The 274,610-nt window shown below is 43.0% G+C and overlaps 4 protein-coding genes and 1 non-coding gene across 6 annotated transcripts; 2 read left to right on the top strand and 3 right to left on the bottom strand.

Annotated features, from left to right (window-relative positions):
* Positions 1-22,942: 22,942 nt before the first annotated feature.
* LOC142217312 (dehydrogenase/reductase SDR family member 9-like) lies at positions 22,943-29,942 on the top strand. The gene is made up of 5 exons (XM_075285510.1): positions 22,943-22,993; positions 26,496-26,833; positions 27,889-28,147; positions 28,900-29,063; positions 29,725-29,942. Exons 2-5 carry the CDS (start codon positions 26,521-26,523, stop codon positions 29,940-29,942), a joined length of 954 nt encoding a protein of 317 aa, XP_075141611.1. The 5' UTR covers positions 22,943-22,993; positions 26,496-26,520.
* A 2,496-nt stretch (positions 29,943-32,438) lies between these two features.
* On the bottom strand, positions 32,439-74,990 carry LOC142216417 (bile salt export pump-like). Its single transcript, XM_075284223.1, has 28 exons — positions 74,876-74,990; positions 71,672-71,709; positions 69,526-69,553; positions 68,201-68,261; positions 66,937-67,175; positions 66,621-66,705; positions 65,561-65,694; positions 57,536-57,707; positions 52,998-53,122; positions 52,736-52,910; positions 52,083-52,196; positions 51,295-51,405; positions 50,700-50,825; positions 50,103-50,306; positions 49,732-49,902; positions 46,974-47,154; positions 46,632-46,707; positions 44,527-44,671; positions 43,612-43,761; positions 42,895-42,999; positions 41,610-41,771; positions 41,280-41,483; positions 39,169-39,410; positions 37,687-37,843; positions 35,214-35,411; positions 34,069-34,275; positions 33,581-33,727; positions 32,439-33,363 (listed from the first exon to the last, which is right to left on the bottom strand). Exons 2-28 carry the CDS (start codon positions 71,697-71,699, stop codon positions 33,163-33,165), a joined length of 3,948 nt encoding a protein of 1,315 aa, XP_075140324.1. The 5' UTR covers positions 71,700-71,709; positions 74,876-74,990; the 3' UTR covers positions 32,439-33,162.
* A 20,828-nt stretch (positions 74,991-95,818) lies between these two features.
* Positions 95,819-122,116, top strand: LOC142216423 (retinol dehydrogenase 7-like). The gene is made up of 6 exons (XM_075284230.1): positions 95,819-96,189; positions 97,720-97,758; positions 98,439-98,769; positions 112,298-112,556; positions 120,251-120,414; positions 121,816-122,116. The coding sequence occupies exons 1-6, from the start codon at positions 96,175-96,177 to the stop codon at positions 122,064-122,066; spliced, it is 1,059 nt and encodes a 352-aa protein (XP_075140331.1). The 5' UTR covers positions 95,819-96,174; the 3' UTR covers positions 122,067-122,116.
* A 2,023-nt stretch (positions 122,117-124,139) lies between these two features.
* LRP2 (LDL receptor related protein 2) lies at positions 124,140-240,424 on the bottom strand. 2 transcript variants are annotated; one of them, XM_075284211.1, is made up of 80 exons: positions 240,145-240,424; positions 212,590-212,697; positions 209,988-210,104; positions 209,539-209,655; positions 205,072-205,182; positions 202,937-203,050; positions 201,415-201,531; positions 200,097-200,240; positions 197,834-197,953; positions 196,306-196,434; positions 195,330-195,499; positions 193,034-193,257; positions 192,114-192,320; positions 191,795-191,997; positions 191,270-191,410; positions 190,292-190,495; positions 187,715-187,907; positions 185,716-185,841; positions 185,147-185,277; positions 184,596-184,733; positions 184,158-184,439; positions 183,795-184,034; positions 182,838-182,957; positions 182,636-182,752; positions 181,445-181,822; positions 181,047-181,061; positions 175,910-176,158; positions 175,580-175,791; positions 173,908-174,092; positions 173,523-173,751; positions 172,774-172,951; positions 172,407-172,535; positions 168,285-168,451; positions 166,927-167,070; positions 166,414-166,523; positions 165,756-165,933; positions 164,442-164,655; positions 163,963-164,202; positions 163,613-163,801; positions 162,577-163,494; positions 160,722-160,887; positions 160,468-160,626; positions 159,689-159,978; positions 159,399-159,602; positions 157,640-157,882; positions 157,160-157,285; positions 154,817-154,936; positions 153,662-153,793; positions 153,018-153,219; positions 152,171-152,466; positions 151,389-151,905; positions 150,065-150,217; positions 148,851-149,021; positions 145,820-146,043; positions 145,205-145,382; positions 144,904-145,100; positions 144,516-144,761; positions 143,504-143,632; positions 142,630-142,749; positions 141,083-141,199; positions 140,557-140,673; positions 138,650-138,787; positions 138,448-138,570; positions 137,269-137,397; positions 137,008-137,139; positions 135,674-135,805; positions 134,798-134,941; positions 132,913-133,078; positions 132,640-132,768; positions 132,040-132,260; positions 131,203-131,382; positions 130,300-130,419; positions 129,705-129,795; positions 128,590-128,657; positions 128,384-128,504; positions 128,065-128,194; positions 127,506-127,619; positions 126,867-126,971; positions 126,171-126,242; positions 124,140-124,891 (listed from the first exon to the last, which is right to left on the bottom strand). In XM_075284211.1, exons 1-80 carry the CDS (start codon positions 240,236-240,238, stop codon positions 124,724-124,726), a joined length of 13,992 nt encoding a protein of 4,663 aa, XP_075140312.1. In that variant the 5' UTR covers positions 240,239-240,424; the 3' UTR covers positions 124,140-124,723. The 2 variants fall into 2 exon arrangements, with proteins under 2 accessions (XP_075140312.1, XP_075140313.1); XM_075284212.1 differs by lacking the exon at positions 181,047-181,061 and having other exon boundaries at positions 126,171-126,245.
* A 32,668-nt stretch (positions 240,425-273,092) lies between these two features.
* TRNAS-CGA (transfer RNA serine (anticodon CGA)) lies at positions 273,093-273,174 on the bottom strand. The gene has a single exon. It is a non-coding gene; the product is annotated as a tRNA-Ser (tRNA).
* Positions 273,175-274,610: the final 1,436 nt, after the last annotated feature.

Below are 274,610 nucleotides of genomic sequence, written 5' to 3'. Positions count from 1 at the left end.
GCTTGGTAAGCAGTGAAGAGGCCACAGTGCCGCAGCATCTTCAAAAGTGATCGACAGGGGTGATGGGTGCCCTACCTTTTGGATCACATGTATTGCAGTAAGTTTTTATTAAAAAATGCTGCACCATTTGTCTTCTGCAGTTGACACGTATATACACTACATTGCAAGCTGCAGATTGCCATTCTCTGACGAATCCATTGCATGGGCTTTCTAAGGGCTTGGTTTGCAGACCTTTTCCCAAATGATTTTTTTTAATGCTGTTTTATAACGAAATCAAAGTTGATATCAAATCAGTTTATATTGTCCAGGATTGGAGAGCGTGAGGCCGAGCAAGGCATCAGATAGATGAGCTAGAGAACTCGTTCTGCGGGTTGCTGAGTGGTGTATAACCATGTCAGCTGCAGAAGTCAAACGATACAAAATTTTACTAAAAAACTATTACAAAAATAATATTTTTGCCTAATATATGCGTACTAGCCTTTGGACATAACTGGAGATCCATGAGATATAACTTCGATCGGGGCAGACAACAAAAATAGAGACCCCCATGCAAGGAAAATAGGCTTTGTTGTTACATAGTGTAGCATAACCGCCATCAAATCTGACAGTAACTGTGAGCTATGAAGGATATTATCTCAGTCTCTGGCACACAGCCTATAGACAGTAAGCTGTTTTAATGCTGACACTGCCCCCCCCCCCATACAATTTCACATTTTGCACATATATTTTGTCCATATCTATATACATATCCATATATATATATATATATATATATATATATATATATATATACCATATTCTGACACAATATTACTTCGAGACTTTTTTTTTTTATTAAATTTTACTATATTTAAGTGACAATTTTCTGCGTCTGACCTGTGTTAGTTAGATTGTACAAGTACAAGACAATTGCATAATTCTAGATCCAGGGTTCACTGAGGTTGGACCGACCGTGATCAGTGACGGCCTTTGTCCAGCAACACCATGTCCCTGATATTTGTACTCAGCAACGACAACTACAAAGACTTCATTTGTATCTTTTTTAAATTCATTTGGATTCATTTTTAAAAATTGTTTCTTTTTATAAATAATACAATAAATGCGATATGTAAAGATGGGACCACCCCTTTAACTGGCTCCCATTAAAACCAATATAAAGTTATGTGATGGTAATTAAATTATTATTCACAGGTTGTGATATATTCTAGATCTAATGAGTAATAATGTAATGTTAGACTTAGTCGACCTCCAATAGACCATTTGATGAAAACCCTTCACCATAAAAATAATCCATATTACATATCCAGATTCTCTATCCACTCCACTGAAGTCAATGAACCCTACTGACTTCTATAAAGGGAATTTGTATCTACCCAACACAAAGTCTAAATATCTGGATAAGAAGTTGCACCCACCTTATGCCAGACATCTATACAGTGCCAATGCCCCATACCGCCATAACCATAAAAACATAAAACATATAGCATCTCTGTTATCTCCAACCTATGGCTTTCCAGTTGCTGACAAACTACATCTGTACCCTGCAGCGGCCAAGAATTAGTGAGGTACAGGTTGGAGATTGATTTGTATAATGCATGCCTTAATATTACTCACTGTATAGTATACATACGCACACACATGTAGTATACAGTAGTGCTCGAGCATTTGATACCCTTCAGAATTTTCTGTATTGCTGTATAAATTGGACTGTCTGACTGTGGGTTGGTAGAGCGTAAACTCTTTAGATTCAGTTTTGTAACCCTTCTAGCCAGATGAGCATCAACAGCTCTTCTTTTGAGGTCCTCGGAAATCTCCTTTGTTGACGCCACGATAGACGTCCACAAGCATTTGTTATGAAGATCAGATTTTGGCATATCCTCGATATTTAAATAAATCCTATTAATTTACACCTCCAGCCCCTGATTTCACCCTGATTAAGGTTCACATATTTTTTTCCACTCACAAATATGTGATATCGGATAATATTCCTCTATCAATAAATGACCAAACCTAATGTATTCGGCTCATTTATTTGATTTGTTTTCAAGTTTTTTTTTAACATCTCCTTTAATTCTCCTCTAGTTTAAGGCCAAAATTTTGCAGAAAAATAGAAAATTCTAAAGGTTTCACAAACTTTCAAGAAGCATGGTATATCATTGAATGCATGGTCAAATGTTGGATAAAAGAGATTTAAAAAAAAATTAAATATTGTTTTCGCGTTACATAATGTACATACAATTTCTTCATCTGCAATTATTCCAAAAAGTTATAAAAATGGTTTCCTTCTTGATATTCAAAACTAATTTTTGCAAAAAAAAGACTAAATCTAAAACAACCCCCCAAAAAATAAAGAAAGTGAATTTTACCTGCACCGTAATCCAAACCAGTCCGCTATACAGTAATTGTATTTGGGGCTTGTTAGAGGGAGAGCAGCACGCCCATAGCGGTTCCAGGACAAAGAGTGGCAGTTCTGTATTAAGAAGTCAAGTTTTAAAGGGTTGATGTTGGATGTTTGCAGAAAGGTAAATGGCCGGGCGAACGCCTCTCTGGAAGTTCAATGACTCTTCTGCTTATGGGGTGAAAACCACTGTATGGATATCAGGGATGGGTTATAGATTTCCAGCAACTCTTCATTCCATGTACCAAGTTCACATGTCAGACCAAACATTCACAAATCCAAAAATGTAAAAAGTTTTGACAGTGACCTTAGTTACATTGCCCCAGTTTTATTAATGGCATTGAGCACAAGTAAGTTACCTTGACTGGGTTTATCTAGGATGTCAGAGAGAAAAATGAACTTAACCTGACATCAGGGATCACCTGGGTTTCTTAAGCTAGGTTCACTCTGTGCTCTGTGTCATTTGGATCCGTAGGGGGACCCGAACGACAGTGAGACAGACCACTACAACACCGGTTGCACACAGAGACCGATGGACCCCATTGACAATAATAGGGTGCACCAGGTGTCTGCTGGGGCAGGGTGAAACCGGCTGAGAAAAAATCCTCCGTGAAGGCCACTTTGAGACTGCACATAGCTCCCCCAGACATGGGGTTTGCGCTATTTACAGCCAAGACTATCAGTGTTTCTTGTCTCCAACAAATCCCATAAAGAGCACCCAAGTGGGTACAAAGTGTGTCGGGGGATTAAATAGGGACAGATGTGGGACCATCCTTGTTAGGGTGGGAGGCTTGTTGCTTTCGAGCTTAGGGTAACTATAGGGTCAAAATCCCTCTTCTAACCCCGCCTTGGTTTTTCCAATTCCATCCAATTTTAAATGGAGGGTTCCACCTCTATATGACAATAGACAAACCATATAATAAGAATGGCCCATCTTTTATCGATTTTTATTGGGACTTGGAATCGTAATGTTTTAACTGTGACAATACATGTTAAGTTTTAATAATTATAGGGATCCTTGCTTACAGTTCTATTATTATTTATAGTCTACAGGTCATTGCCTGGCTCTAAGGTGGTGTGAAGTGTCTTAAAGGATTATTGATCTTGGACAGTCCCAATTGACTAGCAGAGTCCCTTGACTATCAGATGATCATAAAGAGTCACGTTCTCAGGACCACAGAAATCAAATGTAATTTGTGAGAAACCTTGCAGTAAGTGTTTAATTTCCCAGCAGCGCCTCCGAAGGGGAAATTAAGAATTACATAGTGACCATTGAAAAAATACAAGTAGTCTGTGAAATGCAGGTCCTCTAGAAATAGACATGGCCACAATATATGGGAAATAAATTAGGTTCCTGAACTGTGGACCCAACATGTCAAATGTTCCCCTTAGGGCCCTGACATTCCTAGTTACGCCACTGGTCAGATAGACTAACGCTGAGTATGCCTCTTAGATACTCTATGTGACCGTTCATGGATGAGTAACATGACCCTCCATCAGTGGCCATGTCTAGATGTTGCTTTGCTGCTACTACATAGAATGTGAAGTGGCTAACCCCTTTAATTATGTATCTCTTACTTTGGGCCCCTGGACATGTAATATGAACCCCCAATGCTCCATAGGCTCCAATGGCCGGTCTTTACTTCCTGGTCCCTCTTGACACACAGGAAATGAGACTCAGCTCATGATGAACGAACCGGAACTGCACAGAGTCCATCCCAAAAATTGTGGGTTCAGGTTCGGTTCATCCCTAAAGCTGGTTTTGATTGATTGCTTTGTATACTGCTGTGTATACTACTGTGTATACTGTTGTGTATACTGTGTAGATTGCTGTGTATAATGTGCATACTGTGTAGACTGCGATGCATGCTGTGTATACTGTGCATGCTATGTATACTGTGTAGACTGCTGTGTAATACTGTGTAGACTGCTGTATATACTGTGCATGCTATGTATACTGTGTAGACTGCTGAGCAGCCAATTAACCAGCTTTAAAGAGGACCTTTCATCAGTTGGGGCACATGCGGTTTTATATACCGCTAGAAAGCCGACAGTGTGCTGAATTCAGCACACTGTTGTCTTTCATGTTCTGTGCCCTCGGTGAAGAGCTATCGGTGCCAGTACCGGAGCTCTTCACCATCAGAAGGGCGTTTTTGACAGTCAGTTAGGCACGCCCTTCTTCACAGCAGCGCGTATAGTGCTGTACTGTGAGACCGGGGAGGAACGCCTCTGTCTATGGACGAGTACTGTCAGGAGAGGGACAGGGGGAGTTGGGGATGTGGATGTATTTCTCAGGAGGGAAATCTAGATGGGGCCGCCTCTATCTCCGACAGCAGAGCCGACTGCGGATGCTTAGAGGTTTGCACCCAGCGCCAGAAGAAGACGCAGGGAAAGGCCGGAAGATAGAGACGGTGTTGGAGAGTTCTCTTGATGCATTGGGGATGTCCCCAGTGCTGTTTGAGTGCTTGAGTGTTTGAGTCCCCAGTGTTGTGTGGGAACTCATTTGCATACAGAAGAAAAACAGGATTTCTATGGAACGGCAGCGCAGAGAAGATATCTAAAGGTAGGAGAAGAATAGCCTTTCTTAAGGACTTTCTTAAGGCTATTCCTATGTGTTAGGTAGATAAAATTGCACTTTAAAGTGTTGGTTACCTCCTTCCCCACCTTTTCGGGCTAGTTCACACGGGCATTAAGTGGGCGGATTATGGCACGTAATCCACGTCACAATCCGCCCCCTCACAATGGTGGTCTATGTAGACCGCCAGGCTACTTTTTTCTGTGAGCAGCATGTTCCCGCTCACGGAAAAAAGAAGCGGGCTGCCCTTTCTTCAGGCGGATTCCGTGGCTCGTTGAGCTCTGGAGTCGGTCCACTCATTTGAGCCTGCTCCGGATGGGGAAGCCATGACTGTCGGAAGCCGCAACAGTCGCGGCAGGCTGGTTTTGACCGGAGAGTGACTCTCAGTGCCAAGATCCTCGCTTCCACTCCCCGTGTGATCTTGGCCTTACACTTACACCACCACATCCACCTCCTCCTCCTCCTTTCCCTGGACCTCTACCACCTGTTTTAAAAAAAAAATTTTTTTTTTAATTTTATTAAAATGTATTTCTTTATTTTATCTTTTTATTTTATGTTATTATTTTAAGTACTTTCCCTACCCTGTTTTTTGCAGGTCACTTGCCCTATTATCCCCATATTGCAGCCCTCTACCTCTTACTATCTACATTTTGCAGCCATTTTTGAGTCACCAAGTTCAAGTCCCCTTTGCTTTCAATGAGGATTGGGTAAAGTTTGAGTACCTGAACAGAACTTTTGGGCAAAGTTCTGCCGAACTTGTTGAACCCAAACTTCGACAGGTTTGCTCGACACTAGACTCATCCACGTCACTGTTATATTGAAACATGTATTTGCCCACATGGGAAATACAAGTATGAGTTTGCCTTGGCAAATTGTTTCAAGTAGCAGGAAGTTCACCTTGACCTATACAGCATCTTATAGATATGGCGGCCAGCTAGCTAAACATGAATATCCAGGAGGGGTGAATTTGTGGGAGTCTAAATCCCAAACATTGGTGCACATAGACAGTCCTAGAGCAGGACACAGCCTGGAGGTCAAGAAGGCCAACTAATCGAAGACCTGAGTCCAGAGAGATCCAGAAGAGAAGCCACAAGTGGAAGTGGATGTTATTGTTATTCATCTTTGTTCTTTTTTCCAAGTTGTTCTTAGTAAAGTAGTGAAATCCCCAACCCAGTTTTCACTCCTGTGTCCTTTACCTACACGTTACATCTGTATATAACTGCCAATGACATTCGCCGTATCTGATGACATTCTAAATGAAATCTATACAATTTATGAACATAGAACTGTCGAGAACTGTGTGGTTTATTTTTCAATTTTTTACCATAGTGGGCTAATTGTGACGTTACATTCGGTAATTCCATAATACTCATAAATGGTAATTCCATGACTTAAAACTGATGACCTGTCCTTAGAATAGACCTTAAAATCATATTAGTAAGGGTCCGATTCCTGGAAACCACATCACCTGGAATGGACTGCAATGCTTTGGAACTTTAGTACATCAGTAGAGTTGCTTTTAACTACCACACAAGACTGTGTAGCACCATCGATTATAGGTACAAGCAACTCCAGTGTGGGAAGGAAACTCAGGAAGTCATTTACCCCTGCAGAGATCTCAGCCTTCTACAAAAAGTCCTTAACCAAGGGCAAACTTCCATAATCCCCCCACCCCACTACCACAAGCTGCCAGCCTGTAGTCCCCAGTACCCCTTCCCACGCTATGTAGTGCACTCCGCTCTCCCTTTATTGTTGTGCTATTTCTATACTTTTGTGTCCACTATCTGTTATATGTAAATTCACTCGATTTGTTACTCCCTAACATACAGTCCTATGTATGACCAAACAACTCAATCTTTGCTTCATCAGTCCAGAGGACCTTCTTCCAAAATGAAGCTGGTTTGCCAAAAGCGCTTTTGCATACCTCAGGCGACTCTGTTTGTGGCATGCTTGCAGAAACGACTTCTTTCCCATCACTCTCCCATACAGCTTCTCCTTGTGCAAAGTGTGCTGTATTGTTGACTTATGCAGAGTGACACCATCTGCAGCAAGATGATGCTGCAGCTCTTTGGAGGTGGTCTGTGGATTGTCCTTGACTGTTCTCACCATTCTTCTTCTCTGCCTTTCTGATATTTTTCTTGGCCTGCCACTTCTGGGCTTAACAAGAACTGTCCCTGTGGTCTTCCATTTCCTTACTATGTTCCTCACAGTGGAAACTGACAGGTTAAATCTCTGAGACAACTTTTTGTATCCTTCCCCTGAACAACTATGTTGAACAATCTTTGTTTTCAGATCATTTGAAGCGGGCTGTCCATGCTCGGCGACCCTCAAACTTAACTGAACTTGAATTGTTTTGTAAAGAGGAATGGTCCGAAATCCCTTCATCCAGGATCCAGGAACTGATTAAAAGCTACAGGAAGCGACTAGAGGCTGTTATCTTTGCAAAAGGAGAATCTAATAAATATTAATGTCACTTTTCTGTTACTTTTGCACCGGTCAAATTTTGGTTTAATGCATATTGCACATTTTCTGTTAGTACAATAAACCTAATTTCAATCCTGAAATATTACTGTGTCCATCAGTTATTAGATATATCAAACTGAAATGGCTGCTGCAAACACCAAAATATTTAGAACTAAAAATGATTAAGATTAATAGGGGTGCCCAAACTTTTTCATAGGACTGTATGTATCCCAGTGCTTCTGAAACCACAATTTCCCCTTGTGGTTCAATACATTTTTCTATTTTGTCTCTGTACACTGTGCAGTGACCCACAAAGGTACTGCAAACTCAGTCTCATTCAAGGATAGGTCATTAATGTTAAAGTTCTGGAATATCCCTGCTAACTGTTTCACCAATGAAATGCAATGAGGAAAGAATTTTCTATATAGGACCTTGTTCTCTGGGGCACTAAATCTATGACAGCAGACACACAGCTACCCATAATATTCTGAAGCGAGCTGTTTCAGTGGATCTATTTTCTGAGAAGTAAGTAAATAGACTCCGGAACATTTTCTATGTGTGCAAAGGTGACTGCCCTCACCGGACACTGTGTCAACCTGCCGGCTTCACGGCTTTGTTATTCGTGGTATAAAAACATGTCGATGATTATATTGTCTCAATGGTTCGCTCTGTTGTCTTGCTTCATTGTAGTAATGGATCTAACTTCATCTGCATGCAGTTTGTGGGCCCGATTTACTGATAGTTAGACAGATAGTCCAAGAATACACCAGATTTATCACAGTGACTGATGCTGCATTAGTTGGATTACTTTGAGCGAGAATTTTTCAACACAGTTTTGGCGTATTTTTAACATATTATGACTAGAGATGAGCGAACAGTGTTCTATCGAACACATGTTCGATCGGATATCAGGGTGTTCGCCATGTTCGAATCGAATCGAACACCACGTGGTAAAGTGCGCCAAAATTCGATTCCCCTCCCACCTTCCCTGGCGCCTTTTTTGCACCAATAACAGCGCAGGGGAGGTGGGACAGGAACTACGACACTGGGGGCATTGAAAAAAATTGGAAAAAGTCATTGGCTGCCGAAATCAGGTGACCTCCATTTTAGACGAATAGTGGATTTCAAATCCGGGTCATATGAGAATGTGAACTTTGTGACTATGAGACAGGGATAGCTGTACAGGCAGGGATAGCTAGGGATAACCTTTATTTAGGGGGGAATGTTATTAAAAATAACTTTTTGGGGCTCTATCGGGTGTGTAATTGTGATTTTTGTGAGATAAACTTTTTCCCATAGGGATGCATTGGCCAGCGCTGATTGGCCGAATTCCGTACTCTGGCCAATCAGTGCTGGCCAATGCATTCTATTAGCTTGATGAAGCAGAGTGTGCACAAGGGTTCAAGCGCACCCTCGGCTCTGATGTAGCAGAGCCGAGGCTGCACAAGGGTTCAAGCGCACCCTCGGCTCTGATGTAGGAGAGCCGAGGGTGCACTTGAACCCTTGTGCACCCTCAGCTCTGCTACATCAGAGCCGAGGGTGCGCTTGAACCCTTGTGCACACTCTGCTTCATCAAGCTAATAGAATGCATTGGCCAGCGCTGATTGGCCAATGTATTCTATTAGCCTGATGAAGTAGAGCTGAATGTGTGTGCTAAGCACACACATTCAGCTCTACTTCATCGGGCTAATAGAATGCATTGGCCAGCGCTGATTGGCCAGAGTACGGAACTCGACCAATCAGCGCTGGCTCTGCTGGAGGAGGCGGAGTCTAAGATCGCTCCACACCAGTCTCCATTCAGGTCCGACCTTAGACTCCGCCTCCTCCGGCAGAGCCAGCGCTGATTGGCCGAAGGCTGGCCAATGCATTCCTATGCGAATGCAGAGACTTAGCAGTGCTGAGTCAGTTTTGCTCAACTACACATCTGATGCACACTCGGCACTGCTACATCAGATGTAGCAATCTGATGTAGCAGAGCCGAGGGTGCACTAGAACCCCTGTGCAAACTCAGTTCACGCTAATAGAATGCATTGGCCAGCGCTGATTGGCCAATGCATTCTATTAGCCCAATGAAGTAGAGCTGAATGTGTGTGCTAAGCACACACATTCAGCACTGCTTCATCACGCCAATACAATGCATTAGCCAGTGCTGATTGGCCAGAGTACGGAATTCGGCCAATCAGCGCTGGCTCTGCTGGAGGAGGCGGAGTCTAAGGTCGGACCTGAATGGAGACTGGTGTGGAGCGATCTTAGACTCCGCCTCCTCCAGCAGAGCCAGCGCTGATTGGTCGAGTTCCGTACTCTGGCCAATCAGCGCTGGCCAATGCATTCTATTAGCCCGATGAAGTAGAGCTGAATGTGTGTGCTTAGCACACACATTCAGCTCTACTTCATCAGGCTAATAGAATACATTGGCCAATCAGCGCTGGCCAATGCATTCTATTAGCTTGATGAAGCAGAGTGTGCACAAGGGTTCAAGCGCACCCTCGGCTCTGATGTAGCAGAGCCGAGGCTGCACAAGGGTTCAAGTGCACCCTCGGCTCTCCTACATCAGAGCCGAGGGTGCGCTTGAACCCTTGTGCAGCCTCGGCTCTGCTACATCAGAGCCGAGGGTGCGCTTGAACCCTTGTGCACACTCTGCTTCATCAAGCTAATAGAATGCATTGGCCAGCACTGATTGGCCAGAGTACGGAATTCGGCCAATCAGCGCTGGCCAATGCATTCTATTAGCCCGATGAAGTAGAGCTGAATGTGTGTGCTAAGCACACACATTCAGCACTGCTTCATCACGCCAATACAATGCATTAGCCAGTGCTGATTGGCCAGAGTACGGAATTCGGCCAATCAGCGCTGGCTCTGCTGGAGGAGGCGGAGTCTAAGATCGCTCCACACCAGTCTCCATTCAGGTCCGACCTTAGACTCCGCCTCCTCCAGCAGAGCCAGCGCTGATTGGCCGAATTCCGTACTCTGGCCAATCAGCACTGGCTAATGCATTGTATTGGCTTGATGAAGCAGTGCTGAATGTGTGTGCTTAGCACACACATTCAGCTCTACTTCATCGGGCTAATAGAATGCATTGGCCAATCAGCGCTGGCCAATGCATTCTATTAGCGTGAACTGAGTTTGCACAGGGGTTCTAGTGCACCCTCGGCTCTGCTACATCAGATTGCTACATCTGATGTAGCAGTGCCGAGTGTGCATCAGATGTGTAGTTGAGCAAAACTGACTCAGCACTGCTAAGTCTGCATTCGCATAGGAATGCATTGGCCAGCCTTCGGCCAATCAGCGCTGGCTCTGCCGGAGGAGGCGGAGTCTAAGGTCGGACCTGAATGGAGACTGGTGTGGAGCGATCTTAGACTCCGCCTCCTCCAGCAGAGCCAGCGCTGATTGGCCGAATTCCGTACTCTGGCCAATCAGCACTGGCTAATGCATTGTATTGGCTTGATGAAGCAGTGCTGAATGTGTGTGCTTAGCACACACATTCAGCTCTACTTCATCGGGCTAATAGAATGCATTGGCCAGCGCTGATTGGCCGAATTCCGTACTCTGGCCAATCAGCACTGGCTAATGCATTGTATTGGCTTGATGAAGCAGTGCTGAATGTGTGTGCTTAGCACACACATTCAGCTCTACTTCATCGGGCTAATAGAATGCATTGGCCAGCGCTGATTGGCCGAATTCCGTACTCTGGCCAATCAGCACTGGCTAATGCATTGTATTGGCTTGATGAAGCAGTGCTGAATGTGTGTGCTTAGCACACACATTCAGCTCTACTTCATCGGGCTAATAGAATGCATTGGCCAATCAGCGCTGGCCAATGCATTCTATTAGCGTGAACTGAGTTTGCACAGGGGTTCTAGTGCACCCTCGGCTCTGCTACATCAGATTGCTACATCTGATGTAGCAGTGCCGAGTGTGCATCAGATGTGTAGTTGAGCAAAACTGACTCAGCACTGCTAAGTCTGCATTCGCATAGGAATGCATTGGCCAGCCTTCGGCCAATCAGCGCTGGCTCTGCCGGAGGAGGCGGAGTCTAAGGTCGGACCTGAATGGAGACTGGTGTGGAGCTATCTTAGACTCCGCCTCCTCCAGCAGAGCCAGCGCTGATTGGTCGAGTTCCGTACTCTGGCCAATCAGCACTGGCCAATGCATTTCTATGGGGAAAAGTTAGCTTGCGAAAATCGCAAACTGACAGGGATTTCCATGAAATAAAGTGACTTTTATGCCCCCAGACATGCTTCCCCTGCTGTCCCAGTGTCATTCCAGGGTGTTGGTATCATTTCCTGGGGTGTCATAGTGGACTTGGTGACCCTCCAGACACGAATTTGGGTTTCCCCCTTAACGAGTTTATGTTCCCCATAGACTATAATGGGGTTCGAAACCCATTCGAACACTCGAACAGTGAGCGGCTGTTCGAATCGAATTTCGAACCTCGAACATTTTAGTGTTCGCTCATCTCTAATTATGACACAATTAGACCATGCCCCATTTTTGGTAGAATCCACACCCACATGTCTAGATGCATCAAGATATGCCAAAGATGCATCACAGATGGCCATGTTCACAGCAGTGTCTTATTGTAACCACAATTGTATACCTGTATGCTTTCGCTGTGATTGCGTGGCCTTGCTCCAGGTTCTCCAATGTCTTCCCACACTTCAAAGACAGGAAAGAAGTGGACATAAGCAGCAGAAGAAGATAGAAGAGGGCAGCAGTTGATAGAAGAGAAAAGAAGAAGAAAGAAGAAGATAGAAGCAGAGCAGACAGAAGAGGAAAGAAATGGACAGAATAGGAAAAAAGTGGACAATAAAGAAAAGAAGAGGACAGAAGCCAGAAGAGGACAGGAGAGAAAAAAGGGAACAGAAGAGGACAGAAGCAGATAGAAGAGGAAAGAAGGGGACAGAAGAAAGAAGAGGATAGAAGATGACAGAAAAGGATAGAAGAAGACAGAAGAGAAAAGAAGAGGACAGAAGTGGATAGAAGAGGAAAGAGGACAGACATGGCTAGATGAGAAAAGCAGAGGACAGAAGAATAAAGAAGAGCAAAGAAGAAGAGAGAGAAACCAGAAGAACACAGGAGAGCAAAAAAGTGAACAGAAGAGGACAGAAGCAGATAGAAGAGGACAGACATAGCTAGAAGAGAAAAGAAGGGGACAGAAAGGGATAGAGGAGGACAGAAGAGAAAAGAAGAGGACAGAAGTGGATAGAAGAGGAAAGAGGACAGACATGGTTAGATGAAGAGAGAAAAGGACAGAATAAGAAAGAAGAGGAAAGAAGAAGAGAGGAGGGGCATGGTTAGAAAAGGAAAGATGAGAACCAAAGAAGAGGACAGAAGCTGATAAAAGAGGACTGAAGTGGATAGAAGAGGACAGAAGAGGAAAGAGGGCAGACAAGGGTAGAAGAGGACAGAAGTGGATAGAAAAGAAAATAAGAACACAGAAGTGTATAGAAGAGGACAGAAGAGACAATATATACTGTTTGCCATGTTTGCAGATTTTAAAATAAACACTTTACTGAATATTTGGAGTGCTGCTCCTTTACTTTTAGTTTTTTGGTGTGAGTTATAGCAAATTTGTTGGGCCAAGGCGTCCCTGCCTTGCTTTGGTTTCCATCCAACTCTGGCCAGTTTTTGTAAAAAGCTGTTTATGGGGTACAGAAAGAGTGAAGCGGGGCACCTCAAATACAAAAAGTGCTGTGCATCAAAGATACACCACAATTATGCTCATTTACCCCAGTCTTCTGGCATAAACAGAATATTACATTTCCCCCACTATTTTCATCCCATCACAATTGGTGACACCACTATCACCTCTTACAATACTCTTCAGGTATTGAACATGGTGCAATGTGGCTCATCTAGTTTGGGTGGAAATTTTCATGAAACCCATATAATTGGGGGACAGGTCATACCTTTTTTTATTTTTTTTTTATTTTTATGGTAGAGTTGGAAGGGACCTCAAGGGCCATTGGGTCCAACCCCCTGCGAGTGCAGGTTTTCCTAAATCATCCCAGCTATATGTTTATCCAGATTCTGCTTGAAGATTTCCATTGATGGAGCGCCCACCACCTCCCGTGGCAGCCTATTCCACTCTCTCACTACCCTCACTGTCAGAAAGTTTTTCCTAATGTCTAATCTGTATCTCTTTCCCTTTAGTTTCATCCCATTGCTTCTTGTAGTTCCTTGTGCTAATGAGAATAGGGTAGATCCCTCTGCACTGTGACTACCTTTCAGATATTTGTAGACTGCTATTAAATCTCCCCTCAGCCTTCTCTTCTGCAAACTAAACAATCCCAGTTCTTTTAGCCGCTCCTCATAGGACATGGTTTGCAGACCTTCCACCATTTTGGTTGCTCTTCTCTGGACTTGCTCCAATATATCGATGTCTTTCTTGAATTGGGGCGCCCAGAACTGTACACAGTATTCCAGGTGTGGTCTGACCAGGGAAGAGTACAGCGGAATAATGACCTCTCTTGATCTAGAGTCAATGCTTGTCTTAATACATCCCAGAATTGTATTAGCCTTTTTTGCAGCAGCACCGCACTGTTGGCTCATGTTGAATTTGTGATCTACTATTATGCCCAAGTCCTTTTCCCCTATGCTATCACTTAGTTCTATTCCTCCCATACTATATATGTTTTTTACATTTCTGTTACCCAGATGTAGAACTTTGCATTTGTCCCTGTTAAATACCATTTTGTTCGCCTCAGCCCATTGTTCCAGTGTGTCTAAGTCCTTTTGAATACACTCTCTCTCCTCTCTAGTGTTGGCTATTCCTCCTATCTTCGTATCATCTGCAAATTTTATGAGTTCCCCAATAATTCCATCGTCCAGATCATTTATAAAGATATTAAAAAGTACTGGGCCCAGAACAGAGCCCTGCGGCACCCCGCTTTTGACTTTTTTCCAGTTCGATGTGTAGCCATTTAGTATTACTCGTTGTGCCCGATCATTAAGCCAGTTGTGAATCCACCTAACTGATTTTTTGTCAAAGCCATACTTAATCATTTTTTCAATAAGAAGGTTATGTGATACTTTATCAAATGCCTTACTGAAGTCAAGATATACTATGTCCACGGCATTCCCTTGGTCCAACCATTCAGTGATTTTATTGTAGAAGGAAATCAGGTTAGTCTGACAAGATTTATTGGTCATAAAGCCGTGCTGGCTCTGGTTAATTAATGCCTTCCCATCCAGGTACCGAAGTAAATGTTCCTTGAAAATTTGCTCAAAGATTTTTCCTGCTATCGAGGTCAGACTTACCGGCCTGTAATTTCCTGGATTCCCCCTTTTCCCCTTTTTGTAGATGGGGACAACATTTGCCCTTTTCCAATCTAAAGGGACCACTCCTGTTTCCCATGACTTACCGAAGATTATAGCAAGGGGTTCTGTTATTTCCTCTGCTATCTCTTTCAGGACTCTAGGGTGTAAATCATCTGGTCCTGGGGACTTGGTTTCCTGTAACTTGGCTAAGTGCTCTCTTACCAGACCTTCGCTTATAGTCAGCTTGGAGTCCTCCTTCCCCTCATCTCCATCACCATTAATGTCGATATTTCCATTAGTTTCTTGGGAGAAGACGGATACAAAATATGAATTTAGTAGCTCCACCTGCTGTTCCACCATGTTAACTGTTTCTCCTTTGTCATTCTTCAGGACTCCAATGGTCTCCTTCACTTTTTTTTTGCTTTTAACATATCCCCAAAATCCTTTTACCTTACTCTTTGCCTCTTTTGCAAACTTCAATTCGTGTTCAGCCTTAGCTCCTTTGATGCTTGTCTTGCAGAGTCTGCAGACTGCTGTGTACTCTTCCTTAGGTATAGTTCCCATCTTCCACTTTTTGTATGTTTCCTTTTTCCTTTTTAGCAGGTTATGTAATTTTTTGGTCATCCATCCTGATATTTTTAGGTGCTTCCTAGCAATATCATAAATATGGGCACTAGAGATGGAACTTCACAAGATAGATAGATAGATAGATAGATAGATAGATAGATAGATAGATAGATAGATAGATATGAGATAAATATATATGAATTATGTAAAAATATATATATTGTGAGAAGGTGACAGGCAGAGTGCTGGAGTCCAGATATATTAGCCCCAGGTTTCTGACATATGTGTGGTCCAGGGCAGATCTGGAGTAGGCCTCGGCCCAGGTGTAGACTCTTGGCTCATTTTTGGGCCAAAAAAGTCTGCAGATCTTGCATTCCAGGGCAGTTCTATGAGGTAAAAGGAGGTGTGTGGTTCTGTCCTGTAACCCTGAGTCCGGTGAGACTATATTGCTCCTGTTTTGTTCATGTGGCTGGAAGTAAGCCACATGTCTAGTTAGGTTAACCTACTGTCTACTTAGTCGCTGAGACGAGCAGATTTTTATTAATTTATTTATTTTGCCTGAAGTTAAGGCTGTATTTTGTTTTATTTATTCTGTGCCTGAAGACAAGCTTTGTTTATATTTCTGTTTTTCCTCAGTAAACCAGTTTTGCTGCACGTTTTGTGTCCCTGTCTTGACTATTTGGGTCCGCACCACTGCTTCTACCGGGCTAACTTCCCACAAGATATAGATATGAACTAGGTAAATAGATAGATAGATAGATAGATAGATAGATAGATAGATAGATAGATAGATAGATAGATAGGAAATAGACTGAGATAGATGGATTGATAAATATAGATGTGAGATAGTTTGTTAGATATGAAATAGGTGGATGGATAGATAGGAGATAGATAGATAGATAGATAGATAGATAGATAGATAGATAGGACATAGATAGATAGATAGATAGGACATAGATAGATAGATAGATAGATAGATAGATAGATAGATAGATAGATAGATAGATAGACATGCAACCTAACCACTAAGCATTGTAGTACCTACGCATTAACATATGGGGAAACATTGATTTTAGGCAGAGCACTGACCGCAGGGTTACGTTCCATATGTTTACTACCAATGAACTCCTCTTGGAACAGAAGTTACAAAAGTGCAGGAAAACTTCTACATGTAAAAGTACCTGACACAGTGAACAGAACTTACCAGGGAAACATCAATTATGAAGCAACATTTTCTGTATTGTAAGGTATTATATGGCGGTGTTACATGACATGCTGTAGATTGATTTCACATTGGTGCTTTTTATGCTGCTATATACTGTACATAAATACAACAATAGTCTCTCAGCAGAGAATATAGCACATCACAGCACTATTCTACTTTCCTGTATTGATGGACACGCACCGTGGATACTGATATTTAACCCATTTGTTCCAATGAAGAAATCACTATAAGTGCTGGATAAGTTACTGCTCACCTGCTCCCTGGGGCCCAGTATAGACCCTGTTGCAGTGGCGTAACTAGGAATGGTGGGGCCCCGTGGCGAACTTTTGACCCACCCCACCCCCGACCGACACCGAAGACCTCGACCGACCCCTCCTACGCATTCCTGCACGCTCTATTATGCCCCATAGTGGCCCCTGCACACAGTATTATGTCCCATAGTGGCCCCTGCACACAGTATTATGTCCCTCAGTGGCCCCTACACACAGTATTATCCCCCATAGTGGCCCCTGCACACAGTATTATACCCCACTGTGGACACCCATAAACAATTATTATACTCTGGGGTCTTTTCATACCCCAGAGTATAATAATTTGAGACCCAGGAGGAGAAAAACATAAAATAACACTGTTACTCATCTATCTCCTGGCTCTGTTGCAGTCCTCCGCTGTCGGCCTCTGCTGTAGTCCATCTTCACTTACGTCAGACCTCATATGACCCGGGACACAGTGCGGGGGATACCAATTGTTTGTTGTTTTTTTAAAAATTTTATTAGCATAACAAGGGAAAAAGTCTATTTTGACTTTTTTCTGTAAAATGACTTACGCTGGGTTCACACTAGCGCCCGGAGTGCATGCAGAAGACGGAAAGCTGTCAGACTGGGTCCGGCCATGTGCGCCGGTGAGCGTTTTATGCTGTCCACCGCGAAACCGTTTTTTTAAACTGGACACAGAGTACTGCATGTCCGACTCTGTTAGATTTAAAAAAAAAAAACGGTTTCGCGGCAGAGAGCATAAAACGCTCACTGGCGCACATGGTCGAACATCTTTCTAACCAATTCAAATGAATGGGTATGAAAGAGTCCTGCAGGTTTCCGTCTCCTGCTCTGTTTTGTGCAGGAAATGGAAACCTGCATGAACGGACACCGGGCGCAGATGTGAACGAGCCCTAAGGTGTGTAGCATCATATAAGGGGTTAAGTAGCAAGGATTCTTTTGATAATAGGGCGGGTGATATCATGAACAAAAGTCCATGCTATCCCCTCCCCAGAGGTCATCTGAATTGACAGGGACAGGAGAATAATAAAATCCATGTCCTCTCCCTGCACCGTCAGCTGCACGTGTTCTCCTGAACATTGGTTAACCTTTTAATGACACAGGGCAGTTTGTACGTTAAGGCTCGGCCTCTTTTTTCATACTTTCCCTCCCCGACTTCCAAAATTCCACATTTTTTTTATTTTTCTAGTTATTTTAGTTATTTTTCTACATAGTATTGCAGAACACTGCACATTAGTTCCTACAGGAACTGTGCATAGGCAGTCAAGAGGCCGTGTCCAGCCTCTTGGCTGCAATAGCAATCCCTCAGAACCAGCAAGTTTATTGCAAGGGGTTCAAGAGCTGACGGGGAGGGGGTATTCTGCTCATAGCTTCTGTGCCCAGGACATTACAGCACTGAGCCCTAACTATACACTCAGTGCAAGATAATAGTATGGCGCGGAACAGGAAGGGGTTAAAGTAACGCTATAAGTACAGTATGTACACCCCCTCTTTAACCAGTGATAACTCTAAGTCTAGGTGGGCTACATAAATGATCTTAGTCTGATTTTAGAGCCAATATTCCGGAGTGACTCTTGGTTCACATCTGCGTTGGTAATTCGTTCGGGGGAGTCCGCATGGAGACCCCCCGAAAAGACTACCAAATGCATTTGCAAGTCCTGTGCAGTGAAAGCACTCGGACCCCATAGACTATAATGGGGTTCGTGTGCTTGCCGCAAGATATCCGCACAAGTCGTGCAGAGAGGAAAGTAGATGGTGAAGTACTTTCCTGTCTGCATGTTCCCTGCAGAGATCTGGTGGCAAGCACATGGACCCCATTATAGTTTATGGGGTCCTTGTGCTTTCACTGCACACCGCTTGCAAATGCGTTTGGTATTCTGTTTGGGGGGTCCTCATGCGGACTCCCTCGAATGGAATACCAACACAGATGTGAACGAGGAGTTAGAACTGTTTCAAGTTACTTTTCTCTCTTTAATCTAGCAAAATACGTTCAAAGCTGTAGGGGGATAAAGAGGTATACCAGAATCAGGATACTGATGGCATATCCTTGGTGCAAGTGCTGCAATCTTCTCGATTTTTACCTTGGTTTTTCTACATGTATGACACCTGCTTAGTAGTGACAGTGCAGGGTTTGCAGTATTGGCCTATTTTTTGGAGTGGGATGAAGCTGCAGTACCGTGCACCGGCTCTACTAAGTGTATACCATGCAGATAGATAGGTAGACAATGAAGAGGCCGCAGCTTAAACAGGGGGACAAGAGTCGGACTCACTAATGTGATCCTAAGGATAGTCAATCAATATTCTCATTTTTTTAAAAACAAACAAACAAAAAAAAAACAGTTTAATCCAAGACAGTCAACTTAAATTGCGTCAAATAGAGACCACAATCAATCTTGTGACATTTTGCATTTTAACTAGGGACAGGTTACCAGTTCTGCACAAGTTGTGTTCAACCAGAATATCTGAAATGAAACAAAAGCGTACAATTTGGGATTGGTCTTGGACAAACTAAAGTGATCACCACAACATGCATTGCTGTAAATTATTATACTCTGGGAGCTCTTCACACCCAAGAATGACATTTTAAATTGTGATCAAAAATCTAATTTTGCACTCTGACGACCTATAGGTGGCACCAGAGAGTTAGATTTCTTTGATTTCCATGTCATTTGTTACAACCAGGGAATGAGAGGGCAGGACAGTCTATATATTTCCATCAATGCTGTTTTGTTCTTAAAAACAAAAAAAGTAACTCTTTTTTTTGAAGCTTTGAAGCAGTTGGCTGTGACTGCTCTGGGTAGGCTATTCCTCAGATTTACAGTCCTTACAGTGAAGAAGCTTGTCAACTCTGTGGATTGAAATGGCTGCGTGGTATGCATTACAGTAAAGTATTATCCTCAGGGGTCTCTTCAGAACCCAGACTATAATATGTGAAGACCTGGGGGTAAAAAAAACAAAAAAAAAAAAACATTTATATTCACCTTTCCTTACCTCTTTTGGGAGTAAGAGGCCCAAAAGAGGAAACATTTTTCACAATGTACACAGTATGTCTTTGTAGAGTGGGAGGAAATCCACACAAACACGGGGAGAGCATACAAACTCCTTGCAGATGTTGTTCCTGGCGGGATTTTTTTAAAAAATTTTTTACACTTCTTTTGGGCCTTCACTCTTTTCTTCCCTTATTCTCTTTTGGACCTCCTAGTAGGGTTCGGTGCTCTCTTGATAACGTCATGACTCTTGGCATGCCCATGTGACCACATGACATCACCAAAGAGACCCAAACAAGATAAGGGAAGGAGAGTATGATTTTTTTTTTTTTTCGCCTTCACCTATTATACTCTGGCGTTCTATCTAAACTGGTTTGACCCAAAACAAATCAGTGACCTGAACCAGCCGAGTCCCAGATATGTAGTATCAGATCATTTTCTTCTATTGTGCGCAAATTTTCCATTGCCTATGTTAAATACTGTCATAATATTTGTCGCTTTAAGCATTGTTGTACTATATGTTGTTTAATTTTTTTTACTATTATTATTGTTTTTTTACTATTATTATTATTATTTTACTATTATTATTATTATTATTATTATTATTATTATTATTATTATTATTTTACTATTATTATTATTATTATTATTTACTATTATTATTTTATTATTATTATTTTTATTATTATGTTACTATTATTGTTATTATTATTATTATTATTAACTATTATTATTTTATCATTATTATTATGTACTATTATTATTATTATTATTATTATTATTTTATTATTATTATTACTATTATTATTAGTATTATTATTATTATTTTACTATTATTATTTTACCATTATTATTATTATTATTATTATTATTATTATTATTATTATTATTATCATTATTTTATCATTATTATTTTTATTTATTATTTTGTTAAATAAATACCTTTGAATATAAATAAATAACTAGTAATTTAATCTCTTTTTTTTTTTTTTTCTCGTTATTTCCTTTCAGTACAAGTGAGAAAATTTGATGTAGTTTTAGGTCAAATTTGAGCTGAAAATATAGAAATTTCTGAAGGATCCACAAACTTTCAAGCGCCACTGTATATCTATTGATAGTATTAATAATCCATGAAACCAGCCAGCAGGAAACAGAATGACTGGTTGTAGTATCTGCGCTGACATGAGTCACCGGTGGCGACATATTTTCTCGCTGCCACTGTTCTATGGGCCGCTTCTAAAAGTTGAAAAACCTGTCTATACTACGCCGGTAATCACACTGCGGACTGTTTGGCAGCCTGAAAGCGACAAATTATTGTTTGTTTTTTCATGCAATACATCCAATTAACCCATAAATACAAGACTGTGAACTGTCAGCAGCTCAGTCTATAGATCCTGTGTACACAGATCACACCCAAAGGCCGCGATCACACAGTCAAGGGATATTCCCATCTGAGACATTGATGGAATTTCCGGATTGCGTGTCGTACATGTCTGATAGGAGGGGATCGCAACTCTGGGACCTCATGTATCATGTATCAGGAAAATTCAGGCCTTTTGATTTTACTTTGCAGAGTTTTGAATCACTTTTTGGAAGATATTGATGGTCACATGCTGCAAAAATAACAATAACTTATATGTAATAGATGTAAGTGGAAGGGATTTTCTCAAAGTAATTCCATATACTTAGGTAAAGATGGCTGAATCTCCCAAGATTCGTTTAGCTTTAGGTGGTTCAGTGAAGGTCGAGCAAGTTTGGATAACAATGACAACACAAAATTTGTATACACCATACAGATTGAATGACCACTTTATTAGAGACATATTATTAGAGATTGGTGCTTCCATGCAGGGGCGGATATACTATTGGCTCAATTTGTGCAACTGCACAGGGGCCTCGTAGATTTGGGAGCGCTATCACCTTAACAGAAGCTTCTGCTGACTAATGTTTACTGGTGAATTGTTAGAGAGACATAAGGGGGGCGCTCTATGCTGAGATATTGGAAAACAAGGGGCTCATCGCTGTTCTTGTACAGGGACCCTCAGTTGTTTATGTCTGCCCCTGTCTCCAGGTATCTAGATAAGACATAGGGGAGGTGAGCAAAAATAACTGTTATAGTGGGTTGAGCCGATCTTGAGATTTCAGGATTGTTTTCAAAATCCGATTTTCGATCATTTTCCAGCCGATCCCGATCGCAAAATTTGCTCGATCACCGATCGGGATCCGATCTTTCCTGATCCCGATCGCTCAACCCTACTGTTATATTCACGTTTCAGGCCTCTGACTGATATCACATGCTCAGGGTCACTTCTCAGGCTGTGATAGGGCCTCAGAGCTCACATGGGGTGTGCTGAAGTGCTGGCGCTTTGACCCAGCATCAAGATGTCTTGGTAGACCATGTGATTGCTGAGATTCATTGCTGAGGAGGATGCCGGGGGAATGCCGAACTCTGGGAGAATACTCAGGAGAGGTGAAGCAAGGTGAATATAAGAGTTTGTTATTCTTACTCTCCTTCCTTGGTCTTCTCTTGGGAGACCCCAGGAATATAATAACAGCACCTACTATTTCTTTCGAACAATTTTGATTTAGAGGGCCAAACTCCACGAATATTAATCAAAACTAATCTCGTATGGTTCACCATTTCTAGAGGCAACTGGTTCCAGAAACAGAAACCCAAGACTCAAACAGTGGCAAAAGACCAAAAATTATATTATGGAATTGTGGAAATATATTGCCTGGTCAGATTAATCGAGATTTCTGTTGCTCCATGTTGATGGAGGGTCAGATTTTGGCACAAGCAGAATGAATCAATGGTCTCTTCCTGACAGATGGCGGAGGTGGTGTAATAGTGTAGGTAAGGTTCTCTTGGCAAGGTCCTCTGATACCTGTGAATTGTAGCTGTGTATGTCATGATGAATATCATTAGGCTTCTAGATAGGTGTCTCTAATAAAGTGGCCATTCAGTGTATATAGTAATAAGGAGGAAATAATAACTAGGGCAGTCAGTTTGCATAGACATAAATAGACTGATGACTGTTGGCCAATGCTGCTGGGTTAGTAACTGTTATGATGTCAATATACCTGAGATCACACCTTGTCCTGACCTAAGGTTTCTACAACTGCTTGTGACACAGCCGTCTCCTGGTACATACAGATGCCATAAAAATAGACTCTTACTTCCTCAGAATCAGAAGGAAGCCGCCTGCAGAGAGGAGAACTTCACAAGTCTGTCTGGGGCATTATGTGAGTACTAACTATTCTGAACTGTACAACATATAGCAGGTGGAATATTAGATGGTGTGGATTACAGTATAATTCATGGTATTGTCTTACTAAGTCTTATATGTCTGACCTAAGAGATTTTACTCACTTGGAATCCTTAGAAGTCATTTTAGTGTTATCTACCGTTTAACAATCTGTATATCAATCTATGCATCTATCTATCTATCTATCTATCACCTATCTATCATCAATCTATCTATATCAATCATCAATCTATCTATATCAATCATCTATCTATATATATTATCTATCTATCTATCTATTTATATCTATCTATCTATCCATTTATCTATCCATTTATCTATCTATCTATTTATCTATCCATTTATCTATCTATCATTTATCTATCTATCCATTTATCTATCTACGTATCATCTATCTCCTATCTATCTATCTATCTATCTATCTATCTATCTATCTACCCAACTTTATGGAATCTGATAGATACTGACTTTAAAAAAAAGTTCCAGATAACTGGACAGTAAAAAACATAAAATTTTATCATCCATCATGGCAACTTTCTCACTGTGGGACTGACAACATCTGTGAATTAGTCGCCTGCTTCCCCTAGTAATAATGGAAGTGGAAGCGGTCGCACATTATAGGGTAGTGGACATGAAACTGGACTGAACCCTGCAAAAACAGAGAACTTCCACCAGTATGATCCTTGTTTTTTGCAGTATGAAGACTTTCACAGTTGGTCATCTCTTCTCAATCTTTTTATTTGAGAATCCAGAGTATATTACAGTTCTGTGCTGGTACGAAATCTGCCCTAGTTCTTCTTCTCTTCTGTTTTACGCTATTCTGTTGAAACCCTCACTCCTGAGTCCTGTGTGTATTTGATGATGAAACTTGTGCTGCACTTTTACAATCTTTTTCATCACACAAGGGAAATGTGTGGTATAACGCATCCCCTGTACTGAAGTGACAGCTGGTATATTTAGTGTAGGTCGCTTCCTGTTGTTCTGTGTCGTTGCATAATTCACCTTTTAGTGCTTTACCAATCCCATAGAGCTGGAGCCCTCCATAAACTACAACTTCAGCGAAGCCTTTACAATGCAGCACCATAGACGATTTATTGTAGATTAACCTCATGTAGAAGCCTTTGGGGTGTTGTGGAGTCGTGGAGGACTTGTACCGGTGGCCCTGCAGAAGAAGATTCAGAGATTTGGCTGGATTATAGATTATGCACTGAGAACGGGTACATTAGTGTCCATCCAGTACTTGTATATGTCATCTTCATATGTGTCATTACTCTAATATGGCTAAGGACTCTCATTTCTAAAAAAAAAATTAATTTAACATCAAATCAGCAGTGAAATCTATCACTTTTTGTAATCTGTGTTTAGCTATAGCTATATGGATGAAGGGGTAGCCATCACTACCAGGCCCAGGATCCTCAGGGGGCCCAAAGGTCTATCTGCAACATATGAGGACTCCAGTTTATAGATAACATGTGATACAGTCCTATGAAAAAGTTTGGGCACCCCTATTAATCTTAATCATTTTTAGTTCTAAATATTTTGGTATTTGCAACAGCCATTTCAGTTTGATATATCTAATAACTGATGGACACAGTAATATTTCAGGATTGAAATGAGGTTTATTGTACTAACAGAAAATGCGCAATATGCATTAAACCAAAATTTGACCGGTGCAAAAGTATGGGCACCTCAACAGAAAAGTGACATTAATATTTAGTAGATCCTCCTTTTGCAAAGATAACAGCCTCTAGTCGCTTCCTGTAGCTTTTAATCAGTTCCTGGATCCTGGATAAAGGTATTTTGGACAAACAATTCAAGTTCAGTTAAGTTAGATGGTCGCCGAGCATGGACAGCCCGCTTCAAATCATCCCACAGATGTTCAATGATATTCAGGTCTGGGGACTGGGATGGCCATTCCAGAACATTGTAATTGTTCCTCTGCATGAATGCCTGAGGATTTGGAGCGGTGTTTTGGATCATTGTCTTGCTGAAATATCCATCCCCGGCGTAACTTCAACTTCGTCACTGATTCTTGAACATTATTCTCAAGAATCTGCTGATACTGAGTGGAATCCATGCGACTCTCAACTTTAACAACATTCCTGATGCCGGCATTGGCCACACAGCCCCAAAGCATGATGGAACCTCCACCAAATTTTACAGTGGGTAGCATGTGTTTTTCTTGGAATGCTGTTTCTTTTTGGACGCCATGCATAACGCCTTTTTTTATAACCAAACAACTCAATTTTTGTTTCCAAAATGAAGCTGCCTTGTCCAAATGTGCTTTTTCATACCTCAGGCAACTCTATTTGTGGCGTACGTGCAGAAACGGCTTCTTTCTCATCACTCTCCCATACAGCTTCTATTTGTGCAAAGTGCGCTGTATTGTTACCGATGCACAGTGACACCATCTACAGCAAGATGATGCTGCAGCTCTTTGGAGGTGGTCTGTGGATTGTCCTTGACTGTTCTCACCATTCTTCTTCTCTGCCTTTCTGATATTTTTCTTGGCCTGCCACTTCTGGGCTTAACAAGAACTGTCCCTGTGGTCTTCCATTTCCTTACTATGTTCCTCACAGTGGAAACTGACAGGTTAAATCTCTGAGACAACGTTTTGTATCCTTCCCCTGAACAACTATGCTGAACAATCTTTGTTTTCAGATCATTTGAGAGCGGGCTGTCCATGTTCGGCGACCATCAAACTTAACTGAACTTGAATTGTTTTGTAGAAAGAAATGTTCCAAAATACCTTTATCCAGGATCCAGGAACTGATTAAAAGCTACAGGAAGCGACTAGAGGCTGTTATCTGTGCAAAAGGAGGATGTACTAAATATTAATGTCACTTTTCTGTTGAGGTGCCCATATTTTTGCACCGGTCAAATTTTGGTTTAATGCATATTGCGCATTTTCTGTTAGTACAATAAACCTCATTTCAATCCTGAAATATTACTGTGTCCATCAGTTATTAGATATATCAAACTGAAATGGCTGTTGCAAACACCAAAATATTTAGAACTAAAAATGATTAAGATTAATAGGGGTGCCCAAACTTTTTCATAGGACTGTAAGTGGGGGCCCCATTATATATTTTGCAATGGGGCCCAGGACTAGATGTTTGGTGACCACTAACTTCTGGACCAATGGAGAGATAAAACTCTATTGGGTCTGTCTGGCACAATTTTTTTTGCATGTGAAGGATCTGGCACTGCTAAGATTTTAGAATTTTTTTGTTCCTACAAAAAAAACAGAACTGATAGTAAAAGTGTGAAATTAGTCTTAATATAGCTCGATTGCAAATAAGTACCGAAGTGTCCTAATGCATTCTTGTGTAACACTGAGGGGTTGTATAGTCAGTGGGCTGAAAATACCGTATAGGGATCGCTCCTCCCGTCCTGTTTAACCCTTTATGGGTGCATTCATGATATATTTGCAGCTCTGTAAAGTAATTGCCTTCTAATTCTTCCTTGTATTATTATAGGAAGTGTAACTAGACACTTAAGAAGATGTTTCTCTATGTGCTGGTTGGCGGTGCTCTCCTTTACCTGTGGTGGAAAATAAGGGACGGTCTGAAAATTGACAACATTGGGGATAAATATGTCCTGATCACCGGGTGTGACTCTGGATTTGGAAACTTGGCCGCCCGAACATTTGCCAAGAAGGGATTTAGAGTTCTGGCAACTTGTTTTACTGAATGTGGAGAAGCTGCTTTAAAGCAGGAAACATCACGGCGGGTGAAGACGATACGTTTAGATGTGACTGATGGCGACAGTGTCAAGAGAGTTGCAGAATGGGTTAAAGATGAAGTTGGAGAAAAAGGTACATTTACTATTTGGTAAAATTTCCATGAAGGCAGTCAAGGGGAGAATCGAGAAGACCTGCCTGGATTGGTGGGATTCAGGTTCTTATTGGACAGCCACAAGAGAGACCATCAGATCCTATGTGATGTTCGAGGGTCTATGAGGAAGGTCTAATCCGGGCTCCATTGGCATCAGATACACCATAGATGGTGCAGACCTCTTAATAATTGGGGCACATGTGAACCCAAGACTGAAATCTACTATAGTAAGGATTTTCAATAGAGATGAGCGAACACTGTTCGGATCAGCCGTTCCGAACAGCACGCTCCCATAGAAATGAATGGAAGCAGCTGGCACGTAAACTTTGCCAGAGGCTGGTCGCTTAACCCCCCGCGTGCCGGCTACGTCCATTCATTTCTATGGGAGCGTGCTGTTCGGAACAACTGTTCCGAACAGTGTTCGCTCACCTCTAATTTTCAGGATTATAGTGCACATTGACACATCTTTAGTCACATCTCTTTGCTATGCCCTTCTCTCATTTCATGGCAGCAAACCCATAAAACGCCAGCATTAACAGTATGTTCACATTACTGTTATTGCATTCTGTTGCACCATCTGTCTTAGGATAAGGGCAACGGACTTTAACGGTAGTGGAGTAATGAACAGAGATGGAGCCCTCTCCGTTTGTGTCCGTTCCCTTTGACTATGATGTAAAGAATATGATGGACAAGTCGTGCCGTTTCCATCATGATTTTTTACATGGGGTGAATCCAGACGGACACCATCTGCATCTGTCTTTTAATGTCCGTTGCTCTCATCCTGTGATGGATAAAAGCAATGGACATTATATAATAGTAATATGGCACCCACCCTCATTCAATGGATTTTCTTCATGATTTGCTACAATGTTACAGTCTGAAATCTGAAGCATTGGCTAGATTTGACCTTGCCTTATTCACACATCCGCGTTTTTCGGTGACACCATATACACCCATTCATTTTAGTGTTTAGCCTTGTATTAGAGAATTTCTGGTCCATTTCAGTTACATTTATTCTATGTTTTAACCTTTGCAGGTCTTTGGGGACTGGTGAACAATGCAGGGATAATGGGGACTCTGGCTCCTATTGACTGGCTGACGATTGATGATATCAGAGCACCCATTGAAGTAAATCTATTAGGATTAATACACGTCACGTTGTCCGTGCTGCCCCTGATCAAGAAAGCTAAAGGGAGGATTGTAAATGTGTCTAGCGTCGGTGGGAGAGTCGCAGCGAGCGGAGGAGGATACTTCTCATCTAAATATGGGGTGGAGGGGTTTAATGATAGTCTAAGGTAAGTCATTGTAATGTAAGTGACTAAGGGCGGTGTTACACTACACATACTGGTTGTTGTGCTCCTTGTCACTTTGGCAGTGCCCATAATGCCTCCAATAACAGTGTCATGTAAAGGCCTTTAGTAGGAGCAGAAGCAGCCATTGTGGCCATACACCGATGAAGCAATGCTGAGATATAGGATATTTGCTGGCAAACACCTGTGACGCAGGCAGAGGCTGCAAATGTCATTCACAGCTACAAAGCTACAATCGAACTCCAATTAAAGGGGCTGATCACTTTCAGACCAATATGGAGAGATAAATATTATTGTTTGTATAATAAAAAGTTGCACAATTTTTCAATATATTTTCTGTATCAATTCCTCGTGGTGTTCCAGATCTCTGCTTGCTGTCATTCATTCTGATAAAAATCAGTCCATGGTCATGTGATGGACACACAAGTGCACAGCTCAATACCAGGCTGCACTTGTGGACGTGAAAGGTCCTCTTTAAGGATTGGCAGCTATCTGTAGGCAAATTTGACAAGTCTTTCCTGCCTTTCCCTGTGCACCTGCATCTTCATTTGAACGTCTTTGCAATAATTTCTTTGATTTGTAAATCTATCTCTTCATTGCTCCATTGGTGCGTGGGACAACCACATCAAGCCAAAACTTTATGGTTCAGAGATAAGCACTAAAGTGCAAAAGTGCTGACCTTAAAAAAGCATGATCTTATTTTACTTTTTGAAAACTTGAAAGTTCTTTTCTTCCAGGCGAGATATGAAGGCTTTTGGAGTTAGCGTTTCTTGTATTGCGCCGGGATTGTTTAGAACGCCATTGTCAGATCCTAAACGTGTTTTAGAACAACGAATAGGCATCTGGAGACAACTTCCTAAGACCATTCAAGAGGAATATGGAGAAAACTACGTACAGATTGGTAATTTGTTCCTTTGTTCTTTAGCATTTTCTTTATAAAGAATTCACTGGCAGATCGAACAGGGCCAAAAACCTATTAGATGAGATGAGTCTTATCTACTGTAGTATTAATCTATAGAAGACTATATATAATTGGGTGCTCTGGGCAAAACATGGGTGTCTGGAGGGCAGAGGTCACCGGACTATAATGTAATCGGCGGACAAGGGATATCACTAAGGCTTAGTTCACACGGAGGCGGTGCTGCAGATTTTGGCTCCCCGCATCACTCTCGAGTCAAAACCCGCCTGCCAGACTGTCGCAGCTTCCCGCTCCGGAGCAGGTTCAAATGAATGGGCTGATTTCGGAGGTTGCTGCCGTCTGAAGAAAGGGCAGCATGCCGCTCACGGAAAAAAAGTAGCCTGGCGGTCTATATAGACCATCATTGTGAGGGGGCGGATTACGCGCCATAATCCGCCCCCTTAGTCCCCGTGTGAACGAGCCCTAAGGATTGCTATAACTCATATTCAATACATAATACAGATCATTTACTACGAGGTTTGGGCTGAGACCACATATAGCACACGTAGCACCAAATGATACTGTCTCTCGCTTTGGTGTCACCTATACATTTATCTACATACTTATATACATCTCTTTATATAATCCTTATTTTGGTTTTCAGATGCAGCAATGAAGCAAAAATTGAACCATATCCGAAATAGTGACCTCGGTGTGGTCATATGGTGCATGGAGCATGCATTGACCAGCCAACACCCCAGGACGCGATACAGTGTGGGCACTGATGCCACTTTTCTTTGGATACCACTATCCTATATGCCAACGTTCATACAAGACTTTGTCATATTGAAAAACAAGGTCAAAATTCCCACAACAGAGTGACCCAAGTACACATTGTATACAGTAAATTATCAATATGTTAAAAAACTAAAATAATTTGTGCTGTATTATGTTATATCTAATTACTGTTCCTTCAGTACATGACCGACCATCTTTGAAGAAACTGTCATTACCACTAGGTGGCGCTTACTGTATACAGATTTCTACAGTCCACTGTTGGTTCATTTTTTACACATCTATATGTCATATTCCTCTCCTTTTCAATTCACTGCTCAAATCTATCTTCAGCAACAGCAGGCCATAGAGGTCTATGGAGAGGGAAGGGAGGAGGAGGCAGAGGAAGAGAAGTGGACTGACAGAGAAGCAGAGGCACAGAGGTCCTGCTGCAGCTAACAATAAGTATTCTATGTCACCATAAGGCACATCTATATTGCTCAATACTACTAGAAAACTACTAAAAGATTTACCTCTTAGCTGCCTTAGGACACACTTTAAGGAACCTATATTTCATTGACTATTGTAAAAGGAGTTATTCAGAGAATTGCTCTGGCCTGACTAAATGTCATGTAATTTATTAGGCCCGGTTTGCTTTGCTGTTAGATGTGTGGCTTGCAGCTAAAAGATAACATCAGTGGTAGAATATGTAGAAAAGAGGAACACGCAGGGTGTAAAATGGTTTGGTTGAATATATGAAGATTTATATAGAAAGACAAAGTGAATACCGTATATACTCGAGTATAAGCCGACCAGAATATAAGCCGAGGCCCCTAATTTTACCACAAAAAACTGGGAAAACTTATTGACTCGAGTATAAGCCGAGGGGGGAAATGCAGCAGGTACTGGAAAATTTCAAAAATTAAAATGGTCAGAGTTTTTGGGTACAGTAGTTGCTGGGGAAGGGGAGGGGGTGTTTTGGTTGTCTGTCTGCCCCTTCCCTGAGGACTGAGTTTTTCTTCCCCCACTTGGAATTCAGCCTGGCTGAATATAGGGTATCTGCAGTGCTCCTATTAACCCTTTCCTGACAGAACAGGAGCACTGCAGATCCCCTATATTCAGTAGACCGGGTACTGTCAGACACAGGGATACCTAATGTGTATGTGACGCACAGTCATTTTCTACTTTTATATGTATTCTAAGGAAAGGAGGGATTTAGAACTTTTTTTTTTTTTAAAGCTTCTATTTTTCCCCACTATTTTATGGGAGATTCTATACATTGATATTGTGGCTGGTCATAGACCCCCCCCCCACCCCCCTAAAAAAAAAAATATTATTTTTTTTTTTCTTTTTTTTGCTGACTCGAGTATAAGTTGAGGGGGGGCTTTTTCAGTACAAAAACTGTACTGAAAAATTTGGCTTATACTCAAGTATATATGGGTAATATGGGCTCAAAGACAAATCTACCCATGGATGTAATCTACATAAAATCCAGTAACATAATAATATACATATAGTTTTACTTATTGTTACCTTTTGCAAATGTTTTTATTATCTGGCCCATTTGAGAGGGACAAGATATAAATTGTATGAAGGTAATCTTACCGGTTGTTCATTCTGAGAGTTACTCTCTACTGGTCATGTGATCAGTAACACTGTCCACCTGACACAGCATCGCCATTTGTGGACATGAAGTCAGCTTCTCTTTTCATTCCTATGAGACTCACATTGAGGCCATCATAGAAATAAAGAGAGAAACTGACTATCAGTCCACACATGAGATGTTTTGTAAGTTGAAGAATCTTATTGTCGGTCACATGACACAGCTAGGGACCAGAATGGAGTAACTCACAAATACAGGCACCTGTAAAAAGATTAATTTCTCTACAATTTGTATGTTTCTTTCTAACTGAGCACAACGTTTTTCGGTCTCCCAATTGGAGGTATATAGAGAGCAATCTCACCGGAACATTAGTGGTCCAAGAAAATCCAAAGGTCACATCTTTGGGTGTTCTTATAGGATGTCTATAGTGAGTAATCGTGCCTAGATCCTGGTTGTCCGCGAATACCTGAAGTCCACGCTGCCACATAAGAGACACTGGTATAATGGCATGTGATACAGAATTTATATTGAGGCCCAGAAGCTTCAAGTGGGTGTCTACCCGAATCCCCAACTGGTCCATTGTCCATACAGGATTCTGGTGAATTACATATTCAACTTATAAAGGCTTAGCTAGAACTGTTACTTGTGTATCTGGCACCACTTTGCCACTTTGGCTAGTGGACATCTCCTGCAGGTCAAGACTGACCAGTAAATTGAGACCAGCAGGGTGTCAGAATGGCAATGTTGGGGATCAATGAGGTGAGAAATGCTTTTGTATCTTTTCAATCCATCCTATCCTCTTCTCTCCCCCTCTAAGGGAATGTTCCCACTAATAAGTGGTGAGTGTCTGCTCCCTGAGAGTCCCACCATAGGGACCACCATTGAGTGGGAATGTGTCCACTTTTCCATTCATTTCCTTAAGACAGCAGTCTCCATCATTTCCAAATAAAACAAACAGCAGGTTAATCTTATCCATAGGTTGTAATATATTTGTAGGACTGGACATCAGATTCAATATAAAAGGATATAGAATAAATAATTCCCCAGTAAAGTGCTGTTCTCCGGAAGATTCTACACATTACACAATAATGGCTGCTAACATGTGGGCTGACTCAAAAATTACAAGTCTCAAAATGCAAAACTACCTGGGGGCCACAGGTTGCAGACTGACAGTATAAAAACGGACTGCAGATTATCTCCAAAAAAAATTCTGAAAATTCTATGCAGTATTTGCCATTGTGAACACCAGAGGATGTGTTAGAATGAAGCAATATCCTATTGCTATGAGGGAACACAGTGTGCACAGCTTTAGGTTTTTGCAACATAAATGACATGCAATAGTCCTATAGTCTGCAGTAAGTAAATATACTATACAGAAATATATATATTAGACAACACAATGAGGTGCTGAGCAGGATCGGGCAGCTGGCGTTCCGTTCGGTTGCCCATTGGTCAGATGGATAATGTTCACCAATTGATGTTATAGACCACGACAATAGGCCTTTGTTTTCTGGAGATGTGAAGTAGGTTATAAAGTGTATTTTATGCTTCCAATGGGTCAATAAGAGGGCACTGATCAGGACCGTGGAGGGTCCGAACCCAATTAGTGTCTTCTTGGTAGCCATGTGAATAGTCCCTTAAATATGCAGCATGTTGACTGACTAGGACCACATTTACTCAAGCCGATTATTGGGATGGCTGATACTTGACCTGCGTAATATGGTCTTAACTTATGGTTGCTCCTGTAGTGACAAGTTTATAATAGGCCCCTTTCCGAAACATAAGTTCATCGTGATTTCCCTGTTCAATGATAACACCTTGTGACATCACAGCGATGATGTCGCAATTCTGAATGGTGGATAATCGATGAGCAATGGCAATGCAGGTTCGACCTTGTCTAGCTTCATCCAGAGCGTCCTGTACAGTCTGGAAAATAAAGAATATCAAATCAAAAAGATGACCTAGTGTTACATAATACCCAGTACCTTACTATGGGGTATTATGGTTGTTCTATGTGCATGGTCTAACTGGGCCCCAGTGCAAAATATATGTCAGGCTCCCAACTATATTGTATCTAGTATTGGTCATAAAGTAGCACAGTGCCCATCCTTCGGAATGAAAGAGGAGATTTAGGACCACCAACCTTTTCACTTTCAGTGTCTAAAGCTGATGTGGCTTCATCCAAAAGTAGAATTTTAGGATCTCGGACTATTGCCCTGGCTATTGCAATACGTTGCTTCTGTCCTCGGGAAAGCTGAGATCCTCCGATCCCAACATTTGTTTCATATTTCTGAGAAAGACAAATGGAAATTTTTGCTTGAAAGTTACACATTACTACCTTTGGATTAGTAATAGGAGACCATTATAGGTTTCCCGTAAGACAAGACCCTCATGGTAGATCCTAAGGTCAACTCTTGTTTGTAGAGGACACAAGGTAAGAATTCACTAGAATGAACTCTAACAGTCTCCCAGTCCGTCTTCTCTGCAGAGACAGACTGAACACACTATGAAAGATTATCCATTAGTGGATGGGCTTATTGTACCAAGGCCTCTATTCGAGACCCACAACATCAAAGTCATCTATGGTAGGTACATGGTAGCTATTTGAAAAAGAAAATTGTAGTAACTCACATCCGGCAGAGACATGACAAACTCATGTAGGTGCGCCTTCTTTGCAGCCTCAATCACTTCCTCCATTGAGACATCCCGAGAGTTATCTCCGTACTTGATATTGTCTAAAATGCTTCCTTCAAATAACACGGGTTCCTGGGACACTATGCCGATCTTGCTCCTCAAGAAGGATATGTTTATGTTGGAGCTCTCATGTCCATCCACGAGCTGTATGAGGAGTGTCATGGTTAGACGTGTGTACAGACACGACAAAATATAGACATCAACCTTTAAGGATCTGCTTGATACCACCATAACCATAATTACTGGTAAAGATCTATTAGAAAAGATAGGTAGCAAGTGCCTGGTTGACCAGCACCGGATGCTGAAGTGTTAGCCAGGTGCACCTATGTTAGTCGCAACGTGCTCCATTCATAGATTTTACTAAGAACTACCCACATAGAATTTCCTTGGAGTAGTGCAACATACTTTGGCACTTGCTACATCCGTGGTGTCAAATCTGCAACAAAATCGTGTCAAAAAAATTTCAGCAACATTGCGAATTTTTACTTGACCCATGTGGATATACCACGTGGATCATAATAACAGTAAACTTTTCATTGGTAAAAATTGGGGCATTGTAGTCGCAACTCTGCAATCTGCCCTAACCTAGACAGGAACACACAATTTAGAGTCAGGACAAGCTGAATTTCTCAGAATTTTTGATAATGAGGATTCCAGACAATCCTAGGAAATCCTGCCTATCTTCAAGTCTTCAGTCCCCCAAGTGGGATACTGTATATGGACTATCACACTTGACTACGCTTCTTCTAAACCTAGGACTGATGAAGGGACTTACCTAAAACGTTGCATAGTTGGATACAGTATACCTTAATCACAATGTCTTACATGGTGTGAATCTATGTGAAATTAAAGTGAACCACCTGTAGATCATTTTCGGTGTGTGGTTCCGTTTTCTTTGCTGGGAACATGCAACCATCTGTGCAGTTTTACTTGTGTGTTGGAACCATGATATTGAATGTAATCCCGACAAATTCAGGACTGTTCCCTATGGTAGTCCCTCCACTTGCTGCACTAGACCCAGCATAAGATGATCTTCTGCCCCAGTACAACAGCACATAATATATAAGATATAATGTACATACCACTTTCCCCTCATCTGGATCATAGAATCTCTCCAATAACTGGACACTTGTACTTTTTCCACAACCGCTGCTGCCCACAAATGCAAGAGTCTGACCAGACTTTACTTTCACTGAGAGACCTCGCAGCACCATGGTCACTGGACGGCTTGGGTAGGTGAATTTGCAAGCCTTAAATTCAATGTCCCCTTTGAAATTGTCCTGTGATGTATTAAAGAAGATGCGTATATGAGTGACCAAGACCTTTATAATCCAAGAGGTTTCAATATACACACCATATAGGTCACTATATTCCTAGAACAACTTTTTCATGCACTTCTAGTGGAAGAGGATTTAAAGTGTAACTAAACTTCTAGTTTTTTTCCCGTAAAGCCATAGTGCAAGTAAAGATATCAAACTTTATAATATATTTTATATAAGAAAAGTACTTGTTTCTTCACTTATTTGCTTTCCTCTGTCCCTGATCAAATCTGTACAATAGAAGTCTATGGAGAGGGGAGGGGGGAGAAGAGGAGAGACCCCAGAGTATAATAATTTTCCACAATGCATTTCACGGCAGCCATTTTAGTTCATCCGAGACAAATCCCCAATAGTTCATTTTCGTTACAAACTGAAAAATTTGGGATATTCGGTTTCGAACCTGGCTCGTGTCAAAGCAGTTTGCCCATCCCTATTCACAACACAACTGGGTTATAAGGAATTGCTATTCAGCCTTCTCTGAACATAAGTAACTCATGTTATCCTGTGCACAGCCTTGTATGTCTCTCTCTCTCCTTCTCTTCTTGCCTCTCCATAGACTTCATTGTAAACTGACACTGCTTGTGTACGGAGTATGGACTGAAATCACTCAGATTAGAAGTATAAAGTAAAGTAATAGCTAAAGACACAGATATAGTGAAATATATTGAAAACCTTGTTCCTTGTACCTGCGCTACTGATTACTTATTTTTTGCAGTACTTTGCACAATCATTTCCATACACCCTACTAGGTACTATAATACAGGAGGGTCCCCACTTTGGACCACCTGCAAAAAGCCAGTATAAAGAACCTCTAGAAGGAAGAATAGTCGGGAGGATTCAGTAGGTAGGTGGCCATGGATTCCAAGTCCTGTGCATTGAATGGCGGTATTGTGTTGGATCATCAGTATTATGTGACCACTTTGTTGGAGTATGAGATGTTTACAATGTTGAGGACATTGAATGGCAGTATCTTTTGTAGTATTACATTGATGCGGTATTATTTAGTCAGTGATTGGAGGTATTATTTGGATACTACACAGTCCAGTCCCATTAATGTGACCACCTCTCAAAATCCAGAATAACCCCCTTTGGCAGAGCGGACCGCTGCGAGACGTGCAGGAAGAGAGGGGATGTTGTGATGATGGTCACTGGGATGTTGAGCCATGCCGACTCCAGTACCGTGGCCAGCTGCGCTAGGTTACGCGGTTGGGCATCCATGGCGCGAACAACCCGATCGAGGGGGTCTTACAGATTCTCAATTGGGTTCAAGTCCAGGGAATTTGCTCGCTAAGGGAGTACGGTAAACTCATCCTGGTGCTCCTCGAACCACGCACGTACACTGCGAGCTTTATGACATGTCGCATTGTCCTGCTGGTAGATGCCATCATCCTGAGGAAAAACAATTTGCATGTAGGGGGAACATGGTCTGCAAGGATAGATGCATACTTGTGCTGATCCATCGTGCCTTCCACAATGATGAGTGCACCCAGATGGCTGATGACACGTGCCTTCTGCGATTGGTTATTTAACGTTGTCGTCAAAAGTAGGCGTGGTCACATTAATATGACTGGACTTTTTGTATGGGAACTGGGCATTATATTGCAGGGTTATTTGGCAGTGTCCTGTTATGTATTTGTGTTTGGCCCTACTTTACTCATAGCGTTGAGTCCTATTTTTTATAGAATCGTTGCAGCATCCCTAAGCCATATGTATAAAGGAAATCTTATTGTGCAAAGCAAAGGATCGGTGTCCTACGTAGACCAGGTTACATCACGCTCGCAGCAGTATATTCCAATATGTCAGGAGACGGAGTCTATGAAAACTTATGAGCCATAATAGAGTTATGAAACAATTAGGATGTCCTGACAACATGTTCTCATCTGTAGATAAGCCACTCCAGGTCTCCGGATCTCCGAGCTGATATTGCACATTTGAAGTCATTTTATACCTTTGTGACTAATTCAATTTCACAACTTTGACTGACTGGAGGATACGGAGCCTAAATGTGCACGTTTATGGACGGGACGAGTCCCACATTGGTGCTTGGGATGAGACATTACAATGTAGAAGCTGTTTAGTGACATCTGCAAGTAAAATAATGATCTCGGCACAAGATAGAGGAGGCTGGGAGGAATACACATTTCCATCAGAATCGCTGCTTGGCTTTGCGCTTTGTATGGTCACTAATATTTTATAGAGAGACGCTTCATTTTTGGAAAGATGAGGGGAGTCTTACCCATTTTTCTCCATCTGTGCTGTAGACGCTGGTCTTAGGGATGCGGTCCAGTAACTTGAAGAATTGAGCAGCGGAAATTTTTGCTTTGGCATAATCTGGAGTAAAGGATGAGGCCCTTCCCAGAGCAGTGCCACTAGTGACTATGGCAGATATGATTCTGAAGAAGAAAGGTCAATCAAGGTAATAAGATTCTTCAAGTAGTATAGCACGTAGTTACATAATAGATGAGGTTGGATAAAGACATTAGTCCATCAAGTCCAACCTATAACCCTACAATCCCTACAGTGTTGATCCAGGGGAAGGCAAAAAACATACAGCGGGGCAGATTTACTCATAGTGTCTGCGTTTTAGACTGTGCATCTTTGGACGAGACAGTCTTAACAGCACCAGATTTATCGAGCGTCTGCTCCCGTTTGATATATCTGGAGTATTCTCAGACTATCTGCTTTTAATTGGCTTAAAAGTGGTTGCTGCATTTGTGATGCACAGAATCGCAGTTTAGGCTGTGCCCCTTTCCTGCCAGCTCCTCCCAATAGTCCATTCCACTTTTTCACTCTAGTGTCACTTGATAAATATGGCGCCCACTCTCCTGCACCTTTATTAAGGGGAATCTATCAGGGCAATTTAGAACACTAAGGGGGCGTTTACACTTGTGCACGTGTCTGCCCAACAGGTCTCCGTCCTATTTCCCAGGGAAACGGGATAGCGGACAGTTTTAAAACCCGGCAGTCATTTTTTATTTGCAGGCACAGATGGCTTTATAACAGGGTGATTTGGGTCATTAAACCCCCAATCCATATGGACCTGTGGGTGCTTTAGTGTCCCAAATTGACCTGGCAGGTTCCCTCTGGCTATGGATAAATGGGACAGTCCACTGTGGGATATTGGCATGCTGCAGGTTTCAAACCCTCAGCGCAAAAGCAATTGTACTGCAGGTATTTTCTGCATTGCATGGTTAAGATTTAATCCCATCCACTTTGCTAATACTATAACTCACAATGGGTTAGCCAATGGCAGAATTGCCTGTGGCTTACCACTGTGGTCATGCAATGTATGACAAAGGAGTTATTTGTGGTTAGAAGTGGACCCCTAGTGATCAGACATGGTTTGTGGTTAGTTTCGGTCCACAGGTCTCACCGAAATCTATAAGATAGGCTTATCGCCACCCTGGTCCTCCACAGCCAGACGTGCTCCTTATGAACCACTTATCTATGTGCTAAGGCTAGAGCGACATGGTGACTTTGGCCATGACAGCACCTTGATTCTTTATGCACCTGAGAGTCACAGCCACACCGACACATTGTGACCTCCTTCACTTACACTGGTTGCAATTTTGCAAGGGGACATGGAAATCTTTGGAAGTCACCATGAAGCCCTAACCTAAAAGAGTATCCAAAATCACAGTCAACTCATTCTAGCACCTTGTATAATTGATCTATTGATCCTATATAGAAGATCATAATAAAAAACAATGTGCAATACCTGAAAACCACAGAATAGTGGATCCCATCAGTGTTCACTAAAAAGCCTCCGAATCTGAATGAGGCTGCATAGGCCATAAAAATAACACATTGGGCGAAACCAAAACAGGCGCCATACACATGAGCCTTCTTTACTGCCGCCTTGTACGGCATCTCCAGCTCCTTCTCATAGACTTGTACAAACATAGTTTCCTTTCCCAATCCTGCAACTGTGCGGATATTACCAATGGCTTCACTAGAGACCTGGGGAAGACAAAAAATCAGTCTTTTTAATAAACTTAGTGACTCACATTACTAACACTATACTTGACCTGGAGCACATGAAGCCCTTTATTTGGGATGATGAGGTGTTTTTTTCCCATTGGGCCTATCCACGTGTCTAAACTTTTTACAAAAAGATCATCTACATTGACTTGATATGTCTCGCTCTCCATCTAGATTCTTCTGCCTGCACAGCAGTGATAATGCAAATGTTAGAAATGAAAGAGTTAAAACCAATTACTAAATTAAGAATAAGATAAAGCGTTTTATTGGCACGAACAATTTTTTTCAATGCTGCAAATTTTTACGAGATTTTTATGGCCTTCATTTTAAGTAAATGATAATTTAGAATGTATTTTTCCCGGGCTATGTGCATGAGATACTAAATGTAATTAATTTCTGCTTTTTCCATCACCCCCCTGTATACTGGAGGCTTTCTGCATGCGATACATGGCCTGTAAGGGGCTCTTATTAAAATCTAGATAGAGCTCCATGTACAGGCGAGTTTTCACTACTGGATCATGGTTAGTATGTGAGGACAGAGGATATTAAAGATGAACGTAAGGTGGAATCTAATGGTTACAAAGTTGTGTCTGTACATAATATTACCTTATTCTGCGTATTATTATGCCAGAAATATATTCCAATGTAAAAATTATGTAATTATAATTAGAGATGAGCGAACAGTAAAATGTTCGAGGTTCCATATTCGTTTCGAGTAGCCCCTCAATATTCGACTACTCGAATCGAATATCGAACCCTATTATAGTCTATGGGGGGGAAATGCTCGTTTCAGGGATGGGCAACGTTCGATCAAATTATACTTACCAAGTCCATGAGTGAGGGTCGGGCTGGATCCTCCGAGAAGTCTTCTCCTTGCAGCGTCCCCGCGGCATCTTACGGCTCTGAATTCACTCTACCGGGCATCAGGCCTGGGCAGAGCATGCCCGCACTACAAGTGGGCATGCGCAGTCGGCTCTGCCCAGGCCCGATGCCTGGCAGAGTATATTCAGATCCGGAAGATGCCGCGGGGAAGCTGCACGGAGAAGACTTCTAAAGGTAGGAGAAGAACCAGCGTTGATTGTCCGACTGTATAGCATTCGGCCAATCAATGCTGGTTCTGAATCGAACTTTTCCATTCGAATAGCGAGTGGTACTCAATTGAGTATGAGTATTTCGAATACCGTAGTATTCGATCGAATACCTACTCGATCGAATTCTACTCGCTCATCTCTAATTATAATAAAAAAATGGAATTTCTGAACAAATTTCTCTGAACTTTAGACACAGTTAAGAGCTACACCTAAGAGTGATCTCAAAAAGTTGCATTTCCGCAACATGGGACTTCAGCCTTAGGGTATGTACAGAAACTCCTCTTTATTTTCCGCCATGGTCTAGCCATGATGGAACGGCAATGCATTTCTGATTAAATCAGATGGATGGACCTAATCTCGAGCCGCGGAAACAGCGTCCTGCTATGATCTCTGCCTCCCACTGAAAATAATAGGAGGAAGATTCAGGGCGCCCCCCAAGTCCATGGTCAATTTGTACAAGTGAACATATCCTTAAACGGCAAATACATTAACTTCTTCAATGAAGGCATATCTGTAGGGGGGCAGAGTCCTTCTCCCAAATGTAGTATCCCAGAATTACCCTTTACCCTGGTAACACAGGCTTGGACAATCCATTTTACTAGAACTGAACTAAAATATCATGACCAGTTGGTTCTGAAAGCAAAAACGGCCATGTTTTTCTAATCTTTGTCTCTTCTATATAGCAACTTTGCATATTAATATTATCATTAACCTATAGGCAATTTTACCCAATTGGTACATAAAGACTTGGACATACCTTTCCAGCTTCTTCCAATGCTTTTTTGTCTTGATTTGCAAATCCCGTGAGCATTTTAGCTTGAAATACCCCCGACAATCCGATTAAAGGAAGAAAACAAAGGACAACTAAGCTCAATTTCCAGCTGAAGTAGAAGGAGATGATCAGCGAGGCTGCAATATTTGTTATGGAATTGACAATCATTCCTATCTGGGAACCCGTGGCCTAAATAAAGAAAATTAATAAATAGGCATTTCTATTAGATGATCGGCCAGTCGCATGGAAGTCAACAGATTCCACCAGAATATATTTCATTTATGACTATTGCAAGACTTAAAGAGAATCTTTTACCCCTTGTACTTGAGACGCATCAGTGGCAAGTCTAGTGGTCAAAGCTCCAGGACTGTTATGAGCGTCATCGAACCATCCAATTTCTTGACCAAGCATAGCCTGAAAGCCCACTCGCCTCAATCTCCGGGTCAGAAGCTCTCCAGATTTGGCAAAAGCGAAGCCCTGGAAATAATAATAATGTAAATTATCTTAAGCTGCTATAATGAACTTATCATGATAAGGCGGCATGCACATGACCGAGCATGGCCCTCAAACTGGACAGGAATAGGACCTATCCAGAGTTTTGTGGCACGGGTTGTTGGCCTGAACACGGATCCTTGGAAATCATGGTCATGTGCATGAATGGTGAAATGAATGGTTCAGAGATCCAGGAAAAACCCTGATCGCACACTGAACCAGCCCAAAGTCGTGTGCATGGGCCCTACATATGGTAGTATAATAGCATACTATACTATAATAAAAGTAAAGACTGGGGCACAGGATGCATCTCCATTGACTTTCCAAACTTTGGTCCCGCCATTGCTGCTATGAATTAAAGGGTTGCAGATCGAGTTTAGCACTGAATCCCGTTCATTATTTTACCTTGCACGGTGGTGTCCTGGCCTCTCACCCTAATGAAAATAGTATCAAGGTTTGATTCAAGTAAATGCCACCCAGCTAAATAGCCAAAAGAGTAATTGTGGTAGGAAACCTTATGAGATGATCCAAGACTAAATCAGTCCTTTTTATTATCAGGATCTTAGGGTCCCTGTACTAGGCTTGAGCCTGACTAATGACACCTTTACATAGAGTTTGTATGTTCTCCCCATGTTTGTGTTAGTTTCCTCTAGGCACTCTGGTTTCCTCCCTCCATCCTGATAGGTTAAAAAGGATATTCCACCAACTGTAACTAGGACGCAGTTGGAATTGTTTCTCTAGCCCCCACCATTCCTGAGCAATCAGCCCAGTTAGTTTCAGCATCTAACATGCTCACTAGGCTCTGGGCGGTCCCAGGCTATCTACTCCAGTCCAGGAACGCCCACTTGACATTAGAGAGACTAATTAGCATATTGTGGACTGAAAATAAAAGCACCGATGGATCAGAGAAAAATTCCAACTGTAGAATGATGTCTATTGAAGGATGCAAAGAATTGGAGGTGGTGAAAGGTCCAGTTTAATGTTCATCCTGTGAGTGCTCAAACAATTGGATCTAATGTAGGAAACTTAGATTGCAAGTGAATGGGGGGAGTAGTGACAATATCGGTACATCGCTTTTGTGATGGTGCTAAAAAGGAATATTAGTCACCTGTAAAAACTGGGTAACCAATGACACCCCAGCAATTATCACAAACAGAACGCAGATCCCATTGATCTGTCTAGTCTGCTCAGCTTCATCCGGCAGCGAAAAAGTCTGAAACACAAGAAAGTAAGTATATAGGAAATGAGTCATATTTGACATACACGACCTGAAGATTCTTACACTTTACAGCCCTTCTTAAAGAGGACCTTGCACCACCTCCACCAACTCCTGTCCTTAGCCTTTTCTAATACCCGACCCCTCCACTGATTCCAGCACAGTTGGAATTTTTTCACTAATGGGGTCAGGAAAGGGGGCGTGATTGAAGGACTCCAATCAGAAGTGTCAGAGCTCAAAGTCACACCCCTTTTCTGCTCTTGCCTGACACCGCCCTCCTGACAGTACAGACACTTATTGCTCAGGAATGGTGGGAGCTAGAGAAAAAATTCCAACGGTGCTGGAATTAGTGGAGTGATGCCCATTTAAGCCTGCAAAGAGCTGGAGTTGATTGGTTGAGGTGGTGAAAGGTCCTCTTTAATCTGGAGAATCTGCATCTCTATATGGGCACCTCGCAATGATATGTGAGTTAGTACAGTGTGTACACCAGGGCTCCCTTTAATCGCCAATCTGACCTTGTGCTTGATTTACATTAATGGCAATAGTGAAGAGTAGATATATGGTGTCCCTGTATGTAGTGAGAATATTTGGGTTAGGGTCATTACTTACCCCCAGTACTTGACTGAACAGAAGAGCGTATAGTGGAGTAAGAGTTCCATTAATGGCGGCTCCTAGAGATCCCCCAACCAAATACGGCCATTCTGGAGCGTTGTATTTCAGGATCCTCATCACTACGTTCTTCCCTTTTTTCTTCTTATTCTGGTGATCGTAAGGTGAGAACCGCAAGGTTAGAGGTTATAACACATAACTTTGTGAAAAGCACTGCACGAAAAAACGTAATGCATTGCCAACACGTTTTTGTCCTGTGGCTCGCTACGTGGTGCCTGATATAGCATTTAGTATAACCTGACCATTGTTTTTCTGTCGCCCCGTCCACCATTGATCTGTTTCTTGATATTTCATTACTTTTACCTACAATTCTCTGGAAAACAACAGATAACACGATGACAAACTCCGCTCACACTGTATATATCGCATTTACAGATATCTATACAGTCCTGCTATGTACTTTACACTATTGTACTATATGTAAATGAGAGCCTGGGCCTCTGTGTTAAAGGACATCTGATAGCGTATTATATAGCTGATAATAATATACACTATGAACATGTGGTCTCTACATTGCCACCTATTGGTCAAAACTGGTTCTGCAGTTTGTTTATCCAAATCTGTTCAGCCTTTCCGAAGATATAAGCCCTTTAAGGTCTACTAGCTAAGTGGGTGGTAACACTATATGCTATACAGCACACCAAGACCCTGCCCCAGAGAAACCACAGTGTTACCACCCACTTGTCTAGTAGACCCTAATTTATATCAACACTAAAAGGGCTTATATCTGTGGAATAGCTGAATGGATGTGGATAAACAAAACACCAAAATGCTCAGGGTGACGGCAAATGTAGGGCAATGGGATTTTCATACTTGGTGACCTTTTATATCTATGGGCATGTTTGTCATCATTACCTTCTTTTTGGACTGTTTTTTGTCTAGCAGCTCTATCTCCTCAATATCTTCTATTGCCAGACCAGCTGAGCCATTTACAGTACCAGATAAGGCAACGGGAAAGACATTAGAAAGCTGGGATTTTGTACGAAGCCGAATGGAGTTCCTGTAGAATATATAAGGCAGTAATAAGGGTATAATATGATATATAGGTTTGTATTAGGCAGAGACCTCCTAAAGACTGGACCATGGCTGACTATAGAGTGTAGTAGAGCAGCCACTGCGGGTTAGGCTGGATTCACAATTGCAGAATTAGCTTAAGATCGGAGGAGATAAAAGTCCTTAAATATGGAATATTAATCCCTGATCTGCCAGCAGACTCAAAGCCACAGGTTACATTTCTGAAAATCTATTTCCTACAATCAGGAAAAGATTGTATAATGTCAGTAATACCTCCCATTGCACAGTAATGTAATCCACATCTGAGCACTGTGCGTGGCTGACCTATGAGTATGACGCATTTTACATTGATTTGCCCTTTTTAGAGTCTGGTGAGCCGCCATAGATCCAATACAGCCGTGTAATGTTCAGCTGTTATAATAAGATGATAAACTAAATGTCTAGAGGCAGATTCCAATTGTTATATGATATTATTGTATCAGAGACTCTCAAGCCTGACTCATTATATAGTGGAACATAGCGATGTCTGCTGATCAATAGAAACCATTGTGTGCACTGCAAATGTGCTTACGCCTTCCTACTAATATACAATAGTGTGCAATAGTCATAGTCCAGCCTTACGTACATGTCATGGACAATACATGAATGCAATAAAAGGTAGAAAAAAATCCCCACGGCTCTATTTTTCCACTCATTATATGTGTGCGCCCTACTACCACTTTAACCATATTCTTCCTATACATTATACTGTATTAACTCCATGTCTCTTGTACATTGTATTAACATTTGTGTCTGCTATACATTGTTTTAATTTCTGTTTCACCCTATACAATGTGTTAACCCCGTGTCTCTTATACATCGTATTAATCCTGTTTCCTACACATTGTATTAACCCCATGTCTCCAATACATTGCGTTAATCTCCATATCACCCTATACATTGTTGCAACCTCATGTCTCTTATACATTCTATTAACCTCCATATCTCCCTACAAATGGTATTAAGCTAAGACATCCATTGTATTAACAAACATTGTATTAACCCCTATGTCTCCTACACATGGCATAAACTCCTTATACATTGTATTCATCCCATGTTTCCTACACATTGTATTAACCTCCATGTCTCCCGATACATTGTATTTAGTGCTGTGTCTCACTAAACCTTGTATTAACCCTTGTGACTCCAATATTTTTTGTTGACTATTGTATCTTCCTATACATTGCATTAACCTTTATTTTATCCTATACATCGTGTTAATATCTGTATCACCCTAAACATTGTATTAGCCTCTCTGTTTCCTGTGTATTAACCGTGTCTTATGCATTGTATTAACCCCTGTATCTTCCTATATGTTATTTTAACCTCTGTTTCTCCTTATGTATTGTCTCTATGTCTCTCTATACATTGTATTAACTTCTGTATCTCTCGTTACATTGGCGACCACATTTGCCTTCTACACACTAAGCCTGACTTTTGTAACTACAATGTAAGTTTTCTGCAAATCATATTAACCCTTAAACCCTACATATGGTTTTCTTAAGCTCTTCCTAAATATATTAACCCTGCATTGGAGACAGAGGTCACTATCACATAAATCTCCTATACACTTCATATACATTGTATTAACCCCTTAATACAACGCAGTAGTTGTAACCTCCTCATTGCTTTCTTATTATACATTGTATTAACCCCCTGAAAACTGGTATTTGTTTGGGTTTTTTTGCATTTAGTTGACAGAGGATTTCTTACAATGACACACTGTAACAAACCCAGAGCGGTGTGAGTAGCTCAAGCTGTTTTCCTTCATCTTAATATAAGCCAGAATGACTCTATTGCCAAGAGCAAGCAGAGGACTTGGAAAGGGTGAGACATTGACTGAAATCAGAAAATTTCTATAGATTTTAATTATTAACTGGAAGATAAGTTAATGATAAGTAACTAACCTGAAGCTGGACTGGTAGCTCCCTCTGCTGAACGTCCGCATCCTCTGCTCTGCTGGGTTTTCATCGGCAACTTTTTCTGTTATAAATAAATAAAAAAAATATGAAAAATTCTCCTAAACTCTGCTCAAATGTCTTATCTTATTAAAAAATAGCCAAAATGACACATTAAAATATATTAAAAATTGAGTCCCCCAAATCTGAGGAAAGACCCGTGCCAAAGCAGAAATTGAGATATGCAAAGTGCATAACGATCAAGCCCCTGGTCAATGTATAAACTAAAGTGAGAAATAAAGCAACCGCCATATTGGCATCCAGCCCCTTATCTACGACCTAGCACATTACCCGCTGAGGTGTTCTGGTTTTGCAAAGTGACTAAGGTAAAGTAAACTCCTTTAATTTTCAGCAGTTCTTCATGGGTTCCCATCTCTACTGCTCGTCCGCCATCAAATCCCACAATGATATCTGCACTCCGGACCGTGGAGAGACGATGGGCTATGGAGATGGTTGTCCTTCCACTACGGACCTATGAAAGCAAGATAAAAAATATAAGAACACGTATACAGTTAGGAATTGCATAGAGTGATGGTGAAAGAGAGCAAAGTGAAGCTCAGGATAGGGGATGACAAGCGATATATTTAAGAGGTATTCCTATCTATTAGTCATTTTTTGGAACTTTTTACAGTAACTACAAGACAGGGGTCAGGGGACCCCCCATACTCAGGTTAGGTGTGGGTATTGGGTCTACCAGTCATTTATATCCTGTGTACCCCTATAGGAAAGACATCAAGAGCATGAACTGTATCAAAGCTGACTGAGTGGTGTTCTTCTTTACCGAAGAAATTAATCCATACCGAATTGTATCTAGTGTAAACCTAAAAGATAAAGACGAACTACTATTGCAATGGCAAAGATGGCGGCTTCTTCTAGGTATTGCAGCTCACCTTAATGGGGTAGAGCTGATATGCTAAACATATTCTAACCTTATCTTATATGTCATTATACGTATTAAAGCAAACAGTCGTATTCCAGTTCACAATCTCATAGCGATCTTTCTGACGATATCAAGCTTGTTGTGTCATTACTTTAGTGATGGAGATAATGGATATATGAGATAAGATAAGAGCTCCTACTGATTCCACTATCTTGTCTATCTCTGATCGGCCCAATAATATCATAAAAGTCTATTCAGTCCAGAGTCAATGTCGCCATCATGTAATAATAATTTCTGCCCTTGATTCTCTTCTTGTGGTGCCTGACAGTAGGAATATTCCGCCACACATCATGTGTATTAGCCACTTATACCAACCCCATGTTAGTGCTGGATGAGATGCAATAGATCTCAATGTCATTCTTTGTTATACAGAAAGTCATTGGAACAGGAAGCTTCTTCATTGTGTGCAATATCTTAAAGGGGATTCATAAGATTTAGGGTTTGCTTGGCTACTTTATAGGAAAGACTAGGAACAGTTCACACTGAAAAGTAGATGCTTCGGATACTGTGTCTGTGCTGGACTGCGACATCATATCACCTGCAGAATTTGTTGGTAGCAGTTTAAACTATTATTATTTATACAGAATATTGGGGGACTTATGAAAAAGCTTTCAAGGCCGTTTTATGATGTAGAAAATCTGCAAGTTATGATGCATGAATTATGAGTCATAGGTGAACTATATTTGGTACAAGTTAGAACAGTAGACTAGAGGGCTTCTGTACAGGTAAGAATAGTGGGCTGGAGGGCTTTTGTACAGGTTAGAACAGTGGGCTAGAAGGCCTCTGTACAAGTAATAACAGTGGGCTGGAGGGCCTCTGTACAGGTTAGAACAGTGAGCTGGAGGGCCTCTGTACAGGTAAGAACAGTGGGCTGGAGGGCCTCTGTACAGGTAAGAACAGTGAGCTGGAGGGCCTCTGTACAGGTAAGAACAGTGAGCTGGAGGGCCTCTGTACAGGTAAGAACAGTGAGCTGGAGGGCCTCTGTACAGGTAAGAACAGTGAGCTGGAGGACCTCTGTACAGGTTAGAACAGTGAGCTAGAGGGCCTCTGTACAGGTAAGAACAGTGGGCTGGAGGGCCTCTGTACAGGTAAGAACAGTGGGCTGGAGGGCCTCTGTACTGGTAAGAACAGTGGGCTGGAGGGCCTCTGTACAGGTAAGAAGAGTGAGCTGGAGGGCCTCTGTACTGGTAAGAACAGTGGGCTGGAGGGCCTCTGTATAGGTTAGAACAGTGAGCTAGAGGGCCTCTGTACAGGTAAGAACAGTGGGCTGGAGGGCCTCTGTACAGCTAAGAACAGTGGGCTGGAGGGCCTCTGTACTGGTAAGAACAGTGGGCTGGAGGGCCTCTGTACAGGTAAGAACAGTGGGCTGGAGGGCCTCTGTACTGGTAAGAACAGTGGGCTGGAGGGCCTCTGTATAGGTTAGAACAGTGAGCTGGAGGGCCTCTGTATAGGTTAGAACAGTGAGCTGGAGGGCCTTTGTACAGGTAAGAACAGTGAGCTGGAGGGCCTATGCACAGGTAAGAATATCTGAGGTAAGGGCAACTAAAGATGTGCCAAATTTATTGGGTTGTGTATTACTGTATCAGGGGCACACATAGAAATAATGGAGCCCAAAAACAAAAGTCATAATTAGGCCTCCATTGCTAAAAATCCTTTACCACCTCCACCAATTTAAGTTCCTAGAATCTGTTAGGAATAGTCACTGCTCTACTGATTGGAATTTTTGCCTCCAGCCCTCATCATTCCTGAGCAACAAGCGCAGTTAGTTTTGGTTTGCTATTTAGCTGTGTAATGGAAGAAGGGCGGGGTCAGGCAAGGGGGTGTGATTCAGAGCTCCAATGAGAGGCAGCCAGTGTCAGAGCTCAGAATCACACCCCTTTCCTGCTCCTGCCTGACACCACCCACCTGACAGTACAGAGCCTAAATAGTATCAGGCACCAAAACTAACAGCAGTGATTGCTCCGGAACGGTGGGGACTAGAGAAAAAATTCCAACTGTGCCAGAATCAGTGGAGCAGTGACAAGTAAATGAACTAGATTTGGTGGAGGTGGTGAAAAGTCCTCTTTGATGTGTTTCAACATGTCTTTCTACTCATCTGGACATACCAACCTTATTCAGTGCTTCTTGTACCACAGACTCACTCTCATTATCCAGGGCTGACGTGGCCATGTCAAGAAGGAGGATTCTTGGATTTCGGACAAGGGCCCTTGCAATTGCAATTCTCTGCTTCTGTCCTCCGCTCATTTGTCCTCCACCTTCACCAACCATCGTGTCAAATTTCTAGAAAAGAAGAAATCCCCCCCCCCCCAATGTGAACCATTTTTATGTAACACTTTAGCTCTTTGTTCCTTATGCAGTTTGATAATGATTCGCTCTAAGTAAACCCTTTGGTTTATCCTCTTTCACAAATGAATTAGGTAACGTATTGTCACGTAATATTACTGCGGCATTTACAGAAAATCCTCTTTGCCTTGTTTTACCTCTGGTAAGTCCATGATGAAGTTGTAGGCATTAGCTTCCTTTGCAGCAGTGATAATGTCATCCATCGTGACCCCATCTCTTCCATATCTAATATTTTCAGCAATGGTGGTAGCGAATAATACTGGTTCCTGTTCAACGATTCCAATCATGGATCGCAGCCACTGAATGTTAAGGGTACGGATGTCATGTCCATCTAAGGTGACCTGGGGATGAAGAAGTCAAATCTTGAGTATAATCTATGGCAGGGGTAGGGGACCTTCGGCTCTCCAGCTGCTGTGAAACTACAACTCCCAACATGCTCCATTCATTTCCATGGGAGTTCCAAGAACAGCAAAGGAAGTATGCATGCTGGGAGTTGTAGTTTTGCAACAGCTGGAGTGCCGTACGTTCCCTATGGTCTATGGAGTCCGCATGTTTTCAAGCCAGAAAGTAAAATGTTGTGTGTTGGCTCCAGATTGTGTGCACAGATGACATGATAGACTAGTAGACCCTTGTAAGTGGTTGTCCTTGGAACAGGCTAAACTCATCCAGGGCCCAAACTCCAAATGCATAAGCAGAGTTCTGTCAATACTATGCATCATTATCTATACAGTTACCTTTCCATCCGATGGGTCATAAAATCTTTGGATGAGTTGTACGGCAGTACTTTTTCCAGAACCACTAGGTCCGACAAAAGCCGTGGTCTCACCAGGTTTGATGCAAAAATTGAGATTACTCAGAATCTGGGAATTAGAAAGTAACAATTTTATGTCAGCCAAGCCTTCCATTAGGTTCAATTCAATTGCAATATCTCAACTATATTGGACTTATTTCTGCCAGGACTATACTTTGATTTTTCAGTCTCCCCCCTTTAAGGGTTGTGAAACCGTCTCACAATGTCAAGTTAACTTGTATTATTATCTGTCATTTTTACTGTGTCTGCATATTCTGCCTCTTATGGAGGTTAAAGTCTGAATTCTGTGCTTTAGAGCTTGGAATATATCAGTATTACATTGGAATACAAGTAAGTATACTGCCAAATAAAATGATGTAAAAAAAATAACATAAAATAATAATTCTAGGATGAAAAAGATCAAAATATTAAAAAAAGAAAAGAAAATACGACGCCGTAATGAAAAAAAGTGAATAAAAATATGATCACGTCATACTGTGATGATAAAACTAAACATAGTAATATCTGACGATCCATACCTTCACATCGGGCCTTGATGGATAATGGAAATTGACATCATGGAACTCAATAACGCCCTTCACATTATCTAATTTGTGGCCTTCTTTGGACATACAGTCAATTACTGGAGTCTTGGAAGATACAAAATTGTCAATATTTATCACCTTGGATTACATGATCGATACATTAATATATAAAGCCAAACACAAGGGGATACCCAATGCCATGTATGCAAAATAATGTATATACATATGCATTAAGAATAGGTTATTGATGGTTATGGTACAAAAAGGAATGAATCTAATAATTGTAGGAAAATAGTAAAATGTACAGTACAGTATAATTTCTTTGAGATGAACACCATAAAGTGGAATCTCGAATGAGGTTGCAAATATGAATGGATAAAAGCATCTGAAAATGTGGTCTGTACAAGGGTAGGGTATGGTATGAGATGGTCATGCTTTTTAATGTTCCATGGTGTATACCACAAAAAATAGCAACTTTGCAAAATTTGGATTCCTGAAGCTTGTGTACTATGTGCCTTCATGGTTACAGACTACAAACAAACCCTGTTTGTAGTCTGACCCTGTGGTATTCTATAGTCTGTGGGTTGGCAAAAGGGAAGCAGGAGTGGCACATGACTACAGGATCAGATGACACAGGGTTTGTAGTCTGCACCCATAGAAACACATAGGTCGGCAAGGGAGATGGATATTGCAAATAATAGGATTTTCAGAAACAGGTTGCTTATTTTTTTTTAATCAAATGATTCAACCTTTTCACCCTGAGCAGCTTAGATGCAAATTACCTTTTCTATTGTCTCATAAATAATTGTCGCAGCGGCTCTACCAGAGGCAAAAGCTTCCAAGCATGGGGAGGCCTGTCCTAGATTCATGGCGGCGACCAATACTCCAAAGAATACCTAAAGGATGATATGCTTTGCTTAGTTCATACAATACATCGACACAATATTAATACATCCGAGGAAATTATTGTATCTGTGTCCTTGTAATAGATACCGAGAGTACATGTTCCCCAGAAGAAGTCCATGTGGACACATGTGGGACCTTTATAGAGCAGAGAACCAGTCAAGGTTGGTTTTACAACTGGGTGGTGTGAACATGCGCAACAAAGTGTTAGCAATGAAGGTGATGGGGAATTGGTACAATCAAAGGGTCTGGGGAAGGACACGGTGCTTCAAAGTCTTGGGTGGCCGCAAAACCAAAAATGGAGGTCTATGGTGATCTTATGTGGTATGACTTAACTATACACCACCACTTATTTGCCCTTCTTTCAGTAGGACACATCCTGAGACCATAGACTATGAGACCATAGAATGGTAGAAGATGCCTATAGGTAACATGCTATCCTTCTATCTTCTCTTACCTAACCACGTTCTGTTTATCTCCATCCAATATTTCTAATTTGGTGCTACTACTACATCCAAATGTGAACATTTACCTGCAGAAGACCCCCCGGCGTCAACTCCTTTGTGTCAATGACCAGCTTGGATCCATACCAAAATGCCAGGGAGTAGCACAGGAATATAATACACCACATGTATCCCTGAAAGAAGCCGATAATTGTGCCTTTCCTAATGCCCCAGGCCTGAGCAGCCACCAAGTTATGGTCATACCTGTAATAATGAACATATAGTAGATATGGGTAGATTGTCCCATCAAATTATTGATATCCGCACTTATTGTAGATTGTACAATCCTACCGTTCAGCTTCTTTTTTCTCTCCACCGAAGGCAGCCACAGTACGGATGGAGGAGAGTACTTCATCGGCCACGGACCCAGCTTTGGCATATGCTTTCAGCTCTCTGCCAGTCAGTCTTGCAACAGCCTAAAAATATGTTAACATATAAGATTCAGAAGACACATGATAGGGTAGAAGTATCTAATCACTGGTGGTCCCACCATCCATAAGAACTGGGGTCCTATGCTTCAAGTATTGTACGTGGCCATCTTTTAGTAGACTTCGAATGGAGCCATAGTTGCATAAATAGAGTACATGGACTCCTATTCTCATGATTGGTGGGTGCCCCATGCCGGATCCCGCCTTTTCATGAGACTTCGGGTCCTTTGTCTCCATCTTGAATAGAGGGGTGATCATACAAACACGCTACCACTCAGTATAAACCTATGGGACTAAAAAAGATAGCCACATGCTCTACTTGATTATCTTCTAATGGACTTTGAATAAAGAAATGGTCACACAAATGAGGACCATAGAAACTGATCCCAGCTATCAGACCCTGATGTGGGGGCATAACCACCAACACAAATCCAGTCGGGCTGGATCCTCCGTGCAGTCTTCTCCTTGCAGCGTCCCCGCGGCGTCTTCCGGCTCTGAATTCACTCAGGCCCGATGCCTGGCAGAGTGAATAAAGAGCCGGAAGATGCCGTGGGGAAGCTGCACGGAGAAGACTTCTAAAGGTAGGAGAAGAACCAGCGTTGATTGGCCGACTGTATAGCATTCGGCCAATCAATGCTGGTTCTGCATTGAACTTTTCTATTCGAATAGCGAGTGGTACTTGATCGAGTACGAGTATTTTGAATACCGTAGTATTCGATCAAATACCTACTCGATCGAGTACTACTCGCTCATCTCTACTTTTGTACCAAATCCTACAAGCCTTTAGTTACGCTCTTGGTTGGTTTTATTCCCCTTTGCAGATCATATCCAACCTTCTCGGGGCTGAAGAGGCAACACTTTGGCGAGTAAGTAAGCTACCAGAGGTTTAACAACATGTCTTTAGGACTGTGTAGTAGGTACTTGAGACTCTCTCACATCTGGAACTTGGGAAGTCCATTTTTATTATGGGATGGTGAAAACCCCGAAGGAAGGTTTTACCTGCTAAGTACCTAAATTTGACGTGAGGACTTGTCTCTAGCAAGGCTTGTATTAATACTACATGATACATTTATTGATTACTCTATAAAAGATCTAAGAAAGTCAAGATAACATAACATAGTCTGGACACCAAATCGATAGCGACTGGTTCCACGCCATGTTCTAAACGCCGCTCACAGACATAGGCGATGATGAAGCCACTTACCAAGCACCTTAGTGTGTAACATCAAATAACACAATGCACTTACTAACTGCACTTTCTGGTAAAAATAGCATCTCTGGGAGGTAAATTATAGTCTATTTCCTCAATAGTTTGAATCCATTTGTGGGAATGATTGAAGAGACATCTTCGTTCCCATTAAAGCCCTATAAGAGCCTCACGGAGAAACAAACCATAATTCTCCCAGCATTTAATGGACCTACATTTTATGGCTCTAGCTTTAAAGGGGAAGCATAGTTTCTTATCATCTATGTTTTCCTGAAGAACATTTAGATATACAGGACTGTACAAAAGTTTTAGGCAGGTGTGAAAAAATTGCTACAACGTAAGAATGTTTCCAAAAATAGAAGGGTTAATAGTATGACAAAATGAAGTGAATAAAGAAAAGAGATCTAAATTGCATCAATATTTGTGAGGAGGAGTCCTGGAAGTGATGATATGTCCACCATAGAGCCTTGATCTCAACCTCATCCAGTCTGTCTGGGATGACATGAAGAGACAGAAGGATTGGAGCAATCCTACATCCACAGAAGATCTGGGCTTAGTTCTCCAAGATACCAGTTAAAGACCATCCTCCATTGATATAGAGAAAGAAGACCGCGCTCACCCAGGGACCAACACAATCTTTATTAGCACAACGCGTTTCGAGCTGAAGAGCTCTTTATCAAGTGCACAGAATTACCTTAAAACACAAACATAAAACACTAAATTGCCAGGTTCAGACAAACAATACAAAAAAGTACAACATTGAGACAATAATAAACATAAATAAATATAGATAAAAAATGAAAAAATGTAGTTGAAGTCACTAGATCAATGTCCAGTGCCCCAAATGATGACCATAGCTTAAGAAGCTCCAACACCACATACAATACAGAGTAACATCATGCCAAAAGGCATTACCAAATTCAATTCGAATTATTCAATAAGAAGAAAGTAGCTACATAACAATAAAGACCAAAATCGATCATCAGACCAGAAAGAAAAAAGTATGTAGACCCCAAAGTGGGTAGGCATAAAAGAGAAACTTAATATCTGCTTACCACTCCTGTTTGTAGGTTCCTGCATAGTCACAGGCATGATCGATAACCCATTTAAAGTCATGGCACAGGAAATAGCATCGCGCGGCAAGCCTGCGAGCATGCCGAGCTGATGCGGCGTCCGGATCTAAACACTGCGCATGCGCATGAAGAAAAAAACATGCGCAAGCGCCATACGGTCTGAATGCCAGACGCGGGTGCCGCAGCTCAAGACCTTAAGGTCTATACAATCTAAACGTCCGGCCGGATATCGAATCAACTAAGTGGCACAACGAACAAAATACCGGCAGATAAACTGCAAAGAATCAAGGAGCTCACACAACTCAACAGTGTTTCTAGGCATGCAGCCAGATATCATAGTAGCCAGTTCCGTGATTTTAAAGTCACTCCTATTGACTTTATACCCTCTCATTTTGCTGATAGACTTGAGGCCCTTAAGAAAAGGGAAATCTTTTGGATCTATAAGTTCGATTGTTTAGTACCGAAGGGGTTAAATGAGGTACTAGAGGATATAACTCAGGGAGCCCTATTTGATTTACAGGCTGCTATTCTGTTGTGTGATACTGACCCTGGCCCCCTGGTGTCAGCTTGGCCTATCTTTATTGCAATTTTAATATAGTACGGTGTTTCAGATCATATAATATTTTATATAATATTATACCATATTTATATTTTTTATTTAATTTATTTTTAATAATCATCCTTTTTGTTTTCACTAGTGAGTGTTTTTTATTTCAATATTTTATATATATATATATATATATGTATACCTATATTTTTTTGCCATATATATCCAACAGTTATTCACCACATTGGCTTACTTAATTTACATTTTTGTATCTCCAATTAGTTATTTTGAGGTTCCTATATATTTTAATTGTATTTTAAATTTTTTTGTTTTTTTGGGTCCCTGTAGCTTCGGTATTTGAACCTGGAGTTGTGTGAGCTCCTTGATTCTTTGCAGTTTATCTGCCGGTATTTTGTTCGTTGTGCCACTTACTTGATTCGATATTCGGCCGGACGTTTAGATTGTATAGACCTTAAGGTCTTGAGCTGCGGCACCCGCGTCTGGCATTCAGACCGTATGGCGCTTGCGCATGTTTTTTTCTTCATGCGCATGCGCAGTGTTTAGATCCGGACGCCGCATCAGCTCGGCATGCTCGCAGGCTTGCCGCGCGATGCTATTTCCTGTGCCATGACTTTAAATGGGTTATCGATCATGCCTGTGACTATGCAGGAACCTACAAACAGGAGTGGTAAGCAGATATTAAGTTTCTCTTTTATGCCTACCCACTTTGGGGTCTACATACTTTTTTCTTTCTGGTCTGATGATCGATTTTGGTCTTTATTGTTATGTAGCTACTTTCTTCTTATTGAATAATTCGAATTGAATTTGGTAATGCCTTTTGGCATGATGTTACTCTGTATTGTATGTGGTGTTGGAGCTTCTTAAGCTATGGTCATCATTTGGGGCACTGGACATTGATCTAGTGACTTCAACTACATTTTTTCATTTTTTATCTATATTTATTTATGTTTATTATTGTCTCAATGTTGTACTTTTTTGTATTGTTTGTCTGAACCTGGCAATTTAGTGTTTTATGTTTGTGTTTTAAGGTAATTCTGTGCACTTGATAAAGAGCTCTTCAGCTCGAAACGCGTTGTGCTAATAAAGATTGTGTTGGTCCCTGGGTGAGCGCGGTCTTCTTTCTCTATATCAATGGAGGATGGTCTTTAACTGGTATCTCCTGACGTCATCTGGCGTGTGACCAGCTGCTGCCTAAACCTGCTTCCATCATTTGCATTTTATACTATCAGGGTTGTTGTATCCTTTACAACCCTGTCAGGTGAGCAGCCTAATTTTGTCAGCTGACCTTGCCCTCTTACTCATTACTACACATTGGTCGGCTCGGTGCCTCTTTTCTTTTTATAGTTCTCCAAGATGGCGGCGTGAACAACCTCCCTGCCCAAAATTGTCTGCAAGTGTACTGAGAGGAATAGATGAAAGTCACCTATATAGAATGGTGTATTGCACCCATATCCCCCATCAGCCCCCGTCCTACTACTACATAGATGACTAAGCTCACTGCTGCAGAGCTCCAATTCAATATACCATAAAGTGATTGTCCTTTACAGACTTACCAAAGCCATTAAAGCTGCCCCTAAACCGATCAGAGGACTCACGGCCACAATAACCAGCGTTAGTTTCCAGTTTCCAATAAATCCAATAAGGAAACCAAATGTAAATGTGGAAATACGTTCAATGAAGATAGCGACCTGGTCGGCAATGGCGTTGTTGATTTTGTTAATATCGCTAATTAAGGAAAAGAGATAATGTTATATATTACATAAGTCAATGATAAAAGCAAGAGGAGGGAAGAGTCTACAGTAGGGTTGAGCGATCGGGATCAGGAAAGATTGCATACCAATCGGCGATCGAGCAAATTTCACGTTAGGGATCGGGATCGGCTGGAAATTGATCGGAAATCATGTTTTGAAATCTCAAGATCGGCTCAACCCTACTGTATATGCGACCACCCCGGGAGAACCGTGCAGGAGGCTGGACTGTCACGGTGACCTTATAGGCACCAGAACTCCCAAGAGAGGTGCTCAGGGAAATAGGCAGAGTCAGTTAGATGTGACGCCAGTTGGAGTATTGAGACACCCGCTGGTCCCTGGGCTGAGATGGTGATGTGGGTGTCAGTGCTCTACTCCAACAAAGAGCATTTGCCCAGGGCTTAGCTGTAAGGAAGGCAATGTCCAGGCCAGGATCAGTAGAAGTGCTCACTGCTTTATTGTAACAGGCATCTGCTGGTCACTTGTCCTGTAGCAGTGAGCTGTGGCACAGTGGCTTGTAGATGGCTGACACCTTCCCATGTATTAGCAGAGAGTCTAAGATGTCTGCAGATCCAGATTATGGTTTACTGCAGGGGCTCAGTTACCTTGTAGAGGTCGGTGCAGGCTGCCAGGGTTATAGCTCTGCTTAGCCTGATATAATCCTGTCCTCTTACTGATAGTGATGGGGGCGCTGTCACACAGCTTCTCTGTCCTACTGCTGCTATGGCAATCCTCACAACACAGTGTCTGACACACAAGATGGCCACTGCCACCCTTCTCCTTCCCTGGCTCTTACAGAATACTACTTCCTCTCCCTGCTATGACTATTTCCTGTTCCAGCTACAGATCCACTCACTATAGTGTGTGTTGCTATGGAGACCACAGCTCACTAGGACAAGTGATACCAGAGAACAATAGCTTAACAACATTACACAAATGAATACAGAATAAACATGGCAACATATACAAACTATCATAACATGTAAGGCACTTCTATGGCCAAATAACCATTAGTAACTCCTGTGAGGGGGTTACATCCCTCCCTTCTTGAATGTAGCACGTCCTCGGGCTACCAATAACACAGAAAACAGTCAATGGCTTATATATCCCATAGTCCAAAGTAAATGGAATAAACGTAATAAACATAGAGGTAGAACTTTGGGCAGTCCAAGCATGGTGTCGCCACTATGGCACCAGGTATATGGCTTATTTGTTGAAGTGAAGATAAACAACAGTCTCCAAGGCAGATGATCAGCTGAAATGCACAGTCTACTATGGCTGATCTTGGCATGCTCCTTTAAGGTCTGTAGCGAACTGAGGATTTACCCTTGTTTACCCTTTGGGATCTCCTTTGAGAAATTGTTTCAGACTCTGAGGCCTCCTCTCTGTCAGGGAGTACTTGAGTATCCGGAGTCTCTGATACAAAGTCCTCTAAGGAAATGGAGTCACTTGTTTCCCTTGACACAGAAGGAGTCTCTCTTTGCAACGGTGTAACCGTAGGTTTCACAAAGAAGTATAAGTTAGGGGAAGCCAGAGCAAGTCCTAATTCTTTACCATATTGGCCAGGAATGGGTATACAGGGTAATGTCCGTCTTGGTTGTGACAGAGCATGTGGAGTAGCCGGTAACCGACGGGTCACTCTAGTACTTGTATAAGAGGAGGGACAGACTTTGAGATCATCTCGAGACACTAGCTGGGATGGACCTTCTCCATCCTCTGGAACAATTTTACACACTTTAGAGTTATCATGTGGTGCCTCTTGGACAACATAGGCTTTGTCTTCCCAACGATCCTCTAACTTATGATGCCTAACATGTCGCCTTTTTAGGACCTTATCTCCAGGTTGCAAGGGTTGAGCATTTGCTCCTTTGTCATAATGGAGAGCCTGTTTGTGTCTAGCCTGGTCCAGAGATTTACACACAAGTTCCTGAAGTTCTCTATTAACCCTTAGTCTTTCTGCTACCCAAGTGTCATTTGGTAAAGGTGGGGACCTAACCTCTGTAATCACTCCCATTTGGTGATCAGCGGGGAGCTGTCCTAACTGTCCTCTAAGGAGGTATGCAGGAGTGTACCCTGTGGAATCCTGTCTGGTATTATTATAGATCTCAGTGATCTCTGGCAATAGCTCTGGCCACTCAGATCGTTTTTCATGGGCAACTGTTCTCAGCATGTTGATAATGATTTGATTGGCTTTTTCACAAAGCCCATTACCCTGGGGATGGTAGGCTGTAGTGCGGATCTTTTGACACCCATAGAGGTTGCAGAACTCTTGAAAAAGCTCTGACTCAAATGCAGGACCTTGATCAGTAAGGATCTTTTCAGGATAACCGTAGGGTCGCCCAAAATGTCTTTGGAATTCCCGAGCTGCTGTTTTACCAGTGAGATCTTTTACTGGGACTACAACCATGAATTTTGAAAAATGATCAATCATTGTTAGTGCATAAGTGTAACCTGACCGACTTGGAGTCAACTTGACGTGGTCAAGCGCTACTAACTCTAGTGGTCTGACTGTGACAATGCCCTGTAGAGAGGCCCGTTGGTTAGATCCTCTCCGCAAAGCACATTGTGCACAATCCCGGCACCACTGTTCAATTTGAGGGCGCATTCCCACCCAGTAGAAACGATCCTTAATGGTTCGTTCTGTCTTTTGGGCATTGAAATGTCCTGACTGATTATGATACGCATCCAAGATCAAAGGAGCGTCTTGTCTTGGTATCACAATCTGAAACACTCGCTCATGGGTACGAGGATTTACATAACGGCGGACCAGTTTTCCCTGCAGATAGGTTAAACGACCGCGCTCTCGCCAAAGATTTTGAAGTTCAGGGCTTGCATTGTTATCTGGACCTATTGAATTAGAATCTTTTAAAAGGTCTTTTAATCTTTGCAATGTTGGATCTTGTTTTTGGACTTGTTCCCAATCCATATGATGGAGGGACTCAACTCGCACGGTCTGAAGGGTACAATATTTGGTCCGGACATTTTGATTAACACGTTGAGTGACTTTGTCATAGAAGTCAGGGAGTTCAATTTCTTCCCATATGTCAGGGTCATCTAGGTCATTAATTGACTCTTGGGGTAACCGAGATAAAATGTCAGCATTAACATTCTCCCTCCCTGCACGGAATTTTAAGGTAAACTGATAATTGGCAAGACGTGAAGCCCAACGCTGCTCAATTGCTCCCAATTTGGCAGTGCTAAGATGGGTCAGAGGATTATTATCTGTGTATGCAACAAAAGGAGTGGCGGTGAGATAATGATGGAATTTTTCGGTAACCGCCCAAACCAAGGCCAGAAACTCCAACTTAAAGGAGCTATAGTTAGAGTCATTACGTTCAGTCGCCCGAAGCGATCGACTGGCAAATGCAATGGGTCTAATCAAACCTTCTTGTTTCTGGGACAGGACAGCACCAAGTCCAGTTTTACTTGCGTCTGTTTGCAGAATGAACGGTTTACTGTAATCAGGGTAAGCAAGGACATTTGGACCGACTAAGGCCGCTTTTAATTCATCAAATGCTTTTTGCATTTCAGGGGTCCATTGGATAGTTGGACTCTTACCAGATCGGGTGGTAGACTGACCTACCAGTACAGCCTGTAAGGGTGCAGCAATCCGGGCAAAGTTTTTTACAAATCGGCGGTAATAACCGGCGAACCCAAGGAATCTACGGATGTCTTTTACCGTTTCAGGAGTTGGCCAGTCGCGTATCCGTTCAGTGTACTGAGGATCTGGCGACACCCCATCAGCGCTCACAATGTGTCCCAGGTATTGGATTTCAGATTTTAGGAGATGGCATTTGGAAGGCTTGAGTTTCAGACCATAGCGATCCAAAGACTCAAACACTCTCGCAAGGTGATCCAAATGCTCTGCATATGTCCTGGAGTAAACAATTATATCATCCAGATATAACAGGACAGACTCAAAGTTTAGATGACCTAAACAGAATTCCATGAGCCGTTGGAATGTGGCAGGCGCATTGCACAACCCAAATGGCATCCGGTCAAATTCAAACAGACCCATTGGTGTTGTGAAGGCAGTTTTTTCAGCATCAGCTGGGGACATAGGGACCTGCCAGTATCCACTGGTAAGGTCCAGGACAGAGAAGTAGGCTGCAGACTGAAGAGCTGCAAGGGACTCCTCTATCCGGGGCAGCGGATACGCATCCTTGTGGGTGATATCATTCAATTTGCGGTAATCCACGCAAAGGCGAATGGTACCGTCCTTCTTTTTGACAAGTACTAAGGGAGCAGCCCAAGGGCTTCGGCTGTCCCTTATGACACCAGAATCCTTCATGTTTTGGAGTAAGCCTTTTACTTGTTGGTATTGTGCTGGGGGAATGGGCCTATGTCTTTCCTTGATGGGAGGATGATCACCAGTTTGAATTGTGTGTTCTACTGCAGTGACATGCCCAAAGTCCATAGGGGACTTGCTGAAAATGTGTTCGAATTCGTGAACTACCCGCAATACCCCTTCCAGCTGAGATGAAGGCATCTCAGGGGTTCCAAGGTGAATCTCTTGCCACCATTCTTTTTGCTCCCCATTGGGGTTACATGTGGGTTGTGAATTGGTGGTCTGAGCTTCACAATGGACTCTCTGGAGGCAATCAGCATCCTGAACTCTGGATAATTTGGCAACCACTGTATACCGAGGTAGTGTAACTTCAGAATCCCCAAAATTCAACAATTGTATAGGGACTCGTCCATGGGTCACCTTAGCCAAACTACGGGCAGCAATAACTGTACGATCCGTAGGCATTGACTCGATGAGCACGGAGTAATCCCTGCCTTTGACACCAAACCTGGCCCGGCACCAGACCATCATCACATGACCAGGTGGTAAGATGATGGGTCTAGCGTCAGTCACCCTAGCTTTTCCAATCTCACCTTGGGAAAGTTGGACCTGTTGTTGTTGGACCAAAACCTTAATGGCCTTATGGTAGATGTGTCTCTCTTTTGGAGCGGCTATTTGAAGAGTGTCAGACAAGGCAGCAATGGCTTCATCAAAACAATTAACTAAGACATTGGTCCCAATGATGATGGAGGGAGTGTCTCTGTCTTTGGCAACGTCCACAATGACAATCCCTTGATCCTTCAGTTCGGTATTGCCAATCTTAAGGGTGGCTAGGAAGTATCCTACCTGTTTAAGTTCTTGTCCATTGCTGGCAATTAGAGTCACCTGCTCATGAGGATTGCATGGTTGTAGCTGATCTCGAGACCAATATTTTTCAAACTGGGCAAGGGGCATGGTAGTCATCTGTGATCCCGTATCCAAGAGAGCAGTCAGTGGGATGTTGTTCATATTGATGGAAAGGATAGGACGGTCTCCAATGAAACGTCGGCCCCATTCAGGTGATAGTGGACCATGGTGGTGGTTGTCTCCTGGGGGTAGGTCCTCTGCCCCAGGATGGCCTAGTTTAAAGACTGGCATTCTCGTTCAACGTGTCCTGGTAAATGACAACTTCGACAGATGGGCCTTCCGGATGAATCAAACTGGTCCGTGACCCTGCGACCGGGTCGGAATAACGGTCTGCGTGAATACTGACGTGGCGAAGGTCGCTGCCAGTGCCGGGATGAGGGAGACCTCGGTGGTGTCAGCTGAAGGTCCTCCACTTTTTTGCAAAGCTTAATTAGATTCCTTGAAAGTTCAGCGATTTGTCCTTGGAGTTCAATGTTGGAGTCAGAAGGTTGGATCTGTGCGCACTGAGCAATGGATTGTTGGATTACACAGGGCGGAGGTGCTGTAGAAGCTGAGGGCACATTATGCTGCTCCTCTGGCATTGTGTCCACTTTAAGGATTTGGATGGCTGTCTCTTTAAATAGGTTGAAGGGTCGGTCAGGGTCTTGAGAGTTAAGCATACGTAGTTGCATTTTAACTGCATCAGGTGTAGCACCCTCAATGAATTGCTCCTTCAGCATGCAATCATAATTGTGAAGCTCATGAGGATCTAGTTGCGCAACCTGGCGGAGAGCTTCATCCAAGCTCAGAGCATAGTCTCTAAGACTTTCACCTGCGTTCTGCTTGCGGCTAAAGAACCGAGCTTTTAGTTCTGACAGAGTCTTAGTTTCAAATATGGCGCGCAGTTTATCAAAAATTTGCTTAACAGTTTGTTTCTCCTTAACATCCCAGGACTTAACTTCACGGAGGGCTAGTCCTCCCATCTGACCCATTAACATGGCAACCTTCTGCTCAGTAGTGAGGGGATAAACTTTGAAAGTTGCTTGCATCTTTTCTTTAAAGTCCTTTAGGGTATTTGGCTCGCCTACATAGAGTGGCAGCCATGGCACGCCTGGGTAATAAGGCATTGTGATTGGCATTACTGCAGCTGTGGGGGTTGAAACACTACACCACTCTTCCTCATCCTCACTACTGGACCCTTGGTGTTCAAAACTGACAAAATCCCTTTTTTCTTTGTTCCTAAACATACTGGCAGTACGTGGCTCACCTGCTTTTGCCTGTGCTGTAGATTCAGGTATAGCGTGCGATGCAGGGCCAAGATGGCGATACTGCACAGTGTCGCAGTCACGGATCCTTTTTCCTGCCAGCAGCTCAAGTGCCTCCCTTCTTTTTCAATGGCACAGAAATCCTGTTCGTGACGCCAACTGCGACCACCCCGGGAGAACCGTGCAGGAGGCTGGACTGTCACGGTGACCTTATAGGCACCAGAACTCCCAGGAGAGGTGCACAGGGTAATAGGCAGAGTCAGTTAGATGTGACGCCAGTTGGAGTATTGAGACACCCGCTGGTCCCTGGGCTGAGATGGTGATGTGGGTGCCAGTGCTCTACTCCAACAAAGAGCATTTGCCCAGGGCTTAGCTACAGGGAAGGCAATGTCCAGGCCAGGATCAGTAGAAGTGCTCACTGCTTTATTGTAACAGGCATCTGCTGGTCACTTGTCCTGTAGCAGTGAGCTGTGGCACAGGGGCTTGTAGCTGGCTGACTCCTTCCCATGTATTAGCAGAGAGTCTAAGATGGCTGCAGATCCAGCTTCTGGTATACTGCAGGGGCTCAGTTACCTTGTAGAGGTCGGTGCAGGCTGCCAGGGTTATACCTCTGCTTAGCCTGATGTAATCCTGTCCTCTTACTGATAGTGATGGGGGCGCTGTCACAGCTTCTCTGCCCTGCTACTGCTGCTATGGCAATCTTCACAACACACAGTGTCTGAAACACAAGATGGCCACTGCCACACTTCTCCTTCCCTGGCCGCTTACAGAATACTACTTCCTGTCTCTGCTATGACTATTTCCTGTTCCAGCTACAGATCCACCCACCATAGTGTGTGTTGCTATGGAGACCACAGCTCACTAGGACAAATGATACCAGAGAACAATAGCTTAACAACATTACACAAATGAATACAGAATAAACATGGCAACATATACAAACTATCATAACATGTAAGGCACTTATATGGCCAAATAACCATTAGTAACTCCTGTGAGGGGGTTATATATATATATATATACAATTAGGGTTGAGCGATCGGGATGGGGAAAAATCAGATCCCGATCGGTGATCAAACAAATTTCACGATCGGAATTGGCTGGAGAATGATCGGAAATTGGATTTTAAAATCGATCCTGAAATCTCAAGATCGGCTCAACCCTAGTCTACAGTTTACATAAAACATGAAGTGAAGTTCCATTCTTATCATCCTATATTATTCTACATCTTTAGGATAGGTCATCAATATGTCCGATACATAACACCTCCGCTGATCAGCTATTTGCAGCAGCTAACTAATACAGAGAATAGAGCCAGAAATACAGCTCCATTCTGTTACATATCACAATATCACCACCACATGTGTTATCCCCATTTTTGTCCTTCCTTACTCTGAAATCCGGGTATTCAGCTCCCCTACAGAGTTGCAGTCAAACCAGCCGATATCAAGCCTCATGATTTTCCTGAAATATTCTTTCCGAATAATTTGTATCTGGCGAGCGGCAGCCACGACCCATAGAGAGATCTATAGGGAAAGCATGGAAACTGTGTGAGTCTATCTGCAGAGAATTACATGAATACTTAGAAACTTTTCTAACAAAACTGATACTACACGTGTATTATATGAAGATATCAGTGAAATGGAAAACACAACTCAAATTATTCTGCTTCATTGAAGGAAAAATAAGAATGAACTTGCTGTTAAAATGCAACAAACAGAGAAAAAATTGTTGAATCCTTAAAGACGGAGGCAACATACAAACTCCATGCAAATGTTGCATAGCTTTGCAAGGCCACAGTGCTACCCCCTGTGTTATCCTACAGCTATGGTGCTGCTTTTTGAATCTCGTTGACTTGCCCCTGGCTTTTCCCACCTTGAGCCATTGGATTCTCTTGTACACTTCCATTACACTTGAACCTCATTTGCATTTTTCCAAAAACTGGCTTTTCAAGATAATGGAGCATCTTCTGCCTCAAGGTATAATGGTGCAATATGCAGTTTCCTGGTAACAAACTCACTTTAATACCCAAATTTGGTAGTATCCTAAACAGGTTAAAAAACACCAGTTGGGTCTAAACATAGCATGCTAGAGGTATACAGCTGGGACCATGTTATCAGTTTGCTGCTGGATAGATAGGATAGACATAATGATGTAGTATATGGTCCTGGGGTTGACATCACTGTGTGAGGTATGAAGCCCCTGTGGCCAGTGTTTGACTTCACAGCAAATCCTTGAGTAAGTAATGTAAAGAGAGATTGGAAGCTTATGATGGTCTGGTAGTGCTGGATCGGCAGGGATTTAGTTTGGATTTGTAATTTGCAATTAGCGCTACCAAAACCCAAAAATATCCTGTAAACCCAAGCACTATTAATATATACTCCTAAAGCAAGAACTAAAGGGCAAAGGCTAAAGGGGAATTGAGTTCCTGTATAGTCTGAAGGTCTTATACCTGAAAATAGCTGATCACCAGGACTACAACTCCGATAGCAATGTAGTAGTATGCAAATTGGGTCATCTCTCCCTCGATGTTTATTCTGTGGATTAAGATAAATAGTCACAGTGCAGAGTCAATGGAGTGTAAGAGCAGCATACATATAAAATACATCACCAATAAACTCCGTCCAAACGTGAAAAAAATAGTAATTCTATCAAGGCTGAGCCCTGTGAACGCAGCCTAATACATTGTAGCAAACTGAGATGTCTATGGAATAATCCGCAGGATACGTACTGTATGTAGAGTAGTCATGAATAGTATAACATCTTACCCACAAGCCACTGTAGAGTTATCCATTTCGAAGATGGTTCCATTGACCCAGGTGATTGTGTCATTGATACACGTTTTGTTCTTATCCTGAAGAAACTGATTTTGTTTGTCAAAAGCAATAAATGTGTCAGTCATTAGACCGTAGATAAAAAGCATTATGGGCTGAGCAGCTCCATGGACTAAGGCACACACTCCCCCGACTACCATCATGGCAATGTCCTTGCTGGAAGCATAGCGGAACTGCAAAGAGACCAGACATCAAGTTTAACATACAGTTAAAAGGAGTGCGATACCACAACACAGCACATCAACTCAGCACTGCAGATAGATAGGTTACGGTCACCAGAACCCAGTAAATCTATCCAGCCCACAGATAGATAGGTTACAATCACCAGAACCCAGCAAATCTATCCAGCCCTGCAGATAGGTTACGGTCACCAGAACTCAGCATATCTATTCAGTCCTGCAGATAGATAGGTTATGGTCACCAGAACCAGCATATCACCCCAGCCCTGCAGATAGATAGGTTACGGACTCCAGAACCCTGAATATTTATCCAACTCCACAGTTATATAGGTTACAGTCACCAAAACCCAGCATATCTATCCAGCCCTGCAGATAGATAGGTTACAGTCACCAGAAACCAGCATATCACCCCAGCCCACAGATAGATAGACTACGATCACCAGAACCAGCATATTTATCCAACCCCACAGTTATAGTTACAATAACCAGAACCGCTGCATATCTACTCAGCCCTGTAGATAGATCGGTTATGCTCACCAGAACCACTACATGTCTACCCAGACCTGCAGATAGATAGGTTATGGTCACCAGAACCAGCATATCACCCCAGCCCTGCAGATAGATAGGTTACTGTCACCAGAACCAGCATATCACCCCAGTCCTGCAGATAGATAGGTTAGGGTCATCTGAATCAAATTCTGTTCTCCCCAGTGAATGAGGGTGAAAATAGAGTAAAATACTGCAATTTTGGTCAATATGCAAATCATCTTTAGGAGCAACATGGGCATTGCTGTATTGGGTCTCAGCCAACGTACAGTGCCTACAGTAAGTACATGTTCAATGCAGAGTTTATTGTTACATGAAAATAATATTGGGCATAAGGACATTACAGAGAGAGGACTCGCCAACAAACTAATTCTCCGTTCTAGATAATCCCTATAAGAAAAGCACACAGCCATACCCTTGCTACCTTATCATAGTGCAACTCCCCGCTGCAACCCAAATGTATTTCCACTTACCAGCTGAAAAAACCCAACTCGGATTTCTTTTTCTTTCTTTTTCTTAGTTTTTTTCTCTGATCTAGAAAACAAAACAACATGGGGGATTCATCAAATGGTTTGTACAAAGAAAAAAAGAATTTGTTCCTAATTTCATCGTAATAACTATTAGCCATACAAGAAGAAATATGCGTAAGTTACACTAAGTTCACACTAGCGTGAAAGAGTCCAGACAGCAGACAGCTAAAATAGAGGATACAAATGGAGCCCGACAGACCCCATTGACTATAATGGAGTCAATATAATTATATTGTCATACGGACACTGTATGGAGAGAAATGGCTATCAATATCTTCATTCTGCTTGCTTTAAGCACATATATACCGGTACTCAAATAAAATCTAATTTATTTTAATTAAATAGATTGATAACTGAGGCCTACTATTGATCATAATCAATTTATGTCTACTAGGGTTGAGCGATCGGGATCGGAAAAGATCGGATTCCGATCAGCAATCGAGTAAATTTCACAATCGCGATCGGAATTCCGATCCCGATCTTTTTAGGCAGGATCGCGTTCTGAGGTTTTTTCCCACAATGCTTTGCTACTGGCCAAGCATTATGGAAAAAGCTAACAATGTTAGCTAGGTCCCATAAGAATGAATGGATGCAGTCGGCACACAGCTTAACCCCCTGCGCACCGGCTGTGTCCATTCATTCAACACTTACCTGCACAGATCGCTGGTCCTGTTCCTGCTGTTCTTGCCTCTTCTCGCCTCGCTGCCCCCGCCTCCCAGGTTAGTGTTATGGACCTAGGAAGAAAGCGGGGCTTGTGGCTTAGGAGAATGTGGGTGGGTACTGGGAGGGGGTACTCCCCTCCCTGTACCCGCCCACACTCTCCTAAGCCACAAGCCTTCTTCCTAGGTCTGTAACACTAGGAGGCGGGGGGCAGGGAGGCGAGAAGAGCAGCGAGAAGACAAGCGAGAACAGGAGCGAGAACGGACTGGAGCAGCAGCAGCGATGTATGCAGGTAAGTGGACACCAGGAGGGACAAGTAGCCAGAGGATTTTTTGTCAATCACTACACAGCATGGAGTCTAACAATTAAAGCGTTCAATTTTTAGACTCCATGCTATGTAGTGAATAGGATCATTTTTAAAATCCGATCTTCGATTATTAAAAAAAATCCCATTGACTTGCATTGGGATCGAGATTGGGTTCAAATGGAAAATTATCGGAAATCAGATTTTAAAAACAATCCTGAAATCTCAAGATCGGCTCAACCCTAATGTCTACACATGTAACATTATATACAATATATTACTTAGGTATCTTCCAAATACATACCCTTCATGTAAGTACTGTAATTCTCCATCTGAAAAAAACAGTACATTGGATGGCAATAAATTAAAAGTGTCTGCAAGATGTCCTCTAGACATGTTATAAAATACTCGGATATGAAAAAAGCACTTTATGCAAGTTACAGATGTGAGATCACCCTCGCCTTAACTGAATTTAGTTTAGAACTCCAATTTATGAGAAAATAACCCGACCACAATAAGGACATCATGGCTGGTTATTAGGAGGACACTACATGTATGAGAAGATAACCCGACCACAATAAGGACATCATGGCTGGTTATCAGGTGGACACTACATGTATGAGAAGATAACCTGACCACAATAAGGACATCATGGCTGGTTATCAGGAGGACACTACCTGTATGAGAAGATAACCTGACCACAATAAGGACATCATGGCTGGTTATCAGGAGGACACTACATGTATGAGAAGATAACCTGACCACAATAAGGACATCATGGCTGGTTATCAGGAGGACACTACCTGTATGAGAAGATAACCTGACCACAATAAGGACATCATGGCTGGTTATCAGGAGGACACTACCTGTATGAGAAGATAACCTGACCACAATAAGGACATCATGGCTGGTTATCAGGAGGACACTACATGTATGAGAAGATAACCTGACCACAATAAGGACATCATGGCTGGTTATTACGAGGGGACACTACATGTATGAGAAGATAACCTGACCACAATAAGGACATCATGGCTGGTTATCACGAGGGGACACTACATGTATGAGAAGATAACCTGACCACAATAAGGACATCATGGCTGGTTATCAGGAGGGGACACTACAAGTATGAGAAGATAACCTGACCATAATAAGGACATCATTACTCATTACTGGGCCAGAAAAAGGCTGTAGCTCTTGCATTCCAGGGCAGTTCCATGGGACGAAAGAAGTTACGTTTTGTGTCCCTGTCTTAACTGTTTGGGTCCGCATCACTGCTCTTATCGAGCTAACTTCCCCACAATATTTATAAATGTTTGCATGAATTCTCCTTTAACTTGACATGAGTTCGGACATTTCCTAATAGAGGGAAACATATTTTTACAATTTGCCTTTGCGCAGCCTCTAGCCTCACAGTTATCTTAAGGCCAAAGGCTATTCACAAGTTATTATTACCTATGAGTGCAAGTACGACTATAGGTCACAGTACTGATCCTTCAAGGTCCTCTAAGTTCAAGCTAAATTACAACATACACGTTATATATACAAGAGATATGAATAATAAAGTACATAAGTCCACAATGGTGTAAGAAACACAAAAACATCTTTCAAGATACACATATAGCAGCACCTCTAAACAGACTATATAAAGCTCTTCTCATTGCCAGGATTTTGCCAAGGAGGAAGCCATGTCAGACTGGTCTAGTGGAAGACCATAAGATCTTCCATGGTGCTCAGTCTTAGATGTTGGCATCTGGACCAATGAGGACTTTTGTAATCTTACTTTAGATCACTTGCCTCTATGGTCCCTGTACTTTGCTCCTATTTGGTTGCAAACTTCTATTTATCATGAAACAAATTCAATACAACACTGTGATAGGCTAACAAAACCCTTGAAGGTCTACCATACACAACACAACCACTTGATGGCCACATTTAGAACAGATCCCCTTGTGATGTAATATCATAAAACAATATTGTCTTGAAAAGCTGATCATCTCATGAGACCTATATGAGGACATGTCTATCCAAGAGGAAAGATGAGGACGACACATCTGTATTAATAGTATTGTGCCCCTAGTGGGCCGACATCTCAATGAAATGTCAATTTTGGACAATGTTTAGCTTGTTTTAGGCAGGGAAATTCTATATTCTTGGTAGGATCCCATAAAAATAGTAGCTCCATGAGAAGTTTATTAGTTGTTGTTGTTATCATTTACATCTACATCACATGGAGCTGGTCTTTATTGGGTAAGGTTGAGTTACTAATGGGGCAAGACATTTTATTAGGCCAACAGTTTCCCAAGACATGAGTAGTGTCTGCTATAAATCTTGTTATTGACAGATATACATAAGTATAGAGCCAAGGACTATCTCAAGGTAACACAGTATATGGCAATCTCCGGCCTCATTAAGATCTGCAAAAGATTAGAAAGAAAAACTGGATTTACCGTTTGGAGAAGACTTTTGGCTTTCCATGTAGTTATCACTGTGGGAGATAAGATAAGGTTGATATTTTTATGACAATACGGAACATATCCATACATTAGGCAAGAAACACTGTAGAATGTTACAGGACATACATGGAAGAATTGTATCAATATTGATCCCTTTATTTCATGTGCACTCAGTATGTACTTGGTACAATTTCCAGGACAATATGTCCATGGTGAGCACATTCTGATGAGTTATAAAAGGTTGTGTAACTTCTCAATCTAAGCCCTGTATCAATAATAATAAGAATAATAATGCAACATAATGCCAGATGCAGACGTGCTGGGTTTACTCGCTCATACTATTACCTATGTGATAACGCCTATAGTTTTTCAGGTGAACTTCTTATATATCTCTAGTTCTGACATGACTTTTAGTAAATCCTGGTGTTCTTCATGTAGAAACAATTCCTAAACATACTTCCATAGACCTCTGTGCTGTGTACCCTCTGTTACTCCTCCCCGTTGTCACCAGTTGGGGGTGTATATCTATATAGTATGACACATCCCTTTAACAAGGGGAATGGCAACATCAAGTTGTCAAATTATTCATAAATATTCAGGAGGAATAACGGAGTAATGGCACTATGCAAAGTTAAAAGGTAAGGTCTTCTAGAAGTAACCTTATGGAGAATGGAAGAAGTCAATGAAGTAGACATGGTGACAGATCTTCTCCCAAAGGGGAATTTACCATACCCCATATTTATCCATAGGATACCCCACAGATCCTGAGAATAGAGGGAGGGTGTTTTGCTGCCACTGAGAATGCTGTCAGGATAAATATATGTATGACCCTACTCTTCGATGGACAGGGACAGGCTTACATTCAGTACATTCTGCATTCTCAGTATGGATGGGCAAAGATTCATTTTGGGTACAGGTGACTCAGGTCCCTCATTCATTTTGATTCATCTTAGCTCATCCGAAACATCCCTGAAAAATCCTGAGGATCCCTGGAAAATCCCTTTAAGAAAACCACAAGCCTTGCCTTGCTTCAGACCCCCTTTATTCGCTCAAGCCTCCACTTTTTTTAAAAAGAATTTCCCACTACAACATTTATGATATTTCATAAGTTATCTTATAAGTTTTTGATCAAGGACAATCATTAGCATCCATATCCCCCATCTGCAGAGAAGCGTTCATATCCCCCCTATGTATTCCTGATATTCTTTATTATATTCTGTGGGAGGGATAGAGGCAACTGATCATGATCAATAATCAAGATCCTGGTGACAATCTATGTAGGACTAACAAACAAGCGGTAACCCAAAATTTAGGCAAGATTCCAATTAGACATTGAACTGCACAGAAAGCATATATCTGTATTTTGTTGCATATATCTGTATGTTGTTGCACAGGTTCCTAGCGATTCTTGGGTAACTAATGAACATATAGAATTTTCTAGAGTGATACAATATCTCACTGTGTTATCTGTCACACTGGATTGTCCCTTTATCTTAAACCACCCATAGAAGAGAATAACCAAGAGTGACCTAATACACAGAGGTAATCTAAGTTCTATCCACTGGGAAAAAAAAAAAAACAGCCAATGTAGTGTTTTCCATTGAATACAATTTTTTTCACATTCTTACCCAATGCCATGTATCATAAGATTCTCGTCGCTCCCCTGAACAATCTGGTGTTTGGCTTTTTAAAATCCATCCACCCATTCAAGAGATACAGCCTCTGGAAGGTTGTATGTGAACTAGGTCTGATTCCCCATGTGGGCAGGGCCCTAAGAGAAAGCCAAAAGGTTCCCGCCCACTCAGAGGATCAGAGCTATAAACTTCCAGGAGCCGTATCTTCTGAACAGAAGGACCGATTTTAAACAGAAATATACCAAATTGATCAGGGGAGCAGCGAAAATCATTTGGTATATGGGATTTAGTATTTTGCACCCAATGCCAGATCCACTTTAAAGGGAGACTGTCAGCAGGAAATTCAGTATCAAACTAATGACAGTATCTTGTAAGGTGGCCTCAACGCTTTCCAAATATGCCCTCCTTATTCTGCATTGCAGCTCCAGTTTCATGAAACTCATTGTTTTATATTTATGCAAATTAGCTGACAAGGGCTTTAAGGGCGTTTCTTCTCCTGCTGGGGCTTAGCTCTCAGCTCTAGATAATTGTCACTGACAACCCAACCAAGTCCACCACCCATTGCTTGAGTGACATCTTACACTTTGTCATACTTTGTCTGCAGATAGGTGCGGTTATCTAGAGAGGAGAGTCCTAGCAGAGGGAACACCCCTAAGGCCCTTTTCACCTAATTTGCTTTTCCCTTAATAAGATATTTGCTACATTTTATTATATCCATATGTATATTTCATCCTCCATTGTCTTATATAGGGGAAATAGATCTCCATAATCGGAAATGACCATGATAGGGAGACAATGACAAAGCTAAATTTCACTCATTACTTTTTATGGAAAGGTATGTCCGGCAGAGGAACAAATAATCGACCATAGTGAATTGTTCATCTGAGGGATACGCTATTGCCAGAGTTGTATGGCAGCAGGTTACACTGGATTCGCACTAGCATCGCCTCCCCATTGGAGGACCAAGAACAATGTAGAAGCTGCCAGCGGTAACACAAAGTGTCCGAAAGACCCCACAGGGTCCATGGGCTGTCTGAACTTTTTCCTCCGACTTTTCCAGGTGCTGATGTGACCATCACCTTAGTTTCCTGCCCTGATTGAACACATTCATACTCATCTAGCCAAGCGTACATCTATATGGAGAACTGCTATTGAAGTTGTATGGGCGTCATAAACCAAATAGACTACTGCAAGCAAATTTTCAGGCTGTAAAAGTAAAAAGGAGAACTTACATATTCTACATCAATGTGACCCCAAAACACCAAAACTATATCACCCTACTATTAGGATAAATGCCCTCCAACGCAGCCACCACCACACTTTTACCGTGTCCATAACATAACACATCATCTGACGTACATTGAAATTTTTTTTCTCCCCTCCATATACTTCTTTGTAAAATTAGAGGCTCCCGGAGGTACCATATTGAGCCAAAGCCGTATATGGGCACCGTATCATGATCCTATATAATACAGATCTGTAATACAGCCATGTGATCGAGGTGTTAACGTGAGAAAGTAACCAACATAGACAACGCATAATGGATAAATCACAATGTACTCACAATTTTTGTTGTAGTAGCGATTACGTAGTCCAGGTTACTATACCAAATGTTTGCAGAGATGCGTCCGCTCTGCTCCCGGGATTTCTCGTCACTGCAATGAACTCCTTTATCATTAGCTATTAGTAAGTTTATCAGTAGTTCACACCCTATGGTAAAGAGCACACATGTCTCATGGAATGCTGGGTAATCTGAGACAACGGATGCCTCGCCGAGAATCCTTGCATTGTACTTGGCTGAAACTATCGATTCGCCTTCTTCCTGTTCTATTCTATATTTTATCACACGGGATGGTTAATCATTACGTGGTCGTTCTGTTCCAGACAGAAGGCAATAAATGTCCCATTCTTACAATTTCCCAAGTCGCAGACCCATGACTAAGTCTACGGTGAGTTAGAAAACCAGTAAATAACCAAATACAACAATGTCATTTTTCTGCCATCTTTATTAAGCCCATTGACCTTGAATGGGTTGGTAGAAGGACGGACGCCCACTACTCTATTCAAAGGGGGGGAAATTGGTCTTGTTCTTGTGGTCATTGGTCTATAGCAAGCAATGAAATCATATCCTGTGGCTGATAAAAGTCCGTCTTGGAACAACCCCTTTAAGATGACCACTTCTCTATGCCATACGAGGCATTACAGAGGATTCCTTGCTCTTGATCCTTGTATTAGGCAGAGCTCCCGTTCTGGAAAACTCAGTATAACCATATACTCAGTATGACCAAGCTTTCCTTAGCAATAATAGATGATTCGCGGAGGACAGAGCTGCTCGACCCGTGAAGAACAGCTGACAAATTTCTGACATTTGACACTATAAATAAAAATGGACATTTGATATATGAGTTGTATGTGGACGACTGCTGAAGCTTTTCCAGTGCTGATTCCTGAGGACCTTGTGACAGCTCTAATATCTCAATTGCCATGTTGTCAAGTCCATCTCATATAGCTAGACGAGGATTGCATAGAATCTTGGTAATGGTGAAGCTTCGATACAAAAAGTAAAATTTTGGGGACATGGAAATAAATCTTTCAGAGTTTTCATTATTTTGCATACATTTATACAATAAAGACAGATATCCCAAATATTCCCTTGACCTTAGGTAGGTGACTTTTCTAGATCCTTACCTAACATTAGTTTGTGTATCTGTTTAGTCTATTTGTTTGCACTTTGTCTGTCCTTGTCTGCATTATATGATGTGTATAACGCTGCTTATAGTTGTACATGTGGATGACTTCTTGTACTCTATAAAGTGTCACTTTGTGTTTTTGCCAAACCACTGAACGTTGTTTCATCTGCCACTTTCTGGAAAGAGGACGGCACAAGGATTTTCCAAAATGAGTTGTGTTTATGTAAGAAGTAGCAATCCAAACATATAGTAATAACGCTTCGGTCACACTGACCTTCTTTAGACATGGATTATGAGAAACTGCAAGTTAATGTCTGCTCAAGAAAAGGAGCCGCAGTACAACCAAGCAAGGATAGGATAGGAGGCATATGTATCAATCATGTCGATGTAACGTCTCTGCCTGTTTCAGTCTCTGCGCCACCTTATACTCGCACATTGCGGCGCAGGAAGTGTGTTCAATTATGATTCCTTCTTGTTGCTCTGTCTGAACACTGCTCTATTCTCTCATCTCTGTAATTGATTGATTTGATGTAATTGACAGCCGATCTGCCAATCAAGTCTAGGGCGGGTTCTGGATTTCCTATAAACAGGTTATCAGCCCACACAGGTTTGCTGGCTATTGTGACATTGCTGAGTGATTCTCTTACTCTTGTATTGTATTGTATTGTATTGTATTTACTGACTTCAGACCTTTGGCTTTCTTTGTTACTAATCTTTTGGATTTGGTTTGGTACTGTTTGCCTTTCTGGTTTGACCTTGGCTTGCTGACTCTGCTTCTGTGTTGCTTTGTCTTGTCCTGTTCTGTATAAGGGCCCCTTCACACGGAGGATACTCTGGCTGATTCGGAACATGTAAACGTTCCGAATCAGCAGCGTTTAAAGCAGGTCCCATTGCTTTCTATGGGAGCCGGCATACATGCGCTCCCCATAGAAATGAATGGGCTGCTTTTTCCCATTCATTTCTATGGGGAGCGCGCGTATGCCGGCTCCCATAGAAAGCAATGGGACCTGTTTTAAACGCTGCTGATTCGGAATGTTTACACGTTCCGAATCAGCCAGAGTATCCTCCGTGTGAAGGGGCCCTAACACTTATTCAGAGACAGCTGTGGCAAGGAGGATGGGTCAAGTTTAGGACTCGCTGTCTCTGTCTTTCCCTTCCTCGCTGCTTTCAGCAGCAGCACTGAGGAATTACTCTACCAGCAATTCCCTTACAGTCAATGTTTGCATGTGTCTTAAACTAAGAATCCCTTTCTTAGTTTGCAACATATTTATCAATCTGTCATATGGACCTTCATACATATGAAGTGTTTCTAGAGGCTCCAAATATCTGACTCATCATGAGATAAATATTTGGCGAAAAACATGTAGACAAAAGCGGTAGACAAAAAACTTAACTTGCAGGTTGTAAAGAAAAGATATTTGGCGAACGTATCAAAATCTTTACAATTTTTGGCACAACATAAGCAAACACAAATCACCTTTCACTTATTGAGGAGACAACAGGAATTTATGCGCACAAAGTAAATTGTCATAAATTCATGACACTATTTTATACTTGGTCTACTTTGCACAAGACAATCTGCGCCATATTGGTACTTTTCCAGTATCGCCTATTGGCCATGCAGCAGACGGTGCCTTTTTAAAGCCACACAATGTTCAGTCTCAGCAAGCTACGTACTGATTTAGGATGGGTGTACCAATTCATTTATTATTAGTGGAAAAGTCTCCCCATAAAAGTAGGTTTTCCCACACCTTTTGGATCTTCCGGCTGGCTCCTTTGCAACCATTGTTGTATCCATCTGCACAGTGTGATTCCAGGTTTGTGACCTGATTTTGAGGGCTAGTGGAGTGAACCTAGCGTGTTGCTTTGGGACGGCCGCTCTGGCGCTGAGAAAGGTTGCTCAAGGTTCAGGAAATTGACTGCCAAGCTGGACTGCTGTTGTAGATCACTGCGGCAATTGAACCACTGCTGTTAGCAAGTCTTTTGCCATTGCTACCTCTGTAAAGCACTGGTGGCAATGAACTGAACATTGAAGTCAAGTGAATCTCTACAAGCACTCATGTAACAGGGATCTGGCCACCCTGTCCTAGGGTAGATCATTGTAAGGGGAATGGATGGGCATACTTAGCTTTGCCCACCTTTTGATAGTTGGTAGTACTTTGGTCCCCTTACAATATAGCATCAAGATAGGTACTAAGTAACTGATCACTGGGATGGCAGGTGCCTGTGTGTTAGGATTGGGTCCCACAGGTTGCCATCATATATCATGCTCAGACGTATTGGAGCTGCTCACAAGCTAAGTGCCATTTCTCCCCTATTGAGCATGAGCGGTGAGGTCATCACCACCGCCCCTATTGGGCGGGGACTTCCCTTTAAATAGTGTGAGCTTACATGTTGAATAAAATCACTTCAAAGTCCACGGAGTGAATGACAGTAGTTTGCAGTCTCCAGTACTCAGGAAGGTTTCAGACTAGGCCTCTGTGGGGGGTGCCTCTGCTTCTCCTGGGTGCTATTAGGTAGGACCTGTAAACCCTGAACTGTTAGAGCTACACCAGGGCTAGGAGCGGTAGATGCCGTTCCAGGTGGTAGATCTGCAGCAGGTATGGTCTCTGAGATAGCCTATGTGTACTGTCTGACTTCATGTATGGCTCCTAGCTGTGTGCGGGAGCATGGGTGTTTGATGGCTCCAAGCTGTGTGCAGGACCATGCAAACTCCCCTGGTAACTCCAAGCTGTGTGCAGGAGAATGTTCTAAACTTCTGTGGTGGCCCCTAGCTGTCGCAGGGGTAAATGTATGTGTGTGCTGGCCTGGGGTGAGTGTTAACCCTTGGCAGCCGTGTGTTTTTCACTTGTACTGATGCACCTGGCCAGTGAGCTTAACTGGCAGGGTTTAGTTGCACCTTGTTCACATGGAGTGTTGCACAGTACACACTGTTCACATTGAGTTCAGGCTGCAGTGTCTTTGCAGCAGTTCACATTAAGTACCGCGCTGCAGTGTCTTTGCAGTAGTTCACATTGAGTTCAGACATACAGCCGCCCACCATTGGGCCTGTGGACCTCGCTGTAGTGTTCTACAGACTAGAGGTTCTGTTGTTCAAAAAATATTTATATATACTGTATATATATGTGTGTGTGTATATATATATATATATATATATATATATATATATATATATATATATATACACACACACAGAACCGTAACACTGTGTCTGCAGTCAGGAGGAATATTACATGAGCACTTTTACTGAAGTCTATAGGACTGAGGAACATATAGCAGGAGGACCTAGCATGTGTTAATGTTGCATTACATTGCTTACCCATTGTAATACTTCATTTCCCCACTAAGAGAACTGAACACTTGCTGACTTGATCGGCCACTGTTGTGGTCCACATATTGTCATGAGACCCTTAATAAAAGGGATTGTTCAAAGTAGTCAGGCAACCCCTTTAAGATGATTGCATATAAGTTACACAAGAGAGTACAAAGTGTCAATGTCTTAGTGAAAGTAAGTGTCACTTCCCTTAATGTTTGCTTAGTAGACCATCACCGTGATAAAGACTTTGGAAAGCATCCACCTATCGATCACTTCTCCAGTCCTGACATTGTGGCCTGTTCTTCTAACAGACAAAGCAGGGAGTATTTTGCACAATGGTGCCCATCCTATGACAGCTGATAGATATTGTGAGGCGACATTTCGAGAGACCTTTTCTTCAAGCTATAAGTGATGTATAATTTAGATTTATACCTATAAAAATCGCCATTGACCACTAGAGGTGCCATACAGATGCTGCCGGTATCATTGAGTGTCTAGGAGGCAGAACATGTCGTAAGACTAGAGACACTTAATATTATTGGGAAGATGTGTTTCCATCCATAGCCATAGTTTTGTACCCCTGTAGTATAAAATCTTAGTGCCCCTTCGCCCCCACTTCTGTTGATTCCAATTGCACCAACAACTCTGCGCCTTTGTATTTAGCACCAAAATATGGCTACCGTTCTGATTTGTCACAGTCATGGTGGCATGAGCCCTGCAATGATTAGCCAATATCAGTTTAGTGCCAAAACACTTTGGCCAATCAGAATAGACTTGTATTTCTATCAAGGAAGTCAAGGAAGACATTGAAGCCACTTTGTCAAAGTCTTGGTGGAAAAGGAAAGGTCTAGAAACCATTGTCACTCACTAGCTTCTCTGCTACCATTGGCAGATCACAATATCCCCTTATTTGGCCACAACATAGTATAACACCCTGGGTTTTTTTGGCCCCCATGATATAAAACTCCCTTTTTTGCCCCACAAAATGACATATGACCCTCTTTTTCTGGGCCCCTCCCCCACACAGTATATGAACCCCCTTTTCTAGCTCTCCATATGGTCTATGACCCCCTTTTTCTGGCCCCCACACACAGTATATGATCCCAGTTTAGTGGACCATCACATGGTATATAACCCCCCTAAGGTATATGACCATTTTCTTATGCCCCCCCATAATATGTGACCCTTTTTTGCCCCCATACACTAAATGACTGATTTTGTTATGGCCCCCACACAGCCCAGATGCAGTATATGACCACCTTTTTTACACCCCACCTACCCACCCAGTTAAGGACCCCCAATTCCAACACAACCAATAACTTTACTTCCCGTCCACCCTCCTGTCCAGGCCGCCCTTCGTTGCCACCTCCAGAGCACGCTGTAGCCAGCGCTGAAGAACGCTGTGACGGAAGTAATGCGCCACCTAGAGGAGACAGTGGAGGGCGACCTGGACAGGAGCATGGACAAGGGAGTAAACATTATCGTCCACTACCTATTGCAATAGCACAATAAGTGTTGGCCGATTAAAAAAAATGCTGCAACCCCCAACGTTTATTCCATGTAAGATGGGCTCCTGTTAGCCGGATCAAAAAATCTAAGAAAAAGAAAAATTATTTTCCAACCTTAGTGAGACGACAGTATTAGATGTGCATGAAACATTTATTAATGGAACACCAATGCGCTCTCTGCTCCAGGAATTGTACGTCAGAGGTCATTGCTGGGACTTTGGGTTCAATGACCGCGATGTTGTTGAACTTTTTATCTAGACTTAACAAATACTACCATAAATTATTAAAGCTGCGGAAGATTTACGCCCTGATATTCCAGAAGCCATTAAATGAATCATTTCTAGATGAGTCCTAATATTATACGGACAGTTTGTCATTATACCCTGTGTATGTCCTCCTTGTACACATTGTATTACAGAGATCACTACTAAGCAAACACGTTTCCCTTATTCTACAGGCTGGGGAAAATGGCTATTGGACTATTGATAAAAGTCAGTGACGCTAAAGACACTCAAAGCGTCTCCCAAACTAATATTAGTGCCATGTAGGAGTCTATCATAGGAGCAGCAATATATCTATGTGGCCACAAACTCATGGAACAATGAATAGATATACTGACAAGCAAAAGGGTAACAATTAGAGATGAGCGAACAGTAAATGTTCGAGATTCGTTTCGAGTAGCCCCTCAATATTTGACTACTCAAATCGAATATCGAACCCTATTATACTCTATGGGGGGAACATGCTCGTTTCAGGGGTAGGCAACGTTCGATCAAATTACACTTACCAAGTCCACGAGTGAGGGTCGGGCTGGATCCTCCGAGAAGTCTTCTCCTTGCAGTGTCCCCGCGGCATCTTCCGGCTCTGAATTCACTCTGCCAGGCATCGGGCCTGGGCAGAGCCAACTGCACGTGTCCGCACTACAAGCGGGCATGCGCAGTCGGCTCTGCCCAGGCCCGATGCCTGGCAGAGTGAATTCAGAGCCGGAAGATGCCGCGGGGAAGCTGCACGGAGAAGACTTCTAAAGGTAGGAGAAGAACCAGCGTTGATTGGCCGACTGTATAGCATTCGGCCAATCAATGCTGATTCTGCATCGAACTTTTCCATTCGAATAGCGAGTGGTACTCGATCGAGTACGAGTATTTTGAATATCGTAGTATTCGAACGAATACCTACTCGATCGAATACTACTCGCTCATCTCTATTAACAATGTCTTCAACTTGTGACTTTCAGGTTCCGTATCTCACCTTCCACTACAGCTTGGAACATGAGAATTCCATCATTTTACCAGTGTTCGGGAGTATTTAAAATACAAGTAATTAAAATAGTATTTAAAATGATTGTCAGGTATTTGTATTTTGCAATAAAATACTTTTTTTTATTCAGTATTTTGTATCTGTAATTAAGATACTTTTATGAAGTATTTTATGAATTTTAATAGAGATGAGCGAACAGTGTTCTATCGAACTCATGTTCGATCGGATATTAGGCTGTTCGGCATGTTCGAATCGAATCGAACACCGCGTGGTAAAGTGCGCCATTACTCGATTCCCCTCCCACCTTCCCTGGCGTCTTTTTGGCTCCAATAACAGCGCAGGGTAGGTGGGACAGGAACTACGACACCGGTGACGTTGAAAAAAGTAGGCAAAACCCATTGGCTGCCGAAAACATGTGACCTCTAATTTAAAAGAACAGCGACGCCCAGCTTCGCGTCATTCTGAGCTTGCAATTCACCGAGGACGGAGGTTTCCGTCCAGTTAGCTAGGGCTTAGATTCTGGGTAGGCAGGGACAGGCTAGGATAGGAAGGAGAAGACAACCAACAGCTCTTATAAGAGCTAAATTCCAGGGAGAAGCTTGTCAGTGTAACGTGGCACTGACGGGCTCAATCGCCGCAACCCAGCTTTCCGCGGATCCTGAATGGAATACACTGTCAGTGTATTCCCGTATACCCGATATATACCCCCGATACCCGTTCCAACGGTGTGCCCCCCCCCACCTTCACCCCAGAAATACCCTGCAAGTCCCCTAGCAATAGAATTGGGGCTATATACACCCACTATTTTTGCTACTGCCATATAGTGCCATTGTCTGACTGGGAATTCAAAGAATATATTGGGGTTACAAATACCCTCATTTCTTGCTACTGGTATATAGTGCCATTGTCTGACTGGGAATTCAAAGAATATATTGGGGTTACAAATACCCTCATTTCTTGCTACTGCCATATAGTGCCAGTTTCTGACTGGTAATTCAAAGAATATATTGGGGTTACGTGCACCCACAATTTTTGCTACTGGTATATAGTGCCATTGTCTGACTGGGAATTCAAAGAATATATTGGGGTTATAAATACCCTCATTTCTTGCTACTGCCATATAGTGCCAGTTTCTGACTGGTAATTCAAAGAATATATTGGGGTTACAAATACCCTCATTTCTTGCTACTGCCATATAGTGCCAGTTTCTGACTGGTAATTCAAAGAATATATTGGGGTTACGTGCACCCACAATTTTTGCTACTGGTATATAGTGCCATTGTCTGACTGGGAATTCAAAGAATATATTGGGGTTACAAATACCCTCATTTCTTGCTACTGGTATATAGTGCCATTGTCTGACTGGGAATTCAAAGAATATATTGGGGTTATAAATACCCTCATTTCTTGCTACTGGTATATAGTGCCATTGTCTGACTGGGAATTCAAAGAATATATTGGGGTTACAAATACCCTCATTTCTTGCTACTGGTATATAGTGCCATTGTCTGACTGGGAATTCAAAGAATATATTGGGGTTATAAATACCCTCATTTCTTGCTACTGCCATATAGTGCCAGTTTCTGACTGGTAATTCAAAGAATATATTGGGGTTACAAATACCCTCATTTCTTGCTACTGCCATATAGTGCCAGTTTCTGACTGGTAATTCAAAGAATATATTGGGGTTACGTGCACCCACAATTTTTGCTACTGGTATATAGTGCCATTGTCTGACTGGGAATTCAAAGAATATATTGGGGTTACAAATACCCTCATTTCTTGCTACTGCCATATAGTGCCATTGTCTGACTGGGAATTCAAAGAATATATTGGGGTTACAAATACCCTCATTTCTTGCTACTGCCATATAGTGCCAGTTTCTGACTGGTAATTCAAAGAATATATTGGGGTTACAAATACCCTCATTTCTTGCTACTGCCATATAGTGCCAGTTTCTGACTGGTAATTCAAAGTATATATTGGGGTTACGCGCACCCACAATTTTTGCTACTGGTATATAGTGCCAATTTCTAACTGGGAATTCAAAATGCGCAAGGCTCCCGGAAAGGGACGTGGACGAGGCCGTGGGTGAGGTCGGGGGAATAGTTCTGGGGAGCAAGGTAGCAGTGAAGCCACAGGGCGTCCCGTGCCTACTCCTGTGGGGCAGCAAGCATTGCGCCACTCCACAGTGCCAGGGTTGCTTGCCACATTAACTAAACTGCAGGGTACAAACCTTAGTAGGCCCGAGAACCAGGAACAGGTCTTGCAATGGCTGTCAGAGAACGCTTACAGCACATTGTCCAGCAGCCAGTCAGACTCTGCCTCCTCTCCTCCTATTACCCAACAGTCTTGTCCTCCTTCCTCCCAAAATTCCCAAGCTTCACAGAACAATAACCCCAACTGTCCCTGCTCCCCAGAGCTGTTCTCCGCTCCTTTCATTGCCCCTCAACCTGCCTCTCCACGTCACGATTCCACGAACCTAACAGAGGAGCATCTGTGTCCAGATGCTCAAACACTAGAATCTCCTCCATCTCCGTTCGATTTGGTGGTGGATGACCAGCAACCCACCCTCATCGACGATGATGTGACGCAGTTGCCGTCAGGGCATCCAGTTGACCGGCGCATTGTGCGGGAGGAGGAGATGAGACAGGAGTTGGAAGAGGAAGTGGTGGATGATGAGGACACTGACCCGACCTGGACAGGGGGATGTCAAGCGGGGAAAGTAGTGTGGATGTTGAGGCAGGTGCAGCACCAAAAAGGGTAGCTAGAGGCAGAGGCAGAGGTCAGCAGCTTAGGCGAAGCCAGGCCACACCCGGAATCTCCCAAGATGTTCCAGTTCGTACCCAGCTCCGAAAAACTCCCACCTCGAGGGCACGTTTCTCGAAGGTGTGGAGTTTTTTCAAGGAATGTGCCGAGGACAGATATAGTGTTGTCTGCACAATTTGCCTCTCGAAATTGATTAGGGGCTCTGAGAAGAGCAACCTGTCCACCACTTCAATGCGCCGTCATTTGGAATCCAAGCACTGGAATCAGTGGCAGGCAGCAACGGCAGGACAAAGGCCGCCTGCCGTTCACGCCACTGCCACTGCCTCTGCCACTGCCTCTGCCACTGCCACTGCTGACTGTGCTGGCGATGCACTCCAGAGGACGAGCCAGGACACCACTTCATCTGCCTCCGCCACTTTGTTGACTTCTCCCTCATCCTCCCCTGTTCCTGTCTTATCTCCTTCTCCTGCACCATCAAAGGCACCATCAGGCGCTTCTTTACAACAACCCACCATCTCTCAGACATTGGAGCGGCGGCAGAAATACACTGCTAACCACCCACACGCGCAAGCCTTGAACGCCAACATCGCTAAACTGCTGGCCCAGAAGATGTTGGCGTTCCGGCTTGTTGAAACTCCCGCCTTCCTGGACCTGATGGCAACTGCTGCACCTCGCTATGCCGTCCCTAGCCGTCACTACTTCTCCCGGTGTGCCGTCCCCGCCTTGCACCAGCACGTGTCACTCAACATCAGGCGGGCCCTTAGTTCCGCGCTTTGCACAAAGGTCCACTTGACCACCGACGCGTGGACAAGTGCATGCGGACAGGGACGCTACATTTCACTGACGGCACACTGGGTGAATGTAGTTGAGGCTGGGACTGCTTCCCAAACTGGCCCGGTGTACCTCGTCTCCCCGCCTAACATTCCTGGCAGGGACACGAGAAGAACACCCCCCTCCTCCTCCTCCTCTACCGCCTCCTCCTCCGCCACCGCCTCCTCCTCCGCCACCGCCTCCTCCTCCGCTGTTAGATTGCTCCCAGCTACGAGTTGGAAACGTTGCAGCACTGGCGTTGGTAGACGTCAGCAGGCTGTGCTGAAGCTGATCAGCTTGGGGGACAGACAGCACACTGCCTCCGAGGTGAGGGATGCCCTCCTCGATGAGACGGCAATATGGTTTGAGCCGCTGCACCTGGGCCCAGGCATGGTCGTTTGTGATAACGGCCGGAACCTGGTAGCAGCTCTGGAGCTTGCCGGACTCCAACATGTTCCATGCCTGGCCCACGTCTTCAACCTAGTGGTGCAACGTTTCCTAAAGAGCTACCCCAATGTTCCAGAGCTACTGGTGAAAGTGCGGCGCATGTGCGCCCACTTTCGCAAGTCGACAGTAGCCGCTGCTAGCTTAAAATCTCTCCAGCAACGCCTGCATGTGCCACAACACCGGCTTTTGTGCGACGTCCCCACACGCTGGAACTCAACGTTTCAGATGTTGAATAGAGTGGTTGAGCAGCAGAGACCTTTGATGGAATACCAGCTACAAAACCCTAGGGTGCCACAAAGTCAGCTGCCTCAGTTTCACATCCATGAGTGGCCATGGATGAGAGACCTTTGTGACATCCTACGGGTCTTTGAGGAGTCCACAAGGAGGGTGAGCTCTGAGGATGCGATGGTGAGCCTTACAATCCCGCTCTTGTGTGTTCTGAGAGAATCCCTGATTGACATCAGGGATAACTCAGATCACACAGAGGAGTTAGGGATAGCATCCGATCCGTCACAGCTGGAGAGTAGGTCCACACATCTGTCCGCTTCACTGCGTTTAATGGAGGAGGAGGAGGAGGAGGAAGAAGAGTTGTCCGATCATGTGATGGTGATACAGGAGGCTTCCGGGCAACTTCGAATCGTCCCATTGTTGCAGCGCGGATGGGTAGACATGGAGGATGAGGAGGAAATGGAGATTGAACTTTCCGGTGGGGCCAGAGGAGTCATGACAACTAACACTGTGGCAGACATGGCTGAGTTCATGTTGGGGTGCTTTACAACCGACAAGCGTATTGTCAAAATCATGGAGGACAACCAGTACTGGATCTTTGCTATCCTTGACCCCCGGTATAAAAACAACATCTCGTCTTTTATTCCGGTAGAGGGGAGGGCCAATCGCATCAATGCTTGCCACAGGCAATTGGTGCAGAATATGATGGAGATGTTTCCAGCATGTGACGTTGGCGGCAGGGAGGGCAGTTCCTCCAGTAGGCAACCAAGTTCTCACCGGTCCACACAAACGAGGGGCACACTGTCTAAGGTCTGGGACACCTTGATGGCACCCCCTCGCCAAAGTGCCGCCACGGAGGGTCCTAGTGTCACCAGGCGTGAGAAGTATAGGCGCATGTTGCGGGAATACCTTTCCGACCACAGCCCTGCCCTCTCCGACCCCTCTGCGCCCTACACGTATTGGGTGTCGAAGTTGGACCTGTGGCTTGAACTTGCCCTATATGCCTTGGAGGTGCTGTCCTGTCCTGCCGCCAGCGTCCTATCTGAGAGGGTGTTCAGTGCAGCCGGTGGCATCATCACTGACAAGCGCACCCGTCTGTCAGCTGAGAGTGCCGACCGGCTCACTTTGATAAAAATGAACCACCACTGGATAGAGCCTTCATTTTTGTGCCCACCTGTGTAAAGCACCCCAACATGAAACTCCATGTCTGTACTCAACCTCTCCAATTCCTCCGCATCCTCATACTCATCCACCATAAGCGTTGCACAATTCTGCTAATACTAGGCTCCCTCCACCCTGATTTCCCACAACTCTGCTGGTTAGAGGCTCCCTCCACCCTGATTTCCACCAACTCTGCTGGTTAGAGGCTCCCTCCACCCTGCTTTCCCACAACTCTGCTGGTTAGAGGCTCCCTCCACCCTGCTTTCCCACAACTCTGCTGGTTAGAGGCTCCCTCCACCCTGCTTTCCCACAACTCTGCTGGTTAGAGGCTCCCTCCACCCTGATTTCCACCAACTCTGCTGGTTAGAGGCTCCCTCCACCCTGCTTTCCCACAACTCTGCTGGTTAGAGGCTCCCTCCACCCTGATTTCCACCAACTCTGCTGGTTAGAGGCTCCCTCCACCCTGCTTTCCCACAACTCTGCTGGTTAGAGGCTCCCTCCACCCTGCTTTCCCACAACTCTGCTGGTTAGAGGCTCCCTCCACCCTGATTTCCACCAACTCTGCTGGTTAGAGGCTCCCTCCACCCTGCTTTCCCACAACTCTGCTGGTTAGAGGCTCCCTCCACCCTGATTTCCACCAACTCTGCTGTTTAGAGGCTCCCTCCACCATGAATTGGTCCAAACTGGGGGTTTTTAGAGGCTCCCTCCACCATGAATTTGCCCAAACTGGGCTGTTTAGAGGCTCCCTCCACCATGAATTGGTCCAAACTGGGGTTTTTAGAGGCTCCCTCCACCATGAATTGGTCCAAACTGGGGTTTTTAGAGGCTCCCTCCACCATGAATTGGTCCAAACTGGGGTTTTTAGAGGCTCCCTCCACCATGAATTTGCCCAAACTGGGCTATTTAGAGGCTCCCTCCACCATGAATTGGTCCAAACTGGGCTGTTTAGAGGCTCCCTCCACCATGAATTGGTCCAAACTGGGGTTTTTAGAGGCTCCCTCCACCATGAATTGGTCCAAACTGGGCTGTTTAGAGGCTCCCTCCACCATGAATTGGTCCAAACTGGGGTTTTTAGAGGCTCCCTCCACCATGAATTGGTCCAAACTGGGGTTTTTAGAGGCTCCCTCCACCATGAATTGGTCCAAACTGGGGGTTTTTAGAGGCTCCCTCCACCATGAATTTGCCCAAACTGGGCTGTTTAGAGGCTCCCTCCATCATTAATTGGTCCAAACTGGGGTTTTTAGAGGCTCCCTCCACCATGAATTGGTCCAAACTGGGGTTTTTAGAGGCTCCCTCCACCATGAATTGGTCCAAACTGGGGTTTTTAGAGGCTCCCTCCACCATGAATTGGTCCAAACTGGGGGTTTTTAGAGGCTCCCTCCACCATGAATTTGCCCAAACTGGGCTGTTTAGAGGCTCCCTCCACCATGAATTGGTCCAAACTGGGGTTTTTAGAGGCTCCCTCCACCATGAATTGGTCCAAACTGGGGTTTTTAGAGGCTCCCTCCACCATGAATTTGCCCAAACTGGGCTGTTTAGAGGCTCCCTCCACCATGAATTTGCCCAAACTGGGATGTTTAGAGGCTCCCTCCACCATGAATTGGTCCAAACTGGGGTTTTTAGAGGCTCCCTCCACCATGAATTGGTCCAAACTGGGGGTTTTTAGAGGCTCCCTCCACCATGAATTTGCCCAAACTGGGCTGGTTAGAGGCTCCCTCCATCATGAATTGGTCCAAACTGGGGTTTTTAGAGGCTCCCTCCACCATGAATTGGTCCAAACTGGGGTTTTTAGAGGCTCCCTCCACCATGAATTTGCCCAAACTCTGCTGGTTAGAGGCTCAATCCACCCTGATTTTCAAAACAAATGTTGGTGCCAACCTCAACTTACTACAAGGGCCAAATTCACTGCTGGTGACAAGCTCTCCTCACTGCAAGTGACAAATACACGTTTCAAGGTGTTTTCCTACTGTCAGAGAGGTGGTATTGAGTGTGTAAAGTGTGTAGTTGTTAGGCTGTGATGTTGGGGTAATAGAGGGTCTTTGGTGTGTTAGATGCCCCCAGACATGCTTCCGCTGCTGTCCCAGTGTCATTCCAGAGGTGTTGGCATCATTTCCTGGGGTGTCATAGTGGACTTGGTGACCCTCCAGACACGGATTTGGGTTTCCCCCTTAACGAGTATCTGTTCCCCATAGACTATAATGGGGTTCGAAACCCGTTCGAACACACGAACAGTGAGCGGCTGTTCGAATCGAATTTCGAACCTCGAACATTTTAGTGTTCGCTCATCTCTAAATTTTAATTACTGTCTAAATTCAAAACAGTTGTAATTTAAATAATCCGCCTCACTGCACTTAAAAAAACCCCACAACAGCGTGAGTCACGTCATCACTCTCGTTTCTCGTATCTCGTGCGAGGTGTTTAGAGGAGGGAAAATTCCAGCGCGTTCCAGCAACGCATGTCCGCCTTATAGTGAAGCGTGATTTATTTTTAGTTTTTAATCATCCTGATCACGTAATCCATTCCGTAAAATAACTTCAAAAATGGAGGAAAATCGAGGAATGGAGGAGACCAGTGAAGGGGATGCACCCGAAAATTATTCAGATCTCGAAGACCCACATCTCCCTGCAATTTTGGACGGAACTTTTTTAAAAATGTACAAGACTAAATCCGAAGCTGCAGGGGCAGGACAAAAAGTGTCTGCTTACTGCAAGGCCTGTCCAAACAAGTTACTCACGGGTCAAATAAACTCAATGCCCAACTTCCTTAAGCACTTAAGGGTAAGTTATTTATTTACATCATGGTTTGGTTTTTATTTTACAATCCCCAACCCTGAAGCAAATTTTTAAACCAGACGTACGGTTTAGGGGTGTGTGAGTTGAAAATGATAAAAGCCTTTTCCTTTTTTTTTCTTTTTTTTTGCGGGGGGGCAATTTATTTTTTACCACACTAAAAAGACGATTTAAAATTAAAATTAAAAGTTAGATATAATTATATAAAATATAAAAAACTAAATTAATATCCTTTTGTAAAACAAGAAAAATACGTTCAAATAATTTTCTCATGTGTCCCGAGATTCACGAGAATTGACGAGAATCTCGCCCACGCTGCGTTAACTTGTTAATTTGTTCATGATAAAAATGAACAATTTCTGCGTTTTTAACATGTTATTTACTTGTTTTTTGTTTTTTTTTAAAGTATCCTATCGGAATATATTACTGTATGATTATGTCATGAAATACAGTAAATTAGGTTCTTTTGCATATTTTTCCCGCATATTTTTTTAGGTTTTTTGAATGCACATTTTGCGCTTTTCAGAAATCGGGATAGTGTTGCCAATTCCGTTCAATAAAAAAAAAAAAATCTGTATTTTTTTCCCATAAAATGATTAGATTTTTATTTGCATTTTTTATTAAACAATTTTTTAAACCTATATATTATGCTTTCTGATCTATGTATCTATGTGAACAAATTTTTTGTTTAAAATTTTCAAGTATTTTATTATTTTTAAAATACTTTTGAAGTAGTATTTAGTATTTGTATTTAAAATACTTCAGTCATAAGTATTTTGTATTTTGTATTTAAATTACTTTCCCAAAGTATTTTCCCGAACACTGCACCATCTTGGCTATCTCATACATAAATATGGCTTGCATCTATTTAGCATATGATTAAATATGCAGATTCTACTGTTTTACTCCTAAAAATATAAATTTTTATTATTTTGTTAATCCACCTTTGGCTTTCAGCACTGCCTGAATCCTTCTGGGCTCTTGATCAGAATCAAGCATGTCTCAACCAAAATCTGATCCCAGGTTTCTTGTACACATTCCCAATGTTGGTGCCTATTGATCAATGCACTAGGATATGAATACAGCTTTTTCTTCAACTCTACCCAAAAGTGTTTGATTGGGTTGAGGTCTTGGGACAATGGAGGCCAATCCAGCATCTCTACTTCATTGTCATTGAACTCTGTGGGATCACAATGTCATCCTTTTCATAACCATAGTACTCAAGTAAACCATTGTAGTATACAAGAAGTGGAGAGAAAAGCACTGCTCCACCTTTTTTCAAGCAGAGAGGGGAACGGAATCCGCAGGCGGGCAGCAGATGCAGGTGTGAACGTAGCCATAGCCAAGATGATTGTCTATAAAATGATGGTAGTTCAAAGCTGAAGTGGATGGTGATATACAATTCAGACTGCAAGTGCACTGTGGGCAGAGCTTGTTATGGTGCATGATGCCATGATTAAGGATGGGCAAAAGAAAAAGTGAATGAAGGTAAGTATAATTTTGTATTTTTTTCACCTTCCTTAGGCCTCCACATATTATACTTTGGGTCTAAGGCCATTTCGAATGCACAGCATGTAATACTACATTTCTTTCCCATCAAATGTTAAGGATTTGTCTCAGTTGGACAACCAAGACCATATATTAGACTTTCCTTTACATATAGCAAAGATTCCATTTGCTGCCCTTTTCCCGGGCACTGTGGCTTGTTGTTGCCCTGGCTGGCACCACTCTCTGCAGGGAGCTTGCATGGCACTTTACTTTCTCCCTGCCCACTGTGCCCATGGAACAACCAAGACAATGTATCAGACTTTCCTTTACATGTAGCAAAGATTCAGCTTGCTGCCCTTGTCCTGTGTCTGTTTCCTTAGTCAAGGCACCGTGGCTTGTTGTTGCCTTGGCTGGCTCCCCCTCTCTGCAGGGAACTTGTATGGCACTTTACTTTCGCCCTGCCCTCTGCGCCCATGGGACAATCCCATGTCATTTATTTTTCAACTAGAGGGCTGCATGGAGGGTCACTGTTTATAAACAGAATAGTTCTTTTTATCATTGTCCTACGTTCTGTGTGAAAGGACGCCAAGACCAAAGGGCACAAGACAAAGTCCAGACATAAATACAGTGCAGTATAGTCACACATGTCAATGCTGCAATCTTTTCCACTGGGTGAAAGTAACAGAGAGAATCACTGCCTTTATAATAGAGAATCTGAAAGCTCAAGGTGTTTTGAAGACCATCAAGTACATTTGCATGACATTATCTCCTTGGTTGCCTTCTTAAATATGATAAAAAGGAAAAAGAACTTTGAAGAAACTGCTTTATATTTTACATTTAATAAAAAGTGAATGTCCACCTTTGAATTAAATTTTTTTCTCTCTTTTCTGATACAGAATTTCAAGGGTTTGGATTAAGTTGGCATGCTTTCAGCTTTCCATAGGATAGGTTATATAATTTGTTGGTCGGTGGTGGTCTCTATCCGGGGTCCGCCACCAATGTTAAACTGTCAGAACTCTATGATCAGTAAATGAACACCGACCCTGTCTCCTGTGGATAGGTAATAACCGAATAACTCACAAATTACTACAACTATAACACATATAAATATAACATAGATAGATAGATAGATAGATAGATAGATAGATAGATAGATAGATAGATAGATAGAACAGATAGATAGATAGATAGATAGATAGATAGATAGATAGATAGATAGATAGACAGATAGATAGATGATAGATACAGTACATATAGATAGATAGATAGATAGATAGATAGATAGATAGATAGATAGATAGATAGATATTGTAGATAGATATTGTAGATAGATAGATAGATAGATAGATAGATAGATAAATAGATAGATAGATAGATATTGTAGATAGATAGATATTGTAGATAGATAGATAGATAGATAGATAGATAGATAGATAGATAGATAGATAGATATTGTAGATAGATAGATAGATAGATAGATAGATAGATAGATAGATAGATAGATAGATAGATAGATAGATATTGTAGATAGATAGATAGATAGATAGATAGATAGATAGATAGATAGATAGATAGATAGATAGATAGATATTGTAGATAGATAGATAGATAGATAGATAGATAGATAGATAGATAGATAGATAGATAGATAGATAGATAGATAGATGGATAGACATTGCAGATAGATAGATAGATAGATAGATAGATAGATAGATAGAAAGATAGATAGATAGATAGATAGATAGATAGATAGATAGATAGATAGATATTGTAGATAGATAGATAGATAGATAGATAGATAGATAGATAGATAGATAGATAGATAGATAGATAGATAGATAGATAGATAGATATTGTAGATAGATAGATAGATAGATAGATAGCTAGATAGATATTGTAGATAGATAGATAGATAGATAGATAGATAGATAGATAGATGGATAGACATTGCAGATAGATAGATAGATAGATAGATAGATAGATAGATAGATAGGTAGATAGGCAATAGATGATAGATAGATAGATAGATAGATAGATAGATAGATAGATAGATAATAGATAGATGGATAGACATTGCAGATAGATAGATAGATAGATAGATAGATAGATAGATGATAGATAGATAATAGATAGATGGATAGATAGATAGATAGATAGATAGATAGATAGATAGATAGATAAATTCAATACTACTGTATAGGATCGATTTCAATAGACAATTTGCCATGATGGTTTGGGTTTTTTTAAGATGCATTTTAGCAGAATTTGGTTCCACAGGACCCATCACTGCCGGTGTTCAGGACAACTCTTCAAGAACAAATATGTCTTACAAAAGTACAAGAAAAAAGTAACCAGGAAACAAGAGAAAAGTAGAATTGTTTCTAGAACCTGCAGCAACCAATATGTTACGGGGATTTGGATATTACTCAGAAACAAGCTGCACTTTTGCAGAGATCATCATTAGAAATGTAACATCGTTTGCTCTCATTAACCTTCCGCACAGATTAATGTAGCAGCCATAAAGTGATTAACGGCTTTGGTATTATGAGCAATTAACAACCAGTGATATTCAGTGTGTGACCCCATCCTCATAAATCGAGTTATCTGTCAGGCGCCGCATGGTGCTGGTCAATGACCTCTCCCAGTTACATGTTTCATTGATTGGTTACAATCTTATGGACTGATGGACTTTCTATTTCATAACTATATGAGACCGATCCTAAAATGGCAAACTACATACAGTATTTACAGCAGTAACCGGTCCCTTTCTGGGTTTAGCCAGTTATTAACCAGAACAGAGACCTGCTAAGGACCCATACTGCTCATGCCTGATGTGGTCGCCCATACTGAGTGTTCTCCCTGCAATGTCCCATTATAGTACTGTACACCAGTGAATGTCTGGTACTATCATGTAGATGTCACAACACAGAGCCAATTCTTTGCATGTCATTTTTGTGCAAAAAAATTTGACTTTTTGGTATTTTCCACAACGGCATCACTTATGTAAATTTTCCGTTCACCACAAAGATTTTTACATGTTAATAATTCTGGGGATAACTAATAGATTTGATTTTGAGTTTACTTAGTTTTATTTGGGATCTAGGGAAAGGGGGGTGATATAGAATTTTATATATTCTTGATATATTTCTTAAAACATTTTTCTAACTCAATATTTCAATCCGCTCCTCCTGCTCTATAACATGCTGCCTGCAGACTGGACTGCATTTCAATCTGATACATTCTCTTTGAAGGGAACCTTCAACTCTTTGCATCCTTTACTGGGTGACACTCCTCTGATTCCAGCACAGTTTAAGTTATTTCTTTAGCCCCCACCATTCCGGAGCAATCAGTACTGATAATAGTAGATAGTTTCTGACTACCTGTCTGACAGTAGAAAGCCTGATTAGCATATTGGGTACTTAAACTAACTGAACCAATTGCTCAGGAATGGTCGGGGCTAGAGAAAAAATTCCAACTGTGCAGGAATCAGCGGAGCTGCGCCTATGGCATGAGTTAGTGTTGAAAGATCTCCTTTAAAGGGGTTGCACAAGACAAGAAAAAACTAACCTGCATTTCTTTCCCAGATACAGTGCCACTCGTGTCCATAGGCTATGTCGGGTATTGCAACTTAGACTTATCGCTTTAATGGGAATGAGCTGCCATATCAAATACAACCCATAGAGATGAGAGGTTCTGTTTCTGGGGGGAGGGGAAAAATACAATTTTTCCAATCCTAGATATACCCTTAAATATAAGAAATATTAACACTTTGAATTCCATCCTGTAATGTTAAGGTACATCTCTTACTTATATAATATTCCTTGCTGTGACCGTGCAATGACGTAACCGCAGAGGTCAGAAAGGCAGAAGCTAAGACAATCCAGTAATCTCCTAAAGACACACGGTGCGCTGTACGTGCCAAGATGATGAAGCCTGTTCAGGCTGTGTAAAGAAACATTGCTGAAAAAGCTGATGAGTTGATCTGTGTGTATAGGAGCCAAATAAATACTGCAGATAATACCCTGGATAGAAAGCTTTGCATAACAATATTTCTAATTAACCCTTATGGTTAAGCCCCTCCAGCCCTCAGGCTGCTGAGATGCTTGTGATTTAGTCTCCGCTAATAAGGCTTATGTTGCTGCGTTCCAAAAATAATCAGGACAAGGATACATGATGGGCCAACGTGGACGTGAATGTTTACAGGATTCCCACGGATTATACAACACCCAACCAAAGTCTTATACAATTGCATTGCCAGGGGAAAGGAAGTTTGGTTTTTCTTAAAGTCATGCCTTGGGATATAGATTCTGGAAGCAAATCTCTGCCAAGGACCTTGTGGCACAGAATGCATTGAGACGGGATAGAAGAACCTTGGTGGTAGCGACCCTTGAGTGCTCACAATGCTGCTGTACAATGTAAGTGCATTATAAAGACTGGGGTGTGAGGTTACATATATTGATGTGCAGTATACTGCGTCAGAACCGGGTACTGAATGGGAACTTGCTACAACTTGCCTTGTAGTCGGGGCAAGCTCTAATGTTATAGAGAAAACCTAAAGCTCATAGTCACTAGAACATGAACGCTTACATGATAGATTCTAAATACAGTATGAATAAAACTATATAAATTAAGATTATTTTCCTCCGCTGACCGTTGCAGCCGTGCTCTAGAGTACAGTGTAGGTTATTTTTCATGTACAATACGTTCCCATAACTAATGATTGATCACGGATCAGGGTTGTATTTTGTGTACATCAATATAGACTTTTCCGAAGGGACCATTCACCACCTCCACCAACTCCAACTCTTTGTATCCATCAATAGATGCCCCTTCACTGCTTCCTGTAAATTTGTAATGTTATCTCTACTTACGTCTACTTAGACAATAAATCTAAACCATGTGTGTGATTTAGTTGCCCCAAATTTGGTGAAATTGTGGGTTCCCTTTAGGACTTCAGAATGGAAACTCAAAGCAGGCAAACACAGGAAGAACATACAAAATCCATGTAGATGTTGGTCAAATATTATCCCCCAGTGAACCCAGTGGCAGTGAAGACCCTCGTGAATCCTTTAAGTTATGCCAGTGCTTATGGGTCCACCTGAGTCAGGGAAGTTGTACCCTTCGCACTGCCTCAAGTTACAAGACAAGAGTGATGACCCATAAGGCCATGTGCATGTAGCCGGTCTGGGAATAGTAAAAATCGGCCTCCGGTAAAACCTTTATACTTGAGTCTATGTATGGATGGTGTTACCTATGACAAATTTCAGTGGTTCCTGTAGTATGAGATTGTGTGGACTGTCTCTCACACGTTTTCGATGGGTGGGGGAGGGGTAGAAACTCCTATTAAAGTTAATACTGATGACTATATGGGCTCCTTTCACATAGATATAATGAAGAAGATGACAGCTTAGAGAGAAGATAATCACCATATAGACCCAGCAGGCAGAGATGGTGCAGTCTCTAGCTGCCTGTGGGATATGGTGTGGGATTAATAGAAACACACAGAGAAAAAGAAAGTAAGGAAAAACATAGTCAAAGAAAAGCAGGAGAAATTTAAGGATTACGATATTGTCTGAAGTCAATGAATGGATGCAATGCAAAAAATCAGTATGTATATAGAAAAGTGCAGAATGTGATGTACAGACATGGAAAGTTGTGTTTCCACTGGAGCTCTTCTATAAGTAGTGTCTTTTGCATGAATACTTTATGCCTCACACATTTATACCGTACTGTACATTGCTCATGTTTGTCCCTCTGGAAGTGCACACCAGTCTTCGAAATGAAATTCTGCCACAGTAAGACATTACGATGATACACTGCAGAAGTTTTACTGTAATGAGCTCCCTTTAGTTCTCCTTGCTCGGTTTGATACTTGTTTTCATGTAGCTGTGGCCTTTCGATGACATAACTCGGATAATGTTTTGTTCCTTTTATTATATCTGCAGGGCGAGGAAGAGGAGGATTTCCTTGATAGATTTAAAGAGGTAACTATCCAATCTATCATAACTTATGCAACTTCCAAAAATAAGAGTCATCCTTAGCAAGTCTAACCTGCCAATGGGGTTTTAAGGGACATTCTAGTGATTTTTGGACTCTTCATATTGTCTGAAAATCCATCTCCTCAATAGGAATAGTTGCCAGTGTCTTTCCTTATCCTGCTTTTCACCTTCTTCAATAAGTCACAAGAACACAGGGTGACCTTTTTTTTCAAGCATGGATTGTTGTGCAAGTGGAAGTCTCACTCTGCTTCCTGCAGATACTATGGAGATCTACCATGTGTCCTCAGATGCAAAGTCCCATCTTCTGCTCTTCTCTCATATAATCTGCTCCCTATAGCCTCACTATCCTATAATACCCATAGTCCTCACCCTCTCACAGCCATGCCCCCCATTACCTTCCCTAATTTTATCATCAGATGTTGGTGCAGCTTTGGGGACCTTTGGTGATATCAAACTCAAAGTCTTAGGTCCTGGACGATGCATGTTTGTGTAGTACTGCAATATTTTGCAGGAACAAGGAATAGACTGGTACTAGACATGGGTAAAGGTACTAGACATGGGGAACAGCATCAACAATACCAGATTTTGAATGTACTTTGGTGTTGCTTTTATTGATCCTGCCTGCTTGAACACAGTCGCTGACCTGTCCAATTGTTCTATTGCAGCTGTGGATTGTGCACCCGGCAATAATGGGAACTGTGACCTCCATTTTCTTCCTGTTTGTTTGCTGGACTATTAGAGACAACCTGAAAGTTAGTGATGTTCGTGGCAAATATGTGTTTATCACAGGCTGCGATTCCGGCTTCGGAAGCCTACTGGCTCAGAGACTCCATAGGAAAGGATTTGTCGTCATTGCTGCATGTCTGACCGAAAAAGGAAGTGACGAATTGAAGGCCTGCACCTCTCCTACACTGAAAACAGTCCTATTGAATGTCACAAACCCCAAGAGTATTGATAACGCTGTGACCTACGTGGCTGAGGAGACTGGTAGTAGAGGTATTATATTCTATTACTATATGCAAGTAAGGCCAGGTTCACACTTGTACCCAATTTACGTTTGGGGATTCCGTTCCCCATTCTGCTTGAAAAATGCAGAGAGGAAAGTCCTGCAAATATTTTTTGGGCAGTCTATGGGGTCAGTGGGTAACCACTTTTTAGGCAGATTAGTTTTTAGTTTTTTGGGTCCACAAGCGGACCTGAAGAACGAAAATATCAAAGCAGGTGTGAACAAAGGATTATGAAGATGTTTCCCTTAGTCTTAACAGCGGCACAATATGGGGCAGAAATACCCCATATTGTGCCGCTGTGGGACGACAGGGAACACAATGTTATATACCGCTCTCCAACCTGTGACTTGTTACCAGGTGCAAAACTACAATTCCTAGCTTACCCTCCTTCCCAATGGCCATCGCTTTGGTTTATTGGTCCTCCTCACTATTCACTTACAGGTAGTCAGGGTAACATATTCTATCACTATATGGAATTTATACTTTACAAGTCTCCAGCCATATCTTGTATGAACACTATGATTGTGATATGCATTGGAAAACTTACGCATGCGCTGACTGTATGCATAGGAGCCCATTGATCCAACATGTTCCCATACTGTGTCTTTTTGTCATGCATCAGGGTGGTATAGGTCCATATACCTTTTTCTTTACTGTAGGAAAGGACTGCTTTATTTCATATAGAGGCATCCAGAAAAAAAGTAATTTTTTTTTATAGTGGAACCCTATGGATGATGCATGTGACCAACATTTGAGCCTTGTGCCTAAAGTGTACATCAAGAAATACTCCAAAGTCTCAACATACAGTATATCTCTGTAGGGTGGCACTACTGATATGAAGCCTAAGATGGGTTATGTAATTTGATGATTTACAAAGGTCAGGTTTAGGGAATTGAGAGGGGTTAATACCCAAAGGTCTGGTGGTAGACAGCAATGAAGGAGTTAATGTTGTGATCCCCTAGGGTTCTAGTGCAGTGAAGGAGATAGTGTTAGTGTTTCCAATGGTCATGGGAAGTGAATGTCAGGATCCCTTGTGGGGGGCAGTGAGGGGTTAATATGACATATCTGGTTTCAGTAGTTACTTACTTCTCATGATCTCAGAGATAAGTGTGGAGAAAGGATAGGGAGCTTTTTAGGAGTACTCAGCCCAGTCATTACGGGAGCAGTGCCTGTACCTCACCGGCAGTGGAACTACAACTCTCATTGGACAAATTATGAGTGCTATTCTAGTCTATCAGTCCTTTTTTTTGGACGCTTTCTATACAATAACTATGACATATTCTAATTACATCCTAATTACATCAGGGAAGACAGGCTTGCACATTCCAGTGAGCGCCCTCTATTGGTTTGCAACACTGAGGCACCTGACTTCTTAATTACATCATGGAAGACAGATTTGCATATTCTTCCCATGGTCCCTTGCAAAGTGGAGTGCTAAAGGCTTAATAAGTCTCCACACACCTATATGGTGGTCTCTCCCTGAGGAGTGACGATATCCCCTTATGACATATTCACCGTATCTAATTTATCCTATAAATCAGTGGTCTAGGCCTATGTGAATCCACAACTCCCAGCATGCCCTGCCAGCCTTTGGCACTTGTACTTTCGCAACCACTGGAGGACCACAGGTTGGAGAACACTGCTCTAGTTTATTGGGCCTTCTGGACACTTTCCAGGTTGCGATGTCCTTGGATAAAGTCAAGCTGCAGGGAAGCTTTAGATATTGTTCCTGATGCCAGCTGTGCAGCCGCAATATCTTTTAATGAACAATTTGCACTCACTTTTTTAATGATAACTCTGCGGCTTCCATAACCTAGATGTGCCCCGAGATGTGTTCACTATTTACTTCCTGGCGTTTATTTTCAATATTCTTCTCGCTATTCTTTTCTTACCACACTCCAGCTTTCCTGTGTCCTTCAGAAATTACAATAACTGGCAGTTCTCTATAGTATCATAAGATATCTTGTTTTTGACGTTACACACCTTTAGGGTACAGAGTCGTACACAGATTAACTCTACATTAATAAGTTGAGTATTTCAGCAAATATAGCTTAAGGCATGTTCACATTTTTGCAAGTTTTCCAATGAAGTCTTCTGTTGGCATCCATTATACCGCTGTCAGTAGTGGTGGAAACAAAAAGTGACGTAATGTAATGGATGCAAACTGAAGGTAAATTGGTGCAAAAAGTATCCATTAAAAAGAATGTGTACTTTAAAGTGGTTGTTCAGGATTCGTTTCATTTCGGGTTCAGGTGGCTCGAATCCAAGATTTCTTTCAGGTCAAATTAATTTTGTATGAACCGCACCTTAAAATGGCTTAAAACATTGTGAATAACACTGTCAGGGCTCTTAGGAACCTATCTATAAAACATAGTGTATGACACTGTCATGGTTCCTAGGAACCTATCTATAAAACATAGTGTATGACACTGTCAGGGCTCCTAGGAACCTATCTATAAAACATAGTGTATAACACTGTCAGGGCTCCTAGGAACCTATCTATAAAACATAGCGTATGACACTGTCAGGGCTCCTATGAGCCTATCTATAAAACATAGCGTATGACACTGTCAGGGCTCCTATGAGCCTATCTATAAAACATAGTGTAGAATACTGTCAGGGCTCCTATGAATCTATCTATAAAACATAGTGGATGACAGTCCCAGGGCTCCTTAGAACCTATCTATAAAACATAGTGTAGGACACTGTCAGGGCTCCTAGGAACCTATCTATAAAACATAGTGTAATACACTGCCAGGGCTCCTATGAGCCTATCTATAAAACATAGTGTATGACACTGTCAGGGCTCCTAGGAACCTATCTATAAAACATAGCGTATGACAATGCCAGGGCTCCTATGAGCCTATCTATAAAACATAGTGTATGGCACTGTCAGGGCTCCTAGGACTATGTATCTATAATACATAGTGTATAACACTGTCAGGGCTCCTAGGAACCTATCTATAAAACATAGTGTCAGGGTTTGTATAAAAACGAACAGTTTGGAATATTTGGGTCAAACGTGAATTGGTTCAAGTTAGTTCTCCCATCTCTATTCAGGAGGTTCCTACTTTGTACACTGGATAGTACAAGGATCAGACATACCCCTGAACAGCTGACCTGTGCGGGATCTTTCCACTCCCTATCTCTGCAGGTTTCCCATTGATCAGATTCCTCTACAGCCCCTTTAAGACATCCGGCAGTGTCTGTTTTTCTGCTCTTGATAGGAGTAGAAAAATGGGAAGTGTGTTGGAAATGGGAACAAAGCCTATTATTGTGTCTTCATACTTATCTCATGTCTGTTCTCCATCATGTACATTATTACTCTCAAAAGTTTCCTGGTTGTCCTTGTAGGAATACAGCGCTCTAGCGCCACCCTGCTGTCAGTCATGTGATCTAGTAGATTAGTTCTGTATAATTGTCATCTAAACTCTCACAGGCTCACACTGGTCCACAGGGGTGCAAGTGAATTCCCTGGTGGCCCCCTGACCCAAGGGAGCTAGTGGGCTCCTAGACTCCAACAACCGATTGCATGAGATGTGCATGGCTGTAGCATATACTCACTGTCCCACATACAAGCAGGCAGTATACAACATCTCACACAGTAAATGTGACCATATGATAAGATGGCTAGAATTTTTCAAATTGTTTTTTTACATTTAGAGCCATTTAAAGGCTGAGCTGACAACTAAGCACAGAACAGGTCAACCTCAAGGGGGCAAGTTTTATGTACCTTTGCATTGAAATAGTTTAATTAGAATTGTAATTCATTTCTCAGTGTAATTATGTTTTGTGATGATCTGAATCACTAGAGGGGTTTCCAAATGTCCAGAAATATGGCATTCAAATCTATTCACGATGCAGATTTTTAACACAGAACTTCTCGGAGGTGATTCATGTCCTTGTATCCCTCCTAACCTGAGCAGCATTACACAAACAGCTAACAAATTTAGACTGGATATAGGATTAGGATTATGATGTCCACCTCTTGTATTAGATGGTGTTGCTCATAAGCATCGCTGCTTTGCCTTTTGGCCAAAAAAATGCAGAAGTTTTTGTCTGTTTTGTAAGTGTCTGTTCAAAAGGCCATGGCTCCTCGAAATGGATCTACCCATGGTGGAAGGAGATTAGTGACCAATGGGACAAAGCTTGAAAGCTCAAGGGGCAGAACTGAGCCGGAAGTGTAATCACTGGCAATGGTGGCATTATAATAACAACCCCCCCCCCCATCCTTCATGATGGCCAATCCTTATAGAAGTGTATGGAGTCAGAAGCAGATGGCTCTGTACACTCTTCAATGGATAGGCCTACAATAGTTTTGCCCAGCCAATGCACAGTGCACAGAAACATCTGCCTCTGGATCAGTACACTGTGTTGAATACTGGGCTTTGAACCTATTCCCCTAAGATAGTGGTGTTCTACTGTATATAAGTATATACAGTATATACAGTTTGGTAGTCTACATATACGGGAAGTCTGGTCAGTCTAATATGGATATCTGTGCCTTCCCGTACTGCACATATGTCACGGGGTGACTAATGCTATACAGTCTCAGAACACTTCTCACTGACAAGTGTGTGATGTGATAATAGCAGTGGTAAAAGGAGATGTTTCTGTAATGAAAAATTCTATTGTAGTAATTCTTTTTGACCACAAGATGCCGCTGTGTTAGGTAAAGGAAAAACCAGGAAGTGACGAGTTCAGGAAGTGGACTGCTGTAGTGGGGGAGAAGAAGCTGGCTGTGAGCAGTGAGAGATCTGAGGGACAATCCATTGCCATCCGCTGCCCTGCAACGCTTGTTTCAGGCCAGGGCCAGCTCTGGAGAAGCCCGAACCTGTTGCTGGTTCCCATGTCAGGAGAGTTGGAGACGATTGCTGTGCAGACGCCGCGGAGCGGATGACAAGAAGGACCAGCCCTTGTGACACCGTGTTCCAGTTGCCTGGAGGCAAAGAAATTCCTGTTTCCTTCGGAAAGTCCATCTGACTGTTCGCCCCCTTGCTAACCCGGGTAAGCGGAGCTCCGATTCACCTTTCATAAGGGTGAATAGTGTATACACGCAGTAAATAGTTTTTTTTTTTTTGGCGCCAAAAACCTAGCATAGACTGGTTCCGGCCATTTTGCTTTAAAGCGAGTTCTATCCAAACGGAGATACAGCACGTGTTGTCCTGCTATTCAAAAGAGACACTATATCCTGGATTATAGTACCAGAAGTATGTCATAAGAGGAGTTATTTGTTTCACTAAGACTTGTGCAGCTAAGCACCAACTTCTGATAAAACAAAACCGGTTGCTGAAGTCTTCCCTGCAGGGTTGGGGTAGTGTGTTGAAATGTGGATATTGGGGAGTGGGTAAGTTAAATAGTAAACTGTGATATTGTTAACCCCAGTGTGACACCGCAGGTGATCTTCCTCTGCATACTTACATTGTTTTGTTAGCTTGGTATTAATAGGTAAATTGCAGCTGCTATATATATGTAGCCGCTAGTTAAAGGCATAGTTCACTAGTTCTGACATATTAGGTCACGGTGCAGTGTCACTCAGGGGTCTCAGCCCTCGGCTGAGTGTCTTGTAATTATTGATTTCATCAGGCCTGTTAGCCTGGAGTTCACCCCAAAAGGGTATAGAGTAAAATTTATATTTCTTACTTCGTGTCTGGTGTGGTTGTGCCTGTCCGTGGAACCGCTGTATCCTAAAAGTTCCTGCAAGAGCCCCGGTAGCCAGTCGGCTGCCGTGTCTTTCCCTTCCTCCTCCCCCCTTACATTTTTGGCGTAGTCGGCAGGATACGGTGCCACCATGGACATGGACAACGCATCTGGGGACGCGCCCTTGGTGGACGCGGACCGTGTGCCTAATGGCGGGGTGGCTGTAGGTGCTGTCCTCCCGCCTGTTGCACCTACCCTTGCACCGACAGCCCCAGTCAGGTGTTTACCAGCAGGTGCCATCTTAAACCAACTGACTAAATTTGACGGACATAACATGTTGCTGACCGATTGGACTGAACGACTGAGGAGTGCGATTAAACTGTGTAATCTAGCCCCCGAACTCCAACCGGAGGTAGCGATAAATGCTCTGGAAGGGAATGCCCGACGGACAATCACATTACTGCCAGAGTCCCAGAGGAGTACGGTGACAGACATAGTAAACAGGTTGGAGAAGGTTTACGGGAACCGTGCCCCGTCAGTTGATTTACTTGCCCGGTTTGTTAATCGGAGACAGAGGGAGGGGGAGACCGTCCCTGAGTATGCTAATGAACTACAGGGGTTGTTAGCTGATGTCCGGAGGGCCGAATCCCACGCCCAGCGTGCCCCTGAGGAAGATGACGAGCTGTTGAGGGACTATTTTATTCGGGGATTATGTTTGAGTACGGTGAGGCGGGAACTACAGAACCGCGTGCTGGCGGACAAGACCCTGACCTTTGTCCAGATTCTGGAGGAGACCATCGCCAGGACTCAAATGGAGGAGCCAGAGGTGGGTCAGGTCGCCATGCAGAGAGCTGGAAGGGTGATGACCAATGCTGTAGGGGGTGAGACAGAGGCCCAGATGAGAGAAATGCAGCGTACTATAGATGCGCTAACCCAACAATTGAGCCAGGTGCAGAGTAGGGTACAGACTCCTGCTGCTGGGAACCCGTTACCAACTCCCTCAGACGGGCCCCCATGTCAATGCTCAGCAAGACCCCCCATGTGGCAAACAGAGGAACCACAGGGAAGGCCATCTCCATCACGGCCGTGGTATCGCTCTCCTCCTGACCCCCAACTGCGACAAAGGCCACCACCTCGGGAGTGGGACTATAGCAATGTTCAATGTTGGCAATGTCAAGAGTTCGGGCATATCTCAAGGAACTGCCCAGGACCGAGAAGGGCCAGGCCCAGCAACTCACCGCCGTTAAACGGGAGACCTCCGCGATAAGAGGGCGCACCGCGGGGGTATCAGGGGGCCCAAGTGCTCCAAAAAGCCCACATGATTTGATCGCAAAAAGCCCCGTGCTGGAAGTGAGTTTTGAGGGAAAGAAGGTCCCCTGCCTAGTGGATACGGGTTCTGAAGTGACAACAATGCCCTTAGACTATTTTGAACGGCATCATGGCCACCTTATGCGACCAAACACCGGAATGGTTATCCGACTGAGAGCGGCAGATAATGGAACTATCCCTGTACATGGGGTAGTCTGGATGCGGCTTCGGGCCTGTGGCCAAGAATTAGGAGTCAAGGGAGTTATCCTTGTCAAGTCTACCTACTTGCCGGAGGTCCCGGTGATTCTAGGCATGAATGTGTTGCGAGACCTGAACCACGTGCTTTTCACCAAGAAAGGACCGGAGTACTGGAAGCGGACTACGGCACATAGGCCAACACAGCAAGTTTTCCGGCAAATTGTCCAGACTTGCCGAATCCAGAAGGGACTCCCTGAAAACCACCGGCTGGGGGCGGTGTATACCCCGAATGGTGCGCCCGTAAAAATACCTCCCCGGCAGGAACGGACATTGATGTTGCCTGTGGGGACCAATCTGAATGTGGACGGATTGGATGTCGAGCTGGAACCGGTAGAGCGGTGTGAAGAGATAACTGGTGTGATGTTTGGGCGAGTGGTGGCCACAGTCCGAAACGGGCGAGTGCCGGTGCGGTGCGTGAATCTACAGGATCATGAAGTGACCCTACCAAGGAGAGTCAAGGTCGCCAGAGTCTTCCTACACCAGGGTGAGACAGCCCGGAGAAGACCCTTTACTCTTAGGGAAGAGAGAGGGGACGTTTGGACCTTGGCGGTACAGATGGATCAACCTGAAAAACCCACGCCCGAGTGGAATGGGAGGAAGATCCTGGAAATGATGGGAATAAACCGTCCCTCTTTGAGTCCAGACCAAGTACGGCTAGTGGAAGAGACCCTATGGGAGTTCCAAGCTGCATTTTCTAGGCATGACGAAGACTTTGGCTGTACGTCTGCTATCGAGCACCGAATACCGACCGGGAACACGGCCCCAATCCGTGAAAGGTATCGACAGATCCCACCAAACGTACCAAGAAGTGAAGGAGATGTTACATCAAATGTTGGATAATGGCGTGGTACAACCAAGTCAGAGTCCGTGGGCTGCCCCGGTGGTGCTGGTCCGAAAAAAAGACGGCACCTTACGCTTCTGTGTCGACTACCGGAAGCTGAACGCAAAGACAGTGAGAGACTCTTATCCCTTGCCGCGGATCGAGGAATCCTTATCCGCATTGGGAAAGGCGAAATACTTCTCATCCCTAGACCTGGCGAGCGGATACTGGCAAGTGCCAATGGCAGCAGAAGACAGACAGAAAACAGCGTTCATCTTGCCGATGGGCTTGTATGAGTTCAGAAGGATGCCCTTTGGATTGTCCAATGCCCCCGGCACGTTCCAAAGACTCATGGAGTATTGTCTTGGTGACCTAAACTTTGAGTCAGTGCTCATCTATCTGGACGATATTATGGTCTTCGGATCGTCCTTCGAACAACATCTTCAGAGGCTGAGACAAGTCCTGAAGCGCCTGATGGAGCATGGGCTCAAGGTCAAGCCCAAGAAGTGCCGGCTGTTCCAGACACAGATTGAGTACCTGGGGCATATTGTCTCTGCTGAGGGGGTGCAACCGGCAAGCAGCAAGGTGGAAGCGGTACAACGCTGGCCTGTCCCAAGAACCCTCAGGGAACTTCGCGCATTCTTGGGCCTAGCTGGATATTACCGGCGCTTCATAAGAAATTTTTCAAAGAAGGCAGGACCGCTGAACGAATTGCTGAGGGGGACCTCCCGGGGGCCAAAGAACCAGCCCATTCCATGGGGAGAGAAACAACAACAGGCGTTCGAGGAGTTGAAGGAAGCCCTGACGAGTGCACCAATACTCGCCTATGCGCAGTTTGACAAGCCCTTCATGTTATACACAGATGGGAGTCTCCATGGCCTAGGTGCGGTGCTCGCCCAAGAACAAGATGGCCGTGAGAGGGTCATAGCCTATGGAAGCCGGTCCCTGAGGGAGACAGAGAGGAACTTTGACAACTATAGTTCATTCAAGCTGGAACTACTGGCCCTAGTGTGGGCCATGACGGAGAAATTCTCAGAATACTTGACAGGAGCGGAAGTGACTGTTATGACCGACAACAATCCCTTGGCGCACCTAGACAATGCAAAGTTGGGTGCTTTGGAGCAGCGATGGATGGCCAGGTTGTCCAGGTACAAGTACAAGATCAAGTACCGATCCGGTAGAGAAAATGCAAATGCGGATGCCCTGTCTCGAGTGACGCCGGATGACTCCGGACGAGATAAGGATGGAGAGTTGGAAGACTCAGAGGTTCCCCACTTGGGTAGAATACCCTTGTTTGTGATACTGGCACGGACAAGTGGGGTGGTGACAGACCGACCAGTGTTGCTTGGGAAAACCCATGGAGATTGGGTATATGCTCAGAATGATGACGTGACCCTAAGAAAGATCAAGCAGTGGGTGATGGCAAAGGAGTGGCCTACCCCGATGGAGCGCAAACGCTTGCCACCTATGGGGGCAAGAGTAATGCAACAGTGGGATAGACTGAAGTGTGAGAATGGGTTACTGTACCGTAAAGTATATTTAGAGACTGAGTTGGAGGTGAGATGGCAACTAGTAATACCAAGTACCAGTGCCAGGGAAGTTGCCCGTGAGGCTCATGTGAGAGGGGCCCACTTTGGTCCTGATAAAACGTTCAAGTGGCTCCAGCGATTTGTCTATTGTCCTGGTCTTGAGCAGACAGTGCAGGACGTGTGCCAAGCCTGCAGGGCCTGTGAGCTCGCTAAACCCCCAGAACAAAGGGCCCCCACTCAGACGATTAGGACCACTGCGCCGTTGGAGGTGCTGATGATTGATTATGTCCTGATAGGACACTCCAACAGCGGACATCAGTACTGTTTGGTAATGACCGATCACTTTACCAAGTTTGCAGTAGCAGTAGCTACGAAAGATCAGACTGCCGAATCTGCCGCCAGGGCTGTGTGTAAGCACTTCATCCAAGTGTATGGGTGCCCCACTCGTATTCACTCAGATCAGGGGGCATGTTTTCAGGGGCGGCTCATGTCGGAGTTGTATCGGGTGTATGGTATCCACAGATCCCGGACGACTCCTTATCACCCAGAGGGGAATGGGGCCTGTGAGCGATTCAATCGCACCCTCCTTCAGATGTTGCGAACGTTGGAGAAAGATCAAAAAGCTCGGTGGCCAGAGAGCTTAGCTGAGTTGCTCTGGGCCTATAATAATCGGGTCCATAGTACCACCGGCTACACGCCATACCTGATGCTGTTTGGGCATCCCGGACGGGAGATTGAAGAATTGAACTTGACAAATCCTGAGAGAGAGGGCGCTCGCTCGCCCGATGACTGGGTAGAACTACACCGTCGAAAACTGCAGACCATACACCGATTGGTGATTGACAAAACCCGACTGTCCAGTCACCCAGACAAGACCCCGGTTCAACATGAACCCTTCCAACCTGGGGACAGGGTGTTAGTAAGGGCCAAGAGACCCTCGGGAAAGTTGGATGATCGGTGGGAGGCAATGCCATATCGAGTAAAACGAAGGGTCATCCCTGACGGACCGGTGTATGAGTTAGAGCCTGAAAGGGGTGAAGGAGTTACCCGGACTCTTCACCGTAATATGCTCAGACCTTGTAATTCAGAGACTCCCACAACGGAGACTGAGGTGCATCGGTTGAATCCGACAGCCCCAACCTTCACACCTGCTGCACAGATTGATCCCGATGAGTGGTGGGATGTACCAGTTCCCATGTCTGAAACGGTTCCAGCCGTGGTGATCTTACCTCCACGGGAGGGGACGACACTAATGGCTGCTCCTGTACAGGAACCTGAGCCGACCTGTGGGAATGAAGTGACTGATGCCCCGACTTTACGCAGAACGCCAAGGTCTAATGCTGGGGTTCCCCCACAGCGATACGCCCAGGATGAGTTTGTCTGGGGAGGTCTGTCGAGGACGCCGACCTCTAGTGGGGTGGTGTGTCACGGGGTGACTAATGCTATACAGTCTCAGAACACTTCTCACTGACAAGTGTGTGATGTGATAATAGCAGTGGTAAAAGGAGATGTTTCTGTAATGAAAAATTCTATTGTAGTAATTCTTTTTGACCACAAGATGCCGCTGTGTTAGGTAAAGGAAAAACCAGGAAGTGACGAGTTCAGGAAGTGGACTGCTGTAGTGGGGGAGAAGAAGCTGGCTGTGAGCAGTGAGAGATCTGAGGGACAATCCATTGCCATCCGCTGCCCTGCAACGCTTGTTTCAGGCCAGGGCCAGCTCTGGAGAAGCCCGAACCTGTTGCTGGTTCCCATGTCAGGAGAGTTGGAGACGATTGCTGTGCAGACGCCGCGGAGCGGATGACAAGAAGGACCAGCCCTTGTGACACCGTGTTCCAGTTGCCTGGAGGCAAAGAAATTCCTGTTTCCTTCGGAAAGTCCATCTGACTGTTCGCCCCCTTGCTAACCCGGGTAAGCGGAGCTCCGATTCACCTTTCATAAGGGTGAATAGTGTATACACGCAGTAAATAGTTTTTTTTTTTTTGGCGCCAAAAACCTAGCATAGACTGGTTCCGGCCATTTTGCTTTAAAGCGAGTTCTATCCAAACGGAGATACAGCACGTGTTGTCCTGCTATTCAAAAGAGACACTATATCCTGGATTATAGTACCAGAAGTATGTCATAAGAGGAGTTATTTGTTTCACTAAGACTTGTGCAGCTAAGCACCAACTTCTGATAAAACAAAACCGGTTGCTGAAGTCTTCCCTGCAGGGTTGGGGTAGTGTGTTGAAATGTGGATATTGGGGAGTGGGTAAGTTAAATAGTAAACTGTGATATTGTTAACCCCAGTGTGACACCGCAGGTGATCTTCCTCTGCATACTTACATTGTTTTGTTAGCTTGGTATTAATAGGTAAATTGCAGCTGCTATATATATGTAGCCGCTAGTTAAAGGCATAGTTCACTAGTTCTGACATATTAGGTCACGGTGCAGTGTCACTCAGGGGTCTCAGCCCTCGGCTGAGTGTCTTGTAATTATTGATTTCATCAGGCCTGTTAGCCTGGAGTTCACCCCAAAAGGGTATAGAGTAAAATTTATATTTCTTACTTCGTGTCTGGTGTGGTTGTGCCTGTCCGTGGAACCGCTGTATCCTAAAAGTTCCTGCAAGAGCCCCGGTAGCCAGTCGGCTGCCGTGTCTTTCCCTTCCTCCTCCCCCCTTACACATAAGCCACTGATTCTCAATGCTAATCCAATTACGAGACACATTGGTGCTCTATTAATACGTATAGATCTCGGCTGTTTTAGCACGTGCTACTGTATATCTGTGGAAAGGTCATTGCCCTGGTCAGATGGAGGAAAGTGAGACACTTGAGCGTATAAGAAATGTATAAGCAGGGCCGTAGCTATAGGAGGTTAGGGGGATCCAAAGGCTATATTATAGTGTTATATCTAAAACAGATACAAAGAACATAAGCCATATACACAGGCAAGGAAGTATAACACTAATGTTTTGCCATGACATAGGAAGAGTGGACAGATTGTCTTGCTTGACAAGTGAGAGATCCAAAGACTTGGAATATTCTTCCATAGAGGATTTCATTAAGGTACCCCAGCCTAAGATCTCCTCATCCAATAACAGCAACATGTTGGTGAATGATCCTAACTGTTGGACCCTCACCATTCAGATATTGATGCTCTATCCTATGGATAGGTCACATATATGTACAGTAGGTCCTGGAAAACTTATTGAGGCTGAGGCCCCACATTGTGGAAACGCAGCTTTTTTTGTTGCAGATTTTGCTCAATTTTTTGAGCCAAAGCCAGGAGTAGGTTGAGTACAAGGTAGAAGTATAAGAGCTTCCTCTATATTCCTCATTCCTTTTGAAGCCACCCTTGGCTTTGGCTCAAAAATAGACTGCAAAATCTGCACTAAACAATGCATCTTTTCTTCCCCGTGTGACCTCAGCCTTTTCCAACTAGAAATGAGTTACTTGGTTTAAGAGCCATAAGGGCATTGGTGCATTTAGACATGGACATACAGTAAGCGGCATGTATGACCTCTGCATCTAAGGTTATACATGGGTGAGCTTTATAGCCACAAAAATTAAAGGGGTTTCTAGGATTTTAATTATTTATGACCTATCCTTAGGGTAGGCAATAAACATCTGATTGAGGGGATGGCCAAAAGTGACCTCTCTGCTTCCAGTTCCATGTACCGTATAGTCCTGGGTGCAACCCCAAAGAGCTGCCCATGCATGGCCCATTGGTTCTGTTGGTTCAGAGCTGATCAGACATATATAATACAATCCTGGACGACCCCTTTAATTTGTATGTATATTTTACAAGGTGTTATGCATTTTAGTCCGTGCGTGTAAAATACAGGGTTCCATTGGCAGGTGTCTACTTCCCGAAATTCATGAATATTAATTCAGTTATAATTTTTCATGTCAAAAAATATGAAAATGACCCTACTACCCCGTCAACGAAAGGGTCAAACTCGATTCATTTTTCACTGTTGTGTTTAGGTTTGTATGGCTTGGTGAACAATGCAGGAAGGGCCACACCGATCGGGCCCACGGACTGGCTGGACATGGAAGACTTCCACAGAGTCCTTGATGTGAATCTTATCGGACTAATTGAGGTCACCATCAAGTTTCTGCCGTTGTTAAAGAAGGGTCGCGGGAGAATTGTCAATGTGGCCAGCGTGATGGGGAGACTGGCGTTTGGAGGGGGTGGATACTGTCTATCAAAATGTGGTGTCGAATCTTTCTCAGATAGTTTGAGGTGAGTTCATTTATAACGGCAGATAATATTTTATTACTGAATGTGTCTTCAGCTTATAAAGGAGGCTGTACAGATAGGATGAACATTGGCCAACCATCTGATGTGTCCACCATGACGAAAGATTTTGGTGGGAAAAAAAATTGGACATTAGGGTTGAGCTGATCTTTCAGGATCGATTTTAAAATCCAATTTCTGATCATTTTCCAGCCGATTCCGATCACGATTGTGAAATTTGCTCGATCACCTATCGGAATCCGATCTTTTCCGATCCTGATCGATCAACCCTAGTCAATGCTTCTCTATGGGAAAAGTCACTTTTAGGGTTGAGCCGATCTTGAGATAACCTCCGATCTTCATCCCAATGGAAAAGATCGGGATCAGAATTCCGACCGCGATCGTGAAATTTACTCCGATCTTTTCCAATTCCGATCACTCAAACCTATTGGATATATAAAAAAAAAAGATGTTGGCATGAAGATGTCTATCAGCGCTTCATTTCCCTCTCTCACTATAACATAGGGATGTGCTGACCCTATACTTAGTATGTGTTTGTTCGAGGACTTCAACATCTCATGAATTCAATAAGATATCACAAAACCCTTGACAGACTGTAATCCCTAACACAACCACTGGGTGGCTACTAAAAGAAATATGTAGCATATCACTTTGTGACAAAATATCACAAAATAATATTGTCCTGAAAAGCTTATCATCTTCTGACACACCTATGTGGACGTGTCAAGCAAAGAAGGAACATAAGGAAGAACATATCTATACCTCTTTATTAGTCTATGTTCTTAAAATGCAAAACTTTAGTGTCCAAATAGACTTGGCAGGTTTTCTTTAACCACATGAGGACCGCCGTACGTAAATTTACAGCCTCATGTGCTGGTACCTAAAGACCGGACTATTGTCGAAATACGTCCGGTCTTTAGGTGCCATTTCGGAGCAGATCGCGCCCCCCCCCTGGTAACAGTCCCGCCCCTACCTCTAGCCCGGGACTTGGTGAAGATGCCGGGGACCGATCTGATTGGTCCCCGGTCATGTGATCGCTGTGACAGCAAGTCACAGCGATCTCTTTTATTTACAGTACAGGCAGCGTCTCAAGTCTCCTCCCTCTCCTCTTCTCCTTACACATTGTTACTTTGTGAGGAGAAGAGAAGAAGGAGAGAGACTTGAGACATTGCTTGCTAAAAAACACCCATATACACAGTTTCCACTGCCCGATCCTGCCCCCAAACCCATCGATCCCCTAATTCCTAATCCCCTATCCCCAAATCTATATATAGATCATATATATATATATATATATAAAAATAAATATATATATATATATATATATATATATCTGTGTATATCAGAGCTAGATAGGGAGATATATATATATATACCCACCATATAGGTATAGATATATATTTCTGTCACTTGTATAGCGCTAACATATTCTGTGGCGCTTTACAGAAAGTGTCAGTCACCGTACCCTATAGGGCTCACAATAAATTGCTCTCTAGCACCATATATATATATATCTACCATATAAATTTTATATATATATATATATATACATATATATATATACCCGCCATATAGGTATATATATATATATATATCTGTGACTTGTATAGCGCTAACATATTCTGCGGCGCTTTACAGCCACTCTACCAAAGAGGGCTCACAATAATCAGCTCTCTAGCACTATATATATATCTACCGTATAAATTTTAGATATATATATATACATATATATATATACCCACCATATAGGTATATATATATATATATATATATATATATATATATATATATATATATATATATATATATCTGTGACTTGTATAGCGCTAACATATTCTGCGGCGCTTTACAGCCACTCTACCAAAGAGGGCTCACAATAATCAGCTCTCTAGCACTATATATATATCTACCGTATAAATTTTATATATATATATATATATATATATACATATATATATATATACCCACCATATAGGTATATATATATATCTGTGACTTGTATAGCGCTAACATATTCTGCGGCGCTTTACAGCCACTCTACCAAAGAGGGCTCGCAATCAGTGACATTATGGCGAGGAGGTTTTATACTAGTGAGGAGGCATACGCCATTCTTTGGTCAGATGCATCAGATGCGTCTGACACTGAAACATTTGCAGACAATGAAAATGACAATACAAGTGTCATTTCAGATTTGTCTTCAGGAGACGTTCTCCCTGATGACATTGACTCTTCAGATGGTGAAGGTGCCGGAACTAGCAGTGCGGCAGCACACAGTGACACTTTCCCACTAATTGATGTGCGTTCCCTCCAGTGGGCACCTGCTCCATCTTTTGCCCCTAGAGTCCACCCATTTACTGCATCTCCTGGCATAACAGTGGATGATTCCCAGTTTACCCACATGAATTATTTTAGTTTATTTATAAGCGATGACCTCCTCAATGAAATTGTCCTTCAAACGAATTTATATGCCACCCAGTACATAACCCAAAAACCTTCCTCTGCCCATGCCAAAGATTGGACACCCACAGATCTGGTGGAAATGAAAAAATTTTGGGGCCTCACCCTAAATATGGGTACTGTAAAAAAGCCCTCAATCAGATCATATTGGTCAAAAAGTCCCGCACAGTCAACCCCAATATATTCGGCAGTCATGTCCAGGCTTCGCTATGAGCGACTAATGAGGTTCCTTCACTTCAGTGATAATTCACAGGCCCCCCAAGTGATGATCCAAACCGTGATCGGTTATTCAAACTGAGACCCCTCATAAATTATTTGAACCACTCCTTTTTACAACATTACACCCCAGAGCAAAACGTCAGTGTGGACGAATCCCTCCTTAGTTTTCACGGTAGACTGAGCTTTCGCCAATATCTCCCTTCCAAACGGGCAAGATATGGCATAAAGCTATATAAGCTTTGCGAAAGCAGTTCTGGCTACACCGCCGCCTTCAGAATATATGAGGGACGAGATAAAAAAATTAATTCCCCAGGATGTCCCCCAAATTTTCCCATCAGTAGTAAAATAGTGGTGGAGATAATGCAGCCCCTGCTACACAAAGGGTACCACTTGTATTGTGACAACTTTTATTCAGGTGTGGCCCTATTTAGACACTTGCATTGTGCAAACACAGGAGCATGTGGAACCATGCGCAAAAACCGAATTGGTTTTCCGCAGCAGCTAGTGGGGAAGGGCATACAAAAGGGGGAGTCCTGTTCTTATTCTTGTGAGGAGCTGTTGGCGGTGAAATACAGAGATCGGAGAGATGTCTATTTGTTGAGCACAATACACCCCACAGGAACAGTGGCAGTGAGGGAAAGAGGGGCAACAGCAGACAAGCATAAGCCAATAAGTGTGTCCGAGTATAACAAACACATGGGGGGGGTGGATTTAAGTGATCAAATCTTACAGCCCTATTTAGTAAAAAGAAAAAACAAAACCTGGTATAAAAAAGTGACCATTTACCTCTTTCAAATTGGAATCCAAAATGCCTTTTTACTTTATAAAAAGAAGGGAGGCACCGACAAATATCTGGATTTCCAGGAAAAAATAATTCACAACCTCCTTTTTGACCCTCAGGACCCCATAGAGACCCCCCAGTCTGAAGATGTCAAACGACTCACTGAAAGGCATTTTATTAGTCTACTTCCCTCCACAACAACACGAGCTAACGCGCAAAAAAAATGCCGTGTCTGCACCAAAAATGGGCGACGCAGAGATACCCGTTACCATTGTCCCTCATGCCCCTCACAACCAGGCCTGTGTATTGTCCCTTGCTTTGAGAGATACCACACTGTTCTTCATTATTAGATCTCTTCCCCAGAAAATATTCCACTTCTAATTTTGTGATTGCCACCAAGCCCCATCTTTTGCATAAACCTGCAAATTCCTATTGTTATAAACTCTAAATTCCCTAAATTATACCCCTAGATGAATACATTGGGGAACAAAAATACTAATTACATTTTTTGCATCTTTTTCAACATTTCACAAAAAATCTGGATACTCTAAGAAGATGCTAAAGCACTTATTGAATGCCTGCAAACTATTCTAGCAAAATCTGGCCTACAAAATCCAATTAGCGCTCCATCCGTTCTGAGAGCGACCGTGTGCCCGTACATTCGGGTACCAGCACATATGGGGTATTGTCACGTTCGGGAGAAATTGGGTAACAAAATGTGGGGTGCAATTTCTCCTTTAACCCCTTGTGGAAATGCAAAATTTGGGGTAAAGCAACATTTTATAGCAAAAAATGTCATTTTCCCATTTGCTGGGCCAATTCTGTGAAACAACTGTAGGGTCAAAGTGCTCAATATACCCCTTGATAAATTCCTTGAAGGGTCTAGTTTCCAAAATGGGGTGATATTTTGGGGGTTTCCACTGTTTTGGCACTTTGGGGGCTCTGCAAAAGGGACATGATGCCTGCAAACTATTCTAGCAAAATCTGGCCTACAAAATCCAATTAGCGCTCCATCCGTTCGTACATTAGATTACCAGCACATATGGGGTATTGTCACGTTCGGGAGAAATTGTGTAACAAAATGTGGGTGCAATTTCTCCTTTAACCCCTTGTGGAAATGCAAAATTTTGGGTTAAAGCAACATTTTATAGCAAAAAATGTCATTTTCCAATTTGCTGGGCCAATTCTGTGAAACTCCTGTAGGGTCAAAGTGCTCACTATACCCCTTGATAAATTCCTTGAGGAGTCTAGTTTCCAAAATGGGGTCATTTTTGGGGTGTTTCTACTGTTCTGGCACTTCAGGGGCTCTCCAAATGCAACATGGTGCTTGAAAGATATTCCAGCTAAATTTGCCCTCCAAAATCCCAATAGCGATCTTTACGTTCTGGACCTTACAGTGTGCCCATACATCACTTTACAGCCACATATGGGGCATTTCTGTAGTTGGGGGAAAATGCGTAACAAATTGTGGGGTGCATTTTCTCCTTTAACCCCTTGTGGAAATGCAAAATTTTGGGTTAAAGCAACATTTTATAGCAAAAAATGTCATTTTCCAATTTGCTGGGCCAATTCTGTGAAACTCCTGTAGGGTCAAAGTGCTCACTATACCCCTTGATAAATTCCTTGAAGGGTCTAGTTTCCAAAATGGGGTCATATTTTGGGGGTTTCCACTGTTTTGGCACCTTGGGAGCTCTGCAAATGGGACATGGTGCCTGCAAACTATTCTAGCAAAATCTGGCCTACAAAATCCAATTAGCGCTCCATCCGTTCTGAGAGCGACCGTGTGCCCATACATTCGGGTACCAGCACATATGGGGTATTGTCACGTTCGGGAGAAATTGGGTAACAAAATGTGGGGTGCAATTTCTCCTTTAACCCCTTGTGGAAATGCAAAATTTGGGGTAAAGCAACATTTTATAGCAAAAAATGTCATTTTCCCATTTGCTGGGCCAATTCTGTGAAACAACTGTAGGGTCAAAGTGCTCAATATACCCCTTGATAAATTCCTTGAAGGGTCTAGTTTCCAAAATGGGGTGATATTTTGGGGGTTTCCACTGTTTTGGCACTTTGGGGGCTCTGCAAAAGGGACATGATGCCTGCAAACTATTCTAGCAAAATCTGGCCTACAAAATCCAATTAGCGCTCCATCCGTTCGTACATTAGATTACCAGCACATATGGGGTATTGTCACGTTCGGGAGAAATTGTGTAACAAAATGTGGGTGCAATTTCTCCTTTAACCCCTTGTGGAAATGCAAAATTTTGGGTTAAAGCAACATTTTATAGCAAAGAATGTCATTTTCCAATTTGCTGGGCCAATTCTGTGAAACTCCTGTAGGGTCAAAGTGCTCACTATACCCCTTGATAAATTCCTTGAAGGGTCTAGTTTCCAAAATGGGGTCATATTTTGGGGGTTTCCACTGTTTGGGCACCTTGGGAGCTCTGCAAATGGGACATGGTGCCTGAAAAGTATTCTAGCAAAATCTGGCCTACAAAATCCAATTAGCGCTCCATCCGTTCTGAGAGCGACCGTGTGCCCGTACTTTACGGTAACAGCACATATGTGGTATTGTCGTGTTCGGGAGAAATTGTGTAACAAAATATGGGGTGTAGTTTCTCCTTTAACCCCTTGTAAAGATGAAAAATTTGGGGCTACAGTAACATTTTATTATGAAAAAAGTAATTTTTCATTTTCACGTCTAAATGATAAAAAAATCTGTGAGACAACTGTAGGGTCAAAGGGCTCACTATACCCCTTGATAAATTCCTTGAGGGGTCTAGTTTCCAAAATGGGGTCACATTTGGGGGGTTTCCACTATTTTGGCACCTTGGGAGCTCTGCAAATGGGACATGGTGCCTGAAAAGTATTCTAGCAAAATCTGGCCTACAAAATCCAATTAGCGCTCCATCCGTTCTGAGAGCGACCGTGTGCCCGTACATTAGGGTACCAGCACATATGGGGTATTGTTGTGTTCGGGAGAAATTGTGCAACAAAATATGGGGTGCAGTTTCTCCTTTAACCCCTTGTAAAGATGAAAAATTTGGGGCTACAGTAACATTTTATTACGAAAAAAGTAATTTTTCATTTTCACGTCTAAATGGTAAAAAAATCTGTGAGACACCTGTAGGGTCAAAGGGCTCACTATACCCCTTGATAAATTCCTTGAGGGGTCTAGTTTCCAAAATGGGGTCACATTTGGGGGGTTTCCACTATTTTGGCACCTTGGGAGCTCTGCAAATGGGACATGGTGCCTGCAAACTATTTTATCAAAATCTGGCCTACAAAATCCAATTAGCGCTCCATCCGTTCTGAGAGCGATTGTGTGCCCGTACATTAGGGTAACAGCACTTATGGGGTATTGTCGTGTTCGGAAGAAATTGTGCAACAAAATGTGGGGTGCATTTCCTCTTTTAACTCTTAGTAAATGTGTAAATTCTAGGGCTAAATGAATATATTAGTGATAGGAATTGAAAAATGTAAATTTGACCTCCATTTTGTTTTAATTGCTGTGAAATGCTGAAAGGGTTAAAAAACTTTCTACCTGCTGTTTTGGATTCTTTCAGGGGTGCAGTTTTTAGAATGGGGTGACTTATGGGGTTTTTTATTACAGAGGCCTTTCAAGTTCCCTTCTGAACTGAACTGGTCCCTTGAAAAATGTGTTTTGGAAATATTCTTGAAAATTTTTAAAATTACTGCTTGATTTGTAAGCCTTATAATATCTGAAAAAAATTAAAGAGTGATTAAAATTTGATTGCTACATAAATGAAAGACATGGTTAATTATATTTATGAAAAAATTTGGGTGGTATGACTTTCTATTTGAAAGACATGCAATTTCAAAGTTTGAAAACTGCATTTTTTTCCAAATTTTCGCCAAATTTCATATTTTTTAATAATTAAAGACATAACATACCGACCAAAATTTACTACTGACATGAAGTACAATGTGTTACGAAAAAACAGTCTTAGAATCACTTGTCTATGTTAAAGCGTCTCAAAGTTATTGCCATTTAAAGTGACACATGTCAGTTTTGAAAAAAAAGGCCTGGTCTTTAACATACTTTTGGGCCCGGTCCTTAACCGGTTAAGCTGTCACATAATATAGCTAGAGGTCAAGGAGGGATCTGGAATTTTTGTTCTTGTGGCAATATTATATTTTGAGCCAATTGTTATCACCTTCTTATAACTGATACTTAATGTTCATGAATACTTGCTATTTTCAGGAGAGACATGCAACATTTTGGAGTGAAAGTCAGTATAATAGAACCTGGATTCTTTAAGACCGGAGTCACCAACCTTGAAATAATTGAGAAAGATTTACATCGATTGTGGAACAGGCTTGAACCAGAAATCAGATTTGCCTATGGCGATAAGTACTTTGATAACTGTAAGTAATAGTAGTACTTTATAAATACCTCCCAACTTCTAAAGGACAGAAAGAGGGACAAAATGTGGGAATGCTATGCACACCATGACATGTTTAACTCCACCCAATTCTAAATTGACTCCGCCCATTCCCATTCATTTCTCTTTGGGTATACCCTGCACCCCACATCTCCCGCCCATTTCCCCTCACAGTACACCCTGCACCCCACATCTCCCCCCCCACATTGTACAGCCTGCACTCCACATCTCTCCTGCCACACAGTACACCCTGCACCCCACATCTCCCCCCCACATTGTACAGCCTGCACTCCACATCTCCCCCACACACACTGTACACCCTGCACCCCACATCCCCCCTCACATTGTACAGCCTGCACTCCACATCTCTCCTGCCACACAGTACATCCTGCACCCCACATCTCCCCCCCACACAATACACCCTGCACCCCACATCTCTACCCCCAAACAGTACAGCCTGCACCCCACATCTCCCCCCCACACTGTACACCCTGCACCCCACATCTCCCCCCCACACTGTACACCCTGCACCCCACATCTCTCCCCACCCACAGTAATCCTGCATCCCATATCTCTATCACCCTACACAATACACCCTGCACCCCACATCTCTACTACCGCACAGTACACCATTTCTCCCCCCCACACTGTACACCCTGCAACCCACATCTCTCTCCGCCCACAGTAATCCTGCATCCCACATCTCTACCCCCACACAGTACACCCTGCACCCCACATCTCTACCACCCACACTGTACACCCTGCACCCCACATCTCTCCCACACACACCTTACACCTCTCCCCACACACAGTACACCCTGCGCAGCACATAGAAATATCAGGGGCAGCCAGGGTGGTTGTAAACCCCAAAAATGTGATAATCACCTATCACAGCACTCCGCTTAACAGACCTTGCCCCCTCATTATGCCTATAACTGAGGATTATACCATTTAAGTGAGGGCTTCCAATTTGAGGGTATTACGACTGTCACTTCTAGTCACCAAAAGATTGAGCACTGCTGGAATAGGATGTGTAACTACTGGGGTTGAGCCAATCTTGAGATTTCAGGATTGTTTTTAAAATCCGATTTTCGATCATTTTCCAGCTGATCCCGATCGCGATCATTGAAATTTTCTCGATCATCGATCGGGATCTGATCTTTCCTGATCCCGATCGCTCAACCCTACTGACTACCAAGATTTAAGTAAAGTGTCATGAGCTCGCTGGTTGACTGCCTACACTATCACCTTTCTAGAATCCAAAATTTTTGATAATCCAGTTTAAATTATATCCAATTTTACCCAGATTAAGAGAACCTTAATGTCCGTATGAGAGATATCCTAGTCCTTCTGTGTCGTAACTATTGTTTTCCATTACTTGTAGATTTAAAGGTGCAACGACTATCAATGAAAACCTTGTGTAGTTCTGACATCTCCAAAGTTACAAACTGCATGGAACATGCGCTGATGGCCAAATACCCACGGACGCGGTACGGTGCTGGGTGGGATGCAAAGTTATTTTGGCTTCCTCTGTCTTATGCTCCCGCCATTGTTGCTGACGTGATGCTGAGAATGTTATTGCCGCAACCCGTTGGGCTCAAGAAAGCAGTAGCTAAAAACCAAGTGGATGTATAATTGGTCATTTTGTACATATCTAGTTTAAAACAAATAAAAAAAAAATTTGGGGTGAAAAAATCTTCGCTTCTAGTCTCATAGTGTGACAGATGTGACTCATTTGGTTTACTAAATCTATGACATTGTCACCACATTGGGTGAATATCTCAAATATTTGGTCATGGAGTTTTTGTGGCTGTATGTAGTACTGCACTGTGGTGTATATCAAAGAGTGGGAGCCCCTATAACTCAGAATGGCACCCTCCATTGTAACCCTAAAAAGGGTCTAATGTTTGTGTTCCCGTGACAGAGCTGTCCCTCCATAGAGTCCCATAAGGTAACAGAGACAATGGGATCAACCAATGACCTGATAGCAGCCACTATGGGATGTATGATCCTGGCCATACTGTCTTCTGCACACAGTCCTGCCATGTACATGACGCCTTACTGCAAAGAGCCAACAATCCAGTAAATCTAATAATCCAGATCCAACTCATTTGGCTGAGAATAAATTACTGGCAGAATCTTGCCCAGAAATTCATATAAAGCCAATTATTACAAATACATAAAAGGATCATCACAGAATACACAAAGACGACAATCCAGCAGGAAAATTCACTTTTTCTATGCCTAGAATATAGGTCGGGTTTAATAAAGAGTCTCCCAAATGGAAGTTTTACATAAAGGTTTGTCTAGAATGTGAATAGCGAGCACTGAGAAAACCACAGGCGCTACATGAGAGGTTTTATCTGACACCTTTTACCCTTTATTTATGAATGACTTAAGATGTCTCATTTCTGAACTTTCTCTCTATAAGAATTGATCTCTGCCCGGTATTATTCTTCACAGACAGCGATTTATTCAGCTGTAAAGGAAGTATCTGATCCTTTGCCAAGTTGGATGCAGAGCTCAGAGGTTCTAAGGCCTCATGGAGGATCGACACCTGTTACTAAGGACAGAATTCTGACATATGTGATAACCTCCTATTGTATTGGATGGATAATACACTATAATAATGAAACATTTAGATATATCATCACAAATCACAACTAAAATTTGCTTAAAACATAGTGTATGACACTGTCAGGACTCCTAGGAACCTATCTATAAAACAGTGTATGACACTGTCAGGGCTCCTAGGACTATATATCTATAAAACATAGTGTATGGCACTGTCAGGGCTCCTAGGAACCTATCTATAAAACATAGTGTATGACACTGTCAGGGCTCCTAGGAACCTAACTATAAAACATAGTGTATGACACTGTCAGAGCTCCTAGGAACCTATCTATAAAACATAGTGTATAACACTGTCAGGGCTCCTAGGAACCTATCTATAATACATAGTGTATGACACTGTCAGGGCTCCTAGGAACCTATCTATAAAACATAGTGCTGAACACTGTCAGGGCTCCTAGGAACCTATCTATAATACATAGTGTATAACACTGTCAGGGCTCCTAGGAACCTATCTATAATACATAGTGTATAACACTGTCAGGGCTCCTAGGGACCTATCTATAATACATAGTGTATGACACTGTCAGGGCTCCTAGGAACCTATCTATAAAACATAGTGTATGACACTGTCAGGGCTCCTAGGAACCTATCTATAATACTTAGTGTATGACACTGTCAGGGCTCCTAGGAACCTATCTATAATACATAGTGTATAGCACTGTCAGGGCTCCTAGGAACCTATCTATAATACATAGTGTATAACACTGTCAGGGCTCCTAGGGACCTATCTATAATACATAGTGTATGACACTGTCAGGGCTCCTAGGAACCTATCTATAAAACACAGTGCAGAACACTCTTATTTGTAAAAATACAAACAATTTGTAATATTCGAGTCGAACCCAGCTCTGTGCGAATCAGTGTACTCATCTGTACTGGGGACTAATGATGGACCACTGGAAGCATAACCAAGGATCGACTCGTAATACAAATGTGATCCGATCTGTAGGATCTCTGTCATGTCTGGGTGTCAAATTGTGTCAATCAAGAATGGATCATTTAGGAATTACCCCAAAAATTCATCCGATACATTTTTTTCAATACATCATTAATAACATTTTATTTTTTTCATTGCCGCCTGATTGTTCCATGGTTTGCATAGTCAGTAGACTAAAAGAAAACTCGTCTATACAAACAGATACCAGAAAATATATCCAAGTGAACAAATACACAAATATATATATATATTCTTCATGTAGCTCTATAAAGGTAGTTTTCGGAATAGAAGTTTGTATAAACATCTGTACAATTACAAAAAAAACGTGGATGTTAATCGCGGCCCCTGTACATATTATTAACCCATTCCTGTGAGTCACGTATTACAAATTACTAATGTGCCTTTATTGATTTGTACTATTCCAAAAAGTTTTCGCATACCAATGTCGACAATAATTTTTCCTCTCAAAAATTTACAAATATACAAAATATTTATATTATTTTCAGTCAGTCTCAGTGCAAAGATATACATATAGTACATGGTGATAATCGTTCATAAAAATAGCAATTGGCATATTTTTTTTTTATTTTTTTTCTTAAAAAAAAAGAAAGGCAAAAAGTCTCCACCTAGAGGCTAAAAAGAGAATATTTTATACCGACATGAAGGTTCTTGACCGATGCAAAAAATATGTGCAAGAGAGTCTGACGTTTCGGGGAATTGGTTATACGTCGGAGTCTTCCTTCACCAGATTGGCAGTGTCAATGAAAGTGTCCTCTGTGGGGGAGAAGGACAAGTGTTGCGGTTCTTTCTTCTGAGGTTTGGGGAGGGGCGGAGGGGAGGTGAAGGGGGAAGGGTCTTCCTCAGCTTCAGTTTGTTGGTCTTTGTCCATCTGGAATATATTGAAAAGTGAGTAAATGGTCAAATTGTTTCGGCAAACAACAACTCCCAGCATGTCTCTTCCCGACCCTCATGCAAAATTTGTCATAGGGCCCTCAATGACCATGTGCTATGTACAATACTGGTCGCCATATGCTGTAATGAGGCCCAATTTCCAAGGCCCAGTAGTCACTGCCTCCTGTGCGCCCCCTATAGATACGCCCTATGTAAGTATACTGTCACCAGAGATGATAGGAATGAATATTAGTATTACACACTACGACTTCTCAGGTGCAGATGACAGGGAAGCTATCACAGTGCCGGGATGGCTTTCAGGGGAAGAAATGTGACAAGTTTTCTTTGCTAAAATGTAATTTCACATAAACTGTCTGCCGGCTGGAAGTTCTGTCTGATGGCACCGGAGCCGCGGAGTGTTTTCTATCCTCGAGATGTCACACTGAGGACGTACACTGACAAACTGTATCACGGGAATACGTATAAGGTGAGGAGGAACACAACAATACAAATCTGGCATATATAACTACATTGTGAAAGTCGCTATCTCTAATCTATCTATCTATCTATCTATCTACCTATCATCTATCTATCTATCTATCTATCTATCTATCTACCTATCACCTATCTATCTATCTATCTATCTATCTATCATCTATCTATCTATCTATCTATCTATCTATCTATTATCTATCTGCATTATCTATCTATCTATCTATCTATCTGTCTACCTATCACATATCTATCTATCTATCAATCTATTATCTATCTATCTATCTATCTCCTATCTATCTATCTATCTCCTATCTATCTATCTATCTATCTATCTATCTATCTATCTATCTATCTATCTATCATCTATCTATCTGTCTACCTATCACATATCTATCTATCAATCTATTATCTATCTATCTATCTATCTATCTATCTATCTATCTATCTCCTATCTATCTATCTATCTATCTATCTATCTATCTATCTCCTATCTATCTATCTATCTATCTATCTATCATCTATCTATCTATCTATCTATCTATCTATCTATCTATCTATCTATCTATCGGTATATGAGAAATCCTTTAATGTCTCTTGCCCATTAAGGACAGGCATATGGCATATGGCATATCTCTATCTTGTTCGTGTATATCACTTTCTTATATATCGCTGCTGTTCCTGGATTTTGGCTCTTAGTAAGATGGATTTTTCCTGTGATTATAAATAATTCTGCGCCCTCCTATGTATCTGGGCGATGTTCTTCGGAGGACGCCTTTACTCACCTCCGCATAGATTGGATTTTCAAAGTTTGTGCTTTGTTTAATCTTCCGTTTAAAGAAATTCCACTTTGATTCCTGCTGAGAGACATGAGATGAATGCGGTGTCATTGTACGGCGGCGGACACGGGTGTCTGGTATAAAAATACACTGCTCTGACTGAAGGAGAGCGTCTTGTGAGAGGCAGCAGCCTGGATACTACATACTAATATAGGATGGGATATAATATAGCAAATAGGATAAGGCGGACAATACTGGTGACTATTAGCCGCCTCATGTCAATGGCAGGGGGATAATAAGGGGTTGAAAGGGACTCTACACCTAGAAATGAATGATGAAACAGGACATGATCTTGCCCCAACTGTTTTGTTATTCCACAAGGTATTTGGCATGTTCTTAGATATCCTACAAAGAACACGAGTAATTCCCTGCTGATCTGTCCTGTTTTTGGCTGAGGCAGAGGGGAGAGGCTCCTGCTGCAGCCAGTTGTCTTACAGGTTGAGCCACAAATACAGACAGGTACAGGACCTGCTCCATATTTTGTGGCCCGACCTGTAAGACAACTGGCTGCAGCAGGAGCTTCTCCCCCAGTTATAAATCGATACATTAATCTTTAGAAGTGAATTGTTGAGTTGGGACAGACCTCCCTTCCTACAAGGTAATATTTGCAACAAAGCCCAATTGCAAATGACTATAGCATACTTCAGTCTGAAGAGGCTCTGCGCTGGCTGAGGCCTGCGGGGTGTCGACAGAATACAATGGATTCTCAAAGTTGTCACTTTTCTGTCCACTGCTTACTTCTGTCACCTGGAGTGAAAAACAACAGGAATATACAATTAAAGGAGAATAGAAGTCAGGAACAATCACCTTTAAGGGTCCATTTAAAGGGTTTCCAGAGGATAAGTGGGCCTGTGTCCTTCATCTATAGCTGTGGGGAAACCCAGCAGCAAGTGTTCAGTTTTCCTGCAGTGCCACCGCAGGGAAAAAGAAGTATTACACCCTGCCTATTGCCATTTGATGGATTCTCTGTGTACTGTGTGGGCATTCTGAGTCCTCCAGAGCAAGGATACTGTTTGCAGCTATTGTTTGCTCTAGTCTATTCTATTGCCCTCCAGTATACAAGGTTCACACTAGCATTGCCTACCTATTGTCTTGGTCCGTCGGAGGACCAAAACTATGGGAAGGTGGACAGCAAGTAGTTACACAGAATCCAATAGACCCCCAATGGACAATAATGGGGTCTGTTGGTTATCCATCATTTGAAAAACTAAAAAACAGATGTGAACATAGTCTGAAAGTCCCCAGATTATAATCGATCAGGCGAAGAACTAGGAGTCTTACATCTGGCGGCTGGCTGATGTTCACCACACTGACACCACTTTCCCCGGCATGGGAGTACATGGGATTCTCATATGTAATCGGCTCCTTCCCGGCATCCAGAGTGAAGGTTTCATTCTGAAACATAACAATAGTAATTATGTAACAACCCTACGTGCCAAGTAACAAACATATATAATACATTGCAGAAACTTCTCCCGACCAATTAAAGGGATATTCCAGGACTACGATGTTGACTGTTGTGGCCTCTGTACTTCTCACCAAGCACAACGCTGTACATTGTATAGTGTCCATGATTGGTATTGCAGCTCAGCCCCATTCATTTGAATGGGGCTGAGCTGCAACATGGCCATGTGACCACTGAATGTGATGTCACTGACCTGAGAAGAAGAAGTCCAGCTCATTATCATAGTCTACAAATACCCTTTTAACATACAGACACATAAAATGCAACAAAATGCATAAAGACTACCACACAGCACAGTGTGAACCATGCCGATGCCTCATACTACAGACTGTATTATCACTACGTTGCTAGTATTTACCTTATTTGTATACTTACCATTTGCATTGCCCTGTCTATAGAAGACTCTCCCTCAAATCCAGACACCCCAATATCCATGCTGACATCCGCTCCCGACCGGAACGTTACGCCGTTGCCATTTTCTGTCGATTTTACCAGTGCACTCAGACTGTAACATAATAGGACAATGTTCAGTTCTCGAGTCAGGTCCTTGGCTCTTATAATACAGAAATGTAGGTTTCTTTTATGATCTTTGGCGTTCCTAAATCATAAAACCTGCAGACATCTGGCATCCTATGTGTTACAGAAGCCGAGCATAGAGCCGAAGATCATTAAAAGAGTCATAAATTGCACCAACCTTGGGAATTTAGGAAGCGCCGGTAATAGTTTTCCTGTCCGTCTGTAATTGAAGAGTCCTCCAACCACCAGGGCACAGATAATAATGACCAGAATCACGGTGAGGAGCACGGCCACTGCCGCTAGAGGAGAAAGCGTAATGCTTCATACATAGGGAAGATCATCTCAAATACACAGAATGAAATACAGGACACGGATCAGACATACCAGTTCCTGGAGGGATGCCAGCAGTATAGGCCATATTGCAATAGCTTCCGGAATACCCAGCCATACACCTGAAAGTAATGGGATGCATGAGGAGTAGTGTGCACAACAAGTACAACAGAGTGAATGACATGTTCAGAAATGTTCAGTAATATAATGCCACCCTACATTGCAAAATAACATTGGATGGTATTAGTTTGCTCCTAATGGGAAAATGCAGGCCCCCCTTGGAAATAGGGCCCAGGGTAGACCTTAAAACCAGCCCAGTGTGTGCAGCTTAAGGCTGAGGCCCCACTTGCAGCCTTTTTTTTTTGCAGATTTTGTTGCATTTTCTGCTCCAAAGCCAAAAGTGGCTACAAAATGAATGGGATATATGTGTGTGTGTGTGTGTGTGTGTGTGTGTGTGTGTGTGTGTGTGTGTGTGTGTGTATAGTACTAATACGTTTCCCTTCTGCTCATTCCACTCCTGGCTTGGGCTCAAAAAATCATAACAAAATCAGCAAAAAAAGCTCTGTTTTCCGCAACCTGGGACCTCAGACTAAAGGGGCTTTTCTGGAACTTAGATACTAATAACCTATTTTTAGAATAGATATCCTTGATGATCAGCTGGACAAGGATCCAAAACACGGGACCCCCAAGATCAACTGTTTGAATGGGGCCGAGCTGCAAAACCAAGCACAGTCACAATATAGAGGGACCAAATAGTTTTCCAAATGCTGCAGTCTCTTTAAACAGCTGATCAGTGGGGGTGCTGTGTTTTATGGTGTATGTATGAGGGCCTTAAAGGGGTTTCCCAGATTAGAGGTATTATGCTGCATTTTTTTTTTTTTTTTTTTACTATGTTACAAAGCTGTTTCTCTCAATGGGGTGAGGGTTCCAGGTGTCAGACGCCTACCAAGATGATACAGATGACCTATCCTTAGCATGGAAAACCCTTATCCTTAGCATTTTTAGAATGGCAAACTCCTTTAAGTAAGCATGTACTTATGTTTATATGCGTGTACTGTATTGAGACTTCAATAACGCTAGACTTTCTATGAACTACATACAGTAGATATATAGGAATGAATAATTCTTCAATACTGGCATCTACCAAGCAGGATTCAGGCAAAACTTACTTGCATTTTGGAAGGCCCATTTCATCAAAATAGCATGTTCCTCCATGCATACATCTGCATGCGGGTGGCATGGTTGGAGGGGATTCAATAGCTAAGAAATGGAAAGCCATGCATGTTAGTAAGCAGTACATGCAACTATCACATATCAGAAGCAGGGACTGGAGGAGCTAGATCATATATGTGACACTGGAGACGTCTGGATACTTACACTATAAGGATAGGAGACACTGTATAATATAAACCTGGATAGACGTAAGGGAGGTCAGAGGACACAATATTTGCATTAGACACCAGGTTTGTGGAGACAAGGATATCAGTTATTGCTAAGCTTTGTGTGTTCCCATCTCAGGAATGGGTTTGTTAGTGTGTTTTTAGTATTAGGTATACAGGACACTTATACGAAGGTGTATAACCGAAAGTGATTAATAAAGACTCAGCCATAAGATGTCCTGTTATAGTGACACCTACTGGTGAGAAAGGGTAATACTGTATGACCTGTATTGTATGGTAAATGCACACGAGATGGGAGTTGCGGCCAAAGTCACTGTGTAGCCCTAGCCTGAGAAGGGAACTACAAGGCAGAGATTTGTTATACCTGCATCACACTCGGTGATACTGCCCTCCATGAATTGGGTCCCCTGTGGGCAGGAACATGTGTAGCCTCCTGGTCTCAGCAAGCACAGGTGGGAGCAGACATCCTTACAGCGATTCAGAACTAAGGAAGACAAGAAAAAAATGATAATTCTACATCTGAAGACAAGAGAAGATAACAAAGTGTCTACAGGTAAACAGAGGCACAGTTTTCCTATTTACATCTTGGGAAACAGATTTGCATATTCTTCCCATAATTCCCCCAGTGGAGCGAAAAAGGCTTTTGTCAGTCTCCATACGACTGTGAAGGTGATCTCTCCTTAAGGAGTGATAATATCCCCAGAACCTGGTTTTCTGAAGTACAAGGCATAAAAAGTTGCACATTTTTGTGGTTCTGCACAAAAATGTGCAACTTTTTTAGGCTCTGCGCCATGTTTGCTACTTTCCCAGTGCGTGCAGTGTCCATTTCCCTTCAGGTGCACAGTCTGGTGGAGGGTGCGTATCATTTATGAGGAGGTGTGGGCCTCATCTTATATGAGGTGCACCCTCTGCTGACTTCAGGGCTTGAATGGTGTGAGTAACACTAGTCTTCATAAATTTGCCCAATTTACCATACTTTTTATCCAGAAATAGCCCCATTATTTTTTATAGCCTGTGTCTGGGATTGTAGTTCAGCCTTATTCAGTGTTGTAATACCAGTTATAGCCCAAAGAGGCGCTGTTTGTAGAAAATAAAATCACAATAAATGTGTTTTCTAATCCTATACCACATTTACAGGGCCAAGTACAATGGTAGGGGGTCTCACAATTGAGAAAACACAGCACACCAACTTGCAAATATTGGTGGAAGTCTAACTCATCAGGCCCTACCCTTCAAAATAATAAGGAATTTTTGGATGGACTTTTACCTGTGTGGTTGTAGCGATGTGAATGGTAGATCCGCACTTGGGTCAGCCATGGGTTAATAGTTAGTAGTTTGACTTTGGGTCCAGTGCCAAACTTATTTTTCTTCCAGACTTCACCCTTCTCCTTGGTGGTCCAGTACAGATGGCCTTCAAACACATCCAGGCTGTAAGGGTTGCCGAGATCTTTTTTGGAGGAGGATACAAAGATGAAGATGAAATTAAATTATTTTTCAGAATGAAGGACAAACAATTTACAAAGATTGCAAATTAGGATAGGTCATCAATAGCAGATCAGTGGGGGTCTGATACCTAGCTGATCAGCTGATTAAAGGGCCCACGCAGATCATGCCATTACCATGACCCCCTTCAGTGTCCCATTCACTTCTATGGGATGAGGCATGATATATTGCATGGTTGAGATAAAACAGATGATGTAAACAGTGAAGGAGTCATGGCATGTAGATGGACGGCTGATCAGTGGGGGTCGCAGGTGTCAGACCTCCATTAATCCTGTATTGATGATCTAACTTGAGGATAGGTGAATTAATGAATAAAAATGATCAGAAAAGTGCCAATAGACAATGGCAGTCTCCATTTGGTAATGGAGTATAGTCCACTCGCCCATATATGCCTAATTCCCAATTTTTCCGGGACTATCCCAAAAAGTGAATTGCAAAAGGGGTGTAGTTTATGTAAGACCTATCCCAAAGTAGGCACTCCCAGTTATTTTGGGTCTTCTTTGGGTTGGTGCTTAAACATCCCAATTTTTATCTTTCAAATGTTGGCACAGGTCCCTCCCTTTAGAAATAATAGGCAGGGGAGAGGTCTCCCTTTTCTTACCTCCATGTAAAACAGTCTGCCTGTCCGAGCCATCAGGTTTAATAGATTCAATGATGTTTTCCTTGGAGTCACTCCAGTAAATTCTATTGTTGTTGATGTAGTCAATGGTGATTCCAGTTGGCCAACCAAGTTCCTCTGAGACCAGGACCTGTCTCTGCTGCCCGTCCATCCAGGCTTGTTCAATCTTCGGCTGCCTGCCCCAGTCTGTCCAATACATCATTCTGCAAGGAAACACTTACATTTTAAAGGGGGTTCTCCGATCTGCACAATTCCTTATGGTTAGAAGAGTTCACAAACCTCAGATTTGGGGAACAAATTGTGACTTTTTCAAACCCTGTATACCAGTAAACTGGTGAACAAGGCAGGATAAAGTCCCCCATGGTGCAGGGATCCCAGCAATCGCCTACGGGAGTGCTCAATTCCTCCACAGTGCCACCACAGGAGAAATGAGGCATTACATGTTTCCCACTGACAGCAATGCATGGATCCCGCTATTAACACAAATATCCCTAAATGTTATTTGTAAAGCAAAGAAAAAATAGCAATGGGAATGTAGGAGAAAAATCTCCATTATCGTAAGCAGTGTGAACAATCTCTTACCCAAGCTCTGGATTGACAGCAATGGCGGCTGGCTGGTCCACTTGAGTGTAGATAAGCCATTTTCGGTATCTTCCATCCAGTTTTGCTACTTCTATACGATTTGTTCCGGCATCAGTCCAGTAAAGGTGTCTGATCATTGAGAAAAAGACATCGGATTAGTTTGGAGATTTCGATTCCGTTTTTCTTCTCTTGGCTACCAAGCCAAAATAATGGGGTTCGCTAGGTGTCCATTGGGTGTCCACCAATTTTATATCGAGTGCAAAGATACATTACCTCCCGACCCAGTCCACAGCCAGTCCATCTGGATTCACTATGTAACGCAAGTTCAGATCGACATCCTTTACCATGTTATTACCATAATCCTCAAAAGTAGGTATATAAGCCCGCCTGATGGACCCGAACTCAGAGCCCTGTCCACGGATGCTGTAGTATACAACACCTTATGGAGAAAGAAAAGGAATTGTCTCATTATATTAGTAAATAGAAAACAATAATACATGCGGGATGTCAAATATTACCAAAATCCTAAAAAAAACAACGAATGCAAAGTCATGTCGATAATCAGTATGATCATTGTAGATATGGGCAAACTCGGCATGTAGAAATAAGCTGATGTTAGCCCAGAACTAGGCCAGGCTCATCTATATATAACAAAGGAGTGAGACAAGGTTAATACTGTATTCTTTATTAAACTGACCCTACTGTTTTGTGTATGCAGTTCCTATACAGAACTATGTGTCTCCATGGTAACATGGGTCCGGGATCGGTAAGTGACGTTGCGGGTCCCACAAACACTATTAGTATACTCGGAGGTCTTTTCAGACACCTGAGTATAATGATCAGAGGTCCAGGAGAGGTAATGGCACATAAAACACACTGTTATTTACCTCTCCGGGCAGGCTTTGGGCCTACTTCTGTGACGTCCCTGACGTCACATGACCGATGCCAACACCACCGAGGAGTACAGCGGAGCCAGGGATAGGTGAGTAACAGTGTGTTTTTTATGTTGGTATCCCTCCTTGGTCTACAATTATTATACTCTGGGGTCTGAAAAGATCCCAGATTATAATGATTGTTCATGGGTGTTCACAGTGGGACATAATACTGTGTGCAGGGGCCACTATGGGGCATAATAGTGTGTGAAGGGGCCAATATGGGGCATAATACTGTGTACAGGGGCCACTATAGGGCATAATACTGGTGCAGGGGCCACTATGGGGCATAATAGTGTGTGAAGGAGCCAATATGGGGCATAATACTGTGTACAGGGGCCACTATAGGGCATAATACTGGTGCAGGGGCCACTATGGGGCATAATAGTGTGTGCAGGGGCCACTATGGGGGATACTAATGTGTGCAAGGGCCACTATGGGGCATAATAGTGTGTGAAGGGGCCAATATGGGAGATAATACTGTGTACAGGGGCCACTATAGGGCATAATACTGGTGCAGGGGCCACTATGGGGCATAATAGTGTGTGCAGGGGCCACTATGGGGGATACTAATGTGTGCAGGGGCCACTATAGGGCATAATACTGGTGCAGGGGCCACTATGGGGCATAATAGTGTGTGCAGGGGCCACTATGGGGGATACTAATGTGTGCAAGGGCCACTATGGGGCATAATAGTGTGTGAAGGGGCCAATATGGGAGATAATACTGTGTACAGGGGCCACTATAGGGCATAATACTGGTGCAGGGGCCACTATGGGGCATAATAGTGTGTGCAGGGGCCACTATGGGGGATACTAATGTGTGCAGGGGCCACTATGGGGCATAATAGTGTGTGAAGGGGCCAATATGGGAGATAATACTGTGTGCAGGGGCCACTATAGGACATAATACTGTGTGCAGGGGCCACTATGGGGCATAATACTGTGTGCAGGGGCCACTAGGGGGCATAATACTGTGTGCAGGGGCCACTATGGAGCATAATACTGTGTGCAGGGGCCACTAGGGGGCATAATAGTGTGTGCAGGGGCCACAATGGGGCATAATAGAGCGTGCAGGAATGTGGGGAGTCGGTCGGGGTCTCCTGCGTCAGTCGGGGGGGCCCCATGTCAAAAGTTCGCAACAGGGCCCCACCATTCCTAGTTACGCCACTGGTGGGGGTCTATTCTAGATCTTGTATTGAGGCACTGAAGCTTGAAGTTACTTACTGAGGTCTATTCCCTCCGGATCCCAGTCATAGTCCAAGGCCTGGATATGCTGCTGATTCTCGATATAATCAAAGTATTGCTCAGAAGACAGATTGTATCTTCTTATCCGCACATTGTCCGGCAGCAGCAGAAGTGGAGGGTTACCTGGGATAATAGTATAAGAAATGCACAAAACCAATTACCCATCAGCAGGCTCTATGGACACAATGTTATATTAAAATGGCGACACCTGCTGGTTGCCTAGCGAAACACAATCCGATAATGTGTAGTTCATATTAGCACTCCAATATGTATACACTGAAGGAAATTTTTATGAGAACCCCAAAACGATAATCAGCCTTCAAGGACTCATAGACTTTCATGATAGGTAAATAAAAGAGAAAAAATATTAAATGCATCAATTTTTTTCTGTCTTTCGGGCCATAATAAAATAAAGAAAAAAAATTAGCTTTCTGAATGGCTCCAATGGATCCATAAGCTGTCTGTTTTATTGTATATGTGACGGGCCATGATCAAAGCTCTAACATGATAATGGTCCCAAAAGACCTAGCAATAGACACCACTTTCGGTGCTGACTTTGGGGACAGTCACATTAAGGGCAAAAGAATGTAAGAAAACTGGACAGTCACCCCGAAATCAGAATGGAACGTAGTGATAGAATATGGTGTACAATGATAGTCACAATAGGTGAGATACAACATGGTGAACATGTTCTGTATCGCTATAAGGACCAGCCATCCCATTATATGGACCGAGCACCAGAAGACTGATATGGGTCATAGTATAAGCAGATGTACTGGAGATGTACACGAGTAAACCAACATCTAATGACCATCCATTATGTTGTCCAAGATCTGACTTGTGCGTCTTTCTTACCCTCAGCTGCACACTGTCTTCCAAGTTGGTCTCCAACTGATCGAAATCCTTCTGCACAGAAACATTCGTAACTTCCCTTGGAGTTCATACAGTCTTGTGGACAGGTCCCGTATATCTCACATTCATTAATATCTGGAGATAAGTAGATGGCAGGGTTATATATGAGCTAAATAACTTCCCCTACATATTAGAAGCGTTTGCCCATGGCTGTCATTGTAGGCGTCTCCTGCATACGGATACATAGAGCTCATAGTTGCTATATACATCTATATGCAGTGAGCTCCACCTAGTGGTGGCTCTTTCTCTGTGTTACATGGTCACAAACAGGGGCCCCATTTTTGTGTTCATGTCATAAAAAAGTGGTGAGACCTCCCCTCCCAACGAATGGTATGATCTCTTGTAAAGGGGCCAGGGCCACTCCCTCATGCCCTACCTACCACAAAACTGCCAGCAAATGTTGGCAAGTATGCCTAAAGATACGGTACATTGGATGGAGCTTTCACTTCGGTTCAATCCCATTATGAATTTTTTTACCTGGACTATGATTTCTATTCTCATATATTCTCCAAATCCATTTTTAGAATGGTTGATCCCTGCCATCCTCCTGCCCTGACAGACTTGAATGATGCTGCCTTAAAGGGCAAGACTTTGATACTGCACTCCACTTCTTCTCAAGCCTGTGACATCACGTTCATCGGTCACATGACCATGCTGTAGCTTAGTTCCATTCAAAGGAGTAGGGTTGAGTTGCAATACCAAACACAGCCACTATACAAAGTATGGCGCTGTGCTTGGAAAGTAATGAAGAAGCCACAACAATGACCATCATACACCTAGAAAACCCTTTTAAGTTCTAGCTAACAGAAGGGGAACCAGTGAGGACTCGGTATAGGTTGTCTAAAGACAAACAAGCACTTTAAAGTGGTTTTCCATTTTGTAAAGCAATAGCAAGTTGCTATGATTTGTGGAGTTCGACATCTGAGACCCCCAATGAACCTGAGCAGGGCACTGCTGTGCATGGGGTGACAGTGCTAAAGTAGTGCTGCATCCTCTTCATTCTCAGGATCTGCGAGGGTCTCTAAGGCCAAGTCCCCATCAATCATAAAGTGATGACACATCCTAGTGAGATCCCATCACTGTATAATATGAAAAATCCCTTTAATTACAGAGATTCATTAAAAAATTCAGGGGATTAGAATACGAGCCTGCACCCAGATCCAAAACATCACACTGTCATGGGGTCCGGGGTCACACCTGGCATGGGGTCTGCTAAATCTGTTTCTTCCAACAATTTCCTTTGCTATCATTCACAAGAAAGATCAGACACCAATTACCATCACAGGAGTTGCGATCGGTCTCACTGGCTTTGTATCCTGGCCGGCACGAACAGACAAATCCCCCGTCGGCTAAGTTAGTGCAGTTATGTTCACAGATGTTTTCTCCGCAGTGTCGTCCAGAACCTCTGTCTACAGAAACATACACCACAGACATTACACATATCGAATCCACTTCTGGAACCGTCTTCAATTCTGCAAAGCATCTCAACACTAACTGAAGCAACTCTGCAAGTCCATAGGAATGGCGGATATACTTACTACAACCGATCTCATCAGAGCTGTCCCCGCAGTCATCATAGTTGTCACACACATAGTGATGGGGGATGCAGTGAGAGTTACTGCACTTGTACTCATCTTCTGTGCACGGTCTTGGGGTGGGGGGTTTACCTGGAAATACAAGATGATATTTCATGAGTATGTCTTTTTATAATGAATTTGGAAGCTATTGAAATGACAACGGTTTAGTTTTTATATACAGAAGACAAAAGTTGGACAGAATAACATTTTTGCCCGGATAACCCCTTGTATGCCACTGATCATTGATGGATTGCTGCTGATTTATTTTGGGTGCCCTCACAAGGCGCATCCCAGCCACATTCACAATGCACTAAATACCAGAAGGTATGTAATGTCTGTCAGAAATATTTGACAGAATTGTTGATAATACTCATCAATTGTATTGTACAAGCAGATATAAGAAACTTTGTACTATATCTTATTGGAGAAAAATGCTTTCTTCTCCAGTAATCTGTCTTTTCTCACTCCTCCCCTGCTCCTTCCTAAAAGGGTATTGACTCTGACATCACATTGGCATCAGATGACATGGAAGTCTATGGAGAGGGGAAGGGGAGAAGTGAGCAGAAGCTCAGTAAGAGCAGGATAGACACAGACTGATGAAAATAAAGTTTTTATCTCACTACAATTGCCTTATTCACTTCAATACAGGTCAGTTCTTCTATAGTGTATTTTATGACCCTGTTGAGTGTAAGGCCCAGATCACATCTGCGTTCGGTTTTCCATTTGGATCCCCCCAAACAGAAACCTATACGCATTAAAAAGCGATTATCTAAGAAACCACACGGACCCCATAGACTATAATGGGTTCCATGTGGTTTCCGCTCGCATGCAGAGAGAAAAGTGCTGCTTGCAGGAATATCCTCTCCGCATATATCATGCAGATGGGGAAACGGAATGGCCCAAACGCAGTTGTCAGTAAGAAAATTAGATGAGCAGATCCTTTTCTGCGTCCTGTATGCGGTGTATGGGAGACATCATGGCAGCTAGTCTCCACCGACAAGCTCAAGGAAAACAGGAAATTAGAGATAGACCCTGCAGAGAGGAAAACTGCTAAAAATGCAGAATACAAGTCATATCAAGACCAGAAATAGTGGTATTTATTCTTCCTATACATACACATGTATATATGAACAAACTCACATTGCTCTTCGGTCTCATCACTTCCATCCCCGCAGTCATCCAATCCATTACATATCTCATGTCTGTAGATACAGCGGTTGTTGCTACATCGGACTCGGAAGGGAGGCTCACAAGGGATGTCCACTGTGAAGAGAAACAAAGAACATGGAATGCAATGACTGCCGACCACCCCAGAGATCTGCACACCAAGGAACAAACTTACAGCAGAGGTTGAGTTCTTCATCGGAATCATCTCCACAGTCATTGTCACCATCACATTTCCAGTACGGCAGGATACAGACGTGGTTCCTACACTCAAACATGGAGGGAGGGCAGTAGGTTCCATTGGGATAGCGAGTTGCTAAGAAGGAGAGGTATAGTAAATATCTTGAGATTGAATTTAGTTATATTGAAAGAAGTTTTTGATACTCTTGTTTCATCCAACATCATGTACAAGTCAGTCATGTGACGTCCCAGACGCCATTGAAGATGGCCGACACCACCGAGGACTGCAGCAGAGCCGGGGATATGTAATTGTGCAGTTGTTTAAGAAGCTTTTTTCGGGTGCCTGGTTCCTCCGCTTTGTAAACCTCGCACATGTATCATCACTTATATTAACCCAGCGTGAATAATGAGAAGCAAGAGACATCGTACAACCAATTAACTTCCCATGTAGTCATTCATGTCATGTATGGAGTGCCTGCACAAGCAGTGGTGCCTGCGCGCCGATAATAGAACATTTATTACTAACTTAATTAATTGTGTTGAATCATTTCTCACTTTAATTAATCTCTAATTATACCCAATCCTGATTATTGTATTGAATGCCGCCTGGCAGTATGACATTAGACTTCTTATTTTATTACCCTCTTAATTATGACTGTAAAAATGGATCTCTCTATCAGTAATGCCCCAAACCCTCTTTATACATGCTACAAACGTTGAAAACAGAAGCCTTTAATATTTCACCCCATAGGGATTCATAGGGATGCACTGAAACCTTCTGGTACATCCAGAACCAAAACTGAACTATTGTCTATGATTTTTTTTTCACCTTGCCCATGACGGACTCTAATCTAATTTTTGGGACTAAATATACAACGTTCACACAAAGCTGTATAAAAGGGTCTGTATATGTTAGGGTTTATTAACTTTAGCAAGTGAAAGAAATGTCTTTCTATCGTATACATGGATGGACTGGGAGCGCCTAACTGGGTCCCTCTACAACAGGGATGGACAATTAATGTGCATGTGCATTCAGTTTAACTGCCCCCCTACATCTGCCCCTAGTCCCCCCCCCCCCCCTTGCTCACACATGCTGTCTCTTCTCTCTTTATCATCCAGCAGCCCCCATTGCCGGAAGCTTGCATCAAGCACAGTCCCGTGTGGCTCCACCCACTAACGAGTCATAGCCTATCCTGGTGATAGGCTGCGGTGACATCATCACAGGTCCGTGAACATCTGCCCCCTAGTAGTTTAATGCCCCCCCTCCATGTGCATTCAGTTTAACTGCCCCCTACATCTGCCCCTAGTCCTCCCTCTTGCTCACACATGCTGTCTCTTCTCTCTTTATTATCCAGCAGCCCCCATGCCGGCAGCTTGCAGAAAGCACACAGTCCCGTGTGGCTCCGCCCACTAACGAGTCATAGCCTATCCTGGTGATAGGCTGTGATGACATCATCACAGGTCCTTGAAAAAACTTCCACTAGCTACGCGGGCCGGATAGAAGCAGTCAGAGGGCCGGATGTGGCCCGCGGGCCGGACATTGCCCAGGTCTGCTCTACAACGTCCTTATGCCCCATGGAGAGTTTCAACATGAGATTATTTTTTTGAATCAAAATCATTGAGTTCTGACAAAATAATCCCAATAATACAATAAAATAATACAATAAAATAATCCCAATAAAATAATCCCAATAATACAGTAAAATAATCCCAATAATACAATAAAATAATACCAACAATACAATAAAATAATCCCAATAATACAATAAAATAATACCAATAATACAATAAAATAATTCCAATAAAAAAATAATTCCAATTCATGTACTATTCACTAAACTGAAGATGTAGCACTAGGGACACTAACCAAGGCACATAACTGCATACGTTAATATTGATACTTACGGCAAGTTAATTCATCCGAAAAATCTAGACAGTCAGCTCTCCCATCACATCTGAATCGCTCCGAGATACAATGTCCGCTATTACACTGGAAATAACCAGGATGGCAAGTTCTCATGTCTGTAACAGAAGGACAAGTCAGTGCTATGTCAGTGCTATGTCTCTGTGCTCGTATCCTAATACACTGGAGCAATGGGACACAGACATCGCGATGACATCAATCAGCAGCTCAGGTATGTATAGTAGGATTGCAACGTGAATGTTTCCTTTCTACCTGGAATACTATGTTACAGTTTAGATAAATATAAACTATTACATTACATAAGAGCCAATATATTAGGATCACTTTATTCTATGCAATACACTGTATTTACAAAGTAATTGTAGCTGAACCCTATATACAGTATAACCCATGCTGCTTTACCATGGCGAAAAAATGGCAACGAAACAAAACAAGACAGGCCGGTGCTCATATAGCATTACATTCCCCGATATCAGTGTAGTATCCCTGCATATGTTATATACACACCGCAATCTCTTTCATCGGAGTTATCTTCACAGTCGTTGTCATGATCACAAAGCCAGCGGCTGGGAATACAGTGAAGATTATCACATCGGAATTCACTTTCTGAGCACTCCCGGGGGCCTGCAAAAGCATTTGGAAGAGAGTATGTAGATACATGTCCTGACTCATGTCCTGACACATGTACAGGATTTCATCTCACAAGGTTGGTTACTGACTATGGCTCAGCCAAGTAATAGGAAATATATCCTATAAAATATAGTTGCAAGGTGTCAGCAAAATATAGCAGAGCCAAGTTTGTGATTTGTTGCAGCCCATGGATTTACATCTATAGGACTTGTCATGGATTTTCAGGGCTGATTCCGAAAACCCATGACGATTTACAGGCGCCATCAACAAGTAGCTAATAAATCCATGTGGATATCATTTAGGTACTGCAGTGATTCCCCATTGAAATCTATGGCGCCTTGAAGAAGTACGTAAACCCAGCACTACACTTTGTACGACAAGGCTCTCAGAAGGTAAACATTGCAAAGGGTAGCAGTGTCCAAGAACAGCTGATCTGCGGGGGTCCTAGTCCGTCGGACCCTTACAGTTCTAATATTGATGACCTATCCTAAGGACAGGTTATAAATATTAGAAAGTGGAAAATCCCTTTAAGTTTGAGTCTAACACATCTGTCCTGAGATATCACTTTCTAGTCACTCACTATGAGATTGCGAAAAAATTTTAATTTTCTTAAATATATTTATTAAATGTGACATTCGTCAGATCAACAGGCTAAGGGCAGGTTCACACTACTATTATTTAATGTCCAACACAGGATGAGAGAAATGAAATGTGCAGACAGCGCCCCCCTCAGTCACATGACCATCAGCATTCACCTCATTGAAAAAAATATGGGTGACAGCAACAGACATTGATAACGGTAGTGTGAATGTAGCCTAACCACACCTCTTTTCCACCTTCTTTTGAAAAAAGCGAGATAAAAATATTAAATATTACAAATCAATAAACAGGGTTGAGCGATTGGGATCGGAAAAGATCGGATCCCGATCAGTGATCGAGCAAATTTCACAATCGGGATCAGGATCGGCCGGAAAATGATCAGAAATCGGATTTTGAAATCTTAAGATCGTCTCAACCCAAAAAGTGACTTTTCCCATAGAAAAGCATTGACTAGGGTTGAGCGAACGGGATCGGCAAAGATCGGATCCCGATCGGCGATCGAGCAAATTTCACGATCGGGATCGGCTGGGAAATGATCTGAAATCAGATTTTAAAATCGATCCTGAAATCTCAAGATCGGCTCAACCCCATCAATAAGTCATTTTGGAATGTAAAATATTGCAAACTTTTTGATGCCAGAATTCTGGTGAGGAGGGCTTGGTAGATTCTCCCTACAAAGTTTACAATTCCTAGAATGGAGCATCTTTAATCATTACGAACCAATGAAAATTAGAGACCAAATGGGTCCAAATACTGACAGTGCCTTCATGTTCAACTCAATTCTGACCTAAGACAAAACTGAACATTTGGATCAGGTGACTTACTGCAGTTGTGCTCATCAGATCCATCGCCGCAGTCATCGTCTCCATCGCATTTCCAACGCAGAGGAATACAGCGATGATTTTCACAGCGAAAGTCCCCAAGTGGATTGCATGTTCTTTGTTCTGTAAATTCCAATCATTCACAGGTAGGATTTGCTGGTTCAGTGACCGTAATGATTATACAAGTATTTGTTAAGCCCTAAATGGTTTAATAATCATTGGCATAGAGCCATGGCGGGGAGAGGGAGAATACTGCCCGATGATTGTGTGACGGACCCGCTGACTCTGCTTCATGAGGCATATCCCAATAACAGGGAATTACAAGCCCACATAATAATACACCTTATTGATTCTCATAAAATGCAGTTAGTGACAGCGGGGGGACCGTGAGGGCTTGTACATTATTGTGCAATTGTGGTATATAATTTTAAAACTAAAGTATTGATGATCTATCCTTAAAAAAGGTCACAAGGGGTCTCTACAAACAGCTGTTTGAAAAAACTGCATTGCTCGGACGAGTAGGGTTGTAGCCTCTTATCTACTGACCAAGTAAATGAGTCCAGTCCAACACCGGTCATACCCACATTTAGCCTGGCTGCAGTCAGTGGGGGAAACTACCCCTCATTCTTGGGATGAGTGGGGTTCTCAGTGGTCAGACCCAATGTTTAGGTGTTTATCTTCTGTCCTATGGCATAACCACTTTAAACAGTACACTAGCCATAGGCAGAATAGATTTATATATATATATCCCTAGCTCTACAAGTCTGAAAAGGCAAATGAATGAATGAATGAATGAATGAATGAATGAATCACATGTATCTTAGTCAAGACCTATTTTGCTTTAGGTTATCCAAAGTTAGACAAAAATCTGACTTACCACAGTTTTCTTCATCAGAGTTATCTCTACAGTCATTGTGACCATTGCACACGGCCCAAAGAGGGACACAGCGATAGTTTGTCTTACAGTCGAAGTCAGTATGATTGTCACAGCGATAAGCGGGACCCACTGAGAAAAGAGGACACAAAGAAAACACAATGTAACAAAATGTATCATGTCAGGGTCTGGGGTTGCTAGATGGGGTGGCATAGACACACAAGTCCAGTTTCTTCGGTCCAAAACAAAAGTAGAGTTTTATTTTCACTCAAAAAAAACAGTGCAGCAATAAAAGAAAATAATACAGAAATAAATCCCTGCCCGGCTAGGCTCTAACTAAACATAGAATAGGTTACCTCACCTAGAATAACAGCAATCAAAAAGCCAGTAGAATCATTCAGGACACAGCTCCAAAAATATGACCTCTCTGTTGGCTCTCCAGCCAAGCTCTGCCCCCAGTCTGCTGCTGGAGCTGGCTTCTTATGCTCCCTTGACGAGGAGACTCTCTGCAGCTGAGTTACTGCCGGAACATCCCCAAAGTGTGGACTGGAGGGGGGTGGAATGACAGGTCCCACTACCAACCTACCTGCCATTCCTAAAAATCCAGCCCAATACTGATCATTTACCAAAATGCTCAGCAGACAAAAGTTTCTGCCAAGAACAAACATTCCTTCTGGAGTTTTCTCATCTCATCCACTTTAGTAGTCTGGGTGAGATGTACACCCCCTCCATTACCTGACCAATCAAAATAAAATTTCTTGCAAATGATGCGGATGTGAACATTTAATGTGAAGATGGAGAACCAAGGGACCATGGGTACAGGTACTAGACATGGGTGACAGCATCAGCAATAACATATTTGAAGTCTCCTTCTCTGGCTACCTTGCATAGCTATAGAGAATACTGGAGTGTCCCTTTAATTATTGTATATACTGTATGAATTATCTTAGAATTATGTGACAACGTTATATAAAACTTCTATAATTATGGTATGGGAGCTTGGTATCGTTCTTACTGCACTCCTGAAAGGGCTCATCTGAATGGTCCCCGCAGTCATCGTCTACATCACATTTCCAGCTCTGAGGGATGCAGCGTCCATTGTTGCACTTGAATTGCCCAGGGTTGCAGGTTCTGGTGGCGCAGTGGGTACTGTCTTCATCTGAGTTGTCACCACAGTCATTATCTGTGTCACACTGCCATGCCTCGGGGATACAACGCTTGTTGGCGCATTGCCACTGGTGGTCGTCACACTGATGGTTGGCTGCATGAAACAATTGTAAAAGTCAAAAAGAATTCTGAATGAAGTGCAATGAAATGGAAGGAGAACAGTAACCACTGACACCTAGTACACATACATTTACAATTACACATCAAAGATGGCCCCATTGTGTCCCTCAGCTTACCACAAAGGACTGGATCTTCATCAGAGTTGTCTGGACAGTCTGGGAAAGTGTTACATAAGAAGTGAGAACTTGTGCAGTTTCCATCATTGCATTGGAACTGTCCCACGTGGCAGTACCGATGAGGACAGGTAGGCGGCTCATCTGAGCCATCCCTGCAGTCTCGCTGACCATCACATTTCCACCATATCGGGATACATCTTTAAGAAACAACAGAGGATCAACAACAGGTCCCATCTGAAGGACTTCAGAGACATATTGAAAAACATATCAGTAAGTAGGTGTCTTACAATGGCAAACTTACCTTTCACTGTCAGCACATAAGAACTGGGTACTGGAGCACGAAGGAAGGCAACGAATGACATTTCCAAACTGCATGGCCAGGAAGTTGTCTGGACATTCACAAGTGTAGCCTTGGCCTCCCTCCTTAATGAGACAAAGATGGGAACAGCCTCCATTGTTTCTGCCGCAGGGGTTGTTCACTAGAAAGGGGTAAAGTATCAGTATAGTGAAAGTTGGGTTACATGACCTAGAGAGGCTAGATAGGTGCTAGACAAGCTCTCATGGGGTCCAAGGCAGATGTTTTGGCATGTTCGCCCAACCTTGACCCATAGAGGTCAACATGATAGCTATCACATGGACATGCAGGTTGTAGGTACGAAGATCGATTTAGTGTAGATCCAGCTGCTCTAGCACCACCAATAGACAGCTAGTGTGTAGGCCATTGTATGACTACAATCATGACCATCCAAGAGCTGTTTCCAGCCAACCAGAACCCTAACATGAGTCCTAAACCAATCCAGATAGTCAAAAGAACTAAATGGAGTTAAAGTAAAAGAAAAGACACAAAAACCATCGAGTTCCAAGGTGCAAAAGAGACACTGGTTTCCTATGGCTAGCCCAATATCACATTACTTACTTATAGGCTGTCTGTATGGATGATACACATGAATATCGAAAGGCCTATGGGTGGTATTGGCCAACATTGCTCTTCCAGACCCATTGTATTTATCTCCCCTTTCCACTGTCCTAGTGTTCCAGTCCGTCCAATATATCGTATCTTCAAATATAGTGATAGCAAAAGGGTGAGCGAGGTTTCCATCATACACAGAGTGCCGATGTCTACCATCCAGGTCCGAATATCTGTAGAAAGGATGCAGAGGGAAAACTACTGAGGCAAATGTCTGAAGAAAGGTCTGCTTATTCGGCTGCTGACTATAAAATGGGAATGAACAAAAGTAACAGCAAGAATTTAGGAAGATTTTAGTGGGTGTAACTTTACATAATAGATCCACATTTTATTACATAATGTTATATTACAATGCAAGGAGACCTGATCTGGATATCAACTTAACTCGATAGAGGGTCTAAAGAAAGACAAAGTCAATTTGGCAACTTCCGTCTACGCTAATAGTACAAATAGAAGAATATTCAGAAGACGGATGTATCCTTCTGTACCATTCCTATTGGGTTTCACAAGATGGCCACTTTTTCAAAACAACATGATTTCGTGATACTCTGTCATTCGTTGTCTACTCTATACGTGTTTAACCACCCAGTGGTTGTGTTGTGTATTGCAACCTGTTAAAGGACTTACTGTAAAATAGAGTCCTCAATCCAATTCAAGCATGGTAAGGGTGGACACATCTATAGGACAATTACTATAAATAATGGTACACCCACAATAATGTCTACCCCAGATCTACCCTGAGACTACTCTTAACAAATCTTACAAATGTACTGTATCCATATTTCTATTTGGAAAAGATTATTATCCCTAAATTAAATGAATTGAAATTAATTTTAGAACTTTTTAGAATCATGGACAAAATTGGGTCAGACACCTCACGACTATTGAGAAAATACGGGCGATGATTAGTCTTAATATATCAAAAAATATCCAATATAGTATTTCAGCTTAAATAATACCGTATTTTATATCAAAAAGTTGTCGGTTTCCAAACTAGGACAAGTTGTTCTAAGGTTTTGAAGCTCTTTGATGTACAATCTGTCCTGACACACTAAAAGCCAGAAATCTAAGTTTTACTTTTCTTGTCTTTGCATTACTTGTCTATCGTTGCTGAGCTTACCTGTGGTCATTTAAGTTCACACAAATCAAAAATAAATGATACAAAGTTTTTAAGTCCTGGGGCTTGAAGCTCTGATGCTCGCCGGAAAATTACAGATATGGATAATAACATAGATAATTGAAACAACCGAATAGGATGAGCATATTTTATGTTACATAGTTACATAGTAAATGAGATTGGATGAAGACATCAGTCCATCAAGTCCAACCTATAACCCTACAATCCCCTACAGTGTCGATCCAGGGGAAGGCAAAACAAAAACCATGAGGCTCTTGCCAATTGCCCCATTTCCGGAAAAAAAATTCCTTCCCGACTCAGTATAAAAAAAACCTGGATCAACGTGTCCTTAAAATCTGTTTGTACACAGAGATAAACTCACGAGATAAAAAGACAAAGACAGTGGGGCTGCTGGAAAAAGGTGGCAGAAATAAACAAACAAAAATTCAAAAATTGTGGGGGTTTTTGCTAACAAATTAGGATTTCCGGATTTTCCACATATTTCACTTTGTATTGCAAACTAAGAAATCCATGGTGAAAATACAGGGCATAAATATAAACTATGTACTACAGATCAATCTCTCCACATGTTCTTCTACATCCTACAAATGCTGAGGATTTTCTGCTAAGTCCCACGTGGATGTACCCTCAAAGAGAACCTTTCACCAGCTCCTTGAATTCCAATTGTTCATATCGGTTAATAGTTGCTGCTCCACTGATTCTAGCACAGTTGGAATTTTTTTCTCTAGCTCCCACCATTCCCAAGCAATCAGTGCTGTTAGTTTCAGCATATGATATGCTAATTAGGCTCTATATAGTCAGATGGGTGGTCCCACACAGAGTACTGAATTCCAGGACCACCCAGATAACAGTTAAGAGCATTTGTCAATTACATTATGTTGCGTAGCTCTGTGCAGAACATATATTTTAATGCTGCCAGGGCTTGCCATGGGTGAAATTTTCAATATAAAGAATTCCCAGAACCTGGAAGTTATTCGGTTCATACTAGAAGATTTCCTAGTCAAAGTAACATAATTTACCCATTAAAATGGATTCATTTATTTTCTGTCAAACTTTCTTGCCTATTTTTCTACATCAGTGATGCCCAACTGGCATCCCATAGACTACATGTATGACCGGAGGTGAGTCATAAAAAGGGACAGCTAGGGTTCACTGTCCTATATGCTATAGAACATAGGGTGTGTCATACTCCAGATCCTCGTTCACCTATATATGGTGGCCACCATCTTCCTAGATACTTCATTGAGACTAATCTCATGATTTTACCATTTTCTGGTTCCCTTTAACGATAAACATAGAATATAGTTAGGGGCAGGGGCGTACCTACCATAGAGGCAGCGGAGGCGGCTGCCACAGGGCCCGGGCCATTAGGGGGCCCGGTGACAGCCGCTACCACTGCGTTTAGTTTTTTTTTAATAGGCCGTTACCGGCCCTATTTACTTGATACATAATACTGTGTGCAGGGGCCACTATTGGACATAATACTGTGTGCAGAGCTTACTAAGGGGCATAATAGAGTGCAGAGGAGGGGGTCGGTCGAGGTCTTCGGCGTCGGTGTCGGTTGGGGGGGGGGCCATGTCAAAAGTTCCCCACGGGGCCCCGCCATTCCTAGTTACGCCACTGGTTAGGGGTTTTCTAGAAAAAAACAATTGAATGGTATCTTCTGTATATAAGAATATTATAAGGTCTCGGTAGACTGTTGAAGGGCTTAGAGCTGTCCATGAGCCACTCTGACAGTGATTCATAGACAGTCCAATGTCCTAGTGACTATTACAAAGAGTCATGCCATGTATATGTTTATGAACAGTTACCGAGTTGCTTTATTCTTCTCTAAGTACGTACTCAATGTAGTTCAAGTGGGCATCGGCCCAGTAGAGCTTGTCGTTGGTGTAATCTATGGTGATCCCATTAGGCCATTCCAACTTAGTAGAGATGATAACAGTCTTGTTCTTGCCGTCCATGCCAACTCTGCCAATGTATGGCTTGTCTCCCCAGTCTGTCCAGTAAATGTGCCTGTAGATGTAATAGAAAAAAGTGATCTTTTGGACAACAGTAACCTAAAGACATATAACCTACCTATATGGCAATCCTTTGACTGGGCACATAGTAAATGTCTTACTATCACTAGCAGTAAACATTGTATTTAATCATTCACCATTACATACCCTCTTGGGTCTAGGCATTGTAATAACCATATGGTCAAGATAAATAAATAAAATTGGCAAATATTATATCAATTTATCAATCAATACAGCTTGACCATGGGTTGTTATCTAGCTAAAACAGAAAGTCCTGTATCACTGCAGGGATAGGTAAGGCAAGAGTACCACGTAGCAAACCATGAGGCAGCCATGGGGTCCCTGACGAAAAGGGACTCAGACCAGTTTGACTTTAAGAGAAGGTAGAAGCATGTATCCAAGATCCACTGGATCCATGTTCCCTCTGGCACAATATGATGGGTTTGGATGGAGCGACAATCAAGCATGTGCCTTGCCACCCCAAAGTCTAGGGTACTGGCTAGAGAGCAACCATGCATGGAGTTTTGTAGCAATACTGAATATTTTGGTGCATAATGTCATTTCCTTACATCGGCTCAGATGTCACTTTCAATGCTTTCATTGTAATTTATTACAGCCCTTAGCTGTCAGCATGGAACACAAACCACAGGTGAAGAAAGACTGTTTATGTCGGCACAAATCCAGAGTTTGCAATACTAAAAGACTACACGTCTATCACAACGGCCTATAAAATGTGAGTTATGTGCCCACCCTGGCACCCGTCCAGCTCATTGGCTCCAACGTAATGAATACAAATGACCAGCAATGGTTATCAAGGTGAAATTCAATCAGTTAAGCAGAAATGGCCACATTTCCTGAAAGGCTCCTGTATGCCAGGCTAAGGAAAATGTTAAGTAGATATTAATAAAAGACAGATTTGGTTTCATGTCTGCAGCTTGTTGTCTTTCGGGAAATAGCAGAGATACAGTAAAGTACAATATAATGAAAACCGAGACAACTATAATAACCAGCGGTGCTATGTCCGAAATGTCATCATACCCTTTCTTGGGATGAACCACGATAGCTCTAGGATGCTGAAAGCAGAAGGTGTTATTGGCGTCTGCACAGCGGTCAACCAGCCGCTTCCTGAACCGTCCATCCAGCTCCGCAACATTGATACAGTTCTTGTAGGCGTCCACCCAGTAGAGCTTTCTAGAATAGTAAAATGAACAAGTGTAAAGTTCTGTATCCCAGGATGTTACATGTACAACAATCCTAAGGATTACAAAGAAAAAGTTATTTTCTATCTGAAACAGCACCATAAGGAATAATAGATGTTTGGTTAAAGGGGTTGCCCCATCTACAAGATCCTATCTATACCGATAGCTTATGTAAATTGAAGACTTTTCCTAAATATATAGCTTTAGAAATGCTGCTTTGTTTGTCTGCTATGAGAACTTATTTCTCCCCATCATTTACATGGTGTTACCATAACCATGGACCGGTGAGAAAGGACAAGTGACATCACTCACTGATCTCAGTTTTATCTTCTGCTCTGCTGGCAGGACAATCAGTTCAGCTAATTGCAGTTTACTGATAAAGAATAGTCTGCTATCTCTGTATATAAACACAACACTAACACGGAGTCCATTCTCCACAAGCATCTGCATATTATCTGATCTGCATAAGTATTGTGTGTCCTGTTCAGCAAGAGGGAGGAGGGGGGAGAAATAGAGGAAGTGAGAAGAAGAGATAACAGGCAAACTGCTGAAACACTGAGATGGGAAAACCCCTTTAAAAGTTGCATTAAAGTGTCATGACTTTGGCGTACATGATGTCATGACTGAGGCCACAGCTTTATCCCTGGAACATGTGACCTGGGAGGCCAGAAGAAGCTGGAAGAGTATCCCAAGAAATGGCCAGTTGCTGCGAGGATGCTCAGGGGAGGTGAAGGAAGGTGAGTGGAACTATTTTGTATGCTTCTATACCTCCCCTGGTCTCTACTTAACATACCGTGTGGTCTACAGAGACCCTACAGTATAATCGTTTCACTTCCAGGACATGATGAACTTATTCGACCTGAAACTAATCTTTGGGTCCAACCATCTGAACCCAAAATGGAATGAATATTCAGAGGTTCACCCATCTCTTCTGGTCAGCCCAAGAAATCTCATTCCCACACTGTCTCTATTGACCTAATACCAAGTATTCCACTTTTTGCAACTGAGAGTCATGATCGTACCAACTTGTGTTCAGAATAATACCCCATTCTGCCTTATGGTATAGTTAAGAGAAGATCCTACTTCACAATATTAGTCTATTATATGAATATGCTGATTTTTGTATACTTCATTCTACCTTAAAATTGGTTACAATGACTTACCTGCCAACCCAATCCACGGCTAATCCTTCCCCGCTGAGTATGTCGGTGGTGATGATTGATTCTTTGTTGGTTCCATTCAGGAACATTCTCTCCATAACTCTCCTTCCTACATCAATCCAGTACAATCTTTCTTCCACCCGATCGAAGTCCAAGGCCACCACATTGCTCAGCCCTTGTAATATTAGAGAATAAGACAGTCTATCCACCGTCAGGTTTCTCAGATAATAGCGGTTACTGAATATAAGGTAAGGGGCGATGTTGCTATTTTGGCGGCAGCTTCTCCCATCGGGTTCCCTGATGTATCCCGGAGCACACTTGCAGATGTAGGAGCCCGCAGTGTTCTCACAGACTTGGCTACACAACCAAGGGGACTCTCCACACTCATCGATATCGTCGCAGGTTCGTTTGTCAGACATGAGCCTGTATCCTGGCCGACAGCTACAGAAGAAGCTTGTCTGTGTGTCTGTGCAGTTGTGATCGCAGCCGCTGATCGAAGGGTCATTGCATTCATTGATGCCTGCAGGACAGGATATAAATGGTTAATCTGATAGAATGGGTAATGAAACAGTATTGCCCCTTGTTATAGCTATTGGTAGGGGTCTCTGTACCTAAATCCCCACTGATCAGAACTGCTGACACATACACATAAAGGAACTATTTCTAATAAATCATCTCTCCAGTTTTCATCATTTTCCAGTTAATGTAGCGATGTCATATAATAACTTCATGTCAGCGTCTACATGGTACAATGGTCAGTTCTATATAGGAATCACTCAACGCACCGCATCCCTTCTCATCGCTGTTATCGGAGCATTCATCGATCCTGTTGCAGACTTTGACAGCTTCAATACAGTGGCCGTTGTCACATTTAAAGAAGTTGGGAGCACAGGTCGCCTCGGGAGTACTGCAGAGATGTTCCAGTTCATCGGACTCGTCTCCGCAGTCATTGTCTCCATCGCAGACATAGGCCCTGGTGATACAACGGCCATTCTGACAAGTGAACTGTTGCTGCTGGCAAGGCGGGTAGCTGCACCCTCTTTCATCGCTGTTATCTCCGCAGTCATTGCGTCTGTCACACCTAGGAGATCAAGCTATCGATTAGAGACATGATGGAATAATGCTATCCTTTCAGGCGGCGAGCGGCTGACTGTCATAAGAGATGGCGCTGGCAATTAAAGCAATGTGCTGAAAATACAACATGGAGCTCATAATCCTCTCGTGGCATCCAAATGATGTCAATGAAAGATTGTCCCCTGGAATTTACAAGCATACAGATGAAGGCATGCCAGGAGACTAGTCAAACCCTTTAGATATAATCTTATAGAAAACCCTCTGTGCAAATAATATTAGACCTAAAACAGTGCAAATAGAAGAAGAATCAATGAAAGAGTCACATAAGAGTCCCATAAACAAAGTCCTATAGACATATATCATTCCTAGGGTGCATTTGCATCTGACCCTGTCCCCTGACCGGTCAAATCCTGACTACTCTCCTGGTGATGGTGACCCTCAGCTCCATTCCCAATTATGCCACTAGTGCATCATTGTTACTGACTCCAATCCATGATTAATCTAGGAATGTCATCCAGGGGATCCCTACAGCAAATTCCAGACCCAGTTTCTAAATACCTGAAACTATTTCGGATACAGAGGCCATTACTACAGGTGAATTCAGCGCTGGTGCAGGAACGTCTTGTACAATTCTGGTGTTCGTCATAGGCATCAGAGCAATCTGAATCTCCGTCACAAACCCAGTTCCGTGGAATACACCTTCTATCCGGGGGTCTGTTGTTTATACAGGTAAACTCTGTGGGGGCGCAGCTGCGGTTGGCTGGCAGAAGGCAAGAAAAAAATGAAATCAGTAAAATCAGTACAGTTGGCACATTTTACTTACATTCCAAACTATGGCCTGCTTTATAAGGAGTCTGTCACCAGAACAAGCATATCAGTCCAACCCTGCAGATAGATAGGTTAGTGTCACCAGAACCAGCATATCACCCCAGCCCTGCAGATAGATAGGTTACTGTCACCAGAACCAGCATATCATCCCAGCCCTGCAGATAGATAGGTTAGCGTCACCAGAAACAGCATATCACCCCAGCCCTGCAGATAGATAGGTTAGGGTCACCAGAACCAGCATATGTGTGCCAGTATGATACCTACAGTACAGAGAAGTATCTAATGGTGCGGCCACAGCACTTGTGTTTGCCATAAGCACGGCTTGATATTGCTCTGTTGTATTAAATTGCTAGATTTTGCACCACAATCCTTACCACAGTTGTGTCTCTGGTCTTCATCGCTCATGTCGCCACAGTCATTATCACCATCGCAGACCCATGTGGCGGGGATACAGCGGGCATCATCACACCTGAACTGGTCACTTGAGCATGTCCGCACATGGGAAACTGCAATGAATGGACACAAATGGTGATTGTTAAGAGAAAAAAACATCTACGAGATTTACAGATTTTATCTCAGTAGAAAAGTATCCCTAGAATAAGACATAGTAATGTAATATATGAGTCCCTTCAGATAAGAGGACACTACTCATTTTGCCTATATGAAGTTAATGTCTGGACCCATAACATAATCTGGTGATGCACATGTTCATCCAACAGCTATTCCCTTTGTCCCCATACCATAGACATGCACACTTGGCATGTACGCATAAGAGAGGAAAACAAGTTACACAATACGGTGTAAGCGGTCATCTTCTTGTGGCCGGCGGGCAGCGCAGTCGGCTTTGCCCTAGGTCTGAGGCCTAGAAGTTTGAAGCCAACCCCTGGAAGAAGACACAAAAAAGACCCGTTCCTGAAGGAGATGGATGCGGCGCTGGAGAGTTCTCTGGCAGCATTGGGGACGCCCACAGTGCTGTTTGAGCACTGGAGCCCGCCCCTAGTGCTGCAAAAGAACTCATTTGTATAACGGTCGGAAAACGGGATTTTAACCGAACGGCGGGGCAGAGAAGACATCTAAAGGTAGGAGAAGAGTAGCCTTTCTTAAGGCTATTCCGACGTGTTAGGGAGGTATTTAATGGTAGAATCCCTTTATGTGTATAGTGCCACATTTAGGTTCTGTTCACATCCCATCACAGCCATACGTCGCAGATATATATTGGGGGTTGCAGAAGGGTCTAGTTAATGCCACTGTATAAACATGACCCCGTACATGCCCACTGTCCCAATTTTTCCAGGACAATCCCCAAAAAGGACAGGTGGTACATAAGCCCCACCCAGAAATGGATGTTTGGAATATTTTGGGGCATTCTAAGGGCAGAACATAAATGATCTGATTTTGGGCACGTGAATGTTGGCCATTATAATGTCAGCCATAGTCCCCAATCATTAAAAAATATATATATTGTGCGGAATATTTTTTTTTTGCGTTGGACCCGCCTGCTGCCTGGCTTATTGATCCATAGTCCTTACCACATGATGCTGGTTCATCGGAGCCATCGGAACAATCTACTCCCTGATCACAGTACCAGTGACCAGGAATACAACGGCCGGAGGCACAGCGGAATTCACTCTCCGTACATGTTAGCGTAGCTGGAATGATAGTCATAAAACATAATAATTTTTATAAAGTGTATCAAAAACAGACTGTACTGCCCCTTTAAGGAGGAGGCCTACTTATTGCCTCATTCAGGGCAGTGATAGTGGTAGGAATAGTCATTGAGTCTAGGAGGCGATCCTATCTGAGATTGATAGCCTTCTCTCTACAACTGTGCATGCAGAGATAGCTGTCAATCACTGATAGAACCGCCTCCTAGACTCAACGACTGTTTCTAAGCATAGGATACTGCGTGTACACTCACCGGCCACTTTATTAGGTACACCATGCTAGTAACGGGTTGGACCCCCTTTTGCCTTCAGAACTGCCTCAATTCTTCGTGGCATAGATTCAACAAGGTGCTGGAAGCATTCCTCAGAGATTTTGGTCCATATTGACATGATGGCATCACACAGTTGCCGCAGATTTGTCGGCTGCACATCCATGATGCGAATCTCCCGTTCCACCACATCCCAAAGATGCTCTATTGGATTGAGATCTGGTGACTGTGGAGGCCATTGGAGTACAGTGAACTCATTGTCATGTTCAAGAAACCAGTCTGAGATGATTCCAGCTTTATGACATGGCATTGCATTATCCTGCTGAAAGTAGCCATCAGATGTTGGGTACATTGTGGTCATAAAGGGATGGACATGGTCAGCAACAATACTCAGGTAGGCTTTGGTGTTGCAACGATGCTCAATTGGTACCAAGGGGCCCAAAGAGTGCCAAGAAAATATTCCCCACACCATGACACCACCACCAGCCTGAACCGTTGATACAAGGCAGGATGGATCCATGCTTTCATGTTGTTGACACCAAATTCTGACCCTACCATCCGAATGTCGCAGCAGAAATCGAGACTCATCAGACCAGGCAACGTTTTTCCAATCTTCAATTGTCCAATTTGGATGAGCTTGTGCAAATTGTAGCCTCAGTTTCCTGTTCTTAGCTGAAAGGAGTGGCACCCGGTGTGGTCTTCTGCTGCTGTAGCCCATCTGCCTCAAAGTTCGACGTACTGTGCGTTCAGAGATGCTCTTCTGGCTACCTTGGTTGTAACGGGTGGCTATTTGAGTCACTGTTGCCTTTCTATCAGCTCGAACCAGTCTGGCCATTCTCCTCTGACCTCTGGCATCAACAACGCATTTCCGCCCACAGAACTGCCGCTCACTGGATGTTTTTTCTTTTTCGGACCATTCTCTGTAAACCCTAGAGATGGTTGTGCGTGAAAATCCCAGTAGATCAGCAGTTTCTGAAATACTCAGACCAGCCCTTCTGGCACCAACAACCATGCCACGTTCAAAGGCACTCAAATCACCTTTCTTCCCCATACTGATGCTCGGTTTGAACTGCAGGAGATTGTCTTGACCATGTCTACATGCCGAAATGCACTGAGTTGCCGCCATGTGATTGGCTGATTAGAAATTAAGTGTTAACGAGCAGTTGGACAGGTGTACCTAATAAAGTGGCCGGTGAGTGTAAGTCTACTTTATTCTACTCTACTCCATCTTCTCTGTTCCTTGTCTGCTGCCTACAGACTACACAGCATTTCCATACTAATATGTTCCCTTTAAGCAAATATTTGAGGCTCAGATATAAATGTGTGTTTGGCGACCAATCACAGCCCAGCTTTCATCAATCAAGAGCAAAATACAAAATGAAAGCTGTTTCGTGATTGGTTGCTTTGGGCAACGGCGTTAGTCCAGGGCACAAATCTTTTTTTCCTGGGGGCCTGAACAGATGGATCCATACTGATCCTGTTGATAGGGAATATCTTGTCCAGATGACAAAAAACCTTTACCTATGGGGCTGTTACAATACACAGGGTATTAATGTGGCCTAGTAGTCAAGGATTCAGATCCATAACTACCAGGAAAGATCTGGCAAGTATTTACCATCTTCATATTTGTATCACAGCGACCACTACAGGGCAAATTAAGTATTACATGAGAACATTTGAATATTGGTAGATATAATACATTTAGCAATCCACTCCATCATAGCGGTTACTGCTCCTTGCTAAGGGTCAGTTTCTAATAAGTAATAGGGGTGCGGATGTTCTATGCAACCGTTCCTTTAATCTACATAATCTTATATATTACAGTATATCAGTATAACTCTTTATATATTAGCCCCATACATCCCTAACTGCAGTAAAGTAAGGATTCCCCCCTCCTCCAAGGCTCTGTAGTAATCCGAGGATACACTACACATCTTACCGCAATGAGTGGGGCTTTCATCGCTCATATCTCCGCAGTCATTATCTCCATCGCACAGATAAGTACGAGGAATGCAAATGTTGGTGCTCTGACATTTGGTGTACCCCGATTGACATGTGCGATCGGCTATAAAAGAGAACAAGAGAAGTGCTGAAAAATGTTTAAATAACCAGAATTATCCCTTCCCTTCCCCCACCCCTTGTGGGCATATAGAAAAGTTTCTTTGATTCATTCCTTATCTTGGTCGTGTGAGATTAGAAACTAAAGGAGCCCCTTATGTCCATCGACATTCACCCCCATGTACAAAGCATGATGGAAGCCACAAATGGAAACCCAAACGAAGGTGTGAGAATTGTAAAAACTCTATGCTATAAACAGAAATGAGCAGTATAGCAGTATATATTGGTGCAGTATATAATATAATAGTAAATGGCCACTGCATAGACTCCCACTACAATGTAGAGCCTGTGGCTCACTTACGGCAGTTCCTCTCATCAGATGTGCCATTGTCATAGCAGTTGTTCACTCCATTGCAAACGTAGGAGCGGGATATACACCTGCCATTATTACAGGTAAATTCAGTGCTTGGGTCACAGGTTCTGAACAGACATCCGGCCTCATCACTATTGTCTCCGCAGTCATTATAGTGGTCGCAGCGGTAGTGATACGGCACACACTTCCCATTGCCGCAGGTGAACGCGGTCGGTGAGCAGGTGTGAAAAGCTGTGAAAATAACATATTAGTAAAGGAAGCGAGCAGAGATACTTATAGGATTGTGCGTCTAACTGGCTATTCTTATACTATACTGTACCTGCCAGAACAAACACAGCGGCAAAACGGACTGCATGTTGGATAAAAGAATCATTGTCATTAGTAATGGTTAGATATATGTGATGGGGGGGGGGGGGGGTCTACTGGAAACCAATATAGAGATTAGATGGAAAATGTATGTGATTGTGCCCTCTACTGGAAGACAAAAGGACCCCTTCACACGGCGTAAGCGCGCCGCTCATTTAGTCCCGTACATGCGAGTGCTTCAAAACACATCCCATTCACTTCAATGGGAGCGCGCGTAAGCATTTGTTCAAGATGCTAATGTGATCGGCTGATCATCTTGGATATGGTTTCCGACACCTCTGGCAAACAATTTTGCTGGAGGAAGTCTCCTCTGGCCAGACAGTATAAGGTTTCAGTAATGTATAAGGCTAGGTTCACATCTGCGTTGGAGACTCCCCCGCAGATTCTGCTTACATCGTCAGAGATTGGTTTCTTACAGCGCAAAGTACAGAGTAGCACTCTGTCGTGGCCAAGCACCAGTATTACAGCTCAGTCCTCATTCATCTACATAGTTAGGGTGCATGCACACTGAGTAACGCCGGGCGTGTATGAGAGCCTTACACGCCGGCGTTACAGCAGGGCTGCCGAACACTTCCCATTCACTTCAATGGGAGCGCTCGTAAACGCCGCTGTTACGAGCGCTCCCATTGAAGTGAATGGGAAGTGTTCGGCAGTCTGCTGTAACGCCGGCGTGTACGGCTCTCATACACGCCCGGCGTTACGTAGTGTGCATGCACCCTTACATAGTAGATTAGGTTGGATGAAGACATTAGTCCATCAAGTCCAACCTATAACCCTACAATCCCTACAGTGTTGATCCAGGCGAAGGCAAAAAAAACTCCATGAGACTCATGTCAATTGCCCAATTTCAGGGGAAAAAATTCCTTCCCGAAATGGGATTAGAGCTGTGATAAGAATTATATATTTTTATTTCACATAATTAATTTTATCCAATCTTTATAGTTTCAATAACAAACCATTTTGTAAACTAAGGGCCCTTTCACACTACGGATATGCTGACTGATTCTGAACATTAAAACACGTTCAGAATCAGCACGTATAAAGCAGATCCCATTAATTTCAATGGGAGCCGGCATACGAGCGCTCCCCATTGAAATGAATGGGCTGCTTTTTTCTCTACGAGCGCTCCCATTGAAGTGAATGGGAAGCGCTCGCGTGTACGGCTCGGAATGAGCCGAGGGAGCCGTACACGCGAGTGCTTCCCATTCACTTCAATGGGAGCGCTCTTATGCCGGCTCCCATTGAAATTAATGGGATCTACTTTATACGCGCTGATTCTGAACGTGTTTTAACATCTGGAGGAATGAGTTCTAGTTTATCCAATGTATCCAAACTAGAACAAGTAATAGGAAACTAAAAATAATCATCAGATTCAACCTACCACAGACACGTTCCAGTTCATCGCTACCATCCCGGCAGTCATTGTCGTTGTCACACTTCCATCTCTCAGGTATGCAGCGGCCATTGAGACACGTGAATTGCCCGCTCTGGCACCTGGTGGCATTGTCTATAATACAATCCTTGTTGTTGTTGGCCAAATACCAGCTTCCAGTGGAAGGACATTGGCATTCTGCTCCATTGGGACCTTAAGATTCAGAAAATGTTAGCATTTACCTACTGGCCAACGGTGGAGAAAATATAAGCCATTGACAGCCACATAGTACATATTACCTGGCGCACAGATGTGACTGCAGCCACCATTGAACTGGTCGCAGGGGCTGGCACACTGCTGCTGTTTGCTTCTGGATAAGACATGAATGTCCATGGGTCTCTGTGGCAGGTTCTGGATCATGACTATTTGATCGGAACCGTCATGTTTATTGGCCCGGTATATACTCTTGGTGTTCCAATCCGTCCAGTAAATGTGTTGGTCATACAACGTCATAGCAAATGGATATATGGCTGTGCTAACCACTACCTCCCGGTTTGCACCAGTTAAAGAGCAGCGCTCTATCTTCTGTCTGTTACAGGAAGAAGAACACAAAATTTATTCCACTTTGAAATCCACATCTATTTTACCGTTCACTATTTTCAATTGCAATATGAGCCCAGAAAACTGACTTGAGATCAGGTCAGGTTGGAGAAGAAAAAAGAAATGGATCTGTCAATTCACACGTAAGTCATAAGCGTCATATACAGGAATTAAAGGGATTTTTCGGGACAGGTCACCATGTCAGAACTGTGGAGGGTTTGGCATTCCCATCAGCCACCAATACCCAAACATACACAGTAAAAACAGAACTATCAGTTTTCGTCTTCTGTATATGCCAAGGGCACTGGAAGCGACTGTGACCAGCGTCGAACCCTCACTGATCTGATATTAAACCTTTATAACGCCATTTTGCGACCAGTGTCAAATCCAAGATACAAGACGATAAAATTCCTTAGTATTAGTATACACATGCACAGTAGTCAGAACATTTACAATCCTTTCATTTAGTAGTACATACAAACTTGCATCAGCCCAATAGATTCGCTCTTCATCGTAGTCAAGGGTAAGTCCATTTGGCCATACCAAGCTAGTGTTCACAATAACTGAACGGAAGTTGCCTCCTAGGGTAGCTCTTTCGATCTTGGCATTGGATCCCCAATCTGTCCAGTACATATATCTAACATATAGAACAGGGGAACAGCATTTAACAATTCGTACAAAAAATAGGCATAGCCAATGTTCAATGTATACAATGCATAGAATCGGTCCTACCCTCTGCAAGGATCCAACATGATCGCTCTGGGCCTGGATACACGAGCAATCACAGTACGATCCGACCCGTTCAGTGCCATTGAGGTTATGGTCTGGTTTATATAGTCGCTGTAATAAACCCTTTTATGGATCCAGTCAAAGGCTATTCCATCTGGAGCGCCTAAATCTAAAAAAATTATCGGAAATAATGAGATTACTTTGGTGCTCGTTTGTCTTAAAAATTATACACCCTAAAATCATTCTGAAATATACAGCAAACTTCTGATCTTCAGATAACGCACACTCTGTCCCAGAGCATTGAGCTGTGTTCACAAATTTGCTGAATGTTACTGGAAACAGTCAACATGTTTGTTGGCAGACACACCCTTCATGGACTAATTCAGTTGCTATTGTGCAGAATTTATGTAGATTTTCAGTGTGGACTCTGCATCAAAACTCCGTAGTAATTTACAGTACAATACCTTTGTATGAAGTTTATGATCCAATTCACATGAGTCAAAAAATCTGAGTAAAATTTAGGACATGCTATGTATTTTTCTAACCTACAGAAGATCAATTGTGTTGCAGATTTTCACTGAGGTCAAGTGATTCTGGACCTAAATGTAATGCACTTTGTTTTTTAAAAAAGTTGAAATTTTCTGCATGAAAAACTTCACTAAAGTTCCTACCACTAGGTGTCTCAAGTCATGCATGATGTTAAGGGGGCTGCCCCTAGAGGGCAGCATACAGAGGCACTGTTCTCCTAATTACATCCTAGAGAATAGATTTGCATATTTTTTTACCCAGAATCCCTAGCGGAGCAGGAATGACTTGTAAATTCTCTGTACGCCTATGTAGGCACACACTCTCCCTAATGTGTATGATTATCCCCTGACCCTAATTTGCTTTGGTCTGTCATTAGAAAGCAAAGGCTCAAGACCAAACACAGGAAATGGAGGGGGAAGGACAGGTCTCTCTTCACAGCCTTTGCATGTCTATACACAGCTTTTACCTGTTGGTACACTACACAGATGATTTTGCAGCTTTCCACAGCTCATAGTAAAGAGTCTATGTACTTCTGAATAGCTGCTTGTGTTATTTCTGATGGGATGTTAGTTATACACTGCAAACATTTTTTCTTACTATGCTCAGATGTCTCTATTCCCTAGATAGGGATCTGTTTAGCTGCATCATAACTCATATTTGCAGCTCAGTGTCCCACGATCTCCTATATTTTGATCACTTGTAGTAGTAGTAATGGATGGGAAGGAGACATAACACTGTATTGTACATGCCCCCTGCCTCAGAGAGAAATGCAAAATGTGCTGCACTCTTAATGGGGCTATTAGAAGAAGAAAAAGTGATAGAACACCATGTATCAAGGCTTACACAGACAGAGGACAGATTGCTGAGGAAGACTCTGCAGATACTTCAACTTTTGATGAAAACTCAAGTACTTTTTAACACATGTGAAATTCACCAATGATATGTTGTGAAATCTGCAGCAGAAAAAGTCAGAAGTTGTAGATTGCAGCAGTTCCTCCGACAATGCATTACCGTGAAAGAGAATACTTTACCGATCAGAGTAAGCTCCATGCAGAAACTGACCCAAAGGTTACAAAGAGATTTCAGCTCTATAGTCTACTCAGTAATGAATGCAGCTCCGAGTGACAACACAGACTGTAACTGCAGGATCAGTGCTACAAAGATCCCTACTATCTGCTAAAGAAGTGAGTCTCTAATAAAGGAAAGACCTGGTCTTACCATGTATAACCATGTATAACATGGCCATCCACAACTTTGATGTTCAAGAAGCCGTACCTGTGTACTAGACTACACCTTGCATTTGAACTTTTTTTGTTGCACTTTTTCCTACCTGAAGCCACCGTAGTATGTTGATTCCATAGCGAAACACCAAAGTAGCGAATTTCACTCCGTCCAGCACCAGCACTTCGGGTGTAGTATATCCTGTTATCCAAACCATCGTAATCTAGAGCCACTGCAGTTCTAGGGACATTGGCCCTGGGGAAAGGAGGACTGTGATTCTCAGGGTCTAGGGGCAAGCTATTAATAGAGCCTTCAAGAGCGTATATCAAGTAGTCATCTGTGGAGATTACACATCTCGTCCCATCACTTGCAATTGCTCCATAGGCACAACCACACTTCCGTGTCTGCGTGCCAGGTAAGGCAAAGCAAAAGTGTGAACACCCTCCATTATTCTCCAAGCATGGATTGTTGTTGATTTCCTCCGGTGAAACTGGTTGGAAACGTTTGTCAAAAACAGTAACGTCCCTGAGAAGATTGATATTATCCCGGAGGACGGTAGGTGGCTCGTTGTTTCCCGGTTCCTTGCTGGCTTGGAATATTTTTTTCAAGTTTCGGTCCACCCAAATAATTGTGTCCTCAAATACAGTAATCCCATAAGGCGTTGGGTAACGGTTGCCATATCTTACTATTTCGGTTTCGCCACCTTCCGGTCGGACTCTTGCGATCATATCCAAAGATTCATCTACCCAATAAACATAGCCAGTATGGCGATCCACAGCCAATCCTCTTGGTGTAACAATTCCCTCAGACACCAGAACTGTTCTGTTGGTGCAGTCCAAAAATGACCGCTCAATTTTAGGATTTTGCCCATAATCTGCCCAGAAGAGATATCTGTTCTTAGGGTCTACCACGATGTGCCTGGGCATATCCACTGTTGTTTTCATTAAGACACGACGGTATGTAGTGTTTAGGCGAACTACTTCGATGAAGGTTTCGGTCAGGAAACCATTGGTGAAGTAGAGATTTCCTAAAAAAAAAACAGGTAATATGGAAACTGTAAAACCACATGGTCAAAATGGGATTGATATATTTATGTTATGTAAGGGTTTGTGGTAAGAGAAACAAAAAAATTTGGTCTAACCTACCTGCCACCCAGTCAACAGCGATCCCTCGAATTCCATTCCTGCCAATGCCACCAGTGACAACGTTCCTAAAATAGGAGCCATTAGGTTTAACACGGCGGATTGCGTTATAGCCGGATGAAGAGCTGCTGAAGTCACACCAATATATGAAACCTGACTGCATGTGAACATCCACGTGAAGAGCGTTACGACCTGCAAAAGATGTATAAAGTCAGTAAATGTGGTTAAGGTCATAGGAAGCAATAGGGTGACAGTAGTGTTACATGGAAGTAAGAGACATTGTAGGCAGACCATGTAATACTGTATGGCAAAACCTTGAACCATTCATAAGTACTGGATGAAGGATCCCCTACCTCGTCCAGCCATTGGCATCATAGCTTCAGAATGATCTGACGATTCCAAGCTGAATCCTCTGATTGCTGTCATCATAGACACCACGATAAAGGAGTTGTATGGCGTGCAGGTTCTGTTGTCAGCGCTCAGGTTGAATCCTGTAGTACACGCACAAGAGAAGCGACCACTGGGTTTTGGCAAACACAGGTGCTGGCAAGCATCAGGGTTATTGCTGCAGCCATTAGAAGAACCTGCTGTTTCTGTATAGAAGAAAACACAAGAAATGCAAATTTTTTTCATTTTGTTTTAATATTTTCAATTCTTTCATCCTTATTATACAATATATATGGCTACGTAATCTCTAAGTAACATCACATCCATTGGTGACCAAATGAATGGGACGGGCTTTGTGAGCAATGAATATGACGTCTAATTACAACCCTAATAATGATTCAAAATACTAAAATATACCACATGGTTACTATGAAAAGATACTCACTGTCTCTGTAGTGCACACGTAGACACTTAAGTCCCGAAACATTGTCTCTCATGACCACCCGGTTAGACCCTGTATGCTTATCCACACGCTCAATGGCCTCATAGTCCCGGTCAGTATAGTACAGGAAGTTCTCATGGACTGCTATACCCCAGGGGTGCGAGAGATGTTGCACTATAGTAATTCTGTTCGTTCCATCCACATTTCCTCTTTCAATCTACAAAGACAATTTTGCATAAAAACTTATAATTGTGGCTAAAATTTGACCTAAGCAGAGCTAGTGACTCACATATGTAAGTTCAGGATGTGCAAAGTTCATACATATTCTATCTATCTATCTATCTATCTATCTATCTATCTATCTATCTATCTATCTATCTATCTATCCATCCATCCATCTGTGTGTATATACACATATTAACTTTTACTATCTCCCCTGCTCTTTGTGTCCTTTTTTAGGTGCCACAATTTTTCTCTAACCCCCACCATTCCTCGGCCATAAGTGTAGTCTGTTGTGGTACCTTGATTTGCTAATTAGGCTCTCTTTTGTCAAGTGGGAGGAGTCATGCAGGAGCAGGTAGGTCGGCATGATTCAGAACTCTCTGACACTATCCAGTTGGAGTCAGTATTGGAAATCTCAATCATGTTACTCAAAACCGTTTACCTGGCTGTAAAAAGTTTATTTAGCATATCAGTAAGAAAACTTATTACTCAGGAACGGTGGGGGCTAGAGAGAAAATTCTGTACCTTAATTTTCTTCCAGTATGTACAGAGTTGGCAAATGCCACAGAAGGGGATTGTCACTTCAAATAGCTGTATGCCCAGTTTTATACTTTTTTATCTAGTTATATGCTCCTGGTGTCATGTAAAAGCTGGGAGTCTTAGCTTTCATATGACACCAATATTATAGTTCTAGCATGAGTACAGCACAGGATGAAGTTATGTAACACTTGGATTTCACTCTGAATATCATCCAACTGTATCCCGCTACAAAGTCGGTCGTGTGCATGGGGTCTTATTGTGCGCCATTCATAATACCAGTCTCCTCTTATGTCACACCCTTCCTTTACCCCGATACAAAACCAATAAGTATAACTTCCCATGTTCCTCCTTGACTTCAGTGCTTTTCCCTGAATATTGCTAATTCCAGCCAAATAGAAAGGAGCTGTATAAGTGTCACACTCCATGGTTCGGCCATTAGCCCACCTGACCCCTGCTGCTCAGTACAGTGATCTCTGCATTGGAGACAGACTATACTTTTGGTAAGTGATGCAGTAAGAATTAGAATATAGTTAGAATACAGAATGTGATTATTACCACTCCGCTGGTCGTGACCGCCCAGTACAGCTTCTGCTCAGTGATGTCAATGGTGATAAACTCCACATGTTCAAGATTGTTGGTATACAGGATAGTTGGGTTGGAGCCATCCATATGAGCACTGGCTACCTTTGGAGGAACTCCGCTTTCAGTCCCCTGGTCTGTCCAGTACATCATTCTAGAAAAAAAAAAATTGATTTCTTACTAAATTTTTAATAAACACCTTGTCAATTTACATTTCTAATATAATCAATACCTGAAATATTTGGTTGCTCGCAGGGATTGAAATATGTTGCCCATAATAATAACTGGAAATCAGTGATGGTCTGAGATCCAGAGGCAGAACTTGAAGCTTCTGGGCCTCAATTCAAAGTTTGTAATGGGGCCATTAATTCCCTTGTACCATTTAAAATATGGGTATATTTTATGTGTCAGAGGGATTTTTTGGGGCCCCTCAAGATCTAGGGCCCTGTAGCAACTGCTACTGTTGCACCCCTTATAACTACGCCACTTCTGATGTCATTTTTACTGGATTGTTACATTGATAAGTGACAGCTGAACTTTTGCTTTAGTGGCCATGACCGGATTTAGTGTCCAAGATGTTGGACACTAAATCCGGTCATGGCCACTAAGCATAAAACATAAATGTGTAGCTTACCCTCTAGCTGGGTCAACAGCTATTCCAAGTGGTCTTCCAGTTCCTGTTGAGGTCCCATCATTGGTAATAACAGTCTTTCGATATTTTACATCTCCATACAGCTTTACCACCTTAAACAATATAAATAAAAAAGATGGTGCCCATATGAGATGACATACAGAAAATGAATTGTGACCTCTGATGTGGGACATCAATAGAGCATATGAGAACAGGGTTTCACAATATTTCAAAAATGGGATATAGTCCATAGCCTTGAGTAATATGCATATGCAGAGGAGCAACTTGAGGCTTTTGGGTCCCCATGCAGGACGTAAACCAGGGCCCCCAACTATCTGGTACTATCCATAGTACTGATGGACACCAGGGACCCCCTAAGGCGCCAAGCCCTGGATAAAACCTCCATACCGCTCATTGTTACAGCCCTGTGCACATGCATTTAGTTTCTTCAGTGTCCAGTTATTTTTGTACTACACAAATACATTTTTTCATGGTTTTTTGTCTTACACAATTTACCTCAATTGATTGAGTCGCTGGATTTGAGTAATAAAGATTCCCAGAAATCCAGTCTAACGCCAGACCAACTGGTGTCCCCATGATGGCGGATGAGGCAAATGCTGTCCTGTTCATTCCATCTGCCTTTACTCTGTGAATTTCACCCTGGAACGTAAGAAGATAACAGCTTTATATAGAGAGAGTCTTTATCTAGGACAGTGTGGACGAAATGTACGTTATCGGAGGATGGAAAGCCAAATCAAAGGTATGACATGATGGAGAAGGTCATGACTAGAGATGATCGAGTAGTACTCGATCGAGTAGGTATTCGATTGAATACTACGGTATTTGAAATACTCGTACTCGAGTACCACTCGCTATTCGAATGGAAAAGTTCGATGCAGAACCAGCATTGATTGGCCGAATGCTATACAGTCGGCCAATCAACGCTGGTTCTTCTCCTACCTTTAGAAGTCTTCTCCGTGCAGCTTCCCTGCGGTGTCTTCCGGCTCTGAATTCACTCTGCCAGGCATTGGGCCAGGGCAGAGCCGACTGCGCATGCCCGCTTGTAGTGCAGACATGCGCAGTCGGCTCTGCCCAGGCCCGATGCCTGAAGACGCCGCGGGGACGCTGCACAGAGAAGACTTCTCGGAGGATCCAGCCCGACCCTCACTCGTGGACTTGGTAAGTGTAATTTGATGGAACGTTGCCTACCCCTGAAACGAGCATTTTCCCCCCATAGACTATAATGGGGTTCGATATTCGATTCTCGTAGTCGAATATTGAGGGGCTACTCAAAACAAATATCGCATGTCGAACATTTTACTGTTCGCTCATCTCTAGTCATGACGTCTTCTACTATATTGACACCTGTCACAGCTATACCTAAAGGATACAGTCAGTTTAACCTGCAGACATCCCAAGAGTATATGGTTATGTTGAGTTGCAGATCAAAATTATAATAAGACCAGTATGGGTCCTCTATCTCTTTTCCCTAAAACCCAACCTCCAACTTCCAAATATGCCTCCCGTGGTGTTGGTTAAATCTAGTAACTTTGGTAGGGCAGGCCAAATATCTTTCCCCTAATGTCAGAAGAGGACTGGGTAGTTGATTTTTGACATGCTCGACCTGAGTCATGCTGAATGTGTATGGGAGGTGTGGGGGAGGGGGGAGAGATGTCTGCCAAATGGCTGCCAAGCCAACAGTTATCTAAAGTGTTGGGCCAGCATTACACAATCCACAAAGCTGGGACTGGTATCTATTGTCAAGTCCCCAATTATCCATTACCCTGTATTATCTCTACAATAATAAACCCTGTATTAAATATCACAGCGATATCACACAGAAATAGAATTATTTTACCATTTACAGCACTTACAGGATTCTCAATCCAGTAGATCATTTGTTCCGTGTCATCAAATTCCACATCATATCCATTCCTGATGCCTGCTATTGGGACCATAGCATCATTGGTCTTCTCTAGGGGGTCAAGAGACATCCCATAGATGATGTTATCTCTTATTACAATGAGGAATGGTTTGTCATCTGTGAAAAAAAGAGAAGTATAGCTAGCTTATAATAGGCAATGCTAGACAGCCAGAAAAATAACGCAGTCAGATAGAAGTGCTGCAAAACTCGGCATGCAGGTATGTCTCAAGCAGATATGTGGGCCTGGCCGCAAGAAAAAAGTATAAAGGTGCTGCCCTATAAAAAGGATCTCGGGGCAACTTTTGGGTAGTGTACCCCTTAGTAAGAGGTCATTTTGCCCAGTTGACAAAATTTGTGATTATTCAACTGAGAGTTTTGACAAACTTCCCACCATCTAGGCCATTCTGATTGAGCTGTTACAAGGTGTTGGGAGCAGGGGGTAAGTGATGGCAAACATGGTGAAGAGACTCTGGACAGCCCAGTCAGTCCACTAGTAGAGAGGTTTGTTGGCTCCACCAACAAGCACAAGCAGCTCCCATAGTTTTATGTCCACCCTCCAGACACGGGTGGCTCCTTCCTTATACACCTCTGTCTTTGCCCAGATCATTTGCATTCAAAGCCCCCAATACATGTCCAACAATTACGGGTGGTCAGTAACAGGGCTCAGGTGCAGTACCATATTCAGCCACACTTGTACATATGGCTCTCTGTCTGGATAAATGATGAAGGGGCTGCAGCCCTTCAGAGAACACCATGGTCCCTTTGTTCTGCTGAATGGTGGAGGTTCCAAGCATCAGACACCATAGATCGTTCATATTCTCAGGACAGCATGAATATCAGTCATGCCTGGTCACTGTATACTATATACCTACAGCAGCACTGCTGCTATTCTGCCAGAAGCTCAGAAATGACAGGTTAAGTGAAGTCACTAATTACAATATCTTTTCAATTAAGTCCATATGAAGGGCAGATCTCATTAGACTTGTCATTATCATTCCACCTCAGAATCACACACTAATTTAATATGTAAATGAACATTTTCCTGTTCAATGAAGCAAATAGCATCCAAAAACATCACAAAAATAGCATTGTTAGTTGTGTTTCTTATTTACCCCCAATGACTGCAGAGAATCCCAGGAAAGATGGTGAATGATGTGTCACCTTTGTTCTGGCTCTTTACTATACTGACATTATGTGATATTACAAAGTATATTTTGGTATTTTATAGTAACCAGTTGATTTTTGCTCAGGACTTGATTTTTGTGATATCTATTATTTGACATATTTTTTATGATGTAGCTGGTTATATATTTATCATAGCTTTAATTACAACAGAACCTATTATGTGTATCATTACTATGTTATACTGTGTCAAATTAAAAGTATTTTATATTAACCAATTTATTTTTGCTCAGGACTTGATTTTTGTGTCAACTGTTATATTACATATTATTGAGTATGTAGCTGGTTATATATGTTTCATGCCTTTAACTACAGAACCTATTATATGTATCATTATTATATTATACTTTGTGATTATGACATTAAAATGATGTTTTTGATACAATTTTATATTAAGCGATTTAATTTTGCTCAGGGCTTGATTTTTGTGGCACCCTGTATTTTACATATTTTTTAGGATTTACCTTATTATATATTTCTCATGCCTTTAGCTACAGATCCCCGGCTTTGATCTACATATGGGAAACTTTAACTAGCTTTTAATTGTTGTCTTTTTTTTATTATTTTAGACGGGGCAATTTCAGATCTCAAGGTGAACTATATTGCTATGTTGAAACGAAGACAATAGATCAGAATGAGCATACCAAAATCTAATCTTTGTGCTGAAAGTTGGTGCTGGCAGACAAAAATAACACTGTCATCAAGGATTAGGATCATAATAAGTCTCAGAAGAACGAGCAAAGGTCCTTTTTTTCAATCATTAGCAATAATTAAATCTTTCACAATTAAATTAACAAGTGATATAATCTCTATGGTAACAGCTGCGGCATCGGCTCTTTCATTCATTGTAGACCTTGATTGTTCATGGATGTAAAAAATGACGGCTTTGCTATTTTTTATTATAGATATCGATATATAAAGGGAAGTGAAATACTGGGAGAACCCTGAACCATAAGACTGCGACCGGCTCTGTGATGTTATTCTATGTAAGTCTCTCAATCATCACCAAGGTGAGTGTCAAAAACTAGAGCAAAGAAATTAATTAGGGCGGGTTCATATCTGCGCCCGGTCTCCAGTTTAGCCGATCCGGCTGGTTTCTGTCTTCTGCCCTGCAAAACTGGATAGGAGACAGAATCCTGGCGGTCAGCTTTCAAACCCATTCACTTGAAAGGGCTTGTAGAGTTGACCACCCGTGGATGGGGAAACTGTTTTTTTTTTAACCAGACACAAAGTCCTGATTGTCCGGTTAAAAAAAACAAAAAAAAACACGGTTTCCCCGTGGATAAGCAGCAGACGCACATAGGTGGTCACCTCTACAAACCTATTCAAGCGAATGAGTTTGAATGGTTTTTCATCTCCTGTGCAGTTTTGCAGGGCAGAAGACGGAAACCGGATGGATTGGCTAAACTGGAGACCGAGCGCAGATGCGAACCCGCCCTTACAGGCCAAAGTTCATTGTTGCGTCCAACAGTCTATTGAGAATCCTCAGCTAGCAGAGCCTTGACTTGGACCAACGCAGTTTTATACTTCAAGACTAAGGCCCCACGTAGCGTGCCGCAGCAAAAACGCGATCCAGGAACAACTGCAACAGAATGGCATCATGGTGTTTTTTTCCAGCCTTGCTTTTCACAGAAACTCCACAGAGTTTTCCTCCGCAGACTTTCTGCTTCAATTACACATATATGGAAACCGTCAGCATTTCTGTAGGTATATTTGATATGAGCGATTTCCAAAAATGCAACAATTTTGAAAATTGTAGCATTTACACTGTGAGTATTTTTCTGCAATGGACTGTAAGGCTGAGGCCCCAAGCGCTGCGGGAAAAAAACGCGGTGGCAACACATCGTGGTTCTTTCCATAGCACTTTAAAGAGAAAGTTCACCAAGTTTTCCTCCGCGAACCTTCTGTTATAATTTTACCTATAGGGAAACCCGACGGCGTGTATAATTGACATGCTGCAATTTCGAATACCGTGCCAGTTTGTAAACCGCGGCGTGTCCGCACGGCGGTTTTTACCACAAAGTGGGCATGTTATTCACTAGAACCCCATCTACTTTGCCTGTACTGGAAACCATCACAATTTTCCCAGTGGGTCCCAGAAACAGCAACTATAAATATAATACAAATATACCAATTGATGAGCGATGAATTTTTAAATTAAAGCACAAGATTTCCCCATGAATGAGCTTAAACTAACTTTTCCTGTGTTCTTCAACTACATTGAAGAAAAAGATGAAAAACTTCACCCTTGCCCCAACATCTTCCCTCTACAAAGGACCTCCATGCTGATTGTTGACAGCTTGACAGATTTTATCAGCAATGGAACAAGACATTCTTGTTCTCAGAGGCTCAAACCTAAAATTTTAAAGAACTTTTGAAGTCTTGAGAACAAGTCTAGATGTTTGCACATAGAGTTAGATTGGATTAGATTTGGAGACTTGCCCAGTTTTTTTTAAAGGTAACCTGTTAGATGGTGAATGGATTGCAATGCAAAAGATTCAGGATAAAATGTAACGTATTTATAGTTCTGTTCTTTCTATGCTTAGAATCAGCCACGTAGTCAAGGGGGAGGTCCTATGACTGATTGACAGCCCTCCTGTGCTTACAGAGATAGCTATCAATCATGTATAGGACCGCCTATATGACTAGTTCTGATATCAACGGTATAAATGACAGGTTTATATGCAAACAGGACTTTCCTGTCCACGTTTTTGGGTGGAAACCCAGCGTACCCTTTTAGAATCTATGAGGTCCGTGAGTGTCCATGGGTAAACGCCTTGTGTTTCCATTTTTTGTGTCCCCAAGTTGACCAGAACAACGGAAACCCAACAGGTGTGACCCTAGCGTAAGTTAGGAGACTCCAGTATGCTGCATGAGATTTTCTTCTTACCTCGCTGGCAATTGACTGAGTCGTCCATTAAGGACCATCCAGAAGGACAAGCACAAGAGTAAAATTTTGAAGAACTTGAAGACAGCAAGCAAAGATGGCTGCACGGGTTTGATGCACATGGATTTTGGCCTGTGGAAAAAAAAATGAAACAAAAATCATGTAAATGATTGTAGAATAGGTGATGTAGCCATATCTCTACCCACAATGTGGCCAATGGTGGCAAACTGTTCTGGGTAAAGCCTTAGTCAAAGGCACGTGCCCTTTGGCTACCGTGGGTGAGGACCGAGCCGGATTGTGTATCCTTAATGCTCCAACAAAATAAATTACGACCACGGTCGTAAGAACCCACGAATCGAAGAGTCTTTACCCCCAGGCTGTTTGACAGGGTGAACTGCTGCGAGCCCCAAGGGTTGCCGAATATTATAGATCATCACAGTCTGGTTGCGGCCATGCCATTTATTAGCACGGATGACTCGGTTGGTGTATCGCTCACTCCAATAGATGTAGTCTTCAAATATGGCAATGGCATGTGGATGTTGTAGCACCTAGAAGAAGGACAAATATATGTATACCTCTATGAGAATGTTGTATATGTGTTTTAAGTCAACAAACTACAGGGTGGGTACACCTAAATAAAATGGGAATGTTTGGTGATATCAACTTCCTGTTTGTGGCACATTAGCATATCAGAGGGGGAAACTTTTCAAGATGGGTGGTGACCACGGCAGCCATTTTGAACTCGGCCATTTTAAATCCAACTTTAGTTTTTTTCAATGGTAAGAGGGTCGTGTGACGCATCAAACTTATTGAGAATTTCACAAGAAAAACAACGGTGTGCTTGGATTTAACATAACAGGAAGTTGATATCACCAATCATTTCCCATTTTATTTAGGTGTATCCATATAAATGGCCACCCTGTAGTAATTACATAACTAGAGACCCATATGTTTTCCTTGCAATGGGGTCTTCTACTACCTATTGCAGGTCTGCTCAGTTTTCATTAGTCTCAAATTTTAGATTTTTTTAATATAAATCTTAGATCACAATGAAAATGTAAATCAAATGGGAAAAACAACTGAATCGTATTGTACATTTCTATGACCGGCTACACTCACCAAATCACCAGCCAAGGCCTGCCTTCTGTTATTTCCATCATAATCACAGTAGTCAATATAGTCAAGATAGGCATCCGCAAAGTAGAGGCGCTTAGTGGGGTAATCGATAGTTAGCCCATTGGGCCAATAGATCTTCTCTGAGATGATAACTCTTCTTAAGGTCCCATCCATACTGGATCTTTCTATTCTAGGATTTTTTCCCCAGTCTGTCCAAAACATTACTCGGGCACTGAGAAAATAAATTGCAGAATTATTCATGAAGTCACAAAGGGAATGATATGCAACAAGTTAAGGGCAATGGACCCAGGCTTATTTTTAACCAAGGGTTCAGAAGTTTTACTTTTTTTCATTCCCCCCAACAAAATAAATAGATAAGAATTCTTACTCCGTTCTGGGATCCAGTACAAGTCCTCGAGGATTTGTCACATTCTCACTGATAAGGACAGCCCTTTGGGTCCCATCAAGTTTAGAGACTTCAATTGTTTCCAAAATATAGTCGGTCCAGTAAAGGTTTCGTCCTACCCAGTCTACTGCAATGCTCTCCGTCACGGTGACGCCGCTGTCACAGATCTGTAATGATAGCAGCAAGGTCACTGCATTGTCATGTTCATGGAATAATTGTAAAACTGGACAAAGGACAGATAAAATCTGATCTGAACTCATAAGCCATTACCAGGAAAGCAAAATGTATTACAACCGGTGGGATCTCTACCACTAATATTTTCACTGATAAATACAAGTTCTTGTTAAGCAAAACATAAAGTGTAACTAAACTTGTATCCATAATTCAAATGAAGATAACAAACTTTTTTTTTTTTTTTTTTAAGTCATTAGTTTATCCACTTATTTGCCTCCTTCTGCCACTGTTTAAAGCTGTACAATAAAAGTCTATGGAGAGGGGATGAGGAGGAGGAGAGTTCCTCAAAGCAGAGAGACATGTGCATTGTAGAGAGAGAGTTCTGATTCGCAACACAGTTGGGTTATCAGGAATTACTATCCAGCCTTCCCCTCACAGAAATGACTCATGTAATGCTGTAGTTGGCCTCGTATCTCTCCAATTTTCTTCTTCGCCCTTGCCTCTCCATAGAATGTACAGTACTGGGTTATATGATAGAGGAGAGAAGCTGAGCTCTGTGATATAAAGAGTTATATGATAGAGGAGAGAAGCTGAGCTCTGTGATATATAGGGTTATATGATAGAGGAGAGAAGCTGAGCTCTGTGATATATAGGGTTATATGATAGAGGAGAGAAGCTGAGCGGTGTGATATATAGGATTATATGATAGAGGGACAGAAGCTGAGCTCTGTGATATATAGGGTTATATGATAGAGGAGAGAAGCTGAGCTCTGTGATATATAGGGTTATATGCTAGAGGAGAGAAGCTGAGCTCTGTGATATATAGGGTTATGTGATAGAGGAGAGAAGCTGAGCTCTGTGATATATAGGGTTATATGATAGAGGGGAGAAGCTGAGCTCTGTGATATATAGGGTTATATGATAGAGGAGAGAAGCTGAGCTCTGTGATATATAGGGTTATGTGATAGAGGAGAGAAGCTGAGCTCTGTGATATATAGGGTTATATGATAGAGAGAAGCTGAGCTCTGTGATATATAGGGATATATGATAGAGGGGAGAAGCTGAGCTCTGATATATAGCATTATATGATAGAGGGGAGAAGCTGAGCTCTGTGATATATAGGGTTATGTGATAGAGGAGAGAAGCTGAGCTCTGTGATATATAGGGTTATATGATAGAGGAGAGAAGCTGAGCTCTGTGATATATAGGTTATATGATGGAGGAGAGAAGCTGAGCTCTGTGATATATAGGGTTATATGATAGAGGAGAGAAGCTGAGCTCTGTGATATACTGTATAGGGTTATATGTATACATCTGATATAACCGTTAATAAGAAGCAATGTAACTCTTGACAGGACTCCTAGGAGAGTCAGTGAGTCCTGATTACTCCGCCCACACACAGTGATTGACAGCCTTCTGTCCATCCACTGACATAGCGTATCCCTCAGAAGATTTAAAAAAAAAAAAAAAAAAAACTTACAATTTTCCTGTCTGTTCCATTGGTAAAGGAACTCCATATTTTATCCTGTGTTGTGTCAGACCAGTAAATTCGATCTGTGACAGAGTCAAAATCCACCGCTACTATATTACGTCCATCCCTTATCACTGAGTAAATGTTGTGTGCTAATGTGGTGATATTGTCAGCAACGATCTGGTTTCGACTCGCCACCAAGAGCAGCAGATTCCCAAAATCTGAAAGAATATTTAGAAAAAAAAGATACAAAAGATACAAAATAAGTCGGATTTCTACGATTTCTACGATGTTCTGTCTTATTTCTTATTCTATCCAAGACTTTAAAAGAAAACCTACCGGAGGCTTTACAAGTTCTTCCATTGGGTTCTAAAATATATCCCTCATCGCAGTCACATCTGAAGGATCCTCTCTCGTTGTTACAGCTTTGGCTGCATATTCCAGGAATAAGACACTCATTGATATCATCACAAGTTTTAGAGTCGTTTAACAGCTGATATCCAACTGGACAGGTGCACTGGGCTCCAAATGGCCCTTGAATACATCCATGAGTGCAACCACCATTACTGTCAGTACAGCTCTCCTGATCTGTTTATACAAAATGGGTGTGAAACCATCAGACAGATATACAGAGCAAGAACTATCTGTTGTTTTTGTCCAATACTAAACCTACAAAATTTAAAGAGGACTTTTCTTGTCTTCGGGAACATGCGGTTTTATATATCGCTAGAAAGCTGACAGTGCAATAAATTCAGCGCACAGTTGGCTTTCCTGTTATGTGCTCCGAGGCAAGAGATATTGATGCCATTACCAGTGGCGTAACTACCGCAGAGGCAGCAGAGGCGGCTGCCACAGGGCCCGGGCCATTAGGGGCCCGGTGACAGCCGCTACCGCAGCGTTTTTTGTTTTTATTTTAAATAGGCCGTTACGGGCCCTATTCACTTGCCGATCCTGGCTGGGCTGGGATCGGCAAGTGACACCGTGGGCTCCACAAATACTATTATTATACTAGGGGGTCTTTGCAGACCCCTGAGTATAATGATCGGCGGATCGGGAGAGGTAAGGAACATAACAAACAGTGTTACTTACCTCTCCACGATCGTGCCAGGCCTCCTTTCTGACGTCTCTGACGTCACATGAACCCGGCCTGCGTCCCGGGTCATGTGACGTCTGACGTCATTTCATAAGGACGCCAGCGGAGAAGACAGCGTAGGAGCCAGAGACAGGTAAGAAACAGTAATTTTTTATGTTTTTATTCCCCCGGGTCTCTGATTATTATACTCTGGGGTCTGAAAAGACCCCAGAGTATAATAATTGTTTATGGGTGTCCACATTATGTAAGGGACATAATACTGTGTGCAGGGGCCACTATGGGGGATAATACTGTGTGCAGGGGCCACTATGGGGGACAATACTGTGTGCAGGGGCCAGTAAGGGACATAATACTGTGTGCAGGGGCCAGTAAGGGACATAATACTGTGTGCAGGGGCCACTATGGGGGATAATACTGTGTGCAGGGGCCACTATGGGGGATAATACTGTGTGCAGGGGCCACTATGGGACATAATACTGTGTGCAGGGGCCACTATGGATAATAATACTGTGTGCAGGGGCCAGTAAGGGACATAATACTGTGTGCAGGGGCCAGTAAGGGACATAATACTGTGTGCAGGGGCCACTATGGGGGATAATACTGTGTGCAGGGGCCACTATGGGGGATAATACTGTGTGCAGGGGCCACTATGGGGTATAATAATATGTGGAGGGGCCACTATGGGACATAATACTGTGTGCAGGGGCCACTATGGATAATAATACTGTGTGCAGGGGCCAGTAAGGGACATAATACTGTGTGCAGGGGCCAGTAAGGGACATAATACTGTGTGCAGGGGCCAGTAAGGGACATAATACTGTGTGCGGGGGCCACTATGGGAAATAATACTGTGTGCAGGGGCCACTATGGGGGATAATACTGTGTGCAGGGGCCAGTAAGGGACATAATACTGTGTGCAGGGGCCAGTAAGGGACATAATACTGTGTGCAGGGGCCAGTAGGGGGGATAATACTGTGTGCAGGGGCCACTATGGGGGATAATACTGTGTGCAGGGGCCACTATGGGGGATAATACGGTGTGCAGGGGCCACTATGGAGGATAATACTGTGTGCAGGGGCCACTATGGGGGATAATACTGTGTGCAGGGGCCACTATGGGACATAATACTGTGTGCAGGGGCCACTATGGGGGACAATACTGTGTGCAGGGACCAGTAAGGGACATAATACTGTGTGCAGGGGCCAGTAAGGGACATAATACTGTGTGCAGGGGCCACTATGGGGGATAATACTGTGTGCAGGGGCCACTATGGAGGATAATACTATGTGCAGGGGCCACTATGGGGTATAATAATATGTGGAGGGGCCACTATGGGACATAATACTGTGTGCAGGGGCCACTATGGGGGATAATACTGTGTGCAGGGGCCAGTAAGGGACATAATACTGTGTGCAGGGGCCAGTAAGGGACATAATACTGTGTGCAGGGGCCAGTAGGGGGGATAATACTGTGTGCAGGGGCCACTATGGGGGATAATACTGTGTGCAGGGGCCACTATGGGGGATAATACTGTGTGCAGGGGCCACTATGGGGTATAATAATATGTGGAGGGGCCACTATGGGACATAATACTGTGTGCAGGGGCCACTATGGATAATAATACTGTGTGCAGGGGCCAGTAAGGGACATAATACTGTGTGCAGGGGCCAGTAAGGGACATAATACTGTGTGCAGGGGCCAGTAAGGGACATAATACTGTGTGCGGGGGCCACTATGGGAAATAATACTGTGTGCAGGGGCCACTATGGGGGATAATACTGTGTGCAGGGGCCAGTAAGGGACATAATACTGTGTGCAGGGGCCAGTAAGGGACATAATACTGTGTGCAGGGGCCAGTAGGGGGGATAATACTGTGTGCAGGGGCCACTATGGGGGATAATACTGTGTGCAGGGGCCACTATGGGGGATAATACGGTGTGCAGGGGCCACTATGGAGGATAATACTGTGTGCAGGGGCCACTATGGGGGATAATACTGTGTGCAGGGGCCACTATGGGACATAATACTGTGTGCAGGGGCCACTATGGGGGACAATACTGTGTGCAGGGACCAGTAAGGGACATAATACTGTGTGCAGGGGCCAGTAAGGGACATAATACTGTGTGCAGGGGCCACTATGGGGGATAATACTGTGTGCAGGGGCCACTATGGAGGATAATACTATGTGCAGGGGCCACTATGGGGTATAATAATATGTGGAGGGGCCACTATGGGACATAATACTGTGTGCAGGGGCCACTATGGGGGATAATACTGTGTGCAGGGGCCAGTAAGGGACATAATACTGTGTGCAGGGGCCAGTAAGGGACATAATACTGTGTGCAGGGGCCAGTAGGGGGGATAATACTGTGTGCAGGGGCCACTATGGGGGATAATACTGTGTGCAGGGGCCACTATGGGGGATAATACGGTGTGCAGGGGCCACTATGGAGGATAATACGGTGTGCAGGGGCCACTATGGGGGATAATACTGTGTGCAGGGGCCACTATGGGACATAATACTGTGTGCAGGGGCCACTATGGGGGACAATACTGTGTGCAGGGGCCAGTAAGGGACATAATACTGTGTGCAGGGGCCAGTAAGGGACATAATACTGTGTGCAGGGGCCACTATGGGGGATAATACTGTGTGCAGGGGCCACTATGGGGGATAATACTGTGTGCAGGGGCCACTATGGGGTATAATAATATGTGGAGGGGCCACTATGGGACATAATACTGTGTGCAGGGGCCACTATGGGGGATAATACTGTGTGCAGGGGCCAGTAAGGGACATAATACTGTGTGCAGGGGCCAGTAAGGGACATAATACTGTGTGCAGGGGCCAGTAAGGGACATAATACTGTGTGCAGGGGCCACTATGGGGGATAATACTGTGTGCAGGGGCCACTATGGGGGATAATACTGTGTGCAGGGGCCAGTAAGGGACATAATACTGTGTGCATGGGCCAGTAAGGGACATAATACTGTGTGCAGGGGCCACTATGGGGCATAATACTGTGTGCAGGGGCCACTATGGGGGATAATACTGTGTGCAGGGGCCACTATGGGGGATAATACTGTGTGCAGGGGCCACTATGGGGGATAATACGGTGTGCAGGGGCCACTATGGAGGATAATACTGTGTGCAGGGGCCACTATGGGGGATGATACTGTGTGCAGGGGCCAGTAAGGGACATAATACTGTGTGCAGGGGCCACTATGGGGCATAATACTGTGTGCAGGGGCCACTAATGGACATAATACCATGTGCAGGGCTTACTAAGGGACATAATAGAGTGCGGCGGAGGGGGTCGGTCGTGGTCTTCGACGGCGGTGTCGGTTGGGCCGAGCCATGTCAAAAGTTCGCCACGGGGCCCCGCCATTCCTAGTTACACCACTGGCCATTACCAATGTCTTCCCACTGTCAGAAGGGTGTTCCTGACAGTCTAACTGGGCTCGGAGGCTTGCCCCTTCTGACAGTACTGTCCATAGCCCTGTACTGTCAGAGGGGGCGTTCCTTAATGCCCAGTGATGATGCTAAGCTGTGAAGAACGCCCCCCCCAGTACTAGTCTATGTACAACTATAGTCGGGGAGGGGGCAACGTTCCTTACAGCTTAGCATCTTCCCTGGGCAGTAAGGAATGCCCCCTCTGACAATACAGGGCTATGGACAATACTGTCAGGAGGGGCAATCCTCACAGCTCAGCTAGACTGTCAGGAACGCCCTTCTGACAGTGGGCAGAGATCGGTAACGGGAACGATATCTCTTGCCCCGGGGCCCATAACGGGAAAGCCGACAGTGTGCTGAATTCAGTGCACTGTTGACTATCTAGCGGTATACAAAACCGCACGTGCCCAAGAACATGAAAGGTCCTCTTTAAGTCAGCAAGTAGTAAGGACAAATAGAACGGAATTTGACTGCAGCATCAGACTACATTGGACTTAGTTGTAGTCTGTTACAATGGAAGCACATACTTCTGTATAGAGTTGTTGTTTTTTATCCAGAAACATTCCAAAAGTCGCTTCCATTTTTTTTTGTTCTATATAATAAATTGAAAATGTAAGACAATATTAAGAGCCATATTGGTTATTGCTTAAATCAACTTCAAGTATCGATTTTTGGTTGTCACCTTTAAACCAACCTCTTTGAAACCAATGAAAGATAAGTCTATAGGTCTTGAAGAATGTAAACAAATGGATACATTGAAAGTATTCAAAGAGTTGCAACACCATAGCCATGGGCAAGACTGGCCCCCTTGTAGTCCCTAACAAGCCCTTTAGTGATTCCTCATTTTTGAAGCCCCATTGATTTTGAATACTGGATACATTACACATTCACACATCAATCACAAGGAAATAATTTGTAGAAATTCACAGTACCTGGTTGTGGCTCATCTGAAAATTTGCGATTTCAAAGAAAGAAAGAAAAAAGTGAGAAAAATAATTAAAAATCACAGGTGAATCATGCACATTTGATTAATATACAATTGATTAATGCTTGTTGTTGCTGATTATAAGGAGATAATTATAATATTCAGAGGAAAGACGTCTTAAAGAAACGCATTGCTTTGTACAGCTAGCCATGGATTACAATCCAAGCGTGATTATAGATCACGTATTAGATGCAGAATACATTATCGTCTCGCTGGTTAGATACATTATAATCAACCCATTGAACTATTGTCTCGGTGATTGAGGATTCTGATGGAAACATTAAGAGAGAACCTTCAGAAAAACGAAAGACCGTACGAGACGTGAGATATCGAGGGCACACTTACTGCAGAGAGGAGACTCATCCGCCCCATTGGGACAGTCTGGCGTATTATCACATACTTTGCTGATGTTCACACATATGCTAAGGCCTGGGCACTGCCACTGCCAGCTGGGACAGCGGAATGGTGGAGTTGGACAGTCTTTTTCGTCACTCATGTCTCGGCAGTCATTGTCCCCGTCACAAACCCAGGAACGGTAGATGCAATTTCCATTGTCGCATTGAAAGTGGGATGGAGGACATGTTCTAATTGGGCATTGGTGGTGTTCATCGGAGCCATCAACACAGTCAGGATGTCCGTCACATTCCCAGTTTGAGGGAATACATGTTCCATCCGACTGGCACTGGAATTCATGCTGGTGGCACATACCCGCCGGTCGTGTGGCTGAAACAATTCAGGAAAATGTAGTTACAACCAATGTCACACCATTATTTATAATCACCTTTTGTAATTTTCTAGTCACTTATATACCTATACTTATATATTTGGATATTGTCTACCTCCTTGGAGAAGACCACAAAAAAGGGGTAAGGAACATTGGCAAATGGTGTCCCTTCCCTTTGAGTTAAATCCAGGGTTGTTCTCATATCTTCCAAAAAGCTGCCCTCTGCAGTCTAGGCAAGGCCGCCATCGGGAGACTGACTTCAAGGGTCACAACTCATTGGAAAGGGGACTCAACGTCTGGTGCTTACATTCAGGACTCCCTTCATTTGCCAATTCTGCAAATTGTGACATCAGCTCTGTGCAGTTAATACTAATGATACGTCTGTTGTCCTTGGATTCCCAACTCTAACATTGCTGAGGATCCCCATCTATATAGAGCTATAATCTATTGATTTTTCATAATATCCTATGCAGCTCTCCTTTATATAGAGACCCTTACAGTTCAGCCACAGACTCAACAATTCTTCGACTAAAAGCCTCAAAAGTATATTTCTTTGCATCCATAATACATAATATCAATCTGGGTTTTGATATTATTATATAGAGTCCGAATATATTTAGCTGTGCCCTTCTGCAAAGGTCATGCTCCTTGAAAGGGCCTCCACCACTTTCGTTACGATCTTCCGCCATTTGTGAATCACCCGGTGAAGTGCTCTCCTCCAAAGATGACGTCACAGAGAAGTTGTTATTACTGTAGCATACTGTAAATTAGATATACATTACAGTATAGACCTCCTTGGTGCATTTACTTACGACAGTTTACTTCATCGGAACGGTCGCTGCAGTCAAACACGCCATCACACTGGTAGAAGCTACTGATGCACTGGTTACCGGTAGCACATGCAAACTGGGAGGCTGTACAGTTGAAAACTAGGCAACAGCAAAATAGTTACTGTAAGTAAAATTTCTACAGTCTTATGCTGAGCAAGAAGCATTGAGTATTGCAGGAACTTACTGCAGTCTTTTTCATCTGAACCATCAATGCAGTCCTTGTCACCATCGCAGACATAGGCTGGGTCGATACATCGATGATCTGGACATTGGAATTGTCCCGGCTTGCAGGTATTTGTGAAATCTTCAAACATGGGTAAAGTAAATATCAAAATGTATCTAGGAGTCTCATATAGAGATATGATAGAATTGTTTAGACCTATTGCATGGAGCCTGTTGCTTTGGAATAGATAAAAATGTCTGGCATAGACTAAGTATTAGAGACCTCACTAACTCCACAACACTGATGGTCTAGTCCCTATTGGTTTCTACTTCCTTGTCCCGTCACACAGGAAATGGCCTCTCAGCCAATCACGTGCCACAGTAGTGGCCAGCTAAGCCAGTGATTGGCCGAGTGTCATTTCCTGTGTGTCGAGACAGGACCAATTGGGATTTGATAAGCTTCACAACAGCAATGGTAGGAGAGAATACTTATCCCAGTCCTTTAATATTGGAATCTTGTGTATAAATACTCTTAAAGGGGTTGTCTATGACTATGACCTCTTCTCAGGAAGTGACATCACATCCTCTGAACACATGGCCATGGTCAGATGAATGGGGTTGAGTTGTAGCGTGGCCATGTGGCCAATGGACATGATGTCACTTCCCAAGAACAGGAAGTGGCGTTCAGTCCTTGTTAATCCCTTTAAGGAATTAAAGACATTTGGAAAGAGTCATTACTACTATATGCCATTGGATGTGCCAAAAATGTCTAGTAGGTGTGGGCCCCCTCTCTAGAATGGGAATCCACAACATCCAGGTGAGATGTAGATGTGAATGGTGAGACCAACCTTTATTAGACGGTTATGGCATATCTTGGGTCTGGGCCATACATTTTTATATATGGGAATACCCATTTACTACAATCTCCCCGAACAACTGCAGATAAAGCGACCAAGATCAAAACCCATCTCTTACTTACTGCAGTTCAGCTCATCTGATCCGTCTCCGCAGTCATTATCTGTGTCACAGAGCCATGTCCTAGGAATACAGTGCTGGTTATTACAGGTATATGACGTGGCAGGACATGACCGAGGACCTTGTGTTGGGCAATTTTGCTCATCGGTTCCATCAAGACAGTCATTATGGTTGTCACAACGCCAGTTGCGGGGGATGCACTGCCCATTACGGCATGTAAAGGCTCTGGAGGAACATGTATTGTCTATAACGAAAAACGTAAGGATGTATGCATCAATGTCACATGATCTATAGCAATAATTGCATAGGGTAAGATCTCATGAATAAGTAAAGTAGACCTTCAAGTTGACAGAATAGAAATACTTACTGGAGGATCCGCAACCTTGTTCATCACTATTGTCATGACAGTCATCGACACCATCGCAGCGGTAATATCCCGGTACACACTTGCCATTGGCACAGGCAAATGAATAAAGACCACACTGCATTGTTGGGGGTTCATTAGATGGATCTTCCACACATGTGATTTGATCAGATTGGAGCCTCATCCCATAGGGGCAACCACAAACCCTTTGATAATTAGGGACTGGGAAGCAAAAGTGACTGCAATCTCCATTTGGATTTGTGGGCCGGTTGCACTGATTTGACCCTGGAATATAATTTTGCAATGTTCATGTCAGTGTTACATGTGTAAAATAATGTACAAGATCAAAGCCAGGCCAAAAGATAAAGTTGTCATGTACACTATAGGTACAAGAACTATCCATAAGAAAATGGCTCCAAGCTCTAGGTATCTTTGACGTACCTATCTGAATGCCGGCATCAAATGTTTTCACGTGTGCAATGTTATTAATTCCTCTGCGAATAATCATCATCTCTCCTCCATCATACTTCCTGACTCGGACAATGGCCTGAAGCCTCCAGTCAGTTATGTAGGCATAGTCTAGATGAGAAAAAATAATTTATACAATCTATAGAAAATTTAACAATATAACAACATAAAGAACATCCCCTACCCATGGTTATCCCATCAGGTAGAGAGTTGGGAGTGGGACACCATGATACATAATAGAAGGCCGGCCAGTCCTGCCATAATCAATCTACAGGCTGTACCCTAAAGGGGTTTCATAGGCTAAAAATATCAATAGCAGTTCAATGGGGTCCAATATCAGGAACCTTCACCATGCAGAGGTTACAGGCTTACAGAGCTTAAATAGCACATCAGTCACCAAAACTAACTGCGCTTGTTGCTCAGGAATGGTGAGGGCTAGAGAGAAAATTTCAATCAGTGGAGCTGCGCCTATTCAAGTGCTAAGTACTTGGAGGTGGTGAAAGGTCCACTTTAAGATATCTTACTTTCATAGATAGTGAGGCCAAACGGATGGGTCATCTGTGTTATTCGGTTAAGAGTCTGTCTGTCGGAGCCATCAAAGTTGCTGTGTTCCACTTTATCGAAGTACGCATCCACCCAATATATACGTAGTGATCTGTTCAGGAAATATGTGAAGGTATAATTTAAGATAAATACAATACTTGTAAAACATGCTTAGAACACACTGGCAAGACTGCATTTGCCCCCATCATCTACTCGGCAGTTTTGTAGGTGGTAGGAACCAAAAAGGTCCTTCTGTTCCATATAGCCTGATGCAAATAAGTCTGCTTCAGCTTCATGAGCTATCATCCATCTGCTCCATATATCTATTAGCTTCATTCTGTACCGACTGCTGAAAACAAATTAATTTGATGCAAAATGTGCAAAAATTTGCAAGTGCAGAGGAGCGTTCAATAAAGCAATCGCCCAGCGGATTTGTTGAAGTAATGGTCGTGAATTTTAGTCTACGTTTAGTATGAAAAACAAAAACCTCTATTATTCGCAATGGAAGAAACAAACTGCTTGTCGTGATTCTGTTGTGTTTAGGATTTACCTCCAGTCCATGGCTAGACCATTTGGCCATCCAAGCGACGTATTCACAATTGGTGTTGCGTGTGATCCATCACACCAAGACCTCATGATTTTGGCTGGGCGGTACCAATCAGTCCAATAAAGAAACCTGAAAAAAACACAAAAAGCTATTTTTTGATTCAGAAGTTTAGAACATTAAAGGGGTTGTCCCATCACAAGGATCCTATCTATACTACTAGTTTATGTGGATTTAAGACTTTTCCTAAATGCATTGCTTTATCAAAACTGCTTTGTTTGGCCGCTATCTTAATTTATTCACTTCATTGTTTACACTCCGTTTCTATGGCCCTTGGGATTATCTGCTCATTTGTCAAGTGATGTAGCTGCCTGCTCTCAGGGGGGAGGGAGGGTCTGGGGGCAGCTCTGAGCTGTTTGTGTCTGATAAGTAGTGGAGCTTCTCAGATAGGGGAGGTGAGAGCTCTGGGATTTCTGAGCTCTTATCAGTCGGTTTAATTGAATTTGGCTGATAAGGGCTGAGATAGGGAGTCCGTTACCTCTGTATGTAATGCAAACTGACTCAAATCCAGCTCTGCTACATAAGATTCACACTGTGGTAATTCATTTACAACCAATCCTGTGCAAGTGAAACCCCACCCACCAATGTGCCGAGAAAAGCAGGAAGTGAAGAGAGCACAACAGCCTGCAGGTTGGTGAACAAGCGTCATGGGAATACCCCTTTAATCTAGCGAATCGCCTCCACACATTGAAGAAAAATACGTCCAGTGGACACGATGTGATTTCCAAAAAATTTGCACATTTGGAAATTGCAGCAAATGATCAGAGGCCCAGGGGAGGTGACATTAGTGGGCCCGGCGGCAGCCGCTACCGCTGCAGTTTTTATTTTTTTTTAATAGGCCGCTACCTGCTGGAGTAATCCTAGCAGGTAATGGGCCCTATTTATTTAGCAAACCCGGCTCCGCCTCCACAGAAGGCCGTGAGCAGGAGCAGGGATCGGTAAGTAAGGCTGCGGGCCCACGAACCCCACAAACACTATCATTATACTCGGGAAGGGGGGGGAGTATAATGATTGGAGGCCCAGGAGGTTAATATAAAGAACATTGTTACTTACCTCTCCTAGTTCCAGAAGGCTTCAGGCCTACTTGTGTGATGTCCCAGATGTCATATGGGCCAGGGCTTGTGTCCTTATGCATCGCGACACAAGCCCCGGCTCAAGTGACATCTGGTCCATCATTGAAAATGGCCGACATTAGAAGGGAGTGCGCCAAAGCCCAGGAGAGGTAAGTAACAGAGTATTTTATGTTTGTATCCTCCCCTATGTGTCCAATTATTATACTCTGGGGTCTGAATAATTTTACATAGGTGGTCCACAATGGAGCATAATACCTTGTGCAGGGGCCACTATGGGGCATAATAGTGAGTGCAGGAATATGGGGGAAGGAAGGCAGTCGACAGGGGGGGCCATGTCCATGGGGCCCTGCCATTTCTGGATACACCACTGGTCCTATCAAGCATATATGTGCGTCGTCCTAAACGTTTAGCATATTAACGTAACACATTAAAATAATATTTTCTGAATCTGTAAGTGAAGAAATGCAAGATAAACATAAAAGATCTCATTTCAGCAGGAAGACACCGTCTGCTATCTGAAGCAAAACGTGGAACATTATCTCCAGGCTGGAGACAGAAGCACTTTAATGTGAAGAACAGAGCTGGACAAGGCTGACTCCTCTGGCTTCATGTCAATATACAAAGAAGTGGGGAAAAGGCAGAAGTTCTGACGATAACTTGTCAGCATATTCCTTTCATGCAGAGCGGTGTATCACCTTACAGTCTTCTCCGAGCGTGGTCATCTGCCAGCGGCAGAGAAGAAATAAATAGTTGGAAGCCAAATATGCAGGATCATGAGAAATACAATGCAACATCCTCTATTAATTCTGTGCTTGATCGGGTTAAAAAAGCACAAGGAGAATAGAAAGTAAATAAAGAAAGGATATCCTTACCCCATGACAGGGTGGACTACAATGGAGCGAGGCTGATTTAAATTCTGTAGGATCGCTCTTCTCGATTTATCCACAAGCCTCATGACACTAATGCTTCTGTATCTTGGGTCGGTCCAGTAGAGGTTCTTTGAGATCCAGTCATAGGCCAGGTCTTCCACACCTTCCACCCTATTAGCGGTGAGGATTTCTTTACCTGATAGAGATGACAAGTATTATTTTTTACCCATAATTTATATACTGACTGTAATTCTGCCTGAGATGTAAATGACTTGACTAGTGCAAAGAAAACCCCTATGAAATTGGTGCTCTCAGTATATTGTTAGGCTTAGTGGCCAGAGTGAATATTGCAAGATTTGATATTTTCTTCTGCAAAGTGGAAAGTGGCGTAGAAAATGTAACAATGTAGCTATATTAAGGTAAAAAACACATTGCAAACATATATTATATGAAGTGGTGGAATTGATATAAGGCTGGATCCAAATAGGACATTATCCTGTTGCAAAAAATAGAATGGATTTGCAGAGGGTTATTGCTGCAAAATGACCTCAGCTGTCACCTATTGCAATGTATAGGTCAATTTTCTCCACAGGTTTTATATGCAACACGAGGATGACATTTATTTAATACTGTATATTAGCCTTGTGGCTAATCTGCTGCAAGTAGTCCCCCAACTGGTCCCAGTCTAAAGACATCTACCCACTATGTCAGTGACTGGTTGTTGAGGTCACATATGGACTATGACATGGTATTACTAATAAGAATGGCAGGAGACCATGGTATCAGGGCAGAATCAGTGGGGGTTTGCACATGTACCTCTTTTTTAACCTTTATCTATATGCAGCTTGGGCCGGTTCACACATGCTGATGTGTTCCGTCTGGAAGGAGTCCGCATGAGGACCCTCCCGGACGGAAGACAAGCGCAACTGCAAGCACTGTGCAGTTCAAGCGCACGGACACCATAGACTATAATGGGGTCTGTGTGCTTGCCGCGCACTGCCCGCATGAATCATTCATGAACCGGCCATTATAAAGGTTTCCGAAATCTCTTTAACCTACTCAAGATCTCAGTTTCTTGTCAGTGTCAGAGCACAATTTTTCTTTTTTCAATGTAGATTGTGAGCCCCACACAGAGCTCTCAATGTACATTTTTCCCTATCAGCACATCTTTTTTGGAATATGGGATGGAAATCCATGCAAACACGGGGAGAACATACCAACTCCTTGCGGATGGTTTGTTGACCTTGGCGGGATTTGAACACCAGGACTCCAGGGCTAACCACTGAGCCACCGTGTGGCCCTAGTGAATGAGTACAACTTTGTCAAAGGCATTTTTCTAACTGGGGAAGTTATCCATATCCACAAAATAGGTGATAGCTTGCAGATTGGTGAAGTTATCCCTAAACACAGGATAACTTGCAGATCTGACCCCCCACCCATCAGGAGAACAGGGAGCTTTTGTATCTTGTTCTGAATAGAGGGGTGGTCATATGGTGGTTGGGCAGAGTGTGCACAGCTCCATTCATGTCAATGAGCGTGGGAGATAGTTCTTAGCTTTCTCCAGCCCCTCTATTAAAATGAATGGAGAGGTGCGCACTATATACATCATATACATCAGCATCACAACTCTTTCCTGATATCTTGCTACAACGTATCAGTGCTGGAGAATTGCATCGGTCTTGGACATTTGTGCTTGTAGTGTTAAAACGTATGCCAAATTCTTTCTAAGCATATTTTGTTTCCTAATCGGAGACCCTGGTACGGAGGAATAAGACTACCAAGCTGAACCAGCGTGTCTCCTTACAGACAAGCAAAATAGTCCTGATGCACTGGCACGGGGCTGCACAGAGGCGCCTCCCGCAGACATTCCTCAGGCTCCACCGCCAGCTTTATCTTACATGTCTTGTTTGACATTGATATGTTTATCAGGTTAAAAGGATCATTTGACCAGCGATTCCTAATTCCTATAAGAAATTACAAATAACAGTGAGATATCAGGCGCAGGACTGAAAGAATCCTCAGCTCGCCATTACTTCTAGCTGCCCCTGCACTGTAAACCATTGAAGATATTCCAGAACAGAATCCACATTGGAAAATGTGAATTCACCCATAGAAGACGTAGCGTTGGCCATGCATATATGTGGCTCTCCTTACTAACATCTATGTAGCTGATCAAGACTTTACTTTCTGAACGGAGGTCAAAGGTCATTAATTCTACAAATTCCGTTCCCAAAAAAACGGTTACAGCCCATAGCCCATTACAGTCTTTGGGGTCCAATGGATTTCCGCCAATAAAATTCAGAGAGAAAAGTCCTGCTTGAATGGGAATGGGAGACGGAATCCGTTAACGAAAACCGAGCGCTAGTGTGAACCCAGCCCTAGATTAAAGTCCTCCACGTAGTCAATTTCTGCATCAGAGATGTGACTCCAGCCTTACATATACCATTTCTACAACTCCTCTTCTACACTTCCCTTCCCTGCTCTCTAACCTCAACCTCAATAAGTCACATGAAAAAGCAACCCTTCCCCCCAAATATAAGGGTGCATCACACAATCAGTTGTAGTGAATTTCGATTTTACCTGTCCCGTCTACTTTTTGCTTGTAGATCATGTCTTTTGTAGTGTCGGAATAAAATATGCTGTTCTCCTGAGCATCAAAATCTATGCCAACAAAATACGAGGGCATCCCCGTGATGGGGATGATGACGTCTTCCTGGGTGGAGAGGTTGAAGGGAATTCCACGGACAGCAAGTTGAGAGGAGAAAAGCAGGAACTTCTGGACACCTGCAGGTACATTTAGGAATTTAGACAAAAAAAAAAGAATATACATGTATGTCTTATGCACATAGGGTTACCCTATTTTCAATAGTTTGGGGGGCCTTGATCAGATTTATCTTTGGGTCCCTCCAAGCACCAGTGTCTAGGTGTGTCTGCTTCCTCTGCACCCCTATAGATAACATAATCCCTTATCAACCACAGCGCCGTACATGATATACTGGTTGTTCCTGGTATTGCAACTCATCCCCAATCATTTGGATGGGACTGATCAGCAACATGGTCATGTGACCATCTTCACAGTACAGCAATATTTTTTTAAAGAGATTGCACCATTATCCCCTATCTACTTGTCTTAATGCCTGCTGCTACTCCATCATCTCTATTAGAGATGAGCGAGTACTGTTCGGATCAGCCGATCCGAACAGCACGCTCGCATAGAAATGAATGGACATAGCCGGCACGTGGGGGTTAAGCGGCCAGCCGCCGTCAAAGCGGAAGTACCAGGTGCATCCATTGATTTCTATGGAGCGTGCTGTTCGGATTGGCTGATCCGAACAGTACTCGCTCATCTCTAATCTCTATGTCTTTACTGAGTTTTGGGCTCATCTATCCTGAGAATACATGACTGCTGCTCCATTCAAAAGGAGAGACTACTATTCTCACCAAATCTTATAGCCCAAGATCTAATTTTAGATTATTTCAGAAATAAAATCAATATCTTCCCTGGAAATTTCCTTTAAGGCATTAACTTTAAGGTCCTATTCGAGACGTTTTTCTTACCAACACAACGGCGTCCATCTTGATGTAAATCGAACCCAAGGCGACAGCGACATCTATAACCAAGACCATCATTGTCGGTTCTGTGGCTGAGGACACATATCTGCTCGCAGCCTCCATTATTGATTCCACAAGGGTTGCGCACTAGACAGACGAGAATATTAGTGAATGTCTAGGGATATTGCACATGTTCTGCTCACTTGATAATGGAGGTCACAAAACTGCTTTCTGGTTTTTACTGGTGAATAGATATGAGCGAGGAGTATTGGATGGAATACCTCGCTCCCATAGGAAGGCGTGTAAGCGGCCGAACACCAAGGGGTTAAGCGCATCAAATATTCACTGTGCTTAACCCTTCGGTGTTCGGCCGCTTACACGCATTCCTATGGGAGCGAGGTATTCCATCCAATACTCCTCGCTCATCTCTACTGGTGAACAAAAAAATGGCTAAAAATAAATCCATGAATCATACTTAAAGGCTTTGTCCAGGATCACCTGTTTTTGGTTAGGAAAAAGAAATAGCCTTACCATATGGTTGACGGGCAGAATGATAAACGGTGACTCCATACGGTCTTAAGGAAGAACTAAAGACAGCCTGAGTTGTGGAGTCCGAGAATTTGTTGGCCTTCATCACAGCAAGTTTTGTCCAGTCGGTAAAATACACAAAATGCTCAAAGATACTAATTCCATAAGGATGTGGCACAATATCCCCTCCATGTACTATTGTTTTCCTGTAACAAGTTGCAAGAATCGCATGTCTTAAGAACCTGTTAACGCAACCCAAGTACAAGATGGCCGTCTTGGCTGGTAAGACTAGAGTACTATATAAAACACATAGCAAAAATACCTTTGCAGACCATCATAGGTCACTGTTTCAATGTAGTCAAAGCGGCTATCCACCCAGTATAACCTCTTGGACACAATGTCCAGGGTGATCCCGGCTGGCCAGCCCAGTTTGGTCTTAATAAGATCATGACGATTGGTGCCATCCATAAATGCCCTTTCCAGTTTAGGGTCCCCAGATACACTATCCCAGTCAGAGAAGAATAAGTACCTGTGTGTAACACAAAAAAAATTGTTAAAGCAGAAGTTTGTTCTCTAGAGTTGCTCTTCCTATAGGAAATGACTATCATGATCATTTCTCAGTGCCTACTTGGATTAGTACACAAGAAGTAGAAACGCTTGCATTGAGTTAGGAAAGCCCAAATGGGGGGTTACAATAAAATAGTAGGGAGTATCATAAAGATTGGAGCATTGTAAGCCAGTCTTGATGTCCCCTGAGCCTGCGCAGGGAGCACTTATATTGTGATGAGACTTCTCCTCATTGTGAATCAGGTGCATACTCCCAGTGCCCCTGTCCTTATGTGCAAATCTACAGCACATCCAGGGCTGCTGTAGATTCGGTTATCGTTTATGCCACTTTTGTGAATATAGTGGCTCCGCTCAAGCCCCGCCATGGCCCTGCTCTTCTCTCCATCCCCTTACATGAAAAAAAGCAGCAGCAACATGAAAGACATTGTACAGCAGTGTTGCACTGAAAACAGCACTGGAGTGTGAGATTAAACACTTACTAGATCCAGCAGCAGCATCTCTCTGTGCCTTTCTCCCTCCTCCTCCCCCTCCCCTCTTTATAGACTTCTATAGGCAGCAGCTATACATTGACTTCCCCAGTGAAGCAAAAAATCTGGATCATCTCTCAAGAACTAAAAGTGAAGGAAAAGTTCAGGGGCAGCAGCAGAAGAAGCAGCTGCAAAGAATGGCACTTACCCAACTGTTGGATCAACTGCTATTCCCCTTGGGTTGCCCAAATCTTCTGCTATTAATGTTATCCGATTCTGCCCATCGAGATCCACCATATCTATCCTGTTGACGCTTGTTTCAACCACATAGAGCTTATTGCCAATCCAGTCTACTGCTAAGTTTTCAGGTGAATCCACAGATACGTTGAGGACTTGCCGAACATTTGAGCCGTCAATGTCAACAGAAAAAACCTGATAGAAAAATATTTCAAAGTCAATAAAAATTATGAATAATAATTTATAAATCAAGAACAGAGACATTGCAAAATGGAGTTGCGATATGGCCATGTGGTCTGTTCTTAGCCATACATTGTGTACTATGGGGACAAGATGCAGCCCAAAACAGCTGATCCATGTTTGACCCGACTATCGACCTCCCACCAATTGGACATTCTAAAGATAGGCCATAAAAATATAATAGAAACCCCTTTAAGGGATTGATCTGGGGCATGACTTATGGGCCGATCTTTAAACTTTCGTAACAAACCAGTCTGAAAACAATGACCCGCTTCAGTGCCTTCCCTATGAGCAGATCCATTACAGCACAAACACAAATATGCAGGAAAAAAATTTGATTTTTATCATTCAAGAAAAAGGGCACTTTTTACATTTACCGCATCAGGTTTCCAAAAATGACTAATAAAAGATCGACTCATTTTGTAGGAATGTTCTCTATTTGGAATTTTGACTCCATTAACAGTAAATGGGAAATTGCACAAGACGTCCATATAATAGGCGGCTTTGTTTTATCCATATCATGTAATACAAGCATGGACCCTTAATTAAAATATTTGTAAGATTGTTTTAGAGAATCGTCTCATTTTTTAAGCATTTTATTCATATATAGTAGAGTTTTTATGTCAACAAAGATTAATCATTGTATAAAATGTATAACTTTCCAATAGTCTTGGCATGTTTGCGGCTATTCAGTAACTTCTGAGAACGACTAGATGATGAAGGTACCAGACGTTGGACCCCACTGGTCTGATATTGAACAGTCATCAATATCAGTTGCATGGAAATCATCTTTAAAGCCGTTCCAATGATAGACGACTTCTAGGGGAAGCTACAACTTGGCCATACATGGAGAATGTAGTGCTTGGTCAGCAAGAGAGAGAGTTACTCTTTGTTAGTGGCTCTTAAAGGAGGGCCCTCAACATGTAATGTGTCTATGTGTCATCTATTTGTCCTAATAGAGCCATACAAGGGGGTTATTGATTAAAGTAAACCCTACTAAGGCAATCTCTAAAGAGGTATTCGGTTGAGGCCCCAGGATCACAAAATTGGTGGTTTCATTCCTCCATTGGCAAGTCAAGGATGATCACTGCTGTTCCATTCATTCTCTACAGGACTGCTAGAGATAATTGAGTACAGCACTGTCAATCTCCGGCAGTTCACACGTTGCCAATCAATCCACTTATTGGGGCCCCCAATCTTGTGATAGGAGGGGTATTCACAAAAGAAGCATTCATCACCTACCCAACTGTCTCTCCATTCAGACTTCTAACTGCAGCCTTGAGGATGGAGAAATAAGAAACCAGGGTCCCCAACTTTTACAATCAATGAGGGTCCCAGTGGTAGACCCTCTCCAATCTAGCATATATCCAGTGGGTACATGATAAATACTTCTAGAAGGAATAGTCCTTTAGGCTAAGGCCCCATGTTACCCTATATGCAATGTTTTTTGGCCGCAGTTCACTATGTGGGGCCTTAGTCTTAGCCTGGCTTGCCTGACACCTGTTCTTTCCGACTATTCATAGACAACAAGAACAAGACCATGACAGACCTCTCTAGTAGCATTTTATCTCCTGTTGGAAGAATAGCTCAGACATGTTGGATTTCCCCCATTTTTCCACCATAAGAGATCTATTTGGCTCACATAAAGTTGTGTAGACTATACACTTATGGAAACCACTTAGTCTGATGTTAGGTTCACACTAGCATTCGGGTCTCTGTCTGCATGAGGACCCAAAAGATGGAGAGCGTGTCCGCTTAAAAAGACGAAGACACCCGCATACCCCATAGACTATAATGGTCCTTACAGGACTTTTCTAGGGCGGAATCTGCAGATTCCAGAGATGTGGACCTCGCCTTAATGTGTTTCTAATGTTTGGATGTAAACAAGAAGGTTTCCATGCACTGAAAGTTAACCCTGGAAATTAAAAAGTTACTTATTTTTTTATAAAACCATTAGATTTCACTTGCATACAATCAGATCGCCCCTGTATCACATCTATGTGGATATCCCATGTTATCAGAAATACCTTGTCCTGTACAGTGTCTGTCCAAAAGACACGTCGAAGCTGATAATGGCAATCCACTCCAACAGCGATTCCCCGATTCTGCGACTGTACTAATGTGCGATAGCCATTGCCATGAATATCTCCGATAAGCAGGTCTCGTCCATTAGAGAAAATTAACCATGGGACACCGGCTGTGAAAGAAGAAAAACAATGACATATAATGTAAGTTACGTCCATGGCTTGTGAAATGCAGATTTGAACCTTCCCAAACTTTGGTGGAGGTCTGAGCGTTGGGACCTCCAATCATCACAAGAACAGGGGTCAAAGTGTAATGGCAAGTAAAGCCTGCGCGCTGCTGCACCACTCATCCTATATGGGACTACCAAATACATCACTCCGCAATCCCGCAGATGTGAATAGAGCAACTGCGCATGTGCAACCAGTCACGCCATTCATTTGGGACTACAAGTGACAACCGTTCTCATGATCAGAAGGGGTCTCAGTGATTGGACTCCACTGATCAGCAGGTTACCCCTATACTGTGAATAGGGAATCATGTGAAATAACAAGAATTTCCATTTGAGATAAAATCAGAAAAAATGGAGCAAATAATGTCAAATTTATCAACAATTTGTATGTGGTATATTAGTTGACAAAACTGACTCGAGATGCCAGCTAGTTTTTGTGTTACTTATACCACCTCAAAACTCACATACATGTACACTTGTCATTTACTCCAAAAATTGTGCACCTTTAATAAATTTGGCACATCTTCACTGACTTTGCTGCTTTTTGGGTCTTCTGACTTCCCTCACTGCGGCCACAATTGGTGCCGATCGCTTCACACCGGAGGCTAGCCAACTACTGGACTACCCCCAAATACATAATCATTTTGGCACAAGCCATGGACTTTTTTTGGGACATTTTCTATAAAAAATTGTGACCCATTTTGTCCGGTAAATATTCCCAATAGTGCTGACTGCCTTTTTGTACATACTGGAGGCGTTGGCTTTACAGTGCTTGTTATTTTCCAAGACATATCCATCGACACAGCTACAGCGGTGACTCCCCATACGGTCTTCGCACAGCTGGTCACATATGCCCCATACTTGGCAATCATTAAAATCTGAAGGACATGAAGTGGAGAAAAAAAATTGTTATCACATTATTATTACCGAAAATAATGAATTCTATTTAATCTGTTATCTATCCAAGAAAGTAAAAAGTCCAAAGCAGCTGTATCATTCTATCTATCTATCTATCTATCTATCTATCTATCTATCTATCTATCTATCTATCTCTATCTATCTATCATCTATCTATCTATCATCTATATCTATCTTTCTTTCTATCTATCGTCTATCTATTATCTATAGATCTATCTATCTGCATTATCTATCTACCTGTTCTATCTATACTGATCTATCTATCTATCTATCTATCTATCTATAGATCTATCTATCTATCTATCTATAGATCTATCTATCTATCTATTTATATCTATAGATCTATCTATCTGCATTATCTACGGTATCTATCTATCTATCTATCTATCTGCATTATCTATCTATTATCTATAGCTCTATCTATCTATCTATCTATCTATCTATCTATCTATCTATCTATCATCTATCTATCTATCTATCTATCTATCTATTTATATCTATAGATCTATCTATCTGCATTATCTACAGTATCTATCTATCTATCTATCTATCTATCTATCTATCTATCTATCTGCATTATCTATCTATTATCTATAGATCTATCTATCTATCTATCTATCTATCTACACAGATCTCCTTTGATCCGCCAGTACACAGTCAGCAGGCAGGTTTTGCTGTTCCTCCTGAGCTCAGATCCTTATCGCTACCTTAAACCTCATCTCTATGGTGATGCAATCGGATAATGGCGTCCTGCTATAAAAGATATCAATACTTTTCTTAGCTCTTTGAAGCCGGGACAGAAGTCAATATCTCATTACCATAGAAAGCTTTTGTGTGTAACGCTCTGACAAGATAATGTTGAGGATAACTTCCACATGGAAAAGAACATCTTCAAAGTGAGCAAAGAACTAAATATGTCGGCCTTCTATATTTATCAATGCCCATATTACCCATTGTCACAGCACCTGCAGTATTCAACTAATGTGCTAACATAGCTTACTTCAAGTACATATATGTGTGTGTGTGTGTACATGCGTGTGTGCATATACGTGTGTGTGTGGGTACGTGTGTGTGTGTGCGTATACGTGTGTGTGTGTGTACATGCGTGTGTGCGTATACGTGTGTGTGTGGGTACGTGTGTGTGTGTGTGCGTGTAAGTGTGTGTGTGTGTGTGTGTACATACGTGTATGCATATACGTGTGTGTGTGGATACATGTGTGTGTACGTGCGTGTATGCGTATACGTGCGTGTGTGCGTATACGTGTGTGTGTGGGTACGTAGATACTATACTATGGTATCATGTAGTCTTAGTCTTAGGCAGTCATATTGTGCACAAACAAGACTTATATTTCCACTGACCTATGCAGGTGCGACTGTCGTTTGCACTGATGATGTATCCAGCCGGACAATAGCAGACACCGCCAGATGGAGAGGAATGGCACCGATATGAGCAACTCAGTGCAGCACAGCTACTTGTACCTAGTAATGTGAACAGAACACAATATACACCAGATTAGTCAATGCTTCACAATACAGAAGACATTAGACAGCCCTGCTCTTCTATATATCACACGGCTTTGTAGTTGTCTTCTGTCTACGGCTAGGAGAACAGCAGACCTGGCCTGACGACAAAAACATACATTGGAGCAGATGTGGCAACAAAAGTTGGAGAACCCAGCAGAGGGATTGCCTTTATATAAGACAAGCCCTTTAAGAAACATCTAAATCCCTTTTAAGAAATATCTTCTGTCTTCAAGGAAAAATCTGGGCATTGGCAGTCTTATAATAATGGTGCCCTATGTGACACCCTTTATTGGCACTCACCCCTAATCGGTTTACAGTATATAATGCCATATGGTGCCCAAATCGTTATATTGGAAACCCTGTATGGCCTGTAAGACTCTGCACACCAAAAGATGGATAATGGTGCCCTTTCTGACCTATATCTATGACCTTTCACAGCCAACCAACTCAACTATCTTTCTAAACCATCCATCTAAACTCATAGATGTTGAACAGAACAGCGGTGTACATATACGACCATGCTCCAATTAAACAAGGGACACAGGATCTCAATGATCATACTCAATCGGGATCTGTAGGGATCCCTGCACCAATGAAAACCAATGGAAAACACTTCACTGACTTAGTTTCATTGGTTCGTATTGTCTTCTGTGATAACCAGTGACCAATGGCAGACATTCAGGGTAACCCTGCTACATCTGAACATGAATAAAGAAGGGACCAGAGATGGTTTAGGTATTCAATTGTTCAGAAATGGAAATTATTATTTTCTGGCATAGGACGACAGATAGATTTGGGACTGATAGAGAACCCGGTTTGCTTTTATATGGCACGTATAACCAACATGGCTTTGGCCATACTAAGACTTATGCAAGCACCGAGTACCAAACATACAGCAAAGTAAATGAGACCTTCAATGGCTAATTGTAAATGTAATTACAATGTATAATGGACAGAATATTTCTACTACATCTGGGGGAACAGATTGTGATTCCTGCTAACCCAAGCCCGCAGCTAAACAAGGTCTACAACTCGCATCTGTTCAGGGCCAGGCCGCAATCTTATACAGCTCAAGGGCACCGGAGCAGAATCTCATCTCTGCAAAATGTATCTCTGAAAAAACAGATATTGGACATCTGGAAATCGGATTTCTTTATTTTCTCAGCTCTGTGGAAGTTTTCTATGTACTTGGTCTTGTGCACGAGGCCTTACCTATATTACTCAGGAGGCTGGGTAGGGGGCCATGTCAAATGTTCACCTCGGGGCCCCGCCATTCCTAGTTATGCCACAGTGTGCAACTTATCTATGGCTTACTGCCTTGTAACTTTTTACAAATGGTGATTTGGCTGTAAAAATTGAAGTCTATAAGTTGAATGTGACTTGAGACCAAAATCCAACTTGATTTTCTGCAACTGTCGCATCCCTGTAGCATGATGTCACATGTCGCAATATGTCATTAAAATTTTTGTTGCATGGCTTCTGTGCAACTTTATGTTGCAAGACTCATGGCGTCATGTAGCCCTAGCCCTAGACATAATGCATTTTGTAAAATCAGTAATACAAGACACAATGAGGGATATTTTCTGGCTGATAATATGTCTGATCTTTGGTGCAAGGCCCTATCTTACGTGAAGGATGCTCCACGTCCCCTGTTCTGTGCCTTGCTTGCAAATGTGGGTGGAGCAGGTGGAGAGTGGGTGGACCAGGATAGGGATGCCTTGGCCGGCCATATTTATTATAACTCCCATTCTGGTGCAGGGGTTTATGAATTCATGCTTTATGAAGATTTTGCTGCAATTTTTTGAGCCAAAGTCAAAGACTGGTAGCCATTCTTGGCTTTTGCTCAAAAAAACGCAGCAAAATCTGCAACAATAAAAGCTGAGTTCCGCAATGTGGGGCCTCAGCCTAAGAGTATTTGATAACGGTGAATATGCAGATTTCTTACTTAGCTTAGAATACCACTTTGCCATGGTGAAAAGACAATATATTGTTCTTTAAACGAATATTTTTAATATTGCGCGCAGCTTATATCTTTAAAAAAATCTATTAAAAAAGTAGAATAAATCATAAATAATGTTGCACAGCAAATATAACTTACTGCAGTTCTTCCCTGCTGTTGTATTGGTTTCATCGTCTCCAAATCGGCAGTCAACCGTTCCGTCGCAGACTTTCTCTATGGGAATGCACTGGCCAGAGGATGGACAAGACCATTCTCCAGGGCCACATTCTCTCAACCCAGTGTCTGAAATACAAACAGAAAATGGTTTTAGGTTTCAGTTTGGTTTGACTGATACAACCATAATGTAGCACTGTCATCCATGGACTGCCAGCTGTCTTATATGGAGACTTCCCCATCCTTAGTTCTCCAGGGAGATAAGCCACAGCCAAAAGTGGCGCTTATGACACTATGCCTACTGAGAACACTTGCATGCTTGGCCAAGTTGCGTATGATTGTGTATAGGAATCTATCACTATCTATCACAAAGTATGTGAAGTATCTTCTAAAGTATATGGGCACCTTAAGGCCCCAAGCGCACAAAGGAATCCAGGATGGAAAATTTGGTCCATACAAAGATCTTAATCCAGTCTAAAGGCTTGGACTCCTTGCTTTATAGTGATCCATGATGCTAGGAGTCCCAGCCTCACCATATACAGTATACAGTACGGGACAATGAAAATGCAGGCAGGCAGGGACACCCAGGATCATAGATCAATATGGTGCAAAGAGTCCTGGTCTGCTGACTGGGTTCGGGCCAGGAAATCCATATGTATGAAACATTATGGGGTTGTCAGGCTGGTAAATAATTTTTAAAAAATGCAATTTAGACTCTTTTCTAAACATAAATTAATGACCTGACAACCACTTAAAGCCAAATGTGTATGGAGAGAAGATCCATTACAGAAAAAGTGGTTGAAAATGTTGGTTCAAGGTGTTTACGTCCAAGTGTGCACATTTATGGGGGAGTCAGGAAGACAATCCTCAGTTGACATCTACCTTACATGGACGGCTGGCAATAAATACATCTTCATTGAATATAAAGAGAACAAAATGCCTAACCCTCCTGGTGCATCACTGGAAATCTCTGACAAATCAGTGGCACTTTGCTTTAAAACTTGTGTCAAAGATTTCCACAAACATAAAGGGGTTGTGCCACTTATGTGACACTTGTGACAATTATGACCCGGGCGCGGCCATCTCTGGCAGCCCCAGAGCATTGAGTTTAGGGGGTAGATTCATGGAGACTTTCTGTTCCCCATTCTCCTGATTGCTGGGGATCCCATTTGGACCCGAACCAGCTTGCCACATGTTCCCTATTTGGTGGATAGAGGATAAGTGTCTGTACTGGCACAACCCCTTTAAGTCTATGAGGTTGTTAAGCCGTCTCTGCTTTACTGTACATGGGGCATCAACTTACCACAGCCATTTTCATCAGCATTGTCATCACAGTCGTCGTCCCCATCACAAAGCCAGCTCTGGTGTATACAGCGACCACTAGGGCAAGTGAAGTAATCTCCTTTACAGGCCGGGTAAGCTAGGAAGGAAATGATAGCATATGGTTATAAGGTAGATGACAACATGCCCACTGTATAGTAGGGGAATGTAAGGTGCCCTCCATTAACCCCACACAAATCTCTGTTACTTATTTTTTTGCCAAGGCCAGAGGTGTATTTATAGGGTATGGGACATATAAAGAAATGACTTATACTTCTCCTTCCTACTGGGTTCACTTTGGCTTTGGCCCAAAAACTGCATTAAAAAAATCATACATCAACCTGCACCAAAAATGTTTTATGTATCCAGTCTTAAAGGTGCTACTCTGTCCTTAGGATCATACCTGTCAGCCATCCCAAATTTGTCAGGTGTGTACCAAATTTCCAGAATCAACACCAATATATTCGACTTGTTCAATAGATTTTTGCAAATCCCATCCCCAAAGTTGGTATTCCTTGGTCTTACCAACTTAAATGGGGATTACTAGGTCAATTCGGTGCAGGACACCTGAAATATTTAAAGCAGTTTGGGCCCTCAAGCTGCAGTCTCTCCATTGCTTATATTAATCCAGACAAGGGTTCATACTATAGGACGCTATACATTCAGTAGCAGAGGTGCAGGATATGGGTGGAGTAAGTGTGGGTGGAGTAATCAGGACTCTTACTGTCTCCTCTAGGAGTCCTCTCTTCTTACTCCTGCTCCAAATCCTATAAACCTATATATCCCAGAGCTCAGCTGCTCTCCCTATAACGTATCCTGCTGTCAGACAGGGAAGCAGAAGGTTCACTTTAACTAATAGGGATATAATGTTGCTTCCTCCACAACAGTCTTATACTAAAGAGCGCGGATTCCTGGGCAGAGTGTCCAGAGTGTCTGATCACGGTGATGTCTCTACAGAGTTGCTGAATCCAAGGCCCCAGACACTGTACAGTCACAAGCTATGCAAGTCGCTGTCAGTTCTGGCCGTGCAGCATGGGGACTTCAGACAGGGACAATAGACCATGTCCGCCAGCCCCAGACACATTGGGAGTGATTAATGAGTGTGAGGGTTTAGTGAAGCTGAGAAAACAGACACCAAGCAACAGTCTCCAGATAATAAGACAGAATGTTTAAGTCTTGAAAGGTACAAAGAGCCTGCAATGTAAGATTCGCTGCAAAGCAAATACAGTGCAGGCTTCTCATTGGTTACATGGAAATGAAAGGGAATATATAAATAGATCATGAATAAGTGAGATGGAGACGTGCTCTAACTACGCAATCCACTGTACCCACTACTGGCAACGTTCCATTAACATGCACTGATCTTGGGGGACGCAATGATGCCACCCCTCCCTCATACGACGACCCAGGGCATTAGGAACCATAGTCGAAGAAGGTCTAATAGAGTTATTTAGGCATTATTCCTATATGGTATTTAATATAGTATAGTTATAAATGAGAATTACAGCAATCTTTTTCATCGCTTCCATCTCCGCAGTCATCATCGTGGTCACAGATGAAATCTCGAGGGATGCATTCACCGTTGGCACACTGAAACTGGTTGGTCAAACACGTATTTGCTGTAAAGAGAAGACAAGAAATGCATAATGCAACTATATGAAGCGATCATCATCATAGCGGGAGGGGGTGGGGGAATATATGTCCCATTCTTAAGAGTGGGGATGAATTTTCCCATAGGTTCTTATTGGAATCAAACCAAATTCTATAGGAGCATAGTTTTAACCTGTAAAAAGCTATGTTATGGAATTCATGCCGAATAACACCAAAATAGTCTCAGAAATGTCACCGTGAAATGGGAAGAGTTTTTGCTAATATTGGTTTTTGGGGGTGTTTCGAGGCATTTCTGAGTAACTAGGGATTAAAATTTCCAACTATTTGCATGCATCATTTGCCTGGGTTCCCAAGAACAAATTAAAGGGATATAATATTCACCTATTGGAATTTACAAATATTCAGAGTCCCTATGATGACCCTGATCTACCAGAGCATTGTAGTTTGTCTATCTCCAGTGAAGGTGTTCCTGTTTGTACTGTCTACCCGTGACTGACCTCAGCCTGTGTCCTGACTCTGATTCTGCAACAACTGTCCCCACCACTGTCTACCATGGGCATAACTAAAGGTTCACAAATCCAGGTACTAAATCTCAGCTTGGGCCCATTTGCACAACATCTCACAACAGTCAGTCGAGTACCATCTGTACATATGATGAGCATTACCTTTCCTTGTCTATCTGAGCCCAAACCTCCATAAAGACCAGTCACAACTTGTCTCTGCACACCAGCATCCCATCATTTCCTGGGCTTCTGAGTCCAGTTGCAGCTGTTACCATGTTGACCCCTATAGCTACGCCAGTGCTGTCTACTTATGTCTGCTTTGGCCTTGGTCTGTTGACTCCAAACCCATGCCACCCATCCTGACCTATTGCCTGGATTCTATTATGCACAAACCCTACCGGCCCTGACCTCATCCCGTGCCTATCACCATGTTCCTGCCTCAGTCCCAAGCACAAGCGTCTCTTGACCAGACTGGGTCAGTCACCTCTAAACCAGGACTTGTCCTACAACTACCAACCTGGTGGTGCCCTGCTGTAAAGTCCAGATCCCTATATGGGGGTTAAAGAGTGAATACCAGGGGATCACTTAGATAATACCATCAAGAGTAGTCTTAAGTCAATACACTTTAGTTGCACATCGGATCTACTCCTGCTTTGTCCCATCCCTTACAGGGGTTAAAGAGTGAAAACCAGGAGAACACTTGGGCAACACCCTCAAGAATAGCCCCAAGCCAAACCAATCTAGTGGCACAATGGGTCCACCGACTCTGCATTGCATTCAAAACACAAGGTCACATTCTTAAAGAACACTTCATAGGCTCTATTATATAATTTCATTAGATTTTCTTTGCAATTCTCCTCTTCCTCTAGTAGTTGATCCTCCATCAACATTCCTAAAATGAAATCTGAGCCTGGCTATAGAGAGAACGTAATGAAAGGAAATACATATTCATTACTATTCTTCATTTATGGATGATGAAGGTGAATCTTCTCTAATATTGTCCAATGGTGCAAAAAACCCATGTCAGTCAGAGGATCAGGGGGTATACGTCTACTAGACTGATCAAAGCAAATACCTGACTGGTTGCTGTGAGATACAACAGACAGGTTATGTCATCCATTATATTACAAAAGTCTTTTATGGGTCTACAAGTTGTGCATCAGGTCTAAACTAGAGTTACATATTATATGTATAGATCATAGACAGGTAGGAGATATATGGATCAATAGATAGATAGATAGATAGATAGATAGATAGGAGCTGTATTGATGGATAGATAGATTGATTGATAGATAGACAGATAGATATTTCCATTCCTAAGCTCTCTATGAACAAGGCTGCCTGAAACCACATCAGATGTCGTATTACTACACTTTCTACTCCATTACATTGAGTGAAAGGATTGTTTCTCATACATAATGTCAAAATCACCGGTTGAATGAAGGGGTATAACTATAAGGGTGCAGAGGTTGTCATTGTGCGCAGGCCAATAATGATATGTGATATAATACAATCCTATCACTTACTGCAGTTGGCCTCATCTGAAGAGTCCCGGCAGTTGACAATCCCATCACATCTCTGACTTGTATTGAAGCAGGCTCCACTGGCACAAGACAGCTGACTGCACACAGGATATTCTGCAAGTGGAAAGTGACAAGGGTTTCCATTCAGCACAATGCCATAAATAAGTCAAGACAACTTTAGTTTTCCTCCTGCACTTGCATTACACAACCTAGGGCGGGATTTATTAAGGCTGCCATTTCCTACCCCAGTCTTAATCCACTCCCCTGCTGGGCCAAGATTCTGAAGTATTATTATGAGGCTCTGGCAGGTCCTGTGAACCAGACTTGGTTAGCTGTGTTATCAGGAGGGATGCTACATGTATGAGAAGATAACCTGACCACAATAAGGATATCATGGCTGGTTATCAGGAGGACACTACATGTATGAGAAGATAACATGACCACAATAAGGACATCATGGCTGGTTATCAGGAGGACACTACATGTATGAGAAGATAACCTGACCACAATAAGGACATCATGGCTGGTTATCAGGAGGAGACTACATGTACGAGAAGATAACCTGACCACAATAAGGACATCATGGCTGGTTATCAGGAGGACACTACATGTATGAGAAGATAACCTGACCACAATAAGGACATCATGGCTGGTTATCAGGAGGAGACTACATGTACGAGAAGATAACCTGACCACAATAAGGACATCATGGCTGGTTATTAGGAGGACACTACATGTATGAGAAGATAACCTGACCACAATAAGGACATCATGGCTGGTTATCAGGAGGACACTACATGTATGAGAAGATAACCCGACCACAATAAGGACATCATGGCTGGTTATTAGGAGGACACTACATGTATGAGAAGATAACCTGACCACAATAAGGACATCATGGCTGGTTATCAGGAGGACACTACATGTATGAGAAGATAACCCGACCACAATAAGGACATCATGGCTGGTTATCAGGAGGACACTACATGGATGAGAAGATAACCTGACCACAATATGGCTGGTTATCAGGAGGACACTACATGTATGAGAAGATAACCCGATCACAATAAGGATATCATGGCTGGTTATCAGGAGGACACTACATGTATGAGAAGATAACCTGACCACAATAAGGACATCATGGCTGGTTATCAGGAGGATACTACATGCATGAGAAGATAATGCATCCACAATAAGGACATCATGGCTGGTTATCAGGAGGACACTACATGTATGAGAAGATAACCTGACCACAATAAATACAACATAGCTGGGTTTCAGAGTATAGAAAGTCCCCACATTCATGGTCGTATCCATTGGCAGACAATTAAGTCAACAGACTGTTATCACTAAGATGGTTAGAGGAAATTTTTAAAACTGCAAAATTTTGAATTCTTTATCTTTTCAAAAATGTTTAACCTTTAATTGTCTACAATTTTAAATATGATTATGTTCATGGAAAAACCATTTCAGTCATTCAATGCACACCTTAAATGGATTCTACAAGACTAGATATTGATGGCCTCTCCTTAGAATAGTTCATTAAGTGCATTAATTAATCCCTTAAGGGCTAAGCCAATTTTTGTATTTGTATATTTTCTCCTCCCCACATTCCAAGAGCCATAATTCACATGAGTTGCATGATGGTTTATTTTTTGTGGGTCAAGTTATACTTCATAATTCAATGTTCCCATACAATCCCTTGTGGCCAATACCGTATATGTAGTCACAGCACCTATCCCTAACCACTCGAAACTTTTTATTTCTTCCTACTATTCTAGTAATTCCTGGAGGACCGTATTTTCGAAATTTACAAAAAAAAAATTGAATATTTTTATACATTTTTAAAATTTTAATCTTATTATTGATAGTAGTCTTTGGAACTTAATCTGATTATTAAAAACTCTAGGCACAGAAGCTGACATTTTTAACCCCTTAAAGACCCCCTTCCGTACACTTTACAGTTCTCCTCTGACCTGTCATTACGAACGGTGAAATGTAAGGAATGTTATCATCGCACGGCGCCTCTAATGGTCATTTCACATAACACAGCTGCACACTGTTTGATGAATAAGACACTTCATCTACTCTAATTAAATGGGTTATGGGCTACAACATTGCTCAGATGTTTATCTTCGTCTGCATGGGTAGTTTTTCCTTCCCACTAATCCCATTAGCCGCAAAGTGGACTGTGCTTTAAAAACCCCTTGTCCCATTTTATGACATGTCCAGGAGCCGAGTTACTTAATATTGGGGAATTTTTCAGTTGACTGGCCACTTAAATAATGTACCATAGTGAGAGGCAAACTTGAGTTCTTATCTCCTGTGCAACTTGGATCTGTTTGCTGAACTATCCAAGACAGGATCACGGGGCCAAGAATAGTGTGTAAGACTCCTTGGGGATCTCTTTACTTTAAAGCACCAGTAGGACTTTGGAAGTAAAAAAAAAATCCCCTCCTTGACTTACTTGGGGATGGTTTCCTCTACTTAATTGAAGCCTTTGAAGTTAATCCAACAGATACAATTTTTTTCTCTCTCTCTCCTGTTTTCTACAAAGTGATTTTGGAGAATTGTGGAAGTGCTGAATTCAGTAATAAGAGTCTGGACAAAATACTCAGCGTGAACCTGATACATATGTTCCTGCAGAAGGTCGCGAAGGCAGCGCTTTGTGTGTACAAGATTTAATGAAAGGAGGAGAACAAATATTTTTTTTCTCGTTTCCAGTGCTCGACACATTGAAATACTAGACATATATTAAAGTAAATGCAATGGAATAGTGATGTCCCATCAGAGCTGAGGTTTACTGAGCGCCAATGCAGAAAATGTATGCAGATTGGCCAAGAATAAATGCACATAGAATTGATATATGGTGTGAGGAAACATCCTGCTTCCAAGAATAGAAGAAGTGTTAATGCTCTACTTTTGTCAATTAATAAAGCGAAGCGAATGAAGAAAAAAAGAAATCTAAATCCCATCAATATTAGGTGTGACCGTTGTCCTTCGCCTTCCATGAATTCTTCTCGGTACTTGCAGAAGGAACTTGGCAGGGAGGTTGTTCCCGTCGCCATCTTGGAGAACTAAGCACAGATCTTATGTGGATGTAGGCTTGCTCCAATCCATTTGTCTCTTTGTGTCATCCCAGACAGACTGGATGATGTTAAGATCAGGGTTATATCTGTGGGGGTCGTGTCATCACTTAAAGGATAAAGGTCATACCAAATATTTATGGGATTTAGATTTCTCTGTTGGTCATTCACTTCAAGTATTCCATGAACATAACCATATATACATTTGTAGACAATTAAAAGTTAATCATATTGGACATATATATATATATATATATATATATATATATATATATATATATTTAAAATTTTGCAGAATTTAGTGGATTTTCTCTAACCAACTTACTGGGACAGTCTTTTCTCTTCATTGGTTGCCAATGGATATGACCATGATGTGGGAAGTTTCTATGGTCAGGGACTTGTCAGAAACCCAGCCATAATTTTCTTATTGTGGTCAGGTTATCAGGAGAGGACACTACAGGTATGTGATAACCTGACCACAATAAGGACATCATGTCTGGTTATCAGGAGGACACTACATGTATGAGAAGATAACCCGACCACAATAAGGACATCATGGCTGGTTATCAGAAGGACACTACATGTATGAGAAGATAACCTGACCACAATAAGGACATCATGGCTGGTTATCAGGAGGGGACACTACATGTATGAGAAGATAACCCGACCACAATAAGGACATCATGGCTGGTTATCAGGAGGACACTATATGTATGAGAAGGTAACCCGACCACAATAAGGACATCATGGCTGGTTATCAGGAGGACACTACATGTATGAGAAGATAACCCGACCACAATAAGGACATCATGGCTGGTTATCAGGAGGACACTACATGCATGAGAAGATAACCCGACCACAATAAGGACATCATGGCTGGTTATCAGGAGGACACTATATGTATGAGAAGGTAACCCGACCACAATAAGGACATCATGGCTGGTTATCAGGAGGACACTACATGTATGAGAAGATAACCCGACCACAATAAGGACATCATGGCTGGTTATCAGGAGGGGACACTACATGTATGAGAAGATAACCCGACCACAATAAGGACATCATGGCTGGGTTTCCGATAAGTCCCAGACCATAGAAAGCAAAATTTGAAATTATTTTGAATTGCAAAAAGTTACCCCCTAACCATAACTTAGAGGGTTAACTTTCTGATTGGTGGTCTACTTTGCTATGAGAGATTGGGGGTGCAAACATGCACAGAGCCCTCCAGTCGGAGATGGTGACCCACCTTCTAGCACATTAAGGGACAAAGCACCATGACTTTTGCTAGAGGATCTCATGTTTAATCATATACACAGCCTATGATGTGATATTCTGACAATCACTTATCAAACACGTCATTATTTAATTACAAAATAACACTTACGGCAGTTGCGTTCGTCGGATCCATCTGTGCAGTCCTTCATTCGGTCACATTTATAAGCCCCGGGGATACACTGACCACTAAAGCATGTGAACTGCTGAGTAGAGCAAGTTCTCCCGGCTGCAAAATACAACCGATTATTGGCATACTGTTCTGTATAAAGTGTTTATCAGCCTTGAAAGTCCCAACAATTCTACAGTAAGATACCCAAAATGCAACCAATAATTTACAAAATAATAGTCAGTCTGCTCATCTAGGGAAATAGGAGATGTCTGTCTATAGAAGTGACTCTGTAAGATAAACAGGCACCCTCCACCTTGGAGATAAGGCCAAATACGTTACTATATAGGCATAAATAGCAAATGAATAACCTAAAAAGAAGACAGATATATGGAAATAAAACTAAAAGCAATAAAAAAAACAAAGCAGAAGATATCATGTAAGACACTTACGACAGTGCTGTTCATCAGAGCCATCATTACAGTCATTTTCATCATCACAGACCCAAGACTGAGCAATGCATTCACCGTCCCTGCACCGAAACTGATTCGAACCACAAGATCGTGGAGCTGATTCCATAAGGAGAGAATTTTATTAGTAATAGGCCATCTCCTAAATATTTGTTTGTCAACTCATGGAAACTTGGTCGAGTTTGCGCTACATTGATTATATCCAACATCAAAGCCACCAGTCCTTATCCTTGTGTACATACATCTATATAAAGAGGTTCTGTACATGGGCAATCTGTGGCATGATGTGACTGTTGCCAGCTGGTTACAATCTTGACCAAGACATGTCCCATACTCATATAAAGTAACTTTCTTCAATAAGATGCTATACAATAACTTGCACATGATTACAAAAGGCACATTTCACCACCTCTACAAACGCCAACTGCTTCTTCCTCGCTGATTCTGGCTCAGTTGGGATTTTTTCTCTAGCCCCCACCATTCCCAAGCAATCAGTGCTGTCAGTTTCAGCACCTGATATGCTAATTAGGCTCTATATAGTCAGATTGGCGGTCCCACGCAGTGTAATGAAGTCCAGGACCACCCAGATAACAGTTAAGAGCAGACTTGGACATTATATGGCCCACAGGCCACATTCACCACTCTAACTATCTCTGATCGGCCCATGTGAGATCGTTGTACAGGGGCGTTCCTCTAGTGCTCTGAGCACAGCATTGTCATCCATCCAGTGCTGCCTTTCTTCTGCCTAGTCGACTATTCTCTTCCTCTTCTTACATGAGACCACCACAAAATGGCCAGCGGACTTGCACAGTCAGCTGTTCTGTCAGCCATTTTGTGGTGGCTTCCTGTAAGAAGATGAGAAGAATGGCTGACGGAGCAGAAGAACTCTCACTTCCTCTTCTTCTACTGAACGTCACTTCCTTCACAAGGGAGCCAGAGCCAACAATTGCGCAATAGAATGCTGGCAGAAGTAAAAAGAAGCAGCGTTCTATTGCGCAGACATGGTTTCTGCCGACGTTCTATTGCACAAACGCCAGTTCCAGATCCCAGATGCGGGCAGAATAGGGGACAGCGGCACCATAAAGTCATCTCCAGGACGAGAAGACAGGTATGTATGATGGGTGGGGAGGGGGTTGGAGGACTGAATTAGTTAGCTTGCTAGTTAAATATGGCTAGCTGGGAAAACGGGGGTGGGTGTGAAGGAGGAAGTGAAAGGGGGGATCTGAGTGAACTGCAATGCATCATGGTAGTTGTAGTTTTGGAGAGCAGGAAGCTACACCAGGTAAACAAATGCAGAGGACAACAGGAGCTCCCAGAGAAAGCCATAAATCACTCAAAACACTGTGAAAGGTGCATTTATTAAGCCATCAATAGCACCAACAGACCTTTTCTAAAAAAAAAATATATATTTTTTTTTGCCCGGAAAATTCCTTTAACTATATTAGACAGGCCCTCTAAACCCATTCCAATTTCTCATGTGGCCCAATGGGAAAATTAATTGGCCACCCCTGATTAAGAGCCTACATAGCTTATTGAGTGTTGGAATTAACAGCACCAATTTCTCAGGCATGGTGGGGGCTAGAGAAAAAATTCCAACTGTGCTTGAATCAGTGGAGCAGCACTTACTGAAGGATACATTGATTTGGAGTTGGTAGAGGTGGTGAACATTTTCAGCAGTAGATATCAGCCCTGCTCATAGTAATCCTTCTCCATGCTGAGCCCAAGAAGATATCAAAAAGTTCAATACACAGTCAAGGGGTCACTTTATTGCCCCAACTGAGCTTATAGACTCTCCAGGACTAGTGGATTTTCTTCTAGAAATACTAAAGACTACAGTTATAGTTTAATAATGTCACACATTGTCCCCTATGAAGGGTCACGCCACATGACCAATATGAAAGGGGTTAAGGGGTTGACTAATAAATACCCAAACCATGCCAACGGGGCACAACTTCATATCACCTTCGAGCCCTGGTCGCCCTGGGTAGCAAATGAAACTTCCCAGCACGGCCCATACTGCACTACTTCACCCAGCGGCGCTGCTTACCTACATTGTGAGTCTATTATCCGTCTCTCTTCGGCATTGGTCACATGGTAATGGCGTGGCATTGTGTCGCACCACAACAGCCAAGTGTGCACTTGGCCTAACACAGTCACTTGTTTGTTCATTACAAGAATCTGTTCATTATAAAGTACTAAGCAACCGCCCAAGCATCCCTTTGAAGGTATTAGAAATCAGCTCTGACATCCGGGATCTGACCTTGCTCCATTATATATTTCCACTTTCCAAAGTTTCTTTTTGGCTCACATAAGTATGTACAAAGTGCCGGTAATTCTTTTACAAATGTAACCTTACTTATACAATCCCTCCCGAAACCAAAGCACCAACGACAGAAATAAGTCGCCGCGCTCGCCTCTTATGTCAAGTTCTATTCAGTACATTCAGCTCCCACACAGGTTATCAACCAGCTTTCCCAGACACCTGAATGGTAAATCTGTAGAGGGACGCGTGACTGTGTAACTAAATGGTTTTGCTTTTCAGGGGTCTGGGCAAGTAGAGCGGTCGGATATAGATTACACTTACGACAGCCAGATTCATCGGAGTTATCCGGACAATCTGCAGATCCATCGCACCTCCAGCTTAGTGAAATACAGCGGCCGCTGGAACAGCGAAACTCACTGGATGAGCATCCTAGAAGGGACAAGCACAAAATCGTCAGTAATGTCAGTAATGTCTGCTGAGTGTTAGAATAAAGTTATTTCATATTAAAGAAACTCGAAAATTATTTTGCGCCAAAGCCAAGAATGGCTACAAAAGGAATGGAAAATATATAGGAAGTTCTTATACTTCTCCCTTCTGCTCAATCCACTCCTGGCTTTGGCTCAAAAAAACGCAGCAAAATCAGCAATAACAAAATCTGTGTTACGTAAAGTGGAGCCTCAGCCTGAAAAAGAGTTTTCATTTACCACCTCCACCAACTCTAACTCTTTCCATCCTTCATTGATTCCAGTGCAGTTGTAATTTTTTCACTAGTCCCCATCGTTCCCTATTGGCCATTGCAGTTAGTTTCGACAGTCAATATGCTAATGAGCCCCCGACTGTCTTGTGGCAGAGAACCTAATTAGAATATTAGGTTCTGAAAATAACAGTACTGATTGCTCAGGAATGGTGGGGGCTAGAGAAAAAATTTCCAACTGTGCTGGAATCAATGTAGCAGCAACTAGCGAAGGATACAAAGAGTTGGAATTGGTGGAGGTGGTGAACGGTCCCCTTTAACACTGATAGCTTGCTGCGGAAAGATATCTTATCACAGAACACAAGAAAAGTTACCGGAAAAGTTCTGTGATAAGTGTCAAGTTGAACTTTGCCATATCGGTCATCGATGTGACTTGTTATTATTAGGGCTAACTGTATATAGAACCGGTGTGACAGATATAACAAGGTGATGCAACTCACATGACAGCATTCAGTTTCCACTGGAATATATGGGCTATGGGGTAGCGAGAACTTGTGCTGGATCCCCTTCCCCAGGGAAATCTATCAATGAAGGTGTGCAGGATTGACCCTCAGGTTTCTGGATAGGGCATAGCAAACTGAACAAACTCAAGGCCAAAGTCCAAAGTGGCCAAACCTATCATCATGAATGGGGGACCCATGTGAATCTTTCTTATGGAGCCTTCTAGATATGGTTAAATACTACATTGTTCATCCTCCATTAACATGCCAAATCAATCACATGCCATTTAATGGAAAAAATATAATGTCAAAGTAATGGAAAAACAATGGTTAAATGACAAGACCATGCACCTATCATTTCAGATGTGCCATGTGTTGGAAAAAATCCGATATAATTAGCAAATGTCAATCAATTCAACATTTTATACCATCCTTGGTCAGAGCGGTCCTGATCTTCCTATATAATGTGTATGAGCGCCTTTAGCTGCAGTATAGCGAGTGACCAGTTGTTGTGCAGTATACATATAGCCGTCTAGCCCGGGCCCACAGGAGGTGGTGACCTGTCTGAAGACGGACCTGACTAGTCCGATCCTTTCAATATGTCAGTGACGGCAAGGCTGGATAGGACACAGGTATATGGCAAAGAAATGGGGCATACAATGAGAATGGGATAACTCCGCCAGCAGAATTAGGTAGGGTAGCGGTAAAATATTACAGTAATGCTAATAGTGATCACATAAATCGCTTTTCCTTTAATATTCTTAAAAGTGACCATACACATCAGAAAGCAATCCCACACCGCCCCCCATACACCTGCTGAGTGTATACGTCTTGTGAATGGAGGAGTAAGCTGGTGCCAGACACCTCTAGTGGCGGCTTATCTTCCCCTAGAGTCAAAGGATAGGGCATGTTGACACTGAACAGCACTATCCTTCTTTTTCTTGGTATTTGTCTTGGAGGAGAGAGTCAGGAGGTCTCATACACATTACATGTACTTCTAAGGCTAAGTGTGCAGTAAGAGCCATTTTTAGGCCCTACTGTCCTCAAATATTGATTCCCAATCCGCAAAAAACATGTCCGCATGTCATCCGCAATCATGGATCAGCAAAAAGACTTGTATGATCCCCTACACTTGTCTGTTCTGCAAATGCAGGTAAAAATAGGACAACTTGTGGTCCTTGAATACGGCACGGACATATGGTCGCAAAAATTGCAGTTGTGTGTATGGTCCCATAGAAGTACAAGTGTCCGAACTTGTGGATTCACAATCGGGGATGAAGGAGGCATAAAAATCTATGAAAGATTATTGGGGTATTTACACAGTTGTGTTTATAACGAATCGCCCTATTTTTGGCTTTTTTCACAGATCCTGGGCAGTGGGTCTCCCCGTGATCAGGAGGATGTCAGACTAAAAGTTCCCCTAAACCCTCCTTGTGAATGGTTGAGTTACTGGTGCTCCATTCACTTCTATGGGGCTGCCGAGACTGTAATCTCCAGCAACGCCCATAGCCCCATAAAAATCAATGGAGCACCAACCATACATGTGCAAAAAAAAGAGCTCAGATCTTTGGCTGGGACGAATACATGGTACCGCTGCTCCATTTGCAAGGGGGACTTTGTATACATCTGTATATAAGCAATTAAAATAAATAAAATATTATATTTGGGACTTGATATTAATGCAGTTTGCTAATGATATATGTATAAAGATACTCATATGTGTTGCGAGTATCTGGCATGGTCTAATATATACACCATGACTGTGTTCTCCCTCTATACAGTAGATACAGGTCCCTGCAGCAGGTCAGTGATATATCAGCCCTGCTAGGTGCTAAAAGCTCATTTCTCCATGTAATTCATGTATCTGATTGTCGAGCTGTGACATTCTGATTTATAATGTATGTTGCAAGTGGTCAGAAATTTCCTTTGGGCTAATGGTGGTACAGGGTGGTACAGAAATATGTGAACACCGAAATACCTTCTATGGAATAATGTATGGTGGAGGGTGGTGGTGCAGGTCTGGGGTTGGTGGTGCAGGGCTCTTATCAAACCACCTTTATAGCACAACAGACTCCCCAGCACAAAACACTTTCAAGGAATGTACAAATGCAGCCTGGAATCCCTGAGCTCTATCAGCGGCCGGACAAGATTACTGGCTTTCTTAAGCCTGTCGATTAAAAAATATACTGATAAGTGTTTAATTAAAGTGAACTTAACACTTCCCCAGGCTGTAATTATAGGAGATATAGACATCAAATAAAGCCTATATAGCAGCAGGTACAGGCACAATACACCGAGATAGTACATGTGGCTCTATGTGTATAGGGGATGGATGGCAAGTATAAGGTCACCTGATTAATAATGAGGATAGACAGATAGATAGATAGATAGATAGATAGATAGATAGATAGATAGATAGATAGATAGATAGATAGATAGATATTACATAGATAGGAGATGATAGATAAATAAATAAATAGATAGATAGATAGATAGATAGATAGATAGATAGATAGATAGATAGATATTACATAGATAGGAGATGATAGATAAATAGATAGATAGATAGATAGATAGATAGATAGATAGATGATAGGCAGATAGATAGATAGATAGATAGATAGATAGATAGAAAGATAGATAGATATTACATAGATACGAGATGATAGATAGATAGATAGGAGATAGATAGATAGATAGATAGATAGATAGATAGATAGAAAGGAGATAGATAGATAGATAGATAGATAGATAGATAGGAGATAGATAGATAGATAGATAGATAGATAGATAGATAGATGATAGATAGATAGATAGATAGATAGATAGATAGATAAATGATAGATAGATAGATAGATAGATAGATAGATAGGAGATAGATAGATAGATAGATAGATAGATAGATAGATAGGAGATAGATAGATAGATAGATAGATAGATAGATAGATGATAGATAGATAGATAGATAGCTAGCTAGATAGATAGATAGATAGATAGATAGATAGATAGATAAATGATAGATAGATAGATAGATAGATAGATAGATACCAATAGCAATGTGTCTATCTATCTATCTATCTATCTATCTATCTATCTATCTGTAATAGAAAATGTAGGAGCATCCTGCACACAGCACAAAGGTAATTACTACTATTGTTACTATAGACTAATACATACAAATAAAATATATAAACATAGAGAGAGAGAGAGAGAGAGAGAGATAGCAGTAGCTAGATAGATAGATAGATAGATAGATAGATAGATAGATAGATAGATGGACCAATACATACATACAGTATATATATATATATATATATATATATACACACACACACACATTGACATTGGACAAGCCTACATCCACAGATGTGGGCTTAGTTCTCCAAGATGGTGGGAACAAACCCCCCCCTTCCCCCGCTGAGCTCTGCCAAAAACTGTCTGCAAGTGTATCAAGAAGAATTGATGGAAGACAAAGCGCAAAGGTCACACCAAATATTGATGGGATTTACGTTTCTCTTTTTTTCATTGACTTCATTGTGTTGACTTAAAAAAATAAACCATTAACACTCCTATTTTAAAAGCATTCTTACTTTGTAGCATTTTTAAAAAAAAAAAAAAAAAAAAAACTTGCCTAAAACTTTTGCACACATCAGCACTTAAAAGCTAAATCTACAGCTAATTTTTACCTCAACATATAAAAGCTACAGATACTGCCCAAATACTAAAATCTGCTCGGAAGTATCTATAGCGCACAGAAAGTTCCACAGACTGACTGAGCGCCGAGGTTTCCCCCTGGCTGAGCATTAGCCCGGACGCCATGTGAAGGTAACATTTAGTTAGGTTGAAAATCAGTGAAGAGAAAACTGCTTCACACTCAAGATTAACAAATGAATGAACTCACAAAAGCAAATATCTGGGGGAAGGGTGAGACGTGGCCGACTAGCAAGTACAAATCAGCTTTAGGTGCCAGGTTTACATTTTCTAGGCAATGGCATAATAGAAATGGATCCTACTCCAGAAAATGTCTGACGAGAAGTCCGGCAACAATAAAACATCGAAAAAGTTATTTAAAAAAACACGCAAGTGTTGCCAAAATTTCTGATGATGTCATCACCATTTGTTGTGATGACATCATCACATTTACTGTATTAGGAATTTCAAGCAGCGCCAAAGGGGTTCAGCGTATAGTGCTAGGGATCATGTTTGCATGGATCACCATGGATTCCAAGCCTTCATTTTTTTTAAATGGACCCCCTCCACCAACCAAAACTTCTTCAATAGATTCTGGTGCCGTTGGAATTTTTCCTCTAGTCCTGACTGTTCCTGAGCAATCAATGCTGTTTCCAGTACCCAATATTCTTATGAGATGGGAGGTCCTAGGCTGTCTGCTCTCGTTCAGGACCACCCACTTGACGATACAAAGCCTAATTAGCATATTAGAAATGATTGCTCAGGTGGGTGGGGGCTAGAGAAAAAAATTCCAATTGCAACAGAATCAATGGAGCAGTGTCTATTGAGGGATGCAAAGAGCTGGAGTTGGTGGGGGTGATGAAAGGATCCCTTTAAGAAGCAAACGGCTTCCTTTGACTTAAAAGGGCTGTATGGGATTGGAAAAGCGTTTCAGTCTTCTCCAGGAACAATGCCATTCTTTTCTTTAGGCTGTGCCTGGTAGTTCAGGTCAACCCCCTCAACCATTAAGGTGATGAAAAACTTATCTCTCCTTAGAATAAAGGCTTTTTTGTCCCCAACTTCTGTCAAACGACCGCTGAGGAACATCTTATTATGGCCATCATAGGCATCATGGTCCCATCACAATCACATGGTTCGTTCACCCTTAGGCTCATGCGTATGTCCAGTTTAAAGGGGTTGTCCCATCATGGAAACTTAGTCCTAAACACAGGACAGTGAATAAGTGTCTGATTGCCAGGTTTCCCAGAGGAGAACATGCAAACATGTAGATGTCGAACCCAGGACACCATCGCTGCAAAGCAAGTGCCACCCCAGATCAGTGATGTCTAGCACTGGGTACCTACACCAGTCACCTGTTTGAAGAGGTTGTAACACTGAGATGAACACTGTGGTCTCTTTACTGTTTACCAAGCACAGCGCCATACATTGTATAGTGGCTGTGCATGGTACTGCAGTCACTTGAATGGGTCTGAGCTGCAAACAGGACTGTGAAGTGGAAGCTCAAGTGCTATGGCTGCTTCAAACAGCTGCTTTGTAGGAGTTCACAAGAATAAATTATGAATATTAAACCTCTATAAAAAAAAAAAGAAAAAAGCACTTGTAGCTAAATGTTGGTGTGGATTCTATATCCACAATTCTAAAACAAACGTGATGTGTGAATCTAGTCTAAAATATCAGGATACAAGTTTATAGATACTGAAGATGTCGTTCACACTGTATATCAATATTTGGCTTGGATTTTTATACATAGAAGAGCCATTGTCAATTGTCATGTTGTATTTACATATGTCATGTGTCCGTCATGTTCATGTCATATATGCAGAGTACATGGACATTACACGGACACATCCGCCCTATCAGCTATCGTATACCTCCCTATCCATTGTGTATTGCCAACCCTGAGCCATTGTCACCTATACGCATACGTGTACGGGGTGCCAGATGTTTTTTGGATACTCTATATACTAGGTGTCTGAAATTGCCTGTAAATCTTCTCTAGCACACTCTTCACATATTCCCATCCTCTGTACTTTATATTACAGAAACCGCAGGGTTAAAATTCACCCTGCTGGTTTATAGGAAATCCTTCCATACAGATATCTCCAAGCTCAACTGTGATGGAGGAAGAGATATGATCTAGTCCGTGCAGCACCGAGGACAGCACCAGTCCTGTGTAGCTAATGGGGGATGAGGCCGATGGCAACAAAATGACAATATCATATTATTATGTAACCAGCAATACTGATAGACATCTACAGCTACAACTGTATTTTTTGGTAAAATACTGTACACCATCCGGTGTTGTATGTATATATTGTAGCCTATTCAATGTACAATGACAGTTCTATACTGTTACAATTTCTCCTTGCTGTCAGTGAATGGAAACCATCTGTTATATATCTAGATGTTGGAATTGCATTCAAGCTTTCAAGTAGAGCATTAGCAATGCAGTTTTCCCATTGTAACCATATGATTCAGGGGATTCAAAGCAATGGCTGCCTATCCACATCATAATATTTCTAAAAGGGTCACAACATGACAAGGCTTGTATAAGTGAGATACAGTAACCCACTTATGTGCATTGGTTAAATAATAATAGTGTTGGTGGTGGTGGTGGTGGTGGGGGGGGGGTTATGATCTCCTAATAGCCCAGGCACGTGAGCTATGGCTTCTACTATTTGAGCCAAAAAGGAGATTTTTGGCTAACCAATGACTACGTGCTATGCTACACTTTAGTAACATGCTTGGCTGACTCTGCTGGTAATTCTATAAAAGCTGGGGAGATAAGTGGATGCCAGGCATATCGCCACCTAACATGGGGGGGGGGGGGTCAACTTGGATTGGAAAGCTGCAAACTGGCCAATCTATTTGTTTCTGGCATTAGAAATTAGACGGTGATCTGGCAGCCCCCACTGGGCAAAATTGCCAGACTCTGCCATATAATTATGTAATATATCGAACATTTATATCTACATTTATTGTGTCCCATTAACTTGAGTATCATGTACCGGGCTGGGCCTCTTCCAATGGGACTCGGCTCCTTCAATAAACTGATCAGTGACAATGGCAGGAATCGGTCCCATCAATCTGATGATCTGCACATAGGTCATCATTATTACTAAAGTCCTTGAAAACCCTTTCAATAAGAGTAATATGAGACTATTACCAAAGCCCAGCATATCAACCCAGCCCTGCAAATAGATAGGTTACTGTCAGCAGAACCAGCATATCACCCCAGCCCTGCAGATAGATAGGTTAGTGTCACCAGAACCAGCATATCACCCCAGCCCTGCAGATACATAGGTTAGTATCACCAGAACCAGCATATCACCCCAGCCCTACAGATAGATAGGTTACTGTCACCAGAACCAGCATATCACCCCAGCCCTGCAGATAGATAGGTTAGTGTCACCAGAACCAGCATATCACCCCAGCCCTGCAGATAGATAGGTTAGTGTCACCAGAACCAGCATATCACCCCAGCCCTGCAGATAGATAGGTTAGTGTCACCAGAACCAGCATATCACCCCAGCCCTGCAGATACATAGGTTACTGTCACCAGAACCAGCATATCACCCCAGCCCTGCAGATAGATATTTTAGTGTCACCAGAACCAGCATATCACCCCAGCCCTGCAGATAGATAGGTTAGTGTCACCAGAACCAACATATCACCCCAGCCCTGCAGATAGATAGGCTAGTGTCACCAGAACCAACATATCACCCCAGCCCTGCAGATAGATAGGCTGTGATTACCAAAACCAGCATATGTACCAAGCCCACAGATAGATAGGTTAGTGTCACCTAAATCAAACAGTGTTTTCTCCTTGTGAATCAGTGTTCTAATTTCTGAGCTATAGCCAATTTTGTCAATATGCAGATGAGCTCTTTGGAGCTATAAGGATTTTGCTGTTGTTCCAAAGAGGTAAGTCTAACCTATCTATCTGTGGGCTTGTTAGATATGCTGGTTCTGGTGACCATAACCTATCTATCTGCAGGGCTGGGTAGATATATTGTGTTCTGGTGACCCTAGTCTATCTATCTGTAATGCTGGGGTGATATGCTGGTTCTGCTGACCCTAACCTATCTACCTGTGGGCTGTGTAGATATGCTGGTTCTGCAGACTCACTTTTCTCTAAATGATCCTGCTATACTATACGCTGAATAATTCTATGTTTCATTGACATGGAAACTTAAACACCTATTTATATTAATTGGTTTGGTGCAAGTGATACTGGCATTGGCTACCAAGGGCATCCTGGATGCCATCTGTGGGCAGTTTTCTTGCTAAGGAATGTGTCCTAAAATAACACATCAATTTTCACTCTAAATCACTTGGAATAGACTGCTAGACAACAGTTATAGAAGACAATAGAGCTTCAGTACTAGGCTGGAAATGAGAATGCTGATTGGGCAATAGACCAGAAATGAGTTACAAAATCTTTTATAGCGCAAGATTATCAGGTCAAAAGTTCCCGCAGCGTAATGACTAGTGGACAGACAATGTTACCCTCCAAAGGGGGGTCATTAATAGCAATACGTCCGTCTAATCTCAGGAAATGAGACACAAGTGTCGCCATCATTTATCTTGCCCATATCACTGATCACTATTAATAAACAAGCAAGCAATAGTATGGCGGTGTAATACAAAGAAGAGGAAAGAGTATACGGCAAACAATTCATATCTGCTACAGTTACCTCCTGACCGATATATAACCGTTCCCCATAAGGGCTCATGCATATAGAAGATACAATATAAGATAAGATAAGATAAGATATAAAGACGTATTATGGCCCTTCTTGGATTCTATATGTCTATACTGGGTTTTCCAGAACATAAATATTATTGACATACCCTCAGGATGTCACCAATATGCGATTGGTGGGGATCCAACGACCGGGATCCCTACAGATAAGCTATTTGAAGAGGCCAAGGTGCCAGTGTACAATATATATGGTCAGGGGCTTCACTAGGAATGGCGGGGCCACATGGCGAACTGTTCAGTATAATAATCAGAGATCCAGGAGAAGATACAAACATAAAAAACACTGTTAGTTACTAGAGATGAGCGAACACTATTCGAAACAGCCGTTTCGAATAGCACACTCCCATAGAAATGAATGGACGTAGCCGGCACGCAGGGGGTTAAGCAGCCGGCCACCGGCAAAGTCTGTTACAAATAGTGTTCGCTCATCTCTATTAGTTACCTCTCCCTGCTGATGTCAGCCATCTTCAATGATGGAAGAGACATCACTTGAGCCAGGGCTTGCATCGCAACGCATAAGGAAACAAACCTCGGCCTTCCAAAGCCAGGAGAGGTAAGTAACAGGCTTTTTTATGTTACTTCACCTCTCCTAGCCCTCTGATCATTATATTCCGGGGGCCATGAGCAGGAGCCAGGATCGGTAAGTAAATAGGACTCGTAACTATTTAAAAAAACACAAAAAATATGTAGCGGTAGCGGCTGCCGGGCCCCCTAATGTCCTGGGCCCTGTGGCAGCCGCTACCACTGCTTCTATGGTAGTTACGCCCTGTATATGGTGTTGTGCTCGGTATTCAATGAAGAGATCACAGTTCTCTTCAATCTATACGTCAGTCGGGTCCTGGGTGTCGGACCTCACCAATCACTTATAGATGACCTGTCCTAAAAAAAATAGGTCATCAGTATGTGTGTCTCAGAAAACTCCTTTAACACTAATCTCTAATTTATAATATTTTTTAGAATTTCATTTAGAATTTTCGGACTGATGTTCATCATTCAATGGTATAGAAGTGCTATGTATGGTGATGTGTTTGGTATTCAGTGAAGAGGATGCAATTCTTACCCGAACTCTATGGTCTCTTTAACCAGCTGATCATTCAGGGTCCTGGGTGTAAGACCCCCTACCACATAGAGATGACCTATCCTACAACCAGATCATAACTATGTATGTCTCAGAAAGCTCCTTTAAAGGGGTTGTCCCACGTCGCATACTCACCAGTCTTCGTTGTTGCAAAATCTTCTGTCTTCCGGATTTGTTGCGTCATTGGTGGGCGGGGTCACAAATGCAAAGCCAAGTGGCAAGATGCCGCTGGCCCTGCGTGCACGCTCATAGACCAGTCTAGCCTTCACAATGCGAATACAGACCCGATATCCGCCTCTCTCTATTACAGCGGGTGCCGGGTCTGTATTCGCATTGTGAAGACTAGACTGGTCTATGAGCGTGCACTCAGGGCCTATGCATATGTGAATATGTGACCCGGCATCCGCTGCAATAGAGAGGCGGATGCCGGGGAGTGTAGACGCCGGCACAGACGCCCAGCACAGATGCACATACGCCAGAACAGATGCACATACGCCAGCACAGGTGCCAGCAACATCGCTATGCTTCTGCCCTGCATGAAGCCAGCAGCGGCAGGAGCAATGCTGCTATTCCGGGGGGGGGGGGGGGGGGATGGGGGCGGAGGAGCGGAATAACAGCAACGCTTCTGCCGCTGCTGGCTTCTTGCAGGGCAGAAGCATAGCCATGTTGCTGGCATCTGTGCTGGCGTCTAACCGTCCCCGGCATCTGCCTCTCTATTACAGCGGATGCCGAGTCTGTATTGGTGGCCCCTTCCCCCCAAAGGGTAAACTACCCCCCCCTCCAGGCTCGCTCCCGTGCACTTAGCCCCTCCTCCCTCCCCCCTCAGAGCAGCAGATACATCACTTGACTTATGACCAGATAAGTCAAGGGATGTGTCCCAAAAAAATGAATAAAGTGAGATAGTGGACAAACAAAGCAGTTTTGCTAAAGCAATGTATTTAGGAAAAGTCTTACATTCACATTAACAAACAGTATAGATAGGATCCTTGTGATGGGACAAGGGATGTGATGGGACCCCTTTAACACTAATCTCTAATTCATATTATTTTTTAGAATCTTTTCAAAATTTTGCAGGGGATATTTGATTCTTTATTTGTAAACATCTTGAAAAACAATAAATACCTAAAAAAAAAAAAAAACAGAGACATCTGTAGAAACATCAATACTGGGGGACGTAACTTAGGGCAGGTTCACATCTGCGCCCGGTCTCCGGTTTAGCCAATCCGGATGGTTTCCACCTTCTGCCCTTCGAAACTGGACAGGGGACGGAAACCCGACGGTCATCTTTCAAGCCCATTCATTTGACTGGGTTTGCAGAGGTGACCACCCGTGTGCGTGGGGAAATCGTTTTTTTTAGCCAGACACAAAGTCGGATATGCAATGAATGGGACTGATCTTCCACATGGCCCGGTGACCAATGGTCGTGCTGTCATTACTCGAGAAGTAGAAAGCAGCCATGTTTCCTAATACTAGACAACCCCTTTAACAAACCATCCCCTAAGAACTAGTTCACAAGCAGCTGTAAAATTAATAAGATTTATCGTCCATTTCTGATTGTTAATGATTGTGCAAATTTACCCAAATTTGCACCTACGATTGTGGATTTCCCAGGGGCCAGTTTGATCTTTTGAGCCAGTAAACCGGTGTATATGAGGCTCAAAGTAGAGGATGTTCGTCACGACTGACATTTACGTCATATATCCGCTATAAACACATTAATAAATACGCTCCTGTATATTTCAGTGGATGCAGCTTAAGTTAATATGTTACCAATTTGTGAATTTACAGGAACCACAACCTGACACGTCATAAAATCCATTGAATTCCCACTGATGACCATTAGGCCTTTCACAAACATTCTTCCATAATAATGAGGTGAAAGTGGACGATACTTAGAAAGGAGGAAGGACAAACAATTTAAGCCCCATTCTCTTTCAGGACCAAAATGGAGGGTCATTTTCATAACAATGCTGGTTTGTGTTTATGCAGATATTATTATAGAACAACAATAGAGACATTGTTACAGCAATGATTGCCAGGCCTTCTAATGTTTATCATGGAAATTATCCCAAAATTCCTATAAATCAAGTGGAGGCTTCACAAACTTCAAGCTCCTTGACATTTACAAGCTAGACAAGACATCAAGACAAGACTCATCTCAAGGCAACATTGTCTAGGATGTATAGAGAAGAGAAGAGAAGAGAAGAGAAGAGAAGAGAAGAGAAGAGAAGAGAAGAGAAGAGAAGAGAAGAGAAGAGAAGATAATCCTTTAGTAGTCCCACCATGGGGAAATGCAGTATGGTCACAAGATGTAGTTTACAATACAAACCAATGGGGTTCAGTAACCTCTAAGTAAGTTAATAAGGAGATCTGAAGACATGAACTAATGTTCTCTGCGCATGTACTGTGATGACACTCCATGGAAAACACACGGACCCCATTATAGTCTATGAGGTCCATGTGCTGTCATAAGCTCTCCACTTGTCAATGCGTTCAGTATTCCATTTGGGGGGGTCCCCATGCAGACTCCTTGAACGGAATACTGAACGCAGATGTGAACCAGGCCCAACTAGGGTGTCAACCACTGTTCTAGTGATTTTGGTAATCCCAACGCTGCAACCTTTGTCAATCATAAAAGTATCTTCGATCCACTGGATAGATTTATTGGTTTTATGTGGATATAACCCCTTTAAAGCGAATGTGTCTCAAGAAAATGACCTATTGTTAAACTAAGTATTTAATTTTTTAAAAAAATATATCTATATTTTATAAAAAAAATAATAATAAACCATGCAATATTTATTCTGACCACTAAGCATAATAATAGACTAACTCTTGATAATTCTGTAGGGGTTTTCTTTACAGCTGCGACTTCAGTTGTATCACAGAAAAACAGGAAAAGGTAGGATTACAATAGAAGATAACACCTCTATAGATAACACCTATAGTGACACATCATTAGATGTCACAGGTTATCTACCCCCTTCTTCCTTGCACTGAGCATGTCTTGAAAACTCTCCCATGAGTTGGCTCCAGTCTTTTGCCGCCTATGGCCATGAGACTACCGTAAAGCATGACACTAAAGGTTGTTAACAGAGCAGAGGAGAAGCTTAGGCAAGATGGCTGCCCCATAATCATGTATGTAGAATAGAATTAAAAAAAAAAAAAAAAATAGAAAATAAAAATGAATTAGAGAAAAATGAAAGATCTGGTTTTAATTAAAAACTAAAATAAAAAAATAAATAAAACATTGGCAATATATTCCAGGACCAGCTTGTTGCCCCTCACCTTGCTTTGGCACTAGTGAAATCTGACCACATGGAATTTCAAAAATACGTTTTTTTTTTCCCAAAATTTTTTGAAACATTTTAGAATTTTTAGAAAATTCTATTTGTACATGAAACACTCCAGCTACAATTTTCTACCTTTGGATGCAGTAGTAATATCGCCGATTATGTCCAATATTTTATTGAAATTACCCCCAAAATGCCCCCAAATCTCAAGCCATTCTCAACGTGAGGTTTTGCTTTTTCCCTAGTGAGAAATTCCCATTGTGCAAGGCTCAGACATAAAGGGATGTGGTGCCAATCCGTCCTCCTTTCTTTGCTGACAAGATTGCAGTCTAGGGGCCTGTCCTTAAAAATCTCTCTTATTATTTCCTTACAATGCGAAGCAAATTGCGATGGGATATAAAAACAAGGGACGGATTACGTCACCAAATGAAGTTAGTTTGCAGCCCCAAGGCCGCTGCCAGAATACACACTGAGGCCTCTATTCAATATGCTTCTAAGCCTCCACTCCGCGCTGGAGAACCACAGAATGAATGGGATTAAATACTTCTGCCGACTACAGCGGCCACACAGCGCTTAACCCCTTCCCTACTAAGTGCCAATGGAATTCTGCACAATCATTAGCACTGTCCCTGGAAACCAAGCAAAAATAGGATTTGGGTGTTTGTTTGGATGGGGTTGAACTACAACACCCAGCATGCAGCGTGACATGACGTACTATAGATCTGGCTTAAAGGTTAGGGAATATCATTTGCATAATAATAAGGAATCCTTTTAATTCATTTCTTAAAGGAATTGTCTAAGACTGGTCTATCTTTAGTATTGGGCCATTACTATCAGATCGGTGAGGGTCCAACACTCAGCACCCCCACCAATCAGCTGTTCAGAGTTGGAACAATAAAGAATCCTTTTAATTGATTTCTTAAATGAATTGTCTAAGACTGGTCTATCTTTAATATTGGGGCATCACTATCAGATCAGTGAGGGTCCAACACTCAGCACCCCCACCGATCAGCTGTTCAGAGTTGGAACAATAAGGAATCCTTTTAATTGATTTCTTAAATGAATTGTCTAAGACTGGTATATCTTTAGTATTGGGCCATCACTATCAGATCAGTGAGGGTCCAACACTCAGCACCCCCACCGATCAGCTGTTCAGAGTTGGAACAATAGGGAATCCTTTTAATTGATTTCTTAAAGGAATTGTCTAACACTGATCTATCTTTAGTATTGGGTCATCACTATCAGATCAGTAAAGGTCCAACACCCAGCACCCCCTCCGATCAGCTGTTCAGAGTTGGAATAATAGGGAATCCTTTTAATTTATTTCTTAAAGGAATTGTCTAAGACTGCATATTAGTAGCCTCTCTTTAGTATTGGGCATCACTATCAGACTACTGAGAGTCCAACACCCAGCACCCCCACCATTCAGCTGTTCAGAGTTGGAATAATAGGGGATCCTTTAAATTGTTTTCTTAAAGGATTTGTCTAAGACTGCATATTATTGGCCTCTCTTTAGTATTGAGCCGTCAATATCAGATCAGTGAGGATCCAACACCCAGCACCCCCACCAATCAGCTGTTCAGAGTTGGAAGCAGACAGCGCCATACACTAAGTAGTGGCCATTATGTGTTACTGCAGCTTAGTTCCCTTTCACAAAAATGGTCATGTATTTGAATTATAGAGTCGGAGTGCATTTGGAGGTAAGATTTATCTCCCAACCCATTTACGCATAGGGTTAACCCCAATATGTAATGATTAAGTCATATGAGATGTGATCATAAAGTAAAGCACCACAGGGGGGCACATGAGAGGCAGTAAAGAAGTCCAAGAAGAAGCTATGTGCAAGCTGGATCCCGAGATATCTGTATGGCTGGGGTACTAGTGGATTGGGTGCAAAAGAGTGGTGTTAGGGGCACGGCTTAACACACTTCGTGACCTTGGCAGGGGACACGTATGAACCTGGACCGGTGACAATGTAGCGGTTTTATTGAGGTCCTACTTGCCAACTTTTACAAAGTGCCTACCAGGAGATCCGAGTATGATGGTCAAAGAGTGCACCATATATTAGTGGGGCATAAACCTCCATCTTTTTGCAGACACCTCTTAATAGACCCCCCCCCCCATGGTGCCACCACCTGGCTGTGCATTTAGAAACCAGGGCTAAATTTGTTCTTCCAAGTAGCACCCACTGAAAAATTATTGAGCGTGTATTTCTGTGAAGCTTCTATGGTGCCCAGGAGATTTGCCAACTTTCCTTAAAGTCCAAGAGGTCCATCCTTGTTCCAGGAGCCTGGCAGACATTCCAGGAGAGCTGATAATAGAACACCATAGTTGGGGGGGGGGGGAGGTCCTCATAATCTAAAATTTTGAGTATGGGGAAAAATGCAAGTAGAATGCAAAAATCGAGCAAATCTATATCAATATTTTGTAGTTTGGTATTGTGTTATTTCTGACCTTTGTACGGTTCTTGTGCATGTCCTGATAGCGCCCTCCTTAGATATAGATCATTAATTAGCTGATGGCTTACTAAGAGGCTCCTTACTCGCGCTACTCATTAACCTCTGACTCGCTGACAGTCTTTTTTTGTTACCAAGCCAATTACCCATTTGCCTACGTGTAACTACATCACCTAATGAATCTGTAAGTGTGATTCTGTAAATCACTGATAAGAGAATGTTTGGATAATGAGGTTTCACAATGCTACGTGTCACTTGCCGGTTGTTGTCAGTCATCACCGGTGACAAGGCGATAAACATAGGTGGTGCAAAACTATACTGTGAAAATCTGTGCATGTACATGGCCTCAGGAGGCCAAAGGAAGAAGAACCTATGGCTACGTTTGCACCCATCAAATAGACTCACCATGTGCTAGCGGAGGACCAAAGGTATCCAATACATCTTACTGACTTGACCCCTAACAGTACTGCATGCTCCACGTTTAGCCAGAGTGTCACATGCCCACAAGCTCCCTCTAGTGGCAGCTGTGGATAGATAAAATGCTATGTTTTACATCCATGTCTATGTAGAGGATTTGTAGCTCAGAACATAAGAAAAAAAATTCAAGCTTCAACTAAAAATATGATTAAAAAAAATAATCAGAATATCATTATCTCAATATCATAGTTAATCTGGAATTAATGTGCTTATGGGGAAAAAATCCTAAACCTGTATAGCAACTATGAAGCTAGATCATGTATCACTATTGCATACAAACGTCTTGACTAAATCCTAAAGAAATAGCTATAGTGCAGTTATAATGTACCTAAAGGCACAAGCCTCTGGACTAGGGCTAGGCAGAGTAGGCAGTCGCCTAGAGTTCCCTCAGCAGGGGGCATCATTTATGGACTTAACAAGTCCGTACCCCTTATACAAGTAATGCTTCGGAGGGGAAAGGAACATTCCAAAAACTAAACTTCACAGACAATAAGTAGGAGGAAGTGATTCTAAAACCACCGCCCTAATCCGGCCCCTGCTGAAACCGAACACAACAAAGTAACAGCCTATTGTATTCTAATATCCAATTTAGAAAATCACCTAATGTATAAAAATCAACAAGTCACGTCATCTTGACTTTAATTGCAAAGTATTTTTGTGAAAAATCTTATGGGCAGTCAATAAAGTTGACATTGTAGTCTCAAATGATACCCAGCTTTTCCAGGGTTCTAAAGAAAATCAAAATTTTTTCCTGTAATGATGTATACTTAAAGGGGTTTTCTGGTTATGGACACTTATTCCCCTAGTCATAGAATGGCGGGTCCCCCAGTGATCAGAAGTCTCCAAACATCCCCCTAAGGCATCTTTGTGCACTTGGGTGACCGGCGCTCCATTCACTTCTATGGGGCAAAGGTACCAGAGTTTACAGTCCTAACTGGGGAATCCAAAAATTAAACTCATAGCGGTAGGATACTTATGCCCTATCCTGTATATTCAGAATAATTGTCTATAATGAGAGAACCCCTTCAATATCAGGGCCGGTTCATATCTGCGTTCCGTATTCTGTTCTGGGAACAGAAACCTGTACGCATTAAAGAGCAGATAGCTGAGAAGTCACATGGACCCCATAGACTATAATGAGGTCTGTGTGGTTTCTGCTCGGTGTCCACATGAATCATGCAGAGAGGAAAGTCCTGCAAGCGGAAACCACACGGACCTCATTATAGTCTATGGGGTCCATGTGGTTTCTTAGCTAACAACTTTTTAATGCATATAGGTTTCCGTTCAGGGGGTCCCCAAGCAGACATCCCGAATAGAATACAGAACGCAGATGTGAACCAGGCCTTAGTCTATAACTGCTGGGTAACAGTGACAGCTGTGAGGAAGGCCGAATTGGTTATCAACTATCTATATTACAAATTTTGCACTGGGGCATACAAGTTTCAAGTAACGCCTCTATTACTGAGCTGTGACTGTAACAAGTCATCATGTGACCATGAACTATATACTGTATATCACATGACCATGGACTGTATATCACATGACCAAGGACTGTACATCATATGACCAAGGACTGTATATCACATGACCAAAGACTGTATATCACATGACCAAGGACTGTATATCACATGACCAAGGACTGTATATCACATGACCATGGACTGTATATCACATGACCATGGACTGTATATCACATGACCATGGACTGTATATCACATGACCATGGACTGTATATCACATGACCAAGGACTGTATATCACATGACCAAAGACTGTATATCACATGACCAAGGACTGTATATCACATGACCAAGGACTGTATATCACATGACCATGGACTGTATATCACATGACCATGGACTGTATATCACATGACCAAGGACTGTATATCACATGACCATGGACTGTATATCACAACACCATAGACTATATATCACATGACAATGGACTATATATCACATGACCATGGACTGTATATCACATGACCATGGACTGATTAGAATATCGTGAGGAATTGATACAGAAAGTATCTTGAAAAATTGTACAAACTTTGCATTATACAAGCAATAACATTTATTTCCTTAAACTAGACAACCCCTTTAAGGTGGAAACATCCTTGAAGTTACAATAGTATGCTAAGTCTACATTTAGACCCTGCCACAATCTGAAATCGGTTCATTTCCTGCAAAATGCATACGAAAAAAGTAAATCTGGATTACAGGAGGATTTCTTTGCTCAAATTTCCCCTCGGCTCAACACGTGAAAGAACTCTTAAGGCTGTCTTGTTGAGCGGAGCCGAGTTTTTTCATCAGTTGCACATCAATCTTACTTTACTTTGCCACTGATACTTTCTTTAATTTGGACTTTGCCTCTTGGTTTTTAGTGACTCCAGCAGTAAGTAATCTGACCTGCCATCCTCTCATTTACTACTTTCAATTTTTAACTCCGTTTTCTAAAGGTTTTGTCTTTTTTGTAACATTAGGTGATGAACCTGCAAATTCCTTATGTGGTTCACTACCCCACAAGAGTAAATTATTACAGGCAACCTGGGAAGGCATTGGGAAATGAAAAATAGACCCAGTTTATACGCAGCTGTATACCCTGACATCTGAAGGAGAGGATTTTACATGAGCACAAGCTAAAGAGACTTTTACTATTTAAGAGTAATTCAACCCTAAAGCAACCCATAGATGAACAGGGTGACCGTCTAATATGTAGGGGTGGCGCCCAACCCCCAATCCCATTGACGGCAGATGTTGGGGCCCGGGGATGATGATAACTGCCTCTTGTTCTTAGGTAGATAATAGGGTTGAGCGAACGGGGAAAGATCAGATCCCGATCAGTGATCAAGCAAATTTCACGATCGCGATCGGCTGAAAAATGATTGGAAACCGGATTTTGAAATCTCAAGATCGGCTCAACCCTAAAAGTGACTTTTCCCATAGAGAAGCATTGACTAGGGTTGAGCGATGGGGATTGGGAAAGATCGGATCCCGATCGGCGATCGAGCAAATTTCATGATTGGGATCGGCAGGAAAATGATGGGAAATCAGATTTTAAAATCGATCCTGAAATCTCAAGATCGGCTCAACCCTAGTAGATAAGCCTGGCAGAAGCATCCCCCCCTTCCCACTCTGTTCAGAACATGTGTACTGCTTATCCGAGCCAAGTGTGCATGTGTCTGTGGAAATAGGGCAAGATAGCTGTTGGCCGAAGGAGTTTTCTAAAGCGTATGGGCTGCTTGTGAATAAGGATCAAATCTACTATATGTAAAACGCTGTGGAATATGATGGCGCTATATAAGTAAGCATAGTAAATAATAACATACAGCATATGGAACTGGGTTATCATTGCAAATTTCCATCAATATGTAATTTTTAGAATATTAGGAAATATTAGTGAAAATATTAAGCCAAAGGGGATTCTGGTGAATGGAGGTTGCATGAGATTAGAAAAGAGGGTCCGGCACACAGGAAGAGCGCCACTCTTGTACATGGGCCATGTTTGGTATTGTAGCAAACAGTACAATACAGGCGCAGGCTGTAACAATGGTGATGTTCAGGTTCAACTAGCCAACCAGAGTACCAGAGGATCCCTGGAGGGCCTAGGCTCTAAAATAATCATGGTCCCAGAGGAAAATACTCAAATTTGAATGGTACTGTTGTCTATTTCCTAGGGGATGAATTATTTAGAGTTTTATGAATCCTCTTAAAGTTCTAAAAATGTATATTGGCCCGACGAATCTGGCCGCTTTTGCATGGTTGGATACATTGGATACAATGTACATACAAAGGTATATAATGCATGATGTACATATATATATATATATATATATCATCCCACCAGGAACACTAAGAGGTATGGTAAGAGACTTGAGCAGCGGGGTTTATTTCCTCAGCATATGTCTCCACCTTTGTGCCGCCAGTAACACGATGCTCCTGCCAGGTCACAGACACTGCTAATACTCTATTAGTCTGATTATCTAGTGCGGTGACTACCGTATCCAAGAACCTGAAATCATCTTAAGTCGGATAAAAGACAGAAAACGTGTCTGTGTGAGAGCCGTACAATGAAATATTGTACATTATGGAAGAAATAGGAAGTCATTAAGTGCACCCGACACAAAGAGCTGCGGGGATCCTAAATGTCTCTGAAATATATCACAATAGGAACCTTCTCTAATCATGGATTAGATCAATGCTAGTCACCCCCGTGTATTGACTCATGGGCACTGGCGCTCATGGAGATCTACAGATGCACCTCATCCAAAAAGAATGTAAACCAGCAGAGCCTCCATCTGTAGTCCTGGGGCGTGCAGAGACAAAAGGCAAACCGCACCCCCCCCCCCCCATTCTAATTGGTGTTGGTTTACACTGCTAGGATTTGCCAGTGACATTCTACAGGGGACATTTTTTGCCTGTGACTGAGACCATCCTCTTATTGACCTATATGACGCTGAGTACTGGTCAGTGGCGTAATTAGGATGGCGGGACCCCAAGGCAAACATTTGTCACGGGGCCCCTCAATCCTCCTGACCTCCCCACACAATCCGCATTCCTGCACACACTATTATGCCCCATAGTGGCCCCTGCACACAGTATTATCCCCCATAGTGGCCCCTGCACACAGTATTATGCCCCATAGTGGCCCCTGCACACAGTATTATGCCTCATAGTGTCCCCTGCACAAAGTATTATGCCCCATAGTGGCCCCTGCACACAGTATTATGCCCCATAGTGGCCCCTGTACACACTATTATGCCGCATAGTGGCCCCTGCACACAGTATTATGCCCCATAGTGGCCCCTGCACACAGTATTATCCCCCATAGTGGCCCCTGCACACAGTATTATGCCCCATAGTGGCCCCTGCACACAGTATTATGCCTCATAGTGGCCCCTGCACACAGTATTATGTCCCATAGTGGCCCTTGCACACAGTATTATCCCCCATAGTGGTCCCTGCACACAGTATTATGTCCCCATAGTGGCCCCTGCACACAGTATTATCCCCCATAGTGGCCCCTGCACACAGTATTATGTCCCATAGTGGCCCTTGCACACAGTATTATGCCCCATAGTGGTCCCTGCACACAGTATTATGTCCCCATAGTGGCCCCTGCACACAGTATTATCCCCCATAGTGGCCCCTGCACACAGTATTATGACTCATAGTGGCCCCTGCACACAGTATTATGTCCCCATAGTGGCCCCTGCACACAGTATTATGTCCCCATAGTGGCCCCTGCACACAGTATTATGCCCTATAGTGGCCCCTGCACACAGTATTATGCCCCAAAGTGGCCCCTGCACACAGTATTATCCCCCATAGTGGCCCCTGCACACAGTATGATGCCCCATTAGTGGCCTCTGCACACAGTATTATGTCCCATAGTGACCCCTGCACACAGTATTATCCCCCATAGTGGCCCCTGCACACACTATTATGCCCCATAGTGGCCACTGCACATAGTATTATGCCCCATAGTAGCTCCTGCATACAGTATTATGCCCCATAGTGGCCCCTGCACACAGTATTATGCTGCATAGTGGCCCCTGCACACAGTATTATGCCCCATAGTGGCCCCTGCACACAGTATTATGCCCCATAGTGGCCCCTGCACACAGTATTATGTCCCATAGTAGCTCCTGCACACAGTATTATGCCCCATAGTGGCCCCTGCACACAGTATTATGCCCCATTGTGGACCACCCATGAACAATTATACTCTGGGGTCTTTTCAGACCCCAGAGTATAATGATCGGAGACCCAGGGGAGGATACAAACATAACAAACACTGTTACTTACCTCTCCCGGGCTCCAGTGCACTCTCCACTGATCTCTTCAATGATGTACGGGATGTCTCGTGAGCCGGGCTTGTGTCACAACACATAATGACGCAAGCCTGGCCCACGTGACACTGTCATCAAATAGGCCCGAAACCTACCAATGAGCAGGAGAGGTAAGTAACAATGTTTTTTTATGTTCCCTCAACTCTCCTAGTCCTCGGATCACTATACTCAGGAGTCTAAAAAGATATAATTATAGTGGTGTTTGTGGGGTTCCTTGGCCTGCCGCCTCACTTACAGATCCCCATCCTGCTCATACCCACATGTGCAGAAGGAGAAGTGCTGGCGGCCATGAGCAGGAGTCAGGATCGATAAGGAAATAGGGCCCGTTACATTCCAGAAGGTAACAGTCTATGAAAAAAACCAGATCAGGGGCCCCTAATGTCCCAGGCCCTGTGGCAACCTCTACCGCAGCTACACAGTAGTTAAGGCCATGGTATTGGTAATAAGAGTTCACAATGACTCTTAAAGGGGTTTTGCCATTATAGACACCTATACCCTATCCACAGAACAGGGAATAAGTGAAAGTCCCCCTGAATGTCCCCAATATCCTCCTCTATGAGGCTGTGGGTGCTGCTGGAGATTACAGTCCTGGCAGCCCCATAGAAGTGACTGAAAAACTGGTCATGCAAACACAATGGAGCTCCACTGACAAGTAGGCATTAGGGGACTTTCGTTCCCCTGTTTTACTGATTGATGGGGACCCAATGATTCGGCCTCCAGTCACATGATCTATATATAGGACCGTGGCCATTGAAAGCTGAAAATGTAATGGTGCCATTGGGGTATAGATCTGAAAAGAGAGGACACATAGGAGGTGGGGGAAGGCACAGGTACGGTTCAGAGGGTTTATCTGTATGGTTGTTCAAGTATTAAGAAATTCTGTATGTAGGGCAAATCCCTTTAAGTTTGCCTTACACCTTGGATGTGTATAGGCTAAGCTTACCAATTTTGAAGTGACTAGCCATCCAAGGAACGTGTAAGGGGGGCTCCTGACTCTCCCCTAACCTGTAGGAGATAAGGACCAGGCAGCTGGTTTTCCACTACCTGATCCTTTTGTCCCTGGTAAGATAAGTCGCAGTCAGAGGAGTCTGGCATTTTGGCCAAGACGAGCATGCATGTGTATGGAGGAGTCAGGTAAGATAGCTTTCATCTGAACAAGCTGTTTGGTGACAGCTCTCCATAGTATATGGCCGACTTTAGTATCATTGAATGAGAATCCTCTGGGCCGTATAATGTAATCCCATTCATCATCACTCTGCAGTTACTGCACATTACAGAGAACTATAGGGGAAATATCCCGATGTCTGTCGGATCACAATGGCCTATTCTGTCCTGAAACTTCTCACAATATACCAGTGAAAGAAGCCAAGTAGATAACTATATAAACAAATGGAACAGACACTGATACATTTTATTCTCGGAAAGTCCTGGGCTATAGTATAGCGCCCTGGGCCCAACTGCAATAAGACAAGGTTTCAATGTCCTAATTATACTATAGATTTATGGGGTTGGATCATTGGCAGGATGAATATTTATCTTGGCTTTACGTTACGTTTGATTTCCGTGAATTGTCTTCAAGAAGAAAAAGAAGCATCTTCATTGAGACGGACTGTATTTTGTACAACAGACATAATAAAGTCTAAGACTTCTTATAGACCATACAATCCACAATGGGCGGTCATTGTATAATCAAGCCGGCATGTTGTGTATGGTGTGTCCATAGCCCAGAGCAGTCACTACAGATAACAATTCATCCCTGGAGACTCATGCCTCGTTCACATCTGCATTTGGTAACCCATTCTGCATGGGGACCCCCCGAACAGACTACCAAACACACTGGCAAGCGGTATGCAGTGAAAGCACATGGACCCCATAGACTATAATGGAGTCTGTGTACTCTCTGCACGGTGCCTGCACGAAACATGTGGACAGAAAAGTACTTTGTGATCTACTTTCATGTCCGCATGATTTGTGCGGACACCGCGCGGAAAGCACACAGACCCCATTATAGTCTATGGGGTCTGTGTGCTTTCTCTGCTCATCACTTGCCAGTGCGTTCAGTAGTCCACTCGGTGGGGTCCTCATTTGGATTTACCGAACGGATTACCAATTGCAGATGTGAACCAAGGGTAAGGATAAAGGTTTTTCATAGCAGTGATTTATTGATATGCTTTACAGCATAGTCGTAGCCATAGACAGCAATAATCTGGAGTCGATTCATTGAGGTCTATTGAAAAGATTTCCATGCGTGTTCTGTGCAGGGATGGGGAGTAGATAATCTGTGACATCATCTATTGTTATTAGTGGATGTAATGATGGGTCAGTGGTGTTATCTATAGAGGTGTTATCGTCTATTGTAATCCTTTCAGTGATGTAAAATAGGTGACTGCTGCAAAGAATTATCAAGTGCCAGGGTATTCTTAGGCTTAGTGGCCAGAGTGAAAATTGCTGAATGTGGCACTTAAAAAAGTAACACGGAAAAATCTTTACGTTCTTAAAAAATATATTTAACATAAAAACGTGGCCAATTTGTAGCACATTCCTTTTAAAGTGGTTGTACACTTTAAAGGGAGCCCACCACCTACCCCAAGTATATTCAACTAATACCAAGCGCGTTACAGTGATAAACATTATATCTTTGTTATGTGTATTACTTTTATAGATCTGGAGAAAAACAACTTGGACGTCTTGCTGAAATGAGACATTTGGTGCACTGGGGGCGGGCCTTCAGCCTTGGGAGCACTGCTGTTCCAGCTCAGCTGGGATGGGTGATGTCATAGCAATGGAAAGATTGACTTACACTGTGTGGGGTGGTGCTGGTATGCAAGAGGCGTGCTCCAGGGAGCTGAAGACCCGCCCCCAGTGCACCAAATATCTCATTTGCATAAAACTTCAATGTTGTTAGTCTCCAAATCTACAAAAGTGACATATATAGCAAAGGTATGGTGTACATCATGGTAATGTGTTCTGTAGCATGGTGGCGCTAGGTGAATATACTTGGGGGAGACAATACACTCCCTTTAAGCAGCGATTGGTGGAATGCTAAAAAACTCGAATGCTTTAAAATATGGATTGCGACAGAAAATTCTTTAATTGATCATCAAGAATTCTTAAGGAAAAAAGGAAAACTGTTTTCTGGCGACATGTTCTTTGTAAGTATGATGTGAACACAGTCCAAGAAGACCACATTGAAGAGGGGCTGCAGCGCCGCACATAAGATAAAATAAGATAATATAATCCTTTAATAGCCCCACCATGGGGAAATTCAGTACAATAAGGTACAATCCCCTTCTATGGAGATCACTGGACACCTGTAATGTAATATCGTATAAGATATGGCTCATATGTGACAAATTCACCTCTGCTACATCTGTGCATGCGTATTCCAAATGCGATGACGGATTCTCCTATCTATCTGTATATAGTATTATATAGGAACCAGGGGGACTATAGCAATGCTCTGCGAGCCGCTCCTTCCTGCAGCACTTCATGTATAATTACTTACTTGATTCTCTATAAGGAGCTTATACAAAGAGTTGAGAAAAGAAAGCTGATTACAATGTGAATATGTCTCTGCAACCCACTAAATCGATTTCTGCCTCCCGGCTAAGCAGCGCCTACAATAAACCTTCATTTTCCTGCTATGACAATTAAGTTGTTCACAGGACTAGGAAAGATTTTGCAGGCAGCGGAGTGCGGGGAAGACTCCAGCACAGATAGATTAGGGGCACCGACTGCACTCCTTAGATTTTCTGCTGGTCACATGCTAGCGCCCGTTGCGAGGCAACCACAAAGCCCAGGGAAAAAAGTTCTTTTCTAAACTTGCAATCTGTGGCTGAGAGCGGCTTTGTGCTTCAAGCGCTCCTAACATCTGTTCAGGCAGCTTTCTGACTGGGGGCAGATCAGTCTCCCTGGTCCAAACATCAGACCTGAAGCCAAACAGTCCGGAGCATCCCATAACCTAACTACTATAACCTACAGGTGACAAACACGCCGAGATAATATCCGCAACCGCATGACCAAACTGCCCTGCGATCAATGCAACATGTATTATCCAAAATATTCGCTAATGCGGAAAGCAAATCTAAAAAAATATTTTTAGGACTTAAACTCCAATGAAAATCGCAATAAAATTTGCTTTCTCCAATGGCAGAAGCCTGACCTATACAGATGTAGCAGCGCTGAGTTTGTCATGGAGCTCAATTCATATGTAAACTCATGTTTACGTGTTGGTGTATATAGGAATGTGGGGAAAAAACTACAAAAACAAAGGGTGGAGGGGCTTATTCTGCATTTGCACATCTGTACGGGGAGCTGTAAGGTATACTATATGTTATATGATTAGAAGATATCACAACTTAAGTGGAAAAATTGCTTATTATAGGGCGGGTGGTTTTATGCATTAAGCTTAGAAGTTTGGTAATGTATATGGTACATTGTAAAGGTGATGGAAAAGTGTGATATATATATATATATATATATATATATATGGACTATATAATATACACTATAAATATATATATATTTATTTCTATATATTAGAACTATATGATAACTATACTATGATATGATAATATAACTATAATATAATGTCTATAATATAATAACTATAGTGATATATATATATATATATATATATATATATATATATTAGTAGTATTATCATTAGAAATATATATATACATATATTAGTATAACTATAATTAGAATGTTTTATATATATATATATATATATATATATATATATATATATAGTATATGTCATATAGATATTATTAACAATCTAAAATTCTACAAATTAATTCCTATTCTTAGGATATACATATAATATAATGTCTCCTACTGTAGTAATACAATAGACTGATAAGGACCATATCACAATATTACACACAAATACATTAGAATTCAAAATATTGAAACATTCAGGAATAAACTGATACAATGTAGAATGCGCAATAGATAAACAAGAAAACATTGTATCCCAGACATAGCAGATTAGAGAGACTTCTCCATCCTTCCTCCAAGTGTCCTGACTTATAGGGTCACACACTTAGAAACAGTCGGTAGTCTTACCCTGACAATTTGAGGTCTGTATGCAGAAAGTGAAGAGCAGACCCAAGAGCAGAAGAGGAGCAGCAGGTCTTTGCATTATGGTGAAAACCCCCATCGCTGTCTCATGGAGAGTATGGACCAGCCTGCAAGCAGAGAGCTGGCCCAAGTGACACCAATGTGAATTTCTCCTTAAGTAGCCAAGTGGATGTCTTTTTTTTCTTATCCAGCTAGTTGTGGAAGAAAGGCGTGTTCTCCAGCTGAGGCAATAAACTCCCACCCTCCACACATCACATAAGCTCTTTAGAACTTGTAGCCAGGGAACCAGCATGACTGGATAACCATTACAATCCACTAGTCTGTCACAACTGCTTCATCTATTTAGGATGGGTTATAAAGAGGGGGGAGGGAAAGGCAACCTGCTCTAAGAGGGATACAACAAAGTAGAATCTCTGTAAGTTGTATATACAGATGGAGCAGAATTTAGTACCTTGTTTACCTACATTTGTCTCATCAGGGTGAATGATAATCTAGGACCTGCTACATCTCTCTATATATGATTAGCACTTTAAGAAATGTAGGAAACTATACTTACACTGAAGAAGGACATGCCACTGCTCAAAATGGGCAATGGTATACAGTACTGTGCAAAAGATTTAGGCAGATGTGGAAAAACGCAGCAAAGTAAGGATGCATTCAGACACAGAAGGGTTAATAGTTTATTTTTATCAACTAACAAAAATGAAATGAGCGAAGAAAAGAGAAATGTAAACTCCATCAATATTTGGTGTGACCTTTGGAGAAGTGATGATATGGCCCGCACAGATATAGCCCTGATCGCAACATCATCCAGTCTGTCTGGGACAACGTAACGAGACAGACAGATTGGAGCGAGCCTACATCCACAGAAGATCTGGGCTTAGATGGCGGGAACAACCTGTCTACTCAGTTCTGCCAAAAACTCTCTGCAACGGTATCGAAAAGAATTGATGGAAGGCAAAGGGCAAAGGTCGCGCCAATTATTGATGGGATTTAGATTTCTCTTTTCTTCATTCACTTCATTTTGTTAATTGACATGAACTATTAACACTTTTGATAGCATTCCTATTTACATCTCTCTACTCCTGCCTAAAACTTTTGCATGATATTGTATAATCATTGTTCCAGTGGCCACGATAATTTCCTAAATTTACAAGCTACATAAGTGAGTGCTGTCTGTTCTTTCAGATTTACAGTGTGCAAATAAAGACCCATGGCAAGAGGGTCAGTGAGGAACATCCACCGACATATTGGAGAAGTGCTGTGGTGCATCATGTATAATTTCCTATGTGATATTGCAGCACATTTCATTGTATGTGGTATTATTCTAAAAGATAATATGGGGCTTCTTGGAAGCATCATAGAAAGAGTGCCTAAAAGTATATGATGCCGATCCATATGGACTCTGCATGCAGCCATACACGGTCCCTGCATATAACTTTGAAGTGTATATGGACCTTTACTTTGTGATGTAGTCTCAGGTAGATTTTTCAGCTATCAGAAAAGAAATCACTATATCTTTTAACAGGTCAAATCTGTACATACAAATGCATGAAGGGACAGTACAAAGACCTTTCTAATGATCTTTTTACTCCGAGGTGGCCAAGGTCATCCCCTAGAGGAGAGAACGTTTCACCGGTATCATAGATGGAGTTTATTTTCTCTAGAGCAGTGAGACTAGGAAACTAGTCTGGGTAGAGATGGGCGAACCTCTCAAGGTTTGTTTCGTGATTGGGTTCAGCGGCCCGGGTCCCTGGTTCATTTTTGGGTCAAACAAGTTTGGTATGAAATACACCTTAAATCTTGGCTTAAAACATAGTGTAGAATACTCTTAGGGCTCATAGGAACCTATCTATAAAACATAGTGTATAACACTGTCAGGGCCCCTAGGAACCTATCTATAAAACGTAGTGTATGACACTGTCAGGGCTACTAGGAACCTATCTATAAAACATAGTGTATAACACTGTCAGGGCTCCTAGGAACCTATCTATAAAACATAGTGTATAACACTGTCAGGGCTACTAGGAACCTATCTATAAAACATAGTGTATAACAGTGTCAGGGCCCCTAGGAACCTATCTATAAAACATAGTATATAACACTGTCAGGGCTACTAGGAACCTATCAATAAAACAGTGTAGAACACTGTCAGGGCTCCTGGGACAATATATCTATAAAACATAGTGTATGACACTGTCAGGGCTACTAGGAACCTATCTATAAAACACAGTGTATGACACTGTCAGGGCTCCTAGGACAATATATCTATAAAACATAGTGTATGACACTGTCAGGACTCCTAGGAACCTATCTATAAAACATAGTACATTACACTGTCAGGGCTACTAGGAACCCATCAGGGCTCCTGACATGACATCACAGAAGAGCACCAGATGCCATCAGGAGAGTCCTGAATGTGTAAGGAGGTCCAAAAGGTCCACAAAGTGAGTATGAATGTTTATTATTTTTCTGTCTCCCCTAGTCCTCCATCTATTACCCTCTTAGGTCTGAAAAGACCCCAGAGTATAATGCGGAGACCATTTTAATTTGCCCAAGATGCATCTGCATTTGTTTGGTTTCTTGAAGAAAAAAAAAACGATTTGTAATATTCGGGGTGAACCCGGCTGGATATGAACCGATTCACCGATCTGTAGACAGGAGATGCTGTGTGGATGGAGTCAATGTGCAAGTTCAAGAGGGGCTTGGACACCATTATTAAAAAAACAAATATTACTGGTTATGGGTAATAGACTTTTTGAGATGATAATTAGAGATGAACGAGTACTATTCGAAACGGCCATTTCAAATAGCATGCACCCATAGGAATGAATGGAAGCGGCCATTCAATCTTATGGGTGCGTGCTATTCGAAACGGGAGTTTCGAATAGTACTCGCTCATCTCTAATGATAATGACACAGGGTTACAAGGAATTTTTTTCCCGACATGGGGCAATTGGGGGATTTTCTTTTAGCTTCTTCTAGGTTATAGGTTGGTCTTGATGGACCTGTGTCTTCTTCCATCCTCATCTACAGTGCCTACAAGTAGTATTCAACCCCCTGCAGATTTAGCAGGTTTGATAAGATGCAAATAAGTTAGAGCCTTCAAACTTCAAACAAGAGCAGGATTTATTAACAGATGCATAAATCTTACAAACCAAAAAGTTATGTTGCTCAGTTAAATTTTAATAAATTTTAAACATAAAAGTGTGGGTCAATTATTATTCAACCCCTAGGTTTAATATTTTGTGGAATAACCCTTGTTTGCAATTACAGCTAATAATCGTCTTTTATAAGAACTGATCAGGCCGGCACAGGTCTCTGGAGTTATCTTGGCCCACTCCTCCATGCAGATCTTCTCCAAGTTATCTAGGTTCTTTGGGTGTCTCATGTGGACTTTAATCTTGAGCTCCTTCCACAAGTTTTCAATTGGGTTAAGGTCAGGAGACTGACTAGGCCACTGCAACACCTTGATTTTTTCCCTCTTGAACCAGGCCTTGGTTTTCTTGGCTGTGTGCTTTGGGTTGTTGTCTTGTTGGAAGATGAAATGATGACCCATCTTAAGATCCTTGATGGAGGAGCGGAGGTTCTTGGCCAAAATCTCCAGGTAGGCCGTGCTATCCATCTTCCCATGGATGCGGACCAGATGCCCAGGCCCCTTGGCTGAGAAGCAGCCCCACAGCATGATGCTGCCACCACCATGCTTGACTGTAGGGATGGTATTCTTGGGGTCGTATGCAGTGCCATCCAGTCTCCAAACGTCACGTGTGTGGTTGGCACCAAAGATCTCGATCTTGGTCTCATCAGACCAGAGAACCTTGAACCAGTCTGTCTCAGAGTCCTCCAAGTGATCATGAGCAAACTGTAGACGAGCCTTGACATGACGCTTTGAAAGTAAAGGTACCTTATGGGCTCGTCTGGAACGGAGACCATTGCGGTGGAGTACGTTACTTATGGTATTGACTGAAACCAATGTCCCCACTGCCATGAGATCTTCCCGGAGCTCCTTCCTTGTTGTCCTTGGGTTAGCCTTGACTCTTCAGACAAGCCTGGCATCGGCACGGGAGGAAACTTTCAAAGGCTGTCCAGGCCGTGGAAGGCTAACAGTAGCTCCATAAGCCTTCCACTTCCAGATGATGCTCCCAACAGTGGAGACAGGTAGGCCCAACTCCTTGGAAAGGGTTTTGTACCCCTTGCTAGCCTTGTGACCCTCCACGATCTTGTCTCTGATGGCCTTGGAATGTTTCTTTGTCTTTCCCATGTTGACCATGTATGAGTGCTGGTCACAAGTTTGGGGAGGGTCTTAAATAGTCAGAAAAGGCTGGAAAAAGAGATAATTAATCCAAACATGTGAAGCTCATTGTTCTTTGTGCCTGAACTACTTCTTAATACTTTAGGGGAACCAAACAGAATTCTGGTGGTTTGAGGGGTTGAATAATAAATGACCCTCTGAATAAACTTTTCACAATTTAAAAAAAAATTAAACAAAGAAATAACATTCTTTTTTACTGCAGTGCATTTCACACTTCCAGGCTGATCTACAGTCCAAATGTCACAATGCCAAGTTACTTCAGAATGTGTAAACCTGCTAAATCTGCAGGGGGTTGAATACTACTTGTAGGCACTGTACTATGGTGCTGTTACATCGATGTGTTCGCCAGTATGTCCTATGAAGGTTGTAGCTGATAGACTAAACTCTATTTATCCCATAGATTAAATTCATATAAAGAGGGATCCAAAAAAAATTAACCACCATTTTAAACTAATTTACATACAGTATTTTCCACTCCAAAATATATATTTTCTATCTGTTTTCCTTCTCTATATCTTCCGCTGAACCATCTGCTAGTCTCTTCTAAGGTGGGAAGAGAGCAGGGCAGTGTCACATGACTCTTTTTTGTTTTACAAACCTCCAACTTGCACTCTATATGTCTTTCGATCCCCCCTGCTCTATGGCACCACCAGTCAGTCTAGCTGCTCTGGTAGCTCCTGTGTCCTCTGGCAGCTCAGCTATAATATAGTTTCCACTAAGTACCCCTGCAGATACATAATAATTCAACCATGGAGTCAGGAGCAGTGAAAAGGCATAGTACTTGCTTGGTTACAAATCAGTCACTTTGCTGTATATTGAAGGGTTACTGAACAGATTCTGGTTGTTCTATGACAAGAAGGGTAGTAATATAGATCACTATACAGGGAATAAAAATGAGGATGTGGCAGTAGGGAGAATGACTGAGCATGTGTGTCCACCAACATGCTCAAAACCATTATCAATATATGTTAATATACTATACTATACTACTAGTATTAAACTGCTCTTGCCGGCAGGACAATCTCAGTTTATTGCAGTTTGTTGAAAAAGCCTGGTCTGTTATCTCTCTATATAAACACACAGATAACACTGAGTCCATTCTGTACAAGCATCTGCGTTTTATCTGATCATATTCTGTGTCTCATTCAGCCAGAGGGAGGAGGGGGAAGAGGATTACAGGAAGTGAGAAGTAGACACTCCAGGCAGCGTGCTGAGACACTGAGATGGGAAAACCCCTTTAATCCAAATTGGCAGTTTCCCAATTTTAAAGGGGCTCTATCAGCAAACTCATGCTGATAGAGCCCCACATATGCGTGAATAGCCTTTACAAAGGCTATTCAGGCACCGTAAATGTTATTTTAAACTACCCTCCCCCGCCCAGTTTTAAAATAAAACCCTAAAACAGAATGTGATAAACTTACCCATCGTGCACAGTGGGCAGGCATTCAGGGTTTGCCATCTTCTTCATCCATGCCTCCTCTTCCTGCGATGTCCTCGGCAGTGGCGTAACTAGGAATGGCGGGGCCCCGTGGCGAACTTTTGACATGGGGCCCCCCCTCCCCAAACCGATGCCGAAGACCTCGACTGACCCCCTCCTCCGCACTCTATTATGTCCCTTAGTAAGCCCTGCACACAGTATTATCCCCAATAGTGTCCCCTGCACACACAGTATTAACCCCTATAGTGTCCAATGCACACAGTATTAACCCCTATAGTGTCCAATGCACACAGTATTATCCCCCATAGTGTCCCCTGCACACACAGTATTTACCCCTAGTGTCCCCTGCACACACAGTATTATTAACCCCTATAGTGTCCAATGCACACACAGTATTAACCCCTATAGTGTCCCCTGCACACACAGTATTATTAACCCCTATAGTGTCCAATGTACACACAGTATTAACCCCTATAGTGCCCCTGCACACACAGTATTATCCCCCATAGTGTCCCCATATGTCCCACTGTGGACACCTATAAACATTTATTATACTCTGGGGTCTGAAAAGACCCCAGAGTATAATAATCGGAGACCCGGGGGATTAAAACCATTAAAAGAACAGAGACAGTTGCTTACCTGTTCCTGTCGGCTGTCGTGTCCGCTCTTGTCCAGCTTTAATGACGTCAGACGTCACATGACCCGGGAAGCTGGCCTGGGTCATGTGACGTCAGACACGAATGACGGAGGCCTGGCAGGATCGCGGAGAGGTAAGTAACACTGTTTTTTATGTTACCTTACCCCTCCCGGTGCGCCGATCATTATACTCGGGGGTCTGCAAAGACCCCCGAGTATAATGATAGCCTCTGTGGGCCCCGCAGTGTCACTTGCCGATCCCGGCCCAGCCAGGATCGGCAAGTGAATGGGGCCCGTAACGGACTTTTAAAAAAAAAAAAAAACCGCAGCGGTAGCGGCTGTCACCGGGCCCCCTAATGGCCCGGGCCCTGTGGCAGCTGCTACTGCTGCTACCACGGTAGTTACGCCCCTGGTCCTCGGGTCCCGTCTTCCTCCGGCGCTCGCAAACTGACATTGCTAAAAAAAAAATGGCCTGGGCGCAAGCGCAGTAGCATGCTGCTTCTACCACGGCTACTGTGCATGCGCCCTTTAAACATGCTGGGAAAACGAAAATCTAATTTGTCGCAAAATTCTCCAAAAACGAGAGCTATGAAGGTTTCCAGAAGTCAACAGACTTCTCCTCAAGCGGAGCTGAGGAGGATAGAGCAGATCATTGATGCCAACAACACGCAGACAAAGTCACCGGCAGAAGCTAGTAGACTATAATTCACACCAGGTGGAGAAACACTATGTAAGAAAATGTAATAATTCTTCAATGGATTGTTTGTTTAATGCAGAAAATTTGCAAACATTGTTAATTTTTCATGTACAATGAAAATAATATATTTACTGATGGGACAACCCCTTTAAAGAGGACCCTTCACCACCTCCACCGAGTCTGACTCTTTGCATCTTTCAGTAGGTACCGATCTACTGATCACAGCACAGTTGGAAAATTTTCTCTAGCTCCTACCATTGTGTTAATTTCAGTACCCAATAAACCAATTATTCTTTCTACTGACAAGTGGGCGGTCCTGGGCTGGAGTAGATAGACAGGGACCACCTATATGACAGCAGTGAGCCTACTTAACATGTTGCTGAAGCTAATAGAAATGATTGCTCAGGAATGGTAGAGGCTAAAGAAAAAATTCTAACTGTGCCAGAATCAGCGAAGTGGTGCTTATTGAAGGATGCAAAGAGTTGGAGGTTATGACTCTGACATACAGTGGTGTTAGATCTAGGACCAGCAACCTTCAGCACTCCAACTTCCAAGGCATGACGTAGTTCTACAACAGTTGGAGCACCAAAGGTTAGGTACTTCTGTGCTGGATGCTCCAATTCTTATGAATGGCAGGACCAGGGGTGTAACTACCGGGGTAACAGGAGTAGCGACCGCCACAGAACCCGGGACATTAGGGGGCTGCTACTGCTGCAGATTTTTATTTTAAATAGGCTGTTACCTGCTGGAGTAACTCCAGCAAGTAACAGGCCCTATTTACTTACCAATCCACTCTCCTGCTCAAGGCCGCCTGCACTTCACCTTCTGCGGAGGTGGCTGTGAGCAGGAGCTGGGATCGGTAAGTGAGGCCACAGGAACGTGAACCCTAACAAACACCACTTTTGTTATACTCGAGGGGTCTTTTCAGACCCCCAGAGTATAATGATCAAAGGGCTAGGAGAGGTGAGGGAACATAAAAGACTAGTTACTTACCTCTCTTGGGCTCCAGCAGGCTTCAGGTCTACTTGGTGACATCACAGATATCACGTGGGCCAGGCTTGCATTGCATTGCAAGCCTGGCTCAAGTGACATCTCTTCCATCATTCAAGCTGACATCAGTGGAGTGTGCACCAGAGCCCAGGAGGGGTAAGTGACAGTGTTTTTTATGTTTGCATCCTCCCCTGGGTCTCTGAAAAGACCCCAGAGTATAATAATTGTACATGGGATTCCACATTGGGGCACACTGCTATGTACAGCGGCCACTATGGGGCATAATAACATGTGCAGGAATGTGGGAGGGGGGCTGTTGGTTGGGGACTTGGGGGGGTTGGTTGGGTAGGAGGGGGAGTATGTCAAATGTTCACCTTGGGGCTCCACCATTCCTAGTTACACACCTGTCAGGACAACTGGGTAATAAAAATGTCTGAAAATATCCTAAGAGCCCGTGGTCACTCCACACCTGGATTCACAGATAATGGCAAATATTGCAGGCCTAATATGAGTAAATGATAAGTTATGAATGGCCGCGTATACATAGTAGTAGTGCTTTGTGTGACTACCACCCATTGACTTCAAGTCCTTGTTGGCTTGCTCCTATACTCAGCATTATAACATGAAGAGCAATAAGTCAAGATTAATGTGTATATAATTAATGCAGGTTCAGGGTTCCTTAGGGACCGGGTACGACATGGCACCGGGGTCAAAGCACATGAAGCACTAGAGCAGATCAGCATATTCAATGAGTGTCGGCAGAACAACAAAGAAGGGGGGAGACAATCTCGGGCAAGATCCCCCAGCAAGAGCGGCCCATCAAGCCTTGTCTCCCCATCCCCTATGTCTGCTGTCCCCGGAGAGCACAGGCCTTGATAAATTCCTCGGGTTGAAGGGCCTTCTTATTGTTCTCTGCTTTGTTTCACTGTTTCCAACTTACTGGAATTCTTGTCGTGGTTTCACAGCAAGGTTCATTCTGACCAAACGTCACCAGCTGAGTCTCTCTGTAGAGCTGAATCTCTGAAGTTGTTTTAATCCAGAAAAACAAGCTCGAAACTAAAGGAAGACTGGGGAAAAGGAAAAGCTGCTGGATATCAATCCCATCTAACTGCTGCTCAATGGCCCTTAATGCTTCTTTTTACATTTCGCTGACATCATTCTCTAATGAATGAACTGTGATGTTTACATAGTGAATCAATGTATGGCCTCCTCTCCAAATGACCCTTTATTAGGGTGTGGGGGGGATATACACGTTCTATTAATGCAGTTTAATTGCTTTGTAATGTAATAGTTATTTGTGATGGCGGATGGGCTCTCACAATTACACAATTCTGCAGCGGGAAATTTGCATTTTAAAAAGAAATGAGTTATTTAGCCATGATTTTTTGCATTATTTTGTACAGGTACATTGGTTTCATATACTGGAGATCCTGTATAGTTCAATGTATAGACAAATAGATAGATGATAGATAGATAGATAGATAGATAGATAGATAGATAGATAGATAGATAGATAGGAGAGAGATAGATAGATGATAGATAGATAGATAGATAGATAGATAGATAGATAGATAGATAGATAATAGATAGATGATAGATAGATAGATAGATAGATAGATAGATAGATAGATAGATAGATATGAGAGAGATAGATAGATAGATAGATAGATAGATATGAGAGAGATAGATAGATAGATAGATAGATAATAGATAGATAGATAGATAGATAGATAATAGATAGATGATAGATAGATAGATAGATAGATAGATAGATATGAGAGAGATAGATAGATAGATAGATAGATAGATAGATAGATAGATAGATAGATAGTTAATTAGGATATAGATAGATAGATAGATAGATAGTTAATTAGGATATAGATAGATAGATAGATAGATGATAGATAGGGAAATTAGTATTTATACAACTGCCTGCTATATTAGTGAACATTCATAAATTCTGCAGAACATCCCATCGTAGACACTAGGATCCACCTCTCCAGTTTGCCACATCTTATACAGAATTTCTCCATTCACTTTGCATTACAACTTTCTCCACTAGCAACGTTTACAGTAGTTTCCCCTCTGGCAACACATCTTCCTGTCTAACAAAACATTCCCCTCCCTCTGGGAATACAGATCCCCTCTGATAACACAACTTTCCCCCCTCTGGCAACATTGTTTTTCCTCCTTTGACAAAACATCTCCCCCCTCCTCTAGAAACACATTTAAGGCTGAGGACACCCCCCACCCCCACCCCCACCCCCGGTTGCGGAAAAACAGCTTTTTTTGTTGCAGATTTTGCTACATTTTTTGAGCCAAATCAGAAAGTGAATTGAACAAGAATAACTTCCTATATACTTCACATTCCTTTTATAGCCATTCTTGGGTTTGGCTCCAAACACTGCAGCAAAATCTGCAACGAATAAAGCTGCATTTCCTGAACGTGGAACTCTGACAACACATTTTATCCCTCTCTGACAACACATCTTTTCCTCCATTGCAACACATCCCCCCACTGATAACATATCTTCTCTCTTCTGACAACACATCCCCCACTAACAACATATCTTTTCCATCACTGACAAGTCATCCCCTCCATTGGCAATTTATTTGCTCTCATTGGCCAACACATCTCCCAAACACCAACAACACATTTTTCCTCCGACAACACATCTTTTACCATCTGTCATCTTTTCTTTCCCCCCCCCCCTCCCCCCTCTGACAGCATATCTGTTATGGAATTGCTTCTAAAGCAATTCCCAAAAATGCAGGGACTGGCAGATAACAGTACAACAAACTGCTTAAATATCACACTGCCCCAGATGATGGAATCTAAGGCTACCCTGATGTCTTCACCAGAGCCTGCCGCAGGACCCGATAGTCTTGATCAGATCAGGACCCCGGTTATCAGATCAATTGCTAGTGAAAAGGATAGATGCAATATAAACTGAAATTAGACCAGGAAACTCAGGAAAAAAACAAATAAGGTCAAATCAGGATAGCGTGGAATATCCGAGTCAGAAACATGTCAAGTTCAAATCCGAGAGTTTACAGTCAAAGCCAAAATCAGTGAGCAAGCAGATATCCAGTAAATTAGCCATTATCAGCCAGTTAAAACAGCAAACAAACATATGTTTTGAGAAGAGGAATCTAATTAGTAAGAATAAAGTGATAGCAGACGTTACATATCCCTCCTCAGCTGATGATTGGGGAATGAGGCAGCACAAGTATTGGTTCAGCATCTCAGAACTTGGAAAGCTTCACATGTTGGAATGGCAACCTTAAAGTTACGGTAGTGAGCAGTGCAGCATTGAGAATATATACTGAGAATTCTCATCTAATACCACATCTTCCCTACTTTCGCAGCACATCTTTACCTCTAGCAACTTATCTTCTCCTCCCTCTCTCAGTATCTCTCCCTCTCTAATACCACATCCTTGTCACAGCAGCGCATTTCCACACTCTGATATTACACCACTTTTACCAGCAGGTTATCTTCCAAATCTTGCTGCTTGCATAACTGGTGCAGATTTATTACAATTTTTAAAGGAAAAATTGTCTTAGTTTCCCATTGCAGCCAATCACAGTGCAGCTTTAATTTTCCATTAGGGCCCATGGACGTCACCTCATAGAGATGGGGTCCCCTGCTTACAATCCCTCTCAATGAGCCAGAGCAGAGAGTCTAATAAGAGGGGCCCCATGCTTGTAGACCTGGTCTGTTGCTTATTGCAGTATTGTATGGCTAGTTATGGTATGCCACTGATAAAATGGAACAGAGACTCTGATGCAGATGTGAACCCAGCCTTAGTTGTATACAAATCCTTGGATACATTGGAGCAGACTGGTGACCACTGCATGGACATGTTAGTCAAAGGGCAAGACCTGGTGGTGCCATTAACCAGCAGGACACTATTGTGCCTATAGGATTCCAGGAGTTCTGAATTCTTGGAGACGCTCTCTATTATTAGGACATAGATTAGATTTAGTTTTCTACTATGATTTAAGTATATTCTGTAAACCAGATGGACAAGAAATAGCTGACACGGACACTGACTAGGATTGTAATAAGTAACACAAAACCTTCTGAAATAGAACAAGGAGTGAAGATGCACTTGGAGGGATTGTCCAGTTTCAGCAAATAAATGATATTATTTGTATGATGGAAAGATCTACATTTGATACAATAAACTTTCTGTATCAATTCCTTATGGTTCTCTAGATCTCTGCTTGCTGTCATTCATTTAGTAAAAAACAGACCATGGTCATGTGATATACAGTCCATGATCATGTAATATACAGTCCATGGTCTTCTGATATACAGTCCATGATCACGTGATGAATACAAAGGTGCACGGCTCATTACCAGGCTGATGTCTTATTACTACACTGTGACTGTAACAAACTGTGCACCTGTGTGTACATCACATGACCATGGACTGTATATCACATGACCATGGACTGTATATCACATGACCATGGACTGTATATCACATGACCATGGACTGTATATCACAAGACCATGGACTGTATATCACATGACCATGGACTGTATATCACATGATCATGGACTGTATACCACATGACCATGGACTGTATATCACATGACCATGGACTGTATATCACATGACCATGGACTGTATATCACATGGCCATGGACTGTATATCACATGACAATGGACTGTATATTATATGACCATGGACTGTATACCACATGATCATAGACTGTACATCACATGACCATGGACTGTACATCACATGACCATGGACTGTATATCACATGACCATTGACTGATTTTTATCCACTGTACATAAGTAGAATCAATGACAGCAAGCAGAGATCTAGAAAAACATGAGGAATTGATACAGGTAATATATTAGAAGTTTTTATTATACAGTAACATTTATTGGCTGGAACTGGACAACCCCTTTAAGAGGAGGGTTTTAGGGCATTGTGGTTCATACATATGATATATGTGATTTATATGATGCTTCCCCCCGGCACTTCCCATTGGAGCTTCACTCAATTGCTGATGAATTCGGGTCAGCTGGCCCTCCAGTTAGGGTTCACTGCACCCTATAGGGAGAAGACTGACTCTAATGGTAAGTGCTCAGAGTGAATGCTCAGCAGAGTGTGGATGGGAGTCACCGGGTCACGCACCATCCAGTGAGCATTGACTCGTCCCTACTGCGGGCTAGTTAATTGTTATTATGGGCGCTATCTCTGATTGAAAATATATATACAGGGGACTCAAGCAAGAAACAATCACACCAGTACCTCTACATTGGGGCATGGTATAGCCCTGTAATATACCCTACAGAAAGAGTAATGGCTAGATACACATGTGCCCACTGCAAGGCTCCTACAAAATGGCACTTATTGTGGTAATATATACTATATAGCATATACAGATCAGCCAGTCCTTATGTCTGGGACACTCAGTTTTGTCCCTACCAGTTGCAGAATGAGCGGCATTATTTATAGTATGGTGGCCACAATGAGGTGGGGCATTATAGTAAATGGGCTACAAGGGGACATTATACTGTGTGGATAACCCAAGGAGGTATGATACCCTGAAGAAGCTCTATACTAAGTGGGGCACAGACGGACATGGTTGGACATGAATGGGCCATAGGAAGTTGGAGGAGTGACATACAATAGTAAGTAAAAAAAAGTAGCCAGCATCTTGTCTTTTAATGCCAAATCAGGTAATGCGAAACGTTGTATCATAACAATGACAAATATATGAAGAAATCCATTAACGCAGTGGCCATTCCCTTGATATACATTTTGCTACATTTTCAACATTTTCTCTTTTTTGCATTTTATGAGTTTCCAGTTTTGTCCCCCCCCCCTACACACACACACACACACACACACACACACTGTGCTCCATGTCTGTAATGTTTGTATAGAGCCCTATAAAGCTCCGTCTTCTATAACTCGGCTTGTCTGGTTGCCATGGCTGTTGATTGGCACTTTTTGTTGCCAGGTTTTTCTTTAACCTTTTATATTCTGATGTGTCCACCGATTCTGATAACTTGGCAAGGTTCCTGGATGGGCCCGACGTGTTCCTTCAGCTCGCCCATGCTGAATGCGTTTTTGTGTTGACTGAAGGGCGCGTGTTTTCTTACCATCTCAGAAAAATCATCATTAAAGGGGAAAGACTCAGCTTTGTCTTCAAATGGCACAAAACAAAAAGACTCCCGGACGGTCTCCATGTTTCCCCTTTATTAGTGCTCAGTGTGAGGTCTATTGGCTTCACTAATTGAGATTGGTGAATGTGTAATTTATTAAAGTGAAAATGAATGGTTTCGACCCCTCCTCCTGTATCAAAGATACAAGCTCGGTTCCCGGATTTGGGGCATTTGCAGCATTTGTAGGGTTGGCCAGGCTTTCTTAGCTAAGTAATATAACCCTAGCAGAAGCTTAGTCCCATATGTATATATCTCAGATCTGTGGCCGCCCCTGCACCCTGTATGTATATAGCACTATTCATGCACCCTGTGACCCCCAAGATCTCCCATCATCCACTTTGTCTTCTCGTAGATGGATATTTTATGCAGAAAGTTCCTACAGCTGCTGATAAGACTGACAGGTACTGTTCTCGCTCTAAAAAAGAGGTTCTTCAACAGCTGCAGTCAGTGATCTAGGGGAATGCAGTGGTTGCAGATGGTCATAGGTCCACATAGCCGGATTTTGTGCTGGTATCAGTCCTCCCATTACTAACCTATAGGTTAATCATACATCTCTACTACAGACCCAGCGAAAACTTCTGCGGTCTATAGATGGAGGCCTATATTCTAGAAATAACCTTTCAAGATCTGTAGGATTAGCCTGTAAGTGGTCTTACTGGATTCCCACATTGAGGCAGATTTATTAAGAATGGCATATCGTAAGCCAGTCTTAATAAAGGGCTAAACTGGCGTAGGGACTGGGAGATTTATGGAGGCTTCTTAGATCAATCTGACAACTCTGTGCCAGAATGGAATCAACACCAGAACCAGGAACTGGCCTAGACTTCCTATATAACTCACATCAGAAAACTGAATATGAATAGGTTGGACCAAGGCATCCCCCAGCCCACCCCACTCTGCCCAGAATGTGGTGAGCCAGGCAAGGTACGGGGGTTGTAGCACAAGATAGGGCCATGTGCCAAATGTGTTCCACAATGTCATCCCTCTACTCCAGAAAACTGGTGCCAATGGTCCATTCCCGTTTTGGTAAAAAACACATTCTGGGAACCTTCTGCATTTACAAATCCATTTATCCATCCATACGCTCGACGTCCATGCTATCTAGTAACTAGCGCCCGCTAGTGCTTTGTGTGGTGCAGGAAGGGTTAATACTGCCTGCACATTGGTATACTAGCCAAGTCAAAGATATTAGACATTGACCTTAATCGCACATTTATATTCACAAATGAAACCAGAACAGGAGGATCTGAGATACCCGGCAACCATTAAATTTTAATCCAGGCTATGGAGGTAACAAAACCAAAGAAAACACTGAAGACTGAGAGAGGAGCAGCAATTCTTACAAATAGGGGGAACTTTGAACGGACTTTTACCAAAAAGGGAATTAATATTTATCGGAATCTTCCTGTTTAAGCATTTACTTTGGCAGATTGCTACATTCCCAAGGTTAAAGTGTAATTCTACTTATAACTAACGAAGTCCATGTCCTATAGCCAACAGGGTTCCTAGAATAAGGGGCTAAAGGGACCCTTAGCCTCTCGCCTTCTAACGATAAGAATATGGGTCACTGAATGCATATGGTACAGTATTTCCTTCTAGAAGTAATATTTCTAATACAGCATGCAATTCAGCAGGACTTCACAATTCTTTTCCTAAAATGTTATTACTGTTTCAGCAAATCGCAACCGAGATAGGAGTAACTGGCCCAGTCCAGAGTCCCCCTACACAAGGGTGGATATACGGGAACAGTCAGTCTGTTCTACGCTGTTTCTCCCATAGAGGTGAATGGGAACTACAGAAACAGTGTAGCACAGCTGAGCTTCGCTGTTTCCGAACAGATGTGAATGGATGTGAATGGAGCAGTGGCCTTGTGGGAACACTGGCGCTTCATTCAGGGCAGGTTCACACCTGCGTCTGGTCTTCACTTTGTTGGTTTCCGTCTTCTGCCCGAGAAACTGAACAGGAGACGGAAACCCAGCAGTCAGTGTACGCCTGTGAGTGTCTTCTGGTCTCCGCGGCAAAACAGTTTTTTTTTTAACCGGACACAAAGTCCTGCATGTCTGACTTTCTGTCCAGTTAAAAAAAGCGGTTTTGCTGCGGAGACAAGAAGACGCTCACAGGCGGATACTTTGCAAACCCATTCAAATGAATGGGTTTGAAAACTGACTGCTGTTTCCGTCTCCTGTTCACTTTCTTGGGCAGAAGACAGAAACCTGCAAAGTGGAGACCGAGCGCAGTTGTGAACCCGCCCTCACAGGAACAATTCAAGGGGACTTTCTGCCCCCTATTTTCCTGATTGCTGGAGGTTACAGTGGTCAGACCCCTGCAATCTGACATACCCTTTACCCTGTGTATAAGGGACAAGTGATGAAGTTGCACAACCCCTTTAAGACTCTTAAAACCACTGCAATATTCCATATCACAAAAGACGTTAACAGTAGAAATCTATGGGAACATAGATCTATAAGGACTGCATAAATCTGCACAAACCCAAAGAGTCTCCTGTATACAGAACCCATGGGAAAACATTTCCTGAAATAATAACTTCTTGCGTCCATACCAAAACATGATATGAACAGAGCCTTAAACAATGTGTAAACTAAGCAACAATGTAACAAATGTAGACCTGAGAGCAAAGTATGGAAAAAGAATGTGGTCGCCAAAGATAAAAATCAAAGCTGCCCAACTATAAACAGCAAAAAGTCTGCAGATGACATCAGAATGATAATTGTTGCTCGATGACAATTCAGACTTGAAGTCCTGGGCCTTGCACACAGGTCTTTTTGTTCCAAGAAGCAATGCTATTTACCTGCCAGCAAGAAACCTATTAGTTCGTCCACCGTTCTGTAAAGAGAGAAGTGGAACCCAGATTTATTAAGCTGCAATGCAAACGTATATCTATTGTGCTGACCAATCTGAAGGTAAAAGGCAATTTATAGGGATTAAAGACAAGATCACATTGGCAAATTTGGTTGTTGTGACTTCTAATTTATTTCTGGGAAGAGAGGAACAACCAGTACCTTATAAGGGGAAATTGTGTGGAACTAGAAGAGCTCGTGCACACCTATGCTGTAGGAATTTCTAAAATGGTGTTGGAAATTTTTGGCTGTTAGCTGCCAATTGGTTAGTTGGTTATGTTGATGAATAATCTCACCGTGGAGTGATTGGCAGCATCACAGCCGACTTATAACGTGTATGACCAGTTTAAAGCAGAGCCCCCACGCTGCGGGAACGCAACTTTTTCGTTGCCTATTTTGCTGCACTTTCTTAAGCAAAAGCCAAGACTGGCTAAAAAAGGAATAGCAAATATATAGGAAGTTCTTATACTTCTACCTTCTGCTCAATCCACTCCTGGCTTTGTCCCAAAAAACTGCAGCAAAATCTGCAACAAAAAAGCTGCTTTTCTGCAACGTGGAGCTTCAGCCTTCGCCTATGGCTGCAGCGCTTTTCCCAGAAAGTGCAGAGGTTTATTCTGTGGACTTTCTACTATTATTATACTATAGGGAAACCGCAAGATTTTCTGTAGATATAATTGACATGCTGTGATTTCCAAAACCGTGGCGGTTTTGGAAATCGCAACGTGTCCACTGCGCATATTTTTCTGCAATGGGTGGATGGGATTTGCTATGGGACCCTAAAACACCAGGGTTTTTTTTGCAGAGTTTCGGCCATGCCCAAACTACAGCATTTACACCGTGCAGGACCCTGACCTTAAGGGGTTTTCTGAGCTTATAATCAGTTGAGAATCAGCACAACGCTGATACTTGGGCCCATGCTGATCAGCTGTTTGAAGATACTGCAGCATTTGGTTCAGAGCTCCGACCTCCTCACAGATTCCAAGCACATTTGTACAGTGACTGTGCTTGGTATCACATCTCAAACTATTTACTTGAATACAACTGAGGTCACGCGCTGCTATTGCTCAAAAACAGCTGGTGTTCGGGGTCACAGATGTTGGACCCCTCTAATCATCAAATGATGAGCAACCGTAGAGATAAAAAGCTCAGAAAACTTCTTTAACCTCCAACATGATCCACCATTCACTCTTCAGATTACAAGACTTTGCCTGAGCTGCACCAGTTCTCTGGAGTGCGCTACATTTAGGCAGGCTTATCATATTTCCTAATGTAACTCTTGTCCATTCAACCCTTTCTACATTCTTTCTCAGAACCTGGTCCCTTTTGTCCAACACTACTCCCCATACTCCATGCATGATAGGATCAAGACACATATCCCTGCACAATAAGATAATCACGTACCAGCTTCTTATTCAGGACACTATATCTTTAGTTTGCATGTGAGCTTTGGGTAACTTATTTCTATGTTGTTTACTGTGAGTCCGTCAAATATTTTACTAGAGTAAAATAGAAAACAGAAGTAGTTTGAGGAAATAGAAGTAGTCAAGGAAAACAAGACGTTCCTGAAATAACAGATTATACCCAAATAATACGTGTTTATTAGAGATGAGCGAACAGTGTTCTATCGAACACATGTTCGATCGGATATCAGGGTGTTCGCCATGTTCGAATCGAATCGAACACCACGTGGTAAAGTGCGCCAAAATTCGATTCCCCTCCCACCTTCCCTGGCGCCTTTTTTGCACCAATAACAGCGCAGGGGAGGTGGGACAGGAACTACGACACTGGGGGCATTGCAAAAAATTGGAAAAAGTCATTGGCTGCCGAAATCAGGTGACCTCCATTTTAGACGAATAGTGGATTTCAAATCCGGGTCATATGAGAATGTGAACTTTGTGACTATGAGACAGGGATAGCTGTACAGGCAGGGATAGCTAGGGATAACCTTTATTTAGGGGGGAATGTTATTAAAAATAACTTTTTGGGGCTCTATCGGGTGTGTAATTGTGATTTTTGTGAGATAAACTTTTTCCCATAGGGATGCATTGGCCAGCGCTGATTGGCCGAATTCCGTACTCTGGCCAATCAGTGCTGGCCAATGCATTCTATTAGCTTGATGAAGCAGAGTGTGCACAAGGGTTCAAGCGCACCCTCGGCTCTGATGTAGCAGAGCCGAGGCTGCACAAGGGTTCAAGCGCACCCTCGGCTCTGATGTAGGAGAGCCGAGGGTGCACTTGAACCCTTGTGCACCCTCAGCTCTGCTACATCAGAGCCGAGGGTGCGCTTGAACCCTTGTGCACACTCTGCTTCATCAAGCTAATAGAATGCATTGGCCAGCGCTGATTGGCCAATGTATTCTATTAGCCTGATGAAGTAGAGCTGAATGTGTGTGCTAAGCACACACATTCAGCTCTACTTCATCGGGCTAATAGAATGCATTGGCCAGCGCTGATTGGCCAGAGTACGGAACTCGACCAATCAGCGCTGGCTCTGCTGGAGGAGGCGGAGTCTAAGATCGCTCCACACCAGTCTCCATTCAGGTCCGACCTTAGACTCCGCCTCCTCCGGCAGAGCCAGCGCTGATTGGCCGAATTCCGTACTCTGGCCAATCAGCACTGGCTAATGCATTGTATTGGCTTGATGAAGCAGTGCTGAATGTGTGTGCTTAGCACACACATTCAGCTCTACTTCATCGGGCTAATAGAATGCATTGGCCAGCGCTGATTGGCCGAATTCCGTACTCTGGCCAATCAGCACTGGCTAATGCATTGTATTGGCTTGATGAAGCAGTGCTGAATGTGTGTGCTTAGCACACACATTCAGCTCTACTTCATCGGGCTAATAGAATGCATTGGCCAATCAGCGCTGGCCAATGCATTCTATTAGCGTGAACTGAGTTTGCACAGGGGTTCTAGTGCACCCTCGGCTCTGCTACATCAGATTGCTACATCTGATGTAGCAGTGCCGAGTGTGCATCAGATGTGTAGTTGAGCAAAACTGACTCAGCACTGCTAAGTCTGCATTCGCATAGGAATGCATTGGCCAGCCTTCGGCCAATCAGCGCTGGCTCTGCCGGAGGAGGCGGAGTCTAAGGTCGGACCTGAATGGAGACTGGTGTGGAGCGATCTTAGACTCCGCCTCCTCCAGCAGAGCCAGCGCTGATTGGCCGAATTCCGTACTCTGGCCAATCAGCACTGGCTAATGCATTGTATTGGCTTGATGAAGCAGTGCTGAATGTGTGTGCTTAGCACACACATTCAGCTCTACTTCATCGGGCTAATAGAATGCATTGGCCAATCAGCGCTGGCCAATGCATTCTATTAGCGTGAACTGAGTTTGCACAGGGGTTCTAGTGCACCCTCGGCTCTGCTACATCAGATTGCTACATCTGATGTAGCAGTGCCGAGTGTGCATCAGATGTGTAGTTGAGCAAAACTGACTCAGCACTGCTAAGTCTGCATTCGCATAGGAATGCATTGGCCAGCCTTCGGCCAATCAGCGCTGGCTCTGCCGGAGGAGGCGGAGTCTAAGGTCGGACCTGAATGGAGACTGGTGTGGAGCGATCTTAGATTCCGCCTCCTCCAGCAGAGCCAGCGCTGATTGGCCGAATTCCGTACTCTGGCCAATCAGCACTGGCTAATGCATTGTATTGGCTTGATGAAGCAGTGCTGAATGTGTGTGCTTAGCACACACATTCAGCTCTACTTCATCGGGCTAATAGAATGCATTGGCCAATCAGCGCTGGCCAATGCATTCTATTAGCGTGAACTGAGTTTGCACAGGGGTTCTAGTGCACCCTCGGCTCTGCTACATCAGATTGCTACATCTGATGTAGCAGTGCCGAGTGTGCATCAGATGTGTAGTTGAGCAAAACTGACTCAGCACTGCTAAGTCTGCATTCGCATAGGAATGCATTGGCCAGCCTTCGGCCAATCAGCGCTGGCTCTGCCGGAGGAGGCGGAGTCTAAGGTCGGACCTGAATGGAGACTGGTGTGGAGCTATCTTAGACTCCGCCTCCTCCAGCAGAGCCAGCGCTGATTGGTCGAGTTCCGTACTCTGGCCAATCAGCACTGGCCAATGCATTTCTATGGGGAAAAGTTAGCTTGCGAAAATCGCAAACTGACAGGGATTTCCATGAAATAAAGTGACTTTTATGCCCCCAGACATGCTTCCGCTGCTGTCCCAGTGTCATTCCAGGGTGTTGGTATCATTTCCTGGGGTGTCATAGTGGACTTGGTGACCCTCCAGACACGAATTTGGGTTTCCCCCTTAACGAGTTTATGTTCCCCATAGACTATAATGGGGTTCGAAACCCATTCGAACACTCGAACAGTGAGCGGCTGTTCGAATCGAATTTCGAACCTCGAACATTTTAGTGTTCGCTCATCTCTAGTGTTTATGCCCAAGATTCCCATGTAGAACAATGTATATAATACAGTATATAAAGGGTACTTGTAATGAACTAAAATCAGGGCAGAGAGATTACATGCACAGAGTAAAAACAGATAGGAATTTAGGAATGGTAACAGAGGAATCCATGGCAAGAATTCAGGATAGGTAGCAGAGGTAGTGCAGAAGATTGATGGCCATAGGTAGCAGGGATAGGACATACATGTCCACACAGAAACTCGAAGATCACAGAAAGCAGAGGTATTGCAGAAGTCTAAGGGTCTGTTCACACTGAGTTTTTTGCAGGTGGATTTTGACATGGAATCCACCTCAGAATCTGCCTGCAAATCCGCCCGCTCGCTTTTTTTCCCCGCTAGCGATTTTTTTCTGCTAGCGGGAAAAAGAAGTGACATGCTCCTTCTTTCCGTGGATTCCGCGGCTGAGACAACCACGGTGTCCGTGGCAGGAGACTCTCTCCCCATTAGGCCTAATCAGGAGCAGGATGCCACGACTGGATGCCGATGCCCTTCATCAGCCGCGCGGTGAATTCACTCAGTGAAAAGGTTTCCACCATGTGACCATACCCTAAAGGTCACAGGCAGCAGATATAGAGATGGAGATACATGGCAGAAGAACATTATATCCAAACATGGCAGACAGAGACTAGGACATAGTTCAGACAATGCAGATGGAGGACATATTTCCACACGGTGGCAGAGATGAAAATATGGCAGAAGGAGAAACATGTGCACACAGGAATAACCAATAGGACATATATGTCAGCATAGTAACAGAGATGCAAATGTAGCAGAAGCCTAAAGGCCAATCTTACAGAACAGAAGGACAAAGCATGGTCTGAACATGGCAGGAAGAGGCTACAATATAATTTAGACATCGTAAGAGATCATGAAACTGAACCTATTGCTCATCCAAAGTGTGGCTAGAGAAGAAGACTTATAGGCAGACAGGGATTGGCAGGAGGAAGTTTATCAGGTACATACACTAATCCTAAAAGAGACAGGAGCATGTGCAGAGGTAGCCAGGCTTCTAGATCTGCTGGAAAAAGTAGAATGCCAGTATGTGGTAGCATGTGTAGTACTCACCTGTCCCCAGTGCTCCGGTGTCCCTGGTGTTGTCTGTGGTAGCATGTGTAGTACTCACCTGTCCCCAGTGCTCCGGTGTCCCTGGTGCTGTCCGTTCCAGCAGCGCCTTGGTGCGTCTTCTGGCAGTTGTCCTGGCCTCATGTGAACACTGAGGCTAAGGAAAAGAAGCAAGATACCACAAGAGGTATTGCAAGTGACGTCTCGGTTCCTTTCCTTGGGCCACTGATTGGCCTTAGCAGTCATGTGAGGCAAGGACTTCTGCTGGAAGAAGCCCCGGGAGGGCCACAGGACTGGACAATGTAGGGGGACACCGGAGCATCGGGGACAGATGAGTATGGGCTTTGGGGGGGGGGTTTCCCATCTTCCCTGGCCTCCTTGATCAAACTTGTATATCCTGAACAATCCCTTTAAGACTTTTTTGAAGGAGTATTGAGAAGTCTGTGGAGAAGAACCACAGGAAAGAAAAAAATCTTTTGCTCCATTCTTGAGCTTGGAGAGATAATCTAGGGATACAACATGTACTCAGCAGAATCGTGTCCTTATAATCACTGTCTCAGGAGACATGCAGCCATTTTGCTTGGACTGGCGCTACTAGTTAACATTATAGAAGAGAAATAATTCATGGTTAGAGGAAACGTAGGGACATCTTTTAATCATAAACCGGAGTTCACATAACTAACTTCTTGGGCAATCTCCAATTGACTTATATCATATAAAGGTTCACATAGTATAAGACACAAACATGATCTGCAGCCAGCAGATGTTGTCCGCCATGGTCCTTTCCTGGAGAGACAGTCATAGAATACCTAATGTGCTTCAATATGGGTTTCTGGGCTAAAAAATATTGAGTTATCCTAAGTATGATTCATCCATAACAGATCAGTGGGGTTCTGACACCCAGGATCCTCACCGATCAGTTGGTGGTAGGCAGCAGAATTAGTAAGGTCAAAAACAAGACTAAGGGTCAAGTCAGGGACAGGCAGAGGTCATACACTGAAATCGGGCAGATCGGGACAAAGAAGCAGGAACAGAGTCAAGGAACAAGCCAGAGGTATGGAGCAGTGAGCAGAGAATGGAGCAGTGAGCAGACAGCGCTGCTCTCTGTATAGTGGACAGATCAGGTTACTGCAGTCTACCTCATATTCAAGTGAACAGGGCCTAAGCTACAGTAACTTGTTTTGACCACTATTTAGAGAAAAGTGCTGTCTGCTTTCTGCTCCATTCTCTGTCTATCAGCTGATTGGTGGGATCCTGGGTGTCAGACCCCCAACGATTTAATATTGATGACCTATTCTAAGGATAGGATATTGCTATTTTAACCCAGAAAACCCCTTCTAGTCAGCCTAAAACAGCAGGTGAACTACGTCTTTACTAAAAAAAAAAAAAATGCGACTAGAGTGATGGTTACAAGTTTAATGGTAACAGAGGAAAACATGAAGTGACTCACTTGGTGGTTACACAACCGTTCAATGAGAGCACAGTTTACTGGAAAGGAAAGTAGTGGACAGCGGAATGTGAACCCTTTGTGTCATCTAACTGGATTGAACTTTGGCCACTTCCAAGGGCATTACTTAATCTCCCGGGTTTTCATCCTTTACCCCCTGTACGGGGATCTGGTCTACACTGCAGGGACACTACAAGGTCACTACCTCTCAGAGTGGTGCCGATCAGGTGGCCATTGGACCAAGATGGAGAGACCAATGGGTCAGGCAAAGAATAGTCAGGTACGGGTCGAAAGTTGGTGGTAGTGTAAGGGGGGAAGGAGGAGAAAGGCACGGCAGCCGACTGGCTACCGGGGCTCTTGCAGGAACTTTTAGGATACAGCGGTTCCACGGACAGGCACAAACACACCAGACACGAAGTAAGAAATATAAATTTTACTCTATACCCTTTTTGGGTAAAGTCCAGGCTAACAGGCCTGATGAAATCAATAATTACAAGACACTCAGCCGAGGGCCGAGACCCCTGAGTGACACTGCACCGTGACCTAATATGTCAGAACTAGTGAACTATGCCTTTAACTAGCGGCTACCTATATAAAGCAGCTGCAATTTACCTATTAATACCAAGCTAACAAAACAATGTAAGTGTGCAGAGGAAGATCACCTGCGGTATCACACCGGGGTTAACAATATCACAGTTTACTATTTAACTTACCCACTCCCCAATATCCACATTTCAACACACTACCCCAACCCTGCAGGGAAGACTTCAGCAACCGGTTTTGTTTTATCAGAAGTTGGTGCTTAGCTGCACAAGTCTTAGTGAACCAAATAACTCCTCTTATGACGTGCTTCTGGTACTATAATCCAGGATATAGTGTCTCTTTTGAATAGCAGGACAACACGTGCTGTATCTCCGTTTAAATGGAACTCACTTTAAAGCAAAATGGCCGGAACCAGTCTATGCTAGGTTTTTGGCGCCAAAAACTATTTACTGCGTGTATACACTATTCACCCTCATGAAAGGTGAATTGGAGCTCCGCTTACCCGGGTTAGCAAGGGGGCGAACAGTCAGATGGATTTTCTGAAGGAAACAGGAATTTCTTTGCCTCCAGGCAACTGGAACACGGTGTCACAAGGGCCGGTCCTTCTTTCATCCGCTCCGCGGTGTCTGTACCGCAACCGTCTCCAACTCTCCTGACATGGGAACCAGCAACAGGTCCGGGCTTCTCCAGAGCTGGCCCTGGCCTGAAACAAGTGTTGCACGGCAGCAAAATGGCGATCGATTGTCTCTCAGATCTCTCACTGCTCAAAACAGCCAGCTTCTTCTCACACACTACTACAGTCCACTTCCTGAACTCGTCACGTCCTGGTTTTTCCTTTACCTAACACAGCGGCATCTTGTGGTCAAAAAGAATTACTGCAATAGAATTTTTCATTACAGAAACATCTCCTTTTACCACTGCTATTATCACATCACACACTTGTCAGTGGGAAGTGTTCTGAGACTGTATAGCATTGGTCACCCCGTGACAGTAGGCAGCAGAATTAGTAAGGTCAAAAACAAGACTAAGGGTCAGGTCAGGGACAGGCAGAGGTCATACACTGAAATCAGGCAGATCGGGACAAAGAAGCAGGAACAGAGTCAAGGAACAAGCCAGAGGTCAGACACAAATAAATGGACAAAATGCAGAAACCTTTTCAGGCATTAAGTGGGGAGTTCCTATATTGCTCAGACGCTGTACTAAGAGCTGATATAAATAGGCCAGGGCATCCTGAGATTGTCTGAAAAGGCCCAAAGATTTGCACATTAAAGGGAGTCTGTCAACAGCAAAATCAGACTAATGACAGTATCTTGTAGGGCTACATCTACAGCTTCCAAAGATGTCTTGGTTATTCTATGTTGCAGCTCCATTTCAATGAAAATCAGGATTTTACTCTTATGTAAATTATCTGAAATGGGTCTTTAGGGAGGTGTCTGTGCTCTAGAAAATCCACCCTAATCTTCCAAGCTCCAGTCCCATTTCTTGAGTTACATCTTCCACTTTGTTACTCTTTATCTGCAGATAGGGGATGTTGCCTAGGGTGGAGGAACCCTGGAGAAACGCTGGAATTACCCCAACATTGTAATTCACACGGCAGCTGCCGAAACAAACGTGACCCACAAAAAGGGTGCCTTGCGTACTGAAAATCCATAGGGCTGGGACCTGCAGTAACGGCCAACGTCCTCTTTAGCCTATAGGATCAGCAGCCTTTCAGTGTAAACATCCAGCCAACAACTAAAGTAAAAGGGCTGAGTTGCAATACTCCAGCAGCCCATGCACAAGAGAGGTGCTGTTTCTATAAGAAAGCTGCCATGTATTTCCTATTTTATTTAATATCTTTATAGGGGTGGGTGAATTCTTATAGGCTTTGTTTTTGCAACATTCACTGAGCAGCCACAATGACATGTCCCCTGTATTCTATGGGTCGGTATGATTTGGGGGGTACCGCATTTATCTAGTTTTGTTCTTTGACATTTTAACACTTTGAAAAAAAATCCAAAACATTGCAAAAAAAGTTTTAAAAAATTCTTGGATTTTTGTATGTCTTAGACTGCAATACCTTTTCTCTTTGACCATCAGTACAGAGGTTAAATCAATGACCTTTGTAGCTGAACCCTTGGGTGACAGCGCCTCTGCTGAAGACGCTATACAACATAGTGAAGTTTGGCTATCCATGGATTCATTATTGTACGGTTTACCCACTTTGATACAGTTGTATAGTGCACATTACGTTTGGATAAAGACACATGCCATCATTTTTTAGATCTTTATATTGCACATTAAATTATAATTTGTAGCTATTTTCCTAAAACAAAAAAATTTATTGAAATCAATGATTTGCTTTACGGAAAATAACCTCAATGTTTTGTGAGAATTGATGGTGTTTCTGTACATGAAAATATTGAATTTATGATTCATTTATCAAAGTAATAAAATAACTTTAAATTCCCATAATGATATGTCTACATAATATTGTAACCTAATGAAATATTGTGCAGGAATAGCTTAGGACAGCATTGCCATCTAGTGGGAAAATAAAATAATGCAGGACATGTAAGGGCTCAAGGACACAACAAAACTATGCCCACGTTATACAACTGTATAATGGTGCTCAGAAGTTATATATACAAAAGGGTATTGCTGTGACTGCTGAGGCCAAATAATATAATCCAGCGGTCACCATGAGGCTGGAGGAGTAGGGTTGAACCGATCTTGAGATTTCAGGATCATTTTTAAAATCCGATTTCTGATCATTTTCCATTTGAACCCAATCCCGATCCCAAATCCGATCCTAATGCAAGTCAATGGGATTTTTTTTAGTGGTCGAAGATAAGATTTTAAAAACGATCCTATTCGCTACACAGCGTAGAGTCCAAAAATTGAACACTTTAATTTTTGGATTCCACGCTGTGTAGTGAATAAATAAATATCCCCCAGCTACTTAGTCCCCTAGGTGTCTGCTTACCTGCACAGATCCGCTGCCGCTCCCCGTTCTTCACGCTCCTCTTCTCTCTCATTCACATGCCTTCAGAGCATCTTGTGCGCCCCCACCTCCCTAGGCTAGTGTTAGAGATGCTGGGAGTAGGCGGGGCTTGTTGTGGCTTAGAAGAGTTTGGGCGGGTACAGCGCAGGGAAACGTGAGTGCATCACCCCCAGTACTCGCCCACACTCTCCTAAACCACAAGCCCCGCCTTCTCCCAGCATCTCTAACACTAGCCTAGGGAGGCGGGGGCCCGCATGGCACTCTGAAGGCATGTGAATGAGAGAGAAGAGGAGCAAAAAGAACGGGGAGCGGCAACGGCAGTGGATCTGTGCAGGTAAGTTGAGCAATCAGGATCAGAATTCCCATCTTTTTTAGGCAGGATCTGAACCTGATCGCGATTGTGAAATTTACTCAATCGCCGATCAGGATCCGATCTTTTCCGATCCCGATCGCTCAACCCTATGGAGATGGCCAGAAGTGAACCGAGAGGGAGAGAGAGCCCAATAACATGAGGAGTCCCAGAAGAGGTAAGATAAGGTGAGTGTAACGAGTGATTATGAAGATAATCTTGTTTCCCTTAGTCCTAACAGCGGCACAATGTGGGGGTATTTCTGCCCCTGTGTGCTGGTAGGACAGGCGGATATTTAATTAGCCAATCAAATGCGTGGCTGGCCCTATAAGAGGGCACAAGAACCTCCCCTCTGCGTGTAAATACAAAAGTACCTCCATTACATTTATATACAGTTTTATACATAAGATATGATTCCCAGGGTGGGAAATCTTGTGCCGCTGTTAGGACTAAGGGAAACAAGATTATCTTCATAATCACTCGTTCCCTGTCGTCCTCAACAGCGGCACAATGTGGGGATATAGCAAGCAGGTCCCCAAGATGGGTGGGACAAACCCATGACCAAACTTAAACTGGTCTGGGCAAAGGCAGTGGAATCTGCCACTTGGTCCTTCAGGCGGTAATGCCGAATGAAGGTGGATTCAGATGCCCAAGAGGCAGCTGCATATATTTGGTCCACAGACAAAGCACTTCTTTCTGCCCGTGAAGTGGACACTGCCCTGGTTGAATGGGCATGAAGGAAAGATGGAGCCGACAGCCCTTGGGCGGTATAGGCGACTCTAATAGTCTCGGTAACCCACCGTGATATTGTAGCTTTGGCGGCTTTGGCGCCCTTGTTTTTCCCCGTGTAGCTGACCAACAGGTTTTCAGTCCACCTAAAGGGGCGAGTGCGCTGCAAGTAGATCTGCAAGCATCTAACCACATCCAGCTTGTGCCATCTTTCTTCTTCAGCAGAAGAAGGGAAAGGAAAAAAATACTGGAAGGGAAATCAGTTGGTTCCTGTTTACAGCAGATGGCACCTTGGGACGAAACCCAGGGAGGAACCTAAGCTGTACATGGTCAGAGAAAAAGGTGGTATATGGCTCCTCAGCGGACAAAGCTTGTAGTTCACTAACGCGTTTGGCAGGTGTGACTGCCAATAGCAGCGCCATTTTGCCGGTTAGCGACTTGAGGGAGACCTCTTCCAGAGGTTCAAATGGCTGGCCACATAGGGCGTTCAGGACCGGAATAAGGTCCCATTGGTGGACGGGGGTGTTTACCACCGGTCTCAGCCTAGTTGCCCCTTTAATAAAGGTGCTCACTAAGGAATCTTGAGACAAACGCCTCCCCAGATAGGCGGACAGGGCCGCTACGTGTACTTTGAGTGTGGCCACAGCAAGACCTCTGTCTAGTCCGTCGTGAAGGAAGTCCAGGATCGCCTCCGTAGGGGGATCGGTGGAGTCCACTTGATGCTGCAGACACCAGGCATTAAAGATGTTACTTATTCGACGGTAGTTCCTGTTAGTCGAATCTGCTCTGGCGCTGGATAGGGTCTTCAAGACGGCTTGTGACAGTCCTCTATTCCTCAATAGGGACTGGTCAACCTCCAGGCTGTCAGGTTGAGTCTCCTCAGATCCTGGCATCTCAGCTCTCCTTGGGTTACCAGGTCTGGGAGTGGGGGAAGCCTCCAATATATGCCCTGACTCATTTGTATGAGCTGAGCAAACCAAGCCCTTTTTGGCCAGAACGGGATTATGGCTATTCCCGAGGCTTGGTCCTGTCTTATTTTTATCAATACCTTCGGTATGATTGGAATTGGAGGGAATATGTAAAACAGCCTGAACCTCCATGGGATGGACAGGGCATCCACCGCCAAGGGATTGTCCTCCTGGTACAGAGAGCAGAAGGTCCCCACCTTGGCGTTGAGTCGGGTAGCCATAAGATCGACCTCCGGGAGACCCCATCTCTGGACGATCTGTTGAAATACGTCTGGATTGAGAGACCATTCTCCTGATACGGTAATACCCTGACTCAGCTGATCCGCTACTATGTTCAGGGAGCCCTTTATGTGAACAGCGGATAACTGGACCAGATTCTTCTCCGCCCAGGCAAATATGAGATTCATCTCTCAGCAAGGTTGGTGACCTGGTGCCCCCTTGTTTGTTTATATAGACTACCACCGTCATATTGTCTGACCGGTTTTTGACAGACTTGCCTTTCAATTCTGGGGCAAAGTGTACTAGGGCCAGGTACACTGCTCTGAGTTCCTTGAGATTGGATGACCCCAGCACCGGACATCTCCATCGTCCTTGTACAGTTTTGTCTTGACAATGGGCTCCCCATCCCCACTGGGATGCATCTGTTGTCAACAGGGTCCACACTGTCGGGACCGTGGACCTTCCGTCTTTCAGGTGTATCCACCATCTGAGGGAAAGACGGGTAGCGGGAGAAAGGCAGATCTTCTTGTGCAATCCCCGTGGAGACCTGTTCCAGGTTCTCAACATTTCCATCTGCAGGGGACGCAAATGCCATAAAGCCCAAGGCACCGCCCTGGCCGAGGATGACATCAGGCCCAGGACTCTCATGGCGGTCCGGATGGTTACCTGCCAAGTGCGCAATAGGAATCGTGCACTGGCTTGGATTCTTTCCTTCCTTGGACTGGAGAGGAAGATCTGCATCGCTTCTGAATCCACTATAAATCCGAGGAATTTTCTTCAGGTGGATGGAACGATTTCGGACTTCTCCCAATTGATAATCCTAACTCCTGTAGGAAGTTGATGGCAAGGTTGAGCTGCTGGAGGAGAGCAGCAGGAGACTGAGCTTTCAGTAGCCAGTCGTCTAGATAAGGGACGATGAAAAGACCCTGAAGTCTGAGGGCCGCGGCGACCGGAGAAATCACCTTGGTGAATACCAGTGGGGCGGATGTGATGCCGAATGGCAGAGCTGTGAATTGATAGTGCTCCCTGTGGCTGGCCATAGCGACGGCAATCCTGAGGAACTTCCTGTGGAAATGAGCAATGGGGACATGTAGATAGGCGTCCTTCAAATCGAGGGTAACCATCACCTCTCCTGGCTGAAGAAACACAGCCACGGAATCCACGGTTTCCATTCGAAATGACCTCTTCCTGATAAACTGATTGAGGTACCTCAGATCTATTATCATCCTCCAGCCCCCGGTGAACTTGGGGACCAGAAAGACGGGGGAGTAGACTCCCAGACCGAGGTCTGAGGCTGGTACCTTCTCCAGGGCGCCCTTGGTAACATATTCGGCAACCAAGGCTTCTAGACTGGCCTGCTGAGAAGGTGGAAGAGTTCGGGTGGAAACGAACCGATCTGGAGGTGGAAGATGAAAGTCGATGTGATACCCATGTTGTATGATCTTCAACACCCATGGGTCTTGGATATGGGTGAACCATGCTCTGGAAAAGGAGGAAAGACGTCCTCCCACAGGAAGGGGGGCCACAGGGAGCTGCCCCACGTCAAAACTCAGGCTTCCTCTTGGTGTCCTCCTTGGAAGCGCCACGACCAGCTCCCCTAGGGCGATATCTAAAACGCCGTTGTTGGGAAGGGCGTCTATAATTAGAGGAAGAACCTCTGCCTCTAGGGGGAGCACGTCTGCCCCTGGATGCTTGAGGTAGGGACCTTCCCCTACCTTCAGCTAATCCCTCCATAATGGCGTCTAAGCTTTGGCCAGACACCCTTCCCGGCTCAAAGGGGAGAGCACAGAGTGCTGCTTTAGACGCAAAATCTGCCCGCCAAGGCTTTAGCCAAAGGGGTCTACGGGCCGCAGTAGACAACGCCATAGATTTGGCGGAGATTTTAAATTGATGGCAGGAGGATTCCGCCAAATAATCTGCAGCCCTATGAACTCTTTTCATAGAGGCCAGAATCTCATCTCTGTCTACGCCCAAGTCTATATCCCGCTCCAAGGCGGCTAAGCGGTTGCGGAAAAAGTCACCAACCATAGAGGAGGCTATGGCCACAGAGGCTTGCGCGGAGGAAGCTGAGTAGACCTTCTTCAGAACGGAGTCCGCCCTACGATCCAGAGGGTCCTGAAGATTTGAACCATCTTCCAAGGGCACCAGGTTCTGCGGGACAGCTTTGCTACGGCCAAATCCACCTTCGGGGGAGGCCCCCAGGAATCCCACTTGAAGATCCTGGAAAGCGAATGTCCTTTCTCTGGCTGTTTCCACTGCTGCACCATAAGGTCGGTCAGCGTGGCGTCCGCATGGAAGGCAATATGTCCCCCAGAGGCAGACGTGGAGGCTTCCCCGTCAACATCTCGGCCCACTGTAGACCGGATGGACTTCAGCAGCCTGCCCGTTTGTTCATAATGGAACGCAGTTCTGCTGGAATAACTGAGTCGTCCTCGGAGGAATCATCCTCTGCCACCCGCAGGTGTTACAAGGGGGGAGGGAGAGACGAGGAACGGAGCTCAGAGCATGGTCTCCTGGTGAGCTGAGACAAGGTGCAATGGATCCCTTTGAGGGAATCATCCTGCAAAACAAAAAGGAGAGTACAAGCAAGGGAAAAACTATTTACCCAAGCGATGCCCAAACTCACCATCTCCTTGACCCATGCCATCATATCTCTGGGAGAGGGCTCCACAGGTGGAGGACCTCTGCTCCCGCGACAACGGGCCCACACGTAGCCTGAAAATAATAGGCAAGTTATAGGACCAGTAGTACCCCGCAGGGCACAACCTTTCAAGCCGCTACCTACCATCAGGGAGCGGTGTGTCGCAATCGAAGCAGGAAAGATGTTTCCTCTTGGAAGAGGTTTTCCTCCTACCATCCCCAGGAGGGGTAGTAGAGGATGACATATCCTACAGAGAGAGATAATAGACCATGCAACACTGTCACCATGACATCATACCAGCTTTTTAAAAAAAGGGTAAATCTTACCAGGTCCTGTAGACCGGACAGAGAGGTGACTTGGCGCCCAACGTGCGACTCAAACCCACGACCTTGAGATTAAGAGTCTCATGCTCTACCGACTGAGCTAGCCAGGCTGGCGCTGTGAACAGGATCTGAACCTGTGTGGGGAGACCCCATTGGATTTCGAGTCCAAAACCTTAACCACTCGGCCATCACAGCCGGTTCCCAATAAAGTTTGCAAACTGGAAAAGAGTTCAAGATCAATGAACACCACAATCGCACGCCTTCAGCAGATACTGCAGGAAGGTCTCTGACACCAGGCCAGCCAGCCTCTTAATTCTGGCCGGCTGGAAGTGGGCGGAGCCACAATCAAAGCAGGTGAGGCAACCTGCCCAGACAACTAACCCTGTAATCAGGGGTCTGCAAAGATATACATTCCCCCCCAACCAAGAGGCCCTTAACACGGGCACTTACCCCCACATCTCCCCGTCTTTTCCGGCCTTTAATAAGGCCTGAATCTTCCCTGAGTGAGCGGCCGCCAGCGCCAGGCCGTTGCCATGGCGCTATGATACTTCCGGCGAAACCGGAAGTGCGCGCTTACAGCGGCCGGCGGGGAACAGGATACACAACAGTGTGGTTCCACCCGCCGGCAGTCCGCGCGGCCACCAGAGGCGGCATGCGGAGTCCCGGACTCTCACCAAAATGTCAGGTAAGTCACAAGGAGCAGGGGAAGCGGAGGAGAGGGGGGGCAGGGGGGATAGAGGGGGGTAGCCACACATGGCTAACAAGCACCTTCTCCCCGCAGGGCACAGAAGGTGACAAGAAGAAAACAACCGCTCAGGAGGTGAGTGATCCTGCTGAGCTTCTCTAAGAGGACACAAGTCCTCCCACCTGTCCTCTGTCCACACAGGACAGAAAAAAACACGCAGAGGGGAGGTTCTTGTGCCCTCTTATAGGGCCAGCCACGCATTTGATTGGCTAATTAAATATCCGCCTGTCCTACCAGCACACAGGGGCAGAAATACCCCCACATTGTGCCGCTGTTGAGGACGACAGGGAACTGTTATTTTTTACACCTCCTTTGAGCCTCCTCCTATTATAGTCTGGGGTCTGATGAGATCTCAGAGTACAGTCCCTGACAAAAGTTCTGTTGCTTATCCATGTTGTGGAATCAAAATCTTATAACCTGACTTTAAATTCATCCATTGGTTTTAGAAATGACCCATATGAAAGCTGAATCCCTCCCAAATGTTCTTTTTTATTTGTTAAGAAAATAAATTGGCTTCAATGGTGAAATATTGATCATGTAATGAACACAGAAAGGTCAGATTTTGGCAAGACAAAAGTTTTGTCGCCCACATAAAGTAATGTGAAAATCAAACCAATAATTCAGTTCAAATACAAAGATATGTTTCCTAACATTGGTGAATGAGGTTGTGGTGCTATTAGAGCCAGATTTAATATTTTGTGTGACTTGAAGGACGGCATCCATGCGTTTCGACAATGATTCATACAATTTATTGATGAAGTCATCAGGAATATTGAAGAATGCCGTCTTACAGCCTCCCAGAGTTGTCTGCCAAGCTTCCTCTTTCATCCTACCCCAAACATGCTCAATGATGTTCATGTCTGGTGACTGGGCTGGCCAGTCTTGG

This window comes from Leptodactylus fuscus, chromosome 8, assembly GCF_031893055.1.
Source record: "Leptodactylus fuscus isolate aLepFus1 chromosome 8, aLepFus1.hap2, whole genome shotgun sequence".
Taxonomy (NCBI): domain Eukaryota; kingdom Metazoa; phylum Chordata; class Amphibia; order Anura; family Leptodactylidae; genus Leptodactylus; species Leptodactylus fuscus.
This window is presented reverse-complemented; position numbering and strand designations above follow the sequence as displayed.

Coding starts and splice junctions, on each gene's coding strand:
- LOC142217312 (XM_075285510.1), top strand. CDS start 26,521: ATGTTTCTCTATGTGCTGGTTGGCGGTGCTCTCCTTTACCTGTGGTGG. Junction 26,834..27,888: donor AGATGAAGTTGGAGAAAAAG/GTACATTTACTA, acceptor TAACCTTTGCAG/GTCTTTGGGGACTGGTGAAC. Junction 28,148..28,899: donor GGGTTTAATGATAGTCTAAG/GTAAGTCATTGT, acceptor CTTTTCTTCCAG/GCGAGATATGAAGGCTTTTG.
- LOC142216417 (XM_075284223.1), bottom strand. CDS start 71,699: ATGGAAAGCCAAAAGTCTTCTCCAAACG. Junction 47,155..49,731: donor TACAAGAAGCACTGAATAAG/GTTGGTATGTCC, acceptor TTGCTTTCATAG/GTCCGTAGTGGAAGGACAAC. Junction 46,708..46,973: donor AAACCAGAACACCTCAGCGG/GTAATGTGCTAG, acceptor TATTTATAACAG/AAAAAGTTGCCGATGAAAAC.
- LOC142216423 (XM_075284230.1), top strand. Junction 97,759..98,438: donor TCCTTGATAGATTTAAAGAG/GTAACTATCCAA, acceptor GTTCTATTGCAG/CTGTGGATTGTGCACCCGGC. Junction 98,770..112,297: donor TGAGGAGACTGGTAGTAGAG/GTATTATATTCT, acceptor TGTTGTGTTTAG/GTTTGTATGGCTTGGTGAAC.
- LRP2 (XM_075284211.1), bottom strand. CDS start 240,238: ATGGGGGTTTTCACCATAATGCAAAGACCTGCTGCTCCTCTTCTGCTC. Junction 175,792..175,909: donor AAGAACTTGTAAAGCCTCCG/GTAGGTTTTCTT, acceptor ATATTCTTTCAG/ATTTTGGGAATCTGCTGCTC. Junction 168,452..172,406: donor CTCAGTCAATTGCCAGCGAG/GTAAGAAGAAAA, acceptor TTTTTTTCACAG/ATGACAAACCATTCCTCATT.